The sequence below is a fragment of the Loxodonta africana genome, chromosome 1 (assembly GCF_030014295.1).
Source record: "Loxodonta africana isolate mLoxAfr1 chromosome 1, mLoxAfr1.hap2, whole genome shotgun sequence".
NCBI classification, from domain to species: domain Eukaryota; kingdom Metazoa; phylum Chordata; class Mammalia; order Proboscidea; family Elephantidae; genus Loxodonta; species Loxodonta africana.
In genome coordinates, this window is record NC_087342.1 from 170,339,312 (window position 1) to 170,627,669 (window position 288,358).

Below are 288,358 nucleotides of genomic sequence, written 5' to 3' on the forward strand. Positions count from 1 at the left end.
CTCTAGGGGAAGACTGCCTTCCCCTATAAGTGAGGGCCTATCCTTTCAAATGACTTGCAATCCTCATTGATGAAGAACTGTGAAATGTGCACCTGAGCCAGACGATTGTGCCACACACTGTGTTACTGCTCTTTATTTCCCAGGAATAAGTTATAATTTTAAATCAACTTTATTAAGTATAATTTACATATAATAAACACACCATTTTAAGCATACAGTTCGATCATTTATGACACGTATAGACATGTGTATAAACATCACCATAATCGAGGTATAGAACATTTTTCCTATGCCTCTTCCCAGTCAACCCCTTCCCCCACACTTCCCTGGGCCCCAGGCAACCAATGATTGATTTTTTTTTTAATATTTCGTTGTGTTTTAGGTGAAAGTTTGATTGACTTTCTATTATTATATATTAGATTTGCATTTTCTAGAACAACATATAAATAGAACCACAGAGTATGTGATGTTTTGAGCCTGGCTTCTTCCACTTAGTATAATGCTTCGGAGATTCATCCATATTGTTACAGTGTTTCAGAAATTCACTCTACTGTGTAGCTTTCTATTGTAGGAATGTACCACAATTTGTTCATCCATCCAGCAGTTGATGGACATTTAAGATGTTTCCAGTTTTTGGCTGTTATGAACAAAGTTGCTATGAACATTCATGTATAAACAAACAAAACTGTGGAGTTTTAGGAAATTCAACAGAGCAGCCTGTCTAGCAATAAATAGGCTGACCCGCTGGGGGAGGAAAGAGCCAAGTAGTTGATGAGGCCAAGTGCCAAAGAGCAGCCAATTTTGTAAAAAGTAGCTGTAGCCAAAAAAGAAAGAAAAAAAAAATGCCTGTACCGAGCATAGAAAGGACTGCTGATCAGGCGTCTTTCAATGCCTGGGGAAAAAAGGATTGCAACATTATTGGCAGGACAGAATAACACAAACACTTAGTCGTTTTATTTTGACATGGGCTGGAATTAAGCCAATAGATTCAAACCTATTTTCCTGGCTACTTCTTTAGGATATGTCTGAAAGCCTGTCCAGGCAGTCAAGACAAAGAGCTCCATCTCCAGAGCTAGAAAGACCTTTCCTTCATGTAGGACCTTGAGTAAAGATAAGTAACCTTGGCAAATGGGCATAAAGAGTACCTACCTTAAGGGTTGTTGGGAGGATTAAATGAGAAAGTATCTAAATAATTTAGCAAGTGTCTGGTACAGAAGGAGGACTTGGTAAGCATGAATTATTATGTTCAAAAATCATGTAATCTCTTTGACTAGTAGTAAAAGAATCCAAATGTCCTTAAGAAATTGGAATAGTGTAATAGATTTTCTTTTAAATGACACCACAATTTTTTCCTGTATTACTTAAATAATGATTGAATAATTATATTACTAATCAAAGTCTGGGTAGATTTTAAACATATCAACTCGTCACACAAACTTGGCATGGCTGTACCATCTCCTCACATAGCAGCTGTCTAGCTCCTACTAGGTGCTTCTGAAACCTGGAGAATGACCTCAGGAGCTCTTCAGTAAATTGGATTCATGAGCTTACTCAGGAGCACTCCTTCTGTGCCACTGTGGCCCTGAATCCACTACACTGGACGGACTTGGTTTCCGGGTGCTGGCTGCACCTCTCCTTCCTCTAAAGAGGTCCCTGTGGTGGAGTCCAAAAAGCTCAAGCTGGAAGCTGAGGACTTGGGCTTAACTCCTGGCTTTATTCCCTTCCCGGCAACACACTTTGTCTCTTCACCTTTCCAAGCTTCTGTTTCCTCATCTCTTCAGTGGGGTAATAGCACTTACCTCACTAGGCTGTAGCAGGGAGTACAGGATATTACAGTGCCAGGACTGTGCGCCAAAAATGCGTGGTGACCCTGTTAATTCCGTGCTTTATCTGACAATTTTTCCTATTTCCCACCATCCTCAAAGCTTACTGGTATATAACTCAAATGAAATGGAACTGCTTTAAAGGGTAATTCAGAAATCATTCCGTAAAAGTTAATATTGTAAAAACTGTCCAGAATGTTAACCTTCCTAGGAGGTGGGGCCCTTTTCTGCCTCACCAGGGCTCAGGCCCTGTAAGTTATTGCAGCCATGGGTACCTGCTTGGGTCCAGTGGGGGACGTTTACTCTGAAAAACGCTTCCTTCCCACGGGCATCAAGGCTGGGCTTGCACTCCCTCCCTTTTCAGGTCGGCCTTTTCCTCTTCCTGCCCGCCGCTCACCTGCCCCCTTCCCGTGCTGGGCAAGCCCAGGCGCGCCTTGGCGCCCGTTGGAGGGTTTGTTTTTATTCTTTCAGCTCTCCCTCCCGGCTTCCGGCGCGGGCACCAGGCACGGGCGGATTTACTCCTGGCAATGCAAGAAGTTCAGGTTTTTTCCCCCTTCCCGAATCTGCGCAGATCGTTCATTGGCGGCCCGGGCCCTCCCCACTGGTGAAGCCGACCCTTGGGGCTCTCGCACTCGGAGCCCTAGGGAGGTGGCCAGGGACAGGGTCTAGGGCCGAGGTCGGCTTGGGCAAAGCCCCACGCTCTTCCATCTGCCCTAGCGTCCTCGACTTGAGGGGTGGGTGTGCGAAAGCATTCACTCCTGCGTGCTCACCCCCACCCCCGACCCCATGCACTCCTCCTGGGGATCTTCCCAAGGGGAAAATCTTTCCTCCAGGCCCTTAAGCTACTGAATGGGCTTGTTGGGGCCAAGCTGGCGTTTGAATGCTCGCGCGCGTTTCCCATTGGAGGAGCGCAGGTCTGGCGCGCTCCGAGCCTTTTGTAGGTTAAGGGCGGCGTCCAGGTGCCGGATTCCTCCGAGTTTTCTTAATGTTTTTATTTGGCAATTATGTTGAACCCAGGTGGCTTCTTACTGTCCTCGAGTAGAAGGCACTAGGACTGTTTTTCCCCCATTCTCCTTCCCTTTTACAAAAAGAAAGCGTTTTAGAAAAGAGTTCTACCTTAGGAGACTGGAGTGTGTTTACCCTACTCACGCCTGGCTGTTTCGAAATTGCGTCTTAATTGAGCAAGGAGGTAAAAAGCTAAAGCTAGAGGGAACTGGGAACAGTTTGTTTTGTATATGTGATTATTTGGACTTTGTGGCTTTTCCTTGGGGGAAAAGAGGAATTCTACTTAAAAGAAAATGTTACTCTAAGTAGTGCCAAAGTATATGGTGTTTAAGAAAGTTTCAAAAAGTAAAACCGTATTTTGTTGTAATGGATATAACGAAGACACTACTTTCTCATTTCAATTAGAAACTTCTATTATCATTTTGGTTTGTAGTTCAGTAGTGTACTTCTAAAGGGAAGAACCAATTCTCATTCTATTTTCTCTATCTATCCCCTTTGATTTTTCAGTCCAGAGCACAACCACCAGAAGAGAACAAAAGAAAGCCAGTTTTGGGGAAACTTGGCGATCTGTTCACCGCAGGGAGGAGAAGGAACACCAGAAACGGGTTTGAGAGTCCCATCAGCTCAAACGCCAAACCAGCCTCCCCGCAAAATGTAACATCTAAACTCTCTAAGAGCGCGAATGAGAAAAGTAAATCTCAGGGCATCCAACCAACCCAAACGGACACGTGCCAGGAGGGCTCGGCTCAGAAGCCCCAGGAGCCGAAGGGCGAGCACTCTGAGAGCGGTGTCCAGGCAGCCCCCCCTGACGCCGAGCTGTCACTTTGCTCAGGCAGCCATGCAGTGGCAGCGGCCATGCAGCAGTGCCATGAAAGTGATTCACCCCAGTTAGAACCTCTGGAGGGAGAGGGAGAGACTTTCCCAGATGCCACCACCGCTGCCAAGCAGCCGCATTCCTCACCAGAGAATTCCTCCAGGCAAGAGAACGCAGAGACGCCCGCCCGCGGTCCGGGGGAGGACTCTTCGCTCGGCGCTGGCTGCGACCAGGAGACAGCCCGGGGTGTGCCAGGGACGCCCGTCCGCGAGCGGCCTGCGGGAGGACTAGGTGAAGCCCTTAAGCGGGTTTCTGGGGTGTGTACTGAACAAGGCTCTTTGGGGTCCCAGGACGCGCGCGGCCCGCCTCCCGAGGACGCATCGGTTCCCCCAGGTGACCCTCCCACCGAGGGCGCAGAGAATAGGAACGGCTCGGTACAGGTAAACGACAAAGCCCGGCCGGGAGGGCGCGCTCATCCCTCCAAAGTGTTAACTTTGGACATCTACTTGAGTAAGACTGAGGTCGCACAGGGGGACGAGCCGGTTGTGATTGCTGCTGGCGCAGAAGTTTGCGGCGATTCAGACGACATGGAGAAGAGGTCGAGCGGTCGCAGGTCGGGGAGGCGGAGGAAGTCGCAGAGATCGACCGACTCCCCCGGCGCAGACGCGGCGCTGCCCCAGAGCTCCGCAAGGGACGACGCGGTGTTCGACGACCAGGTGGCGCCAGACGCGGTCACTGAGAACTCCGCGGAAAGGAAAGTGAAATCTCCGCAGACGGCCCCCGACGGGGGCGTTACCTCGGCTGGGAGCCCGGAGGCCCAGGCCAGCTCAGGTCCCAAAGGGCAGCCCCGGGCAGAGTCGGAGCGCAACAAACAGCCATCTCCAGCCTCGTCTCCCACTAAACGGAAGGGTCGGAGCCGCGTCCCCGAGGCGGTGCCCACCCCGCCCGCCAGCGGCTCACGGACTCCTGCCAGGGAGTCCCCGACCAAGAAGGCGCCCGCGCCCGAGGCGGACCCGGCCGCTAGAGGTGCAGCGGGGGAGAGCGGGGAGGAGGCGGCCCGGGTCGTCCCCCGAGAGCTCGTTGTCAAGAGCTGCTCGCTGCTGCAGGAGTTCAAGCCTGAGCAAAAGAGGGGCCCGCACCCCAACCACTTCGACGGCCGAGGAGAAGGAAGTCGAAGTAGAGAGCTGGGCAGATCCGCAGGGGGTTCTGACTCCGAGGGCTTGAGGCCCAGGAATCACTTCGGTGTGGGGAGGTCGACGGTGACTACCAAAGTGACCCTGTAAGTAGCTGTGGAATTGGGCGGGGCTGGGGTCGGTGCATTTGTGGAAGAACTGACAGTGCACATAATTAGAAAATTCTTCTTTGTTGACTGAAATATATTGAAAGACTGGCTTTTACACAGTTAAGATTTAAGATGCCACGTTGGCAGCCTAGTCGGTTGTTAATTCCTGTTTCAACTGAAGATTTAAGTTAAATGAATGTAAAAATGAGATATCCCCTGAAGTTCAATGTTTACATAATAATTGAAATAAGACTGCATGGTGTGACACGAGCTAATTCTATTCTTTATTCAAAATGTGGGCCAGTATTCCTGGTAGGATCTTCTTAAAAACCCAATATATAGTGAATTTGAGAACGTAAACACTAGTATGTACAGTATGACCCAGTAGCTTTGACACATGTGAGTTTAAAAAGTTTTTATGGAACTTAGTGCCTTATTGACTTAAACGTTATTTATTTATTTTTCCTAATACAAGTATCTTGGTTGCTTCTTCTCCTTTATAATGTCAGGGAGTCTGGTGATATTTTTGCCCCTGGTTTGAAAGTAACTTCCACTTATTGAAATGTAGAAAGATTAGTGTTGTTCTTCCAAACCAAACCACGGTTGCCGTGGAGTCAGCTGCCACTCATAGCCACCCTGTAGGTCAGAGTAGAACTGCCCCAGAAGATTTCTAAGGCTGTAATGTCTATGGAAGCAGACTGCCACCAGGGAGGCTGGTGGATTCGAACCATCCACCTTTCGGTTAGCAGGGAGTGCTTAACCACTGTGCCACCAGGGCTCCTAGTGTTCTCACTGAAAGAATATGTTCTAAATAAAAGGACACATTAGTAGGATCAAGGCCAACATCACACTGTGACTACCTACTTGCTGTTAAGTTTTTTGATTTTACAAATGTGTATTGAGTACCTTCTGTGCATGGTATGTGTTAGGTACTATGGGAAATTAAAAACAAGAAACTTAAAGAACCACTATTCAGTACACTGCCCTTTAAAAGCTTATGGCCCAGTCTAGCACACAAGATACAGACAAACCAAATAGCAATATAAGGTCGTATCTGATTAAACTGCTAAATGAGTGTAAAGGCTGAGGAAGTAGAAGGGAGGAAGAAATTACCTGGGTTGTTTGGAGGAGGCGGGGCTTGTGCCTTGATGATTAATGTGATTTGTGTGGGTGGACTGGCTAGGGAGGGCCTCTCTTCAGTTGCTAAAATCCTCCCTTGCTCCTCACTCCTGCTCCCTATGCCCCAGTTAGCACGTGTGAAAAATGAATAGCTGACCTTTTCCTGTATTCACATTTATTACAAGAGTTGGTACTTTCACATCATTTTTCTTGGACTGAATGGTTTCATTCTATTTGAATCTTTAGATAAGTAAGCTTTAGAGTAGGGAGTCTGTTTGGTAAACAGTAGAGGGGAAAATGTACTTAATGAATAACTTGAACTATCTCACCAGCTGCCAACCTGAAGACCTTTGATATAGTCAACTGTTTATTCTGTAACGGCTGCGGCATGTTGGAGAAATAACCTGAGTGAATGAAGCTCATTATTTGTACAAGATCAGTGTGACTGCACGTTCAAACCTCCTAAGTGTAAGGAGCCTTAGAGAAACACTGCTGTGTATTTGATTAAGCACGCTTCTCCTGTCTTCCAGTCAGAACACATCAGTGGAAAAACCAGAAATGTTACACTGTTAAGGAGTAAAGAAACAACATAAAAAGGGTCTTACCAAAACTTTTCTTCATGTGCACTTCCTTGTAATAGAACTAAACCAAATGTCTTTTTCTCTCTACTGATTATTTTGTACCTAAAAAATTTTCTTTACCAGACATTCAGTTTGTTCCATTTTATTTTGCACAGTGCCTTGCACATTGTGAATTCTCAAGCTACTGTGAAATGGAAAATTAATCATTTTTTTCTAGTCCTTTGATCCATTTCCATTGGACTGATGGGGTTTTTTCAGTCCTTTTAATTCTTACTATGACTGAATTTCAAGTAAAGGCGTTAATCAGATTATTTTTTAAAATACTTTAAGACAGGGAGTTAGAAAAACTATGTTATATTCCGTGAAAACTCATAAATTTGAAGCATCATGTTCCTAGTTAAATAATTATTCTTCTACCCAGTGGTGAATGTTGAAATTCTTAAAGTAGTATATTTAGAATAAGGAAATTTTTCCTTTCACATTATAACCATGGCTTTTTAGACTCCTTATTATATTATTTATATTATAATGAAAGCATTACAACATGAATTATAAGGGGCCTTCCTTTTAATCAGTCTAAACTAGGTTAATTGTAGTGACTCTTGGTAGCAGAACTTAACCGCACAGAAAGTTTGGCTGTAAAATGTTATTTTGATCTTTAATGTGCAGATGTGTGTTTCCTGTCCTTAAGGTAGCTTGTTTGCTAACTTGTAGCCTTTTCCATTTACATCACCAGATGCACTTTGATGTTTGATTTGAATACTGCTTCTTGAGCAGATTAGTTAGAATTTTTTTCATTTTGAAAAGTTATATTCCCTTGTATGTGAACATCTCTCCTTAACTGGTAGCATTTATAAACTCCCCATGTCTAATCATCTCACTGGTTTTAAAAATGTAATCTTTAAGGAAATGGATTATAAGCTGATTTTGCTTTGTAAATTTAAGATATGGGCCCACAATGAGGGACCTAGATATTTTATGGAGATATTGGTGGAAGCAATGCCTGGAAGATATTTATGGGTACATATCAACACAATATACTTTTTTAAAATAATTTTTATTGCACTTTAAGTGAAAGTTTACAAATCAAGTCAGTCTCTCACACAAAAACCCATATACACCTTGCTACATACTCCCAGTTACTCTCCCCCTAATGAGACAGCCCACTCTCTCTTTTCCTGTCCTTTTCGCCAGCTTCTAACCCCCTCCACCCTCCCATCTCCCCTCCAGGCAAGAGATGCCAACATAGTCTTAAGTGTCCACCTGATCCAAGAAGCTCACTCCTCACCAGCATCCCTCTCCAACCCATTGTCCAGTCCAATCCATGTCTGAAGAGTTGGCTTCGGGAATGGTTCCTGTCCTGGGCCAACAGAAGGTCTGGGGGCCATGACCACCGGGGTCCTTCTAGTCTCAGTCAGACCATTAAGTCAGGTCCTATGAGCATTTGGGGTCTGCATCCCACTGCTCTCCTGCTCCCTTAGGGGTTCTCTGTGGTGTTCCCTGTCAGGGGAGTCATCGGTTGTAGCCAGGCACCATCTAGTTCTTCTGGTCTCAGGATGATGTAGTCTCTGGTTCATGTGGCCCTTTCTGTCTCTTGGGCTCGTAATCGCCTTGTATCCTTGGTGTTCTTCATTCTCCTTTGATCCAGGTGGGTTGAGACCAATTGATGCATCTTAGATGGCTGCTTGCTAGCGTTTAAGACCCCAGACACCACTCTTCAAAGTAGGATGCAGAATATTTTCTTAATAGATTTTATTATGCCAGTTGACTTAGATGTCCCCTGAAACCATGGCCCCCAGACCCCTGCCCCTGCTACACTGGCCTTTGAAGCATTCAGTCAAACAATATACATTTTATTTTTATTATGCTTTAAGTGAAAGTTTACAAATCATGTCAGTCTCTCATACAAAAACTTAAATACACCTTCCTATGTACTCCTAGTTGCTCTCCCCCTAATGAGACAGCACACTCCTTCTTTCCACCCTGTATTCCCTGTGTCCATTCAGCCAGCTCTCATCCCCCTCTGCCTTCTCATCTCACCTCCATACAGGAGCTGCCCACATGAACTCATGTGTCTACTTGAGCCAAGAACCTCACTCCTCCCCAGTATCATTTTCTGTCTTATAGTCCAGTCCAATCCCTGTCAGAAGAGCTAGCTTTGGGAATGGTTCCAGTCTTGGGTTAATAGAAGGTCCGGGGACCATGACCTCTGGGGTCCCCCCCCCCAATCTCAGGCAGACCATTAAGTCTGGTCTTTCTGCAAGCATGTGAGATCTGCATCCCACTGTTCCCCTGCTCCATCAGGGATTCTCTGTTGTGTTCCCGGTCAGGGCAATGATTGGTGGTAGCTAGGCACTGTCTAGTTCTTCTGGTCTCAGGCTGATGGAGTCTCTGTTTTATGTGGCCTTTTCTGTCTCTTGGGCTCATAATTACCTTGTGTCTTTTGTGTTCATTTTCCTTTGCTCTGGGTGGGTTGAGAACAATTGATGCATCTTAGATGGCCATGTGCTAGGGTTTAAGACCCTAGGCTCCACTCACCAAAGTGGGATACAGAATGTTTTCTTTTTTTAATTGAACTTTAGATGAAGGTTTACAGAACAAACTAGTTTCTCATCGAACAGTCAGTATACACATTGTTGTATTACACTGGTTAACAACCCCACGACATATCAACACTCTCCCTTCTCAACCCTGGGTTCCCTATTACCAGCTTACCTGTTCCCTCCTGCATTCCAGTCCCTGCCCCAGGGCTGGTATGCCCTTTTAGTCTTGTTTTGTTCCATGGGCCTGTTCAATCTTTGACTGAAGGGTGAACCTCAGGAGTGGCCTCATTACTGAGCTGGAAGTGTGTCCGGGGTCCATACTCTCAGGGTTTCTCCAGTCTTTGTCAGGCCAGCAAGTCTGATCTTTCTTTTTGAGTTAGAATTTTGTTCTACATTTTTCTCCAGCTCTGTCCGGGACTCTCTATTGTGATCCCTGTCAGAGCAGTCAGTGGTGGTAGCTGGGTACCATCTCGTTATTCTGGACTCAAGTCTGGTAGAGGCTGTGGTAGATGTGCTCCATTAGTCCTTTGGACTAATCTTTCCCTTGTGTCTTTAGTTTTCTTCGTTCTTTCTTGCTCCCGAAGGGGTGAGACCAGTGGAGTATCCTAGATGGCTGCTCACAGGCTTTTAAGACCCCAGACGCTACTCACCAAAGTAGAATATAGAACATTTTCTTTATAAACTTTGTTATGCCAATTGAGCTAGATGTTCCCTGAGACCATGGCCCCCACAGCCCTCAGCCCAACAATTCAGTCTCTCGAGGAGTTCAGGTGTGTCTATGAGGCTACCGTGGTCCTGCCTTGTACAGGCTATGCTGGCTTCCCCAGTATTGTGTACTGTCTTACCCTTCACCAGAGTTACTGCTTATCTATTGTCTATTAAATGTTTTTCCATGCCCATCCCTCCCCACCCTCGTAACCATCAAAGATTGTTTCTTTTTGTATGTAAACCTTTTCATGAGTTTTTACAGTAGTGGTCTCATAAAATATTTGTCCTTTTGTGATTGACTTATTTCACTCAGCATAATGTCCCCCAGATACATCTATGTCATGTGGTGCTTCACAGATTCATCATTGTTCTTTATCATTGCATAATACTCCATTGTGTGTATGTAACACAGTTTGTTTATCCATTCATCTGTTGATGGACATCTAGGTTGTTTCCATCTTTTGCTATTGTGAACAATGCTGCAGTGAACATGGGTGTACCTATATGTATTTTGTGTGACGACTGTGATTTCTCTAGGATATATTCCTAGGAGTGGGATTGCTGGATCATATGGTATTTCTATTTCTAGCTTTCTAAGGAAGCACCATATCCTTTTCCAAAATGGTTGTATCATTTTGCATTCCCACTAGCAGTGCATAAGAGTTCCAATCTCCCCGCAGCCTCTCCAACATTTGTTATTTTCTGTTTTATTGATTTGTGCCAGTAATGCTGGGGTGAGATGCTTTCTCATTGTGGTTTTCATTTGCATTTCTCTGATGGCTAGAGATCATGAGCGTTTCCTCTTGAATGTCTCCTTTGGTGAAGTGTCTGTTCATATCCTTTGCCCATTTTTTAATTGGATTATTTGTCTTTTCATTACAGAGGTGTTAGATTTTCTTATAGATTTTAAAGATTAGACCTTTGTCTGATTTGTAATAGCCAACAATTTTTTCCCAGTCTGTAGGTTCTCTTTTTACACTTTTGGTGAAGTCTTTTGATGAGCATAAGTGTTTAGTTTTTAGAAGATCCCAGTTATCTAGCTTATTCTCTGGAGCTTGTGTGTTGTTGGTTGTAGTTTATACCCTGTTAATGCCATGTATTAGGACCTCTAGAACTTCATAGTTTTGGGCTTTATATTTAGGTCTTTGATCCATTTTGAGTTAGTTTTTGTATATAATGTGAGGTATGGGTCCTGTTTCATTTTTTTGCAGATGGACATCCAGTTTTGCCAGCACCATTTGTTAAAAAGACTGTCTTTTCTCCATTTAATGGACTTTGGGCCCTTGTTGAAGATCAGGTGACCATAGGTGGATGGATTTACATCTGGGTTCTCAATTCTGTTCCATTGGTCAGTGTATTTGTTGTTGCACCAGTACCAGGCTGTTTTGACTACTGAAGCTGTATAGTAGGTTCTGAGGTCAGGTAACGTGAGTCCTCCTACTTTATTCTTCTTCTTCAGTAATGCTTTACTTATCCGGGGCCTCTTCCCTTTCCATATAAAGTTAATGATAAGTTTTTCCATCTCTATAAAGAATGTTGTTGGTATTTGGATCAGGATTGCACTGTATTTGTAAATTGCTTTGGGTAGAATTGTCATTTTCACAATGTTGAGTCTCCCTATCCATGAGCATGGTATGTTTTTCCATTTATATAGATCTACTTTGGTTTCTTGCAGTGGTGTTTTGTAGTTTTCTTTGTATAGGTCTTTTACATTACTGGTTAGATTTATTCCCAAGTATTTTATTTTTTAGGGGCTATTATAAATGGTATTGTTTTCCTGATTTCCTTTTCATTGTACTCTTTATTGTGTACAGGAATCCAACTGATTTTTGTATGCTGATCTTCTATCCTCCTACTCTGCTGAATCTTTCTCTTAGTTCCAGTAGTTTCTGGTTGTCTTTTGGGATTTTTAAGTATAGTATCATATCATCTGCAAATAGGGAGAGTTTAACTCCTTCATTATCAGTTTGGATGCCCTGTATTTCTGTTTCTTGCCTTATTACTCTAGCTAAGACTTCCAACACAATGTTAAATAGTAGTGGTGATAAAGGGCATCCTTGTCTTGTTCCTGTTCTCAAGGGGAGAGTTTTCAGCCTCTCTCCGTTGAGAATTATCTGGCCATTGGTTTTGCATAGATGCCCTATATTATGTTGAGAAATTTCCCTTCTTTACCTATTTTATTAAGAGTTTTTATCAGGAATGGGTGTTGGACTTTGTAGAATGCCTTTTCTGTGTCGATTGAGATGATCGTGTGATACTTTCCTTTTATTTATGTGGTGGATTATGTTGATAAATTTTCTAATGTTGAACCATCCTTGCATACCTGGTATGAATCCTACCTAGTTGTGGTTATTTTTTTGATATGATGCTGAATTCTGTTGACTAGAAGTTTGTTGAGGATTTTTGCATCTATATTCATGAGAGATGTTGGTCTGTAATTTTCTTTTTTTCTGGTGTCTTTGGCTGGTTTTGGTATCAGGGTTATGCTGGCTTCATAGAATGTGTTCGGAAGTATCGCTTCCTTTTCTATGTTCAGAAATATTTTGAGTTGTACTGATGTAGGCTGTTCTCTGAATGTTTGGTAGAATTCTCCAGTGAAGCCATCTGGGCCAGGGATTTTTTTTGTTGGGAGTTTAAAAAAATTTTTTTATTACTTTCAATCTCTTCTCTTGTTATGGGTCTGTTCAGATTTTCAGTGTCATTTTGTGTTAGTTTGGGTAGGTAGTTTGTCTCTAGAAACTTGTCCATTTCCTTGAGATTTTCAAATTTGTTGGAGTATAGTTTTTCATAATACTCTGTTATGATCCTTTTTATTTCAGTTGGGTGTGTTGTAATGTCCCCCATTTCATTTCTTATTTGGGTTATTTGCATTCTTACTTGTTTTTCTTTTGTCAGTTTGGCCAGTGTTTTGTCGATTTTGTTGATCCTTTCAAAGAACCAACTTTGGGTTTTGTTGATCCTTTCTGTTGTTTTTCAATTCTTTATTTCATTTATTTCTGATCTGATCTTTATTATTTCCTTTCTTCTGGTGGCTGTGGGCTTCTTTTACTGTTCTCTTTCTATTTGTTCAAGTTGTGTAACTAATGTTTTGATTCTGCCCCTTTCTTCTTTTTTGATGTGTGCATCTAGTGCTATAAATTCACCTCTGAGGGCTGCCTTTGCTGTGTCCCAAAGGTTTTGGTATGATGTGTTTTCATTCTCATTTGATTCTAGGAAGTTTTTGATTCCATCTTTGATTTCTTCTGTTACCCAGTGATTTTTAAGCAGGGTGTTATTCAGTTTCCATGTAAGTGATTTTTTCCCCCCCTTGCACTCCCTGTTGTTGATTTCTGCTTTTATGGCATTGTGGTCAGAGAAGATACTTTGTATTATCTCAATATTTTGGATTTTGTTTACAGTTGCTCTGTGGCCTAAGATGTGGTCTATTCTGGAGAACATCCCATGTCCATTAGAAAAGAACATGTAGTTTGCAGTTGTGGGGTGGAATGTTCAATATAAGTCTATGAGGTCAAGTTGGCTGATTGTGCTCTTTAGCTCGTCCGCATCTTTGTTGAGTTTCTTTCTAGATGTTCTGTCCTTTCCTGAGAATGGTGTGTTGAAGTCTCCTACTATTATTGTGGAACTGTCAATTTCTGTTTTCAGTGCTGTTACAGTTTGTTTTATGTATTTTGGAGCCCTGTTATTGGATGCCTAGATGTTTATTATGGTTCAGTCTTCATGATGGGTCGTCCCTTTAATCATTATATAGTGGCCTTCTTTGTCTTTTATGGTGGATTTTTTTCTTTTATTATTAAGTTTATCTTATCTGAGATTCGTATTGCCACTCCTGGTAGTTATTTGCTTGATATATTTTTTTCCATCCTTTGATTTTTAATAAATTTGCATCTTTGTTTCTAAGATATGTCTCTTGTAGACAGCATATTGATGGATCCTGTTTTTTTTTTTTTTTTTACCCATTCTGTCACTCTGTGTCTCTTTGTGGGTACATTTAGGCCATTTACATTCTCTGTGTAATTACTGATAGATGTAAGTTTATTGCTATCATTTTCTAGTGCTTTTCTTTGTGGTGGTAACATTTTCTTTGTTCCTCTTGCTCTCCTGTGCTGAGTTCCTTTTGCTTGAGGATTTCTTTTTCATTTCTTTTGTTTCTGTAGATTTTGTTTTTATTGAGACTTTATGTTTTTCTTCTTTATTATGATGAGTAGGTTTGTTAACTTTCTTTGTGGTTACCTTGAAATTTACCCTTATCTTGCTGGGTTTGAACCAGTCTATTATTAATTGGTATCACCATGCCTTCCTCTCCAGTAGACAGTTCTATACCTATACTGTTTATACCCTTTTTTATTGTTCTGACGTTGTTGTCATTTACAGATTAACCTCTCTGGTTCCCTGTTGCAATTGTTTTGGTTTTGGATAGTCCCTGAGAGTTCATTTCCTAGGTTGGTATCTGGCTGCTACAATCTTGCCTTCCAGATTCAGGCTGTGGTCTGATGTTGTTTGTTCTCAGACTGAAGGGCCCCCTTTAATAATTCTTATAAGTTTGATTTGGTTTTTACATATTCCCTTAATTTCTGTTTATCTGGAAATGTCCTAATTTCACCATCATATTTGAACAAAAGTTTTGTAGGACATATTATTCTTGGTTGGCAATTTTTTTCTTTGAAGGTTTTATATATGTCCTCCTATTGCCTTCTTGCCTACATGGTTTCTGCCAAATAATCAGAGCTTAGTCTTATCATTTCTCCTCTGTAAGTGACTTTTTGTTTTTCTTGAGCTCTTCACAGGATTTTTTCTCTGTCTTTGGTTTTAGCAAGTGTGGTTACGATATGCCTTGATGTTTTTCTTTTTGAGATCTATCCTATATGGGGTTCGTTGAGCTTCTTGGATGGTAAGCTTTTCATCATTCATGATATAAGGAAGTTTTCTGTCAACAATCTTTGATGATCTTGTCAGTGTTTTCTGTTTTCTTTCCCTGTTCTGGAGCTCCAATCGCTTGCAAATTTTTGCTTTGTATCCCACATAATTCTCAGGCTTTCTTCATTTTTCTTTCTTATTTTTTCTGATTTTTCCTCAAACAGAGTTGTAGCCAAGTATTTGTCTTCAGTTTCGCTGATTCTATCTTCCATTGTTTCAAACCTGCTCCTCAGCCCTTCTGTGACACTGTCCATTTCTGAAATCTTGTTGTTTATCTTTTGGATTTCTAACTCTTGTTTTTGTATGATTTCTAGTTGTGAATTTATTTTGTCATTTTGTTCCTGTATTACTTTCCTGAATTGTTCCATTTTTTTTTTTGTCTGTATTTTCCATGAATTTGTCTACCTTTTCCATAAATTTGTCTCTTTTTTCCTCATTTTTGTCTGCTTTTTGCTTCATCTCTTGGATTCTCTGAACAGTAGGGATTTGAATTCCCTGTCAGGTAGTTCTAGTGCCTTTTCTTCTACTGGAAGGTCATCTGGTGTTTCATTTTGGATGCTTACTGGAACCATTCTGTCCTGTTTTTTTTAATATGTTTTGATATTTCCTGCTGTCTTTGGGACATTCAGTGGTTATTTTCATTTGTTTTGCTCTGCTTTTTTTTTTTTAATTTGGTTATGTCTGAGCAAGCAGGCTGTGCATTCTTTGTTGTTTGCTTACCTGTAGTGACAATATTTTTCACCTCCTTGTTTGATGGGTAGGTCCAGTCAATAAGCTATGGTGTAGCAGGGCAGGTCCAGCTGAAGGAGAGGAGCTGGGATGGGTTGTTTGTGGCATGTACTATGGCCAACAGCGCAGGCCAGGAATCAGTGCTGGGCAGGTTCCCATAGGCCATGCCTGTGCTACTCGGGGGTGTGATGTTCAGCGCACGGTGCAGGTAGGCATGAAAGAGGGGGATGGTTGTGATGTGTGGAGTTAATGAGGGCATGGGAAAGAGGAGAGAGAAACAGGAGCTGAAAACAAATAACCAAAGAAAGAAAGAAAGAAAAAAAAGAGTGCCAAGGGAGCTTGCCATTGGAGTGGAGAGAAAAGAAACCAAGAAATGGCGAAAAGGAAAAACAGAAAAAGGGAAAAAGAAAGAAAAAATAACTGGATAAAAATTTTGAAAAGAAAAGTGAAGAAAAGCCCCCAGGAGTCCCAGAGTCCCACTAGTAGGTTGCTAAGACTGCAGAGGTAGCTCCCAGGCTGTATGCCATAGCCTGGCAAGAAGGGGTATAGACTTCACACAGCACCAGGTATTCAGGAGACAGGAAAAGAAGATGAACATAGAGAGACAAGAACTGAGAAATGAAGAAAAACAGAAAGGGAAAAAGAGAGAGAAAAGAAAGAAAAAAAGAAACGCCTCCAGGGATCCCACCTACACGGCTGCGCAGATTGGGATAGTGGTTCTTAAGCTGTGCGGTGCAGCCCGGCTAGAAGGGGCTCCCAAGCTGCGAAAAGAAAACAAACAAAACAGAACAAAGCAAAAAAATAGCCCCAGGGATCCCAGCAGCATGGTGTCCCAGGCTGGGGGAGTGGTTCCCCAGCCGAGTGTGGCTTCACAGCCTTTCAAGAAGAATCAAAGATGGCACACAGAGCCAGGTGCTCCAGAGAAAGGAGTGGAAGGTGGTAGGAAGCACAGGAGAAACCAAAAGAGACAGAAAGAACTAACTCCAGCTCAGAAGCCCAGCCAGTGTGGACAGGGCGAATCCAAGCAGCTTGAGGCCAAAGTGGTTGCTTCCTGGCCAAGAAACTGTGGCTGGTGGGAAGCAGAGGAGGCTGAAGAGGGGGGAGAAAGAAGGGCAGGGGAGGGGTGGTTAGGAAAGCATATATCACTCATTACCAGTTGCTTTGTCTCTTGCTGGGAACTTTGTGAAGCTGCTTTCCCCTATTCCCTGTCCGCTGGTCTCCAACGTGGGTGGGGCAAATCTAAGTGGCACGGACGCTGCACTTCCTGGCTGGCTGAGCCACTGCAGCCAGCCAGAAAGCTCAGCGATAGAGCAGGGGGTAGAGAATGGATGGTGGGAAAGTGTGTATCGCTGGATACTGGGTGCTCTGTCTCCTGCTGGGAGTTCTGCAAAGCTGCTTTCCCATGCTCCCTATCTGTAGATCCCTGACAGGAGTCCAAGATGGTGGATCTGTGCTGCATTAGCGATGGGGCCTTCTGCTCTTATCTCTCCTTGCTGTCTGTCTTCTGTCAGTTTCTTATGCCATTTGGTGCATAGTTGAGTTCTTTATCTCTTCATTTGACACTTCATGTTCCTGGAATGACGTTTTTCTCTGTTTTACTTAGTTTTTCGGGTCTTTGCTGTGGAGGATTGGCATGGTACTTCTGTTCTATGGCACTGTGTTAGCCAGAAGTCTTCAGAATCTTTTCATAATACGTTTTGTTATGCCAATTGACGTAGATGTCCCCTGAAACCATGGTCCCCAAACCCCCGCCCCTGCTACGCTGGTCTTCTAAGTGTTTGGTTGTATTCAGGAAGCTTCTTTGCTTTTGGTTTAGTTCAGTTGTGCTGACCTCTCCTGTATTGTGTGTTGTCTTTCACTTCACCTAAAATAGTTCTTATCTACTATCTGATTAGTGAATACCCCTCTCCCTCCCTCCCTACCCTGTAACCATCAAAGAATATTTTCTTCTGTCTTTAAACTATTTCTTGAGTTCTTAAATAGTGGTCTCATACAATATTCGTCCTCTTGCAAGTGACTAATTTCACTCAGCATAATGCCTTCCAGATTCCTCCATGTTATGAAATGTTTTACAGATTCATTGTTGTTCTTTACCGTTGCGTAGTATTCCATTGTGTGAATATACCATAATTTATTCATTCATCCATTGATGGGCACCTTGATTGCTTCCATGTTTTTCCTATTGTAAACTTTGCTGCAATGAACGTGAATGTGCATATATCTGTTCATGTGAAGGCTCTTATTTCTCTAGGATATATTCTGAGAAGTGGGATTGCTGGATCGTATGCCAGTTCTATTTCTAGCTTTTTAAGAAAGCGCCAAATCGATTTCCAAAGTGGTTGTACCATTTTACATTTCCACCAGCAGTGTTCCAGTCTCTCCACAACCTCTCCAACATTTATTATTTTGTGTTTTTGGGTTAATGCCAGCCTTGTTGGAGTGAGATGGTATCTCATTGTAGTTTTGACTTAATTTCTCTAATGGCTAATGATCGAGAGCATTTCCTCAGGTATCTGTTAGCTGCCTGAATGTTTTCTTCGGTGAAATGCCTGTTCATATCCTTTGCCCATTTTTTAATTGGGTTATGTGTCTTTTTGTTGTTGAGTTTTTATAGTATCATGTAGATTTTAGAGATCAGATGCTGATCAGAATTGTCATAGCTAAAAAAATTTTCCCAATCTGTAAGTAACCTTTTTACTTTTTTGGTGAAGTCTTTGGATGAGCATAGGTGTTTGATTTTTAGGAGCTACCAGTTATCTAGTTTCTCTTCTGGTGTTTATGCGTTGTTAGTAGTGTTTTGTATACTGTTTATGACATGTATTAGGGCTCCTAGCATTGTCCCATTTTTTCTTCCATGATCTCTATTGTTTAGATTTTATATTTAGGTCTTTGATCCATTTTTGAGTTAGTTTTTGTGCATAGTGTGAGGGTCTTGTTTCATTTATTTGCAGATGGATATCCAGTTATGCTGGCACCATTTGTTAAAGAGACTGTCTTTTCCCCATTTAATAGACTTTGAGACTTTGTCAGATATCAGCTACTCATATGTGGACGGGTTTATGTCTGGATTCTCAATTCTGTTCCATTGGCCTATGTATCTGTTGTTGTACCCATACTAGGCTGTTTTGACTACTATGGCAGTATAGTATGTTCCAAAATCAGGTAGTGTGAGGCCTCCCACTTTGTTATTCTTTTTCAGTAATGCTTTACTTCTCAGGGGCCTCTTTCCCTTCCATATGAAGTTGGCGATTTGTTTCTCCATCTCATTAAAAAATATCACTGGAATTTGGATCGTGATTTCATTGTATCTATAGATCACTTTGAGTAGAATAGACATTTTTACAATGTTGAGTCTTCCTATCCATGAGGAAGGTATGTTTTTCCAGTTATGTTGGTCTCCTTTAGTTTCTTGTAGTGGTGTCTTATAGTTTTCTTTGTATAAGTCTTTTACATCTCTGATTATATTTATTCCCAAGTATTTTATCTTCTTGGGGCTATTTTAAATGGTATTAATTTGGTGATTTCCTCTTCGACGTTCTCTTTGTTGGTGTAGAGGAATCCAACTGATTTTTATATGTTTATCTTGTATCCTGATACTCTGCTGAACTCTTTTATTAGTTCCAGTAGTTTTCTTGAGGATTCTTTAGGGTTTTCTGTGTATAAGATCATGTCATCTGCAAATAGAGATGCTTCTTACCAATTTGGATTCCCTTTCTTTATTCATCTAGCCTAATTACACTGGCTAGGACCTCCAGCACAATGTCAAGCTTAATATTTTAATAGAATTTTTTTTTAACGAAAGTCTATATTCTCACTGCTGCAGCTGGGAAGGACTTGATGGCATCCCTCAGTTTATCCAGAAGGATAAGTGTTTTACTCAGAATCATACCCCCTGTTCCTGCAAGAGGCATGAAGCTCCTCAGGTCCAACCTTCTTGAGGGTCAGTGTACTTTCACGATCATGAGTACATGTGGAAAGGAGCATGGGATTTCACTGATTCTCTGCTTTTGTTTTCTCCCTATTGAGGCAACCTCTAAAGCCTGATGTCTTTATCTTGTGGCTCTTATGAGAATTCATTGACTTCTTGAATGATAAAGCTGGAAAGAACCAGAGGAGGTCATTCACGGAGTCTAATCTGGCCTTGTGAGGGTATTGGTAGTTCAGTGGTAGAATTCTCACCTTCCATGCAGGAGACTCGAGTTCAATTTCTGGCCAATGCATCTTATGTAGAAACATCACCCATTTGTCAGTGGTGGCTTACATGTTGCTATGATGCCGAACAGGTTTCAGCAGAGCTTTCAGACTAATAAGGACTAGGAAGAAAGTCTTGACAATCTACTTCCAAAAATCAGCCAGTGAAAACCCTATGGATCACAAAAGTCTAATCCCAAGCCAGTCATGGTGTTGGCATGGGAATGGACAATGTTTCAGGCATGGGGTTGCCATAAGTTATGGGCTGATTCAACAGCAGCTAACAACCACCACCACCACCACAAGTCTGACCTTATCTGAAGAAGCAGAATAGCTGGGAACAAGGCATCTGTAACAAGAACACCTAGTGTCAAATAATGGGCCGACCACTTACTAGCTGTGCTATTTACCTTCCCTAGCCATTGGTATCCTCATCTTAAAAGAGAGATGTACAAAGTTGTACATTAGGCAAACTGTATAAAGCATTTCCCAATCAGTGAATGGCAGTCAGAGAATGTTTGTGGTTATCATCTCTCCTTACAACCGTCCTATTTTCTAAACCACGAGACCAGTGGTTTAGTTTTTTTTTTTATCTTGGAAGTCTTTCTTCTAGGAAAGCTTATACAGAAGTGATGTGTGAAACAGATACGTGGAAGTGATTCTACATGGAAGAGGGGTACCCCCAACCCTCAGTCCCTACCACCCTTAACCCTAGCCCTTGAACAGAATCTCAAGAGTTCCTGCAAGCATAATTTGGAAAAAAATAAATCTCTGTTCTAAGCCATCTGGTTTTTACAGACAGAGAAAGTGGAGTCTAGAGAGGTAAAGTAACTTGACCAAGTTCACACAGACAATTAGTGTGAGAGCCAGCACTAGAGCCAGCTAATGCCAAACAGAGAACAGTGTGTTTCTCAGATTGAAAACACTGTATACTTTTAAAGACGTATTATTTCTACTTGGAGATAGTTATACCCTGGAAATATAGTAGAAAAAGGGGATGCTTTTTTTCATGACAAAACCAAAAGTAAGTAATTGACCAGTTACAAAACATCATACAATGGACTTTTCTGCATTAAGATAGACATTAAGAAAACTTTTCAAACAAGTATCTTTAGTAACCTGAAAAATGTTAAACATAATCTAAGTAATTTTTTAAAATAAAGACATCAAGCTCTATGAATAGAATAATCTCAATTCTATTAAAAATATATAATTCCATACAAAAAGACTTGAATTGGACTAAAATGTTCAGGGATATTCTTGCACATGGGCTCGGATTATGAGTTTTTCTTTTTTATATCTTCTGAATTTCTATAGTGGATACATTAAAATAATAAGAAAAAACTTATGGGGGAGAGAAAATTTAAAAACCCAAAGAGGTCAATAATAGAAAAATATTTTTCATAATCTAGCCTTTTCAGATCATATTTTAAAAGTTATGGTAAAAATTTTCATAATTGGTGTTTGGGAGAATCATATTATTTAAATTATGTTTTTGAAGTTTAGAAGTACATCAAGTATTTTAACTCGTTCTAATGTTCTTCAGGCACTGTAACGTCTTCCAACTGTGTGCTAAGCACTGTGCATACACGTTAGATAGTCAATAAGTTTGTTGAGTGAATTGAAATCCCCATCACTGTTTCTTCGCTATATAATCTTTTCATTCCTTGTGGACAAGCAAAACATGCATTAGAAATAGTCACTAGTGTGTTTAGGATTTTTTTTTAAGTTTCCTAAAAAACAAATATCATGCAGAAAGATGTTGACTTTTCACATTTAGGAAATAAACTGGTTTGTGTGTTCCCTTTTTAAAGCTAGGCCAGTAACTGTATTTCATTGCTTTGTTTTTGCAGCCCTGCCAAGCCCAAGCATGTGGAACTAAATCTTAAAAACCCTAAAAATCTTGACAGTTTGGGAAATGAGCATAATCTGTTTAGCCAGCCAATTCACAAAGGAAACACTGCTACCAAAATCTCCTTATTTGAAAACAAACGGGCAAACAGTAGCCCAAGACACGCTGACGCTCGAGGCGCCAGGAATATTCCTCCCTCCAATAAAACATTTGTTGGGCGGGCAAGGCTGAATTTAGCCAAAAAAGCCAAGGAAATGGAGCAACCTGAAAAGAAAGTAATGCCAAACAGTCACCAGAATGGTGTGCTGGTGAAGGAAACCCCCGTAGAAACCAAAGTGACTGTCGCTAAAGAGGAAATTGTGACTGGAAGTCCCAGTATGAGAGCAACGGAAGGAGATCCTACGCAGGATCAAACTCTAGTCTCTCAGCTTAACCAAAGAGAAAAAGCAAATGTGCAGACCGATGCTGCGTGCCCTTCAGGACAGGTGGCCGTTGCTCTGGTTCCTGGCAAGGACCACAAGCTCTTGGGAGAGGACAACTCGAAGGCTGTTGACAGCAAAGAACTTGTACTTGAAAATATGACTGATACAGCTCAAGACATTGCCATCATTCTTGATACCAAAGATTTACCTCCAACAGCCATACCAAAGCCACAGGATATGTTTTCTGACTCACAGCTCCCTGCTGAGTCATCTAATGGGACTTCTGTTTCACCATCTGCACCTACTCCTGTGGATGTTCCCGAAGACACTTGTGCTCAAGTTCCTATAGGCAATTTCCCATGTACTGATATAAAAGTGTCAGAAGATCCCAATGGATGTGTTTTGCCTGTGTCTCATCAGAGTAATGAGAACATGCCCCTCTCCAAACTTGTGGAAGGAGGAGGAGAAGAAGTAAATCCTCCTTTGTCCACAGAAGCTGTGGAAAATGAGTGTCCATCCAAGGTCTTTATCCAGGTCAGATCCTTCATGCTCCCTGTGGAGAACACACAGGATATAAGCTCCCAGATCATCTCAGATCACTCTGAAGTTAAAGAAGTGCAGTTGCCAAGTTTTCACAATAATGAACTTGAAGTAGTTTCTGTTGCAAGTTGTGCTCCCCAGAAAGAGGAAGTGCTGAACAATAAGAGCACATCACCCAAACACAGTCATTGCAAAGGGGAACATGTGGCAAAATCTGGCCCACAAGCCATGCCGCTAGAGTCAGAGAAAACTCTGCCCACCCAGGCCCCAAGTCAGGACAGCAAAACAGCCCTCACAGCTGAATCCAGCCCCACCAACTCTCCTTGCAGCAGAAGTAATTTAGAAACTCTGCAAAGGCCAGATCAAAATGTAGTGAATGGCCAGGATAGCCCTGCCAGTCTTTTGAACGTTTCTGCTTGTAGTGATGATAGTGTGTTTGATTCTTCTTCTGATATGGAAAAATTCACTGAAATTATAAAAAAGATGGACAGTTCAATTTGTGTGCCCCAAAAGAAAAAGAAGGCCAGGGTGCCAAACTCTCCTGCCCCTCACTTTGCCATGCCACCTATTCATGAAGACAGCTTAGAAAAGGTGTTTGATCCCAACGTGTTCACCGTTGGTTTGGGGAAGAAAAAGGAAAGTCAGCCAGAGATGTCACCAGCTTTACATCTGATACAGAACCTCGAAGCAAAATCCAAACTGAGGCCTAAACGTGCATCCACCGAACACAGTGTCCTCTTTAAGTCCTTGAACACTAACACTAACGGGAAAAATGAACCTGTGGTGGCTCCAGAGATAAATGACAAAGAAAACAGGGACACCACTAACGGTGGGGTCAAGAGATCTAGGCTAGAAAAGAGTGCACTCTTCTCAAGCATGTTATCTTCTACTTTACCACAAGACAAAATCTTTTCTCCCTCTGTGACATCAGTCAATACCATGACCACGTCTTTCGGCACTTCTCAGAGCAGTTCTCTTTCTCGCTCTTCAGTGTTACAGCCTGTGACTGAGGGCGCCCCACCCTGTGGTTCAGACAAAAAACAGCCAGATCTTCTACACAACAGCTCCATGAAGGTCTTCAATTTCGACTCGTCAACTACATCTCATTCAGGTTTAAAAAGTCCAAGCTACATGGAAAAATATCTCCAAAAGGAGGAACCCAAAAAAGACCTGGATTCAGGAAGCAACCTACACTTGCCAGAAGCTAAACTTTCTGAATTTTCAAATCTTAAGAACAATGATGATACGGAAAAGGCTAATCATATTGAAAATGTCCTTAAACCAAACCTGCCAAATGTTGGAAGCAGTAACACAGACGTCGTGGGTCTTTTCAAACTCAGCCGGTATGACCCAAACATTTCTTTTTCTGCAATGTCGTTAGCAGATACAACAGTAAGTAGCAATGTATTGTGATTTGTTTGGGGTGTTTATAAGACGAGAGGAAAGGAGCATGATGGGCAGTTCATGCCATTCTTTTAGAAATGCTTATGTTCATGTATGCTAGTTTTCTGTTCATCACATAGTAGAAAACCTACTATGTATAAGGGACCGATAAGGCTTAAGAACAAAGATATTAAGCTTCTGCTCTCAAGGCATTTGTAGCTTAGCTGGGGCAATAAGCTATGACTGTTTTAAGGCACTTGCAGGTTTATGCATTATATTGCAAAAGAGCTTTGAGAGTTCAGAAACAGACAAGGTGCTTTTTCTTACCTAGTTTTGTGTAGAAATGCTCAATACTATACTGGTAGTTGACCTAGAATTTTAAAGATTTATGAAGCAGCTTCCTTTCTTTGGGAAAGCCCCAGCCGAGGAACCCCTTCTTATGCTCTGTGAGATTCATTCTTTCTTCTCATAAATAGCAGCATTTCTCCCATGCAGCTGAGATAGTGTTTTCTCTTTATTTGTAATTCATTTTCATCAGGGAACATTGTGAAATTTTTCCGTCTACTTTTATCTGATTGCCAGTGGGTTTTTTTTTTAACTCAGTTTTTGACGTGAATGTGTGCCCTTTTGTGAGCAAATTGGATACTCAAGTTAAGGGAAGACAATGAAAGAGAAAGGCTGAATATAAAGTGTTGAGGTCAGCTCTTCTGGCCCAGAACCATGGGTTACCAGTTGCTGTGGAGTTGGTTCTGAGTCATGGTGACCTCATGGGTGTCAGAGTTGAACTGTGCTCCAGAGAGTTTTCAATGGCTGCAGGCTTTTCTTCTGAGGCGCCTCTAAGTGGACTCAAGCTGCCAACCTTTTCGTTAGCAGCTAAACATGATAACTGTTTGCACCTCCCAGAGAGGTGCAAACACGGATGGACCTCTGTATTCCTGCGTGGCCAGGTTATTTGGCAAGTGTATACAGTTTATCCAGGCAGAAAAGACTGTGCACCCTCCCTTATGTGTGCAAGGCACTGCAGCATGTTTTAATTTGTGGTATTGGCTTTTGCTACAAACCTGTAAAAGAGATTAGTTTCAGAAGCTCTTTCAAAATTTATACTTGGGTTTCCAGCAAAGACTCAGATCCTCTTTTCATGTGATTTTGTAAACCAGTAGGTCTTAAATTTTTGGTCTCAGGACTGTTTTATGCTTTTAAAAATTATTGAGGACCCCGAAGAGCTTTTGTTTGTGTGGGCTATGCCTATCGATATTTACTATATTAGAAATTAACACAGAAAAATTTTAAAACACCACAGTTGATCAGCACACATTCTATTAGCTGTCAGAATTGTGATGTCATCAGAAGTCATGAAGCCCCTGGAAAACTCCACTGTGCATTTGTGAGAGAAAGACCCCAAAAGGCAAATCACTGCTATGACTATGAAAATAGTTTTGACCTCATGGACCCTCAAAAGGGTCTTGGGACCTCTCTAGGGCTCCTGGAGCACACTCTAGGAACCACTACTGTAAACAGACAAAACTGAATCAGCCCACTGCACTCAGAAGGCATGAGGTTCTTAAGTGTTTCTCATGAAATTTCTACTGGTTTGTTTTATCATAGCTATGCTCTCTTTTGTAATCATTCTTAGGTGGCTTATCTTACTTGACAAAACCCCTTAACCGAGTCTGATGACAGAATATACCTAGTTTTCCTATGGAGTCCCTTGAAAACCAAACCAAGTGGAGTAAAAAGAATCAAAATGTTTTATAATTTCGTGAGGCCTAAATTGTTTTTCTTTAGGTCCTGGACTTTGTTGACTATATAACTATTCTGTCCTTTGTCTCATATCTGAATTTTATTTTACATTTCAGGCTTTCTCTTCAGCTTATCTACTTATATATAAGTATATTCAATGTGTATATATAAGTAAATTAGTATATGCTATTTTGATTCTTAATAATGCTCTAGGGGAGCCTTCCTATGGTCTTTCGGGCACATTCCACTCCGGTATGATGCAAGCAGTAAAGAGTGATCAGATCAAAGGCACTCCTTAAGACGAGGCATCCTGGTCAGCATTGAAAGTAGTCCGTGTTTTACAATATTTTTACATGTATAATTAGGATTTTATTATAGTATGCATTTCTGGTTTTACTGGTCTTGTCAGATGTCCTTGAAAATGGTTAGTTTGGGAGCCATATAAAAATGTATTTTATTCATCAAAAAGGGGGGAATAAGTATTTTTTATACAACCTACATAGTGAAATATGCCACTTGTTTTAGATTAGTAGTTATGTGATGGTAGATGTTACTATGAAAAAAACATAGATTCAGATAAGGTGTGTATATGAACAAATAAAATTGATTTAACCCATTCTAGGTAAGTGATTAATACATTATACTTTCTCTTTATTTGAGACTATATTGAGATTACTTAAATTATAAATCTCTTAGGTGGGTTCTTACTCTGTGAACTAAGATAAACATGGGTCTGACTCTGGGGCCTGGAATTTTCTAGCATAGATGGAAATACCCTAGACAGTTAAATGAGGAGAAGTTGAAATGGCAAGTTCAGTTAGGAAGAAAGATAGCTTTTCACTTAATGTTATAAACTCACAGGGAATTTTAATATAACTTTGGCATGGGCCAGAGTAGACGTGCTTCAAGCTAATTGTGAAGCAAATGACTTACTGAAAGGACCATGGTGGCAGGGAGGAGAAAAGAGGATTGCTTTGCAAAGGTATAATTGTTGTGTTTCATTCATCTGATTACAGACACTTAGAGGAAGTGTCCAAAATAAAATCAATCCCCGACCTGGAAAGGTAAGGCTATTTTCTATTTCTAGTCTGTAGAAATTTCTGTTGTACTTCAAGTACAACAAGGTATGCTACCACTCTCACTTTCTTGCAGGTAGTGATATATAGCGAGCCCGAGGTCTCTGAGGATTGCATTGAGATTTTCAGTGACATCCAGGATTGCAGCTCGTGGAGCCTCTCTCCGGTGATTCTTGTAAGAGTCGTTAGAGGATGGTAAGTAAGAATGGGGCCGAGTTCCTGACTTACAGGGTTTGTGTTTTACATTCTTAATTAACCTGTTTGGTTCTCAGGGCATTTAGCAAGGTAAAGGGCAGAAAACACTGCTAAAAAAAAAAAAAAAACAGTTGCCACTGAGTTGACTTTGACTCGGGGCAGCCCTATGTGTATTAAAAGTAATTCGTATTTAAAAAGATTGTTTTTAATCACGCTTCCAGTTATAGAAGTGATACGTGTCTGTTGTAGAAAATGAGAAAAGTGAAAGTGCAAGCGTCTTTTTCTCATATATCTCCACATAACATTGTTTGGGCCTAATGATAATGATAGGTCAGGATCCATAACACTCTTTGAGTTTATGAGTTTCAAATGATGTCGATAAGAATTGCACTAGTCGTGCTGATAGTCCAAATGTGGCTTTCTTTTTTAATCTGTAAGGAAAAACATTGCTAACTTTTTAATGACAGTTCAGTGAAAGACTATTCTAGAATTTCAATTTTCTTTCTAACTTTTCCATGAAAGATAGTTTCGATTAAGAAAGAAACTGATGAAAACATGAATATTTTGCTGGTTTCTAAAATTGTTTTACCAGGTTAATTGCCTCTAGAAAATACACAGGAAGTTAAAAAATAAAAAAAAAAACTTAAAAAAAAATCACTCACCCAGGATAAACAGTTATCTTTGGTACTTATCTATAAACTTGTTTGAAATTTAAAAAGTAGAGCTCTATGTATTTGATTTAAAAAATCAGTAAACTTTTCTTTTGGTTTCCATTAATGAAATTTTTAGCATCCTTCTTCGTAGATTTTTAAATATTTTAGTACATTTTACTATGTATTAAGCATACTCTTTAGAAGAAATAGAATTAGTTTTTGTTCTTAGATTTGAAGACTTTGTAAATTGTGCTAAAAACAGAGTTCGTATAACTTTAACAGGATAGTGCTTCTTTCTTTTGCACATTATGTTGCTTTCTATCTTTCCTTAAAAGCATACACACTTAAGCATTGTAGTACATTGACATGAGATTTTTCTTTAGCATTTGGATGTTATGGGAATGAATATTCTAAAAACGCTTTTCATTAACATGCATGTAGTCATTTGTATCAACATATCCACTGATATGGCTCAGTAGCTATGGTAAGAAAATAACATCCCTCTAAGAGAAATGTTCTCTACCCATATAAGGAGAAAAAAACACTACACTAAAAACCCATTTACCTGACATACTACCATTCACAAATCTCCACTAACTGGCAATTCCATAGAACTCTCTCTCTTTCTCCCTCTTTATATACCTTCTCCTCACTAGATTGACTATCTTGTTATCTGACATTTTGCGATTACAACAATAATAGAAAATCTACCATCTGACTGTTTCGTGCGTTAAGAACATAAGTCTGGCAGTAACGAACGCTGAGGTGGGAGGTGAGAGTAATGCTGGCTGTGATGGTTAAGGTTGCATGTCACTTTGGCTGCGCTGTGATTCTCAGTGGTTCGGTAGTTATGCAGTGATGTAATTTTGCAGTTATGTAATGATGTAGTCATCTTCCATTTTGTGATCTGGTATGGTCGTCCTCCATTTTCTCATAATACCGATTTTGTGTAAGGACCACCTGGTCTTTGGAACCTAACCGTGTGGATAAGTGAGGAGAGGGTGTATATATATACCTTTATATAGAGTTCGTATTTTTTCTTCTTTTTTTTAATAGTTTTATTTATTTTGTTGTTGTCGATAATATATAGAGCAAAACACACACCAATTCAACAGTTGCTACACATACCATTTAGTGACATTGATTACATTCTTCAAGTTGTGCAGCCATTCTCACCTCCCCATTTTCTGAGTTGTTCCTTCCCCCATTAACATAAATTTACCCCCCCTAAGGTTCCTAGGTTCCTATCTAATCTTTCAAGTTGCTGTTGTCAATTTGATTCCCTATATATATAGTTCTTAGAAAAAAATAATGCATAAGGCAAACATTTTTTACTAGTTAAACTAAACTATTGTTTGGTTGTAAGAAGACATCAGGGGATATTTTTGGTTTAGGGTTTGAAGATTATCTAAGGGCAATGGTTTCAGATATAGTTTGTATTGATGATCTAAAAGTTCTCTAAGATTCTGACATGGTTCTTGAATTGTCAGAGGCTTAATTTTCAGTAAAGTTTTAGTTTTAGAGAGAGATTATTCTATTTTAATTGTTAGAAAACTGGTCTCCAATATGCAATATATATAGTGGCTATTAGCTAGAATCGGAATCGACTGGACAGCAGTGGGTTTGTTGGTTTTATTAGCTAGAATATTTGAATAATCAAAACCTCGATCACCAGGGCTGGCTAATGGTTTTGCTGCATTTTATACTTAGCTGGATTTTGTATGAGAAACCAAGTTTCGAAGGGCACTCCGTCCCCTTAGAGGAAGGAGAGTTGGAACTCTCTGGTCTCTGGGGTATGGAAGATACTCTGGAAAGAAACGATGAAGAAGTGTCGGCTAAGCCTGTGGTGATTGGTTCGATCAGACATGTGGTCCAGGTAGGTTATGGTAAAGCCAGATTGCATTCATTCATTCAGCAAATATTTATTAAATGCCAGAGACTGTTCTTACTCCAAGGGAAATGTTCATTTAAAGTTTTTTAAAGTAAGTGTTAGGGGAAAATATTTGAAGCTTATGGATATTTTTTTCTATACTTCTCAGTTAAGTATTTGTGTGTTTTAAAGAGATTAGAAAAGAAACATCATTCTAATTGAGTAAAAATTTTTCACAGTAAAACCCTTATGGTAAATTAATTATATACATTGCCCTATCTCTCACTCTTGGTCTTCCCATCTCCATTTCCCAAATACATTTTACTTATTAACCTGGTTTTGATGAGTTCTACATGCACAGATTTTTCTTACTTTATTCTCTGGTTGCCACATGAATTTAGGTTAACTCGAACAGCTTAAAGGCATTTTACTTTGGAAAAAATAAATAACCTGAAAATAGTTAAGTTGAAGTTAACTCTGAGGTTTCTTGTAGGTTTTTAAGAATAGGTATTTGAGGCCATTTTATGGATTGGGTAAAACTTCTTGGGTAAAATTCATTGATATGGAAAATGCATCAGTCTTTTTTTATGGCTCTTGGGATTTTGATGATTCTTAAACCCCCCAAAAAAACCCTTTCCCGTCGAGTCAATTCCAACTCATAGTGACCCAATAGGACAGAGTAGAACTTCCCCATAGAGTTTCCAAGGAGCGCCTGGTGGATTTGAACTGCCGACCCTTTGGTTAGCAGCCGTAGCACTTAACCACTATGCCACCAGGGTTTCCTAATGATCCTTAACCTTCTAAAATTATAATTAATGGTGTTTTCCAAGTGGAAAAATTAAAATGTCAGTCGTCTATAATCAAGATGGGAGTTGGAATGCAATAGGGAGAAAAGGAAGATTCTAAAATGAGAATGACTAAGAATAAGTAAACCTGAATAACAGTTTTGGGCAGAGGAAAGACTTACCTGCTTCCTAGGTCAACATTTTTGTTTGACTTAGTGGTTTTTTTTTGGTAGATGATAATTGCTGTTCTAAATGACTTATCTATTAAAAGTTTTAAGCACATAATGTGAGAAACCTTAAATAAGACATAGGAACCCATTTCTAAATGTCCTAGTTAGTGGAACAGTTTATTTGCAATTTTTATTTATTGCTCAAATAATATTGCCAATAAAGGAATGTTTAAAAAATATCCAAATCCCACTACCACAAAATGTCTACTCTCTTCATTTTTTGAATTCTCTACCCTTTCTTGGAGCCCTGGTGGTGCAATGGTTAAGAGCTCTGCTGTTAACCAAAAAGTCAGAAGTTCAAATCCACCAGTTGCTCCTTGGAAACCCTATGAGGCAGTTCTACTCTGTCCTGTAGGGTCACTCTGTGTTGAAATTGACCTGATGGCAGCAGATTTTTTTTAACCCTTTCTTGGCCATATTATCATTTCCTTTTTCTGTAGTTGTAATCATACTACAGATACAATGTTGTTCTACTTTTTTTCACTTAACACTAGTTCTCAGTCCTTTTTCTCTCTCCACACCATTTTCTTGAAGATTGTATTCCCATTGGTAACATCTTTCGGTGATTTGCAAATGGGAGCAATATCAGAATGGGAGCAGGGGTTGCTTTGGGGTTTGATTTTGTTCCTTTTGGGGTTTGTGTTTTGGGATTTGGGTGTTAAAGAGGCGTCCTGTTTTGCCTGACAGCAGCAAACTTAATGTAAATTGCTTTTCATGTTACTACATTGTTTGAGGTTTAACTGAACATCATATTCCATTGAACTGATGTATCATCATTCATTTTACCTTTCTTTCTGTGGAATTTAAGACTATTCCTAATTTTTAAATAATCTTGTGCAAACATTTCTATGCCTTTAATAATTCATAATTTTCTGATTTATTTCCTTGAGATAAAGTTTTCTGAATGTTGTCAGGTTAAAGGGTAGGAACGCTTTTATGGTTCCTGATACATCATGAATTAATTATATTATTTTTACAGAGTGTATGCATGGTTTCTTGAAACATGAATGTAAGTCACAACATATATCCAAGAGGACTGTCTTTTTAGTTCATTAGAGTTATTCCTTCTGGTAACATTTGAAAGAGTCTCCCTTGACCTGAACTAAGTGTCTGCATTTCTTCTGTACCTCAGAACCTCAGTTCACTTAGTCCAGCAACATAGCAGAGGTTCAGTAGTATATCAGTAGATACTTAGTTAATGCTTAGGCACTCAGCCAAGAGAAGCTTTTTCAGGAGTGCGGGGCATGGGTGAGTGACTAAAGTGCAGAGATTTGTAAATCACCATAAATGCCTGCCTTTACCTTTGCAACTTAGCCCAAACCAACATCAAAGAGGTTTAGTCATGGTCAAGGAGAGTTACCACAGGGGACTTAGAGTACAAAACAAAGTTGAGAAAGACTTCTAAGCACAACCATTCTGTACATTCTGGCCTTGAATTGTCCCATCAGAGCAAAGGAACCTAACTTCCTGAGACCAAAGAACGCCAAGCATTTTTTTTTTCAGCGAGGATGAGAGAAATAAATGTGCTCCCAAACTCTAATAAAATACATTTCTGATCTTTGGTGAATGTAACACAGAGATATATAACTAAAGCAGTGTGTCTGCCATCAAAGAAGTCACATTATTAAGTCATGGCCGAAAACAGGGAAGGGATCAAATGGCAGGTGCTCTGTGAAATGTATGTGTATATTTAAAGCTTATTTTAATTAGTCACAGTAAAAGCATAATAAATGCTTAATGTAATTATTATTACAAATGTATATATGTGTCTTTTTCAGGATTACAGAATTAGTCAAATTGACTTATTTACTGAACCGGAAGGGTTAGGACTTCAAAATTCCTACTTTGATGATACTGAAGAAATGCAGGGGTTTGGTGTAATACAGAAAACTTCTTCCATTAAAGTACATTGGGGCACGTAAGTACTTTATTTCAAGTACAATTTTAATGAAGCTTTTTTGTGAATGTGGCACTGGGAGGAGGACTTAAAATATAGTTTTTCTAGTTTGTTGTCTTGTTAAGTAATTATTAACTAGAAGATATTTTTTATAGGGCATGTACAATTCTGAATCTTTTGTACCTGTGTTACTATGATTCACCTCTCTTATAAGCAATAACAGTTTGTTGGAGGAAGTGTGGAAAAAAGTCCATTTGTATTGTAATGCTTTCCTTATCACAGATGAACCTGATTCATGCAGAGCTGAGTAAACAGATTATACCTTCACGGTAACGTACAGGAGGTCATTTAAAGCTGTGCCCCTGAGATTTCAGATGGGGCGGAGGCCAACACGTGGTACTTCCGTTAACATTTTCTCACAATGCCGTCCCAAGTCCCTAGGATGTTGGTTTCACAAATCACAGGAAACTCCAAGAGTATTTTGAAAGAAATGGGAATGTCTGAGTTAGGGGAGAAATGAGGATAGAAAGCACAGACTGCAATACCTCACAGCTGTGGTCTCTAAAGGAGGTGCACTCCCCCGGATATGTGGATGGTGTTCAGTGAGATGCAGGAAGAAAACATTAATGTTTCTTTATGTTTTATTTAAAATCTTCTCCTTTTAAAATTATATTTTGGGGAATGCTTTTAAGGCAGATAGCGTGTTAGTTCAGTGGTAATATATATAATTTATAAATATTCATCTCTTCAGAGTATGCTCAAAATTTTTTATGGGATATGCAATAAAAAAAGTTTTCGCTTTACCCTTTACAGTGATACAGGGTATCTCTGCGATTTCTCCTAAAGTATCTCTTTTTCACCCTATTAGTTATAAAAAATCACAGTTTGCTAGTTTCTCATCTTGGAAAAAATTATTTGACAGAATATAGGAATTCAGTGAACTAGAGACCACAGAGTCTCATTTTTGATCCTCAGAAATCAGGAACTAAAAACTTCTTGGCAACTTAATAGGGAGTGTGACTGTTGAAACTGGGGCTTGAGGGTAGCAGCCATCTTTGAATGGTGGGAAGGTGCTCTCTGTTATTTCACAGGAGGTTCTGGGAAAGAGCAGTAGAGAGATGGATTTTGACTTGAGCTGAGGAAGCACTTTCTAATGGTTAGAGTGGCTAGAATGGAAATGGGTTCCCTTGTCAGGGCGTTTCCATCACAGGTGTTGTTTGAGAAGAGACAGGCAACAATTTATCTAGGATTTTGTAAAGTGTGAGTTAGATAGTTCCTTTATTTGTTCATCTATTTATCTACCTTTTAAATTTTGAAATATAACACACTTTAGAAAAGCATTCATAAAGGTTAAATGAATATTTAAACAAATAATAAAGTGGACAGCTATGCAGCCACTTCTGAAGTCAAGAGATAGAACACTGCTGGTACCTGAAAAGCCCCCTTGTGCTCCTCCCAATGCCAGTCCCCCTCTTGGTTAACAACTTCCCTTCCAGAGATTAGTGAGGTGATAGCAAGGAAAACTAAAGTGATGCTTTATCAGTATATCAGATATTTATCAGATGCTTTATCAGAATCTAGGGTATGAAGAATAATGTTAAATATCTCCTTTTGATGTATAAAGTTATTTTCCAAGGACATTGTAAATGTTGCTGCTTTAAAATAGTGCACATTCTAAGTTATACCATTTGGTACGCCGTAACCCTTGACAGAAACCCTGGTGGCACAGTGGTTAAGAGTTTGACGCTAACCAGAAGGTCGGCAGTTGGAACTCACCAGTTACACCGCAAGAGAAAGATGTGACAGTCTGCTTCCGTAAAGATTGACAGCTTTGGAAACCGGGGCAGTCCTACTCTGTTTTATAGGGTCACTATGAGTCGGCATCGACTCAACAGCAGTGGGTTTGGTTTTGGTTTAAGCCTAGACAGGCTGATGAAATTTCTAAAGGTGAGTAATTTAAAATTAGGAATTAGGAAAACTTGTTTCTCTGCATACCCTCTTTAAATATGGCAAGGAATTAGGACTTTGACAAATATAAACTCAAAACAATGTCTATATATAAATTTTGGTAAATCTATTCATTCACTTATCGGGCATCTGCTGTGTGCCAGGTGCTTTTCTAGATACCTATACAGCAGTAAAAAAAAAAAATTTTTTTTTTTTTTATACAGCAGTGAGCACATAAAATAATATCCCTGATGTAAGAGAGCTGTTAGTCCAGTTGTTGTTGTTGTGAGCCATTGAGTTGATTCTGACTCATAGTGACCCTATAGGACAGGGTAGAACTGCCCTGTAGGGTTTCCTAGGCTGGAATCTTTATGGGAGTAGATCATTAGGTTTTTCCACAAAGCAGCTGGTGGGTTTGAACCACTGACCTTTTGGTTAGCAGCCGAGAGCTTTAGCCACTGTGCCACCAGGGTTCCTTCATTAGTCCAGTAGAAATAGACCATGCAAATGCATACATAATGTGTCAGATTATGTGTTAAAGTAATTAAGTGCTATAAAAAAAAAACAAAACCCAGTGCTATAAAAAAAAATAAATTACAGAGGTGGATGGTGAGCAGTGCTGTTTTAGATAGGGTGGTCCGGAAGATCTCTGGTGACATTTAAACAGAGACCTGAAACAGGCGAGGGAGTCATCTATGCAGATATCTGGGGGAGGAGCGAGAGGGAACGTGTCCTATGCAGGAAGAACACCGTTTGCAAAAGCCCTGCTTGGTAAGTTTGGGCAACAGCTAGGAGGCCAAGGTGGCTGGAGTAGAGAGCCAGGAGGAGGTAGGTGGGTAGGACCCCACCATCTCAGGCCTTTTAGGCCTCAGAGAGAATTTTAGATTTAATCTTAAGTGACATGGGAAATCATTGGAGGGTTTTGATCTAACTTGTGTTTTAGAAGGATCGCTCTAGCTGTTATGCAGAAAATAGACTACAAGGAAGCAAGGGCAGAAACAAAGAAACCAATTAGGAGGCTATTGCAGTAATCCAGGCAAAAGGTGATGGTGGCTTGAAGGTGGGAAAGGTGAGAAGTGGACAGGTTCTGGATAGGGGCAATAGTAGTGGGGGAGGTGAGAAGTGATTAGGTTCAGGATAAATTTTGAAGGTAGAACTGATACAGTCTGCTGACAGGTAGTATGTGTGGTATGGGGGGCTGAGAAATGTCTAGGGTTTGGGACCCCAGCATTTATTGCAATTGAGAAGACTTGGAGGAGCAGGTTGGGAGGGAGAGTGAAATTCAGGATTCTGGTTTTGGACAAGTCTGGGATTCCAACTCCACATTCAAGTGAAAGTCAGGAAGCTGACTGGATGTGTGAGGCTGGAATTCAAGGGAGCCGCTGGAGCTCAGGGGAGAGGCTGGAGATTCAAATTTAGGAGTAATCAGCATAGAGAGGTGTTTAAACCACGTATGGATGAGATCACAGGGAATGAGTACAGTTAAGAGAAGCCATCTGAGCCCTGGGCACTTTTATATTTAGAGATTGGGAAGAAAAAGAAGACTTTAAGCAAAAGAAGGAAACCCTGGTGGTGTAGTGGTTAAGAGCTATGGCTGCCAACCAAAAGGTCAGCAGTTCAAATCCACCAGGCACTCCTTGGAAGCTCTATGGGGCAGCTCTAGTCTGTCCTATACGGTTTCTCTTTTTGCCTTTAATTTTTTTTACATCAAAGGAATCTATACATATCCTTTTTCCCCCCCCAAAGTATTAGTGTTATTTGAGAAACAGCACTTACCTTAGAAGAGAATCAAATAGGCATTTTAATCTCACAATGTCCGGAAGGTTTCATTACTCAGGCTTGGGCTATGCTGAAGCACATTGAGCTATACTTCAGTAATGTGTCTTACCTTTGCAGTAAGTTTAACTTTTGCCCCATGGGCGGTAGTTACAATCCTGACATAGTTTACAGGTTTACAATGGGTTTACATGGTGACAGACATCTTTTTTTCTGACTTTTTGTTTCTGTTGCCATTATGATAATGGAAAGCCACCTTCAGAGTCAGCTTCACCAATTCACAGTTTGGGCTCATTGGACTTGGTAGGTCAGCTTTACAGATCTCCAAGCAGAGCCTTGATGGCTTGGGAGAATTCAACTTGTAGTAAGTACCCGAGTTTACTTTGCTCGGGTCTTAGCTGTGGAGGGAACATTTATATATTACATTAGGAGATTTATTCCAGGGCCTCATCGCTCTAGATTAGGCTCTTCTACACATATACAAAATAAGGGTATTGCCACATTCTCATTTGGGGAAATACTTGCAGGCCTACTAAATTCCCCTTGCAGATTCTGTAAGAGTGTAATTTGTTTTTAAACATTTGTTTTAAAGCAGCTGGCTAATCCCTAAAGCAAGTTAGGGCTTTTTTTTTTTTTTATTATTTCTAATAGAAACAAAGAACTTTAGAACTGCAAGGGAGTATGGGATTATCTGGCTGGATACCATCATTTAATCAAGGAAGACAGACTTTGGTCACTCTCAAGGTTAGGGCTAGTTGTTAGCGGAGAGTGTGCTAAAATGCTGGTGTTCTGACTAGCAAGTCAAGGTACTTTTTTTTTTTTAATTTTTATTGAGCTTCAAATGAACGTTTACGAATCAAGTCAGTCTGTCACATATAAGTTTATATACACCTTACTCCATACTCCCACTTGCTCTCCCCCTAATGAGTCAGCCCTTCCAGTCTCTCCTTCTGTGACAATTTTGCCAGCTTCCAACCCTCTCTACCCTCCCATCCCCCCTCCAGACAGGAGATGCCAACACAGTCTCAAGAGTCCACCTGATATCATTAGCTCACTCTTCATCAGCATCTCTTTCCTACCCACTGTCCAGTCCCTTCCATGTCAAGGTACTTTTTTTTTAATGGCTAAATATTCTTTGATCATTTTTATTATGAAGTATTATATATATACAGAAGAATATATGTATGTATGTGAGTTATGAAGTCTGAAAATAAAACAACCCCCTTGTGTCCACCACCCAGTTTACTCTGATTATTGTCAACACTGCTGTAGCCCCTGTGTAGCCTGCCCTGGTCCTGTCCTCCTGCCTCCTCCACACATAGGACCACTGTCCTGAATTTTGTGTTTTTCTCACTTCCTTATTTTACAGTTTCTCCCTATGTGTCCCTAAAAAAATTTTAATTTTGCTTGCCTTTGAACTTTACAAAATATTATTAAACTCTTCTATGACTTCCTTGTTTTATTATATATTGTTTCTAAGATTACCCATGTTAATAAGTATATTTGTACTTCATTCGGTTTTTACTGCTATGTAATATTTCAGTGTATGTATTTCACTGTGGAGTATACCATACTACCCAAACCACAAACCAAATACCATACTACAGCCCAGCTTTTTGTTATGAAAGTTTCGAATATATACAAAAGTACGAAGAATAGTTCAGTGCACCCATATAGAGTCAGTAACTGTTAACATCTTGCTGTATTTGCTTTATCGGTTTTTCAGGACCATTTTGAAAGTAAGTTGTAGATATCACAACCCTTCATTTTTGAATACTTCAGCATGCATCTCTTTATAATGACCTTCTCCTGTGTAACTACACAATCATGCCAAATAAATAAATAACAATAAGTCTATGGAAATATCTAACCTATAGCCTGTAATCAAATATTCACAATTGTCTCAGGAATGTCTTTTATAATTTTTTTTTCCTAATGAGGATACAATCAAAGTTCATATAATGTATTTTGTTGTTCTATCTCTTTGGCCTCTTTTAATCCCAAGAGTACCCTCATCTTTGTTCCCATGCCACTCACTCTTTAAAGAATTTAGGTGAGCTGTCTCATACAGTGTGCCACATTCTGAATTTGTCAGAGTATGTTCTCATGGTATAATTTAATTTGTTCGTCTACCCCGAGTTTTCTATCAACTGCACGTTAGGTCTAGAGGTATGATTAGATTCAGGTTGAACAGCTGGACAAGGATACTTTATACAGATAGTGCTATGTATTCAAGAGGCACCCACTAACCAGTTTGCCTGCAATTCCAAGTTTGATCGCTAGGTTAGTGTGGTGCCTCCATCTCTCCATTAGAAAAGTACATTTTCCCCTTTGAGGTTCATAGCCCGCTCTCCTTTGAATACACTCAAAGTCGGCACATTCACATTTCATCTTTTGAGTATCCAGTTGGTTTCTGTAAGTGGCCAGCATTCATGTACAGCTGTGTTTGGGGAATAGGTCTATGATCCAGCTGGAAATATTGTTTTTCGTTTAAAAGTAAGTGAACAAGATAAGACCAATTGTCTTTTGTGTGATCTGAAGGATATTTCCAGAAGAGTAACTGCACAAATGTTTTCAATAAATGTATAGATAGCCATTATTATTACTTCAACAGTATTTATTTTTATGTATACATTCGTTGTGCTTATTTAAAATGTAAGCCCATACTTTGTGTTGTCCTGTTTACTCATACGTTAGGCAAAACCTCATTACCTAAGTACACAGGGAAATAAAAGAGTACCTTTAGAAATGGAAAAAAACACTGCCTGAAGATAGCCTCCTCCGCTCCTGATAGCCTCATGAATAGTACACTGTGTTGCAACAGAATTTAGGAAAAATGAATCAAGCTGTGTATATGAGTTTTCAAATTCCAGAGTCCACCCAACATTCATCAATGTCTGCTTGAGTTGCCCAGCCATCCCTTAGTACTCACTGAGGAAGCCCTCTCAGGGCAGCAGTCTTTTCAAATGTGTCAGCTTGCGTGTTCAGCTTTTTAACAAATTCCCCTTTACTTAAAATCACCCTCTTTCTATAAATGTTATGTAACTAAACCACATGTATCAAAGAAAGTACAGTTTTTAGTATTAGATGAAGAGATCCTCTCAGAACTGAAATTATAGAAGCGAAGACTCAATGACAAGGGTCCTTTGGTAAGCACCATTTCAGAATCTTGGAATCATTGGTTCATGAGCCATTCATTCTGCTTATGAAATATTAAGTCTGTTCACTTGTAAAGGAGTCAGACTTCGAGGCCCTTGCCTTTGTTAGCCTGACAGTACAATTTATGACAGAACTGCCATTATTTAGTTAGGGCAAAGGGATCCATGTGTAGTATGCTGGAGATTGCTTTGAGCTCCAAAAAAATAGGTAATGCCCCTTAATTGTCATGCTTAAAATGTAAGGAAGTTTAAAGGCACCTCATCCTTATCCTGTTCCCTTGTGGTTTAGGGGTATAATGATGGCATTTAAAAGGTAAGCCTCTTTTTTTCCTTAAGTTAATTTTTTATTGAAGTATAACATTTCTACAGAAAGTTGCATGACAAATTCTAAATGACCATGCTGAGTGAATTTCCACAAAGTGAATGCATGGCGTGTAACCATCACCCAGAACAAGACATAGAGCACAGCCAGCATCCCAGCAACCCCCTCATGTCTCTTCCTAGTCACCTCCCAACCCCCATCCCAGTAACCATCATCCTGACTTCTAACATTGTGAATTAGTACCCCACCTGCAGCCTCCCAGCATTCTTTTTCTTTATGTGTTGACAGATCTTCTGTAGGACTCTGGTCGTAAGTCTGGAAGAGTTATAGAAGAAGTTACTGATTTACCTAGGGAATCTTTAACAGAAACCATCAACAAAAATGTGCCCTTGGGCCAAAATTGGGAACAAGAGAAAAGCAAAGAGGGATTATCAGACCCATTGTGGTAGTAAAAAATTTCATTTACAGCCATCCTTTTCTTGGTACAGTGTTCTGAAGAACATGGTAGAGAACTACGACATTTTAGCTAGACTAACAAAGAATTGGAGAGTGTAAGTAGGTAATCACCAAGAACCCTGTACTTGTTTACAGATGGGATACATTAACACTTCTCATGTAAAAGTCACTCTCTAGCAACCTCACCTTCCCCAAGCCCTCCCAGGAACCAAGGAATTTATGAGGAGACTTTGCACAGTCTTTAGAGACTGTTCTAACAGGCATGGTTTTCTGATTTCCCGGCTTCTAGTACATTGGAGGGGTGGGGCTGCTGGAGCCCTGACAACAGCAGAAGTGACAGCTGGCAAGCTGGTAGGAGGGTGGGGTATTGAAAAACCATAAAAATCAGATCCAAGAACTCAAAAAGCTTTGCAGCCTGGAAACAAACAACCTTCAGACCTGTAAAGCCCCGAGGGACACCACTATACATTAAGTAAGGCTCCCAACGATGATCTTGAGTCATTCTGAAAAGAGTAAACCATGTTCAGTGAGCTCTCTGTAATGAGAAGAATTGCCATCAAAAACGATTAGGAGCCTGGCTCTGGAGTCTGCTTGCATCAACCCTGCCTTTGGTGCTTAGAGCTGTGTGGCCTTGGGCAATTTACTTAGCCTCATCTATAAAAGGGGGACAGTAATATTCTTTCCTGGTAGCATTGTTGTGAGGATTAAATGAAATTCGGGTGGCATTCCTTACATGTGCTAGGTAGATGTTAGCTATGATTATTAGTTTTTGACAACCTGACACACGATTAGGTGGAACACCCTATTCTTTGGTTACGAATGAGGCATTACCTTTTAAAGCAAAGCTTAAGATTTCCTAGCTAGGGCCTCTCTAAATACATACAGTGTAATAAGATTAAAAATAAAAAATATTAGCGTAATAAGATTACAGCCATTGAAAACACTATGGAGCACAAGTCTACTCTGAATCACGTGGGATCAACATGAGTTGGAATCAACTCAATGAAACTGGTTTAATAACTACCTTTATTACTTGGAAGAAATGGGAACTTTTCCACTTAGACTCAGTTAATAATATAAAATTATATAAGTGGACAAAGCCAGCCAAGGAGAAAAGTAGAATATCAAGAAGAGGAGCAAATAATGGCTTATTCCTGTTTGTGTCTAACACCACTCTAATACCAAGAGTGACTATGCATCACGTCCATCCACGTCCTCTCCTGTTCTTTTCCTCTCTAGTCAGCGGGGGCCTGTGTACCAGAGAGGAGCAAACACTGAAGTCAATAATGAATTGTCTCCATTTCTTTTTTTCCTTGGTGCTCATTTAGATGGCTGATATATGAAGACCCGGGATTTCAGGGTGTTCCTTTCATCCTTGAACCTGGTGAATACCCCGACTTATCTTTCTGGGATACAGAAGAAGCGTACATTGGATCCATGCGGCCTCTGAAAATGGTAAAAATAAAACAGAACAACATGTTCTTGGAGTCAGTGATTCTTTGCTAGCTTGATGTCAATAATTCTCAGGATGTGACTTTGGAATAATAAAGCTGACTTTTCGAAAACAAATATGTAGTAGATGGGACCTATCACTGGATAGAAATCTAGAAAGAACAACTTGCTACACATCAAAAGGCAGATAAGACAATGTCCTTTGCCTCCAAGATATTCTCAGCCTTATGGGACACAGATGTGTGCACAAAGCTTCAGCCCGATGTAGGTTTAATAAGTGAAGAAAGCGAAGAAGTAAACATTTATGGAAAAACAGGACGAAACAGAAGTAGATTTCAGATTGCAGGTAATGTGACAGATAAGGGGAATAATTAGGAAAGCTTCATGATGAATCAAGCTGGGTATTAAATGTGAGCACGGGTATTTTAGGTAGAGATGTCAGGGATGCACTGCGTTAGTAGGGTACACCAGTAAAAACCAGGTGCCGTAGAGTCACATCCAACTCATGTCAACTCCATGTGTGCCGGAGTAGCACTGTGCTTCACATGGGTTTCAGTGGCTGATTTTTCAGAAGTAGATCACCAGGCCTTCCTTCTGAGGCACCTGTGGGTGGACTTGAACCTCCAACCTTTTGAATAGCAGCTGAGTGCATTAACTGTTTGCACTTCTCAGGGATACAAAGTGGGGAAGGGCCAGAGTATGCAGACTGAACCTGGTTGTCATGACAGAAGGCTAGGCTGGGTGGCAGTTTTGGGGGCACTGGGGCTGGGGTGGTGCTCCTTGGAAACTATATGGGGCAGTTCTACTCTGTCCTATAGGGTCACTATGAGTCGGAATCGATTCGACGGCACTGGGTCTGGGTGGGGCTGGGGCTGGGTGTCCAAATGAGTGTTGTCCTCACACGTGGCAGGCTAGGAGAGGAGACTTGTGCATTTCTACCTCACTGCTGTATTTCACCTTGTTCTTTTCCTGCCTCTTCTGAGACTGTAAGCTTCAGGAGGACCCAGACTGCATCTGTCTTGTCTCCCAGCATTGAGCGTGGTGCGTGGTTCACTGTAGTAGTTGCTCACTAAATATCTGCAACATGAGTGAAGCTCCTGCTACAAACACATTTTTTTAAAAAAATAATTTCTATTGTGCTTTAAGTGAAAGTTTACAAATCAAGTCAGTCTCTCACATATAAACTTATATACACCTTACTATGTATTCTCACTTACTCTCCCCGCTAATGAGTCAGCCCACTCCCTTCTTCCAGTCTCTCCTTTTGTGACTATTTTGCCAGTTTCTAACCCCCTCTACCCTCCTCCAGGCAGGAGATGCCAACATAGTCTCAAGTGTTCACCTGATGCAAGTAGCTCACTCCTCATCAGCATCTCTCTCCAGCCCATTGTCCAGTCCAATCCATGTCTGCTGAGTTGGCTTTGGAAATGGTTCCTGTCCTAGGCCAACAGAAGGTTTGGGAACCATGACCACTGGGATTCTTCTAGTCTTAGTCAAACCATTAAGTCTGGTCTTTTTATGAGAATTTGGGGTCTGCATCCCACTGTTCTCCTGCTCCCTCAGGGTTCTCTGTTGTGCTCCCTGTCAGGGCAGTCACCGGTTGTGGCCGGGCACCATCTAGTTATTCTGGTCTCAGGATGATGTAGTCTCTAGTTCATGTGGCCCGTTCTCTCTCTTGGGCTCATAATTATCTTGTGACCTTGGTGTTCCTCATTCTCCTTTGATCCAAGTGGGCTGAGACCAATTGATGCATCTTAGATGGCCGCTTGTTAGCATTTAAGACCCCAGACGCCACACTTCAAAGTAGGATGCAGAATGTTTTCTTTATAGAATTTATTTTGCCAATTGACTTGAATGTCCCCTAAAGCCATAGTCGCCAAACCCTCGCCCTTGTTCCGCTGACCTTCAAAGTATTCCGCTTATTCAGGAAACTTCTTTGCTTTGGGTCCAGTCCAGTTGTGCTGACCTCCCCTGTATTGAGTGTTGTCCTTCCCTTTACCTAAAGTAGTTCTTATCAACTATCTAATCAGTAAACAACCCGCTCCCACCCTCCATCCCCCCTCTCGTAACCACAAAAGAATGTGTTCTTCTCAATTTAAACCATTTCTCAAGATCTTATAATAGCGGTCTTATACAATATTTGTCCTTTTGCATCTGACTAATTCCACTCAGCATAATGCCTTCCAGGTTCCTCCATGTTATGAAATGACAAATGCATTTTTAAAACTGCACTTTCCAGCTGTTGTCAGAGTCAGACAGAGACGAATCATGGAGGCAATTTTTATCTGAACTTTACCCTTCCCATCAAAGCATTTGGTTTAATTACCTACACGTTTGCTGGTGTTAATGCAAATGGTTTTTGGATTTTTTCTAAAATTAAATCCACTTTCAGAGAACAAAGTTTTGTTAACATTGTGAACATATGAAAGAATTACCCCAGGTTTTGAAAATAGTTTTTAATAATTTATAAAACTGTTAAGTTTATGGCATTTGAAAAGGATTACTTTTGAAGAGGATACTAAGTTGGTTGTATAAGCACTGGTTTGCCGACAAAACTCACATTCCTTTACAATTACAGTTCATTTGGTGCATTTGAGCACCGTTTTTTTTAAAAAGCTCTTAAAGATATATTGGTAAAAAAAAAATCCTGACTTTCCCACTGGTGATTTTAACTCTTGACCTGTTTAATATTTTCATGTAATCCCTTTTTCTCTGGTTTATTTTTAGTGAGTTCTTTTGGCATTTAAAAAAATTAAGATAAAAATGTAATAACTCCGCATATACCCATTCTTTGGGATGTTTCAAATTTTCTCGAATAGTTTTATCTAATTATTCCAACAGTCCTCCAGATCTTATTGTGAACTTGTGTGGACTTTAACAGGTTTGTAGGCTGTGGATTGCAAAATCAAATGCCTCCAGGGGCTGGGCAGGAAATAACAAATGAGTAAGGCCGACTGGGAATTAAGCTGAGGGGGTGGTGGAGCCCCAACCAGGGTTTGTGCCTGACTGAAGGATGTAGCCTGGTGTAGGTTTAGTAAGTGCAGAAAGTGAAGGTTGCTGCGTGTGAGAATTTGGGTCCGGTGATGTCAGATCTTAGGATTGTTTGTCAAGAGAAGCCAGAAATAAGGATTTTTATGAGAAATTTTCTGAGTTAAAAAAAAACTTAACGGGTCAAAGAACACATAGTCCACCAGTGTGACTCCACTCTTGACTGTCTTCCTCATGTCTTCATCTGCATTGTTGGTAATTTTAAAACTGTCTTACGTAAATTACAACAAACTGGAACTTAATTATACTCTGAGGTTCAGTGGCTTACCACCAGCTACTATACCTGTTGCCATCAAGTCAACTTCGACTCATAGCGACCCTGTAGGTTGGACTATAATTGCCCCATAGAGTTTCCAAGGAGCGGCTGGTAGATTCAAATTGCCAACCTTTTGATTAGCAGCCGAGCTCTTAACCACTAAGCCACCAGGGCTCCACCACTACTATGGGTAACATGGTGATATAACAATGCAAACTATTTTTCTTACTATGTTTTTACTTTTCAGGGTGGCCGTAAAGTTGAATTCCCTACGGATCCAAAGGTAAAAGAAAAAATAATATTTTTAGTTTTATTCCCACCCCACCTCCGTGAACATAAAGTTTGTGTGACTTCACATCTAAGCCTCCATAAAACATAATTTCAGCCAAAAACAAAGTTGATGTAACTTACACGTGCCATTCTCCAGGCAGTCATTATCACCAACAGTATGTGTAGCTGTGGCCCAAAAGGTTCAATGTTGTATTAAATTCATAATTTGTGGTTGGATTTACTAATTGTAGGGCCTGTTGCTGCTTGCCAACTAGCCAGGAAATTTTTTTGCTTTTCTAGACAAGCTCCCCCTACTCCAAAATGCTCTTTCTTCTATTCCTGTGTCTCACATCTATGCCACATACTTTCATGATCTAGTTCGTTTCATATTTGAAGCAATCTTAGAACCCTCTTGTTTCTTAGTTTTGCCTAAACAAAACCCTAAATATCAGTTCTAGACATTGAACAAAAACTAGTCATTTAGAACTAGTTATCTTTTGAACACTGGCTTTCGTCCATACCACAACAGAAAAAAATAAGATGTTACTTAGTTTTTAAAAATATGATTAGAGCATTTTGTGTCCCAGGACTTAGTGACTGACTTAATTAGCTTTGTACAAATCACTGGTATATCTCATTTCTATTGTAGGTAGTTATCTATGAAAAGCCTTTCTTTGAAGGAAAATGTATGGAACTAGAAACCGAAGTGTACACCTTTATCACGGAAGGGGGTGAAACAGAGGAAACGACTGGAGATGATGGTTTGCCATTTACATCAGTGGGGTCTATGAAAGTTCTAAGAGGCATGTAAGTAGATGGGGTTGATCAACCTCTAAGGATTATATCCATGTTCTCCTCAGCCCATTGTGACCAGGATTTGAGGGGCTGGTTTGGGCAATTAAGCAATGCTGATAAATTGGTCTGTCGATATTGTTTATTAGTAAATAACAACTTGCTTTCTAATTATTTGGATCATATTTTCTATTTGATAAATGTTATGTATTTCCTTTGGAAGCATACACTGAAAATGGTCTTGCTATAAATAGACAGAAATGTATAATATTTAATTACTATTTGAAGGCAGTGTATCCAATTTTACTTGCTGATGTTCTTTTCAGTCAGTTCTGATTAAATGTGTACATGCACGCACACACATTTTATATACACACACACAGTTCTTTAAAGAACTAGTGTTTCTTAGGTTGTTTTCTCAGGGCTTTCTGTTATCCTCTTAAATTTTAGAAGAGAATCCCAGTGGTCATAATGCATGAATCCATGTCTGACTTTATAATTACTTGTATTTGTTAATGAAACTGATATATATATGTAGGAAAAATTTTAGCCCTATTGAAAATCGTTATTCCTTCATGTTCTTTCCATTGCAGCTGGGTTGCCTATGAAAAGTCTGGATTTACAGGTCATCAGTATTTTCTAGAAGAAGGAGAATACAAGGACTGGAAAGACTGGGGAGGTTACAATGGAAAGCTCCAGTCTTTACGACCTATATTAGGTGTAAGTTAAAGAAAAGTTAGTGGCTTAATACTTGGGTTTTTGTTTTTTGTATAATAAATGGCTAGCCTTTGATTAAAACTTTTTTTTCCTCAATAGGATTTTTCAAATGCTCACATGATAATGTACAGTGAAAAGAACTTTGGCTGTAAAGGTTCCAGTATTGATGTATTAGGAATTGTTGCCAATTTAAAGGAGACTGGATATGGAGCGAAGACACAGTCTATTAATGTACTGAGTGGAGTGTAAGTAAAATAATCTTAAATGGATTTTAACCATGGGTTTCACCTTGATGTCTGTTAATCTAATAGAGTATCTGACACAGAGTAGTCATGCAATAAATAAATATCTCAACAGCTAAACAGTCACTGGATATCTACTGCTATAATATTTTCACAACTGCTTTTTAAAATCTTTCTCATATAATCTTTTTTTTAAGCATAATATAACATTACAGTAGGCTTTTGGGTGTCATGATAGAAATCTGCAGATTCGCTTCCCTAATCATTCTGCATGGAAAAATCTCAGGAATTTCTTACGATGGGGACAAAAAAAAACGATGGGAGTCAAATAATAATAGTAATCTAACACTCAAGACCTGAGATAAGGACAGTCTCATAAGATTTTCCTATGCTATCCACCTACTCCTGTGGGGTTTTTTTGCTATTATTTTGACATAAAAATAATTATTTCAATGTACCTGGCATTAACAGTTGAGTGCTTTACTAATGCTAAAGCAAGTTTTTATTGAATGTGTCAGTCAAGTCTCTTTGGGTTGCAGGTGACTGTAAGCCAACTTAAATTGGTTTAAGTAATAAAAATGGAACTTAATGGCTTACATAGCTGAAAAATCCTGGAAAGGATTTTTGCCTCAAGCATGGCTGGATGTATGGTTAAAACATTGTCATTAGAACTTGGTCTTTCTCTTGATTGGGCTTTCATCTGTATTGCCCTTACTTTTGGCAAGCCCTTTCCATCTGGTGATCTGTGGCAGTGTCTGACTTTGTTCTTGCAACTTACTGGTTCCAGTAAAAAGAGCTTCCTTTTCTTACAAAAAGTTCCAGGGTTGACTTTGATTCTCTGGGGTTGGGTCAGGTACATATGCCTGAACCAATCACTGTAGCCACGGAAGATGACCATGCCTGGGTTAGGTGTCCATCTGTGGAGCTGAGTAGAGCTTATCCCCATAGGAGCCAGGTGGGTATGTGAGGAGTGTGTGGTTCCCCAGGATCATAAAAGGGAGTGAAGATACATATAGAATGGTATAAAACAGCAGAGGTCCATTATAGAGAGATACATTATTATTTTGTGATCTAAGCTGATGTCTAATTTTTTATTAGTGAGTATTTTTTGATGGTTATATGAAATCATTTGACATTGGTGCTATTGAGAATGCATGATGTTAGGTTTTTGATGTCATGAGTAATACAGGCTATTTGGATCATTCTAACCTCAAACTTATTATCTTTCATGAGGACTCCCACAGTAACCCTGGATATTTAAGACATGTCCACAGTATACTTTTACTGTTAGTTATGTTCACCAAATTCTTGTGTAGGCCATTGTGTGTGGTGCCATCTTGGCAGAATGGCAGAATGACATCAGTGACTTCCATGTCGTCCATTCTTAGTAGGAAGTGCCTCTACTTGGTCCTGTTATGGAGCCCTAACATTTTAGAATGAGTGTTGGCTGCCCACAAAAATTACGGTGTGGCAGAGGCATCTGATATGTTGTTGTGGTCCTACATCATTTAGGATTGCCTTTCAAGTTAATAATTTAGAAAAATATAGTGACCAACTCAGTCTGGTGAAACAGTTGTACATTTTGAAACTCACCAGGTGTGTTGGCACCATTCATCAGAACCCAGTCATCCACCCTAGGAGAGGAAACCAAAGGGTGCTAGTAGAGTTTCCTTATATTATTTATGTAGATTATACTGTTAGAAAAGGTAAAATTACTGTGCCCTGAACCTGAGCCAGTCCCCTTTCCTTTTTACCTAGCCCTTGCTAACTTGAAATCAGTTTCCTTCATAAAATATTGCTTTTATGTGTTCCTATTTTTTAGTCATTTGTAGTTGCATTTCCTGGCTTAGGCTTTTTCTGGGTATAGCAGTTGTTGGTGTTGGGAGGGGGGAGGAAGTTGAAGGGAGGCGTGCGCCCACACGTGCACAAACACCACTTCCTTTTGAATTCTTCATACCCCGTGGTTAAGGCTTGTTTACCAGGGCCAGGTGCTTTTTACATGTTTCATTCAGGTGGTCATCTGACATATTTATTGAGGTCTATTATGTGCAAAGCATTATACTATGTCCTCAAAGAAGTTACAGTATTTATATAAAATGTAAATATTGCTACAAGAGGGAGAGATTCAAAGCGTTGGGCATCTGCAGCAGGGAGAGATTGATTTCCCATCTGGGCACAGGGAAGAGTTTGTGGAGGAGGTGGCACTGGAACGGGCCTGGAAAGATAGGAAAGTTCGGATGTTCCAAGAAGTGGAAGGGAGACTAGCATATATGCAAATAAAAATTATTTTTATTTTATTTTAATGGCTTTATTCTTAATGGTAGATAAGCATTTTTGTTTGATCCTTATTTCCTAGTATGGAATTCAAGATCAGAAAAAAAAAAAAAAAAAAACTTTTGTAATTATTGTCCTGTGGGAGCTTCCCCCAGTAAGCTCACTATCACATGGCTAATTCCCTGGGTACTAAACTTATTATTAAGGAGCCCTGGTGGTGCAGTGATTAAAGTGCTCAGCTGCTAACCGAAAGATCAACAGTTTGAACCCACCAGCCGCTCCATGGGAGAAAGAGTTGGCAGTCTGCTTCTGTAAAGATTTACAGCCTTGGGAACCCTATGGGGCAGTTCTACTCTTTCCTATGGGGTCTCTGTGAGTCGCAATCAACTCGACAGCAACTCGAGCTCTGAAACAGAAAACCGCCTTCAGGAAGATGCTCATGAATCCAGCCACTGCGGTTTTAGGAACTGCGTTCCATTATAGGAACATCAAAAGAAATACCTTTACACAGCCCTTCTCATCATTTTCTAGTTCTATGCTACACTCTTGCTCAAATAGTAGAAATTGGGCTTTTTTTTTTTTTTTTAAACTAAGTACAGTGAAATATTTTAACATTTGGATAAAAAATAAAATTGTTTTAAATTCTTTTTATTTTTTTCTCTCCACACAAGAGCCAGTTTGTTCTGCTGCCTTTAACTTCTGAGCACTTATTCCAGCAGCTGGGGCCTGTTAATACTTGCACATGTGCTCCGAACAATCTTACAAGCAAAGAAGTTGATTCATATGTGCAGAGTACATTTAAACAGACAGTGAGGAATGTTCTTCTTAAGGTTCCCAAGTATAAGTAGACTCTAGATCACAGATATATCAGAGAGTGTCTGATCTGGGTTTAGTTTTATTTTTTATTTTTCCCCCATAATCATGTGCAATTCATCTAGAACTATATCTTAGAAGGAAAACAACACTACTGTCAATTCAAGTAACATCTTAATACATTGTTTTTCTGTTTCAGTGAATTAGATAGGCTACCTGTGTGTTGGGTATTTACTTCCAAGTAATTTATTTTAGTTTTATAGGGAAAAAGAGTACTCATACTTGCTAGTTAAAAAAAAAAGGATTAGATAAAGCTTCTCCCAGGCTTGCTCAGTCATTACTCTGCCTCTTATGTATTCAGTCTCTCCCTCCTCACTAGCTTTTTACCCTTCTCGTAGACTTTCCCATGTCTCCGTCAACCTTAAAGTCAAACAAAAAGGCCTCTAATCAAACTCTGCTTTCCTTTGACTTGTTACTGACCCAGAGCCCGGCCAGGAATACCTTTTCTGATACAACTTAGATCTTCTTGATGCACAGATACTTGAACCCATAGAGTGGCGCTTCACACTTCTGTGTTGCTGTTGCTTCCCTTCATAACTTGTAACAGGCCAAAGGGAGTGTGAACAGAGGCAGCACACACCAATATGTTGCACAGTCTCACATGATGTGAGTGCTATGATCTTGGCCAACCTCCTTATTTATAAAGGAAAACAAAATGTCACAAAGGTTAAGTATCTTCTTTAAAGTCATCTGAAACTTAATGTCATGGCCGCAACTGGAACCAGGTCTCCTAACTCCTTAAAAAACCTAACTCCTTACCTCACAATATTTAAAGAATAAAAACCCAAACCAAAACCAGTTGCTGTTAAGCCAGAGTAGAACTGTGCTCCATAATGTTTGGTCTTCGGAAGCAGATCACCAGGCCTTTCCTCCGGGGTGCCTCTGGGTAGACTGGAACCTCCAGCCAGCCTTTTGGTTAGCAGCGGTATGTGTGAACCACTTGCACCACCCAGGGACTCGGTTTAAAGAATAGGTTTTAAAAATATGCTAATGAGGATTTGATGGTGAGGGAGGGGAAGTGTTTTCTGAAATAGTTAGACCATGCCTGCTGCTCACAGCCGTTTCTCCATTCAGATGGCCAGAAGTGAGTTACAGGTAATAGCTGTCACAAGCTACTGATCACTTGAGATTTTTGCAATGTTCTTTTTCTCCTTTTCATTTCCTAGTAATGACAGTATGTGAGTTTTTGTTTTAAATCAAGCCTTTTAGGTAGTAAAATTATAATCTATTCTAATCATGAAATGTGTCGGCTGTCATAGGTATGGTTTACTAGAGCAGCAAGTGAAAGGAAACCGTATAGGTCAATGGCAATTAGGTCACAAAGTGAAGGGAGACTGGGGAGCCTCAAGAGGCATAGTTCAGTCGTGCCCTGCCATTAATTGATTTTGTTACCTTGGGCAAGTCACTTCCTATTCAGAACAAATATGTGCAAATGATTACATGGGATGCTTCTAACCCATCTGTGAATTTTTTTTCTTTTTTTTAAGATATGGTCCTGCTCCCATGGAGCTTACAGTCTATCCATCTGTGAAATTTTGAGGGCAAGGATTTTGCCTTTTCCTTTTTGTATTCTTAGTGCCAGTCTAGTTCCTTCGTTGTTAGGTGCCGTCGAGTCAGTTCCAACTCATAGCGATCCTCTGCACAACAGAACGAAACACTGTCCAGTCCTGCACCATCCTTACAATCGTTGTTATGCTTGAGCCCATTGTTGCAGCCACCGTGTCAGTCTACCTTGTAGAGGGTCTTCCTCTTTTCTGCTGACCCTATACTTCACCAAGCATGATGTCCTTCTCCAGGGATTGATCCCTCCTGACAACATGTCCCAAGTTATGTAAGACGCAGTCTCGCCGTCCTTGCTTCTAAGGAGCATTTTCGTTGTACTTCTTTCAAGACAGATTTGTTCATTCTTTTGGCAGTCCATGATGTATTCAATATTCTTCGCCAGCACCACAATTCAAAGGCGTCAGTTCTTCTTCGGTCTTCCTAATTCGTTGTCCGGCTTTCACATGCATATGATGTGATTGAAAATACATGGCTTGAGTAAGGTGCACCTTAGTCTTCAAGGTGACATCTTTGCCTTTCGACACTTTAAAAAGGTCTTTTGCAGCAGATTTGCCCAATGCAATGCATCTTTTGATTTCTTGACTGCTGCTTCCATGGGTGTTGATTGTGGATCCAAGTAAAATGAAATCCTTGACAACTTCAGTCTTTTCTCTGTTGATCATGATACTGCTTATTAGTCCAGTTGTGAGGATTTTTGTTTTCTTTATGTTGAGGTGTAATGCATACTGAAGGCTGTGGTCTTTGATCTTCATTAGTAAGTACTTCAAGTCCTCTTCACTTTCAGCAAGCAAGGTTATGTCATCTGCATAACGCAGGTTGTTAATGAGTCTTCCTCCAATCCCCCACGTCTGTCAGTTTGTCATACTGTGGTGACTTGCGTGTTGCTGTGGTGCTGGAAGGTATGCCGCCGGTATTCAGATACCAGCAGGATCACCCATGGAGGACAGGTTTCAGCTGAGCTTCCAGACTAAGACAGACTAGGAAGAAGGATCTCGCAGTCTACTTCTGAAAAGAATTAGCCAGTGAAAACCTTATGAATAGTCTAGTTCCTGGCACATGGTAAATGACTAATGTTGGTTGGATGAATAAATGAATTCAGAGTTAACTTTCCTGTGTCTTTAGGTTTCCCGTTGAACCCATTGCCATCGAGTCGATTCCAGCTCCTAGTGACCCTGTCAGACAGAGTAGACTGCCCCATAAGGTTTCCAAGGAGTGGCTGGTGGATTCGAACTGCTGACCTTTTAGGTTAGTAGTGGAGCTCTTAACAGCTAACCCACCAGGGCTCCCTCTTTAGGTTTACTAGCCTTCAAAATGGGAATATAAGTACCTCTCTAGAAGATTAAATGTGATAATAGATGTGAAAGCATTTTGGAAAGTTTTGAGTACTATAGATTTATAGGTGTTATTCCTTTAAACTCTGAGAGGATCATTCCAGCAGCAAATTAACTGAGGAGCAGATACTGAGTATCTCCAACGTAACAGAATTGAAAAACTTTTTTTACTCCAGAGACTTTATCTTTGAATGGAAAATAGCATCAGTAAGTTGATTTCTTTGATTTTTCTCTGTGAATTTAGATCACTTAACAGATAAATGAAAACACCACAGAAGAAATTTGTTTTTACTATTTCTTTTAGTTTGTTCAATTTTATTACATAGTTGTGTCCTTGTTTGAAACAAAATTTTAGTTACTCAGATGTACTTTTTTTTTTTTTTAGCATTTCTTCTGTTAACTTATTTAAGTGCGGTTTGTTGTGTAATAGACACAGCTTCCTGTAAGCTCTGTCAAAATATTTTAACATTGATAACAAAAAGAATTGCTGTTTGCTTATTAACAGAATTTTTACAGGTTCTTCTTGAGAGTCCAAATTGTTTCTTGAGAGTCCAAATTGTTCCTTTAGAGTAGAATTAGAAATAAACACAGACAGGTATCCCCACTGGAGCTATTTCTTATCAAATAGGATTTGATAAGCAAGAACACCAAAAGGTTCATACAGATATTTTTTTGCTTACCATTTTGATTTGCCCTATATCCAGATCTGTCTGCTCCTGAAAGACTGGTAGAGAACCAGAAAAATTATTAAAGACTACTGATTAGCAAAACAAATAAAGGTTCCTGTATGCTACGTATTTACCCACATGTGTTGGATATTTATTTTACATGTAAAATATGAATTCTAACAAGTCAGTATTTTTATTTCTTTAGGTGGGTAGCCTATGAAAATCCTGACTTCACAGGAGAACAGTATGTACTGGATAAAGGCCTTTATACCAGTTTCGAGGACTGGGGAGGCAAAAATTGTAAGATCTCTTCTGTTCAGCCCATATGTTTGGTAAGGAGTTATATTTTTGTATGAGAATAGTTAACTGAATTGTATGCTCCTGGTTAGGTAATACTAACTGCTATGAAAATATTCTGAGGTTATGTTTAATAGTAATTGCTGATGATCTGAAGGAAAAGACTTGTTCAAAATTCTACTCTACTCATTTCCTTTTCTCTTCCCTTTAAAAATCTTTAGGATTCATTCACTGGCCCAAGGAGACGAAATCAGGTAACTGTAAAAAAATTCTATTTTCTATAATTAAGGGCCTTGCATTGAAAAACCAAACTTATATGTATAGAATGTCAGATATTGGGGATATTTTGTTACTTTTACCCACTTTAGTACATGAAAGCATAATTATATTTTTAAAGCAGGGTTTATTTTAAACTCCATTGATAGCATTCTGACCTATGTCTAAATTTTTCTTATGAAATGCTATTATTTTGTGAAGCTGAATTTTATATCACTACATTGAATCAGAGTTTACATTAATACACTAAGATTAATATTTCACACACTAGCCTATAGTCATTGTGTTAAATAGTATAACGAATGTTCATATTTCCTGTGTCTGCATTAGACACACATTTTTATGTGGTCTCTCACTCAAGCCTTTTGAATGCTGACTCCCTACATCAACTGAGGTGTTACAGATGTTATTTAGGCCTTTTAATGGATGTGTTCAGCCAGCCATAATTATAGAGGCACAAACTCCACTGTAGCCTCCTCTGCATCCAATAAAGATTCCAATAAGTCAGCAAGTATCTTCCACTGAAAGAGAAAAAAACTGTGCTACGTGTTTCCAAAATATCGTTTACTGTTAATGATGGACAATTACTTTTGGCCACAACAAAGCTTTCAAACACCCACCTATTATTACAACGTGGTGTTCTATAGAAAGCCGTGCTTTCTGTTTTTGGATTGTCCTCTGATGTCCCCGAATTAAACAGGTATGAATGGCACAGCCAATGTGTTTCTAGGTGGTCATTAGTGTAGACATAGAAAATCAAAGGAGTTTTAAAATTCACAACAGTTTAACAAGAGTTAACAGGTCATTTTTAGGGCATCGTTTCAAAGTCTGAATGAGTTAATGCGTTTAGGAAAATAATTGTATGTATTTCTTTTACTTTTTCAAAGATTCACTTGTTTTCAGAACCACAGTTTCAAGGTTGCAGCCAAACTTTTGAGGAAACAGCAAATCAAATTGACGATTCATTTTCTACGAAGTCTTGTAGAGTTTTAGGAGGCAGGTAAGTGACTGGCAGAGCCTACTCAGAGGGAGAATAGAATACACACAGCAGCAAGCATTCAGCAGCACCCATTAGGAGCGTAACACTGTATGAAACCACCAGATGATATAAGACCATGTCAGTACTAAAGTATGTTTTGCAGCATCTGAATGCTAGACATCAGAGGACATGGAAATCAGTGTGGGTTGGAGAAGCTGAAGATCACCTCTTGTGTAATGGGATTCACACCAGGTTGTAGTTTTGCTACTCACTAGCTGTCCCATTTTGATCACTTTACTCTCTGGGCCTGTTCCATAATCTGTAAAGAGTTGGACCCTAGATAATCTCTATGGCGCCAGCCAAGGTAGATTTTCTTCTAAGTAGATGGGAGTAGGATAGACATTCTGGATGACAGGAACATGAAGAAAAGTATGTGGCAGGAGTGAGCCTGGTATGTTTGCTGATCAGGGAGCACGATGACCTTCCCTAGCTGGGGGTCTTTGTATTGGGTAGAGGGGAAGCAGGTTTGGACAGGGAGGCTGGGATCAAGTTGTGAAGATCCCTCCTGAACATATGAGTTTAGCTGGATGCTATAGGAAACACAAGATGGGAAGAGGAAGTGAGCTCAAAGTGCCAGGCTGAAAACAGCAGTTTTAAATCAGCTTGATTAGAAGTCAGGAGAACTTGGAAACCATTGGAGCAATCTGTGCAGAGGTGATGAGGAATTAAGTCCAATAACAGTAACAGCAGTAATAATAATGCCTTTACTCATGTAGTTCTTTCTGGTCTAAATAGCTCAATCACATTTCATTTAGTTTTGTGCTCAACTACATAAATTTACAGAAAGCATCACCCTTTATTAGCACATACCTCCACCCCAACCCAATTCCTCGTTATTCCTTACCCTGCTTCAGTTATCACCACCAGAGTGTACTCTTTTGTTGTTGTTTATTTATTGTCTGTCTCCCCTCATGACAATGTAAACTTCAAGAGAGCACGAAGTTTGCCTCGTTCTATACTCTGTTCTCAGCAATGCAAAAGTCTCGGACACACAATTGTTACTGTTGTTAGTTGCCATAGAGCTGATTCTGATTCATGGCGACCCCATGTAGAACTGAGCTCCACAGTATCTTCTTGGCTGTGATCTTAATGGAAGAGAGATTGCCAGGCCTATCTTTTGCAACACCCCTGGGTGGGTTCAAACGACCAACCTTTAGCAGTGGAGCACAAACCATTTGTGCCCCCCAGGGACCTCGATACACAATCGTTGTTATTAGTTGCCGTTGAGTTGATTCCGACTCATCGTGGCCCCATATGTAAAGACTAGAACTGCCCCATAGGGTTTTCAAGGCTGTGACCTTTCAGAAGCAGATTACCAGGCCTGTCTTCTGAGGCACCTCTGGGTGGGTTTGAACCGCCAACCTTTTGATCGGTATTTGAGTGCTTAACTGTACCACCCAACGACTCCTTTGACACACAATTAGACCTCAATAAATATTCTTTGGATTAAAACGAAACAAAACAAAAACTCTTCTAGGAAATCATGGTAAATTATCATTTTATCAAAAATGCAAAGGCCCAGAGAGGCTGATTTATCTCAGTCACTCTAGAATTTTGACTTAGGGCCCAGTGTGGAGGCATTGGAAATGAGGACAAAGAAAAGTGTGAGAGAAATTTTGAGAGGAAAGCAGTAGGCCTTGGTGACTGACCCTCAGAGAGAACTCGAGGTTTGAAGCTACATGGGCCGGGAGGATGGTGGAACCCATGAGGGGAGCAAGGAAGGCTGGAATATGAAGAAGTTAAAACTTGGATAATTTCAAGGAAAAAGAAGTTTTATTTCCCAAATGCAGTGTTAACAACTGACCTGTTATGAATATTAATTTGTCACAAGATGAAATGCAGTAAATAGATGCAGATATTTTTGAAGAAAGAACACTGTTAGCCACAAGCACAGTGTTTTACAGCAGGCTACCTCTAAACTTAATTTTTTTTTTTTTTTTATACCTCTAAACTTCAGTCTTCTTGAGTAGAAGTACTCCAATTGCTTGTGTGTGGTTTTTCCTATTGTAGCTGGGTTGCATATGATGGAGAAAACTTCTCTGGTAATCAGTATGTGTTAGAAGAAGGCCACTATCCTTGTCTCTCTGCAATGGGGTGTCCATCTGGAACAACTTTCAAGTCTCTTCGGTTTATAGACGCTGTGAGTATATCAACATGACTATAGCAACATGGAGCCCTGGGGCGCAGTGGTTAAGAGCCATGGCTGCTAATCAAAAGTTCGGCAGTTCGAATCCACCAGCTGCTCCTTGGAAACCCTATGGGGCTGTTCTACTCTGTCCTGTACGGTCACCGCGAGTCAGAATTGACTCGATGGCAGCGGTTTGGTTTACAGTGATACAGAAATGTATGGTTCACATCGCTCATGGTCAGAGCAAGGAAACAAGCAGGTGGAACTTTCCCAGGGCTTAAGTCTGAGGCAGTAGACTTTCCATCACATACCTTTGGTTTCTGTTTTAGATCTTTAACATATAAGTTATTTTTATTCGCTTGTTTTCTCAGGCTTTAGGTGCAGAGTGTTGAGTTAGTTACGGTGCATAATCATTACGGGTTAGTTCAAAGCCCCTTTTGTGTTTTTTTTTTCCCACTTCATGCTTGATCCCTATTTCCATTCCTCTCTCCTTCACTGGTACCCATCCTAATGTGTTTGAGATACAGCTTGGATATTCTTCTAAACTTTATGCTTTAAAAATATCTATACCAAAAAACCAAACCCACTGCCGTCGAGTCGATTCCGACTCATAGCGACCCTATAGGGCAGAGTAGAACTGCCCTATAGAGTTTCCAAGGAGCGCCTGATGGATTCCAACTGCTAACCTTTTGGTTAGCAGCCATAGTAGCACTTAACCAGTATGCCACCAGGGTTTCCTAAAAAATATCTATATATAAGCTTTAAAAAATAATAATAAAAATTTTATTATGTTTTTGGTGAAAGTTCACACAGCAAGTTAGGTTCCCCTTTGACAATTTCTACACAAATTGATCAGCGACATTAGTTACATTTTTTCACATTGTTGTATATATATAGGCTTTTAATTTATATAGACAGTATTATGCGGTAGTTCTCATTGCGTTATAAAACATAACTCAATACTTACATTTAAAAAAAGGAAGAGCTACCCATTTTGCTGTATGTACCTCTAGTTTATTGATTCCAGTTGTTGCGAATACTCCATCACCACATTTCACTTATACACTCCTCATATGTGGGGGGCGCCTGGGGATACACAGGGAAGAGTGGAAGTGCTGGAGCTCTTGTGTATGAATACGCAGTTTCACAGAGTACTGCCCAATTCCACCACTCCCGCTGGCAGTGCGGAACGAGTTTCCGTTACCACATCTTTGCCATTACTGATATTCTCTGACTTCGTAATTTTTGTCAGTTTGGTGGAAGGGGGAGAATATTATTTCATTGTTGTGTTAATTTGTGTTTCTCTCACTATTAGCGAAGTTGGAATCTCGTATACTTATTTAACCTGTTGCCGTCGAGTCGATTCTGACTCATAGCCACCCTACAGGACAGAGGAGAACTGCCCCATAGGGTTTTCAAGGAGTGGCTGGTGGATTTGAACTGCTGACCTTTTGGTTAGCAGCCAAACACTTGTTAGCCATTTGAATTTTCTGTTTGGTGAATTGCCTAGTTATGGCTTTTGCCCAATTCTCTATCCAGTTTCCTGTTTCTTTTTGTTGTAGATTTGCAGAAATTCCTCATTGCTTTTTAATCTACTGTTTCTCTGTTGTTGTAGAGATTTGCAATCTAATGACTTCTCTCAATTTATCTCCAAGGTACTAACCTAGATTATACTGCACTTTTTTTTGTTGTTGTTTTTTTAACAAATTCTTAATTTTGATATGGTCAAAGCAATTTACAATGGAAGAAAACTGCAGTATAGTGTTCAGATATTAAAGTTGGATGTGTCTGTGGTTTTGGAAATTGTTAGCTTTTGGTAGCTGATCTCTCTTAAAAGGCTTTAAATATTTGTAGTTGTTGGTTTTAGTTTTAAAGGTAGGAAAAACATACGTGAGTTGGTTTTATCTCATCCCATCCTGCCTGTCTGAATAACTAAAACGTTGATCTTTCTTGAGATGTGAAAATAGCAGTGAAATAATGGAATGATGTGATGAGATTCATTAGCTTACAAGTGATGAAATAGCTAAAACTTTGATATTTAACCTGACTAGAATTCTAAAATCTATGTACAAATTTTTATTTGGGGGAAAAAAAAAACTTCAGATACAAAGTTTTCAAATGCCTTCCCTCAACCAGAACTTGGCATTTATGTTCACATCACTTCTGACACTTCATAGATGATGTCCTTTTGAGTTTTGGTTATTAAGAAAATGTATCTTAATTGTGATTTAATACTTCAAACTTGTTTGATTTTTGATATTAACCTTGACTGTTTAGAATGTTTTTGAAATGTCACGCACATGAAGTACAAAGTACTACTGCTACTACATTTTTTATCTTGTATCTCTCATGTATGTTTTTTCTTCCATGGTGTCTGTCTTATGTGCTTTTTATAACCTAGTTCTTTGGCCATACAAACCACCTCTACACACTGATCTGCTTTATGATCAAAACATCTTTTCTACACGCCAGGGCACATCCACGTAGCTGAAGCAGCAGCAGGCCACACCCTTGCCACAAAACTTTAAGCAGGTGGGGAAACAGTTGTAATCCCCAGGTGCTTTTTTGATGTATCATTTATGATCTTAGGAATTTATCATTAGAGCTTTGTCTAGGATCATAAGGGTCTGTAATTTGAAACAACCTGCATAGGCAGCCAACGTTTCACTTTGCTGGTAATCAGTGGACTTCTGTGTCATTGTCCTTTGTAGAATGCTTGCCAGTCTAAACCTGGGACTTCCACCCTGTTTTTTCTCCTCTCCTGTTATAGTTCCTACAGGACAGTTTGGGAGCATGACACACAGGATCATTGTCTTACTGACAATTAAAACAGGAGGAAAAAAAAGACATTTGAAAATACAGACAAGGGAAGGTTCCTTGGTTAGGCAATACCACACCACCAGTGGACACCAGACTGCCATGGCCTTTGAATCTTGCCATTTATGCCCATACCTGTGCAGCCCCTCCTTGTCCCAATGGAAAATGGCTAAGTTGGGTATAAACTCCATGAGAAGTGTTGATACTCTAGGCATGTACCCATTCCCTTGTGCTTGGTATTTTTTTCCCCCTGTTTTCTAACACTATTTACATTTACCTGCCTTTCTAGGCAATGGAAAAATTTTCTGCCTCTACATTCTTCCTCTTCTAGTTCTTTTTTTTTTTTTCTTTAGGTTTGGAGTATATAAACATCCAGACTTTCTGGGAAATGGAGTTTATGACCAGGCCAAATTTGATCAGATCTTGTGCTTTGTACTTGTAACAAGATGATTTTCACGTAACTGCAAATTATTATCAAAGATGAACAACAAACATTATTTTTGCTCCTAAACAGGAATTTTCAGAACCAGCAATTATTCTTTTTGAAAGAGAAGACTTCAAAGGGAAAAAAGTTGAACTTAATGCAGAAACAATTAACCTCCGATTCCTAGGATTCAACACACAGATCCGCTCTGTTCAGGTTATTGGCGGCATGTGAGTTACCTACTTGTCTATTTAATAAAGTAGATAATTTTAAAAGTTGAGTTTGATTAGATTTCTTTCTCTTCTACATTACCTTAAACTAACTGACATATAACCGCTTGTTTCTCTGTAAGGTTTGTAATTTTGTAGTATACTTTTCCCACTGGGAAAAGGCTTATGTAAGGCATCTTTCATCTTTCTATTCAGATTTTTACTTTCTTTAAGGTAAGGACTTTGTCTTTAATATCCCTCATAGGCCCTAGGGAAATACCTCACACATGTGTGCTCAGCAGATTTATCAAACATTCTTTTTTAGCACGTAAGAGAGAAAGCTGTTTTCTTCTTATCCCTTTGAAAGACAAAGTTCTTTGCTTTTAGAGCTAAGAAGTGGGATTTCCTTTTAGCTGGAGTGACTAGGAGAGGCACTGGTAGTTCAGAGGCGGAGTTCTCACCTCCCACGTAGAGACCTAGGTTTGAGTCCTGGCCAGTGCACGTCATGCATAGCCACCACCTACGTGTCAGTGGAGGCTTGTGTGTTGCTGTAAGGCTGAGCAGGTTTCAGCGGAGTTTCCAGACAAAGACAGACTAGGAAGGAAGGCCTAGCTACCTACTTCTGAAAATCAGCCCATGAAAACCTTATAGATCACAACAATTCCATCCGTCCAGCATTTGGTTCCCTTGTGTATGGAGTTGTCATGAGTCCTGGCCAACTTGACGTCAGCTAACGACTACAAGGAATGACTGGCAGATACTCTGCAAAAGATGATAGGTTAATTTGGGAAGATTTTTCTTAACTTTGAATACTTTTCAAATGGAGTAAGACATAAAAATGAATAAGGATTATCAATGTAATAAAAAAAAACCTGTTGCCATCCAGTTGATTCTGACTCATAATGACACTATAGGACAGAGTAGAACTGCCCCATTGGATTTCCAAGGCTGTAATCTTTACGGAAGCAGACTGCCACATCTTTCTCCCATGAAATAGCTGGTGGGTTTGAACTGCGGACCTTTCAGTTAGCAGCCGAAGTGCTTTACCGTTGTGCCACCAAGTCTCCTTACGAATGTAATAGATATGTTTTTTAAGAAAGTATTTTCTTTCATTCACAAAACAACAGGTATAGTCTACATGTATGCATCAGATGTTGGAGGGGGCTATAACTATTTAAAAAATAATTATGCAATATTAAAAAAAAAAAACCCATTGCCATTGAGTTGATTCTGACTCATAGCGACCCTACAGGACAAAGTAGAACTGCCCCATAGGGTTTCCAAGGAGAACTGGTGACCTTTTGGTTATCAGCAGTAGCTTTTAACCACTGTGCCACCAGGGTTTCCATGCACTATTAGGGTGATGGGATTACGGGTGATTTTTTTTCCAACAAGTTTTAACTGAAATTTTGTTTTTCTGATGAAATAGCTAAAATGATAGCACTTTAAGTTCTAGGATTAAAAGTGGAGAGCATTCTTCCTGAAAAATGTAGCAGCCAGGGAGAGTAGTTGTTGGGTTGCTCGCATGCCAGTCCGTGCTTGAAGCCCTGCTTCCATAGGTATGCAGCACCACGCATCTCTGCATGGAAGAGACCTGAGTGCCTTTAGCAGTTTTCTGGATTAGCGGAAGATTACTCTGGTTTTAAACAAAAATTTATTGAGGTATTTTTTGGTTTGTTTGTTTTTAACGAACACTTCTGTAGCACTTACCATGTGCCACTCACTAAGAACTTTACAAACATTAACTATTTAAATAACTCAAAGATCCATCAATACTATTGAAGACACTTCATGAACAGCTCACAGGAAGGACTGGGCTATCCCACTAAAAAACGGTATCTCTATTTCATTGCCTTATTGGAGGAAAAATCTCATTTATTTCTCTTCAAGAATGGGTCTTTCGGGTATAAATACTCATGTACAAGAATTTTCTGTTTGTCAAGAAATGGATGCTTTAAGTATTTTAGAAAATAAGGTCGTTTCATTTTTTCCTGAATGTATATTTAAAGTATAAAGCTCAGTCTAGAAAGCAGGAGCATTTTAGAAATAAGTGTAATTAAGCCTGTTGTCAAAGGAAATTGCCGCTTACTATGGATATCTATGTTTTTCTTTCAGATGGGTTACTTATGAGTATGGCAACTACAGGGGTCGACAGTTTCTGCTGTCACCAGCAGAAATACCTAATTGGTATGAATTCAGTGGCTGCCGCCAAATAGGTTCTCTACGGCCTTTTGCTCAGGTATTTTTTCTTCTTCATAATTTGAAGACTCCTCTCTGAAGTTTTTTTTTTTTGTAAATGCAATTCAACTTTTCGGTTTCAAATTTAAATTCTCTCCCTCCCCCTGAATTTGGACTGTGTTTCTGATGCTTAGTGGCTGTGGCTGCCTCAGAAATGCCGTCACATCCGACATCAAAACATGGCACGTTCTTAAGCCCTGGGTTGTCTGTAAGTGGGCTCCCTGCCCTGGCACTTCTTTATAATTTGGTCAAACTCTTCTCATTGAGAAAATCGTAAAATCTTTGAGACTCTGGGTATAGGAATTATCCCTAATGTCTGTCTCACCTTGGATTTTACTCCCTGATATTGATGCTTGCTCAGTGATTCTAACGGTACGACAATGTGGCTATTGGTGGGGGTTTTGTCTTCTAGAAACGGATTTACTTCAGACTTCGAAACAAAGCAACAGGGTTATTCACGTCAACCAATGGAAACTTAGAGGATTTGAAGCTTCTTAGAATACAGGTCATGGAGGATGTTGGTGCCGATGATCAAATATGGTTTTATCAAGAAGGACGCATCAAATGCAGGGTGAGCTTTTTAGGATTAGACCGCAGTCTATATAATCCCTTTGCTATCAGGCGACGCACACTTTAACTTGCCTTTGATCTTTCTTGAAGTGGATGCCATTTCATGATTCCTGGAGCACTTTCAGAAGTAAATTTAAATTTTTTTCATGAAACTATTTCTTAGCTCTGATAGAACCAGTTTGTTGTTGTTGTTCTTAGGTGCCACCTGGTTGGTTCCGACTCATATAACCCTATGTACAACAGAACGAAACACTGCCCGATCTTGTGCCATCCTCACAATTGTTGTTATATTTGAGCCCATTGTTGCAGCCAGTATATCAATCCATTTCGTTGAAGGTCTTCCTCTTTTTCAGTTTTCCAAGCATGATGTCTTTTTCCAGGACCGGTCCTCCTGATAATGTGTCCAAAGTACAGGAGACAAAGTCCCGCCATCCTGGCTTAGAAGGAGCATTGTGGCTATACTTCTTCCATGACATATTTGTTCATTCTTCTGGCAGTCCACGGTATAGTCAATATTCTTTGGCAACACCACAATTCAAAGGCATCAATTCTTCCTTGGTCTTCCTTATTCATTGCCCAGCTTTCACATGCATATGAGGCAATTGAAAACACAATGGCTTGGGTCAGGTACACTTTAGTCCTTAAAGTAACATCTTTGCTTTTCAACAAAGAGGTTTTTTTTTTTTTTTTTTCAGCAGCAGCAGATTTGCCCAGTGCAATACATTGTTTGATTTCTTGACTGCTGCTTCCATGGGCGTTGATTGTGGATCTAAGTAAAATGAAATCCTTGACAACTTCAGTATTTTCTCTGTTTATCATGATGTTGCTTCTTGGTCCAGTTGTGAGAATTTTTGTTTTCTTTATGTTGAAGTATAATCTATACTGAAGGCTGTGGTCTTTGATCTTCATCAGTAAGTGCTTCAAGTCCTCTTTGCTTTCAGCAAGCAAGGTTGTGTCATCTGCATAACACAGGTTGTTAATGAGTCTTCCTCCGATCCTGATGCCACATTCATATAGTCCAGCTTCTCGGATTATTTGCTCAGCATACAGGCTGAATAAATATGATGAAAGGATACAACCCTGACACGCACCTGTCTTGATTTTAAACCACGCAGTATCCCTTTGTTCTGTTCAAACTGCTGCCTCTTGATCTATGTACAGCTTCCTCATGAGTACAGTTAAGTGCTCTGAAATTCCCATTCTTTGCAATGTAATCCATAATTTCTTACTATCCACACAGTCCAATGCCTTTGCCTAATCAATAAAACACAGGTAAACATCATTCTGGTATTCTCGGATTTTAGCCAAGATCTATCTGACAATGAGCAATGATATTCCTTGTTCCATGTCCTCTTCTGAATCCAGGTAGAATTTCTGGCAGTTCTTTGTCAATATACTGCTACAACTGTTTTTTAATCATCTTCAGCAAAATTTTACTTGTGTGTGATATTAATGACATTGTTCAATAATTTCTGCATTCTGTTGAATCACTTTGGGATGGGCATGTATACGGATCTCTTCCAGTCAGTCGGCCAGGTAGCTTTCTTCCAAATTTCTTGGCATAGACGAGTGAGCACTTCCAGTGCTGCACCCTGTGTTGAAACATCTCAATTGGTATCCCGCTGATTCCTGGAGCCTTGTTTTTCGCCAACACCTTCAGTACAGCTTGGACTTCTTCCTTCAGTACCATCAGTTCTTGATCATATGCTGCCTCCTAAAATGGTTGAATGTTGACCAATTCTTTTCGGTACAGTGACTCTGTGTACTCCTTCCGTCTTCTTTTGATGTTTCCTGCAGTGTTCAATATTTTACTCAGAGAATCCTTCAGTATTACAACCAGAGGCTCGAATTTTTGTCTTCAGTTCTTTCAGCTTGAGAAATGCCAAGCATGTTCTTCACTTTTGGTTTTTTCACTTCAGGTCTTTGCACATTTCATTATACTACTACTTTACTTTGTCTTCTTGAGCTGCCCTTTGAAATCTTCTATTCAGCTCTTTTACGTGATCATTTCTTCCTTTTGCTTTAGCTATTGTATGTTCAAGAGTAAGTTTTAGAGTCTCTTCTAACATCCATTTTGGTCTTTCCTTTCTTTCCTGTCTTTTTAATGACCTTTTGCTTTCTTCATATGTGATGTCCTTGATATCATTCTACAACTCTTCTGGTCTTCGGTCATTAGTATTCAGTGTGTCAAATCTATTCTTTTTAAAAAAAAATAATAATTTTTATTGTGCTTTAAGTGCAAGTTTACAAATCAAGGCAGTCTGTCACATATAAGCTTATATACACCTTACTACATACTCCCATTTACTCTCCCCCTAATGAGTCAGCCCGCTCCCTCCTTCCAGTCTCTCCTTTCGTGACAATTTTGCCAGTTTCTAACCCTCTCTACCCTCCCATCTCCCCTCCAGACAGGAGATGCCAATACAGTCTCAAGTGTCCACCTGATGCAAGTAGCTCACTCTTCATCAGCATCTCTCTCCAACCCACTGTCCAGTCCCGTCCATGTCTGATGAGTAGTCTTCGGGAATGGTTCCTGTCCTGGGCCAACAGAAGGTTTGGGGACCATGGCCGCCGGGATTCTTCTAGTCTCAGTCAGACCATTAAGTCTGGTCTTTTTATGAGAATTTGGGGTCTGCATCCCACTGTTCTCCTGCTCACTCAGGAGTTCTCTGTTGTGTTCCCTGTCAGGGCAGTCATCTGTTGTGGCCAGGCACCATCTAGTTCTTCTGGTCTCAGGATGATGTAAGTCTCTAGTTCATGTGGCCCTTTCTGTCTCGGGCTCATAGTTATCATGTGACCTTGGTGTTCTTCATTCTCCTTTGCTCCAGGTGGGTTGAGACCAATTGATGCATCTTAGATGGATGGCCGCTTGTTAGCATCAAATCCATTCTTGAGATGGTCTCTAATTCAGATGGGATATACTCCAGGTTGTTCTTTGGCTCTTATGGACTTGTTTTAATTTTCTACAGCTAAATTTGAACTTGTATATGAGCAATCGATGGTCTATTCTACAGTCAGCCCCTGGGCTTGTTCTGGCTGATGATATTGAACCTCTCCATACTTTCCGATGCAGTGAATTTGATTCCTGTGTATTCCATCTGACGAGTTCCCTGTGTATAGTTGCTGATTTTTCAGAAGTAGACCACCAGGTCCTTTTTCCTAGTCTGTCTTAGTCTGAAAGCTCTGCTGAAACCTGTCTACCATGGATGATTCTGCTAGTATTTGAAATACCGGTGGCATAGCCTCCAACACCACAGCAACACACAAGCCACCACGGTACGACAAAGTGACAGAGGAGCGGTAGAGAACCAGTTTAGGAACTTAAAATGGGAAACTAATCTAGCACTGATCCAAAGTATTTATATCTATACTTGATTCTTATATAGTAATAGAAAAAGGAAGTGTTTGGGTTCCTCTCCCCTTTTCAATAATCTGTTTGTTATAGAAATAAATTATAAACTCCAGCACTGTCAACAGAAATCACTCTTGGTTTATTTCCATTTTGGAGAACCTCACAGAGTAGGATTAAGGCTAAAGAGATGTTGCCGTGTGTACAACATAACCCATTTCCTAATTGTCAAACTTTCACAATGTAAATGGCCCTACTACCTCTAACGTCACTCCTGCCATAATACTATTTAAAATCTGAATGTAGTAATATTTTATGAGAGAAGCTTATATTTCTGTTGTAGATATTCTTTTTTACTCCTTGATTTTATGGGCTTGACTCTTTGCTCCTGAATTTTTTTTAAACTTGGTGCCCCATGAGTCAGCAGAAGGCATACATCTTGTGAAAGGGAACACAGCTTGTTAATTAGGTCTTTTTTGCTTGAGGGAGAATCATCCTTTCAGTAAACAGAAGTACTGTTTTGACGTGCATAACAGAAATAGCACGAGAAACAGAAGTAGCTGTAATACAGAAGCATAAAAAAGCCACCAACTTCTAACTTTGAATTATTTTAAGCAGTTGAAGAAAATGGTGCCTTTCATCAATGATTTCTCACGAACATTTCATTGAAGCCATTTAACAACTTTGAATTCAGTAGGTCAGTGAGAAAATGTAAAGCATACAAGATCATCACAATCCTTTTATTTCAATAGAGTAGTATGCTTTTAATAAGCATTTCTATAGTAGTCTGTGTTAGGGTCATGTATATGACTGCCATACATTATTTATATATTATGGGTAGATTCACTGCAGAGGACTCACAAAAGCTTTGCATTAAGCCATCCTCTAGTGATTTGTGTTCTTCCTCTTTTTATAGTTTCATAGCATGCCTTTTTAGAAAATTTTAGACTGTGTTCATGAAGGAAAGACAAGAGAAGTAAATAAATGCAATTTCAAGTTTTACGTGGATAAAATACCTTTTCAGCCACTCTTGTGCAACGACAGCCTTCAGCGTTAGAGGTGCAGTCAGAAGCGGGAAGGGCAGGATGAGCAGAGGTGGGTACCTGGGGAGATGGAGCTGCACACCTAGCCTCAGATCACAGGCACTTCTGAGAGGGAAAAGCACCATCACGGGCAACTGTGTTGTTCTGAGGCTTTCCATGCTAGTAAGATAGTCTCACAAAGGGCAGACGTTTCCTATGATGTACAAGAACAGAGAATGTTTTCTCCATTCAGGTTATCTGAAATATTAGTTGTCTGATTTTGGCATAAATACTTGTTGTCTGATCCTAGCTACCTTGGCTGAAAGTTGAAATGCATGTGGGGTAAATGAAACTAGGAACTAAGATAATTTAAACAAAAAAAAAAAACAATTTTAACAGGGCAATAATTGCTATGAGATCTAAACGTGTTTCCATGTCTAAGATGTATTGTCTTTTCCACTGAGCAGATAGCGGAAGACTGCTGCCTGACCATCGTGGGCAGCCTGGTCACATCCGGCTCTAAGCTGGGCCTGGCCCTTGACCAGGATGTTGACAGCCAGTTCTGGAGCATGAAGTCGGATGGCAGAATCTACAGCAAGTTGAAGCCAAATTTAGTTTTAGATGTCAAAGGTAAGGATCATGTGTTTTCCTTATTCAACTAAATATATTCTTGAAAAAAATATAAATTATATATATTCTTAGTTCTTGAAAATCATGAGTATAATATCATTAAGAATAGTAACAGAGCCCTTGCTATGTGCCAGGCACTCACTGTGCTAAGCAGTTTACATACATTATTTCATGTGATTGTCACAGCAACCCTAAGAGGTGAATGTTATCTACCTACCCCCATTTTATAGCCACAGAAACTGAGGCTCAGAGGGGTTAATCAATTTGGCCATGATCTCAAACCCATAAGTGCTGAGCTAGAATCTGACTTCACACCATTTGTTTTATTATAACAGTGTTAGACTAAAAATCACCAGCTAAGAGCTTGTAATCTCAGTCAGTGTAGTTGATGATTCTCATGTATGTGCATGTAAGTTTGTATCACAAAGATCTAAAAGGCACTTGCTTACAGTGTTATTCCTTAAAACAAACAACACAGCCAGGAGGATTTCAAGTGAACCTGTGTTCAAAACTGGTTAATCCGGAGCAAGCTGGTGGTGCCCGGGGAAGAACAAGACTTAGGCCAAACCAAACCCATTGCCGTCCACTCCATTCTGACTCATAGCGACCCTACAGGACAGAATAGAACTGCCCCACAGAGTTTCCCAGGCTGTAAATCTTTACAGAAGCAGACTGCCACATCTTTCTCCTGTGGAGCGGCCAGTGGGTTTGAACCTTCAACCCTAAATTTACACCAGTGGTTCTCAAACTGTATCTACATCAGAATCACCTGGAGGGCTTATTAAATCACAGATTACCAGGCCTCATCCTTAGATTCTCTGATTCAATAGGTCCAGAATGGAGCCTGACAATTGGTATTTCTAACAAGTACCCAGGTGATGCTGATGCCCCTGGTCTGGGGACCCCTCTTGGAGAACCACTGATAATAATTTTAAAACAGCATAAAAGAAAAAAAAAAAAAAAACTGACCTAGTCTAGACATGGGAATTCAGTGAATTATTGCTGCCGCTGGCAAGCAAATGAAAGTGTGTTTTATTCATGTCATCCAGGGTGATTTTGCTTTAAATTGTTAATTGGCACTTTTCTATTCCCTCTCAAGAAAGCCAGCATGATTATGTTTTATCAGTTTAGTGAAACACTGATAATGTAACCCATACTAGGCCACATACTTCCTTTTAAATCATCGCTAGAAGTTGGCTCGATTTTAATCAGGGCTCTAGGCCAATGCCCGGGCCCTGGTGGCAAAGTGGTTAAGCGTTCAGCTGCTAACCAAAAGGTTGGCAGTTGGAATCCACCAGCCACTCCTTGGAAACCCTGTGGAGCAGTTTACTATGTCCTAGAGGGTCATTATGAGTCGAAATCAACTCAACAGCAGTAAGTCATGGGTCAGGCCAGTGCCATTTTTAACTAAAAAATTATGATGTAGGGGTAAGGAAACAGCTATAATCTGGCTTTCATATAACGCTTCTGGATAATGGAGAATACGCCTGAAGGTTTTTCATCAGGGGCTGGGGAAGTGAATGGGGACAGAAGTGGCTGAGTTGCTGCTGGAGGATCTCCAGGTGGGCTGAGTTGCCCATCTGTTTAACAATTGGATTAGAATTCACAAAGGCCCTGAGAAGTTGGAAAGGTGCTGGGAGGCAAACAGATTAAATTTAATGAAGGCAAAGGCAGAGTACTATATTTGGAGCACACAAACTGAGCTATATAACTATAGGCTGAGTGGAGACCAAAAATCATTCATTGTATAAAAAGCAAGTAGGACTCTTGGAAAAAGAAAATAAATGCAGCCTTCAGAAAATGAATGGTAATATATAGCATACCTCATTCACATTACATTTGTACAACAGATTTGCTGTTATATAGATAGATATAATACACCCATTTTACAGATAATCAACCTGAGTTTCAAACTGATTTAAGAATCACTCCAGCAGACATTTCTTTATTCTTATTTTAATCAGCTTTGTTGAAGTGAGGATCCTCATTATATAGGTTTCAGAAACCTCCACAGAAATCAAAGAAATGTAACTTGAGTTGGGAAAATGGAGCTTATGATGAAATGTTAGAAAATTTAGGCTATTTAGTCCCAAAAGGAGAAGGCTGAACAAACCTGGTTCTTACAAATGGGATCAGCTTTCTGTGTCCAGGGTTTAGGTCACTGTAATCCTTGTGAGCTAGTCTCTTGGGTAGGGCATTTCTTCTTTTATTCTTTTAACAAGTATTCATTGGGTACCCACTATGTGGCAGGCTCTGGGCTAGACACCGAAGGTACTAAAAAGTGAACAAATGGATACTTTTTGGCTTCATAAAATTTATACTCTAGAAGCTCCAAGAATAGAGGATTTTTTTTTTTTTTTCTCATTTGCTACATTAGCAATGGAACAGGAGTAAGGATACCTGGCTTCTAGCCTTGGCTCTGGAGTGAACTGTGAGATTCTAGGAGATACCTCCTTAGGGCTTAACTCGAAAACTCCAAGGGCCTTTCCTAAAATGTCTTATAAATTAGTTGAGTGCCTCATGAGTAAATATGATAGCCTGTCGGTAGCTAGCATGGTAGCACTAACCTAGTGCCTTGAGTGGATTTCAACGCATAGCAACCCTACAGGACAGGGTAGACCTGCCCCCAAGGGTTTCCAAAGCAGTAATCTTTACGGAAGCAGAGTGTCACATCTTTCTCCCGTGGAGCAGCTGGTAGGTTCAAACTACAAACCTTTTAGTTATCAGCCAAGGACTTAACCACTGCACCACCAGGGCTCTTGGTAAACCCAGACCCTGGGTAGCTGCTATAATTAATTCCTTTTAAGCTGAATTTGTCTCAGCATGTAAGAGAATGATGCCATCTAGTGGACATCAGAGAGTAGGGCTACATATTCCACAAACTGCAAGGGAAAGTATACTTACTATGAGACTCTGATTTTCATTAGGTTCAAATACTGAACCATTCATTGCCTATTAAAATTGCTATAAGATTTATTACAACAAGTGTCTTTTTTCTAAACTATCTCCCAGTGTTTGAGGAATTATCTGTTTTGGTAGACAGTCACATATTATTCTGGAAACGCTGGTGGCGTGGTGGTGAAGAGCTCTGGCTGCTAACTAAAAAGTCGGCAGTTCGAATCCACCAGGCACCCCTTGGACACCCTATGGGGCAGTTCTACTCTGTCCTATAGGGTTGCTATGAGTCAGAACAGACTTGACAGCAATGGGTTTGGTTTTATTTTAATTTTTATTTTACCAGACTATATTATGACAACAGTGTAGACTGATTCTTGCCAATTAAAAAAAAAAAAAAATCAAAAGTCTGGAATGATTTGAATTCTTCCCAAAGGCAAAAGGATGAATCCATTATTTCTCAAGAACTTTCTGGTCTTCATGACTCTATTTAGATTTATGATACACAGAAACCAGGGCTTTGAACCGGTTCTACGTGGTTCAGTCATAGCCGACAGAAAACTAATGCTAAAATACTATAATCGGAAGAAAGAAAAAGAGACACTGTGACCTTAACATAAGACTTTCTGAAATCTCAGTGGAGTATTGTGTGTGTGTGTGTAGTGGAATTCGGGCACGGTACTGGTAGTAGCAGTTTTTTTTCCTTTGCAAACTTATACATAAAAGGCGTAAGGCATCTTGCCCTTGTATTCTATATGACATATCTAGCTGCATGGAAGCTCTAAATTATCGATGATAAGCCTATTTCTTACAAGAAGAGTATAAGAGATTTTCCTTTCCCAACTACCTAGATGTAGGTTTATTGCACAGGTTTTCAGACCTTTCTGATTTTTTATAAATGCTTGAAAGGAGAATACTTATTTCTTCTTGGCCTGAGGGCAAACCATGATTTCCATACCAGTCACACTTACCCTCCATCTGGATACAGATTTGTATTGTGACCGGGGCTTTGGTGATATAATCTGGGCGCAGAGACATGCTAAAGAAAGGATAAGGTATATGAAAGGATGTTTATTCCACACTGGAAAAAACATCAGATAACCCTTTCTTTTGATGATACTTCTCCATTGAAAGGAGAAGCCATGGGACTATTTTTAGCATTAAAATATTTTAAATATTCAGGAAGCACCCTTGGAAAATTTTCTTACAGACATTCTGGCGGAAGGGAATTTGTGGGGATCATGTTACTAGTTTTACAGTGAAACCCGGCAGCTTAATGGCTATGAAGTTTTACACACCAAAGCCTGGGAGTTCCCAGCAGTGGCACTGTTACCTTGTCCATCTCAAACATCCCCTTTGGCCTAACATAGCTGTTCTTCATTGTGTGTTAGTTTTAAAAATAATTTGTTGTTGTTGAAAATATACACAGCAAAAAATATACCAGTTCAACAATGTCTACATATAAAATTTAGTGACATTGATTACATTAACTTGTATAACCATTCTCACCATCCTTTTCCAAATTATTCCTCTACCATTAACATAAACTCACTGCCCCCTGAGCTTTCTCTCTAACCTTTAGAGTGCCTGTTATCAGTCTGATCCCATATATACCATTCTTTAAAAGAGCGCAAAGCTCAAGACAGACATTTTTTTTTTATGGTTTAAAGAGGACTTCAGAGGATATTTTTGGTTTCAGGTTTAAAGATTATCTCGGGGCAATAGTTTTGGGGTTTCATCCAGCTTCTATGGCTCCAGAAATTCTGGATTACATGAGAATTTCAAATTCTATTCTGTATTTTCCCCTTTTTGATCAGGATTCTTCTATAGACTCTTTGATCAAAATGTTCAATAATAATAGCCAGGCACCATCCAGTCTGTTCTTCATGCCAAAAAATATTCCTCCTAAAAACCATACACAATCACCCACCACCAGGTCTGCCTGCTTTTTCCTCCCTGGTAGCTCAAATCCATGATCTCACCACCGAATAGATTGTACAATCTCTTTGCTCCTTTTCCCTTCTCAAGATTTTTTCTCCTTGCTACCCCCAATTTCAGACATTTTAAGTATGATTTTTTTTTTTTTTTTTTATGCACTAGCACTTAAGACTGTAATAGAAAAAGGAGCCCTTTGATATAGGATATCCTGTGTGAAGGATGCTGGAGTATTAGAACAGCCTGTAGTAGAATGGCCCTCTCATCCTATGAGCGTGTTTAGAGCTTTCCTCCCTTGCGACAGTATTTTTATACCCTGTATACTCTCATTATATTGGAGTTGTGATAAACTATGTCTGCTAAAGCATAGTTTTCTTTTTTTCAGGGGGTGCACAGTATGATCAAAATCACATTATCCTCAACACTGGCAGCAAAGAGAAGTTAACACAAGTGTGGGAAGCCTTGGTCCTGTAAACCTGAAGAAAGAATGCAACACCAGTCTTTCTGGGGGGCCTTCCAGACACCTTATTATGATTTTTTTTTTAAAAAGGAGCAGTGCTGATGGAAGAGCCAAGAGGAAAGATGGAGCTACTCCTTCACTAATTCTAAATGCAATCTTGAATCACATTGCTATATGCCCAGGGGAGGTGTCTCATCTTTTCAAAAGACTCTAATAATTTTAAACCAATATTTTGTCCTTCTTTCATTTCTTGTGTTTCACTTCCTTTCAGTAGCTGTTTAAACAGGTTGTCTCATGAACAGCTTTTGGTGTTTTTAAAAAAGGTTGTATCAAAACTTCAGGACTGTAAATTTTAAATTATTTCCAAAGACAGTGACAGGAGAGAGTATGAACAAATTTACCGGCTTTGTGGACCTACAAATCCCTTACACGTCAACAGAAAGGGTAAAAGCTTAAGTCTGTAAGGTGGAAGACTATTTACTATTAGGGAAGAAATACTTCATTAGGCTTGTAATTTAGTCCTTGACCTTGCTTTTCCTATAATCATTAATTATGCTGTACAGCAAAGTAAGGATGGCCTTATATATTCGGACATATTTTAAAGAATTGAATAAGTATAAACAAAATATGATTTTCCTCCAGTTAATATTAAAAATTAGTAAATTGGCAAGTCCATATCTGCTAACATCTATTAGCAGGATTTGGGCTATTTTAATTCACTCGTGGGCTGCCCTAGAATGTTACAAATGAGCATTGCTTAATGCCTTTCTCACAGATGCTACCGGAGCAGTATTACCACCATCTAATTTATTAGCCCATCCTTACTCACCTACAGCTAGTGCTTCATCAACGCTCAATCCTGCCTCAGTTCTCTTGGCCTAATTTCCTGCCTGCCAATCAGGTTCATGGGCACAAGGCCCTGCACGGGGCTGACTTCCCTGTAGCGTTCCACAGCAGCGCTCCTGGGCGAAGACTGCTGGTGGAACAGCCTTGGCATGCGGTTACTGTAGCCCCTAGCGTCACTGACTTCTGGCAGCAGAACCTCGAGGTGCAGAAGTCAGGAGGGTGACTAGCAATTCCTCCAGAAAGTGAAGCAAAGCAGACCTTAGGGAATGTTTCTTGGTTGAATCTGAGAACTCTGAAAATCCTACAATGCAGCATGTCAAGAAAGAAAACTGAAAATATTTAACTGCTGACAATACACTGGCCCAGATGGTACTGTTCAAACACAGGGTTCTAGTTTTGAACAAAGCTGACAAACGTTCCTTGAATAGATACTTCCCCTTTTTGTCCTCCTCATCACTGAATATTGGGGCTTTTGTCAAAGGTAGAACGAATCTTATATCCTTTTCAAGTCTGTTCAAGTGTGTTTCCAATTCGGAAATTCTGATTCTCTCTGGAGTCTATGGCAGGCAATTATGGTCGTCAGAACAGTTTATTGTCAGTTTTCAAAGAAAATTCACACAGGTACAACAGCAGCCATCATGTCTGTCTTGTTCTTAGAGTATAGCTCGGATTCTTAGGCCTTTTGTGTGTATCATTACAGTATGGTGGGGAAGACATTCTACAATAGCCTGTGTTGAATTATCTCTTGCATAAATTTGTTTCTGGTTAACTGTACTGATGAAATCTGGTAGAATCCATTCATTAGCCATCGTGTAACACTTCAAAGACAGTTACCTGGCATATTAGAAGCAAATGTCTGACTGATTAGGATGAGGCAGGTCTCAGGGGTGCTGGACTCACAGCAGGGAAAGTTTTGCTGACTACCCTCTTTCTGCACTCAAGGTCAAAAGGGGTATGCTCCACTTTCTGAGGGTGGAGGTAAGGGTGAGTCCCAGCTCATCCCCCCTGCCTCAAGTTTTTACCCTTCACTATCGCCTGGGAGCCTTCAAAGGAAAGGAGCTGAGATGGTTCCAGATGGAAGTCAAGAGCAGCTTATATTTCCAACTAGAAAAGTGCATTTTTTTTTTCCTCTCTTGAAATAAATGTGTACTGGTGAGAGCTGCAATTCATCCAACATGCTGCCAAATGAGTGACAAGAATAAACCAAGTAGAAAGTTACCTGAAATAGAGGTCTACACCAAAGCTAGAGGCTAGTATCTAAGGTGCAGTAATGGGAATGAGGACAACAGGACACAAAGAACATTTTAAATGAACAGAGGGACAGAGTAGAAGTACAAAAGCTCACACCACAATGGATTTACTGGCGAGATACCTAAAGGCAGGCATCTGAGTTCAGAAAGGAGCGCTTTAGGGCCTGCTGGAGTCCCCAGAAAAACTCTGAAACAGGTTTCAGATGTCAAAACAGGCCCAGCCCCTATGAAAAATTAAAAACAGTTGTTAGAAACTTCAACCCTATCTTTCAACTTAAAAAGTAAACAACTAAGTTGCTGGCCAGATTTTTTTTCATTTTTGTTATTTTTTATTGTGCTTCATGTGAATGTTTGCAGCTCAAGTTAATTTCTCATACAAAAATTTATACACATTTTTATGTGACCCTAGTTGCAATCCCTGTAATGTGACAGCACACTCCCCTTTCCATCCCTGGTTTCCCACGTCCATTCAACCAGCTCCTATCCCTTCCTGCCTTCTCATCCTGCCTTCGGCCAGGAGCTGTCCATTTAGTCTCATGTATCTACTTGAACTAAGAAGCACACTCTTCATGAGTATGACTTTATGTTTTATACTCCAGTCTAATCTTTGTCTGAAATGTTGACTTCGGGAATGGTTTTAGTTCTGGGTTAAGAGACAGTCTGGAGGCCATGTCTTCTGGGGTTCCTCTAGTCTCAGACCATTAAGTCTGGTCTTTTTTAGGTGAATTTGAGTTCTGTATCCCGCTTTTTTCCTGCTCCATCAGGGACTCTGTTGTGTTCCCTATCAGGGCGTCACTGGTGATAGCCGCGCACCATCTATTTCTTCTGGTCTCAAGCTGAGGAAGTCTCTGCTTTACGTGCCCCTTTTGACCCTGGGGCGTAGTGGTTAAGTGCTACAGCTGCTAACCAAAGGGCCGGCAGTTTGAATCTGCCAGGCGCTCCTTGGGAACTCTATGAGGCAGTTTTACTGTCCTGTAGGGTCACTATGAGTCGGAATTGACTCAATGGCACTGGGTTTGGGTTTTGGGTTTGTCTGTTGGGCTAATATTTTCCTTGTGTCTTTGGTGTTTTTCATTCTCCTTTGCTCCAGGTGGGCTGGGACTAATTGCATCTTAGATGGCTGCTCGCTAGCTTTTAAGACCCCAGACGCAACTCACCAAAGTGGGATGCAGAACATCTTCTTAATAACTTTGTTATGCCAATTGACCTAGATGTCTCCAGAAACCACGGGCCCCAGACCCTGCCCCTACTACTCTGTCCCTCAAAGTGTTTGGCCGTGTTCAAGGAATGTCTTAGCTTTTGGTTTAACCCAGTTGTGCTGACATCCCCTGTACTGTGTGTTGTCCTTCCCTTCACCTAAGACAACTCCCTGGTGCCATAATGGTTAAGAGCTACAGCTGCGAACCAAAAGGTATGCAGTTTGAATCCACCCGGTGCTTCTTGGAAACTCTACGGGACAGTTCTACTTTTTCCTGTAGGGTCACTATGAGTTGGAATCGACTCAACAGCACCGGGTTTGATTTTTGGTTTTGGTATCTAGTTAGTGAATTCTCCCCACCCTTGTAACCATAAAAGAATGTTTCCTTCTGGGTTTAAACCTTTTCTTGAGTTCTTATAATAGTGGTCTCATACAATATTTGTTCTTTTGTGACTAATTTCACTCAGCATAATGCCTTCCAGATTCATTCATGTTATGTTTTGCAGATTGATCATTGATCTTTATTGTTGTGTAGTATTCCATTGTGTGTATGTGGCATAATTTATCCACTCATCTGTTGATGGGCACCTAGGTTGTTTCCAACTTTTTGCTATTGTAAGCAGTGCTGCAGTGAACATGGGTGTGCATATACCTATTTGTGTGATGGCTCTTATTTCTATGGGTATATCCGAAAGAGTGGGACTGTTACATCGTATGGTACTTCTATTTCTAGCTTTTTTTTTTTTTAATAACTTTTATTAAGCTTCAAGTGAACGTTTACAAATCCAATCAGTCTGTCACATATAAGTTTACATACATCTCACTCCCTACTCCCACTTGCTCTCCCCCTCTTGAATCAGCCCTTTCAGTCTCTCCTTTCTTGACAATTTTGCCAGCTTCCCTCTCTCTCTATCCTCCCATCCCCTCTCCAGACAAGAGTTGCCAACACAATCTCAAGTGTCCACCTGATATAATTAGCTCACTCTTCATCAGCGTCTCTCTCCCACCCGCTGACCAGTCCCTTTCATGTCTGATGAGTTGTCTTCGGGGATGGTTCCTGTCCTGTGCCAACAGAAGGTCTGGGGACCATGGCCGCCGGGATTCCTAAAGTCTCAGTCAGACCATTAAGTTTGGTCTTTTTATGAGAATTTGGGGTCTGTATCCCACTGATCTGCTCCCTCAGGGGTCCTCTGCTGTGCTCCCTGTCGGGGCAGTCATCGATTGTGGCCGGGCACCAACTAGTTCTTCTGGTCTCAGGATGATGTAGGTCTCTGGTTCATGTGGCCCTTTCTGTCTCTTGGGCTCTTAGTTGTCGTGTGGCCTTGGTGTTCTTCATTTTCCGTTGCTCCAGGTGGGTTGAGACCAATTGATGCATCTTAGATGGCCGCTTATTAGCATTTAAGACCCCAGATGCCACATTTCAAAGTGGGATGCAGAATAATTTCATAATAGAATTATTTTGCCAATTGACTTAGAAGTCCCCTCAAACCATGTTCCCCAGACCCCCGCGCTTGCTCCGCTGACCTTTGAAGCATTCATTTTATCCCGGAAACTTCTTTGCTTTTGGTCCAGTCCAATTGAGCTGACCTTCCATGTATTGAGTGTTGTCTTTCCCTTCACCTAAAGCAGTTCTTATCTACTGATTAATCAATAAAAAAACCCTCTCCCACCCTCCCTCCCTCCCCGCCTCGTAACCACAAAAGTATGTGTTCTTCTCAGGTTTACTGTTTCTCAAGATCTTATAATAGTGGTCTTATACAATATTTGTCCTTTTGCCTCTAATTTTGCTCAGCATAATGCCTTCCAGGTTCCTCCATGTTATGAAATGTTTCAGAGATTCGTCACTGTTCTTTATCGATGCGTAGTATTCCATTGTGTGAATATACCACAATTTATTTACCCATTCATCCGTGGATGGACACCTTGGTTGCTTCCAACTTTTTGCTATTGTAAACAGAGCTGCAATAAACACGGGTGTGCATATATCTGTTTGTATGAAGGCTCTTGTATCTCTAGGGTATATTCCCAGGAGTGGGATTTCTGGGTTGTATGGTAGTTCTATTTCTAACTGTTTAAGATAACGCCAGATAGATTTCCAAAGTGGTTGTACCATTTTACATTCCCACCAGCAGTGTATGAGAGTTCCAATCTCTCCGCAGCCCCTCCAACATTTATTATTTTGTGTTTTTTGGATTAATGTCAGCCTTGCTGGTGTGAGATGGAATCTCATCGTAGTTTTAATTTGCATTTCTCTAATGGCTAATGATCGAGAGCATTTTCTCATGTATCTGTTGGCTGCCTGAATATCTTCTTTAGTGAAATGTGTGTTCATATCCTTTGCCCACTTCTTGATTGGGTTGTTTGTCTTTTTGTGGTTGAGTTTTGACAGAATCATGTAGATTTTAGAGATCAGGCGCTGGTCGGAGATGTCATAGCTGAAAATTCTTTCCCAATCTGTAGGTGGTTATTTCTAGCTTTTTAAGGCAGCACCAAATCGATTTTCAAAGTGGTTGTACCATTTTATATTCCCACCAGCAGTGTGTAAGTGTTCCAGTCTCTCCACAGCCTCTCCAGCATTTATTATTTTGTGTTTTTTGGATTAATGCCAGCCTTGTTGGGGTGAGATGGTATCTCATTGTAGTTTTGATTTGCATTTCTCTGACGGCTAATGATCGTGAGCATTTCCTCATGTCTGTTAGCCACCTGAATGTCTCCTTTGGTGAAGTGCCTGTTCATATCCTTTTTCCATTTTTTAATTGGGTTATTTATCTTTTTGTTGAGGTTTTGCAGCATCCTGTAGATTTTAGAGATCATACCCTGATCGGATATGTCGTAGCCAAACATTTTTCCCCGTCTGTGGGTTGCCTTTTTACTCTTTTCATGAAGTCTTTGGATGAGCATAAGGGTTTGATTTTTCAGGAGCTCCCAGTTATCTAGTTTCTCTTCTGGTGTTGTGCATTGTTAGTTATGTTTTGTACTCTGTTTATGCCATGTATTAGGGCTCCTAGTGTTCTCCCTATATTTTCTTCCATGATCTTTATCGTTTTAGATTTTATATTTAGGTCTTTGATCCTTTTTGAGTTAGTTTTTGTACATAGTGTGAGGTATGGGTCATTTCATTTTTTTGCAGATGGACATCCAGTCTGCTGGCACCATTTGTTAAAGAGACTGTCTTTTCCCCATTTAATGAACTTTGGGCCTTTGTCAAATATCAGCTGCTCATCCGTGGATGAATTTACGTCTGGATTCTCAAGTCTGTTCCACTGGTCTATGTATCTGTTGTATTCGTACCAGGCTGGTTTGACTACTGTGGCAGTATAATAGGTTCTCAAATCGGGTATTGTGTGGCTTCTCACTTTGTTCTTCTTCTTCAGTAATGCTTTACTTATCCAGGGGTTCTTCCCTTTCCATATGAAGTTGGTGATTTGTTTCTTCACCTTGTTAAAAAATGTCACTGGAATGTGGACTGGGATTGCGTTGTATCTGTAGATCGCTTTGGATAGAACTGACGTTTTCACAATGTGGAGTCTTCCTATCCATGAGCATGGTATGTTTTTCCACGTATGTAGGTCTCTTTTGGTTTCTTGCAGTGGTGTCTTGTAGTTTTCTTTGTATAGGTAGGTCTTTTACGTTTCTGGTTAGATTTATTTCTAAGTGTTTTATCTTCTTGGGGGGTATTGTGAATGGTATTGATCTGGTGATTTCCTCTTTGAAGTTCTCTTTGTTGGTGTAGAGGAATCCCACTGATTTTTGTATGTTCATCTTGTATCCTGATACTTTCTTAAAATCTATTAGCTCCAATAGTTTTCTTGAGGATTCTTTGTGGTTTTCTGTGTATAAGATCATATCATATGCAAATAGGGATACTTTTACTTCTTCCTTGCTTAGTCATCAAGTGCTGCAGAAATACCACAAGTAGATGGCTTTAACAAACAGAAATTTGTTTCTTCACAGTAAAATAGGCTAAAGTCCAAATTCAGGGCATCAGCTCCAGGGAAAGGTTTTCTCTCTCTGTCGGCCTTCTCATCAATCTTCCCCTGTACTAGGAGCTTCTCTGCACAGGACCCTGAGTCCAAAGGATGCACTCTACTACTGGCACTGCTTTCTTGGTGGTATGAGGCCCCCGCGTCTCTCTGTTAGTTTCTCTCTTTTATATTTCAAAAGAGATTGCCTCAAGACACAATCCAATCTTGTAGATTGAGTCCTGCCTCACTAACACAACTGACACCCCCTCCCCATTAATATCAGAGAGGCAGGATTTAAAATCACACGATACCGGGAGTCATGGCCAAGCCAAATTGGAACATACATTTTGGGGGGTACATAATTCAGTCCATGACACTTACCAATTTGGATGTCCTTTATTTTTTTTCTTGCTTTACTGCTCTGGCTTGGGGCTCAAGCACAATGTTGAATAAGAGAGGTGATAAAGGGCATCCCTATCTGGTTCCCGTTCTCAAAGGGAATGCTTTCAGACTCTCCATTTAGGTGATGTTGGCTGTTGGCTTTGTATAAATGCCCTTTATTATGTTGAGAAATTTCCCTCTATTCCTATTTTGCTGAGAGTTTTTACCACGAATGCATGTTGGATTTTGTCAAATGCCTTTTCTGCATCAACTGATAAGATCATGTGGTTCTTATCTTTTATTTATGTGATGGATTACATCAATTGTTTTTCTAATGTTGAACCATTCCTGCATACCTGGTATGAATCCCACCTGGTCACAGTGAATTATTTTTTTGATATGTTATTGAATTCTATTGGCTAGAATTTTTTTGAGGATTTTTGCATCTGTGGTCATGAGGGATATTGATCGGTAATTTTTTTTGTGGTGTCTTTACCTGTTTTGGTATCAGGTTTATACTGGCTTCATAGAATGAGTTCAGAAGTATTCCATCCTTTCTATGCTCTGAAATACCTTTAGTAGTAGTGGTGTTAACTCTTCTCTGAAACTTTGGTAGAATTCTTCAGTGAACCGAGCAGGGCCACGGCTTTTTTTGTTGTTGTTGGGAGTTTTTAAATTACCTGTTCAATCTCTTCTTTCGTTGCAGGTTTATTTAGTTGTTCTACCTCAGTTTCTGTTAGTTTAGGTAGGTAGTGAATTTCCAGAAATTTGTCCATTTCAAATTTGTTGGAGTACAATTTTTTGTAGTGTTTTGTTATGATTCTTTTAATCTCAGTTGAGTCTTGTGATATCACCCATCTCATTTCTTATACAAGTTATTTGCTTCCTCTTCTGTTTTTCTTTTGTGAGTTTGGCCAATGGTTTATTGATTTTGTTGCTTTTCAAAGATCCAGCTTTTGGTCTTGTCAACTCTTTCAGTTGTTCTTCTTTCATTTATTTCTACTCTAATTTTTATTATTTCCTTTCCTCTGGTGCCCATGGGCTCCTTTTGCTGCCCTCTGTTTTGCTGCTCTCAAGTTGTAGGGTTAATGTTTTGATTTTGACCCTTTCTTCTTTTTTGGATGAGTGCATTTATTGCTATAAATTGACCTCTGAGCACTGCATTTGCTGTGTCCCAAAGGTTCCAGTAGGATGTGTTCTCATTCACATTTGATTCTGTGGATTTCTTTGTTCCATCCTTGATTTCTTCTATAAACCAGTAGTTTTTGTGCAAGGTGTTGTTCGGTTTCCATGTATTTGTTGTCTCCCCCCGCCCCCCCACCCCTTACTTATTCTGGTATTGATGTCTACTTTTATGGCTATATGGTCAGAAAAGATGCTCTGTAGTATTTCGGTGTTTTGGATTCTGTTAAGACTTGCTTTGTGGCCTAATATGTGGTCTATTCTGGAGAATGTCCCCTGTGCATAGGAAAAGAAAGTGTACTTGGCTGCTGTTGGGTGGAGTGTTCTGTATATGTCTGTGAGGTCAAGTTGGTTGATTGTGGCATTTACATCTTCTGTGTCTTTATTGAGCTTCTTTCTGGATGTTCTGTCCTTCGCCAAAAGTGGTGTGCTAAGGTCTCCTACTATTATTGTGGAGCTATGTCTCTTTTCAATGCTGTTAGTTTGTTTTTTGTATTTTGGAGCCCTGTCATTGGTGCATAAATATTATAGTTATGTCCTCCTGTGTATTGACCCTTTAATCATTATCCTTCCTTATCCTTTGTGGTGGATTTTGCTTTAAAGTCTATTTTGTCAGAGGTTAGCACTGCCACTTCTGTTGTTTTTTGATTGAGATACTTTCTTCCATCCTTTGAGTTTTAGTTTGTTTGAGTCTTTGAGTCTAAGGTGTGTCTCTTGTAAGCAGCATATAGACAGACTGTCTTTTTTTAATCCATTCTGCCACTCTCTTATCTCTTTATTGGTGCATTTAGTTCATTTACATTCAGCATAATTATGGATAGGTATGAGTTTAGTGCTGTCATTTTGATGTATTTTTGTGTGTGTTGCTGACAGTTTCTTTGTTCCACTTAATTTTAGGTGCTGAGTCATTTTTTGTGTATTTTAATTGTTGTTGATTTTGTATTTGCTGAGTTTGTTTTTCTTTTTTAATTTTGATATGTAGGATTGTTGTTACCTTAATATTTACCACTATTTTTCTAAGTTTAAACCAATCTTTTACTTCTTGATATCACCCTGACTTCCTCTCCATATGAAAGTTCAATGACTACATTTTTTAGTCCCTCTTTTTTGTTTTAATGTTGTCATCTTTTACATACTGACATCTCTGTTTCCCTATTTTCAGTGTTTTAGTTTTATTTTTGTGACTTCCCTATCTGGGTTGATATCTGGTTGTTCTGTCATGTGTTCTAGTCTTGGTTTGTTATCTGATGTTACTGATTTTCTAACCGGATGACTCTCTTTAGTATTTCTTGTAATTTTGGTTTTACAAATTCCCTTTTTATCTGGAAATGCCCTAATTTTGCCATCATATTTGAGAGAGTTTTGCTCGGATATATAATTCTTGGCTGGCAATTTTTTTCCTCCCAGGCTTTATATATGTCATCCCACTGCCTTCTTGCCTGCATGTTTCTGCTGAGTAGACAGAGCTTAGCCTTATTGACTCTTCTTTGTAGATGGCTTTTTGTTTATCCCTAGCTGCTCTTAAAGTTCTCTTTATCTTTGGTTTTGGCAAATTTGATTATGTCTCGGTGCTCTGTTTTGGGATCTACCCTGTGTGGGGTTCAATAAACTTCTTGGACAGATATCTTCTCGTCTTTTACAATATCAAGGAAATTTTCTGCCAAAAAATCTTCAACAATTCTCTCTGTATTTTCTGTTATCCACCCATTTTGGTACTCCAATCCCACATAATTCTCAGAGTTCCTTCTTTTAAAATTCTTTTATCTGATTTTTCCTCAAATAAATTGGTGTCTAGTGCTTTATCTTCAATCTCACTAATTCTGACTTCCATTGCCTCAGTTCAGCTCCAATGACTTTCTACTGAGTTGTCTAATTCTGAAATTTTATTGTTAATCATTTGGATTTCTGTTTGCTGTCTAAGGATTCTTGCAGCTTGTTAAATTTATCATTATGCTCTTGTATAACCTTAAGTTCCTCTGTTGCTTTGTCTATGTGTTCCTTGGCTTGTTCTGCATTTTGCCTGATCTCCTTCCTGATGTCTTGAAGAGTTCTGTATGTTAATCTTTTTGAATTCTATCTCCAGTAATTCCAATAAGTTCTCTTCATCTGGAAGGTTTCTTGGTTCTTTTGGTGGCTTGCTGAAGCCATCATGGTCTGCCTCTTTATGTGATTTGATATTGACTATTGTCTCCGAGCCATCAATAAGTTATTATTTTATGTTCCCTTACTGTGTCCTAGCTTCTTGTTCTGTTTCAATATGCCCAAATAGTCTGGCTGTATGAGCTACTTTGATTACTGGCATCTTTGAAGTTCTCACATCCTGTCACCAGGTAGTTAGAGCTGTTACTAGGTGTGTGAGCCCATGAGTCTGTTTACTTTTCTTGTGTGGATTCAGCTCAGGTGTCCAGGTTGTTAGTCACTGAGTGTGTGGTGCAGGCTCTTACTTACAGTCCTAGATAGGCAGGGCTCCTAGGGCTGATTGGAGTAGGCACAGGAGGCTGCAGTAGGGGGTTATGTGCTGAAAAAGGTAGAGGACTGATGGCTACCCAAGTGCCTGGGTGGAAGGTGTGTCCCTGTTCCCTGGAGCACGTAGGTGGGTGGGTTTTGCAACCAGGCTCTGGGCACTGAATGCTGTTAGCTGTTAAGGACGGGGAGGCACCATTTATTCTCAGACCCCTGTCACGGGTGCTAAGTAGAGTGGGTGGAGCCACCAGTCCTCAGGCCTCTGATGTGGGTAGGTGAGGACCCTGCTTAATGGAAGGGTAATGTCAAATGTCACAAATCTGCCACTCCCTCTTCACTGTTGCAGTTGAAAATAGAGATCAGGCATACACCCTGTTGTACTGTGCTAATGAGGGCCTACACTGTTGAAATGGGCCCACAAAGGTCTAGGCAGGGGTGAAAGGCATTCAAAGTCTGTGAACCCCTTATGCCTGTGCCTAGGCAAAGGGGCTGTGCCTGCCCTGAGTTCCTGGCTTAGGGGAGCTGGTAGATTATATTTTCCTGTTCAATTTGTTCCCTCTCCATAGCCAGGAGAATGGCTTGGGGCACGCAACTGATCCCACTTCCAGCCCTGGGGGCATGACAATCACTGAAGCCGGACCAGGACCGGAACAGAGTGAGGAGGGGTGGTAAATGGAGAAAGGTACTTCCCAGAGGGGGAAAGGTTTTTTTTTGATCCTCTGTGGTAGGCTAGACGCTTGCACTTAATTTTCGCAGATTCAGTGCGGTTTTTCCCTGGTTCTGGAGGCTTGTGCACACTCTCCACAGCTCAGTTTCTCCCCGTGTGGAAAACGCTTCCCAAGCACTACTGCTTACCTGAACCCATGTGTGCTGGCCAATCCAGCCTGCAGGGTGCCAGCCAGGTCAGGTCCAGCAAATCCTTGCTGCTTCTGAACTGTCTCTCTCTCCCCCTGCTGCTTGGTCTGACTCCTCAGCTTTGCCTTTGGTGTTTAGGGCTCCTAGATTGTCATATATGATCGATTCACTTGTTTTTTCAGGTCTTTGTTGTAAGAGAGACCACAGGAAGCACCCAACTGCTCCGCCATCTTGGCCCTGCCTCCCTGCTGGCCAGATTTTTATGTATGACTCTAAGAGATTCAAAACTTTGGGGACAGTTATCACCATATTAGAGAGGAGGAACAACAGTAAAAGGAAACCTTAGCCAGTTAGAAAAGTGCCTGTTGACTAATTTAAGACAGAACTAGCTTTAAACAAAATCTTGCTGCCATCTACTCATATTCCCAATGTTTTAGTATCTCGCAAACATTAAGACAATAAAATAGAGTTTGAGCTATTAGAAGGTGCCTCAGCAAGTTGTAAAGCTGGTGTGAAAGAAAAACAGTATTAAAAATATATACATTAATATACAAATCTCACTAACTTTTAAAGACAAGCACTAGTGTTGATATTTTCATGCCACGTCTTATATGCTTGTGCATCCCTGTGCTTGGCACAGAGGGCCTCTCAACACCTATGAGTGCATGGATGTGTCAGGGGCTGAGGTTACACCAAAAAGCACATGAGGTGAGGCAGGGTGAACTTGTCCTAAGCAGAAAGAGTGAAGTGTGGCTGTAGAATCCATCTCTGTGCTCAGTTCAGAAGAGGGAAAATTCCTGGCAAAAAAAAACTTTTTATTTTTTTCAACTTAATGGATTTTACAGTCTAACCTGGAGAAAATGTTTGAAAAGCAATGGCTAGAAAAAAGTTCGAGCCCACAGGAAGACCCCAAATTAGAGAGTCAACAATCACTAAACTGAGTTATTTATTTAAACTACATTAATTACGGTCTTTCCTCGTGCATGTCCTCCTTCTACCTTCAGGAAGGCTTCCGGGACTTTAGAAAAAGGAAAGGTTTGCTCAATAACTGGCTGAATCTGTAAAACACAAGAAGAGGTTGACTGTTGGATAAGAATACATCCATCTTTCAAGATAAATGACTCCTGGAATTAGTCTCTTCAAAATGTCTCTCAGGGCTGGACTCTCAGGTCCATTTCCAGTGCCCGTAGGTCAGGAGCTCACTGCTGCACCCAATCCTGTCTCCCCTCCCACCCCTCCCCTTTGTTCTCTCTCTAATGCATCCCACCTCTACCATGGGTCAATCTTACTTCTGCTCTGTAGTAGTCTTGTCACTCTTCTACTCACCAAAAAACCAAACCCGTCCTGCAATAGCTCCCACCACACTGGTACTGAAAAGCCGCTACCATCCTGGCCTCAGCCCTCCTGTGTGGTCTTTGCTTCACCAAAACGGTCTATTTGTTACTCTCTGAACATGCTCTGTTTGCAGCCCAGAAACCCCTCCTTTCCAAAAACTGTTCCGAGCTTTCAGCCCAGGTCTCATACTACCTTTCATTATTCCTCCAGCATTGCAATATGATCTCCCTTTGAACTGCTCTGGGACGCACGTGGCCCTCATCACATACTGCACTTGTTGATTATACATCTTAGCCACCCTGTTGTCTATGGTAAAAACCAAAGGGAGCATCCCAAGGTCCTTGAGCTATGTAGCTCTGCGGCCCCCTCACAGACAGCACACAGATTTAGTTTTTGTTTTTTTGGTTAGCTGTTTGGCGTATCTATTCAACCAGAGCTTAACGTACCTATGGAATAGGCCACCGCTTTTGTATCTCCCACAACACTCAGTGCAATGCAAGGCATGTTGTTGTTAGTTGCCTTCAAGCAGGCTCCCAACTCATGGCGACCCCATGCACAATGGAATGAAACACTCTTCCTGCACGTAGACAGGAGCTTAATACTACTCAGGTGAAAACCAATTAGATGGTTGGGAAGCAAGAGTCTCACGTGGGCTTTGTAGACTTCAGGAGAACCTGTTCCAGGCTGGAGCTGCCCTGGAGGCTTTGCTAAGCAGCAGAGTAGCTTGTCAGACTTAACAGGAAAACCATCCCAGCCAGCTTGTAAGCGGGAGTGCTGCTGGTTCTTTTTGCTACACTATTAATACTGCCAGCAAGGAGCCCTGGTGGTGCAATGGTTAAGCACTTGGTTGCTAACCGAAAGGTCAGAGGTTTGAACCTATCCTGTAGCTCTGCGGAAGAAATATGTGGCAGTCTGCTCCTGTGAGGATTACAGCCTAGGAAACCATATGGGGCAGTTCTACTCTGTCCTATAGGGTCACTATGAGTTGGAATTGACTCGACAGCACACAACAACACTGCCAGCAGCCTCGCTCTGAAATTAGGCCCCAGTTAGTACCCTTTCCCCCCTTGCAAAAATTCAACTGCACTCTTCTTTTTCAAAACTTCAAACAAAAATCTTTACTTATACATTTGTTATTTCAGCTCAACTGGCACGGGTAAACTGTCAGAAGGCATAAACCAACTCATGTGTTTTATGATCCCTTTTTGTCTACGAGAGGAAAGAGTGTGTAAGTAAATATGACACTCTGTGCTTGTGGTGATGTTCTGATGTATCGGGTACACCATCCTCTGTGTGAATTTCACAGCCCGGCACCAAAAGGGCCTTCTTTAAAGATCTGAAAATGTTTTTGTACCCACAAATCACAATGATCTCATGATAAAAGTAACACCTAGCACATGTGCCAGGCCTGTACTAAGGCTTTATATATTTTACCTCATTCAATCCCCATAACCTCCTTGTGAGGTAGGTACTACTATGTATCCCCATTTTACAGATGAAGAAACTAAGGCACAGAGAGTGAAGTTGCCCAGTGTCACACAACTGCCAGGTGGTAAAGTGGGATTCAATCTGTGCTCTCACCACTATGCACAGGGCCTCTCATAGGTCATCTGCTGCTTCCTACATCTACCCCAAAAATCTTAAAAGAAAGGAAAAGTTGCCAATGATTATAATAATTTCTCGCAGTCTGCATCTTGGTCTGCTTTCCTTGTGACCATCTGTGCCAGCTGAGGAGTCCAGGCCCTGATTCTCGGCCACCAAGATGACAGCCTGGCATATGTGCCACCATTCCCATCTGCACCCAAAGATTAATAAGCTGATTAATAAACAGATTAATTTATCATTAATTAATCATCATGGACTTCCCCAGCAAGCTAAACAGGACCTCAGACTCTTCCTCAACATCACAGCCCCTATTAACTGATCTGAGCTGCGTGTTAGATGAAACCTACTGGCCTTCCCTGCATTAAAAGTGGTTTCCTCCATTCCCAGAGCCAACACTTCAGACGGGGATTGGACTGGACTATGGGATAGAAAATGATACTGGTGAGGAGTGAGCTTCTTGGGTCAAGCAGACACATGAGACTATGTGGGTAGCTCCTGTCTGGAAGGGAAATGAGAGGGCAGAGGGGGTCAGAAGCTAGCCACATGGACATGAAAAGAGAGAGTGGAAAGAAGGAGCGTGCTGTCTCATTAGGGGCAGAGCAACTACGAGTATATAGCAAGGTGTATATAAATTTTTGTATGAGAGACTAACTTGATTCGTAAACTTTCATTTAAAGCACAAAAATTAAAAAAAAAAAAAAAAAAAGGTTTCCTGAATGTCCTACCTGGAACCCTGGTGGCGCAGTGGTTAAGAACTCAGCAGCGAACCAAAAGGTCAGCAGTTCAAATCCAACAGCCGCTCCTTGAAACCCCATGGGGCAGTTCTACTCTGTCCTATAGGGTTGCTCTGAGTGTAACTGACTTGATGGCAACTAGTTTGGTTTGTTTTTTTCAGGTATTTCCCACACGAAACCTTCTGAACTCTCTGCTCTCCTTAAAGCCCCTAGAACATCGCTTTCTGGCTGCTAACTACCTGAAAAGGAATCACCTGAGGGTTGGCTTAAAATGCACAGACCTAGGCCCCCTTTTAGAATAGCTACATCGGACTCTCCAGGGGTAGGGCAGAGACAATGCATTTTAAACTTCCCAGGTGATTTTCATGCACCCTGAAGTGGGAATTGCTGCAGCCTTTTGCCTTGTTCCTAGGGTCCTGACCTGCATCCTACACATACTCATTCCTTCCACAAACACTGTCTAAGGGCCCACCTTCCAATAGGCACTATTCCAGAGCAGGTACACAAAAGAAGCACCTGTGAGAGACATCAAGAAAAGAAAGGCGACAACATCAACTCATCATGGAGCATATGACACTAGTAATAAAAGCAACACAGTAATGGTGTTACCAGGGTCACAAAGGAACCCTGGATCCAGCCGCTCAACTCCAGAATGAACTACCTAAGCTCATCTGGCTACATTAACTCAAAAACTCTGACAGAGACCCAGACCCTGAACTGATGACACAGGCAACTTGGTTGCGAACACTTTAATCTGGCTAATCAAGCCCATTGTGGTGAATAACCCTAGAGGGCTGACGGTGGCAGAATGAGTCATTCAGCTCATCCCGTAAGTGACAATGGATAAAAAAAGACTTTCGATTAACAGGCAGGCAAATGCCACTGTTGGCTGACTATGTGACAACAGATGGAGATTAACTAAATGATGAAACAGTGTCTATGGACAGCCTCCCTCCAGGACAAAGGGATGAGAGCTAAAATCCAGAGAGGGGAGGGAAAGGTTACTCACAGTGAAGGGGGCATTTATGTGATGACGCTGCGATAGTCCACCTGGCACCAGGAGCCTGCTATAAAGCGGGGTTCAACACCACACTTCCCACTACACAGATATGGGGCTCGCAGCCGACCAGGAGACACCCACAGCAGCCACCCTCGTTTCGGTCTTGGACCCAAATGCAAGCAAGAACTTCTCCTGATTGTGCCTTAACCTCCTTAATCAAAGGCTGTACAAAGGCAGGCCCCAGGATTTGGGCATCTGCGCATTTGACAGCCCTTCACGAGGGGCAGTGAGATAGGTAAGTGAGGGGGTTGCGAGGATGGGGGTGCTTTCCAAGGAAATAAATGTGCCCACTTTGGAAAGCATCCAGGACTTGTTCCTCTGTCTCCTTGAAAAGGACACCTCTCCCAGCCAGAAGAGAGGAAACTCAGCATTCGTTTTCCCATAGAAACAACTTCAGTAACATCTGAAAATTTCAGTAGCATCGAAGCCATGAGATTCATGAGATACATGCCACATCACGGCAGATAATCCTCCTCTAGTAGATCCTAGAAATTCAACCCTATTGCTGCATTCTTTCTGGTTAGCAACCAAGTTCTTAACCACTGCGCCACCAGGGCTCCCTTATCACTGCATTCTTCCTATGGAGAAAAAATCCAGTTGCAAACAAGGAGCATAAAGTTTTGGAATGTAACTGATTGTTATATTAGGGCCTAGCTATCCCGAGAGGGGTCACTTGTCTCAGAATTCATTACATTATCCCCTAAAGCTGCACTGTGCAATATGGTAGCCTCTAGCCACATGTCGTTACTTAAAATTTAATTAATCAAAAGTAAATAAACTTAAAAATTCAGTCCCTCAGTCACACTAGTCACATTTCAAGTGCTCAATATCAATACATGGCTAGTGGCTACCACACTGGATAGTACAGACAGAGAAAAGTTCTATTGGAAAGCACTGCTTAGAAGGTAACTCAGTGTGGCCACAGCATCTCTCCATGTCCTATTGGGTGAAGCAGAGGGCCAGTGGGCCCTCACTAATGTGTTCTGAACTGAATGTAAATAAGCTACCTAGGAACTATTCTGATGCTGGCTAAAATAAAGAAATGATAAACTGAGACATCTTTATCATTGTTCACCCAAGCCTAGGATCTTTAATAGACCCATGGACTTGAAGCACACAACTTCATAGGGCTTTAATAATTACATGGAGAACATCTGTGCACAAATAAACATATTCATTAAGATAGAAGGCAGCAAAGAAAAACCTCCTTGTCATACTTGATCCCTAACCATCCACCTCCCCTCCTCAGGGGCAACCAATATTTCAAGTTCCTTGCGTATGCTTTTGAGATATTTTATGCATTGTGGTAATAAGCAGAATAATGGTCCCCAAAGATTTCCACACCCTAATCCCTAAAACCTGTGACGTTATCTTACATGGCAAAAAGGACTTAGCAAAGGTGATTAAGTTAAGGAGCCTGAGATGGGAAGATGATCCTGGATTATTCAGGCTGGGCCTGATGTAATCACAATGGTCCTTCTAAGACGGAGGCAGGAAGGTTAGAGTCAGTAAAGGAGATGCAACCATGAAAGCAAGAGTCACAGTGACACAGGGCCATGAGCCAAGGGATGCAGGCAGTCTCCAGAAGCTGGAAAAGGAACGGAAATGGATTTTCCTTCAGAGCCTCAAAAACAGGGTTCTGCCAACCCATTTTGGATGTCTGACCTCCAGAACTGTAAAATAATAAGATTGCGTTGTTTTAAGCCACTAAGTTTGTCGTAACTTTTTAACAGCAGCAATAGGAAACGAATACATGCATATATAAGCAAATATGTATAACTATTTTCCCCCAAGCACAGTCATTCTTATTAGCAGCTAACTATGGTCTGATACAATATGTTAAAAACAAAACAGAGTTTCTATAAAACAAGAGTTTTATTCAGATTCAAAGATTTGCCAACCAGGAAGCATCAAAATGGAAGTTCAAAACAGCACTCTGAAGTGGGTGCATAAGCACGCGTCTTTTGGCAGAAATTTGTACAGAGCTGGGAGGGGTACGGGGGTACGTTTTATTGGCTGACGCTCGACATGCTCTGTAAGATTCGGTCATTAAGAATTACTGTTGGCTTGGGTGTTCAACCTTAGCCACAGTTTCTTTCGTTCCAGAGTTGGTTCCTACAACAATCTGGGTGGGCCACCTCAGAATGCTGCAGAACAAGTTATTCTGGTTAAGAATGTAGTCATGGGTCGCTTACTCTAAAAAGCAGAAGCAGAGCCCTAGGACAAAATGGAGTGCAGGTCAGACCTGTGTTAGCCATTTTAGTGATGTCAAGCACCCCACTTTTAGAGTGCTCTTTCACAAAGAGAATACCAGTAATTCAAACTGCACCGGGGATGACTATTTTATTTAGGTGAGCAGAAAACAATGAAGTCTGTGCGGGGTATTTATTATTCAATTATCATCACCTTGATTTTAAAGACAGGCAGCAAGGGATGGTGGAAGGAAACGTCCTGGGGTCAGAAGACTTGGACCCTGCCTAACTGTGACAGTCACCTCTTAGGGCCTCCTTAGTATCTTCAAATGTGACATGATAGCAAGGAACAGGGGGAGATGGGGATGGTAAATTAGATAAGTGCTAAGTTTTTGTGTTTCTAATATTCTATGAGTATATAAATGAGCTATGTTTACCTTGAATATAATGTTTGCTACAGGCTCCCCATCCCTCACCAAAAGTTTGCTAAGTAGAATAAAAACAGGAAATGTTCATTGCGCTTTGGAGTAAATGTCAATAAACTGTAGGCAAAATTTCAGTAGCAGCCCATTACACTCAATGTGCTAATTATATATTGTTCTTTCTGAAACTGCCCCAGACAGTCTTAGTTATCTAGTGCTGCTATAACAGAAATACCAAAAGTGGATGGCTTTAACAAACAGAAATTTATTCTCTCACAGTCTACGTGACTAGAAGCCCAAATTCAGGGTGCCAGCTCCAGGGGAAGGCTTTCCCTCTCTGTCAGCTCTGGCTGAAGGTCGTTGTCATCAATATTCCCTGAGTCTAGGAGTTTCTCAACACAGGGACCCTGGGTCCAAAGGGTATGCTCTTCCTCTGGGTCTTCTTTCTTTGTGGTGTAAGGTCTTTCTCCTTTCTGTTCACGTCTCTTTTTTATATCTCAAAAGAGACTGACTCAAAATACAACCTAATCCTGTAGATTGTGTCCTGCCTCATTAAGATAACTGCCTCTAACCCTGACTCATTAACATCACAGAGGTTAAGATTTACAACACATCAGATCACAAACTGGAGGACAGTCACATAATTCTAGGAAGCATAGCCTAGCCAAGTTGACACATATATTGGGGGGACACAATTCAATTCATAACACAGTGTTTGACACAAACTTGTCTCTGAAAGCCCCCGGTTCCTTGCTGTGCAGAGCAGCTGCAGGGAAAGAGAAGAAACCTTTAAGGGGTGGTCATTCCCCGTCACTACATCACCAACTAAGCAGCTCCTCCTTTGCTTCTTGTATAAACTGGGTATTGACATGAATGGGTTAAAAAAAAATTTTAACAACAATTCTAAGATAAGGATCAGCAAACTTTTTCTTTAAAGGGCTAGACAGTAATTAACTTTAGACCATATGGACCACGCATGGTCTATGTCCTTTTTTTGTTTTTTGCTTTTTTAATAACTCTTTTAAAATGTAAACACCATTCTAAGCTCAGAGGGCCTATAAAAACAGGCTAGATTTGCCCAGTGGCAGTAGTCTGCCAACCCCGATTTAAGTCATAATGAAAACGCTATATAATTATCTGAAAATTCAGACTGAAATTGTGATTATGGAATAATTTCACATGTCATATGAAAGCAATGACTACGTCTGGATCTTGAATTTAGGACAAATGAACTGTGAGGTCCCTATACTTGTAAAACTTCAGCTTCTTATCAATTTTGGGCCTAACAATGGTGGGCACATGAAGGGCAACAGACCTTATTTCCAAAAATGTTTACTGAATGCAACAATGAGTAAGTGAAGGCAGGATGGTGTTGATAATCAAAGTGTAAGCATGACACTATCAGTTCTGTTGTTGTTAGGTCCCTTGAGTTGATTCCAACTCACAGCAACCCTACGTACAACAGAATGAAACATAGCCAGGTCCTGCGCCATCCTCACAATCATTGCTATGTTTGAGCCAATTGTTGCAGCCACTGTATCAATCCATCTCACTGAGGGTCTTCCTCTTTTTCGCTGACTCTCTATTTTACCAAGCATGATGCCTTTCTCCAGGGACTGGTCCCTCCTGATAACATATCCAAAGTATGTGAAATGAAGTTGCCATCCTTCCTTCTCAGGAGCATTCTGGCTGTACTACTTCCAAGCAGATGTATTCATTCTTCTGTAGTCCACGGTATATTTAATATTCTTCACCAACACCACGATTCAAGGGCATCAATTCTTCTTTGGTCTTCCTTATTCACGGCCCAGCTTTGACACGCATACGAGGTGACTGAAAACATCATGTCAGGTCAGGAGCACCTTAGTTCTTAAAGTGACATTATTGGTGAACTAACTAAAAGTGCTCTTGATTATGGATATTAACCCTGTGAGTTATCCATTTTTACTGAGTTACAAAGGGCTAACAATAATACTCACTTGGGAGGCATGACCAAGATGGCAGAAGAGCCAGATGCTTCCAGGGATCCCTCTTACAACAAATACCCGAAAAATCAAGTGAAATGATTATATTTATGACAAGCTAAGAGCCCTGAACATAAAGACAAAGACAGAAAATGGACTGAGCGGCAGGGGAGAGAGAGACCATTCAGAAGTGGAGAGGAGTTGCTGGACCTGAATCACTATGATCCCTCAGGCAACATTCCTGAAAGCGGCTGTGGCAGGCTGCTGGTAGTGTTCGGCTGTAGTTTTCTCAGGGAGAGGCAACCAGCTGCACAGCCTAGTTACACCTCTGGAACCAGAGAAAAGCGGTGCTCTAGGCAAAAGCTAAGTACTTGCATACATTTTACCACGCCCCCACCCCCAAGCCAACTTCAGCGGCTATTGATTTCCCTGGGGCTGAGATAGGCCCATTTGAGTGCCCTGAGCCACGTTCTCAGCCGTGGAGAAGGAATAAATTTACAACAGTGGGAAAAAGATAATTTGCCAGCTCTGCTAACCGGGGGAGGTCAGAACAAAAGCGGCTCCTGTCCAGGCATAAACGGTCTGTGGACTTTGAATACCTTTCCCCCCTGCATGGACCTGTGTGGGCCTACTTCAGGAGAATAGGCCCTTGCTGGCAGATGGCGGCTCTTAAGCTGTACAGTGAAGAGGTGGGTGTTTGATATTTGACAAGGCTTTGCCTATTAAACAGGGTCCTCACCTACCCACGTCAGTGCCCTAAGGCTTGGTGGCTTCACTCAGGTCACCCAGCCACTCGCAACAGGGGTCCAAGGATAACTGGTACCTCCCAGTCCTTACAACCAAACACAATGGGTGCCCATGGTCTGTCTGCAGAACCCACCCACCTGTACACTTTAGGGAACAGGGACACGCTTTCCTCAGAGACGCTCGGGACAGTTTTCAGCCCCTGCCTTGTTCAGAGTGTGACCCCCTGCTGAAACCAGATACTGGTATCTAGACCAAACACCCCTGCCTCTCTAAGACGGTAGGACAGAGCCTGTACCACACACTTGATGACCAGCTACCTGAACACCTGAGCTGAATCCACACAAGAAAAGTGAATGGACTCATAAACTCACATACCTGATAACAGCTCTAGCCATCTGGTGACAGGACGTCAGAGCCCCAAAGGTGGAAATAATCAAGCTAGCTCACTCAAGCAACCCATTTGGGTATATCAAAACAAAACGAAGCAAAAAACTAGGATACAGTAAGCAAACATAAAATAAACTAATACAATAACTTATAGATGGCTCAGCGACAACAGTCAATATCAAGCCACATAAAGAAACAGACTATGATCGCTTCAACAAGCTCTCAAAACAGAGTCAAAGGATCTTCTGGATGAAGATGCCTTCCTGGAATTACTGGAAACAGAATTCAAAAGATTAATATACAGAGCTCTTCAAGACAAAAGGAAGGAGATGAGGCAATATGTAGAACAAGCCAAGGAACACAGATAAAACTGGTGAAGAAATTAAACAGGTTCTTCAAGACATAATGAAAAAATTAATAAGCTGCAAGAAACCATAGAGACAGTAATCAGAAATTCAGAAGATTAACAATAAAGTTACAGAAGTAAACAACTCAACAGAAAGTCAGAGGAACCGAATCGAGCAACTGGAAGGTAGAATTGCTGACCTTGAAGATAAAGCACTTGGCACCATTGTATCTGAAAAAAATCAGATAAAATAATTTTAAAAAATGAAGAAAGCTTAAAAAGCATGTGGGACTCTATCATGAGAAATAACGTACGAGTGATTGGAGTACCAGAACAGGGAGGGATAACAGAAAATACTGAAAGAATTGTTGAAGATTTCTTGGCAGAAAACTTCCCTGATATCATGAAAGATGAGAAGATATCAATCCAAGAGGCTCATCAAACTCCACAAGGTAGGTTTTAAAAGAAAGTCACCAAGACATATTATAATCAAACCTGCCAAAACCAAAGACAAAGAGACAATTTTAAGAGCAGCTAGGGATAAGTAGTCCGAGCTTATCCTTATTGACTGTCCTTTGTAGGAAAGGAGAGTCAATAAGAATAAGCTCAGACTACTAGGCAAAAAAACCATGCAGGTAAGAAGGCAATGGGATGACTTCTATAAAGCACTGAAGGGAAAAAATTGCCAACCAAGAATCATGTATCCAGCAAAACTGTCTCTCAAATATGAAGGTGAAATTAGGATATTTGCAGATAAACAGAAGTTTAGGGATTTCGTAAAACCAAACCAAACCTACAAGAAATACTAAAGGGAGTTCTTTGGTTAGAAAATCAATACTAGCAGGTAACAACCCAAGACTAGAACACTGGACAGAGCAATCAGGTGTCAACCCAGGCAGAGAAATCACAAAAATAAGTCAAGATTAAAAAAAAAATCAAAAAAGGGATCCAGTGATGTCATTATGTAAAAGAAGACAACATTAAAATAATAAAGAGGGACTAAGAAATGTAGTCATAGATCTTCCATATGGAGAGGAAGACAAAGAGATATAAGAAATAAAAGTTAGGTTTAAACTTAGAAAAACATGGGTAAATATTAAGGTAACCATAAAGGAGACTAACTATCCTAAACATCAAAATAAAATACAAGAAAAAAAATAGACTCAGCAAAAACAAAATTAACAATGATGAATAAGAGGAAAAGGCAATATATAAACCACTCAGCACAAAAAATGAAATGTGAAAAAGAAACCCTCAACACACAAAAAAAGACATAAAAATGACACCACTAAACTCATACCTATCTGTAATTACGCTGAATGTTAATGAACTAAACGCACTGATAAAGACACAGAAAGTGGCAGAATGGATTAAAAAAACACGATCCGTCTATATGCTGCCTACAAGAGACATAACTGAGACTTAGAGACACACCTTAGACTTAGAAACACAAACAAACTAAAACTCAAAGGATGGAAAAAAATGTATCAAGCAAACAACAATCAAAAAAGAGCAGGAGTGGCAATATTAATTTCTGACAAAATAGACTTCAAAGTTAAATCCACCACAAAGCATAAGGAAGGACACTATAATGACTAAAGGGACAATATGCCAGGAGGATATAACGATATTAACTATTTATGCACCCAGTGACAGGGCTGCAAGATACATAAAACACACTTTAACAGCATTGAAGAGTGAGATAGACAGCTCCACAATTATAGAAGGAGACTTCAACTCACCACTTTCGGTGAAGGATAGGACATCCAGAAAGAAGCTCCATAAAGACACTGAAGATCTAAATGCCACAATCAACCAACTCGACCTTATAGACACACAGAAGTCTCCACCAACAGCAGCCAAGTGTACTTTCTTTCTTTTCTAGTGCACAAGAAACATTCTCTAAATAGACCACATATTAGGTCATAAAGCAAGCCTTAGCAGAATCCAAAACATCGAAATATTACAACGCATCTTCTTTACCATAAGGCCGTAAAAGTGGAAATCAATAACAGAAAAAGCAGGGGAAAAAAATCAAACACTTGGAAACTGAACAGTACCCTGCTCAAAAAAGACTGGATTATAGAAGACATTAAGGATGGAATAAGGAAATTCATAGAATCTAAAGAGAATGTAAGCACCTTCTATCAGAACCTTTGGGACACAGTGAAAGCAGCACTCAGAGGGCAATTTACATCAATAAACGCACACATAAAAAAAGAAGAAAGTGCCAAAATCAAAGAATTACCCCCGCAACTTGAACAAATAGAAAGAGAGCAACAAAAGAAACCCTCAAGCACCAGAAGAAAACAAATGATAAAAATTAGAGAACTAAATGAAATAGAAAACAGAAAAACAATTGAAAGAATTAAAAAGACCAAAAGCTGTTTTTTTTTAAAAACTCAACAAAATTGATAAACCACTGGCCAAACTGACAAAAGAAAAGCAGGAGAGGAAGCAAGTAACCTGAATAAGAAATGAGATGTGCAATATTACAACAGACCCAACTAAAATGAAAAGAATTCTATCAGATTACTATAAAAAATTGTACTCTAACAAATTTGAAAACCTAGAAGAAATGGATGAATTCCTGGAAACACACTACCTACCTAAACTAATACAAACAGAGGTAGAACAACTAAATAGACCCATAACAAAGAAGAGATTGAAAAGGTAATCAAAAAACTCCCAACAAAAAAAAAGCCCCGGCCCTGATGGCTTTACTGCAGAGTTCTAATAAACTTTCAGAGAAGAGTTAACACCACTACTACTAAAGGTTTTTCAGAGCATAGAAAAGGATGAAATACTCCCAAACTCATTCTAGGAAGCCAGCATATCCCTGATACCAAAGCCAGGTAAAAAAAAAAAAAAAAAGCACCACAAAAAAAGAAAATTACATACCTATATCCCTCATGAACTTAGATGTAAAAATCCTCAACAAAATTCTAGCCAATAGAATTCAACAACATATCAAAAAAAAATAATGCACCATGACCAAGTGGGATTCATACCAGGTATGCAGGGATGGTTCAACATTAGAAAAACAATCAATGCAATCCGTCATATAAATAAAAGACAAGAACCACATGATTTTATCAATTGATGCAGAAAAGGCATTTGACAAAGTTCAACCAACACCCACTCATGATAAAAACTCTCAGCAAAATAGGAATAGAAGGAAAATTCCTCAACATAATAAAGGGCATTTATACAAAGCCAATAGCCAACATCATCCTAAATGGAGAGAGTCTGAAAGCATTCCCCTTGAGACTGGGAACCAGTCAAGGATGCCTTTTATCACCACTCTTATTCAACATTGTGCTGGAGGTCCTAGCCAGAGCAATTAGGCTAGATAAAGAAATAATAGGCATCCAGATTGGTAAGGATGAAGTCAAAGTATCTGTATTTGCAGATGACATGATCTTATACACAGAAAACCCTAAAGAATCCTCAAGAAAACTACTGAAACTAATAGAAGAGTTCAGCAGAGTATCAGGATACAAGATAAACATACAAAAATCAGTCGGATTCCTCTACACCAACAAAAAGAACATCGAAGAGGAAATCACCAAATCAATACCATTTACAGTAGCCACCAAGAAGATAAAACACTTAGGAATAAATCTTACCAGAGATGTAAAAGACTTATACAAAGAAAACTACAGTACGCTTCTGCAAGAAACCAAAAGAGACTTACATAAGTGGAAAAACATACCTTGCTCATGGATAGGAAGACTTAACATTGTAAAAATGTCTATTTTACCAAAAGCCATCTATAGATACAATGTAATTCCGATCCCAAACTCCAACGACATTTTTTAATGAAATGGAGAAATAAATCACCAACTTCATATGGAAGGGAAAGAGGCCCCGGATAAGTAAAGCATTACTGAAAAGGAAAAACAAAGTGTGAGGCCTCACTCTACCTGATTTTAGAACCTATTATTTTATACTGCCACAGTAGTCAAAACTGCCTGGTACTAGTACAACAACAGATACATAGACCAATGGAACAGAATTGAGAATCCAGACATAAATCCATCCACATATGAGCAGCTGATATTTGACAAAGTCCCGAACTAGTTAAATAGGGAAAAGACAGTGTTTTTAACAAATGGTACTGGCATAACCGGATATCCATCTGCAAATAAATGAAACAAGACCAATACCTCACAACATGCACAAAAACTGACTCAAAATGGATCAAAGACCTAAATATAAAATCTAAAACGATAAAGATCATGGAAGAAAAAATAGGGACAATGCTAGGAGCCTTAATACATGGCATAAACAGTATGAGATACACTGCTAACAATGCAGAAGAGAAACCAGATAACTGGGAGCTCCTAAAAATCAAACACCTATGCTCACCCAAAGACTTCACCAAAAGAGTAAAAAGATTACCTACAGACTGGAAAAAAGTTTTTAGCTATGACATTTCCAATCAGCATCTGATCTCTAAAATCTACATGATGCTGCAAAAACTCAACTACAAAAAGGCAAATAACCCAATTAAAAAATGGGCAAAGGATATGAACAAACACTTCAATAAGAAGACATTCAAGTGGCTAACAGATACATGAGGAAATGCTCATGATCATTAGTCATTAGAGAAATGCAAATCAAGACTACAATGAGATTCTATCTCACTTCAACAAGGCTGGCATTAATCTAAAAAACACAAAATAATAAATGTTGGAGAGACGGGAACACTTATACGAAGCTGGAGGGAATGTAAAATGGTACAACCACTTTGGAAATCTATTTGGCGCTTCCTTAAAAGACTAGAAATAAAACTACCATATGATCCAGCAATCCTACTCCTTGGAATATTTCCTAGAGAAATAAGAACAGATATATGCACACCCATGTTCACTGCAGCACTGTTTACAATCGCAAAAAGATGGAAGCAACCAAGGTTCCCACCAACAGATGAATGGATAAATAAACTATGGTATATTCACACAATGGAATATTATGCATCGATAAAGAACAATGATGAATCTGTGAAACATTTCATAACATGGAGGAATCTGGAAGGCATTATGCTGAGTGAAATTAGTCAGTTGCAAAAGGACAAATATTGTATAAGATCACTATTATAAGAACTGGAGAAATAGTTAAAACAGAGAAGACAATATTCTTTGATGGTTACAAGATGTGGGAGGGAAGGAGGGAGGGAGCAGGGTTTTCGCTAATTAGATAGTAGATAGTAGATATTAGATAAGAACTATTTTAGGTGAAGGGAAAGACAACACACAATATAAGAGAGGTCAGCACAACTGGACTAAACCAAAAGCAAAGAAGTTTCCTGAATAAACCAAACAATTTGAAGGCCAGCATAGCAGGGGCAGGGGTTTGGGGACCATGGTTTCAGGGGACATCTAAGTCAACTGGCAAAATAAAATCTATTAAGAAAACATGCTGCATCGCACTTTCGAGAGTGGCATCTGGGGTCTTAAATGCTAGCAAGCAGCCATCTAAGATGCATCAATTGGTCTCAACCCACCTGGACCAAAGGAGGATGAAGAACATCAAAGACACAGGGTAATTACGAGCCCAAGTGACAGAAAAGGCCACATAAACCAGAGACTCCATCAGCCTAAGACCGGAAGAACTAGATGGTGCCCGGCTATAACCGATGACTGCGCTGACAGGGAACACAACAGAGAACCCCTGAGAGAGCAGACGAGCAGTGGGATGCACACCCCAAATTCTTGGAAAAAGACCAGACTTAATGGTCTCACTGAGACTAGAATGACCCCAGAGGTCATGGTCCCCACACCTTCTGTTTGCCCAAGACAGGTACTATTCCTAAAGCTAACTCTTCAGACAGGGATTGGACTGGACTATGAGATATACAATGATACTGGTGAAGAATGAGCTTCTTGGATCAAGTAGACACATGAGACTATGGTGACATCTCCTGTCTGAAGGGGAGATGAGAGGGTAGAAGGGGTCAGAAGCTGCCCGAATAGTGTAGGGAAGGAGTGTGCTGTCTCATTAGGGGGAGAGCAATTAGGAGTATATAGCAAGGTGTTTATAAATTTTTGTATGAGAGTCCAACTTGATTTGTAAACTTTCACTTGATGCACAACAAAAATTAAAAATAATAATACTCATTTGGATTCCAATAATCTGGATACTTCAAAGCCAGATTCCATTTTTACTAGGACAGTTTAAGACACAAGTGACCAGTGTCAGGTTTCCTCCATAGTCCCAGAAGCAATTCTCTAATGAAGTAAAACAGGCAAGAGGGCAAGACAATAAATAAAGACAGAACGGGGCTAGAAGGTAAGCCACAAGAGCAGTTCCAGACACTAAATATACAAGTTAGGATTCCTAAAAAGTGGCTATTTAAAATCCCATCAAAATTATAAATGCACATATCTTTTGATACAGCAATTCCACTTCTAGAAGTAGAAATGGATATACTCACAATTAGGTACATAACCCAAGTAATAGGTTATTTATTCACTGAAACATTATTAGTATGGAACTATGAAGTAGTTTTTAACAAAAAAAGAGGAAGCCTTTTATATCCCGCTATGGAACAAAGTCTAAGATATACTAGAATGAAGGAAAGAAGGGAGGGAGGGAGAGAGGAATAAGCGGAGGGACTGAGGGACGGAAGGACAGAGGAAGGAAGGAAGGAAATTTATGTACATAACTTCCCCCCTATTGATACACAGAACATCTTTGGAATACCGAAGAAACTAGTAACATTGGTTGCCTGGGGCAATGAGAATCTTAGTGATGGGTCAGGGCTTCAAAGATTTAACTATATACCCTTTCCTATATTTGGGATTTCAAACTTTGTGAATGTACTATCTGTTCAAAAACTTAAACTAAAGGTATTTTGAAAGAGTTAGCTTTGTTGGTTGAGGCCCTTACAGTGTCAAAATTCTCTTCAACAACTCGAGTTCTTCTATCAGAGACCTGATAATCAGATTTACTAAGCGCTTAGCCTAAGCTTGGAAAAATTTAAACGTCCTTGTCCAATTTAGCAAATCTGTACCTACTACACTATATGTAAAGAAGATCTGTTGTGTTATCCTTTCCAGGCTCCCAGTGTAAACAGGCAATGACCTCTTACCAAAGACTGAACAACCTTCTCCTAGGGGAAGCAGTGGCCTGATAAGACACCCCAGCTGACTTCATTGTGGTGTCCAGTTTCACATACCAGCTTCCACAAACCCAGAGCCCTTCACCAGCATAAGTGACTCCAGAGCCCAAATAGCCATGGTCAGGAGAGGGGAGAATCACTCACCCTCCTTCAAGGACACTTCAGGACATCTTTATTTTTATTGTGTCCTCTTTCAGCTATTCTATTAGTTATCTGCCAAAATTAATAGATAGATATATACAAGCCATCTTTCTTCTCTGTTGGGTAAATAGTAATTTCCAGGTAGAGACACAATTACAGTATTTTGAATACAAAGGAGCAATGATAAGCATGTGGACAGCCTGTAGCAGACATGAGGACAAGCACAATCACTGGTGTACTCCTGGAGGACAGAACTCTCTAATAATGGGGATCCAACCTCATGAAGCACTTGTGTAGAACTATGGGCCAAATTACTTGATGAGAGTTCATTCTTTCTTCCTAGAAATAAAAGAAGCTTCCCTGTGGGGTGTGACACGAACCCTCCAGAGAGGCACTCATTTACACAGTCACAATAAGTCTCAGCCCTTTTCAACCCAGTACAGATCAACACTTACAGGGGGTCTGAGAAAAGGCGTGCAAACTCAGAACCAAAAAATTTGGGAAACAGTAACAGACTATCTTTTATTATATAGTTACTTGGCTATCATGAAAAAAGTACACTAAATGCACAAAAATGAACCAGTAGTTCCTAAAAATAACCTTTTCGGAAACTGAAAATGGAGAGATGAAATGGGATAGCAAGGGGCAAGTGCTGGCAGAATAAAGCCCACCTCCAGGGGCTCTTTCCAAGTGGTTCAGCATAGATCATGCAATGGTGACACCGGCCCTGCTCCAACCCCTTTCCCTGCCCATTGCAAAATGACAAGAACAAGGCAACTTAAGCTAAAGTCCCTCAATCAGCCTCAAGCACTAGGAATGCAGCTGAATGGTGGAGAGGGAAAGGCAAAGGCAAAGGGCAGAGAGTCAGGAGGTGTGAGTCTGGTTCCACTTCTGCAAACTTCAGCCTGTTCCTTTATCTCTTTGAGCCAATTTTCTCATCTATAAAATGAGAATCAGGTAGGATGACCTCAAGCAACCCTCTAAGATATGTAAGATTTGTTGCCCTATAATTCCACGTAAGACCATAAATATCACTGACAGAATATGAGTTCACTTTCTAGGTTATCCCTCCAGAGGTAGAATGTCACAGCAGTTAAGGCCACATAAGAACATAAATGACCAGGCAGTAGATGAGAAGTCATTCAACCCCCAGCAGCCCTGAAGGGCCTTATGACATCCAAAAAAGGACGGCCAGACGATAAGCAACCATCCCTTCCCCACACAGTCCACTGCAGGACAGACACGAGTAGGCACAGAATACCAACCAGTGACTTCACCCGTATCAATCCTCATCCATGCCCTGGCCATTGACTCTGTGAAACATGCCATTTATTCAATTTTACTACACTAGCCTGGGAATCGGGAGACTGGGGACCTGACCCTGGTCCCCCCTTTGTCGGGATTTAGATTCCAGTGTTTGTTCCCCCTGTTCCTGTAGAAATCTGCTTACCTCCAGAGCAGCCTCACCTTCTGACTAAAGAAGCTCCAAAAGCTAATGTAAACTCCCAAAAGCATTCCCACCTTCGTAACCACAGATCTCCTTTGTGTAGAAACTTCCTTCTTTCCAAGACCATTACCAAAGTATAAGCAGCCGACTCGTGGATCCCCGCTCTGCCACCATCTAACCAAGCATCCTTGGGAAAATCACCTAACCTCTCTGGGCCTGCCTCTTTATCTATAAACCAAGGGGGTGGACCAGATGGTATATTCTCTTTTTCATATGCAGCAGTCTGTCTATGATTCCCATGGAGAACCAAAAATACAGCACTTAAATTTGGCCATGTGAGGCAGTATATAAATTGGACAAGCCCACCTCTGGAGAGCTCCTGTTGACTAGGGTTGGTGGGCAGGCCACTGAGCATTAAAAGGATCCTCTAGCAATACAAAGGGCTGCACGTACCTTTCCCGCATCCACCAGTTCTGCAATTAAGTCTAGACATGGACCACTGGCCATGAAAAAGGCCCAGCGATAATGGACTCCTTGCCAGAAATGCTAAAAAGAAGAAAACAAAAAATGTCAAATACAGGAAAGGAAAAAGAATTTTCTGGGTGACTAAAACAGACAAACAATTTCCCATTTCACACTGATATAGTGGGTTATATCCCTAGTACCTTACATAACTGACAGACAGCGAATGCTCCATAAGTGCTTAATAAATAAATGAATGAACAAAGACATACCTACGTGAATGCAGGCTTCTTCACCAAGCTGTGACTGATAAGCAAGTGAGCACAAGAATGCTCTCCTTAAAATGATATTCTAATAGTGTTACTTACAGAACTTATTCTCCAGAAGAAATTAGGAGCTAATCTACTAGGCTTTCCCTATCAAAGTTTAAATGAAGCCCAGAGCCACAGGAAAAGACATTTTTAACAAATTTAAGAATGCCTTGGGGATAGTAAGACACCAAAATGTGATATTCTCAGAAAAGAAATCCAATCACATCTTTTTTTCCTGGCTGTGACAGAAATAAGACAGCTTTCAGGGAAAAACAAAGTGTAGAATTCCTTACGGGTCGTGGCTGGATCTTCCCCAAATCAGCTATGGTAAGTTTCAAGTCACCCAATTTATTATGGGACAAAGCCTCCCCAAAGATGAGCAAAAATCTTACACCAAGAAGGTTCAGAACCACTCTACTGCCATTGTTGTTGTTAGCTGCCATACAGTTGGCCCCTGACTCATAGAGATCCCTGTACAATGGAACGGAACACTGTTCGGTCCTGTCCATCTCCATGATTGGTTGCAAATGGACCACTGTGATCCCTAGTGTTTTCACCAACAGATTTTTGGAAGCATATAGCCAGGCATTTCTTCCTAGTCCATCATAGTCGGGAAGCGTCACTAAAACCTGTTCAGCATCATAGCAACATGCAATCCACCACTGACAGACGTGGTGGCTGCAAATGAGGTGCACTGGCCAGGAATCAAACCCAGGTCTCCTGCATAAAACGTAAGAATTCAAATGCTGAATCACCACTGCCCCCACTCTACCCCCATACCCATTTTTAACTATTATTCTTTATGTTGAAGGTAGGGTGGATCATTATAGAAACAAGTGAGCTTAGGTTTGCCATTTCCTGCCCAACCAAACTTTGGGATCATCTTGACCCACCCAAATGATATTGTTCCTAAGGTCATCTCAATGTTTTATTGTCCCTAAGGTCATCTCAATGACCTACCCAACCAAACTTTGTCAGATGGGAGCTATCCAGAGGTAGTAGGGGGTTAGCCAGTACCATGCTACCTCCCTTCCCAACCCCCACCCACACTGACTGCTAGGTCAGCATCGAGTTCTTTGCTCACCCTCTGCCCCACAATCCCTCAGCCATGATACAAGCTACGCTGATAGCACGAAGCTGACAAGTGCAATGGAACTCACTTGCTAGTCTAGCTCAGCCACTTACTTCTTGTGTTATTTTGGGCAAACTACCTCTTTCAGCCTATTTCCTAGACTGCAGACTGGTGATACCACCACCTACTTCACAGTTGCTGAAAGCATTAAATGAGAATGTATGTACAATGCCTGACACATACAAAGTACTCAATAAGTATTTGTCCAGTGCTGAGAGTAAAGCTTATGGAGGATAAACTGGGGTAGTACCAAATCAGCATTTAAGAATGTAGAAAAGAAGAGAAAAATAAGCTGTTGTCTAGGCCAGAGCTTCCTCACTGGTCTGCCAAGAATGGTTTACTGGTTGAGTGTCCCTACAATTTATTGTCTAACTGGGAATAATAAAATTAAAGAAGGCACCATTAATAGTTACCCCAGGACAACAGATGCAAACAGAGACAGGTTCACCCCAGAGCAGGTATGACAAGGTATTGATTCCCCTCAGCCCTCAGGGTAGAAAGGTAAAGCCTAGACTGGTGTAAGTCTCCAGGTAGGTTGCTCTTGGTCCAAAACAGCCTCATTGTACTATTCAAATACCACCATTTTCTATGTGCATCACAGCATGAAAGAGGTTGGTCCAGGTTAATCGAAGCAATTAACTTGAAAAAAAAAATCTGTTTGAAGGCTGATGGAGCTAGCTATATACCAGAAGCACTGGAAGCGTTCCAAGCTTACAGTGGGCCCAGTCCCACAGAAGGCCTGTCCATGTGCTCCTCCCTGAGGTCTGGCCTCACAGACCACAACATTCTGGTAACTGTTTAGAGTACTAAGAAGGAATAGAAATGGTCACAACTGCTACATCTATAATTCTTTACAGCATGTTGCCCCATAAAGCGAAACTTTGGGCCTGCAACAGCAAAATTTTTATATTCTGCTGTAAGGGGTGTATGGTTTTTTTTTTTTTTTTCTTCCAGGCCATTATGGGAGAGAAAATAAACTGAAGCAAGCGGAAGAGTCTGTAGTATCACAATGAGGCTTTAACTGGCAACATTCTCAGAAAGACATCAGAAACTACTTAAAAGGTTTTCACGTGAGACTACCACTATCATCTTTCAAGCTGGGGGAAAGAGAAAATGAAGAGAGCTGTGCCTTTGTCATCTCATAGGACAACTCTGAACGTTAGCTGGTAAGAGGGCTCAGTGGAGTACAAACCGAGAAATCTTACAGAAAATTTAGACTTACATTTTAAGGCACTTGGAAAATCTGGGTTTTGTGAAAAGAGAAGGAAGACAAAGGGCAGCTAAGGTTCCCTTCACCAGAAAGCACCCTGTAGCCACTGTTTCTGGCTGGCACCTGAACCAAATTAAAATATAGAACACCAGAGTGCAGTGGTTGGTTTGTTCATCTCTATCACCTACACATATTTCATACAAATTGAGTTGTGGTCTCCTCTCTCACAGCTCTTCTTCTTCTTTTTTTAACCTCTAAGCCATTTAGTGAATACACAGTACTCAAGACACTGAAGTTCTAAATTTCACCACAAGAGACCCCAAATTAATTTCCAGAACAAAACAGAAGATGAACATTAACTATCAAGCCAGTCACCTCACAAATGTGTGTCAGTGTTGGCTGGGTCAACAGTGACTCACAACATTTTTCCACTGAGGAACCTCCTACTGCCTTTTTCCTGAGGCTGAAGTATTTTGTGTAATTAGAAAAATACAATTTATCTGTATTATTTTGTTCTACCACCTATTTCATTTCAATAATTCGGATTTTAAACCAATGATCAAGAATGACCAACAGTTGATAACATGAAATTATATAAACCCCTGTCACAATTGTGATAACAGGCTAAGTAGCGAGCATAGACCCTGCTATCAGCCTTATAACTAGGGCTGGCTTGTTCTAGTCTCTAAGGCCCACCATACACTGAATGTGTTCAGTTGGGCAATACAGCTCCATGCGACACTGGTAACAGTGGCCCCAGTAACAATCAGGCTGACCAATCAAGGCCCAGAAACTCCCAAAATGCCATCAATAGCTAGAGTTCTGATTCACATGGGGTATGCAGTGTTAGCACAAGTTGATAAAATTCCAGCAGAGGCATGACTGTCCTATTAGCCTTTGTAGACATATGTGTGTTAAACCTGGTGAAACAGAGAAAGGGCCATAAGGTATAGGCGAGAAGAAAGCAGAAGGTATCCCAGATAGAATCAAAAGAGGTAACAATGACTGATAATAAAGCTAACATTTAATAAGAGTTTTTTATGTACTAGGCATTATGCCAAGTTCTTCACATGGATTATCTTGTTTAACCCATACGATGATACAATAGATGTATTATTAGTCTAAAAACAAAAGGAAAAAATGACGTAAAACTGAACAGAAGATTTCAAAGAGCAGCTCGAGAAGACAAAGTAAAGTATTATAATGGCATATCCAAAGAGCTGGAGATAGAAAATCAAAAGGGAAGAACATGCTCAGCATTTCCCAAGCTGAAAGAAGTGAAGAAAAACTCAAGCCTGGAGTTGCAATACTGAAGAATTCTATGGGAAAAATATTAAACAATGCAGGAAGCATCAAAAAAAGATAGAAGGAATACACAGAGTCATTATACCAAAAAGAATTGGTTCAACCATTTCAAGAGGTAGCACGTGACCATGAACCGATGGTACCGAAGGAAGAAGTCCAAGCTGCACAGAAGGCACTGGCGAAAAACAAGGTTCCAGGAGTTGACAAAATATCAATTGAGATGTTTCAACAAATGGATGCAGCACTGGAAGAGCTCACTTGTCTATGCCAAGAAACTTGGAAGACAGCTTCCTGGTCAACCAACTGGAAGAGATCCATATCTATGCCTATTCCCAAGAAAGGCAATCCAACCGAACGCGGAAATTACCGAACTGTATCATTAATGTCACATGTAAGCAAAATTTTGCTGAAGATCATTCAAAAGTGGCTGCAGCAGTATATCTACAGGAAACTGCCAGAAATTCAGGCCGGATTCAGAAGAGGATGTGGAACCAGGGATATCATTGCTGATGTCAGACGGATCCTGGCTGAAAGCAGAGAAAACCAGAAGGACGTTTACCTGTGTTTTATTGACTATGCAAAAGCATTCAATTGTGTGGATCATAACAAATTACGGATAACATTGCAAGGAATGGGAATGCTGGAACACTTAATTGTGCTCATGAGGAGCCTGTTCATAGATCAAGAGGCAGTTGTTCGAACAGAACAAGGGGATACTGATTGGTTTAAAGTCAGGAAAGGTGTGTGTCAGGGTTATACCCTTTCACCATACCTATTCAAGCTGTATGTTGAGCAAATAATCCGAGAAGAACAGAGCATCAGGATTGGAGGAAGACTCACTAACAGCCTGTGTTATGCAGATGACACAACCTTGCTTGCTGAAAGTGAAGAGAACTTGAAGGACTTACTGAAGTAGATCAAAGACCACAGACTTCAGTATGGATTATACCTCAACATAAAGAAAAAAAAGTCCTCACAACTGGACCAATAAGCAACACCATGATAAACAGAGAAAAGACTGAAATTGTCAAGGATTTCATTTTACTTGGATCCACAATCTACACCCATGGAAGTAGGAGTTAAGAAATCAAAAGATGCATTGCACTGGAAAAATCTGCTACAAAGGACCTCTTTAAAGTGTTGAAAAGCAAAGATGTCACCTTGAAGACTAAGGTGCACCTGACCCAAACCATGGTATTTTCAGTCGCATCATAGGCATGCGAAAGCTGGACAATCAATTAAGGAAGGCCAAAGAATTGATGTCTTTGAATTATGGTGTTGGCAAAGAATATTGAATATATCATGGACTGCCAAAAGAATGAACAAGTCTGTCTTGGAAGAAGTACGACTAGAATGCTCCTTAGAAGCAAGGATGGTGAGACTGTGTCTACATACTTTGGACATGTTGTCAGGAGGGACCAGTCCCTGCAGAAGGACATCATGCTTGGTAAGGTACAAGGTCAGCGAACAAGAGGAAGACCCTAAACAAGATGGATTGACACACTGGCTGCAACAAAGGATAGTAACGATTATGAGCATGGCGCAGGATCAGGCAGTGTTTTGTTCTGTGGTATGTAGAGTCAATATAAGTCAGAACCTACTCGATGGCACCTAACAACAACAACAATTATTAGTCTACTTTTATAGGTACGATGATTAAGGTTATGTGTTAACTTGGCTACGATTCTCAGTGGTTTGGCAGATATTATGAAATCGTCCTCCATTTTGTGACCTGATGTGAGCAGCCAATCAGTTGAAACGGGAGCTTCCTTGGGGGTGTGGCCTACATCTAATATATATGGATGTTCTGGCAAAGCTTGCACTCTGTCGATCCCATATCCAACTGGTCATCTTCTGACCTCTGGTTCCTGGGGCATGAGCCAGCAGCCTGTCATCTGATTTACCAATTTTGGTATTCACCAGCTCTTGCAACCCTGTGAGCCAACAGCCTGCCTTATGGCCTGCCGATTTTGGGTTTGTCAGCCCCTGCAGCCACATGAGTCAGGAGAAGCCTAATGCCTGACCCATGGATTTGGGACTTGCTAGCCTCCACAACTGTATGAGCCATTTCCTTGAAATAAATATCTGTGTGTGTGTGTGTGTGTGTGTGTGTGTGTGTGTATACTGGTTTTGCCCCTCTGGAGAACCCAACCTAAGACATTAGGTGAAGACAGTGAGGCTTAGAGATGTTAAGTTACATACACAGGTTCACACCGGTACTAAATAGAGGCCAGAATCTGAGTCCAGTTAGTGTGACTTCAGGTCCATGCCTGCAGTCACTGGCCATGCTGTTTCCATAGGCAGAGAAACTGGCTAGGTGGCAAACCAATTTCCAGAAGCATAGACATGTGCTTGCTCCCCTCATCCAAGATTCTCCTTCCTACCTTTAATGCCTTAGAGCCCACGGTCACTCCAGTCTGCAACATGCCATCTGCTATGCCCAGTCGGTCCATGTTCAAGAGGAAAGGAGTCACCAAAGTCACATACGTGGCTCCTGACCATTTCTTGAGAAAATTTAGAGCCCATGTTTCAGTAGATCCACCAACATTATCGAGGATAAAATCAAACCTGAGGAGAAAGAACAAAAAACAAAACATCCTACTCAGTCTTTATACAAGCTCTGATCTCTCTTCACTCTCATTGTCAGATGACTACAGGGTTTAATTTCAGTGACAGCTCACAAATCGCCCTGCACCATGCTATCCAACACAGGCATGAAAATAAAAGAAAAATACATACTCAGTCACTGGTTCTCTGGCTTTTCTCCAAGGTAAGTCAAATATTACTGTTTTTGTCTTATCATAAAATCGTATTTTCCAATACTTTAAGAATGGCTTAAGCAAGTAGTTTCAAACCAAGGGTGATTTTGCACCCTCCCCAGGGGACACATTAGGCAATGTCTAGAGACACTTTCGTTTGTCACAACCGGCAGGGAGTGGGAGGGTGTTACTGGCATCTCAAGGGGGTAGAAGCCAGAGATGATGCTAAACATACTACAAAACACAGAACAGCACCCTACAACCAAAACAACTATCCAGTTCAAAATGTTAATAGTTAAGAAACCAAGGATGCCAAGGTGAAGAAACATTGACTTAAGCTTTGCAGAAAACTACAAAGATATCCATCTAATTAAAGTCAAAGTATTCTTTAGTATACATATATACCTGAAAGTATATAAGGCTTTCACTCTGCAGTGAAGTACTTAAGATGGCCCTTCTAGCCATGCATGGTCTTGTGACTTCTACAAAATGATTGGGTTGGACTACGCAAATAAGGTGTATGGTACCCCTGTAGGGGTGGGGCCATGCAAATAAGGTGGATGGAACCTTAACGAGAGGATTGGTCAGTTTTGCCTGCTAGGCTTAAAAAGAGAGCCAATCCCAGAGCAGAGGGGGGAATCCTCACTATCACCAAGAAAAAAAGCCAGGAGTGGAGCACATCCTTTGTACCCATGGTCCCTGTGCTGAGAACCTCTTAGATACAGGAGACAGAGACAGAGAGAGCTGTAACACTGGAGATGGCACAAGATGGCAAGAAGCAGTGAGAGAAAAATGGTGGCGGCTTGAGACGGTGTGGTGGGCGTCCTGGCCCACAGAGTGAGGCAGCTACAGTGGATGTGCTGACTCATGGAACGAGAGAGCTGAGCGCTTTTGGGCTAAGCATTACTGGTAAAGCAGGGTGCCTCTGGCTACTACTGACAGAGCTAAACAGCTCTGTAACACTTGGGGCAGGGGGTGGAGTGTAACAGTAGAGCAGGGCCTAAGGGGCCGAAGGACCAAGAGGTCAAGGGCCCGAGAGAGGCCTGCCTATGGGCACAGCTGAGAAGAAGCTGTCCTAATCAAAGAACTGTATCCTGAGTCGTCCCTGATCCTGAACTGTAACCTGTCACTTCCCTAATAAAAAAAAAAAAAAAAATCCCATTAATTGTGAGTCCTGTCTGTGAATTCTGTGTGGTCACTGCAACAAATTATCAAACCCCGCAGAGAAGAATATGCCATGGAAGGGACAGCTGGTGTCAGAATCGGTAAGAAGGTTGGAGGGGAGAGGTATGGCTGGCCTCCACCCATAGCAATCAGCCTCAGGCTGATGCTGGTGATTCTCTTCCCCTTCTGAAGTTAGATGAGGTCAGACGCTGCTGCCATGCCATTTTTTACACACTCACAAGAATGGTTTACTATTCCCTCCGCAGTCAGAACTGCTTATAGAATTCAACCTCTTCACCTTCTTGAATCTTCTCCTGTATTTTGGTTCTATGTACACCATCAGAAAAAGGCATAAAAAAAAAATCAACAGCCAAGCTGCCCCCAGTCTTCAATCCTGCTCTATCATGCCAAAAATCCAGTTATAATGAAGTTCACAGGAACTGACAGATATTCAACTCCTTAAATCCAATCTAAAATTGCTATAATCACTGTATTCTACTTAAAGGGGATAAAAGCCCAATAAAGCTTTTAAATACTTTTCATGACAAAGATCTACTTAGAGAATGCATGCTTATAAATTAAGCAAATTAATAGATGAATTCCTTTTTGGTAAATCCTTCTTCACCTTCCAAATTCATCTGGATGAAATCAAACATCAAAGCTTCTAAAAACAGTTTTGGCTAACTTGGTGGATCTTGAGTCTTTCATGGGACTAAAATAAGGGCAAATACAAATTGGAGAATATGAAACTCAGAAGAATGACCTTATTACATAACTATTCTCATTGTTAAAGTTTCTATTTCATTCCAAAAATATGAATAAACTAATACGGGGATACCTAATTTAAAGAAGAATTATGGGCAGCTTGGTATTGTGGAACAGGCACAGCCTGAAAAAGAAATCCAAGACCAGGTTGTAGATCCAGCTCTTCCACTATGATTAGTTGAAAGACCTTGAGTATGCAAAGTCTCATAAATCCTCTGCACCTCATTTCCTCAACTGTAACATGATATGGTTGGACTGAAGGATTTCAAAGCCCCTTCCACCCAGATATGCCTCAGAAGAAAGGCCTGGCAACCTACATCTGAAAAACCAGCCATTGAAAACCCTGCGGTGAGCAGTTCTACTCTGACACACATGGGGTCGCCACAGTCAGAGTTTGCTCAACAGCAACTGATTTGGTTCTGCTCTAAAAAACGTCCAAAAAAGCTGCTGCTATTTGGAAGGAGAAAGAAATTTATTCCACTTGGAGGCCAAATTCCAGGCAGAAGTTATAAAGATCAATTTTAACTAAAGCTGTCAATAAAAAAAAAAAAAAAGGCCTGAATGAATTATAAGGTAGTGAGGTCCCCCTCCCGCTGGAACAGGTCAAGCAGAAGGAATATGACCATTTGCCGAGGAGGCTTGGAAGGCTAAACTGAATGTCCTCCAGCCTTCCATCTGTCAAGTTCTCCTGTTCTCTGGTAGCAAATTCCAGACATGTATAAAACCTAAGGCAGATAGAGGGAGGTGGGTTGGGGCTTTAGTCTCATGCTGCTATTCCTAGAAGTATCAGAAGCTAAGAGATCAACCTAAACTACCACCATCTACAAGCCTGATCTTGGAGATCTGTCATGTCTTCACTTTCACAAGGCCCAGAGGGACCTAGGTCCCCCCACACACCGGGGTAGTGTTATTCCTTAAAAATGCCAAAGGTGTTCTTGCCATGGGGCCTTCATATTTGCTGTTATCTCCACCTGGAACAATTGTTCTCTTTTATTTCCTCAATTAATTAAATAAATACATGCCAAGCACTGTTCTTCTAGGTGGTAAGGATACAGCAGTAAGCCAGAAAGAAAAAAAAAAAAAAAAAAACCCATTCTCATGGCTTGCTCCTTCACATCACTGAGGCCTCTACTCAAAGGTCAACTCCTCAGAGAGACATTCTTTAACCACCTCTCCGAATCACTGGTTATCCCTTTTCTCTACATCAGTTTTCTTCAGAGCCCTTATCACTCAACACCTCCCCAACTAGAATATAAGCTCCATGGAAGCGGGGTTTTGTCTCATTCACCTCTGTATCCCCGTGTTTAAAACAGTGCCTGGCACGAGTAGATGTTCCATAAGGAGTTGCTTCTGTAATGAGTTGGCTAGCTGTTTTGAATGCACTGTCATACTACTGTGGGGATTTGGTGGTGCTGGCTGAGAAAGACTAGGCAGAGCCAGGTGGGGGTTCCTGTTTTCTTTCATTACCCATGAAAATATAGTTCTGTTCAAGGTGGGCAAGAGTAATTGGCATCTGAAAATTAATCAACAAATGGAAAACCTTTGAATTAGAAGCAGTAAAATAGCTCTCCAAATACTCCTCAGTTGTCCTCTCAGCTTCAGTTTCTGTCTTGGCTAGATGAAGACCAGATTAATAGGCATCCCCTTCTATTTCTGTTCTGAGCCATAGTCAGGATCAAGGGGGCCTGAGAGAATTCCTGAATCTGTTCTATTCAGTACACATTAGGCTAAACCACAGCCTTCAGACATTCAGACACAATGAGAACATCCAGTGTTCTCATTACCAATATTTACACTTTGTTTCTCTTAAGCCTTTACTAAGCCGAAACACTGAAAGCATGCTTAGTGCTAACCAGGTATTTTCATGCATTGCTCTACATACTTCTATAGTGACAGACGCCATGAAATAGAACACATTTCCAATGTTGCCTTCAGACCTCTTATAAATCAGCAATAAATAAAAGTAAGTTAAGTTAAAATTAGCAAATGACTGTATAAGCAAAATATCTTCCATAATACTTATCATATTATTGTGCTATACTAACACCTGGAATTAAAACAAAAACCAACCTAAATGACTTTGAATGACATGGTATGTTTTTATAGATTCTTCTCTAAGAGCCCAACACGACTGTAAGGCCACCAAGCCATCTCAGGTCTTCATTATCAGCTGCCCTTGTTCTCACCCTCCTGGTGTGAACATTGTGCTAGTACGTACTGTTTCATGGACTTCAACTGCTCTTCCACGTTTCCAGATTTGTAATCAATTGTATCATCTGCCCCAAGCTTCCTTACAAGCTCATTGGCATCCTGAGAGCACACTGCTGTCACATGAGCACCCCATGCTTTCACTACCTGCCAAAAAGACAAAGGAGAGGGAAAGTGGGACAACTGTACTTTTTAAAAAATAGCTGGCACCATGTATACATATGTCAGCTTAATCTCTAGAGAATTTTAAGTGCTTTGTATTAAGAAGAATTATAGGAAGCCATCTGTCAGAGACCAGTAAAAATGATTAAACTTTAGTTCACCAAGAAAATCCCAAGAAATAAATCTGATTTTCCCTGACCAAGATAGTCAGTCACTATGTTGTCATGAAGTTATAATCAATCCACTTAGAGAAGGGTGGTGATCTCACCAGTATCAGAAAAAACAACAGTCAACAATCTCAAATTCAGTGCTTTCAATGATGACAAACATAGATGGCATTAAAAAAAAAAGTCACATGTCCTTTGGAAAATGACTATTTTAATGTGTCAAAAGCATAAAAATGAAGCATCCTTTTACTTACATCTCCAAAAACCAAACCCACTGCTGTTGAGTCTACTCCAACTCATAGTGACCCAAATGACAGAGCAGAACTGCTCCATAGGGTTTCCAAGGAGTGCCTGGTGGGTTCGAACTACCGATCTTTTGGTTAGCAACCGTAGCTCTTAACTGCTACGCTACTGGGGTTTCCTCTACATCTCCCCAGTAGCGTAGTAGTTAAGAGCCTCTGAATCAAATAGTGTATCAAAGTTATCAGTTATCAGGTACTACATGATAAGTAAACAAGGTGCATTTAAAAAGAGGAAGAAAATACAGCTATTTTATTTTTTAAAAATGTGGATCAGGTCCTCTCCTTTAGAGTAAGAAGACCTAAACAAATGGTTCCCAGGATTACAGAGGCACATAACTTATATTTTAAAATAATAAGGAATAAAACAAAAAAAAAAACAAACCCATTGCCATCAAGCTGATTCTGGCTCATAGTGACCCTACAGGACAGAGAAGAAGTGCCCTACAGGGCTTCCAAGGCTGTAATCTTTACAGAAGCAGACTGCCACATCCTTCTCCCACACAGTGGCAAAGCTTAACCACTGTGCCACCAGAGCTCCTTAATAAGGAATAACTAGATATAAATAAAAAGCAGAACTTATAATGTTATTCAGATTAAGTATCCAGAAGGCACCCTGCTCCAAAAATTGCTACGACTCTTTTCTATAATGCCAATTTCACAGAATTAAAAGGAGCTGTTCTCATCCTAATTTGAGAATAGCTACTTAACATTCACCAAGAAATTTTTGTACTGATAGTTACAGGTAATAACAGACCAGCAAACAGCTCAGCCTTGTCCTGAGTATCACTCTTCTGACCTTCCTTAATATAAGTTACAAAGATTCACCAGAATGTAAGGGATCTGTGTTTGTTTTGTTCATTGCTGAATCCCCACTCCTAGATACTCATAGGTGCTAAATAAATATCTGTTAAACACAGAAAACAAATGAAGGATTTTAAAGCCACTCATAATCTTATATCATTTCTCACTCTTAAAAAAGCAATATTGGCCAAGGGTTTATACCCTAGAAATTTGAGGGGAATCAAAACATTTGGGAGGGATATCATCTCCAAGTTATGTCTATGAGCTAAAAACAAACACCCACTGCCATTGAGTCAATTCTGACTAATGAAACATCCAATAGGGTTTCCAAGGCTGTAATCCCTAAGGAAGCAGACTGCCAGATCTTTCTCCCAGGAGCAGCTGGTGGGTTCAACCCACCGACCTTTTCTGGTTAGCAGCCGAGCACTTAATCATTGCACCACCAGGGCTCCTTAAAAACAAAGACATTTGAGTATAATGACATGCTGCTTTCAATAACAAGTCGCAAATCAAATCCAAATATGAGAAGAATATAATCTAAGATGAATAGCTCACTTATGACCATCCTTTCTCTCTTTCTCTCTCTCTCTCACACACACACACACAAACACACACACACACGGAGCCCTGGTGGCATAGTGGTTAACAGACCAGCTGCTAACCAAACGGTGAGCAGTTCAAATCCAGCTGATCCTTGGAAACCCTACGGAGCAATTCTGCTCTGTCCTCTAAGGTTACTGTTGAGTCGGAGACGACTCGACGGTACCTAACAACAACATATATACATATACATACACACACACACACACACACACATATATATATGAAACTGTCAAGGAAATATAGAAATTATACTCTAAGCATCTATATTTCCTTAAACAGTACTAAACCATCAAGAAGAATCTGTCGCATGTTGAAAAAGTTGTGATTATTCTTTCAAGTATCAGTTTTTCTTTTCCCACTTAGAATTCACTAGTATCTTTGAACATTACTAAAAGGCTTTAAAAACAGATTTAGTTTTTAAAACATTTTTATTGTAAAATACAAATATAAAAAAATGCCTATAAGGCAGACAACCAGATCAACTAATAGAACACTGGTAGCTAGTCCATAAGCTCGTATATGTGCCCTGTCCCAATGCATTGCCCCCCCCATAAGTCATCATTATCCTGATTTTTATAGTAATCACCTCCCTACATTTGAAAAAATAGTTTTATCATCCAAATATCCATTCCCTAGATACTATAGTTTAGTCTTGAGCATTTTTAAAGTTTGACATTTTTTTAAAGCCTGTTTTAAACTATAGGCTCCTTTTCTATCCCTTTCACTTTCTTATAATTTATCCGTGGAAGAACATGCGCCACTTGATCTGTAGTTTCCCACAGTCTGGAATTGCTGATTGCACATTCAGGGGCAATTCGACATGTTGTTCTGTCCTCCGTATTTCCTGCAAATTGGCAGATGGACCTAGAAACTGTTTCAGATTCAGGTTTGATCCTGTTAGCATGATTATGAATAGCGTCCTGTAAAACTATAGGAGGCACATCACGTCTGCTTATTGCTCTTATAGTGACCTAACTGGCTGTGGATGCTTAATGCCCGTATCTGTTTATTGGGGTTGCAAAATGGTGATATTCTATCTTTTCTTTTTTCATTTAGTAGTTGGAATACTTTCATAAAAAAATACTTTCCTTCATATACTATTTGGTTATTCAGTGGTACAGTTCATACAGAAAAGGCAGGGAAAATGTTTAGTTCTTTTCCTTTATTTATGAGTTTACAAAATAATAAATTGGTTCCCTATAATCTTCCAAAAATGACCACTTAAAAAAAAAGCCTTCATGAATTCCTGCATCTAAATATATTTAAAGGGCTTCATTTCAATCCATGGCCAGTATCATTACTACCGAAACTCAAAATGTCACTTTGGAATAATCTGGGATACTCTTTGGGAGCTTCTTTAAGTTAGCTCCAGTTTTTTTTGACATGATCCTACTAGTTTTTGATAGCTTCCCTACTATGTGATATATCCTAGGCTCGTCTTATACATTTTGTACCCTAGATCTGGAATCTGCTTCTCCAAGACCCTTATCCTTTCAATAAGAAATGATATTTCAAGAGCTATCTCCACATACACATATACAAAATACTTCTTGAGTTCATATTGATACTTCCAATATCAATTTGAGACTATGAAGCCTTTACTTCACCTCTTTTCTATTACATCCGTCCTCCTTTCTTCCACACCTAGAATTCTGGTTCTTGAAAACACAGGAGATGAAAGAATTAGAGTATTTCATAAATACTCTTTCATTCAGTCACGTTACATATATAACAGCCTCTAAATAACAATACCAATAGCACTATCAACATGATTGCTGAAAGCATTAATTTTAACATGCTCTCCCTATTTCCCCTCTTTTAAAAAATAGTTGTATTATATCTACCTTGTCAGGGCATATGGCTAGAACACACTGTACTCTCTCCTTTTTAAGGATGCATTTAGTTTTAGCTCTACAATTAACTGTACATTTAACATTCACTGTCAGTCCTTAATTTGCTGTCTCTCTAGCCATTTTAGTTGTCTGAAGTGCATTCTCTAGCATATTCCTCATCAAGGAACCAAGAGAATAATAGTCCCCAGGCTCTTGCATGTTGATAACAGTTTATATCTGTCCTCTATACTTGTAGGTTACTTTTACTGCATATAAAATTCTTGGCTTGCTCTTTTCTTGATATCTTAAATATGTTACTCTATTTCTTTTTTCTGACATTAAAGTGTTGCTATCAAAAAAATCTGATAATCTAATTTTACTTCTCTTGAAAGTCACAAGTTCTTGCTTTCTAGATGCCCAGAGGATTTTTTTTCCTCTAAAGACCAATAATTTTACTAGAATATATCTAAAAAAAAAAAAAAAGGTACTAGTTATTCTGAGTCTGTGTTCGTAGATAAGTAATGTATGTACTCATTCAGTAGGTGTTAGTTTTCGTTGTTAGCTGCCATCAAGTCTTTTTTTTGTTTGTTTGTTGTTTTTTTATTCAATAGGTAGTCTCAAATAATTTTAGGAAAATTTCTAAAATTGTAGTGGTTAGTATTTGTTCTATTCCTTTGCTTTGGTCTTCTTCTTCAGAGACTCCCATTTTCCATACATTCAAGCTTCTTTACCTATCTTCAATGTTTGATACTTTCTCTTCAATCTTTTTTAATCTCTTTCTTTATTTCTTTTGTATTTTAAAAATTTTTCCACTTACATATTCCATTTTTAGTAAGGTAATACAACATGTGTTTATTTATTATGATCCATTTTAAGTTAATGTTTTATACTCTGTGAGGTAAGGTTCATTTTTGTTGTTGTTGTCATAGTGTTGTCATAGTGACCCTACATGCAAGACAACAAAATACTGCCTGGTCCTGCAACATCTTCACAATCATTGTTAGTTTGAGCCCACTATTGCAGCTACTATATGAATCCATCTTGTTGAGGACTTTTTTTATATATGAATATTCAAGTGTTTCAGCAGCATTTGTTGAAAATACTCTTTACTCCATCAAATTGCCTTGACACTTTTGTCAAAAATCAATTGACCAATGATCTATCTGTCTATCCCTACACCAATTCCATACTATCTTGATTATTTTAAGACTTTATGGTAAGTCTTAAAATCAGATAGTCTAAGTCTTCAAACTGTGTTCCTGTTATTAAAAATTGTTTGGCTATTGCACTTTCAAATATATTTTAGATTAGCTTATCAATTTCTACACAAAAGCCTGCAGAAATTTTGATTAAAGATTAGCATTGGTTTTTGACATTGGTTATTTCCTATCAACTACAAATTTACATCCACCTGAACTGCCCATTGTCTTTTTCCTTAAAAGCTTTCCTGCATTTGTTATACATGACATCCATATACTCATATATTAAGCCACTAGAAAGGCTAATGCTTCCTTCTACATCAGGAAATTTTCCTCTTAAGAGAGCAAGCCGAAATTATAGTGAATTTACCACACCTACCTCTCTCTCTCAGCTTTTAAGGAAAAATCATTTGTAATATGTGATTATAAATTCATGTAAACAATAATCTTCCTCATTCACAGGATAAGGAAATTGTTTTACCTGTATAGCAAAAGTACCAACTCCACCTGAAGCACCCAGGATTAAAACACTGCAATGCAAAAGAAACCACAATCAACGAGAATCCTAAGCAGATAAATAACTGGAGAAATAAAAAGGATGCTTTAAACATGTAACTGGCTCAAAGACAGACAATCTCAAAGAGCAAATAAAGTCATTCAGCTACCCAAGATTATATTACAAGAAGATTTTTTTCTCTTAGGTTCACCAAGAAGCTATAAATGCTTAAAGTTAGACATTCTATGAACTCTTCACAAAGGTTTTAATTTGTATTTTTTTAAGTTGTTCACATGTACTTGGTAACATCCGCCTTACAATTTTTCCGGGCTAAAATTACTATAGCTGCCTGTATAAGAGGCCATTTTCAGCAGACCCAGTTGCTGTCTAAGAAAAATCACATTCCTGGCCACATTCCTGCCAAAGTAGAATAAACTTCCTTCGTTCAGACATGTCCTGTTCAAGCCCTTCAACTTTCTCATAAATAGAAATCAACCTTATCTTCAATTTGGCTTCCAGTTAAATAAGGGTGAATCTACCTATCAGCACAAACATCGCTGTGCTCCATGTTTTTCACCGTATTTATTGTCACCCTCCTGCTACTCTACATTAGGGGTGCTTAGCCTTAGTATATAGATGAGCTGGGGCTTGACCAATGATCATACAGAGGGGTTGTAAGCCCTCTGAAATTGTAAATTTCCTCAAATAACATGCAAAATTTGTTGGGATTATTCATACATGCACTGGGGAGGAGAAGGGTCTAGGCCTGCCATTAATTTCCCAGAGAAGTTTGTGACCCAAAAGAGAATCAATGTTTTACAAATGCTTACATTTTATTCTTGGAACAAACTAGGCCATCAAAGAACTGCCAACTTGGACTGCATGGGTACAGGTCCCCAGAAAACTTTTTTTATTGTACTGCACTTTGGTGTTATGCTATCAATCTAGGCTGAAGGACATTATAAAAAGTGACTTTTTAATATCTGATACTACATTAGCTAAGGAAATATTATTGAGAGAATTATTCACGAGAATTATCTTTTGGAGTGCCCAAAAAAACATTTTTCTGATGACTAAATGGTGGGAGTAGTTGTGCTTCTATTTTTTTGCCACTGTGAATTATATACCTGCCGATGACAGGTCCCTTTGATTTCGCTTCCAGAAAATACCTCTCTCTGGTGAGTACACTGGTCCTTGGAGCATGTGTTTGGTCTACAACCTTAACTCTACTTTCATTTCATTTTTCTTTATAGCTGTCTCCCTTTAGATCTTAAGTCACTGCTAAAATTTCTGAACCAGTTGTTTTTTCTGAAATTAATACCAGTAAATAGAATTAAAATAATTCTTCTCGCAAACTGTTCTTTCTACAAGAGTTACTTTTAATTTCACAAAATTATAAATTGTGAAGAATAAAAGAAACTTTAAAGATCAACCCCTCCTAAGTCCTTCAATGCAAAATACATTTTTACAGGCTTAAAAAACCCTGCTGCCATCAAGTCGATTCCGACTCACAGTGACCCTATAGGACAGAGTAGAACTGCCCCATACGGCTTCCAAGGAGCACCTGGTGGATTCAAACTGCCAACCTTTTGGTTAGCAGTCATAGTTCTTAACCACTACGCCACCAGGGTTTCCTTTACAGGCTTAGTGCTTCCTAAATAGAGAAAATAGCATTAAAATTGCCTCACTGGTACATCCAAAAAGGAATTCACCCATAAAATACTTTACTCTCTTACTTTTGCCTATTTCTATGGAAATGTAACTAGTCAAACTCTCATTTAAGTTCTTCCACAGTCTAATCTTTATCTTAACTTTCTGACTTTTTCTCTATTTCTTGAACCAAACTCTCCACCTTAGGTACCCTGTTGCCCTGACTCTTCTCTGCAAGACCCTTGCACACTGGCCCATTCTTCTGGGCTTGAATGCCTTCACCACCTGCAAAGGCCTCCCTTCCCCTGAAGGCCCAAGTCCCAGCCTTCCTCTACTATTGAGAGAGCCCCCGTACCTGATATCTGTGTAGTACAATTGGCATTGTCAATTGTCCCATTGTTAACTTTCATGCACACATCCTGCTTTCCAAGCTATCCTACAAGCCTCGCAGACAAAGACCTCATATTATGCCCAGAACTGGGCATACTACCCTGAATTTAATAGACATCTAATCAATGTGTCTTGAATTTAAAAATAAAAATCATCCAAATCATTTTATCCTACAATCAAGGTGCTACTCGCTTCAAATGAGGGGATCCCCTGGGTATCTGAAAGACCGTAGTAAAGTTTTTTTCAGTGAAGAAAAGCTTGAAATTAATTTCTAACTCTCTCTTTGAGAATGCTAGATTAAGAGGATGCCAAACATGACTGCTTAAGGAACCAACGGAAACCCTGGTGGTGTAGTGGTTAAGTGCCACGGCTGCTAACCAAGAGGTCCGCCAGTTCGAACCCGCCAGGTGCTCCTTGGAAACTCTCTGGGGCAGTTCTACTCTGTCCTATAGGGTCGCTATGAGTCGGAATCGACTCGACGGCAGTGGGTTTGGTTTTTTTTGGTTTTAAGGAACCAACTGCCAAACACATCTCTGACCTCATTATTGTCAGTTCATCGCTTTCCTATAACTCTTGATCCGAAGTAGCCTCATTCCCCAGATGACAAAGCACAAAGGTGTTCCACAGCTGCACTTGGTAGAAGAGGGCGTGATTCTCCAATAGCAGCTTCAGTTCCTGATGCTGCCACTTGATGGCGCACCAAAGTGCACGACAGTCAGTGGGCAGGCCCTGTGACACGCTATACTGTTAGCTTATGAAGAAGCCCTGGAGACTATCTTTCTCTGGTCCTGCAAGCGCCATGTTTTCTACAAGTTCACTCAAGGTCCATACTTTTCTTCAAACAAAGAAAAGTCCGAAAAAGGACAGCAGGCAAAATAAATTTACATGCCAGTAAGAAGCTGGTGAGTCTTTTATGGTTTCATTACCTTCAAAGTACTTTCAGCCCAAAGGGAAAATACTGCTGTTGCTTATCCCCTAATGGCCTTTCACTTAGTGCTACACAGTGGGAATACTTTTCATCTGGCTTGCTGTAAATGGTCATACTATGTAGTCAAACCTCATTAAAGTAGAGATCTACATGTCACAGGTAGTCCCCGACTTATTACAATGAGGTTTTGTTCCCACAGCTCAGTCATGAGTCAGTTCGGATGTAAGTCAAATACCTCTTTTTTGTTAGTTTCCATTATTATTGTCTTTTATTATCAGTGTCTTTATAGCTCTGATCTTTGAACATCCGTGACTGAACATCTGAGAATGATAACACTGGCAAATTATGCGCTGCAACACTGTAGTACATATTACTAACGACAAGCTATACCAAAAAAAAAAAAAAACTGGCAGTTTTATGTGTGGATCCTCGTAACTTGAATATACCCTAAGTTGGGGACTATCTGTATAGTAAAGAAAGGGGTGCTGTATGGCTTATCAGTTTATACAGAGCAAGAGCCCAGGAAATATTCTATTTACAAAGAGCGCTGTCATTTAAAATTGCCAAGAATTTTAATTACACTCCTCTCTTACAACCCAAGTCCACATAGAAAGCTTCTTTTGAAGTCAGTGGAAATTGCACTAGTGGCAGATAATAGAAAAATTGGGGAAAAGAATGAATAATTATTATATTACACATGCACTCTTAAACCCTAAAATCAAACTTTTTTTTTTTGGCATTTCTGCCCAAACTCTAAATTCTCCCTAAACATACAGTAAGATACTAAAGCAATTTTGGCTTCTTTTCCATGACTGAGCCACTTTTTATTTAGCACTTAGGTACCTAATTCCATGACTGAGTCACTTTTTATTTAGCATCTGGGTACCTAAGTCTTCTACAGTCACATTTCTCAATATTATTACAATCTTGGGAGCTGGGCAATTAATACCTTATCCGTTTTACAAGTGGAAAATATATGAAACATACCACGAAACAGCAGGCGATCCAGAAGCAGGGAATCATCTTTCAAGTTTCTATATTCTGGCTTAGCCCCAGAGATCTCTGAATGCCAGAACTAGTACATAGAGACCTGGGTTCTAGTCCCAACTCACTCACTAACTGAATCCCTAGGCCTCAGATTCATCACCTATGAAATGACGATCATAGAGGTGTGCTCTAGGATTCAGCAAAAGGAAGGAACAGCATTTTCAATCTAACTTAAGCTTATATTTAGTTTCTCAACCTTTCTAACATAGGAACATATGACCTCTATGATTCACCCCAGACCACAAGATTAGAGTGTCATTTATTAAATCCTAATGGCTTTTTTTTTTTTTAATGGCTTAGGAACAAAGATGATTCAAATGATGATTAAATCTTCCATCAGCAGAAACAAATGGTCTTTAACAAATAACAAAAATTATCTTATGTGAAATCAAACTGACAATGGCAACTTGAAAGGTTGGATGGGAAGCTTAGGGGAGTTTAAGATAATTTTGATGAAATAATTTGGAAAAAGACAGTGAGAGTGGCAGCACAACTTGCAGAATGTAACCAATGTCACTGAATTGTACATGTAGAAATTGTTGAGATGGTGTATCTTTGGCTGGGCATATTCCGCCCCCCCAAAAAAAAATTTTTGTAAATAAATAAGGATAATGCTAAAAATATTTAAACTCATTTTTCAGCTTCACACAATCATTCTAAATCTGGAAAAAAAAGAGTGAAAGATAACAAAGTATGTCATAATCTGCTAAATTTCCTCCCTAAAGGGAGTGCAACACTGAATCTGAGTAAGTGGAATAACAGGTCTCCAAAACCAATCAACAAAACATGACCAAGATAGCCTGAACTTGTCTGTCCCCTTCTTCAAAGCCTCTGTAATTCACAAGGACCTTCCCAATTTACAGAAGGGTTCATGTATAAATTAGTTGTTTGGAACTTTAAACACATTTTCCCATGAAAATCTTGGCAAGGTGCCCAGGGTAGCCATTTATAAAGGTTTAGTGAATCCATAATGAACCAAGAACCTCATACAGAGTATAACAATGGTTCTGTGGGAAATGTATTCAGAATTTCAACTAGGACTACTGGGAACACATGGCCTAGGCAGTGAGAACTGTCACAAATCACGGGTTGCTTCAATCTGGTACAGAAGCAAGTAGGGAAAGGAGCCTTACAACGAGCAGCAATAGGATGGATGAGAGAAGAAGATGGTCAGCGGAGGAGTCACCACGAAGCTAATGATGCTTAAACTTCAGGCCCCTAGCTTACACAGGCCCTGAGAGCAGCTCTAGCAATAGACATGCATGCACATGTGTTTTTGTCAAATTTGCAAAAGTAAGATATGCTCATCACAATCATCAACACTGTGATGGTTAATTTTATATGTCAATTTGGCTAGGCTATGGTTCCCAATTATTTTACTTAACACTACTCTACCTGCAGTCATGGAGTAGTTAGTTACATGTGATTAAATCACTTGGTTTGGGGTAGAGCAGTTAACCTGCCATACTGTAATCTAATGTAATGTAATTACCTTACATCTAACACAGTGTGACATAATCATATTCCATAATGTAATCTAACGCAAAACAATCAGTGAATCAGTTGAAGTTGTACCTGTGTAGGGTGGATACTAAACCTAATCACTTCTGAGTTTTAAAAACACCAGGATAGACACAGACATACTTACATATATACACAAGGGAAGACAGAAGTCTTGTGAAAATCATCTACAAGCAAAGGAACATCCAGGGTTGCCAGAAGACACCAGAAACTAGGAGAGCGGCTTAAAGAAGGAACTGACATGGCTGAGACCCTGATTTGGACTTGTAGCCTCTAAACTGTGAGAAAATAAAATTTCTGTTCTTTAAAGCCACCCATTTGTGGCATTTCCGTTATGGCAGCAGGAGGAAACTAAGAGACACTCCTTACTCTCTCTGCCATACTTTCTCTCTTGTAGGTAGCACTAGATTTGCCTAAAGGGAAGTTAATTTGGAAATACATGTGCTTTGGGTTTAGTGGAAAATACTTTTGTGGTTCACAGTCACTTGCATGAAGAGGTAAGTTATTGCTAGCTGTCCTGGTTTAAGAATGTCTTTCAGGAATATTCCTGTCTCCCACTAAGTCAATTCCCCTAGGCTTCATGATGCAAAGGTCAGAAATTTTAAGATAAGACTGAGTACTACAGTGCTGTCAAAGAGAGAGATTGATAGTAGATATCTTGCTTTGATTTGGGGGTTTTCTTATCCACAAAACCAAATATTCACTTTAAAGAAATCCCTGACCAAAATTAACCTGCCATCAGCTTTTCTTTCACCCAAAGTAGCAAATCCTTTCTTTCCTGTATGAAGCCAGGCTTACTAAATTCGAATTTCAAAAGATATGGCCCGGTGGAGGGCCTGAGACCATCTTGTGACCTGATATCCATTAATCTCAGTAAAAGGGGGAGGACAGGGTTCAATCAATCATATTTCGATTGGCCAGTGGTTGATCTTCTGTATTTCTCCCTCCTCTCCTCTTTATAAGCCTCAGTGTACCCAGCTTCTTCAAGCCATTTGCTTTTTTTGGAATCAAAATGGTCTTCCTGTATGCATACAGAATAACTGCTCGGAATAAACGTTATGTTCAAATTTCGCTGGGTTTTTATTATTTTTAACGTGTGGGTAGTCAAGGAGAAACACGGAGTGAAATGTATACAGCCAGACGGTAGTCTGTGAAAAAATACTTCCAATCAAAAGACATGTAAAAACTTATAATACACAACTATATGGAAGGCATCACCAACAAACTAGCTAATAACAATTGTCAATTAAAATACCATAGTATTTTAGGATTATTCACCCCACAAGGAAATTTAAAATATCCTGAAATATATAAAAACATGTGAAAGAAACTTGGACAGCATTTTTCCAAATTTTACAACAATCCTGAAATTTTCTGACATAAATAACTAGTTGTGAAGTGGGAAGGTTGTGGGGAGAGCAGGGTTTGGGAACAGTACGTGAATTTGGCTTAGTAAAGTAAATCACAATTAACTGACAGTAGAAATACAGAGGAAGAACTGGGGTGGATCTTGTTCTGCATGTGTTGAGTTTAAATGGAACTCAGGAGAAGAGTTAGGGCTAGAAATTTAGATCCAGAAATTGCTGCCGTTGTTTGGTGCCGTCAAGTTGGTTCCGACTCATTCGACCCCATATACAACAGAATGAAACGCTGCCTGGTCCTGTGCCATTCTCACAACCGTTGCTATGTTTGAGCCCATTGCTACAGCCACTATGTCAATCTATCTCCTTGAGGGCCTTCCTCTTTTTTGCAGACCCTCTACTCTACCAAGCATGATATGCTTCTCCATGGATTGGTCCCTCCTGATAACACGTCCAAAGTACATGAAACAAAGTCTCACCATTTTCGCTTCTAAGGAGCATTCTGACTATACTTCTTCCAAGACAGATCTGTTCATTTTTCTAACAGTCCATGGTATAATCAATATTTTTTGCCAAAGCCATTATTCAAAGGCATCAGTTCTTCTTTGGTCTTCCTTACTCATTGTCCATCTTTCATATGCATATGAGGCAATTGAAAACATCATGGCTTGGGTGAGGCACACCTTAGTCCTCAAAGTGACATCTTTGTTTTTTTAATGCTTTAAAGAAGTCTTTTGCAACAGATTTGCCCAATGCAATATCCGATGGTACTGAGGGAAGATCTGGAAATTCCCAACATATAAATGGAAGCTAGGAGTAATGAGATAACCCTGGGAGACAGAGGGATGATGGGGATGGAACACCGGGAGAGGATCAACAATTAAAGGAGTTAAGAAAGGAGAGCCTTTGAGAAATGACAAGAAATGGTGGAAAAGGCAAGGGGTAAACTAAAGAAGCCTATTGTCCCTAAAACCATGGAAAAAGTGAGTATTAAGAAGGAAGAGGTGGTCAACAGTGCCAGATACTTCAGAGAGGTCAAAGTAAAATAAGAGCTGAAAAGCTCTCTTGGGTCTGGCAACTTAGCCATGGCCATGGTGAGAGCAGCTGCAGCCCAATGGCAAGGTTGGAAACTAGATTACAGTGAATTGAAGAGTCAGTGACTTTTACACCTCAAAAGACAGCTGCCCTGCTCACCTAGAAAACTAATCTGCAAAACAAAAATTGCCGGGTGAGAATTTTCAACCATTCTTAAAAAAGCCCTCCGGGCCTCCCTAGAGAAGGGCCCCAGGAGTAGAGGTTCATTTGCATCACACTGGGCAGGCCAGAGCCTTCACCCTTGATCTCCTCTTCTTTCCAACCCCACAAATTTCTTTATGCCAAGTCATCTGCAAGGTTTTTCTTTTTTCTTGCCCCACTCCTCTAACAATAAAACCTAGTTAGGTGCAAATGAAAACTCAAAGTCCATAGGGCGGTGCAAGTAGAGAGGGAAGAGACCAGCAGGTGGCAGGGTAAAGAAAGGCAGTAGAAGGCATCTGAGAGCAGGAAGCTGTTTCAGTGATTGGGCAGTCATTTTAATTTCCATATAAGCATATGGGGGGAGGCGCAAATCAAATTTTCTTTATTTTGAGCCTATCTAACTCTATTACTAGACACCTAATTTACACTTACATGACAAGGTTTTACTGTCATAAAACCTAGTCTCAAAAAAGAAGCTGTGAAGAGGGTTCCTAAATTCACTGCACTGAGTTTCCAGTGTACACAATTTAAAAGTGAAATTTATGCTGTGGAGGAGGAATGGTTCAGTTTCTAACACCTTCTAATACTTCTGTCAAACAGTGAAGTACAGCTTTCCCAGCAAGAGATGAATTTTAGGCAGAGCATGAAATATTCAAGTGCATCATGACACGACCAATAAATATAACCATCAGATCATACTATACTAAAAAAAAATCAGGTGTAACAACTTTATTTAAAAGTTCTATTAATCTTGAGGGCACTAAGTTATCTATGTGTCCTACTACATAAGCCACGAAGAAGCTATGGTTGGACTGATAACAAGGAAATAATTTTACTTGACACTTTCCGGTGATACAAATGTGTGGGCAAAAAATAACATGATATCAAAGCCTCAAGATTAAATTACCCCTTGGACCGCTGATTTTCAGTTGTTGTGGAAATATAATTATATAACAAAGAAGGGAAAAACAAATACCACCGAACGCTTAGAAAGCTTTGCCTTCCTTTCGAAAAGCTGTTTGTTGTAAAGAAATCCTATAAAATCTTCCAAGGTGCTGATAGATGTTTTTATAATTGTTAGCTGGGATAATTTTTTAAATAACTAGCTAGAAAAAACAGTCTGTCTGTTCTTGAGAATAAACACTGGCCTGTTTTCTGCAGACTAATGCATGCTTTAATGCCAACAGCTAAAAGGGGGGAAAAAAAAGTATTGTTTAGAGAAGTCAAAATATGCTCCAACAATCACAACTAACAGTCAAATTAAGAGATACAAACCACTTTGGACAATGGGACCTCTGATTTAAGTACAATAAAGTACCACTATAATAATTTCTTCATTTAAAAGAAATTCTATGCATTTTTTTAATGTGCTCACATCCCTCATGTGATTCTCAGATAAGTAGGAGAGGTAGGCAATCACTACTACTCACGTGTAGTAATTTCAGTAAACTGAACTTTCAGAGTATACAAGGGCCCAAGCTCTCAGTGCAGCTCAGGAAAAAGCACCCTTCAAATCACTTTGTATGTGGGAATGCAAGCCAGCAAGGCTCATCATACTGGACTGCACTCTAGTTTGATCTGCGTGTGGTTAAATCAAGGAAACTGGCCCACTCTATATAATACATAATCGCCTTATGAAGTAGAGAACTTCCCACTTCTCAAAGCGCTCTCCATAACCAACCCTGTTTCACACTCAGCGAAAGCTGCATGCGTGTGGTCACCTGGTTAGTTACTGGCAGAGTGGAAAGCAGGACCCAGGACTCCAGTCTCCCAGTTCCAGACCCTCATTTCTTAAACACAGTACTGAAGAATTACCCACAAAGCCATCAAAAGACTGAGGGCACACACCTGTACATCTGAGAAGAGACAGCCACATCTTTGTCTCTAGGTTGTTTTCTACAGCATAATGAAAAATGTATAGGTGGGGAGCCCCCCACCAGGCAAAAGGAATGGGCTTCGTCTAACCAGAGTTCACACACAGGCATACAAAGTCTAATGCTTTTAAGAAAAACAAACAAACAATAAAACATCAATGCCTTTGCACAGCCTACAATTGTAATTAAGGGTTTAAAAATCTTGAACACAATTTTTGCAAGGTTACCAACTAAGACAAACCCTTAGAAAAATCTGTATTGTCAAACTAATGTAATTCAAACAAAGTGAGCAAAATGGTACCTTTAAGAAAGAAAAGCCCCAAAAGCTTAAACAATAGACAGGGTTGACCTTTAGAATAAATACTTGCCTTGAATTCTAAAATAAATGGGTAGCACCTCATTAGGTGAATAGCCTTCACATTGCTTTCAGAATTACATCTATTAAACTTTCATTAAATTCAATCACCTGCCATACAACACATTAAATGTAAAGTACAGTGTCTCATTTAAAAACAGGAGTACAGAATTGCAGACTTTAGTTTTTACCGGTAGAATCCTTAGTAAGCAAAAAACAAGCTATTTTATTAAAATTTCATCTACAACTGTCTCCTTTATTACTATCATTTAATGGTTCTAGGGTGGCTCAGCTACTAGCCGAAAGGTTGGTTGTTCAAACTCACCCAGAGGCTCCTCAGAAAGCAGGCCTGGTGACCTGCTTTCAAAAGGTCACAGCCTTGAACACCCTATGGAGCAGTTCTACTCTGTAACACATGGGGTTGCCACAAGTTGGAATCGACCCAACAGCAACTAACAACGACCACCTAGTTTCCCCACCAAAAAATATGGTCATTTTACCCCATAATATCAACTTTCTAAAATACAAAGAACAATATAATCACACATCTAATAACAGTAAGGAGCCCTGGTAGCACAGTAGTTAACAGCTCCGCTGCTAACCAAAAGGTTGGCAGTTTGAATCCACCAGCTGCTCATTGGAAAACCTACGGGGCAGTTCTATTCTGTCCTATAGAGTAGCTACACAGAGTCGCTATGAGTTGGAATTGACTTGACATCAAACAGGCTTTTTTTTCCCCCCAATGATAGTAAACCGCTATTTATTGAATGCCTCCCATGTGCCACACCCTGTACCACCAGTTTTATATGTATCATCTCATTTAATCCTTAAAACAAAACTCACAGAAATGACTCACCGGGTTATACAGCTAGAAGACATTTCTACTCTCTGTATTGTCGTTAACACAAATAAGCATACACTCACCACCACAAAGAACCAGAATTTACCTAAAGGATATCAAGCATTAACTATATGAGAATTCAAATATATTCACGCATTTTTTGAAGTCTCTTTATATCTGGTTTTCATAGAAATCTGCCAGTGAGAGCAACTCACAGCTGGGATTGTAAAAAAAAATATCTGCATGTTGACACCATTCTTTAGAAGCTTTACGGAATGATCCTTAACCTTTCTAGTAAACTGACAAAAGCTATGGATCTTTTTCCTGGACAGTCACATACAAAATTTTGCTCTATTTTAGAAGGTTCAGACTCCTGAAGCCTATTTACACATCTCAGTTTAAAAATTCCTGTTTGATTGGGCTGAGAAGCAACAGAATGAGGTTAAGAAAGTACAAACTGATACAGATTGAGTTCTCGGAACCTGTCTAGAATGACAGCACAATTCTGTGATTTAATGATCCCGATATTAATGCCCCTGATAAATCTACTTGGAAAACCTTGCAGAAGGAAAGACGGGAGGTGTAGACACTGCCATTGGTACTTACCGCTTTCCTGTGCAATTCTTGTCATTCAGGCCACCAATCCTGTTTATGGCAGACCAGGCTGTGAGAGCCACATATGGCAAAGAAGCAGCTTGAGTATGAGTGAGTGATTTGGGCTTACGAGAGACCTAGATTTGAAAACAACAGTCAAAAATTAGCAATGACTTGTAAACCTACGAACAAAATGAAGTACATTTACTTTCATGGGAGCCCAACTATTTTCACAGTCAAATCTATAAAATTCTTCAAGGTTCAGTAGTTACTGCATATTCTATTCCAAGATTATCCTGAAGGAATAGTCTCCAAATAGCTGAGCCTGCCTCAGAGAGGCTCTGTAATGTTTTGTAGCCTACAATATCAGATACAGGTTATTAAGCAACTTCATTCTTTGTTAAAAGTCCACACTCATTAATCCCATTAGTAGTGACTAAAATAAATCCAAATAAAACTTGAATCTTCATAGATACATTTTTTTTTTTTTTTTTTGAAGACTGCCTGTTCCCTTTATTTTCATTTACTGGAAGGTAATTTTTCTAGGTTTTCTCTAATCTCAAGAATACCCCTTTCTCCCTTTCTCCCCTCCCTTCTCTAGCCAATTTCCTCAGTGTTAAACTCTTTCTCTCAGGGTTCCGGTCGTCAAGACTCCTGGCTGTATTTGCTTAGCAATCTGTTTTTAAAGTTATTGAAAAGAGCTAGTTAAAGTTATTCAAAAGAGCCTGACACTTCATGGGGCCCTGGTGACCAAGTGGTTAAACACTTGGCTGCAACTATAAGGTTGGAAGTCCCAATCCACCAGTTGCTCCTTGGAAACCCTACAGGGCAGTTTTACTCTGTCTTGTAGGGTCACTATGAGTTTGGTATTTTTGTTTTTGATACTCCATGCCACTACTTAAGATTTATCCTTACTCTCCATTTGGTTTCAACTATCTAGACTGGGTAAAACCAAAAAATACAGCAGGGTTTCTAGATCTCACTCCTAATCCCTGCTCCACAAGGCAAAGATAACCTCTTTGGCAGGCAGTGTTATTAATTAAATGACAACAAATCCTTTCTTCATCTTTCAAAACTTCCTATTCTCTAACTTAAGTCTTTCAAAACTGCCCATAAAACACAAATCCAATCTGAAAAAAAACCAATTATGTCAGATACATTTTTTAGTCTTTGCTTATTCTTTCTAATGACACTTTAGCATAGAGTTGGTGAGTTACCTCATTCCCACTGACTACAACAAACTCTGAGAAAGTGCCTTGTTTCCACGGAGGAACTGCAGCCCAGACCTGAAACACACACACAACTTCATGAGAAACACGGTCATCGCTAACCAAAGCTAACCATGCTGGGATTCCCCAATATATACCTCACCCTGTGAAAAAAGCACAAAGTAACAATACACTGAGCAAAACAGTTATTTTCATATCCTATAAATTTATTACATAGATTTATTCTGGCTTTATCAAGTCAAACCATATTGGGGAAGCAGATGGCAATATACTCTGCTGCATTTACTAATTAGAGTATCAGTAAGAGCACAGTCTCTGAGGCTTAAATCCTGGCTCTACCACTTATGAGCCCTAGGACCTCTCTATAGTTAACCTTCCTTATCTGTAAAATGAACCTAATTGTACCTATCCCATAAGGAGTACATGAGTTATTTTATGAAAAGCAATTAGAATAGTGTTAGCTATCATCATGAGCTCATTATGATCCCTTGGTACTAAAGTTCAAAGTGGTGAAAGGTGATTACACCAAACTTTAGCTATTTCAAAACCACCCAATACATTACGTAGACATTGTCATTTAGAGGCCCTTTTAGGAAAAATAAAAAAACATAAGTCTCAATCCTATACATTTTTTAAAGTCTTGTAATTCTTATGCACCGGATTAAGAAAACCTACTTTTTTTTTTTTTTTTAAGCTACTTTGGAACTCTCTGTGAAAACTGTAATAACACAATCAAGAAAATGAGGGTTCCAGCCAAATCTCAGTACACTGGTCAAAAAGAAGAAAAAAGTCTATAGTATGGCATATACTTCCAGAAGAAGCAGGATGCAATCTCCACATTTAGAAAAGGAGCTGTAGCATTCACAGCTCACCTCATCTCCAGGTTTGAAGTAGTTCACATCAAGACCGCATTCCATTATCACACCAGAGACATCCCGACCCAGAGTCAGAGGAAATTCTTCTCCTTTGGTTTTAATATGTAAGGGATCACGCTTCATATTTAAAGCCGTAGCTCCATAACCGCCTATAAAACACAATTCATCTGTTTTCTCCTAAAGTAAGAATTTTTAAACTGCCACAGGATTATAGGCCAGGTACAATTCTAGATCCTCAAATATAGATAATAATCAAGCTTATATTTTACTACCACACAGGAAAACGTAAAAATAAAGAGTGCTGTTCCCTTCAAAGAAAATTAGTTAGAAAGTTATAATCACTTATTAAACTAAAGCTACCATGGAGATGGTACAGGACAGGGCAGCGTTTCGTTCTGTTGTGCATGGGATGAGGTCGCCATGAGGTGGGGGCCAACTCAATGGGAGCTAACAAGCTAATCATTGCTCAATATGTTTTTTGAACTCCAATTTTGAAACTGTCTTCAGAACTTTTAAGTATTTTCTTTTATACAGTTTTACTTTGTAGTTTGAAGGTGGTCCTTGTTAATTTATTCATTCATTTCTTAATTTTGTTTGTTTGGTACCAAGTCTGGTGACGAAGGTAAATGTTAAAGCTATTTGAAGTTAACAAACGATAAGGCATGGATATAAACAATTTGATACTGGCACTTGTCTATGAGGAATGGTTCCCACTCCACCCCCCAAAAATGTTTTTAAAATATCTCTGGAATAGTAAATAGATTCCTAGGTGGAAAAGAACCACTCGGCTGCATGCGTTCTGATATGCCAAATCAGGTTAATCACTTTATTATATACCTTAATTTTTGAGAATATTTGCTAATCAGTTAATAGAGCTGAAAACATTGTTCTAATCATAATTTTCTTTGTCCAAATAAATTGATCACTTAATCTACAGTAATCCAAAGTAGTTTATTACATAGCTTCTTCATCATATAAAACGACTTTTCCAAAACACAAAAAGATCTGTTATTTTCTCCTAAGCTTAAAATATTTCTGAGGCTCCCTATCATTTAGGAGAACATTTCTGGCATGGCAGGCTCCTAAGATAGGGACCCTGCAGACCTCATCAGTCCCATGCACCATTCCCTGCCCCACAATTTATGCTCTAGAATCACTAAGCCACTCCGTAAGCCTCCCTTTTCTTCCATCCACTGCTGGGTGCACTACAATATTAGATCCCAAGGATGAGGAGAAACCAGCAAAGGAGCCTGAGAAGGTCTGGCCAGAGAACTAACAGGTGTCCTGAAAGCCAAGCGAAGAAGATCGTTCAACGAAGCTGCTGATGGGGAAGACAGTTTTTCAAATAAGTTTAAAAGCTGTTATTAGGTTTAAAAAAAAAAAAAAAAAAAAGACTGGATTCAGCACCACAGAGGCCATAGTGACCTTGATAGGAGCAGCTGCCATGGAATGGTGTGTTTCAGAAAGAATGAGAAGACAGGAATTGGAGACCATGAGAAAATTCAACTCTTTCAAATAGTTTTACTATGAAAGGAAGCAGAGAACTGGAGCAGTGGCTGGAGGGGAGCAAATGAGATGGAGAGAGGATATTTCTCTGTGTGTGTGTGTGTGTGTGTGTGTGTGTGTGTGTGTGTGTTTTAATCTACAAGATTAATCTATATGAGGGGAGAAATGACAGCATGCAGTAGAAAGGAAAAGACTGATGATGCAGGACTGAATTGCTGGAACAATGCCCAAATAGGTGAGAGGGAATGGGATCTAGCGCACAAGTGGAGTGTTGGCCTTAGATAGTAGAATGGAGAGTTAATCCCCACAGCAGGAGGAGAGGAAGAATGTCTGGGGAGAGATGCTGACAGGCGGGTAGCCTTCAGAATTTGTTTTTCTAAGAAAAAAATCAAGACACACAGGAGGAAGTATTTAAAAGTTGAGGTTGTCCCAGAAAATCTAAGCTGATGGCCAGTATGCCAATATTACATATTTGCCATCTGGCTAGTTAGGGAGTACACTCTATCAGGGGAAAAAAAACAACTTCACATGTAATACTCACAAAAGTCATGTTTCACTTTTCCTGTCTTACATTCCTTTTTCATTACTGAAACATAATTAAACAATTATTCCTATGTGATTTAAGCAACAGAAGTGGGTATTCAGCCATGTCAAATTTTAACTGGTGTTTCAGAGCCACAAAAAGGTTTCAGTGATGAGGTACAGAGCCCACAGCTCAAGGCTGTCTAAACAGTTCTCTTGGTCACCCTGATATATTGGTGTCTCAACTTAGTAGCTCTAGCTAGCTCACTGGTTCTATCTAAATGATTCCAAAATTCAGAATGCAGCTGGTAGGAACAGAGGACCTGCTTGGTAACACAAAAGAAGGGAGAGCCTTAGAGCTTCAACCCATTCTTAGAAGTTGCCAGTTTGACTGGTTCAGAAAAATTCTCTGTCTGTCATCAGACTTTCGAAGGCATTAAGCCCATCTAGAGAAACCAAATTTTGTTGGTATGATGCTGTTGACTGTATTTTTTTTTTTTCCTATTTTTAAGACCATCCGTTTCTTTAGCTATTTCTATGATTTATTATTTAAATTCAGTGATTGTGGCCATCTCCAGAAAACAGCCTGCCCTTCATCTTGCAAAATAGACATGTCTCTTGCTTCCTTGTCAAGGGAAATAACTGCCTCCTACAGTTTACAATCTTCTACTCATTATTTTATTTCCCCAAGCTATCATTGCAGATATCTTCTGCAAAAACAATAACAAATTCTCAAAAAGAATCTGTGGGCAGAAAAAAAAAAAAGAGGATAACTTACAAATAATACTGCTCAGTCAAGTAATAAAAAACTGAGATGTCACAAGAATACTATAAAAAAACAAAATGTGTTACAATATTACATTAGTAAATAACAGCCAAGAAAAATCCAAATGCAACCATTCCACTGATTACAACCTACACACATACTGTACATTCAAAGAAATAAAAAGTTAACAAATCTAAACAATGGCAAAATACAAAAATTACCCCTGGGTAAAATACTAATTTAAGTATACTATTAAGTCAGAATGAAAACGTAAAATGACATAAAAATAATGACTGAATGACAACTACATCTGTGATGCACTGAAACAGGTAGTAATTGACAGAGCACGGGATCTATTTCAAAGAGTTGACAGTCAAAGGAGATGAAGAAAATACTGATCACTGGGTACAAACCTACCACTTAAAGACATATCCTTTAAAAACTAAACTATCTCTAGGCCCAGTGTAAAAGAAATAAAGTAATTTAAAATAACATGCCCAACTACTAGTAGCAATTACTTCTAAGCAAACAAAAATACAAAAGTGAATTTCATGAGGCAACTATAGTAAATTATTTCCATTCATTCTTAACAGAGCTTTCTAACTACGTCTACTCTAAGAGTTAAAGTCTTTCCCCACTCTTTCCCCCAAAGCAATAGTGTAATAAATAGCTATTCCATCCCATTGTCTAGATCAGGGCTCTCCAATAGAAGTATAATGCAGGCCACACATGTAATTTTAAATTTTCTAGTAACCACTGAAAAAAGTTAAAACAAATGAAAGTAATTTTAATATTTTACTTAATATACCCAATATACTATCAGTTCAACATGTAATCAATATAAAATTTTTAATGAGATATTTTACTTTCCTTTTTTGGTACTAAATCCTTAAAATCCAGTGTCTGTTTTATACCGACTGACTACACATCTCAATTCACAGCAGCCACATTTCAACCGCACAGTAGTCATGTGGTTTACTGGCTATTACACTGGACAGCACTGATCGAGGTATATTCACTAAATTAATAATAACAGCATTCAAAGTTGGAGTCATCAAAGGACCTAACCACCATGAAATGCAACTTTATTTCCCCAATCCAGCAGTTCTCCAAGTCTGGTATGTTCCCAAGACATTTTCAAAGAGTCTAAGAGGTCCTTTCTTTTCCAGCTACCTATGCGTGTGGGGCTGGCTTTTCTTTATATACTTCAAATAACGTATTGCAACAGATTGAATGCATAAGCAGATATGAAAATCCAGTTATCTTATTAAATGAGAGAGTAAAGAGATTTGCAAAAGTTAATACAATGCTACTTCTCTTTACATTCTTTTATTTTGGAACATACAGCTATTTTTCATTGTAAACTCTTTTAAGGTAGTAGTATTGTTTCGGTCAAGAATTATTATGTTTCAGTGCTTCACACACGTAGTCGTCTTTCAGTCATTATTTTTAAGTCATTTCATGTTTTTATTCTGATTTGATGTAATGTTAACACATAGGCTTTTACTGCATTTTTAATGAATTAATAAATAAATATTAAAATTTGTTTTAATTTCTAACAAAGTAAATATCAATAACTCACATAAACAAAATCTCAATAATTTTTAAGGGTGTAGAGAGCTCCTGAGACCTCAAAATTTGAAAATTGCTGCCCTAACCCATCTCAACACTCCTGGGGGAAAAAAAAAAGGAAAAGAAGTAAGAATCTCAACACTTTCCAACTTCTCCATAAATTAAACAAAATTTTAATTCTAATTTTGTTAATTGGGTAAGTACATGAAATTTAATTCATCTAGAAGAATTCATCAGAATTATTACTGAGGTCATCTGTTGAGAAGAATTTAGGTCTACATACGAGCCCTTCAAAACACAGACCCATGGATAAGTTAAACTGCATATGGAAGTTCACTTAAAGCACCGAGGTTAACTGACCAATCATCCTAGAAGATGTTTTCTTGATTTCTTCAGAAGACGTAGCTGGGTTCCCATATCAAGACTGGCAGTATTTTTTTGTCAATATTTTCCAAAATTAAAATAATTTGCCAAAAATCAGTCTTTTCAGCACTTCAGTAAATACAATTGCACAGTCTATATTTAAGGAATATAGTGCCTTCCAAGTTTTGTCTATATTCCCTAACAGAAATTAAGATGATAACATTATTCCCATTTAGGATGGAGCCCAGCACGAAGTAGCTGAAGGCAGAGACAACCACAGAAATGAAGAAAAGTACTTTGTCCACATCCTGGCCTCCTGTTCTGCTGCTTTGTCAATACAAGAAGATATGAGCAAAGAGGACAAGGAAATTATTATTAAAAAATACAAGTTCTGAGCTGATGAGAAAACATAAGCCTACCTCCAAGACCTGTGACTTATCTCAAGATAAAAAAGTTCCCTGGAGGGTATGCCAGAAAGTTAGCTGTAGACACAACTCTCAAGTCCCAATTAACGCTTTAAAAAGAATGGGAACAATTCAAACTTACATTTTGAGAAGATTATAGTACAGACATGGCAATTTCAAAAATTTTGGAAATATTTGCTGAGATACTGTCACAAACCTAAACAATTCTTTTGTGTTAAAGAAGTATAATCAAACAACAATTGATCTTTTAAAACTGTATCCCTGATGAAATTCTCTGAAGAACATAAATAAATAATAAGGTAATGAAGAATGTCTTTTGAAAACTTACTTCTCATATTAACATCTATAGGATTTACACTCGCAGCGTGAACTTTGACAATGACTTCATTTGGATAGTGTATGATAGGTAACATCATGTTCTGATTAAATCGAAGCACTTCATTCGTCCCATATTTATCTATAACCCAAGCGGGCATGACAGTGCACTTTGGAGAGGTAGTACTAATCTTTCTAATTACTGAAGTCTTTTGTACAATTTTGCTTCTCCAGAAGTGAACCGCAGTGCATGTATTTCTTCTAAGTACACAGTTCTTCAGAAGTTCCATCATCCGTGTCTCAACTAAAACGCACCTGTATTCGATCAAACTTTTACTCCTGAATTCCGCCAAATTCTGCCAAACATTCTAGCCAATTTCAAAACTGAGCATTCAAAAAATTAAGTTAACCTAACGGAGCAAGTGAAGGAAGGAGACTATGGAATTGTTATTCTGCTGTTCTCATCTGAAACGCTCCATTTAACGTTCCAGTTCGTATTCTATTTTCCCTTACGCCCCGACCCAACCTTTCCCTAAAAAAAAAAAGTGTGTAGGCCTCCCCCGGCCCCCGAACCCCGTTCTGTCCTAGGAGCCCTCGGAGGGACAAGTAGACACCGCTCCCGATTCGGACGCCACGGATTTTCGGACGATCCCGCGTTCCCACCGCGACCTTAGCTCGGAGTCTCCTTCTCGGTCGCCTCTCCTTCGCTGCCGGGTCCGCTTTGAGGAGCCAACCAATCGGGTGCAAGGATCATTTTCCAGGATTGCAATTCAACCAGTCCAAGTACTTGGTGCTAAAACGTTCAGTGACAATCCAAGATGGCTGCGCCCATGTAATGCCGGCAGTGGTCGTCGATCTATTTTCCTTATTGTCACCTAGCCCCTGTGGTGGCAGGCCGAACACGAAGACCATGCTGGGCCGGACACTCCGTGAAGTGAGTGGGATTGGCCTGCTGAGGGCCCGGGGAGGGTGGAAAGATTCGTGGACTCCGTGGACGAGGAGTCTCCCGGCTTGGTCACATATTTTGCCGCCTCCTTCCCTTGAACCGGGTGAGGGATCCGGACCTTTCGGTCCTCCGGCTGTATTCTCAGTATCCGTTCCGGAATTAGGACTTCAGCAGAGGAGATCTCTGCACCGCAGAGCTGTGGAGTGGAGGTGTTCACCTGGCTTCTCGCGATTAGACGTTTGCCAAGGCTTGGAGTCGGGCTCCGGGTGGTGGCTCACAGTGGGGTCTACCAAATAACGGAGATTTTGCTGGTCCTCTTTAGTCTCTCTTCCGACACTCATCTGATGCAGTTCTTTCTAAGGGGTTTGGCAAACTTGTATTTTGCAAAGTCCAAAGAAGTAATTCTTTTTCTTGATATATTCATGTCCAGGTTTCACCTGCCATTAAGGTACAAATGACTCCGTAAACTGTGTTTGCACTTCCTAGAAATCACATTTGAAACTCTAGACTATATTTATAAATGCCTTCCAAATATCCCCCAAACTTATCCAAGGTGGAACCCATTGTTGTAACAAGACCATCCTTACCCTCTCGACTTCCATCTTAGAAAACACACACACAGACACAAACCTTGATCTTTTTGAGTTCTTAGTGTTCTCGCCTTAATGGAACAACTCTTATCCCACTGCCCCAGTCATGTCGTGTTGCCATGGTGTCAGTGTAGTTCTACTCTATCCTATAGTAAATAGTAATGTATATATATAGCTTTGAGTCAGAATGGCATGGACAGCAGTGGGTTGGGTTGGTTTTTTTGTAATCTTTGCAGATGCAGGCTACCACATCTTTCTCCTGCAGAGCGGCTGGTGGGTTCCAACCACTGACCCAACCAAGGGCTTAACCACTGCACCACCAAAAAAAAAAAAAAAAAAAACCTGTTTGTCTTAGTCATCTAGTGCTGCTATAACAGAAATACCACAAGTGGATGGCTTTAACAAAGAGAAATGTATTCTCTCATAGTCTAGTAGGCTAGAAGTCCAAATTAAGGGTGCCAGCTCCAGGGGAAGGCTTTGCCTCTCTCTCTGCCGGCTCTGGAGGAAGGTCTTTGTCATCAATCTTCGCTGGGACTAGGAGCTTCTCAATGTGTGCTTCTTGTGCTTCTTTATTGATGGTATGAGGTTCCCAGCTCTCTGCTCACTTTTCTTTCCTTTTATCTCTTCTAAGATAGAAGGTGATACAGGCCACACCCCAGGGAAACACCCTATATATTGGATCATGGAAGTGACCTGAGTAAAGGGGTTATATCCCACCTTAATCCTCTTTAAAATAACTCAGTCTTGCCTCGTTAACCACAGGCAAAGATTAGGGTTTTCATCACATAGGAAAATTACATCACGAAATGGAGGACAACCACACAATAATGGGAATCATAGCCTAACCAAATTGACACATATTTCGGGGGGACATAATTCAATCCATGACACCATTGCTATCAAGTCAATTATGATTCCTAATGACCATTAATTCTGTCTTGTAACTATGTCTGAAATCTGTTCTCTTACATTCTCCCTGCTACTGTGGCTTTAAGTCAGGCCTCCTTCCTCACTAGCCCAGATCTCCTAACTTCTAAAACTGTCTGCAGGCCACCTGGTAGCAGAATCACCTAAGGCCCTTGTTAAAACTACAACTTTGTTCCGTATCAGACCTGCTTAGATCTTGTGGTAAGGCCCAGAGTGTATATGGTTTAACCCAGCCTCCAAGTAAACTATCTTACCTTCCATATTTCTTTTGTACCTCCACCTGGGAAGTCTCCTTTTTTCCAGGTTGGCAGTCTTAAAAAGGTAAAAATTACAATGAGAACTTTAAATCCACAGACTTTAAATAATAAATAGTTCTTGCCCAAAATACATCATTGCTTTGACATCTTAAATTGCATCTTGCCTATATTGTCAGTGAAGAATCCAATTTGTTCTAAGAAAAAACAAAACACTTGTTTGGAAACAAAACCCCACCTATAAAAATATGGTACAGTGTTTCCTTTTTCCTGCCCTTTCACCCTAAGCACTACCTTCTTTGTGCCTCCCCTTCCTGACCCTGCTGAGTGAGCCATTGTAAAAACCAACTTTAGCTTCATGTGAAAAAAAAAAAAAGCTATCAGGTGAGCTATCCCTAGGAAAGACCACTAGGTTGTTTTGGCATGATTTCTTTCACTTAATCACTCCTTTGACAAGTGTTTATTGATGCCTGCCATGTGCAAAGCATTACTTGGTGGTTATTTTTACAGCCCCCAAATATCTTTTGTCTGCTTTGTTTATATTTTTTCCCATATCACTATACTGCCCCAAATTCCACCAATTGGAGATTGATTGATTTAACTTACATTCTCTCCTTTAAATATGTAAAAATTCCTGGGGTGGTTGAATGATTTGTTCACCCATTGTTGTAGATTATAATACTTCAATCAGATTTCTCTCCTTCATAACACTTTTTGGAGATATCAGTTAAAGACAGGGAAATTTTATGGGGAGGAAATTAGGGCCGAGGGGCTGGAAATTATGGAGTCTTGAGGCAATTTTGGGGACCTTTTTTTTAGCTGCAGGCATAGGGCAACAGAGAAACACTGGGAGTGGGCACTAAGAGGAGGTAATATGTCAAATAGGAGATAAAATTCGTGTTTGTAAATTTTACCCAGATTCATCAAGAAAGGGGAGTCTTTCCTTTGCCTTCCTCTTCCATGGTATGATCCCAGTGTGTCTAAGGCAGCATCTTAGAATTCTGCCTACTACAGTGGTTAGCTGGACATGCAAATAGGACAAACCAGATACCACAGAGCTCAGGGAGAGATTTGGGTACTTTCTAATAGGACTGGAACCCCGGAAAGAAAGGCAACTGTCTAAAGAACTTTAAAGAAATTTTATTATTTGACCTGTAAAACCACCTTCTCAGTATCTTCAGATGACTTCAGTAAAGACTCACATTAGTTTTCAAGGGGAAGGAAGAGGATGAGAATGAGAGATGAAGAAGAGGAAAAATTAAATATAGGCAGATCCTTTGAAAAATTATGCTTTAAAAAAACAAACAGGGAAGTCGGGCAGGCAGTGGGGTCCAGTGAGAGTATATTTAAGATGGGCAATATTCCAGAATATCTGTATGCTAAAGGAAATGATCCCTGGAGAAGGACATCATGCTTGGTAAAGTAGAGGGCCAGTGAAAGAGAGGAAGACCCTCAATGAGATGGATTGACACAGTGGCTGCAATGATAGGCTCAAGCATAACAACGATTCAGAGGATGGAGCAGGACTGGGCAGTATTTTGTTTGTTGTACATAGGATCACTGTGAGTCAGAACTGAGTCGACAGCTCCTGACAACAACAAAAGAAAATGATCCAACGTGGAGGAAATTGAAGTAGAAGAGAGAGAGGAGATAAAGGGAACAAGAGGGCTTGGGATCTAATATACAGAAGGGAGGATTGGCCTTAGAACACAGGCAGCTTGCTTTTTTATGGGACAGAAGGCAGAGTATATAGGTATGGATGAAGGTAGATTGGTAGATTTGATACTGGGAAGACACAGAGTTCTCTTCTGATTGCCTCCATTTTTCTCAGGGTAGTAAAAAGTAAGGGCATGGACTAAAAATGAGATAGAGAAGCATTGATGGAGATTAGAGGAGAGAGGAAATGTGTGAAATTCTTTTCTGGGAGAATAGGAATGCAAGTTGACCAAAGAAGAAGTAGGCTTTCTGGGTAAGGCTAAGTACTCCTGTGATGTTGTTGTTAGGTACCATCAAGTTAGCTTCGACTCATAGTGACTTTATATGTAACAGAAGAAAATGTTGCCAGTCTGGTACCATCCTCACAATTGTTGCTGTGTTTGGGCCCATTGTTGCAGCCGCTGTGTCAGTCCATCTCATTGAGAGTCTTCCTCTTTTTCTCTGACCCTCTACTGTACCAAGCATGATGTCCTTCTCTAGCAATCGGTCCCTTCTGATAACATGTCCAAAATAAGTGAGATGAAGTCTCACCATCTTGCTTCTAAGAAGCATTCTGGGTGTACTTCCTCCAAGACAGATTTGTTCATTCTTCTCGCAGTCCATGATGTATTCAGTATTCTTCACCAACACATTTCAGGTGTATCAGTTCATCTTTTGTATTCCTTTTTCATTGTCCAGCTTTTGCTTGCCTATGAGGCAAATGAAAATACCTGGCTTCATTCAGGCACACCTTAGTCCTTAAAGTGACATCTTTGCTTTTTAACACTTTAAAGAGGGCTTTTGTAGCGGATTTGGCCAGTGCAGTACATTGTCATTTGATACCTTGAGTGCTGCTTCCATAAGCATTGATTGTGGATCCAAGTAAAATGAAATCCATGACAACTTCAGTATTTTCTTTGTTTACCATGGTATTGCTTATTGGTCGAATTGTGAAGATTTTTGTTTTCTTTGTGTTAAGGTATAAACCATACTGAAGACTGTAGTGTTTTACCGTAATCAGTAAGTGCTTCAAGTCATCTTCACTCTAGTCAAGCAAGGTTTTGTCATCCGCATATTTCAGGTTGCTAATGAGTCTTCCTCCAGTCGTCATGCTGCATTCTTCATCATATAGCCCAGCTTCTCAGATTATTCATTAAGCATACAGATTGGGTAAGTAAGGTGAAAAAATACAACCCTACCACACACCTCCAATTTTAAATCATACAGTATCCTCTTGTTCTGTTCGAATAACTGCCTCTTGATCCAGTCCAGGTTCCACATGAGCACAATTAAGTGTTCTGGAATTCCCATTCTTCCCAGTGTTAACCATAATTTGTTACAATCCATACAGTCAAATGCCTTCATATGGTCAATAAAACACAGGTAAACAAACATCTTTTGGTATTCTCTACTTTCGGCCAAGATCCATCTGACATCACAGTAATATCCCTCATTCCATGTTCTCCTCTAAACCTAGCTTGAACTTCTGGCAATTCCCTGTCAATGTATGACTGCAGCCGTTTTGTAATTATCTTCAGCAAAATTTTGCTAACATGATATTAATGATATTGTTCAATAATTTCTGCATTCTGTGTGGTTACCTTTCTTTGGAATGGACACAAATATGGATCTCTCCCAGTTGGTTGGCCAGGTAGCTGTCTTCCAAATATCTTGGCATAGACAAATGAGTGCTTCCAGCATTGCATCTGTTTGTTGAAGCATCTCAGTTGGTATTCCATCAGTTCCTAGAGCCCTGTTCTTCTCCAGTGCCTTCAGTGCGGCTGGGACTTTTTCCTTCAGTACCAGTGGTGCTTCAGCATATGCTACCCCCTGAAATGATTGAACATCAACCAAATCTTTTTGGTACAGTGACTCTGTGTATTCCTTCCATCTTATTTTGATGCTTTCTGCATCATTCAATTTTTTTGTCCATAGAGTCCTTCAGTGTTGCAACTCAAGACTTGAATTTCCTCTTCAGTTCTTTCAGCTTGGAATTGCCAATCATATTCTTCTCTTTTGGTTTTCTAACTCCAAGTCTTTGCACATTTCATTGTAACACACTATTTTGTCTTCTGAGGCTGCCCTTTGAAATCTGCTCAACTTCTTTACTTCATTTCATCTGTTCACTTTAGCTGCTCTGAGCTCAAAAGTAAGTTTTAGAGTCTCTTCTGACATCCATTTTGATCTTTTGTTTCTTTCCTGTCTTTTTAATGACCTTTTACTTTCTTCATGTATGATGCCCTTGATGTCATTCCACAATTCTTCTGGTCTTTGGTCATTAGTGTGCAGTGCATCAAAGCTATTCTTGATACTCTAAATTCAAGCAGAATGTTTAAAAGGTTATACTTTGGCTCTCTTGGACTTGCTTTTTCTTCATCTTCAACTTGAGCTTGCATGTGAGAATTGCTGGTATAATCCACAGTCAGCCCCTAGATTTGCCTTGACTGATAATATTGAGCCTCTCCATCGTCTCTCTCCACAGATGTAATAGATTTTATCTCTATGTAAACTATTCAGCAAGGTCCATGGACATAGTTGTCGTTTGTGTTGTTGAAAAAAAGTATTGGCATTAATGGTCATAAATTTAAAGTGAAATGAGTTAGCACAATAGTCTGTTTTATTCCAATCATATTTAGCTGTTTAGATACAGATACAATATAGGCAAGGTTAAGGTTTTACCTGTGGAAGAATAAAGGAGCAAGACAGTTGAAACTATATGCAAGGAAGTAATTGTGATAGATTATGCAATCTGAGCTGTGTAAGGAGCAAAGCAAAGACATGAAGAGTGATGATTAGTGGAAAAATTGTGTGTGGAGTCAGTGGAACAGATGCCTCTATGAGATCAAAAAATTACTGGAATTGAGTAGAGTAAATGAGCTGGAGGGACAGGATTTGATGGTTAGAGAGTCGATGACTAGCACTGAGACTTCAGTGATTATATAGTTACTGGTAACAATGTAGTCCAGACTATGACCGTAGGAAGTGAGAAAATGAGGTTAAGGAATTGAGACACCGGTGGCAGCCCACGTGAAGTTAGAGTTTAAGAGTCAACAAGAATGACAACAGGAGCCATGGTAAAGATTACGGTGAGTTAGATGTAAAAATCTTTCATGAATGAAAGGCAGTGCCAGGGAGGATGTAGATTAACACACCAGGGAGAGTGATACAAACTATTCCAGATGCTTCAGGTGAGCTAGGATTTTTGAGGGAAAAGAGAGGAAATATGTTTTGAAAGGCATTGAGAAACAAGGAGGACACCTTCCTGCATCCCCACCTCCACCACCAGACTTTATGATACATGGAAGGTAGGAGAAAGCAGCCATCCCTTAAGAATGGAGAAGAACCTTCTCAGTGTCTTCAAATGACTTCAGTAAAAAAGGGAGAAGCAGGAGGAGAATGAGAATGGGAGATGAAGAGGTAAAACATTTATATGGCCGTATAACAAAGCCTGGTTTCCATTAGAGAAAAGAAGGTAAAGAGAACTCTTTTTTTTTTTTTCTAAGAAAAACTTTTCAAGTTGACTTTGTCTTGTATCCAAATATGATACCCTTCAGTTTTTTCCCATGAGAGCTGTACTATTCGTATTCCATAGTCCTATGCTTTTTTTTTTTTTATGCTTAGTCCTTTCTAGCAATTTAGTGTCTTCTAAATCCTTTCACTGTATTTTCATTTCTCTTGTCCAGTTTCTTCATTAATTCTTACAAATATGGGTTTCCTAAAAATGATCCTGGCAAAGGTCAGAACCATGTGAAAGGAGTACTCTTAGACAATCTCATTTCTTACCCTTTTTACCACAATTATAGCTCCTTAGCTCTTATTATCATACCATTTGGCAAGTCAGAAAACAGCTTGAGGATAGTGGGCATTAGAGGACTTGAGGGGAGTCAAGAAAGAAGAGAAAGTGACAGACACAATTTCCCTCATTATTACAATTTTGCCATGGGATAGCCTGCCTATATACCTCCTAAGGCCCTTGAGTGGCACAAATGGTTAAGCACTCAGGTGCTAACAGAAAGGTTGGCAGTTGAACCCACTGAGAGGCTCCTCGAAAGAAAGACCTGGCAATCTGCTTAAAGATCACAGCCATTGAAAACACTGTGGAGCACAGTTCTATTCTGAAACACAAGAAGTAGAGTTGGAATCTACTCAGTGGCAACTGGCTATGTAGCTCTCTGTGTCTTCTGGCTTGGGTTTTTGCTAGTTTCTATTCTACAGCCTACTGCCCCTTTCTTCCCACTCCATATTCACAGTATTAGAATATACTGTTGTCTTTTATTTCTCTCCAGGCCTTTTCTTATAAAGAATTTACATTTCATGCAAACCATTCAATATGTTACCTCCTTTAACCAAACGCAGCTGCCCCTCTACATTCCTCGGTCACTCCCTGCAGCTGCCCCATGACAGTCCTTTTCCTCTATCAGCATCAGGGGTCCTCTCATGGCCTATTCCCACTGCTTTTCTCATTTAAAACCCTCAACCGTGAGATTGTCATTGCTTTGATGATGTAACAGCAGAGAGCAGATCATTTGGAGAGTTTCCCTTCAAATACAAATTGCCCATTTCTTGGTGCATAAGTTGGAATCAACTTGACGGCACTGGGTTTGGTTTTGGTTTTTTCCATAGGACATATCCATGAAAATGCACAGTCAGCTTGGAGGAAAACTAAGCATAAACTTCCAATAGTGTAGAGAGAAATGGTGAAGAGCGTGGGTCAGGAAGTCACCTCTAACTTTTACTGTTTGTGTGACTTTGGACAAATCACTTAACCTCTCTGAACCTCAGTTTCCTCACCCATACATAAGGAGTACCTAATTTAGGTGGTTGCTGTAATGGTTAAATGAAATTATACTGCATATAAAGCAATAGTGCCTGACTCTCGGTTAAATACTCAATAAATATTATTCCTTCTCCCAGCCCCCTTGCCTCTGAGCTCCCACCTTAGCCACCTATCTTTTCATATAATCTCCAAAGCTTGGGTATCATCTTTGACTTTTTGTTATTCACTTCTTTTGTTGGATTTCTTTTTCCATTGTTGCCATCGAGTCAATTCTGTCTGACTCATGGCTACCCACTATGTGTCAAAGTAGATGTGCTGCATAGGGTTTACAGTGGCTGGTTTTTTCAAAAGCAGATCTCTAGGCCTTTCCCCCACCCCCACCCCTCCACCCCAGAGGTCTCTGGGTGGACTTAAACCACCAACTGCTGGGTTAACAGACTTCAACTGTTTGCACCACCCTGGGATGTCTTTATTTACTTAGTGACTAGCCAAAAACCCATTGCCATCGAGTTGGTTCCTCTATGGAACAGAGTAGACCTACCCCACAGGGTTTCCAAGGAGCAAATGGTGGAGTCAAACTGCCAGACTTTTGGTTAGCAACTGTAGCTTTTAACAACCAATGCACCACCAGCCCCAATTAGTGACTACTACGTATTATTATTACTTTCTATAGGAAATATAAAACAGTCATCACTTTACCTCAGGCTTCACTTACTATCAACATACAGCTTCTAGTCACTTGAAATGATGGTTATTTTAATGTTCTCTTTACTAGCCTTACTAATGCATCAAAGACAGATTGCTGAAAAGTTTATTCTTAGTTTGCTTTTGAACCTATATTTTATAAACATTTCTCTCAATTGATAGTGGCTCTTGCATGAATTCTGCAGTAGGTCTAAAGATCTTATTTAGAGCCATAAAGTCCTGCAGTGCCTTGTCCAGTTCATCTCTCTCTTTTCACTCTGGATTGCCTGTGCTGTAGCTAAGCTTCCATCCATGTATGATCCACCCTAATCCATCCTTTACCTGCGCTGGGCCCCGACTTCTTTGAACAGTATGGCTAACCTAAATTATTGCTTTTGTTTGTACAAGCATAACTTATAAAAGAAGTTGTTCAACTAGGGAGATGAAAGTCATGGCCCCTAAAAAATAAAAACATTTAAAAAAACCCAAACCCAGTGCCATTGAGTTGATTCTGACTTATTGCAACCCTATGTGTTGTAGAGTAGAACTGCTCCAAAGGGTTTTCTTGGTTGTAATCTTTACAGAAGCAGATTGCCAGGCCTTTCTTCTGTGATGCTGCTGGGTGGGCTCAAACTTCAGGTTAGTGGGTGAGCACAAACCATTGGCACCACCCTCAAACCGATCCATGCATTACCTCTCAATTCGCAACACTTAGTGTAGAGTTGATAGGCTCTCTTGATTTTGAACCCAAACCTCACTCCAAAATTTATTTAGCTACTCTCTCTGCCCCCATCAGGATAATATTTGAAACTTCTGCAGGCTCATTAAAGGGTTTTTGAATTGTGTATACTGTAGGTTTCTGCAGGACTGAAACAAGGCCAAATTACTCCAACAGAGCTCTGTCAAAAATGCCTTTCTATGATCAAGAAGACCAAGTTTCTTAATGCTTACATTACTGTAACAGAAGAGGAGGCCCTAAAGCAAGCTGAAGAATCAGAGAAGAGATATGCAAAAGGTAAATGACTTTTAATTATACTTAATTGTTAGACCTCCTGAGAAAGAGTTTAATTGGATGTAGCAGTCTCTATTTGGCAAGTGAAGCTTTTAACATAAAATACACCCTTATGTAAAGAACTTGCCATGAGGTGTAATAAAAATGAGGCTAATAGATACATGATGCTTCATAATGTCCAACTGTAACAATTTCTAACCGAACTTTTATTTCTTAAGACATATTTTTGTCAAAATTAGTAGGTATCGTAACATTACTGTCTTTATATTTTGGACTGGTATCTCTGGTATCACTCTCGTGGCTTTTTAACCCAGGTCAGCCACTGGGGGATTTAGACGGAATTCCTGTTGCAATAAAAGACAACTTTAGCACATCTGCCATCGAGACAACGTGTGGATCAAACATGCTGAAAGGTAAAATATAACTGATTAGAGTATTAGTAATTTAACAAAAATAGATACTATTTAGTTTAAATTAAAAATAAAATACTAAAGTACCAAGATAACTTCAGACTAACTATATTCTCCAATGAAATACTTGGGATAGAATATTATCTTTTTTACTATTAGCTTTTTCATAAAACAAAATAATTCTTCAGAGGCAGACCAGCTTAGTGAATGAATCCTACTTAGGAAGTTGGAGACCCAATACCTGATCACCGTAAACTTGCTAAGTCACCCCTAACTCCAGCTCATTGATAACATGGGAGTAAATCTGAAGTGTGGACTGATAGGTGGACTTTTGTTAATTGTTTTGGAATATGCACTAGAGCTTTCCAATAGGAGATTTTAGTCAAGAATAAAAATATATGACTACCAGAAAATATGTAAAAATTACTTATATACAGCATTATCTGGGAAGAAAAATTCAGTATAATGAACGAAATAATAATTTGCTATCCGTTTCAAATGAATTAGGTACATCACTGACTGTCATGTAATGTTTTAGAGTACTAACTGTTAAAGTCAAATGGATCTTGCCTGAAAGCAGAGAATACCAGAAAGATGTTTACCTGTGTTTTTTTGACTATATAAAGTCGTTCAACTGTGTGGATCATAACAAATTATGGATAATATTACGAAGATTGGGGAATCCCAGGACACTTAATTGTGCTCATGACCTGAGGAACCTGTACATAGACCAAAAGGCAGTTGTTTGAACAGAACAAGGGGATAAAAATCAAGAAAGGTGTGCGTCAGGGTTGTACACTTTCACCGTACTTATTCAATCTGTATGCTGAGCAAATAATCCGAGAAGCTGGACTATATGAAGGAGAATGGGGCATCAGAATTGGAGGAAGGTACATTAACAACTTGCAATATGCAGGACAAAGCCTTGCTTGCCGAAAGTAAAGTGGACTTGAAGCACTTACTGATGAAGATTAAGACTACAGCCTTCAGTATGGATTGCACTTCAGATGAAGAAAACAAAAATTTTCACAACTGAACCAATAAGCAGCATTATGATTAGTGGAGAAAAGATTAAAGTTGTCAAGGATTTCATTTTACTTGGATCCACAATCAACACCCATGAAAGCAGCAATCGAGAAATCAAACAACATGTTGCACTGGGCAAATCTGCTGCAAAAGACCTCTTTAAAATGTTAAAAAGCAAAGGTGTCACTTTAATGACCAAGGCGCGCCTGACCCGAGCCATGATATTTTCAATTGCCTCATATCCATGCAAAAGCTAAGCAATGAATAAGGAAGACCAAAGAAGAATTGACGCCTTTAAATTATGGAGTTGATGAGGAATATTGAGTATACCATGGACCGCCAAAAGAATGAACAATCTGTCTTAGAGGAATTGCAGCCAGAATGCTCCTTAGAAGCGAGGATGACAGGACTTCTTATGTACTTTGGACATGTTATCAGGAATCCCTGAAGAAGGACATCATGCTTGGTAAAGTGGAGGGTCAGTGAAAAAGAGGAAGACAGTCAACAAAATGGATTGACAAAGTGGCTGCAACAATGGGCTTAAACATAGCGACAATTGCAAGGATGGCGCAGGACCAGGCAATGTTTCATTCTGTTGTTTGTACAATTGATATGAGTTAGAACTGGCTCGATGGCACCTAAATGCAGCAACAACTGTTAAAGTCAGTGTTTTTAGGTTATAAAAATGGTGAATATACAGACTGTCATTTGGAAAAAAATGTAGTAACAGACTGTCTTTTGAAAAAACACGGTAGGTCATGATAGAAAAAATTAACTCTTGGAAGAAAATACAACCTCCTACTCAAATTAAGAAGAATTTAAAAATATAAATATGAGTGAACTGCTTAGTCACAATTTAAAATTGTATTTGTTCTCTGCATGTGATTTACATGTTCACTGTTTTTTTCTCGTAATAAAAAGAACTGAATATATTTTTTAGGTTACGTACCACCTTATAATGCTACAGTAGTTCAGAAGTTGTTCGATCAAGGAGCTCTACTTATGGGAAAAACAAATTTAGATGAGTTTGCTATGGGGTAAGATTGATATTTTCTTCTCTTATATTCCTTCCATCTGTGTCTTTAATTCCATTAAATGAGGGTACCTAAAAGCAGCAAGGTGATTTTTTGAGGACTCTAATGCCAGTTCTGTTGTTCATAGGGTTGCTATGAGTCAGAACCTATTCAAAGGCATCTAATAAGAACTAATGTCAATTTCTCAGTTCCTCTCTGAGACAATATTTGGTTGTCTAATAGGCATGTAGTCACATCTCATTTTGGTTTTAGTTTGCATTTCCCTGATAAGTCTACCCTACCCGCCCCTCCACCACCCTGCACTTCCTCCAAGATGGACAGCACAGAGATACATATGTCGCCTCACTCCTTTCTGTAGCCACCCAACAGGTGTGTTCTTCTCCTTTTAGAACCCAAGACCAGGATTCCAAACTGGAAACGGAAGCTGCTATTTCAAGCAGGCTTTCCTGCAGGGTGGAAATGCTTTCCTACTGTTAGCCTTTTCTTGATTCAGCATTCTCTTGGCTGCTGTGAACCTCCGATTGTTTACCAGAGTTCTGACAAAGTTAGCTCTGACAGTTTCTACTTGGTTTTTGATGTTTCTTTGTGGGATGTATGGAGCTTTTTACTCTGCCACCTTGGTGACGTCACTAGAGAATTGACGCCTTAACAATACGTGTCTTCTGATCTGTTAACACCATACATCTCTCCATTTATTTAGACTTTATTTAATTTTTCTCAGCAGCATTTTTTGTAATTTCCTGCATGTAATCTTGCATATAATTTGTTTGACTTATCCCCAAGTGTTTCGTGTTCTATTAATGCTATAGAAATTTTTTTTTCAATTTTTGTTTGTTGCTAATATATAGAAATATTGATTTTTCTATTGACCTTGTATCTTGTGTCCTCGCTAAAGCTTACTTGTTAGTTTCAGTTGATCCTTGCAGATTCTTTGGGATATTTTATATGGATGATCATGTCCACACATAGAGATAATTTTATATCTTCTTATTTCTTTTTCTTGCCTTATTGCACTAGTTAAGACCTTCAGTATACATTATGGATTGAATTGTGTCCTTCAGAAATATGTGTTGGAATCCTAACCCCTATACCCATGGGTGTATTCCCATTTGGAAACAGGGTTTTCTTTCTTACGTTAATGAAGCCGTATCAGTGTAGGGTATGTCTTGAACTTAATCGTTTTTCAGATATAAAAATAGCAAATAAGACACAGAAACAAGTGAGCACAAATAAGGGGGAAGATAGATGCCACCTGTGAGATTGCCAAGGAACCAGGGAATGCCTGAGCTACGGAAATAGCAGAGAGCTTCCCCTAGAGACGACAGGGAGATAGCCTTCCCTTAGAGTAGGGCCCTGATTTCAGACTTGTGGCCTTCTGAACTGTGAAAAAATAAATTTATGTTCTTTAAGGCACCCACTTGTTGTATTTCTGTTACAACAGCAATAGGAAACTAAGATAGTACATTTTGAACAGAAGTGATGAGATCAGACGTCCTTGCCAAAAAAAATGGAAACAGCTTAATATCTCTTGGTTAGTGAACAATTTTAGAAAAAAAGGAGGCTAAAGAGATATGGCAACTAAATTGCAATACTGGATTTTATACTACTATATTTATGGGTAAAGGGCCATGGTATATGTAGGTTACTCTTAAGTGGTTCAGGGAAAAAAAAATGTGCTTACATGTGTGTCTATCTATCTATCGATCTATCTATCGATCGATCGATAGATAGATAGACACACACACAGGATGCAAATAATAAAGCAAATGGGATCATTGTTAAAGAGTATACTGTGTTTTTCATACTATATTTTTTGGAACTTATCTCTAAGATTGAAATTATTTCAAATTTTAAAAAGTAAGTTATTAACATTCTACTTACAATGCTTTTCTTAAAACTTCTGATTAAGAGAAGGATTCCTTCAAAAGACGTCTTCTTGTTATGGTTTGAATGTTTATGACACTTTTCAACAAGGAGACCTTAATTTACAAGGGAAACTATCTATAGTGGAATTGGATCATCAGCTGGGATAAAATCTTCTTTTGTTGGTAGGCTAGTTTTCTACTTTACCATACCCCATCCTCCACCTCCTCAACCTTCTAATTAACGAAAGCTACATTTGAGCACGCTTCCCACCTTTCCCAATTCAAGCTATAGTAAAGTACTAAAAGCTCAGTGAGTATCAGGAGCAAGTAATATACTCAGGAGATAAAAACTGGTACATAAAGTTAAAGTTTTACTAAGGTATTTCACTTCTTTGTCTCAGATCTGGAAGTACAGATGGTGTATTTGGACCAGTTAAAAACCCTTGGAGTTATTCAAAGCAATACAGAGAAAAGAGGAAGCAGAAGCCCCACGGTGAAAATGAAGATTCAGATTGGCTAATAACTGGAGGGAGCTCAGGCGGTAGTGCAGCTGCCGTATCAGCATTCACGTGCTTTGCGTAAGATGCTTTTTCTATTTGTTTTTTAAAAAACCAACCAGATACAAGTAGTCATATGGAGAATCCAGCCATAGAGCAGGTGATACCTTAATATTTTATCTCTTTTAAGAAACCATTGAGCTGTTTGTGCTCCATGCATATCAAACTTATATCTTATACTCAACTGTACAGTATGCTGTGTATAGTTTATACATTTAACTTTAATTTAAAATAACATTTGAACCCTTCTTCTATGGTATCTAGTTCTCTTAAAAATATGATTTTATGGGTCTTCCAGAATAAACGGGAAACCTGGTAGTGTAGTGGCTAAGTGCTACAGCTGCTAACTAGAAGGTTGGTAGTTTGAATCCACCAGGTGCTTCTTGGAAACTCTGTGGGGCAGTTCTTCTCTGTCCTGTAGGGTCACTATGAGTCAGAATCAACTCATTAGCAACGGGTTTTTGTTTGTTCCAGAATAAACTAGTTAGCATAAATGGACTTCACTGAATTCCTTTTTTTTAATAATCCCTTTATTATTTATTGTCCTGATTGTACAAATATTTAGGGACTAACATATCCTGACTTTGAGTCCAGCTGAATGAACTAAACTGTTAGTAATGATTTCCTCTCCAATAAAACTGACTTTTGCAATAGAAAGAAAAAAAAAAATTTTCTAATGTGTATCAATACTATATTTAAAATAGTACTTCATAAACCCATACTTCAAAATGTATGTCAGTGAATAAAGATTTTTCAAGTTTGTTAGGAGCTGATCTATTTATTCACCTGTCATACTTTGTATTTTGAAAGACTCCATCAGTCATACTTTAAGCTGCATTTGCTTACCACCTAAAGAAGAACAAATAAATATGGCTGTTATTATACTTAATTTATTGGTCTCAGTTTAACCAAATTTGTGTTGCTTTACTAATAATGTATGTATTTTATTCTTCTTAATTATCTATTAAAACCAAGCTCTTTCACAGGCATTGCAACTAATAAATTACTTGTATTTTTTAGAGCTATGGAAATTTATGTTCTACAGTTTTGTTTTTTTTTTTTTAAGTTTTCTTGAAATCTTGTTAATAAGACCATTGCACTTTATCTCTGGAATTTTATAGCATTGCATTAATATTAATGAGAGTTCTGACAAGTTAGGACTGCAGAATTAGGTGCTTTTTTTCTGTCCTCATCACCCCACTTAGTGTTCATCTTTCTGAAGGTACTTTGAGAAGATGGCATTTTGACACATAATAACTATGGAAATGTAGGTTTTACTTTATTACACAGTTGTCAGTGAATCCTAATAAGAAAATGTATCCTTTTAGAAATTGTGAAAGCAACAGTCTAATTTCATATCTTAAATTAACTTGGTAAGCAAGGAAGTATAATTTGCATTTTCTGTAGGGGACAACTGTCATGTTATTGTTAGGTTGCTTGTTAAATTCAAAGCTTCAGTTTAATACACAGACCAAAAGTAGCTTCAAATTGAATATATCCCAAACTGTATTCTTTTGTTTTTCCTCCTTTTGATTTCTTTCTTTTATAATAGCTTTAAAACCAGGAAGATTCTTGGAATACTATGCAGTCACTAAAAAGAATGAGATAGAGCACATGTAGTAACATGGAATGGTACCCAAGATTCATTGTTAAGTGAAAAACAAGTTGCAGAACAGTATGTATAGTAAGACTCTATTTCTGACAAAAGTAATATATGTTAGTAGTTACATTGAAGTATCTGGATGAATGTATATGGAAACTGATAACAGGGTTATTATGGGGCAGGTTGATTATAAGAGGAGCCCTGAGTGGTAAAAACAGTTAACACACTCAGCTGCTAACTGAAAGGCTGGAGGTTCAAGTACACCCAGAGGTGCCTTAGAAGAAAGGCCAGGCAGCCTACTTCTGAAAAATCAGGATTGAAAACCTTGTGGAGGTGCTCACTTCGGCAGCACATATATACTAAAATTGGAGCAATACAGAGAAGATTAACATGGCCCCTTTATAAGGAGGACAAGGCAAATTTGTGCAGTGTTCTATATTTAAAGAAAAGAAAACCCTATGGAGCACAGTTCTACTCTGACACACATGGGGTCGACATGAGTTGGAATCAACTCAACATCAACTGAGCAACTGGTGATTATAAGAGAAATTTTATTTTATGTATCATACAGTTATATAACATTTTAGTTTTTGCAGAAGGCATATATACTTTTCTAATCAGGGAAGCCTCTTTATTTTCTGAAATAGTTTTATTTTTTTTAAATAAGAAAAGTATATACTCTGGGAATAATTGGGCAAAGAAATAAACAGACACTTTATGAATAGGCAGGAAACCCTAGTGGCATAGTGTTTAAGGGCTACGGCTGCTAACCAAAAGGTCAGCAGTTCATATCCACCAGGTGCTCCTTAGAAGCTCTATGGGGCAATTCTACTCTGTCCTATAGGGTCACTATGAGTCGGAATCGACTCGATGGCAGTGGGTTTGGTTTGGTTATGAATAGGCAATGCAAATTCAAATAAACATGAAAAGTTATTCAAAGAAATGCTTATTAACAAAGCTTTTTTTTTTTAATTAACAAAAAGTTTAAAAGCTGATAATACTCAGTGATGGTAATGAAACATTAAAACGCGCTCTGATCCACTGCAATTGGGAATATAAATTGGCATAACCTTTCTGAAAGTAATTTGACAATATGTACAAAGAGCATAATAACTGACAAGCCCAATGGCTCAGTATCTACTTCTTGGAAGCTAGTCTGCAAAATAATCAGACATATGGGTAAAGTTTTATGTTTAAAGGTATTTATTACCAAATTATATATTATATATTATACAGTTATTATTCTGGTTGGAAGCAACATAAATGTTTAAATAAATTATAATACGTCTTTATCCATGATTCTGAATGGGGTAACAGAAAGTTATATCTCCTGTCCTGGGTGGGGTGTGTTTAATTTATACCACCACCATCAGTTGCTATCAAGTCGATTCTGACTCATGGCGACCCCATGTGCAAAATTGCCATTAATTTATTTTAAATGCCAAGTAATATCAAAGGAAGGTATAAGAATTTTATGTATATCCATAGGAGAATGGACTTTAAAATATTTGGAATTACCAATATATGTGATGGAATATTATATGCATTTTTGAGCCCTGGTTGTGCAGTGGTTAAGAGCTCAGCTGCTAACCAAAAGGTCAGTGGTTCGAATCCATCAGCTACTCCTTGGAAACCCTATGTGACAGTTCTACTCTGTCCTATAGGGTCACCGTGAGTTGGAATCAACTCGATGGCTACGAGTTTGGTTTTTTTTTTTTTGGTTTAAAACTTTTAGTGACTTAAAAAAAAATAGCGAAAGGCTCATGATAAACAAAATAGAGATGGAAACTTATGATTACGGAATGACCTCAACTATGAAAAAAATGCATTAAAAAAAGACATGATGTTAACATGCCAAAATGTGCACAGTGTTAGCCTTTGGGTAGTGGAATATTTTGTTACCTCTTTACACTTTTCTACACTTTATGAATTCTCTGTAATGAACATGTGTTACTTCTGTATAATCAGGGGAAAATACAGTTTAAAAATATACATTTAAAAGATAAATTCCAAACATAATTAGTAAATGTCAGTCTTCTAAAGAGAATTCCATTTAAATTTCAGGGCTTTAGGATCTGATACAGGAGGATCAACCAGAAACCCAGCTGCACAGTGTGGGCTTGTCGGTGTAAAGCCAAGCTATGGCTTAGTCTCCCGTCATGGTCTCATTCCCCTGGTGAATTCAATGGATGTGCCAGGAATCTTAACCAGATGTGTGGATGATGCAGCAGTTGTATTGGGTATTTATGTGATTCCATATAGCTTCAACGCATTATCACTTCACTGTAAAACAATATGTCTGTTGCTGATAAGTATTTCTCCTTAACAGGTGTACTAGCTGGACATGATCCCAAAGATTCTACCACTATACAAGACCCTGTTAAACCATTTCTGCTTCCAAGTTTGACAGATGTGAGCAAACTATGTATAGGAATTCCAAAGGTAACTCCTTCCATTCCTTACTTTATAGAAATGCTGTCAAGTCAAATACAGAACATAGACTTGGGAGGCAAACTGGTTAGGTTTGAATCCCTTTTGTGCCACTTTCAGCTGTTGGACCTTGAGCACATGACTTAATTTCTCTAACTTCAATTTCCCCATCTGTAAAATGGAGATAATTAATGGTATTGACCTCAAAGAGTTGTGAAGATTAAATAAGATAGTCATGTAAATTAGGGGTCTGAAAACTTTCCCGTAAAGGGCCAGATAGTGAATATTTTAAGCTTTGTGGACCATATAGTCTTTATTATGCATACACTCTCCTCTTTAGTGTGAAAGCAGCCATAGACAATATGTAAATGAAGAGCCTGGCTGTGTTCTAATGAAACTTTATTTTCAAAAATAGGCAGCAGGTCATAGCTTGCCAACTCCTGATGTGAAGGACTTAACCTAAGCCCTTATTTGCATAGTAAGGGCTCAACAAATGCTGCCATCTTTACTATTGTTGTTATTACCCGTGCTATGCCTGTTACGGAGTCCCTGGGTGGTGCAAATGGTTAACATGCTCAGCTGCTAACTGAAAGATTGGCAGTTTGAGTCCACCCAGGGGTGCCTCGGAAGGAAGGCTTAGAGATCTACTTCTGAAAAATCAGCCACTGAAAACCCTCTGGAGCACGGTTCTACCCTTGACGCACAGGTCACCAGAGTCAAATCAACTTGATGGCAACTGATACTGGCAGCATACCTATTACAGTAGCAGTTGAGTCATTTATACATGAACGTAAAATTTCTAAGGTTTAAAAAACAATTAAAATGTTAAGCCTAGCAATATATGAATACCTTAAACCTTTTAGAAAGATACCTATATAAGTTACCCTGTAGAGTAGAGTTTCTCAGCCTTGGCACAATTGACATTTTGGGCTGGATAGCTTTTTGTTGTAGGGGGCTATCCTGTGCACCATAGGATGTTTAGCAGCACCGCTTTCCTCTACCCACTAGAGACCAGTAGCAATGCCTACCCACTCACAGCCATAAATGCCTCCACACGTTGCCAAATGTTCCCTGGTTGGGAGAAGTGGGACAAAATTTCCCCCAATTAAAACAGCTGCTGTAGAGAAATACCAGCTTCTTCAAAATCTTCCGTGAAGGTAATATCTTGCCTTCCTTTAACAATTCAGAGAGAGCACAGGCTTTAAAAACAGACCTAGTTTGGAATCCTGGATCCTCTCTTACCTGTTATGTAACTTTAGAAAAGTCACTTAACTCCTCTAGTCTCCGTATTTTTCACTTATAAAATGAGGGATGTTAATACCTACATTATGGGTTTGTTAAAAAGATTAAATGAGAGAACTTTTGAAAAGCATCTAGCAGAGTATATGATACATAATAAACATTTAACAAATGTGAGTTCTCCAACCAGATCTCCAATTGTTAATATTGTTATATCCAGCTCATAATATTTAGTACTGTGCTTGTCATTCTATAAACAATCTTAAATATTAATTATGTATTATGCTTACGTGAATATTATTCTGGCATAAAATGTGACCTTTTAAAAAAGAGTTTTGTACAGTTTTTTTCATATGCTTATTTCTGAAAGCATTTTTGGTACTGAATGCATCATCAGTGTCTTTGTATAATAATGGTTTGATCTTTAGAGGAATACCTTACCTTTCACCTGAGTGTCAGTAAATTACAGTGATTTCAGCACTTAATGCATGACCTGGTCACCAGACTTCTCTGAATCTCAGTTTCTTAATATGACAGTAAATCAGGTTATAATAGAAATTCTTTTTAATAATAAAATTCTCTGAAAAAGTACTGTTATGGTAGATATTCTCGAAATTAACCCAGATGGGTTAATCTTTCTAGCTACCTACCAGCAATTTAATGAATTTTTCTAACGTATTGCCAAAGGTGCTGGAGTACAAATTTTTGTAATATCATCTGTGCAGATGTTCCAATTTCTTCATCTTGACTTTTTCCCATTAGGAATATCTTGTACCAGAATTATCAAGTGAAGTACAATCTCTTTGGACCAAAGCTGCTGACCTTTTTGAATCCAGGGGGGCCAAAGTAATTGAAGTGTCCCTGCCTCACACCAGTTATTCAATTGTCTGCTACCATGTATTGTGCACATCAGAAGTGGCATCAAATATGGCAAGATTTGATGGACTAGAATACGGTAAGATGACTGTTTTGGGGTTTTTTTATTTTTTTGTTTTGGATTTTTCAGCTAATTGCCTCAAACATTCGAAAGGTTCACTTACTAGTGGCAAGAAAATTATTGTCTGAGATAATATTAATGATTCAGGAAAATAAATCAGTGAATCATTTTACCTTTGTCAGTTTAGCATTGTACTTATGCTATTCGTCCTAAGTATGTGTATGTTCAATTCACTGCTCTGGACTATGAATTGCTTGAAGGGGTAGTATTTTTTCTTTGTATACTTCCGCCCTTCTGGCACATCGTAGGAGCTTAATAAATGTTTGCGTGAATGATTGAGGGAGTGAACATGAGGGAATGAACAAATGAAGTTTTATTCTTGGCTATTTTCTTCTCTCTCCTTGATTCCTGACAAATTAGCATGTGACAAGGCAGATGAAGGAGAAGAGCAATTAAGGGCACTCTCCCAAGATTCTAGTACTGGTCACAAATGTGAATCTAGACCCGGTTTTTAGCCAGAACTTTACAAGTAATGTTTTCAAGTAATTCTTTTCAAGTAATATTTATCCCTTTGTTTGTTTTCAGGTCACAGGTGTGACATTGATGTGTCTACTGAAGCTATGTATGCTGCAACCAGACGAGAAGGGTTCAATGATGTGGTGAGAGGAAGAATTCTCTCAGGAAACTTCTTCTTATTAAAAGAGTAAGATAATTTCCATTTTTCTTGAAACCTTAAGAGTGAAATAGTAGCATGACTATCCGGTCTTAAGAAGCAAAATCCTATTTAATTTGAATTAGAAAGGGCCTATTTATGTCAACTTTGGTTCCTGGTTATACAAAAAAAAAAAAAAGGGAAATTACACTCTAGCTAAATGATTAGTATAAACTAAAGAGGACGCCGTGGAGGATTTTAGTTTCCCCTGGCTGTTATTGATAGATGGGGGTTTTGCTTTAGACCCTTAAGCAGGGTGTCTCTTTAGCAATGCAGTGAGTCAACTCTGTTTTCCTTTGCATTACATATCTATTTGCTCTAAGAAAGAATGCTAAATTAACTTAGATTGTCTACAATATAAGTTGATTTATAATCTGAATAGGATTCGTCTTCTATACCACCAAGTCTGTCTAAGGGGACATGAGAAGTGAGAAAAAGTAAGTGATTATTGCAATGAGTAGCTTCCTGGAGGCTTTTTTTCATGCCCTCAAGGGCAGAAATCATTTTATTCATCTGTGCATCCCCTCAGGGTCAGTAGGATTGTTTGTTCCAAAAATATTATTTCATTATATTTTATATTAAAAGATCTTTTTCTATATTAACCAAATGCTTGAAATGACTTCCAAAAAAACCAAACCTGTTGCTATTGAGCCAATTCTGACTTATAACGACCCTATAACACAGAACAGAGCTGCCCCATAGGGTTTCCAAGGAGTGGCTGGTGGATTCAAATTGCAGGCCTTTTCATTAGCAGCTGGGCTCTTAACCACGACACCTTAGGAATAGGAAAAGAAAATGAAATTTTATTAAGCCAAAAATGTTACATTTGTCAAATATTACTGACTAGAATCATATCATATATCTTAAGGTACAAGTTGATGAAATATATAGGTCATTGTAACACTACAAAAAGTAATTGCGGGAAAATGAAACAATCAGAATGGAAATAATGAGAATGTTCACACTTTGTGAAGAATGTAACCAACGTCACTAAACAAGTTGTATAGAAGTTGTTGAATGGGAAATTAAACTGCTATGTAAACTTTCACTAAAAACACAATATAGTATTGTTTTTAAAAAAAGGAAGAAATTGAGGGACAGAAGTCTGAAGTATCTTACATGACCACCAGTTGGGAGTATTGAGAAAAGGAATTCTTGCTGGTATCCCTAGCTTGTGATTCAGTCCTAACTTGGATCAAGTTTTTTTTTTTTTTTTTCTGTTTAGGGGATTTTGATTGCTTGATTATTTGTTTTGTGAAGGATTGGACATGGGTGATAAGAAAAATGGGATTTGGAATATTTTTTTTCCCCCCATAATCTTAAAAACTCTATTTATGTGCCAGGAATTGTAAAATGTCTGAACGTTTTTATTCATGTTATACCTCAGTTTAGAATTTTGTCATTCTTCTGTTATCTTTTGTTCAAAAATAGAAATTTATTGAAGTAGGAATCCAGAGTTAATTTTTAATTGGCATTTACTTTTGAACCATATTTAAATCTACCTCTTGATATTTATTTTCTTTTTGTCTCATCTGCTGTTTGTTTCTTTTAACCTCTTTTCCTGCCTTCTTTTATTTAAACAATTTTCTATTAAATAGGTTTAAAATGAGGAAAAATAGTCATTTATTTATACCTACTTATTTACTGTTTCTTAAGCTTTTCACATCTTTGTGTGAATCACATCTTTGTGTGAATCCAGATTTCCATCTGGTATAATTTTCTTTCTGCCCAAAGAACTTCCTTTAATAATTCTTGTAGTGCAAGTCTGCTGGCAACAAATTCTTTCAGCATACGATTCTATGTAAAAGTCTTTATTTTGCCTTTAATTTTTAAAGATATTTTCACTGAGTATAAGATTTTAGTTTGATAGCTTTTTTGTACTTTAAAAATGTTGTTCCATTGTCTTCTGACTTGCATAGCTTCTGAGAAGTCTGTAGTCATTCTTATCCTATTCTTCTGTATATGTATGTCTTTTTTCCTCTGGCATGTTTTCAGATTTTCTCTTCGGTTTTCAGGAATTTGACAATGATGCTCCTTAGTGTGATTTTCTGCATATTTCCTCTGCTTGGGGGTTTGTTGAGCTTTTGGATTAGTGGGTTTACAGTAGTAATCAAATTTGAGGAAATTTTAGCCATTATTTTTTCAAATATTTTTCTGCCCCACCTCCCTGTCTTTATAGGACTCCATTTACATGTATGTTAATCTGCTTGTTGTCCTACGGCTTACCGATATGCCCTTTTTTTTTTTTTTTTTTCCCCAGTCTTTCTTCTCTCTGTGCTCCCTTTTGGACAGTTTCTATTACTATCTTTAGAATCACTGATCTTTTCTTCTGTTGTATCAATCTGCTGTCAACCCCACCTAGTATATTTTTTATTTATGTATTTTTTATCTGTAGAAATCCCAAGTAGGTCTTTTTATCTCTTCAATTTCCTTATTATTTTATGTTTTCCTCAACTTCTCGAACATATGGAACATATTTATGGTACCTATTTTAGTGTCGATAAAATAAGACATTGTAATAGTGGATTAGAATGAACCTCTGGTGACCTAGTTCTAGTCCTACCTCTACCACTGCCTATCTTTGTAACCTTCAGAAAGTCATTTAATTGCTATGCATTTGATTTTCCTCACCTGAAAATGAAGGTGCTGGTTTAGTAATGTTCCCTGAAAGTGTTAATATTTTGTGGTTATATGTGTGAAAGTGCATCTGGTAGTGAATTCCTGATTGATTATATTCCAGATAACAAACTTTGGGGATATAGCACAGTTGAATAAAACTTATTTTTATGTGTTATAAGAATTTTCATAGTGTCTGCTCATCAAGACCAAGAATCCAGTGGTTCTTTAATAACCCTAATATATGAGAATTGATTCAAAGAAATAACAAAAAGCCCTTAAAATGTCATCTAATTTTTTTCTACAGAAACTATGAGACTTATTTCATCAAAGCACAGAAAGTGAGACGACTCATTGCTAATGATTTTGTGAATGTTTTTAACTCTGGAGTTGATGTCTTGCTAACACCCACAACTCTGAGTGAGGCAGTGCCATACTTGGAGTTCATCAAAGAAGACAACAGAACCCGAAGTGCCCAGGATGATATTTTTACACAAGCAGTAAATATGGCAGGTGAGGATCCCTCAAGAATGTTTTGGTTTTCTTTAAATTCATAGGCAAGCCCCTGGTTTTCAACTTACGCTGTAGCTATACTGTTTCCTAAAAGCAATAGCTTGTCCTTCTGGAATGCTTAGGAAGGTTTGATGTGTGTTTGTATCTATGCATACACACACATATATATTCTAAGCCAATCCACTTAGTATATTTTTTATTTTGAAAATTTTCAAATCTATACAAAAATTTTTTAAAAAGTAGTATAATAAATACCCATATGCCTTTCACTGAGATTCATCATTGTTAACATTTGAATCATTTACTTTTTCCTCTGTCTCTTTTTTTCTCTCTCTTCACACTCACACACACACACACACTTTTTTTAGCTGAATCATATGAAAGTTTCAGACATGACTCTCCACCCCTGAATTCTTGAGTACGAATCCTCTAAGAAAAAGGACATTCTTTTACATAACCGCAGTTCAATTATCACATCTAAGAAAACTGACATTAACTCAATAATAGCATCCAAATATAATCCATATTCAAATTTTCTCAACTGTACCAAAAATGTCTTTTATAGTTGTTTTTTTCCCTGATTCAGAATCTAATCAAGGATATATATATATTACATTTGTTTACGGGTTTTTTTTTTTTAATCTTGAACAATTCCCTAACCCTCTCTTTATTTTTATTTAGAATCACATCAGACTGTGTTATGATTTCTGTTTTAATATCAAATATAATATAGAAAACTCAACAGGAAAAGAAAAGCCTATTGTATTTACTCATATTTTTGCTTACTGTGTTCATTGTTCCTTCATGGTTTCACGAAACAGAAGCACAGTGGTAAAATCTCACCTTCTGTGCTAACTGCCTAGTAAGAATCAGCAGGAATCCAATTCCCAAAGTGTGGAAATGGATCCAGTCCTCAGCTTCTCACTTCTCCATCCTTGTTGTCACACAATCAAGTGACACTCTTTCTTTCTGTCTCTCTCTCTCTCTGACCCTAGCCACCTGGAGCTGGGTCACAGCTCACAAGTTAGATGGACACCATCTTTCAGACCAGCTGCCCGTGCAGCATTTCCCTGACCGTAGCCACCCAGAGCTGAGTAAGATCTCAGAAGTTAGAAGGACACCTTCTTTCAGACTGCCAAACAGGCAGACACCAGCCCCTGCTTCCTTTTCACTGCCTCTGTGAGTTTGCTAATTCACTGGAACAACTCACAGAATTCGTGGGGAGTACACCACATTTATGGCACAGATTTATTACAACCAAAAAGGATACAAAGAGATGCATAGGAACAGGTGTGGGATGGGTCCCAGGACAGAACTTCCATATATCAAAGTGGGATGTGCTACCCTCTCCCACACATGGTCACCAATCAGGAAGCTCCTCTGAGCCATAGGGCACAGCTCTCTTATTGGCCTTATCCCATGGCCATGATAGATTACATCATGCCTCATGAGGCTTAATCAGTGTCAGCCCCACAGGTGATCCCTCGTGGTCTGGTCTGCTCCCACTCACTGGCCTCAGGTATTGGTGTGATTTGAAAGAATCCAAAACAAAGGCCAAATTGCTTTTTGTAAGGTAATTCCACACCTTGCAATGGTATTCCAAGATTCTTTCTTTTATCATTTTCTTTCTGTTTAGAAAACTTCGTTTAGCCATTCTTTTAAGGTAGGTCTCCTGGCAACAGATTCTTTTAGCTTTCTTTTGTTTGAGAATGTCTTAATTTCCCTTATATATTCACAGGCTGTTTTTGCTGTATATAGGATTCTGGTTTGATAGTTCTTTTCTTTAGCACTTCAAAAATGTGCCACTTTTTTCCTGCTCTGCGTAGTTTCTGATGAGAAATTCCCTACCTTTTTCCATTTTGTTTTTTATGAAAAGTCCAGGTCACTTGTCCAATAGAAAGTTCCACCCATAATCTGGATTTGTCTGTTTCTTCATGATTGGGTTGAATTAAACATTTTTGGCAGAAATACTGCATACTCTTTATATCAAGAAATAGTTAATTTCAGTTTGTCCTTAGACCTGTCCCCATTAATCTTTGAAAATTTCCTTGTTTTATGGCATAACACATGTCCCAAGTTTATCTTATATTTTCTCTGCCCCAAAACTGGAATTAAAACTACCCTGAGCTAGTATTTCTCATCTAAGAGATCAGCAGAAATTCAAAAGCTCAAGAACATGCTCTGTTGGCCAAGTGATAAGAAAAGTCTCTTTGCTGGTGAGAATCCAAAATGGTACAACTTCTTGAGAGAGGAATTTGGCAATATCTAATTACGTATGTACTCACCCTTTGATGAAGCAATCCTTTTTAATCTGAGAAGCTTCCAAGAATACCAGGAAACATGGGCACAGGTTATTCATTGAAGCATTGTGTGAAATAGCTAAATATCGGAAACAATCTAAATGTCCAAGCATAGGGCACTGGTTCAATAAATTATGATACAACCACATAAAAGAATACAATGCAGCTATTTAAAAAAAAAAAAAAGAAATGAAGAAAGTCTCTGTGAACTGATATAGAGTGATTTCTAAGGTAAATTGTTAAGTAAACAAAACAAGGTGCAAAGTATATAGTATAATATTATATTTTGGTTATTTTTTAAACCTTATACTTTCTTGTACCTGCTAGCTCTTGAAAGTGGAAGAGGCCTTTGCCTCTTAGGATGGAGAGTTAATCTACTAATAGGTTTCTTTCTTTTCCTCAGGATTGCCAGCAATAAGCGTTCCTATGGCCCTCTCAAACCAAGGGTTGCCAATAGGGCTGCAGTTTATTGGACGTGCATTTTGTGATCAGCAGCTTCTTACAGTTGCCAAATGGTTTGAAAAACAAGTACAGTTTCCTGTTATTCAACTTCAAGGACTAATGGATGACTGTTCAGCAATCTTTGAAAATGAAAAGTTAGCTTCTGTTTCTCTAAAACATTAGTAATGAAAAACTGCAAATTAAAATGACTGAGAGATTTTATACTCTAGAGAGGTCAAATGATCTTGCTAAATTCTAATAACTGGGTTCATTGTTTACATATTCATTGCAATCACTTTTTAAAATTCTTGTGATACAAGTTAAAACTATAAATAATCTGTCTGTATCTATTAAGCATTCACTAATTCAAAGTACGTAGAGGGTCAGCCACAAAGAAGAGGACCCTCAACAAGATAGATTGACACAGTGGCTGCGACAATGGGCTGAAACATAACAACAATTGTGAGGATGGCACAGGACCAGGCAGTGTTTTATTCTGTCATACATAGGGTCGCTATAAGTCAGAACCGACTTGACAACACCTAACAACAACAAAATTCGAAGTACAGGATTTCTACTATAAAACAGTACTTTCCTGAAAAACAATGTATTCGGCAAAATTGCACATTACAAAAAACCAAGCTTATTGTCTTAGTCATCTAATACTACTGTAACAGAAATAACACAAGTGGATGGCTTTAACAAAGAGAAATTTATTCTCTCATAGTGTAGGAGGCTAGGAGTCTAAATTCAGGGTGCCCGTCCAGGGGAGGACTTTCTCTGTCAGCTCTCGGGGAAGGTCCTTGTCGTCAGTCTTCCCTTGGTCTAGGAGTTTCTCCATGCAGGAACTTCAGATCCAAAGGATGCACTCTGTTCCCCAGACTGCTGTCTTGGTGGTATGAGGTCGCCATGTCTCTCTGCTTGCTTTTCTCTTTTATATCTCAAAGGAGACTGGCTCAAGACACAATCCAATCTTGTAGATTGAGTCCTGCCTCATTTACATAACTGCCACTAATCCCACCTCATTAACATCATAGAGATGGAATTTATAACACATAGGAAAATCTCATCAGATGATAAAATGGTGGACAATCACACAACACTGGGAATCATGGCCTAGCCAAGTTGACACACATTTTGGGGGGACACAGTTCAATCCATAACACTTATGGTCAAATTAAAACTAGGGGTTGTCTTAGGCTGGGTTCTTTAGAGAAGCAAAACCAGTAAAGCATATAAATATATAGAGTGATTTATATCAAAGAAATGGCTCATGCAATTGTAGAGGCTGGAACATCCCAAGTCCGTGGATCAGGATAGAGGCTTCCCCCAATTCACGTAGCTGCAGGGGCTGATGAACCCAAGATCGGCAGGCTGGAGAGCAGGGCTCCCATTCACAGGCTGTGAAGATTGACGAATTCTAAGATCTGCAGATAAGCTGGCAGCTCAAGTCCCAAGAACTGGAGGTCAGACAAATAGGAAGCAGCGGAAGGATCCAGTGCGAGCAAAAAGCCAGAAAACATCTGCTTTTATTTGGATACAGGCCACACCTCCAAAGAAAATCTCTTTCAACGGATTGGCTACTCACAGCAGATCCCATCGTGGGAGTGATCACATATAAACACTGAGAATCATGGCCCAGCCAAGTTGACGCACAATCTTAACCATCACAGGGGTAAACGTCTCAAAACGTGTACATTTTTATAAAAAAGTGCTAACAAAAACCATAAGTGGTACCTCCAGAGCTAACCTGGACAGCCCAGACAGGCAGCAACTCAACACATGCTGGAGTCTGCCTCAGGGAATGTTAAAAATGCACAAAAACAATGAAGTAGAAATGTTAGCTTCTGGGTGCTGGGCAAAACAGATGGAAGAGAAGCTCTGAGCACAGGAGGAAGTGTAACCTCTCAGCCCCCAGTCATGCAAAACTCGGGGGAATGCCTCTCTGGGGAGGAGTCCCAGTGCAGGTGCTCCTTTTATTTCTTTAAAAATAGAGCTGAAATGACTGAAGACTTTTCTCACTTCCTGCTAACAGTTAAAATTTTACTTTTGCTTTTCCAGAACCTCTTGTCTAGGAGTCGGAACAACTGCCACATTACACTGAGTTCATTCTCCCAGTCACCATTTGCAGATGAGTTAATTGAGGCCACAGAAACATTTGTTATAACCGAACAGACCACACTGGACTTGAAACTGGGAGGGTGGGAAAGGTGGTTTTAGTGAGAGAAGTTGAATCACAAGTAACATACAATTTGAAAAATTTGCAGATAATCTGGTAAGGATGCCGCAGAGATGAGGCCCGTGGCAGGTTCCCCTGGTCCTTTATCCCAGATTCTTTACTCTTCCGTTTCCTTACTCTCTTGACTTTGTTTTCAAGGGCTCCTATCTGGTCCCCTTGGGCCAAAGAGATAGTAGTGGGAATCTGTATTCGGTGTTCTATATTTGAAATAGTATAAGGAAAATCATACTTTTACCCACTCTAAGGGTTCATCATTGGATTTTTTTGTCTTTCGCTGGAACACTATTGATTCTATGTCATGTTGATCAGGAGTTCTAATTGGCACTTCCACATTATTGATGAGGACAGAGTGGAAGCTGAATTAGCATTTAATAAATTCACTTTGTTTAATAAGAAGAATGTCTCTACACGTGCAGTACATGGGGAAAAATAACTAAAGGGAGCAGAGCCACCTGCAGAACCTTGAGAATGTTGTGTTGTAGAAATGTAACCTGCGTGTGTGTGCACATTATAAAACCATTAGATTTACTTTTCATTAATAGCTGTCTCTACTCCCTGAGATCTTCCTACTCCCAAACACTCAATCTGTTAAAGTTTACATGAAAGCCTGATGTGCCAAGCCCACCAGTATTCTTATAAATTTGATTCCGAATCGTTGAAAGAGGAGATCCATAAGGGATAGGTGTGAATACCTAAATTATAACAAGAGGAGACCGTCTTAGTTGATGAAGGAGCTAGTATGATGTGAAAAGCAAGCAAATACATTTTTGCCCAAGACTTTTATTTATGTGTGTAATTTGAAATGTGTTTATAAAGAACATTACTCTCTTATTTCTGTATCTACTTAAGCTGCTCTAATGATTTGAATCTGGATGTCGGGAAGTGAAACAGTTAATGTTCTCACGTAATATCCAACTAGCATGAAATGATACCGAAATTGTTTTTCTTTTTCCTCCACCTTTCCCCTAAATCTAACAGATCTCATTTTGCCGAGTCGCTGTCTGGGAATGTAAGTGGCAAATGGTTCCTGTGTCTCAGCTAATTAAACCCTGAAATTGTTAGCAGCACTGCAGCTAGAGGAGGGCACTTCTGAAAGGCAAAGGGAGCTACCGGTATGAGTTCCTTGACAAGACCTAGCAAAACAAAATGAAACCAAAAAAAAGCAAAGCAAAAGTTGAAATCAACAACAAAAGCATTGCCAGAGTGAAAAAAATGTGATGAGATCGCAAAGCTTGGCACCTTGAAGCCACACAGAGCCAAAGGAGCAAGTGGAAAAAATAGGGAGGCAAAATGTTTCCTTTGAACAGCTATTTGATACCATGTCCTCTATTAGGATAAAGGAACATGGACCATCTAGATAAAGGCAGCATGGTACAGAAGAGGAGCTCCTAATGATTCCTATTAGAAAATAACCTGCACCTTCCCTGGTGGCGCAGTGGTTAAGTGTTCAGCTGCTAACCAAAACGGCAGTTCAAATCCACCAGCCACTCCTTGGAAACCCTGTGGGGCAGTTCTACTCCGTCCTTTTGGGTCTGGTTTTTTTTGTTTGTTCTAATGTAAGCAAGAAGTACTTTCAGGATTTTAGAAGAGAATCTGAAGGACAGTGAAAAGAGATGTTTATGGGACACCAATAAATGGACCTCGGAGATTCTGCAAACTGTGCGTCACATCCTGTTCCATTCAAAGCAGGGGAACAAACTAATGGGATTTTAAAAACAGCTTTTATTTTTAGCTTTCATTAACTACTTTTCATTTCCCTCCCTTTCCTCAAACATTTGATTATCTACACGAAAGCTAAATGTGTGTTAGCTGTGCAAGCCTAGGGTAAAATTTATTCTTTGTGTTTAGAAGCACCAGAAAAAAAAAAAAATTTTTTTTTTTTTTTGAGCACCAGAGGAGAGCTTAAAATATAAGGCTTTCCTCAATTATTTCATAACATAAGCAGTGTGTACACTAGAACATAAACCTGAAAATTCAATAAAGGCAAATAACATGGGAAAACCCAGCCAAGATTAAATAAAAGTAATAATTACAGAATTTCAGAGGGGCTTTTTCATTTCTTTTTCTTTATACCTCAATGACATATAAATCCAAAAGGATTTTAGACCTTTTATTTAAGATGTAGTAGTACAGTGGTATAAAAGTAAATAGTTGAAATCATAGCGAAGTTTAAATAAACTAGGGAAAAAAGATAAAGTCAGGAATTAGGTAAAAATACACAAATGCCTGTCAAGGTTTTATATAGTAGATGCTTATGGCTATACAGTATGCTGTAGTGCGAAATTACCCAGTAGCCTTCCTAGATGATCTATAGTGTGGGAGCAAGGCCACCAGATTTAAAAATCAGACAAACCTGGGTTGAATCCTGTTGCTGCCATTTATAAGCTGTGTAGCCTAACTGAGCTTCAGTATCCTGATGTGTAAAATGGGAATACTGTCTACTTCGGGGGATAACTGGGAGGATTAAAATTCAAATGATCCTGAGAGACTGAATATACAAACAGCAGCCAGACCATACATTAAAATAGTACTCTGACCCACAACCTGTAGCATACAGCCTAGGAAGCCAAACCATAATCTACACCAACCAGTTCAGGAAGCCAAACCACAACCTCTATAGCTGTCCACGCAGAACCAGGAGGATACAATCAACAACTGACAGTTTTTCTCATTTTTGTCCCCGTTTCCAACTTAGGACCAACTGGAGATAGCCAAATACGCTCCCCTAACCAATCACACAGGATGCCTTGCTCCAGTTCAGCATTTCCAGCTTCCCCATCACAACAGCCTCCAATCAGGGCACCCCTGAAGCCTTCCCTTTTTTCTCACTGTAAAGCTTTCCCGCTCCTCTGTCTGCTTTTGAGTCTCTGCCAAATGCAAGTGATAGCGGTTGACTCTCTTGCCACAGCAAACTCAATAAATAGCCTTTGCTTTTCCTCATTTGGGTGATCTTCATTTATTTCCATGTTGCACTGAAAGCACCTAGCATGATGCCTGACAGAGAATAAGCATTCAATAACTTGTAGCAATAAATAAATGCATGTAATTATGAATTTAAGTAATTTTCCTATAGAGACCTTATGGTAAACTGATGGCATATGGCCAAATTGCAATTTACAAAAAGCTGATGCTAGAGACTAGTTAGATAGCTCCCTGATGATCTGGCTTTCTCTGAGGACAAAGTTTAAAATATCTGGAAGAATTGATGAATCACATATTTTTAAAGCAATTTCCATGAGCTTTTGATAAATAATTGGCTAACAAAGGGTTCAAAGACCTGCAGATCTTCAAAAGACCCCTGTGCTCTACCAATCAAATGAAGGGGAGGACTGACATGCTCTTACAAGAATGAAGGCTCCCAAACAAATGGCCGGTTCCACAGTCCTAGGGGGAAAATGCCTTTGGCAGAGCCAAATTCTTCCTCATAACTATCAGTTCCATTCAAACATATAGACAGACAGGTGACTAAGGCCCCCAAATGCTACATCTTAGCCACAATTAACAGCTTAGCTGCAATTAACCTGGGAAATTTTTAAGGTAGATGTTACTAATTACCTACAAGTACAGCCACCAGGGAAAAAAACTTAATGAAGTACCCATGGAGCATCTAATTTTAAGCAATTTCACTCCTTGGTGGATCTTACAAGGTAAATTAGTTGCAAAATTGACCTGCAGGTAAGTAAATAATTTGACAGAACTGGTGTCCAAAGTCTGCCAGAATGATAATTGAATATTTTAGCATAGTTCACTTAGCAGGACCAGTTGTCCATAACGGCCACTCATAATAGTACTTACCCTTCTATTTTCTATAAATTGGGCTGTATGTATCTAAATCATCAAAAACTGGTTTCAAGTCATTAACATACAAACTAAAAGGAAGTGAGGCTGGAATTACGAGTTTGAAGGCTTACAAATAACCAAGTAAATTCTAATACAGTACTCTGTCTGAACCATCCTGCAGATAAGCATGTAAAAAGATATACAGTGTCAAATTACATACAAAACATTTTCTAAGCTCTACCACTTAATTTTTCCATAGCAATGGACAGTAAGATACCGGTAATTGGTGCAGAATTCAGGTGATGCATCAGGAAATCGAGTGAGACACTATCAAGTGAAAATCAGAAGAATTTAATGTTTAATGGATTAGAAGATGGAGAAAGTATCAAAAATGGTTTTTATCCTGGGAAATGCTTACAACTAGGAGAATGGTGTTACCATTAATAAAAGCAGTGATAGCAGGTATGATTTGTAGGGCCTGAAGACAAATTTCACAACCAAGTGGAAAAGTCCAATAGTCAGTGGGAAAAAAGGCAAGTTGGATAGCATTTTGGGAGTCAGAAGGAAAGATAGCTGAGCTCTTTATATTGGGTCCCTTTACTTCCAACATTATGAAAATTTTCAAACGTAAAGCAGTGAACGCTTAAATACACAGCACCTAGATTCTACCATTAACATTTCCCCTTTTTTTTTTTTTATACTTCTTTTATCAGATATCAATACTTCTGTCTATCCCTCTGGGAGACCCTCAACGAGATGGATTGACACGGTAGCTGCAACAATGGGCTCAAGCATAACAACAATTGTGAGCATGGCGCATGACCAGGTAGTTTTTCATTCCGTGGTACATAGGGTCCCTATGAGTCAGAACCGACTCAATGGCACCTAACAACAACATCTATCTCTCTATCCACCATCTTTAAATTCACTTTATTTTTTATGCATTTCAAGGTGCTCTTTCCTCTAATATTTCAGCATCTGCATCATTAACTCGAGTTCAATATTTTAGTTTTTAATGTAAAATTCACATACAATGAACTGCACAAACCTCAAGAGTTCATTCCCTGAGTTTTGAAAAACCCCTATCAAGATATAGACCGTTTCCTAGAACCTCCCCCTCAACACTGGTTATTATCAGCATTATAAATCTTTTCCAATTTGATTGTCAAAAAATATTTTTGGTTTTAGTTTGCATTCCTTTGGTTAGTAATGAGTTTGAACATTATTAGTCATTTGTTTTTCTCTTGTGAATTATGTTTTGTGTCCCTTACCAATTTTTTATTGGGATTTTTTTTTTCCTTTTTCCTAACTGCTTTATCAGAACTTTGTATAATATCCTTTGGATATCAAATCTTTGCCTGTGATGTGTGTTACAAATATTTCCCAGTCTATCACAGGTTTTAAAAAAATGTTTATTATATTTTATATACTATTTTTGTCGTTTTTATGTAGTCAAATCTTCCAGTCTTCCAGAACACAAATGGGAAAGTTCTTTCTCCAGGGTCAGCTGGAGTGACCTTGACATTCATTCGACCTATATCTTATTATATCATATTTTACGCAAATAAAGTGCACCTTCTGTGGTTGTTTGTGGGCTGGCCCCCCCCAGCCACCCCCCATCCCCCCGCCCCCCCACCCCCCACCCCCCACCCCCCACCCCCCACCCCCAGGAGCTCTGCCATGCTAATTCTCTTCCACAGGTTGCTCTAAAAAATTAGCATACCACGCTTATGAAAATACTTTGCCAGGGGAGGGTGCAGATGGCAAACAAATACAGAAAGTAAAAATACGGTAGTTCTTCTATGAGCTCATATTTTTCAGTTAAACCTTTGACTTCATCTGTAATATATTTTTTGATGTGCAAGTTACATTTTCATCAAGTCAAATCTACCAGCTTTTATCAATCCCTGCCTGAGGAATAGCTGAACCATAGTCTTTTTTTTAGGAGTTCCATCATAGTTTCATATTTCATAGTTAAATCTTAAATATATCTGTAATACATTTTAGTAAATGGTGTGAGAAAGGGATCTAACTTTATCTTTTTTTATAAATATCAATTATTCCAGTACCTTTCACCACCATTTTATAGTTCGAATGCTTACATGTACTTAAGCCTGATTTGGGGCTTTTTGCATTTTTCTTACAGTGACCCCAAAGTAGCCTGAGTATAGAATTCAGGAGAAATCCTGAAGCCTGCAGTTTTGTTCCTGCCTCACCTGGCATCTTACATACTGAGGCATTTATTATAAATTTAGTGAATTGAATTCCATTGAATTGAATCGGAAAACCATTTTAATAGGAGAGGGAAAATAATCATGGAATAGCCAACACTGTGATCCAGTTTTATCTACATTGTTCCCATTTTTGCTAAGGTCATCTTTGCTCTTGACAAAACTGCTCTTTCAACACATTTTCAATACAATTGTGGTAATCATGACTGTTGTTTGTCAAGTATTTCTGGTTCTCTCCACTTTGAGGCACTCTTGAGGTTAGGTGGAATCATGCCCCTAGTTCTGGCCAGCGAGTCATGAGGGGAAGTGCCATGTGTTCTAAGCCAGAGTCAGCAGGGTTGATACCCTCCAGAGTTTTGTTTTCCCTCCAGCAATGTTCAAAATGGTGGCAGCACTATCAGAGTGAGCCCCTGAATGATTAAGGTTAGCAGAGCCCACTGCCAAACCACTGGGGAGCATGAGCAAAAAATAACCCTTTAAAAACCATTTTTACACCTTTGTTGCTTTAAGCCCACTGAAATTTGGGGTGGATTGTTAGTGCAGCACAATGTATCCTGTCCCAACCAACACACCAGTCACTGTCCTTCGTACAAAATCTTAATCCACTGATAGTCTTTCTTAAATGGGAGAGCTCATTATGAAGGGCTTGGAAATGATTTCACATTTGTGTCCTCACTGTTCTCATATGCTTAACAACTTAAACTGCATTTTAGGGTAAGGCCACTAGTTGTCTATGAAAGTTGAGTGTTCCAGTGTCCAAAACGTGAAATGCTTGGGAAACAAACATTTCCATTTTTTTTTTTTTTTTTAGTTGCATTGAATAGGTAACAGTTTACAAGAAAATAGAGTTAACTTTTAGTCCAGGGAAAAACCTTCAATGCACCAAAAAGAAAATGTCACCATTGCTCAGAAAAATCACTATTAAAAAATGTGAGATAATTTCACCAAATGTGATATATATTTACAATTTTGAATCCATTCCATAGCCTTTTCTGCTTCTATTTTATAGACTTTTGGAATACCCTTGGCTTTCATGATACGCCCATTCCCCAAATACACCAAACATTGAGGCCTCAGCAAAACATAAATTGCTATAGACTTTATAAGTAATTAATATAAACAAACATAAGTACACATATAATTTAATAATTCGGTAAGTTGTTCTTGACCCAGAGCTTTTATATCATTAAAACCATTTGCTATTGTCTTTTCCTACTCATGGTGATCCCATGTGTGTCTGAGTAGAAATGTGCTCCACAGAGTTTTAAGCAAATGACTTTTTCAGAAGTAAATTGCTAGATCCTTCTTCTGAGGCACCTATGAGTGGAGTCAAACCACCAACCTTTCAGTTAACAGCCAAGCACTTAACTATTTGCCCCACCTAGGGATTCCCTTTTATAACACTGTTGTTGTTGTATGTAGTCAAGTTGATTCTGATTCATAGCAACCACATATGACAGAGTAGAGCTGTCCTGCAAGGTTTCCTAGGTTGCGATTTTATGGGAGCAGATCACCAGGTCTTTTCTCTCTGAGAGCGGCTGAGGGGTTCAAACCGCTGACTTTTGGTCAGCAGCTGAGCAGTTAACCATTGCACCACCCGGGTTCCTTTTTATAATACTAGAGCCTTTATAACAGTAACCCAAATAATATTAGAGTAAGAGAAAGGAGTAGCATTATTTATCAAAGAGTTTCAATACACACACTTTTTTTTTTTTTACTAAACGATGATTAACTAGAATTTCAACATTTCTAAAAGAAATAATTTAGCTAGGAGTTTCCAAGGAAATTTAAGTTCACTCCTGTCTTGGTCATCTAGTGTTGCTCTAACAGAAATACCACAAGTAGATGACTTTAACAAAGAGAAGTTTATTCTCTCACAGTCCGGTAGGCTAGAAGTCCGAATTCAGGGCACGGGCTCCAGGGGAAGGCTTTCTCTCTCTGTTGACTCTGGAGGAAGGTCCTTGTCATCAGTTTTCTCTTGGTCTGGGAGCATCTCAGCATAGGAACCTCAAGTTTAAAGGATGCGCTGTGCTCCTGGCACTCCTTTCTCGGTGGTATGAGGTCCCCCTGTCTCTCTGCTTGTTTCTTTCTTTTATATCTCAAAAGAAATTAGCTGAAGACACTGTCTAATCTTGTAGATTTCATCAATATAACTGCCACTAATCCATCTCATTCCATCATAGTGATGGAATTTACAACACACGGGGAAATCACATCAGATGACAAAATGGTAGACAATCACACAATACTGGGAATCATGACCTAGCCAAGTTGATGGGTATTTTGGGGGTTACAAAATTCAATCCATGACAATCCCTTTGACTGTATTAAACATAAAACATACTGGTGTAAGAGTGCTTTCACTAAGAAAGGATGATATATTTAAGGCATAATTATTTGTCATGATGAAATAATTACTGGAAAAGAAATCACGATTACTATTAATTTAACTTTTAAATTAACCCTACCAGCTGAAATGCACTAGCCACCATTATAGGCAGGCTACTTGAACAGTAGTTGAAAATATCACTTTTTATTCTTTCCCCAAAAAATGGCCCTTTTATTTTCTTATTGTGCTTTAGATGAAGGTTTACAGAGCAAACTATTTTCTCATTAAGCAATTAATACACATACTGTCTTGTGACACTGGTTGCCAGCCCCACAACATGCACAACAATCTCTCCTTCTCAACCCTGGGTTCCCCATTACCAACTTTTCTGTCTCCTCCTGCCTTCTCATCCTTGCTGCTGGGCTGGTGTGCCCATTTAATCCCGTTTTGTTTTATGGGCCTGTCTAATCTTTGGGTGAAGGGTGAACCTCAGGAGTGACTTCAGTATTGACTTCAAAGGGTGTCTAGGGGCCATACTCTTGGAGTTTCTCCAGGACCCTTTTATTTTTATCATATAATATTTTTACGAAAACTTTCCAAACTACAAATACAATTTTGAAATATGCCTGATCAATATGTTGTATAAATATTTGGTCACATGTCTATACCATAACAAAAAAGCCAACATTTTAAATAAGTTAGAAAGAAAAATAATACTAAAATATATACAGGTAGTCCCTGACTAACAACAGGGTTCACGCTGACAACTCTGTCATAAGTTGGTTCTGACATAAGTCAAATACCTCCTTTTTTTTTTTTTTATTATTGCCTTTTATTTTCAGTATCTTTATAAATCTGATCTTTATTGATTTGCCTTTGGGGGTTGGAAACACTGCATACAAACTTACAGATGTATTTTAATACATACATACGTAAAAAAAATACACAAACCATAAGAATTTACTCTGATGATTAAGAAGAGTTGGACAATGTTGGCATTTTGTCAGTTGCAGTAATAACTTCACTTATGGAAGGTTCTAGATCACTGGATTATCCTTGGGAATGGGGATAGTGTTTCTAGTCAGAAAATCAGTCAGAGTTGTCCGTATGTTCTTTTCTTGTTTTCTTCATATATTTCTTGCTAACATCTCACTGCTTCTCTAATCTGCCTATCGATTTCAGCCAAGTGATCAAAGTTTGGATCCATGTTTTCAAGCAACTGAAGCCCCTGATTTAGATTAGAAAAAAACTTCAGCTAACCTTTTCACTGGAAAATTTTTTGACAACTTCTCTTCTTCCTCTTCGTCAGTATGTCTTTCTCCTCCAGCATTTCTTTCCTCAGCTATACAGCAGTGTTTTGAACACTAAGTCATAAAATTGAACATCTGAGAATGATAACATCAGTGATTTACATGCTCCAGCACTGAGTGTAGTGTATATTAGTAACAATAAGATGTACAAAAACAAAAAAACAGATGGTCGTAAATGCAGTTTGTCATATCTTGAATATGTTGTAAGTTGGGAATGACCTGTACAAATAATAGAAGAATTGAGTACGGTGGCTGGGTACAAAATTAGTGTTTAGAAATCAATAATCTTTCTATATACAAATAAGAGTCTATTAGAACTGCACTGTTCAATAAAGTAACCACTAGTCATGGTAGCTATTTAAATTTTAATTAAAAATAAATGAAATTTACCCCTGGGGGCAGTGAGTTTATGTTAATGAGGGAGGAACAACTCAGAAACGGGAGGTGAGAATGGTTGCACGACTTGAAGAATCTAATCAACATCACTGAGTTATATACATAGACCATAGAACTGGTGTATGTCTTGCTCTGTATAGTCTCAACAAGAACAAAATAAATAAAATTTAGAAGTAAATTAATTAATTAATTAATTAAAAATTTGGTTCGTTAGTCACATCAGCCATATTTCAGGTGCTCAATAAAAAACCAAACCTGTTGCTGTCGACTCGATTCCGACTCATAGCAACCCTACAGGGCAGAGTAGAACTGCCCCATAGAGTTTCCAGGGAGTGCCTGGTGGATTCAAACTGCCAACCTTTTGGTTAGCAGCTATGGTACAATATTTCCAAGTACTCAATAGCCACTTGAAATTTGGGGGGAAACAGATAAGCTGGAACAATTTTCCGGAGATCACATGAAAAAAATAAACAAGCAATAAAGTCCAGGAAAATTCTGAGAAAGAACAGTGATAAAGGGAACAACCCTATCAGACATTAAAACACATTATAAGGCTATACTAATTAAAAATGTTTGAATAGACAGCTGTAAACAGAACAGAATAGAAATTCCAGAAATTTACTCCAATACCTACAAAAATTTAGCATGTCGTAAAGAAGGCATTTCAAATCTGTGGTGAAGGATGAATTATTCAATAAATCATGTTAAGATAACTCCACAGACATCTAAAATAAAACAAAAATCTGTATCCCTACTTTACTTCAAAATAAATTCTAAGCGTAGCAAAGATTTAAATATAGAAGAATATTATATTACAACATTGCTTGTAATACTAAAATATTAGAACAATTTAAACATCCTTTAATGGTTAAATACATAATGCCACATCCATGCAATTTACGATTGTTTAGCCACGGGAAAGAAATTTTGTAGCTGTATTGTGTTCTGCTATGGATTACAGAAGAGTATATGTAGTAAGTGTCCATTGGTGTAGAATATGTACATAGGCTTGTGCATGTAAAGAGTATTCCTGGAAAGGGAAACACAAGAAATTCATTGCCTCTGGGGAAGAGAACTAGGTAGCTCTGGGACAGGGGTGAGAAGGAAACTTAGCTTTCACTGATTACCCTTTTGTACCATAGAATTTTGTACAACGTACAGATCTTAACTACTTAAAAAGCAAATCAAACAATTTAGTATAAAAGTTGCATGTATTCATTTCACAAAGAGGGCATGTTGTTGTTAGGTGCTGTCGAGTTGGTTCAGGCTCATAGCGATCCTATGTACAGCAGAACAAAACACTGCCCGGTCCAGCACCATCTTTACAATCATTGCTATATTTGAGCCCATTGCTGCAGCCTTTGTGTTAGTCCATCTCATTGAGGGTCTTCCTCCTTTTCGCTGACCCTCCACTTTACCAAATCATGTCCTTCCCCAGGGACTGGTCCCTCCTGATGCACGAGACAAAGTCTCGCCATTCTCACTTCCAAGGAGCATCTGGTTGCATTTCTTCCAAAAGATTTGTTCATTATTCTGGTGGTTCACGGTATATTCAATATTCTTTGTCAACACCACAATTCAAAGGCATCAATTTTTCTTCAGTCTTCCTTGTTCATTGCCCAGTTTTCCCATGCATATGAGGCAATTGAAAATACCCTGGCTTGGGTAAGCCTCATCTTAGTCCTTAAGATGACACCTTTTCTTTTTAACACTTTAAAGAGATCTTCTGCAGCAGATGTACAAATGGCCAATTAATAAGCTCATGAAAAGATGTTCAATGTCATTAGTCGTTAGACAAATGCATACCAAAATCACAGTGAGGTACCACTTCATCCCCATTCCCAGCGCCATTGAATCGATTCCAACTCATAGTGGCCCCATAGAGTTTCTGAGGATGTAAATCTCTATAGAAGCAGATTGCCACATCTTTCTCCCATGGATGACTATTATCAGAAAAAATGGATAATAACATTGGAGGATTGGAGAAATTGGAACCCTCATCCATTGTTGGGATTGTAAAATGGTGTAGCCCTCACCAGACCAAGATTCACCACCAGTTGCCATCAAGTCAATTCTGATTCATGGCAACCCCATATGCGTCAAAGTAAAACTGTACTCCACAGGGCTGTCGATGCCTGATTTATTGGAAGTAGATCTCCAGGCCTTTTTTCCAAGTCATCTCTGTGTGGACTCGAACTTCCAGCTTTTAGCAGCTGAATATGTTAACCATTTGCACCACCCAGGGACTCCAAATCAAGACAGTAAATCAAAAACAATATTGTATCACAGAAGGACTGGCAGAAATTAGTCCCACTCTTAAAAACCTAAAGAATGCAGGAGCGGTGGACCCCATTATATTTCCATTTAATTCACTAATCTGTCCTCTGCAAACACACACACACACACGCACGTACACAAAACTGTGGGTGATAATGGATTACTTCAAATTTAACCAAGAAGTAGCCCTGATTACAGCTGCTGTGGCAGGTGTTGTATCTTTGCTAGACCCCATTTAAATTTCACCAATTGTCTAAATAATGCCTCTTTTTCCTTTAAGTTCTAGAATCTCATATGGGAACACACAGTGCATGCCAGTCTAGAACAATCCTTCAGTCTTTTCTTGTCTCTCAAATCACTGACAATATTAAGAGTAAGCTTTTCATTGTACAGTATGAACGTCAACCTGGTGTGTCCAATATTTCCTCTTGATCAGACTCGGACCATACATTGTTGGAAGGAATATCACAAAAAATGATGCTGTGCTCTTCTTGCTACATTCTATCAGGCACATGATATCAACCTGTCCCACCACTGACGATGTTAATATTGATCACCTGTCATATGCTGTCTGTCAGTTTTCTCCACTGTAAAGTCACCATTTCCTCTTTGTATTTGCTTAGGATTTTGTGAAGAGATAGTCTGAGATTATGTGTCTTAGTTACCCAGTGTTGCATAACAGAAATACTACAAGTGGATGGCTTTAACAAAGAGAAATTTATTTGCTCACAGTCTAGTAGGCTAGAAGTCCAAATTCGGGATGTCAGCTCCAGTGGAAGGCTTTCTCTCTCTGTCAGATCTGGAGGAAGGTCCTTCTTGTCAATCTCCCCCTGGACTCGGAGCTTTTCTATGCAGGAACCCCAGAATCAAATGACATGCACTGTGGTCCCAGTGCTTCTTTCTTGGTGGTATGAGGTCCCCACTCTGTTTGCTTCCCTTCTTTTTATCTCTTGTAAGATAAAAGGTAATGCAGGCCATATGCCAGGAAAACTCCCTTTATATTGGATCAGGGGTGTGACCTTAGTAAGGGTGTTACAATCCTACCCTAATCCTCTTTAATATAAAATTACAATCACAAAATGGAAGACAGCCGCACAATACTGGGAATCATGGCCTAACCAAGTTGACACATATTTTTTTGTGGACCTAATTCAATCCATGACATTATGAAAACATCTTTTCCTCACCAAACCTCTACCCACCAGCCTTAGTATCCATTGATGACCTCCATCTGTATCAGCTTCCACTAATTTAGTTAACCAAATGGTGATTATCTATTTCCATTATTCCTTCTACAACTATTAGCTGATGTTCTACTGAAAGGAAGAGTTTCCCCTCTCCCTTCTTTATTTATATCATTATGGACTCATGGTTTCCTATTTTAATTTAGAGTTGTAATATAATACTGTCATGGATTGAGTTATGTCCCCCAAAAAATGTGTGTATCAATTTGGCTGGATCATGATTTCCAGCATTGTATGGTTGTCCTCCATTTTGTGATTGTAATTTTCTGCTAAAAGGATTAGGGTGGGATTATAATACCACCCTTACCCAAGTCACATCCCTGATCCAATGTAAAGGGGGTTTTCCTGGGGTGTGGCCTCAAGAGATAAAAAGGGAAGGGAAGCAAACAGAGAGTTAAGGACCTTATACCACCAAGAAAGAAGCACTGGGAGCAGAGCACATCCTTTGGACTCAGGGTTCATGCGTGAAGAAGCTCTTAGTCTAGGGGAATATCGAATGAAAGGCCAACAGAGAAAGAATGTCTTCCCCTAGAGCTGATGCCCTGAATTTGGCCTTTTAGCCTACTTTACTGTGAGGAAATAAATTTCTCTTTGTTAAAGCCATCCACTTGTGGTATTTCTGTTACAGCAGCACTAGATGACTAAGACAAATACTCTCATGTATTTTTAAGCTGAGCTGAAGTTGTCCCCAGCTTGACCAAAGGACACCCCTTCAAGCTGGCTCCTGTGTTTTTTCATGACCTCATTATTCTTTTTTTCTCATAATTATTAGGGGATCTTTTTATTTTCTGGCCAAGAGGTTGTTTCCCTGCTCCCAGGCCAATGGAGAATGGTGTTTAGAAACCAAGACCTAGGAAGGGAAGCTTCACTTAAGATTGTCTTGAAGTTTTCACCTGCTCCCCACAATATTTTTGTTTTCTCTAAGTTCCTTCTTTCTTTCTTTTTTTTCCCCCCTCTGTCTTTTATACTGGAGGCTTGCCTCAAATGCCTGGTCTTCTTTGGCTGTCTGTTTGTATGTGAGCTGCCAAAAACCTATGATTACCAATTGTGAGTGGGGAGGGTGGAGATTACTGAAGGCAGGTTTTAAGGTGAGCTAGCTCAGCCAATTCTCTAACTTTGAATAACAGTAGGTTTTTTTCTTTTTGTGGCTTGGTCAGTTTTTCATAAGAAGAATTTTCAATCTCCTGCCTGGTAATGTATATACCTGGATGCCATTGTTCTTAGAGCTGAGCTGAGAGAGGGGCTAGGAGTCCCATTTGCTATTGGTCAGTTTCCACATAATACCCACATTCAGTATGGAACCTTCACCCTCAATTGTGCCTTGTATTTCTAAGCCTGGAGCCTCCCAGAATCGACCTCTCCAAATTAATCTCTAGCATAAAGATTATGGAAACCTTGGTGGTATAGTGGTTAGGAGGTATGGCTGCTAATGAAAAGCTTGGCAGTTCAAATCCACCAGTCACTCCTTGGAAACCCTATGGGGAAGTTCTACTCTGTCCTATAGGGTCACTATGAGTCGGAATCGACTGGAAGGCAAAAGTTTTTTGTTTTTTTTAAGAGAGATTGCAGAGGGCCTACCAGTTAGCAGCTGCCTTCGAGTCAATTCCAACGCATAGCCACCCGTGTGTTTCAGAGTAGAACTGTGCTCTGTAGGGTTTTCAGAAGTAAATAGCTAGGTCTTACTTCCAAGGTGCCTCTGTGTGTATATTTGAACTGACAACCTTTTAGTTAGTAGTTGAGCTCTTAACCATTTCTGTCATCAGGCTATACAGGGTCTAACCTACACCTTCTACAAATTTTCAGACAATCCTTCTGTTTTTTCCTGGGGGTTTCTAGCTCCCGAGACCTCCTGGGGTTCTCAGGCCAGAATAAGCCTGCTTTTGTACTTTTCCTCAAGGCACTTTTAGATATTTGTGATTTCCTAAATCAGTGGTTCTTAATCAGGGACAATTTTGCCCCCAGGAAACATCTAGCAATATCTGGAGGCATTTTTGGTTGTCACAACTGGGTAGGGGTTGGGAGAGGTTTGGCCTTAGAATCTCGTGGGTAGATGCCAGGGATACTGCTAAATATTCTACAATGCACAGGACAACTCTGTACAACAAAAAATTATCAGGCTCAAAATGTCAATAGTACTGAGGCTGAAAACCCCTGCCTCAATCATTTAGTCCTAATACTTTTCCTGCTTCCTATTTTTTTATACTATTTCATCTTTTTTCTTCTATTCTCTTTGTTTTTGCAGTTTCATGCCCTTTTTAGCCTTTTACCATCATTTTAGAGTTATTTCCAGAGGGAATGAGAGTAACATAATTGAGCACAATCATTCAATTGGCACGTTCAGTCAGAACTCACGTGGTGGCATTTGAATTTATCTTTGTTGAAAATATTTCAATTCCTTTCTCAAATGCTGGCATAGAGGTTTTCTAGTGTCAGGAGGAATGTGTGGCCCAAAGAGTAAAACAGAATACATGAGGCATCAACCAGACAGAAACTTGTGTTTTAGGTGACATTTCACACTGTTGTTCTGAAGGTTAGCAGTTATTTTTTAAAAATAAAACAAGGAATAAATAAAAGCTGCATCCACAACAGCTACACATTATCAGTTGAAATACATAAACGCTTTACACTTTTCACACGATTAACCAGAATTTTTGTGAAGGACTTCTGACCACCGTACCTGCCACTCCGTGCATCATTTTTAAAACTTCCCATGCTTTTCTGGGAGAGTTGTTTCTCATTGGCTGTTCCGGTTAGTGGAGAAATTTACTTTAACTGAAGCTAGATCGGAGGCCTGGTGGCACAGTGGTTAAGAGCTCAACTGCTAACAAAAAGATCGGCAGTTAGATTATGTAATACTCCCTGCATTTACTCTGAATCTTGAGGCAGGAGTCCACGAAACCACGAATGAAGAGATGTTTGAGTAACTAAGTCTAAGAATACAGAATGGAGACTCTTTCACTTGTAATCAATCAGAGACTCCCTTCCCTCCACAGTGATGAAAACCATCATTTTCTACAAGCTCCATGTGTCAACACTAAGCTTGAATTGGACATATTAGTGTGCCTTGCTCTTTTACTCCAACGTTTCATTTAAAACTATTAACATTCGCATGAAGTTTTTAACAAATCAATAAACCTGTTTATTTATTTAAATGAAATCGAAACTATTTTAGAAAGTCTAGTTAGACATTTTTATGGACTAGAAGGAAACCCTGGTGGCGCAGTGGTTAAGTGCTACGGCTGCTAACCAAAGGGTCGGCAGTTCAAATCCGCCAGGCGCTCCTTGGAAACTCTATGGGGTAGTTCTACTCTGTCCTATAGGGTCGCTATGAGTTAGAACCGACTTGATGGCGCTGGCTTTGGTTTTTGGTTTTTGAATGGACTAGAAGACAGTTTTAAAAACACAGTTTTACCATTTTTACTTTTCCAATGTACTTTGGGAAATTAATACATTTTCTGCGTATGAAGGAAGAACATCAACATACTGAATTGAATAAAAGAAGCATTGTAGTAAGAATAAATTTTGTATGCCTCTGCAAGGTAAGCTTAATGAGTTTTGTGGAACCAAATGTGTAAGATTTGGGTTAAAATGAGGCTTTAAGGAGCAGTTTGTAAATTTATTTTCTAAGATATTTTTTCTAAGTTTAATTCAGTATTTTCTTATTTTTAGTCGATAAATATTTTTATTTTTATTCGGCATTAAAAAACAAAGCAAACCAAACCCGTTGCTGTCAATTCGATTCTGACTCATAATGACTCTATGGACAGAGTAGAACTGCCCTATAGTGTTTCCAAGGAGCACCTGGTGGATTCAAACCGCTGACCTTTTGGTTAGCAGCTGAACTCTTAACCACTGGGCCTTGGCATATATAAATATGAATTTCATGTATTTTGATTCTATTGGAGCTGACCTTTATCAGGTTAAGTCTTTGAAAATCATACACACACTCCTCCAGCAATTCTGGGTGTATTTTTTTTTCCATGAAAAATCTCATGGTTTTCAAAAACACCAGAGAAATCTCAATAAGCAAAGCTTGATAAATTTGTATATTCAATATTAAATAATTGTTTCCATTATGTAAATGGAGCCCTCGTAGTGCAATGGTTAAAAACTACAGTGTGCTGCACTGCTAATCAAAAAGCGGACAGTTCAAATCCACCAACCACTCCTTGGAAACCCTCAGGAGCAGTTCTACCCTGTCCTGTAGGGTCATTATGAGATGGAGTCAACTTTACAGGCAACGGGCTTTTATTGTGTAAATAATTCCATTTGCTATTATTTGAAAAGTATTTAAGTGGCTTGAAAAGGAAATGTAGGTCTCAGTCGTCACAGTGTTTATTATGCGTAAAATGATTCTAAAACTAAATGATTCAAGTCGTTCTTGATGTAAAAGTAAAGGCAAAACCATACTACATTATTGCTTTCTGATACCACTTCCCATCCTCATAAAGAAAGTAAAAACAATTGCATTTCAAATAAAGTATATTGATTGACTAAGATTGAATCTATTTTTAAAATATCAGGGATTGTCTTTCTTTTGAGAATTGAGACAGTCTAACTGTGACCTGGAAGTGAAATATAAAGCTCCCATGACCATAGCGATACCAAAAATCTATCTCCCAGAGCTGTGCCAAATGCATGGCTTCCACTCACTCTCACTGAAAACATGGACAGTTCATTAAATTCTAACCTGTGGCATTGATGAGCAAACTCATTAAATAAAGGTCATATTCCTAGCCTGGCAAGTGCTAGTGGAGTAAAAAAGACACTAAAATAGTAAACTGAAAATGTTCCCATCTATGAAAAAAAAAATTCTTACTATTACTTAAGAATATCGATCTCATGAAAACAAATTAAAAAATATAGGTGAATTAAAAGAAGAAATCTGTACTCCCACCAACCAGAGAAAACAGGAGTTATGTGTTTTCTTAGTGTATAGTCTTCTAGGTTAGTGTATAATCTTATGCACCTAGAAAAAACATTTATGTGTGGATGTGTTTTAATATAGAAAAAAACTAAAAGAAAAAAAAAAAGAACAGCATTAAAGCCTATCCCTTTAAAAACAATCTGGAGTTTAATTCCAGAAATCCTAACATAACCTGGGCTCTAATCCCAGAGGTCCTGATGTGATCCCTTTCCTTTGAAAAGCAAAGCCTGTTGTCTGGTTGCTGCAGGTAAATAAAGGGCAGCTGGCTGCCAAGGTAATCCTGGAAGGGAACCACTGAGGCACCCAGGGCACAGACACCCGGCAATTCCTGACCTTGCAAATAAGCAGGATCACAAGACAATTTGCTTTAGCTTCTCCTTTCTTAATGGCTGCTAATGATTTTGTCTTCTAATGCTACACAAAAGATTCCTCAAGACAAGACTGGAGATATTATGCATTCCGAGACTCAGGGAGAAATGATAAGTAGTAGCAAGGCAATTCCTTGTCCTACGCTCAGATGAAAATACTGTAATACGACCTCCTACGGGCTTCCCAGTGGTAAACCTCGCAGGACTTTGGAAAAGATAGTTAATAACTAATTGTTTTCTTGCCCCCCTCCCTACCCCAATGACTCTGAAATCTAATTTCTTTCTCTTCTGTCACAAAGAGCAAAGAGAAAGTCCATTGACCTTTTCATGGGAGACAGAGGAAAAGCAGAGACAGGGCTCAGGACTCCCAGACCACAGCATCCGTATGGTGCGTTTGTCTTGAAGCTTCCTGTACAAAGCCCCTCACCTGTTTAGAGCCAGTTCCTGTTTAAACAATCCGAGGAACTGGCAAAAACCAGTGGGTGTGGGGAGAAAGGATGTTGTTTTTATCCAACACAAAGGATTTTGCAAGTCTCTACAGCAAACAAGGCAAAAGTATATCACATAAAATGTTTCCCTGAAGAAATATTTAGACTTGCCTCTTGATAAGTCCCCTCAGTACAGCAATCTTACGAAGCACAAAAAGACATCTCTAAAGAAGTTCAGTAACTACCGAGTGATCAGACTTAAAACTTGACTATTTACAAGCAACGCTGTCTTCCAAAAGGTTACACCTTAAAGGTTCTTGTCTTGTCCGATATGTGTGTTTTCTCCCTTCTAATTCTCTGACAATGCCCCCCCTGAGTCATTTCACAGCTTCCTAACTGGTTTTATATTTTCCAGGTGCCAGTTTCCTGATAAAAGCTGTTTCCATCCTCACCACTTTTGGCAGAGGAGGTAGAGGGAGGTAGGCTCACTGTTGACAAAAGCTGTTTCTAGGAAACTCATCCCTTGTTTTCCCTTGGTACAGTCTGCGATGGGAAAAGAGTCCCAAGGGATGAACCCAGGAAACAAAATATGAAATACCAAACAGGGATGTGATTCTCACAGCCTGTTCATTCAACAACTGTGTATCGAACTCCTACCCTGTGCCAGGGCCTGTGCCAGGCACTGAGGAATTAGCCATGAATGAGTTAACATTCTAGTTCAGGGGAATGTCCTGAGTAACGAACCCCGAGACTACTGCTGCTCTAAAACAAAGTTTTAAAATGAAGTTGTGCGCACTGAAAGCAACAAAAAACCACATTCTGAAGGTGCCACAGAGAAGTTTGGAGATCAGGATGAAGAGAGGAAGTTGTTTTGTTTGCCTACTGCTGCTGTAACAGAAATACCACACGTGAGGGGCTTTAAAGAAGAGAAATTTATTTTCTCACAGTTTTGGAGGCTAGGAGTCTGAATTCAGGGCGTTGGCTCTAGGGGAAGATCCTTGTCTTTCAGCTTGTGTAGCTCCGGCATTCCTCCTTGGTTCCCTGGCGATCCTCACATGACATCTGTCTTCCCCCTGTTTGTGCTAGTTTCTGTGTCTAATCTCTCTTTTTATAACTCAGAAGTGATTAAGTTTAAGACACACCCTACACTGGTATGGCCTCATTAACATAACAAAAAACCCTATTCCCCAATAGAATTACTTCCACAGGTATAGGGGTTGGATTCCAACACATATTTTGGGAGGACACAATTCAAGTCATAACAGGAGTGTAATTTTCAGAGAGCTAAGTGACAGGAGCAGAGGGAAGCAGTGATTTACTTAGGGGGAAGTGGAGGGGTGGGAGGTAAGGGGTGGGGATTGTGGGATGGCAGGTGGAGGGGTTAAGAAATGCCAGCCTTGGTGAATGAAGGAGGCAGTGACCTTGTTTCTCAGCTGTACCCTGGGGACAGCCCATCCCTCCCTCCCCGCAGCTAGGTCTCCAGGATTTCTTTCTCTAACAAAGCAGTTTCTGACAATGTGATGTGATGTTGGACCATGTCTTCTTTGTTAATAAACATGTAACCGCCAATGTCTTCTCTGAGGTAGGAGTGCCTTGCTGTTCCCGGGCTTCATCAGCCCCCTAGAGAAGAGAGGCACCTGAGAAGGAAGGCCTGAGCTCTCCTTTCTAGGACGGGTAGAAGCTGATCAGAAAAGCACTGAAGCATAAACTGGAAGCATCTGATGGGCAACCACAGTGAGTGTCCAGCACTCTTTAGACACCAACCTCAGACCTCCCTCTACACCAGCTAGCATCCCACCCCAACCATGGGGCAGAGGGCAGTCCCCAAACAACACACAGGCCAACCAAACCAAAAGCTGGTTCTTTGGGAAATTTCCAGATCTACTTAGATGGAACATCGTCAGCTCACAGAAAATTAAGGATTTGACTTCTCAGCAAACAGAGCAATAGAGGGGAAGATAAAGAGGAAAACTGCTGACAGTGAGAGATGAAAAGCGCAACCATGGGAATCAACTTCTTATTAGAGTCCTCGACCCAGAGCTTCTGTCGCTGTTGGACTCTGACTCTGTACATCCCAATTTAAAAGCTTGACATGAGTTAAACAAATAGATTTGACCTAGAGTTGAAGAAAGAGTTCTTTCAAGTTCTACAAAGACGATGGCTTCCAGGGACACTCGGGGGTTCTGCTACTTCATAGTTTGAACCTTTGAACCTTTGAATCTTACACTATAGGGGATATGATACAATTATCTGGAGTCCAAATAAACCATTACAGTCTATTCCGACCCTTGAAAACAACAGCCAGGCCAGTCTTTTTCATGACTCTCATGCTCGTTGAGGTCATTCCTGGTTTGTTTTATTTTTGTTCCTTGCATTTACTCTCTCTTCCAGCTAAGCTTCTGTGTTAACCTCTGGTGATAGTCTCTCATTGGTGGCACCAGTGAGCTAGATCTCCTGATACTCAAGTCCTGTCCAGTCCTCTCTTTTTGAAACTGCTTTAACAAATAGAATGTGGGAGAAATGACATTCTAGAGTTTCTGAGCCCAGGCACTAACAAGGCTTGAGAGCTTCTGTGTTTGTGTTTTGGAGAAGCTGCATCTGCTACATGGAAGGCAAAAATTCTACCACTGAACCATCGCTGCCTCCCATATTGTGAGAATTAAGTGAGATAATCTGCGTACACAGTGCTGCTACGTGATGCTCAACATTAGCCATTATCAGTATTAGTTTTATGAAACTGACTAAAAGCAGAAAGAGATTAAATAACCCAAACTCTGTGTGCAGTTCTAAAGTAAGATAATACAGACACTACATTTAGTTTGTCAGGTAAGCTTCCAAGTGTGGTGCAATGGATGACTTTTGTGTAGCCTTTCTAGACATGGTCTTGTAATTCCTACCCTGTGCAAATATGGTAATTGTGGCACCAAGGGGATTGGTCAGTTTTGTCATCTTGCTGGGCTTGAAATGAGCAATGCCAGAGGCAGAAGAGAGAGGATCCCACCACTACCAATGAAGAACAGCCAGGAGCAGAGAGCGTATCTCTTGGACCTGTACTGAGAAGCTCCTGGAACCAGGAGATTGAGAGACAGAAAGCTGTAACAGAAGATGGCAAGAAGTGGTGGCAGAGAAATGAAGGCAGGAGAGACCGACAGTAGAGACCTGCAGGAGACAGTGCGGTTGGCTCCCCGGCCCACTGAGTGAGAAAGCTGAGTGCCTCTGGGCAGGGGCCTGTGAGCACAGCTGGAAAGAGGCTGTCCTGAGGGAAGAAATGTATCTTGAGGGTTTCTGAGCCTGAATTGTAACTGTTACTTCCCTAATAAACCCCATAATCATAGGTATTTTCTGTGAGTTCTGTGTGGCCATTGCAATGAATTATCAAACTAAGCAGAGATGCAAGGTGTGCTGTGGGAGGAACCGTTGGTGTCAGGATTGGTAAAGATGGTGGAGACAGGAGACATGTCTGACCTGTGCCTCGTAGGAATCAGCCTTGGAGTGTTGATCTTGATTCTCTTTCTCCCTTGTGAATTTAGAGGAGGTCAGAAGCCACCGCCTTCATGCGATTTTTACACCAGGTATGGAAGGAAGTTTGAAATGACATGGTGGAGGGAGATGTTTTGGTTTTCAATGACTGTGTCGCAGAACACCCCAAAACTTAGTGGCTTAAAATAATAATAACAAGTCTTCTCAACAGCTTATGAGATTGGGAGTAATATTACAGATGAGGAGACTGAGGCACAGAGAATTACATAACTTGCCCAAGGCGATTCGATATAAATACACTTCCAAATGTGCTTGTCAGGCAAGGCCAAGATTGCAGAGTAGTCAGATGCTTCCTGTGGTCCCTCTTACAACGAAGACCTGAAAAAACAAGTGAATCGATTATATATGACAATCTAGGGGCCCTGAACATCAAAGGCAAGGTTGAGAAATCGGACTGAGCAGCAGGGAGAGGGAAATACAATTCAGAAGCAGAAAGGAGCTGCCAGATCTGACCCAGCAGGAACTGGCACCCTGCAGGCTGGACCAGCTGGCACAAGCAGTGATGCAAGCAGTGGTGCTCAGGACGCATTTTCCACATCGGGAGAGACCAAGTGGCGGAGAGTCTACTCAAGCCTCCCAAACCAGGGAAAAGTGGCATTCAATTGGAAAAAAATAAGTACATGCAACTAAATAAACTACCACATGGATCAAAAACACCCCTTTGGGAAAACCCTCTTTCCCATTTACCTGCCCCCTCCCCACTCTGCACCAGGTCCTGGGACAGCTTCAGAGATTGCTGTGTCTTCTGGGCCAGAAGTAGGACCCATCATATGCTCTTAGCCATTCTCTCAGCCTTGGTGCAGGAACAAATTAACAAACAGGAAAAAATAATCTGCCAGGCCCCCTAAACTGGGAACTCAGGGCAGGCACAGCTTCTTTGCCTAGGCACAGACATAATGGGTCCACAGACTTTGAATGCCTTTCACCCCTGCCTAGAACTGTGTGGGCCCGTTTCAACAGCATAGGCCCTCATTAGCACAGTACAATAAGGTATATACCTGAAGCCTAAGTTCAACTGTATCAACTATGTGGTAGAGTGGCAGGTTCATGACATTTGACACCATTCTGCCTATTAAGCAGGGTCCTCACCTACCCACATCAGGGTCCTGAGGACTGGTGGCTCCATCCGTGCCACCTAGCCACCTGCAACATGGGGTCCAAGAATAAGTGGTGCCTTCCAGTCCTTACAGCCAACGGCATTATGGTCCAGCTGCAAAACCCACCCACCTACATGCTCTAGGGAACAGGGACATACTTTCTTCCCAGACACTCAGGGGCAGCTGTCAGCCCCCTGCCTTGCTCAGCTCATGGCCCCCTACTGCAGCCAGATACCTGTGCCTATACCAATCACCCCTGCCCGTCTAGACTGTAGGTGAGAGCCTGCACCACACACTTGGTGACCAACTATCTGGACACCTGAGCTGAATCCCATACAAGAAGAGTAAATGGACTCCTGGGCTCACATACCTAGTAACAGATCTAACCATCTGGTGACAGGACGTTAGAGTTTCAAAGGTGCCAATAATCAAACTAGCTCACTTGAGCAGCCTATCTGGGTATATCAGGACAAAACAAACCAAGAAGCTAGGACACAGTAAGCAAACATAAAATAAATATAATAACTTATTGATGGCTTGGAGACAAGAGTCAATATCGAATTACATAAAGAGGACCATGGTGGCTTCAGCTAATCCCCAAAATAAATAATCAAGAAATCCTCCAGAGAAAGAGAACTTCCTGGAATTACCAGACATAGAATACAAAAGATTAATGCACAAATGTGCTTGTCAACCTACTGCTTTGGTGACAAACACTCTGAGCTATAAGCACTAAAAAAGAAGCTCATGTGGAGAGAACAGCATTATTGACTCTGCATTCCAGGCAGGTAGAAAGAAAAACTAAGAGACAGAGAAATTATAGTGCACACATGATGTGTACTGGACATCAGTAAGGTCATATAGATTTGGGTGTATTGAATGGGTTGGCTTTGTGGGTTTGTGGGTATATGGTGTGTATAAAAGAAAAACAGAGAAAAATAAACTATGAAGCCTTAGAAAAGCAGAAAAAAGAACCACTTTGATTTTTGGAGGAAAAAAACAGAAGGGAAAAAAAAAAAACCACTTTGGGTTTTGGAGGTCTCCCAACCCAGTTACAGGAGCACTGGCTCTAGTTTGATTGGGATGCATGTGAGATGGCCTCCTGTACTTTTGTAACAAATTCTCTTATTTGAATTAACTTGGATGGGTTTTTGTTTCTTGTAATAAAGAGATCTCTGAATAAGACCTCCTCCAAAATATCTCATCTAGATGACCAAAGGAGAGTGACATAAAATAAAATGGGAACCGTGGTAGCACAGCAGTTAAGAGCTACGGCTGCTAACCAAAAGGTCAGCAGCTCAAATCCACCAGGTGCTCCTTGGAAACCCTATGGGGCAGTTCTACTCTGTCCTATAAAATAAAACATTCAAAAATATGTTTACTGGCTATGTAATTTTCTACTCAGAGAAACCTAGGTTACCTGACATTTTATATTAGGAAAGAAATGAAAGACAATGCCAGGAAACATGAAGTTCTCAGGAAGTAATTTGGTTATAAACATATTTCCTTAATAGGATACAATTTGATTCTAACTCTCATTACCTTTTGACAAGAACAATAAGACACTGGTTGTTTAGTCAACCATTCATGAAGCTTTCTCAAATGTTCACAGCCCTGTGGGATACACAGAGCAGATGCCGTCATCTATCCTCATTTTACTGATGGGAGTGAACTCAAAGGAGAATTTCCAGGATCAGCTGGGCAGTAGGTAAAAAAGCTGGCCTGGTCTCCCAGTTGCTGGTCCAGGGGTCTCTCTAACTATATGTTATTCCGTACTGCCTTTTTTATTTATGTAGGTGTCAAGGAGAATTTTTCCGTGCCACACAGATCCTCAGGTTCACTGGTGCCTCTCTTGAGCTAAGTCCTTGTAAGACAGAGATCATTGTTATTATATCATGGTCAATTAGGCAGCTCTTCAAAACATAGCGCGTCTCACAAAGTCATTTGCTTGCAGATGTTTCCTTCTATGACTAAAGATTTCTGTGCTGTCTGAGCATTCTAGTTTTGGAGTATTTTATCGAATCCATTTCTATCAACTTTATGAAGATCACTCGAATTCCATTCTTGCAACAAAGGTGACTATATAGTCAAGCTTTTTGGCATGCCTAACAATGGCATAAGCATTTAAATGAGACAACAGGGTAATCTTTATTCACTTCCTGTGGATATTCTGAAACATAATTTCATATCTCAAATCTATCTTTGGCTCATAAAACTGCATGGTCAGTGTATCTCCTCTACCACCTTTGCCTTCTCCCAAAACCATCAGGCTGATTCAATTTTTGTACAGTTTTGAAATGTTTTCAACCTTAAATTACCATTGGAAAAGTTATACACTTAGTTAAATTCCAGTAGAAATGTAAATTTGAAAAAAAATTTCAAGCAGACTTCATAAAAAGGAATAAGCCATGATGGCAGTTCACGTGGTACAATGACGTTCCAAGTTGAACAGAGGAAAGTCATGTGCCATTTTGCTGTGATTTTCTTACTCTGCTTTTCTGGTTAAATATACCATCCTTTAACGTCCCTTGCAGCAACCGCAGGATTGGCCTTTAGGCAACTCAAGTAAGTGCCGAACAGGCTGTGGAGTGAAGGGCTTTTTGGCCTGCCAACCTGCATCCTAGCGGTGCGCTGGTTGTCTGGTCCTCTCTCTGCCAGATGAAAGGAAAACACCAACTTGGCACTAATAGAAGCACATTGGTTTCTACATCATAAACGGAGCAAACAGTCCACTGTCCACTTAACTAAGAGGTGCTTAACTGCTTCTTGTGAGGTGACAGTCATCTCATATGACAGCTACTGACATGACAGGTTGCCAGCTCATTTCTCAGCCAGCTTCTCCACTTTGCCTTATTATGCTTTGACTCTAAATTGAAGGTGGGGTGCTATTAAGACATAAAGCTTCCTCTTTGGAGGCTTTGTCAATGGGAATCCAGAAAGTCTTTGGATCTGACCTGAGTAAATCTGAGGAAATCACACACAATTTAGTATATCTGTTTGAATCAAAGCAAGACTCCCCAGAAGGATCCACCTTACTTTATATTTACTTTTCAGTTCCAGTTCTATTCCTGTTGCAGTTGAGTAGAATCGAGTCATAGCAACCCCATGTGCTGCAGAGTAGAACCGCAACTCCACAGGGTTTTCATAGCTGTGAACTTTCAGAACCAGATCTCTAGGCCTTTCTCCTGAGGCACTCCTGGGTGGGTTTGAACTGCCATCTTTTTGGTTGGTAGCTGAACACTCAACCATTTGTGCCACCCAGGAATTCCTTTTACTTTTAAGTTGTTGATATTGTTAGGTGCTGTTGAGTTGATTCTGACTGAGTGACCCCATGTGACAGAGTAGAGCTGTCCCATAGGATTTCTATCTTTATAGGAGCTGATGGCCAGGTCTTTCTCCCATGGAGCTGCTGGGTGGGTTTGAACTGCCAACCTTTCAATTAGCAGCTGAGGGCCTAACCGTTGCACTTCCAGGACTCCTTATACTTTAAAGTAGGGCTAGGGAGTTATTAGTCAAGATACTTTCCTTGGACTCAGCGCATCCGTATATTAACCTTAGGACCCAGGTTAGCATCAAATTTCTCTTTCCCAACCACACTAAACCCTGCAAAGTGAGGTCTTTGTGTGGTTAATTTGGTAGGGTCTCACTGGTCCAATCCAGTGGGCCTCTGGGCTCCCACTTCAACATTGAAGGCCTGGAACAGAACATTGATAAATACCAGGGTTCTGTCTTAAGCTTCAAGTACTAGGCTAAAGTATGCATTTCCTAACTCTGCCCCAGTGGGCTTTGGCCCTCATGGTATTGAGACTTTTTTTTTTCTTTTCTTTTGAGACTCCATTTATAACTTCTTCTAGCCATAAAGGAAAGTATAATCCCTGGACCTAAGATATTAAAGGGACTGTGCTGAGTCAGGTTTTCTCAACCTCAGCACAATTAGCATTTTGGGCCAGGTAATTCTTTGTTGTGGGAGCTGTCCTGTGCGTTGTAGAATATTTAGCAGCATCCCTAGTCTCTACTTAGTACATAGCAGTAGCATTTCCTCCCCTACTATGACAAAAAAAAAAAAAGTCTCTAGACATTGAAAATGTCCCTTGGGGGTCAAGGAGCTAATAGCTCCTGGTTGAAATATAGATGAAAAGATCTACAGTGGATTTTTTCATGCTGATCTCTTCTTTTGTATGGTTTTCATGGAACTGTCTGCCTATCATTGGGATCTTGGTTTATTTGCAGTAGCTATACTTGATCCATAACAAAACTTACGGAGTCTCTACCATATCACAGACTTTTTAGTAAATGTTTTTCACACATTACTTCATTAAGTCCTGTGGTGTGGATAGCTTATGTGTTGGCCCTTCTAGCCATGATCTTGTAACTCCCGCCCAAGTGATTGAGTGGGACTGTGTGATAGCTGATTGTGGTCCACCAAGGGGATTTGTCAGTTTTTGCCATTCCACTGCACTTGAAATGAGCCATCCCAGAGTGGGGGAAAGAGAAGAACCTACCACCACCAAGGAAGAACAACCAAGAGCCAGCTCATCCTTTGGGCCTGGGATCCCTGTGCGAGAAGCTTCTGGAATCAGGAGACAGAGAGAGAGAGAGAGAGAAAAGTAACACTGAAGGAAGTGAGACCTGGTAGCAGAGACCTGGTAACAGTAGATGGCGTGGTGGGCTTCCCAGCCCATGGAGAGAGAAAGCTCAGTGTCTTTGGGCAGAGGCCCAGGGCCAGGGAGAAGCAGGCCTGGCAGCAGACTGGGAAGGGGCTGCCCTGATGGAAGAACTGTATGCTGAGCATTCCTGAACCTGAAGTGTAACTGTTACTTCCCTGATAAACCCCATAATTGTAAGTATAGCCTGTGAGTTCTGCGTGGCCATCGTTATGTATTATGGAACCCAGCAGAGAAGTAGACACTGCCATTGGGGGGACTGCTGATGTCAGAATTGATAAAGCTGGTAGAAAGAGGAGGCATGGTTGACCTCGACCTCGCAGAAATCAGCCTTGGGCTGTTGATCTTGATTATCCTTTCCCCTTGTGAAGTTAGAACAGGTCAGATGCTGCCCCCAAGCCATTATTACAAATCCTCACAACAACCCTAAGTGGTTAAGTATTATTGTGAATGATCCCCACTTAACAATGAGGAAACCAAGGCTTGTAGAAGTGAAGGAACTTGGCCAAGTTCATAATGTGTCCATGAGAGAGCCAGGAGCTGCCCCCTTGACCACCAAGCTCTACTGTCTCTTTTCTGCAGACAGTAAAGTTGATAAGTTAGGATTCATAAAACTGGGTAAAACTGAAAGAGACTTTGTGGGTATAATAGTTTCTGAAAACTCTTCAGTCTGTATGAGTCTGTCTCTTTTCATTTCATGTATGTTTATAAACACCAGGGGAGCAATAATCATTTGAACAGTTAAATTGATTTAGGACGGCAAAATGCACCTTTTTTCCAGTCTTGAAATTACGGCAAGTCATTTGCCATTCTGACTGGGCTAGGATGCCCCCCAACTCCCAGCCCCTGCTACCACCCCACTTCTATCCTGCTGTTCTTAGGGCCCCATTTACATTTTTTTTTTAATTTTCCAACCAACAAAATTGTGTTTGATATTGCAGATATTACTCCAAGGAGCAATAATGGGGAGTTCCACCACCATAATGTTCAGAAGGAAGTCAAGTGGGTCAAAAGAGTAGAAAGAGTGTGAAAAAGGAAAACTGAACATACCAATATTTTCTAGTTTCCTCTAAATTAAAATTTGAAAATCCACAGTGCTTTGCAAAATATCACAGTCAGTTGCTAGTTTTTTGTTTTGTTTTGTTTTGTTTTGTTTTGTTTTGTTTTTTTAAGTCTTTGGAAGCACCCTTGGCATCCCAAAGAGTAAGAATATGCTCCCTGGCTTTGGGAACCACATGCCTGGGGTAGAAGCCAGGACCTTTAGATTCAGGCCTTACTGATAATGGTAGAAAGTTAAGAGAACTTTTTTTTTTTTTAACCATTAATCTTTTTTATTCTCTATTTTTTTTTTATTAGACATTAGGAGATCTTTTTGGGTCCTGAGTGAGATCTGGCGTTGCTGCTCCCTCAGAAGCTGGGCCCAGGCTCACGCTCAAGGGGCTGATATTAAGATGCTAATTGTGAGTCTAAAGGAGGAACATTTTTTGATAAGGTTACCTACCCTATGACTGGAGTTCCTAGGTGGTGCAAACAGTTAATGCACTCAGCTGCTAATCTTAAGGTTGGAAGTTCGAGTCCATCCAAAAACACCTTGGAAAAAAAATCTGGTGATCTTACTTCTAAAAAATCAGTCACTGAAAACCCTATTGAGCACAGTTCTACTCTGATACATAAAGGGTCATCACGAGTCAGGGTGGACGCAATGGCAACTGGTTACTCGTTACCCTGTGATTGCCTGGGAGCCCTACAATGTGGTAGAGGCCAAGTCCCTATCATTCCTGTGATCTGGGATGTCACCTGTGATCTAGATTAGAACAAGCATGAGGAATAAACAAACGTAGACTGTTTGTAGGTTGAGATTAGAATATGAAACCACATTTGAAATCTAAAAGCAATGATTTAACATCGATTTTAAAAAACATTCTCTCTTTTCCAAAATCAGGAGTTTAGTAAAGGATCTGTATTGCATGAAAATATTGTTGTTGTTAGCTGCTGTCAAGTCAGCCTCTGACTCCTGGTGACCCCATGCACAAGGGAATGAAATGCTGCCCAGTCCTGCACCATTCCCAAGATTGGTTGCAGATTGAACTGTTGTGATCCATAGGTCTTTCACTGGCTGATTTTCAGAAGTAGATTTTCAGGCCTTTCTTCCTAGTCCATCTTAGTCTGGAAGTTCTGCATCATAGCAACATACAAGCTCCCATCACCAAATGGGGGGTGGCTGCACATGAAGCACACTGGTCCCCACACAGAAGGCAAGAATTCTACCACTGAATCAACAATGCCTCTCACATGAAGGTATTAGGTGCTAGCTTTGGTGAGGGAAAGACACGACCCTGTACCCTCCCCATCCCTCCTTTGCCACATGAGATATTGAGCATGGAATTTGGGGGGGAGAGGGGTATAAAAAATTAATAGTCTAAATTTAAACAGAGTTTAGCATTTTTCAAACTGCAAATTGGAGCCTTTCCAAAAACCAAAAACCAAAGCCAGTGCCATTGAGTCGATTCCGACTCATAGCAACCCTATAGGACAGAGTAGAACTGCCCCATAGAGTTTCCAGGGAGCGCCTGGCAGATTCGAACTGCTGACCCTTTGGTTAGCAGCTGTAGCACTTAACCGCTATGCCACCAGGGTTTCCACTGCAGCCTTTAGAGGTTAATAAAATCAGTTTGGTAAGTTGAGTACAGCATTTTTTTTTTTCTTCTTAAAAAAATGCTATATTCAACCTACCAAACTGATTTTATTAACCTCCATAAAATCAGTTTGGTAGGTTGAATACAGCATTTTTTTTTTTTTTTAAGAAGAGCTAGAATCTGATGGGTGGTCTTGTTTAAAGCTTGTGGTAGGAGAACATTTCAAGGGAAGGTCTGCCTTGAGTTCTCTTGGCTGCAGGAAGCACCCTCTCAGTCACTGTCACAGCCAGGTTTAGGGACTTGAGGAAATTTCCATCTCAGTAACTCACTAACCCAGTAGTGACCAACACCCTCCTTACCGAGCCAACTGAGTTTGGACCATATCCTTATCATCATCATGGGTGCAGATGGAAAATATGCGTAAAGCGGCTTTTTCCAATGTGGGTTCTTTGAAAAAAAAGCCTTCTATAGTCAAATATTTGAGAAACACTCTATATTATCGTAATCTAGTGGTATCAGAAGTCCTCTAACTTGAGGAGGAGGGATGAAAATCCAGGTCAGCATTAGCTCAAAGCTGATTCCAATGAGGCAGAGGTCAGACATACCTCTACTCCAACTTTTTACCAATTCTGACACCAGCCATCCTTCCCATGGCATTTTCTACTTCTTTGCTAACCTGTTGCTGTCTGGTTGATTCCAACTGTTGCAATGACTACACAGAACTCACAGACCATACTCACACTTACGCAGTTTATTATGGAGGTAACAGGTTACAATTCAGGATCAGGGTCAATTTGGAAGTAACAGGAACAACTCAGGGGACAGGATACAGTTCATCGAGGACGGCTTCCAACCAAGATAGCTCTCAGCTTTCTGCAGGTCATGCCAATAGGCAGGCCTTGCTCTTGGCCCCTGTTCGAGCAACTGTTACAACTCTTTAGCTCCGCTGACAAGTGCCTGGAAGCGCCCTACTCCACCAGCAAGCCTCCTGCCCAAAGGCACTCGCCTGTCTCGTTCTGTCGGTTGGCAGGCCCTCTGCAGCCATCTGTTGGTCCTGTGACACTGTCCTCTTATGCAATCTCGTGCTGCTCTGTCTCCTGTGTTATAGCTCTCTCTGTTTCCTGGATCTAGGAGGTTCTCAGCACAGGGAACCTGGGTCCAAAGGATGCACTCCACTCCAGGTTCTTGTTCTTTATGGTGGTGATGTCCCCCTCAACATCTGTGAGATTGGTCATTATAAGCATAGCAGTATGGCAAAACTGACCAATCCCCTTGGTCAGCCACCCTTAATTTGCTCAGTAATCAACCAATTCCCAAAAGAGTTTTACGCACCTTATTTGCATAGTAAGCTGTCCAATCATAAAATAGGCCAATCATAGGGCAGGCTGCGGCCCAACCAATTGTCTTTGACAGAACTACAAACCCAGGACAAGGAAGGTCAAATATAAAGAGAAACCCATTGCACTGCAACTATATTCCTCTTTTGGAGATTTCCAATACAAATTAGCCTATTAAAGAATATAGTAAAGAGATTGATTTAACTTTATTTAACTCAATACATTCCACACATATTTGACCCTGGAGCTCTGTATCAAATAGTTTTAATGAACTGTTCCAGAGTCCCTGGGTGGCACAAATCATTAAGCTCTTGCTGCTAACCGCAAGGTTGGCGATCGAGTCCACCTACAGGACCCTTAGAAGAAAGGTCTGGCAATCTACATCCAAAAAAATCAGCCATTGAAAACTCTATAGAGCGGAGTTCTACTCTGACACACATGGAGTCTCCATGAGTCAAAATCAACTAGAGAGCGATTGGTTGTTTGGTTGGTTGGTTATTAACAGTTCAACCACCCTAGGCCAAGCAATTAGCCTAATACTCCCTTCGGCTCCACCTAGCATAGGACTGCAGTTCCATAACATGGCCTCTTTTCTCTGCAGTCTCCAGTAGGTCCTCAAAGTTTTCTTGATGGAAATAAGAAGTGAGGTTTACGAAATTACCTATTCTATAATATGAGGACTTAGAGATTTCTACAATTACTACTTGTACAATTATATTGACTCTAGCTTTGGTCAGTTGATCAGTGTGAGTGAAATCTATGCATTGGTTTTTAAATTATTTTCTTTTCTTTCTCCTCTTTGTTCACTGGGGTGCTGCTCTGTGAAGCATGACCAGAGCACCTGCCTGTGTGTGCACAGGAGCCAGGGAAGTCACCCAACCATTCAGGCACTTTCTTTTTTTTCAAGTTCAAATAAGAGATAAGCCACATTGGCCAGAGCACACGGACTCTCCATGGTGTTCGTTCAAGAGCTGAATTTATATATCGTTGCAAAATAGTCAACACTCTAATCCGTTAGAAACAGGTGCCAAGAGAGGAAGTGTTTGATATATTCCACCTGGCGTGGACTCTGTCGACAATGTTTCCAATCAAACTGAGCTTGTTTACACAGTTAAATCATAGGTATAGATTACTCCTTTTTTCCCTCAGAAGTCTGTCTGGTTGCTGGCTCACGACCAGCTTCTGCACAATATCCTTTCTTTGACCCTGCCTCTTCAATGCCAGGGCCACCATGCTGCCGTGCCAGCTGCTCCTTCTAACTGAAAGCTTAAGTTCTAGTTCCCTCCTGAGTCAGTTGGTTTGGCAATTTGAAAGGTCTTTTCAACTGACCTCTGTTAAAAATAACAAGACTTTGACAATTAAAGAAATCAACTGTTTATTAAGGGTGAGAGAGAAAGAGAGACATTTGCAGTCCTAGAGAAACGGCTGCGACTCTCACAGAGCGTTTTTTTGCTTCCATGTTATTTACAATCTCACCATAAAAGAAAGAACGTATAGCTGGGTTTTTGGAGGTTATACAGTAGTGCAGAAGAACAAGACACATGGACTATACGAAGTCTAGAGATACAGGACTTGGGGGAAAAGAAACTTTGAGCTTAAATATCTACCATCTGTTACTTCAAAGTGAGCAAGGTCCTTGGGAAAACAAGAAGGGGCATTCCTGAGCAATTAAATGTGGTTGGTCTGCAGGGGTGTATTTAATTATAAGATTTCCAGAAGTTTTGGAACTATGTCCAGGCTTCTGGGGAGTTGTTTAATTTTAACACCTTTCTTTGTCATTTCAGAGCCAATCCTTCTGCTTTCCAGTGCCTGGGCGCTGTCTCTGACTGTGACATCTGTTTTCTACCCTTAGTAAGAGCCAAGGGGGCATGACCACCCACTCACAGCCGCCCTTGGCAGAAGACCCTAGGGAGAACTGCACCGGGGCTGAAGTAAGTAGTACATGCCCCGGCTTCCTCTCGGCCCAGTCTGTGCTTCCCCCCTACAGCCCCCCCGCCTTAATTCCCATCTTCTCTTGTTTTAATTTCTACTTATTTTCTTCCTTCCTTCCCTGACATTTAAACAGCTCCAATGAAATCATGCCAGATGTGAATGCTTTTTAACTGATGGGCTCTAATCATCATGTTACCACATTCTACATGTCCCTGCAAAGTAAGGCTTGGCTTTCAGAGAGGTTTCATTTGTTCATTTACCAATAATTACTGACCGTTCATTATGTTCTAGACTCTAGGGAAATAACAGTGAATAAAATAGCAATGACCCCTGCCCTTGTGCTTATGGCCTAATGAGGGAAGCAGATAATAAACAAAACAACCAAAAATGTAGAAAGTTAGTGATAAATACTAAGCAGAAACAATAAGGCAATGAAGCTGGCACAGGAAGTGTTGGAGCAGGAGTGAGTGGGGTTGAGATTTTACGTGGTGTAGCCAGGGAAGTCCTGAGAACATGGCATCTGCACAGAAGCCTGAAAGAACAGTGGGAGAGACAATGTCAGGGAAGCACATTCCAGGTCAAGGAGAAAGTGCATGCCAAGGCCCTGGGGTAGGAATATGCCTAGCAAAGTCGGTGTGGAGGGAGTAGGAGGGTTGCTGTGAGGATTAAATGTATATAAAGTGCTTGGCATAAAGATCTAAAAAAAAACCCGTTGTCGTCAAGTGAATTCTGACTCATAGCAACCGTAGAGGACAGAGTAGAACTGCCCCATACAGTTTCCAAGGAGCACCTGGTGGATTTGAACTGCTGACCTTTTAGTTAGCAGCCGTAGCTCTCAACCACTACTCCACCAGGGTTTCCAGCATAAAGATAGCCCTTGATAAATGATAGTTATAATTACAATAGTCACTCATCAGATGTTTATGGTTGATTGGTATAAACAGGCGCATGGTTACCTGGCCCAGTAGGCCCAAGTCTGTTCCTTAACCTCGAGAGGAGTGTTTTGTTACACCCCATCAGCATCCCTAGCATTTCTCCCTCAGTAGGGTGGTAAGGCCATTGCCCAAGCAAAAAAGGTGTTGCTAAGTGGATTTCCTTTACCTACCATAAAAAAAAAAAACCTGTTGTCTTCAAGTTGATTCCAATTCATGGTGACCCCATGTGTGTCAGAGTAGAAGGGTGTTCTATAACCTTTCAATGGTTGATTTTTCAGAAGCAGATCTCCAGGCCTTTCTTCTAAGGCACCTCTGGGTGGACTCGAACCTGCAAACCTTCAGTTAGCAGCTGAATGTATTAACCATTTATACCACCTGGGGACCTCCTGCCTACCATGTGACAGTAGATCTCTTAAGTGTGGTCCCCAGACCAGCGGCATCAGCATCACCTGGGAACCTGTTAGAAATGTGAACTCTCAAGCCCATCTCCAGACCTACTGTCTTAGTTATCTAGTGCTGCTGTAACAGAAATACCACAAATGGATAGCCTTAACAATGAGAAATTTATTCTCTCACAGTCTAGGAGGCTAGAAGTCTGAATTCGGGGCGCCAGCTCCAGGGAAAGGTTTTCTCTCTCTCTGTCGGCTCTGGAGGAAGGTTCTTGTCATCAATCTTCCCTTGGTCTAGGAGCTTCTCCTCACAGGAACCCTGGGTCCAAAGGATAGGCTCTGCTCCCAGTGCTGCTTTCTTGGTGGTTTGAGGTCCCCAAGACTCTCTGTTTGCTTCATTCTTTCATACCTCAAAAGAGATTGCCTTAAGACACTACCTAATCTTGTAGATTGAGTCCTGCCTCATTAATATAAAAAAATTTCCAGTCTCATTAACATAGTAGAGAGATGATTTACCACACAAAGGAAAATCACATCGGATGACAAAATGGTGGACAATCACACAATCCTGGGAATCATGGCCTAGCCAAATTGATGCACATATTTTTTGGGGACACAATTCAATCCATAACACCTACTGAGTTGGAAATCCTGGAATGGGGCTCAGTGAGTGTTTGAACAAACCTCTGAGTGATTCTGATGTATGCTAACGTTTAAGAATCACTGCCCCAGAGTTTCTGCTCTTAAGTCTTCCAGGGCTGGGGAAGACTTCAGTATGTCACCTCAGTCATTTCCTTTGTTCTCTATGGAACCACATTAGCAGAAAGACAGTTTGTTATTGTTATTTTAAGTTTCCTGAGATGCCATGTGAGATGTCTATGGCTATTACTCCCCAGGCTCTCTAGATAAAGCTCATCTGCCCCCCTAGACTGATGTCACTGAGTTCTGAATGAAAGCGGCTCCAGCTAGGCTCTGAGATCCACCCAGAGGACTTCCTTCACCCCAGTTACTTCCTCCAGCACTTGCAAAAATGGCACTGGCTATTTCTGAGAGTTATTTCAAGTTTAATTATTATGGAATTAAAAAAAAAAAACTTTGAGGGTCAAGATAGGTCAGCTTCAGGTTCTCAGACAAGACACAGCATTTCTTTCTTTCCCTGCACCAGGAAGATCTTATCTGGCTGTTTACTGTGGATTAGATGAAGCCCGATGCTCTAGGAACTAGGGCCACTTCCAGTTCTTTTCCAGCATTGAATGGCAGTGATCTGGTCTTTCCATAGGAAGTGGTGTGGCTGCCTTACAATAATAGCTCTATTGGTCCTCCTCTGTAATGATTCAGGGGTGGGTGGCCTGAGGAGAAATGGGGAAGGGTAAAGCTTTTGAAAATACGATTTCGTTCTGAACCCTCTGGTGAATTCTGTTGATCTAAGGTGTGGTTCTCAAAGGTTAATCCAAAGCAGAATTACCAGGGCATTTTGTTTAAGATGTGGTTTCCTGAGACCCTAAAACAAGTTCTTCTAATGCAGGTGGTCCCTCACATTTTTGGAAACCCAGGGAAGACACAGACTAAATTTTTTAATATCACAGAAAAGTTCCTTCATAATGTTGGGGCTGCTGCCTCTCAAGAAAAATCTCCTACTATTCTCCTTTTCTGATTTAGGATAGTATTTACCTTTTTTCAGGGGCGAGTGTGAATAAATAGTCTTGGAAAACTTATATAAGTTTTCTTCTGTTTCTAATTTACTTTGCATCTTTATTAGGAATGTCAGCTGAATTTTACAAAAATTATCTTCAGTATTGATTTGATAATTTTTTAAAATTTAATCTGTGATATAATACATTATGTTGATAGATTTCCTGATATTGATCCACCTTTGAATTTCTAGAATAAACCCTGCATGGTCAAGGACACTGCCCTTTGGCTATATTACTAGATTCTGTGTAAAATAAAATCTGTCACACTTTTTATTTTTGAATTATATTTTTATTAAGGTAAATAGTTTTTAAAAATCAAATGGTTCCGTAAAATTTACAGTGTAAAAGTGTTGTCCTCGCCTTATCCCTATTTGTCCCGCAATTCTCTCTCTGGAGGACAACCACTGGCCACTTTTAGATCTGCTTTTCTGGTATTTGCTCTCCTTTTCCTATAAAACATGCTTGTCTTAGTTTCCTAGGGCTGCCATAACAAAATACCACAAAGTGAGTGGCCTCAAATAGAAATTTATTTTCTCACAGTTCTGGAGGCTAGAAGTCTGAGTTCAGGCCTTGGCAGGGCTGTGTTCTTGCTCAAGGCTGTGCTCTTCCTCCGTGGGCTCTAGGAGAAGATTCTTCCTTGTCTCTTTTCGTTTCTGGTTGTGGTTGCTGTTGTTGGTTGTCTTAGAGTGGATTCCGACTCATGGTGACCTCATGTCTGCAGAGTAGAACTATTTTCAAGGCTGTGACCTTTCAGAAGCAGAACCCCAGGCCTTACTTCTGAGGTACCTCTGGGTGGGTTTGAATGGCCAGCCTTAACTATTTGTGCCACCCAGGGTAGTCCCAAGCATTTCTTGGCATTCCTTGACTTATATAGGATCCTCACATGCTGTCTTCCCCCGTATGTGTCTCTGTGTCTGTTCTGCTTTTTTTTTAATAAAACACCACTCAGAAGGGATTAGGATTAGGATCTACCTTACTTGCTGTGACCTCATTAACGTAACAAAAGAAAACTCTTTCTAAACAGGATCACATTCAGAGGTACAGGGCTTATGACTTCAACACATCTTTTCTGAGAACACAATTCAATCCATAATAATGCTAGTATAGCTATTTCTTGATTTATCAATTTTAAAAACAATTTTATTGTGTTTTAGGTGAAGAAGTTTACAGGACAAATTAGTTTTCCATTCAAAAATTTTATGTGCATATTGTTTTGTGACATCAGTTGCAATCTCTGGAACTAAGCATCAGCACTCTCCCTCTTTCCTTTTCTGTTTCTACCCGGGGTTCTCTGTGTCCATTCCTCCAGGTTTCCTGTCCCTTTCTGCCTTTTGATCTTTGCTTTTGGGCAGGTGTTGCCCATTTGGTCTCGTGTATTCTTGATTGAACTAAGAAGCACATTCCTCATGTTTGTTTTATAACAACAACAAAAACCAAACCCGTTACTGTTGAGTCAATTCCGACTCATAGCAACCCTATAGGACAGAGTAGAACTGCCCCACTGAGTTTCTAAGAAGTGCCTGGTGGATTCGAACTGCCGACCTTTTGGTTAGCAGCCGTAGCTGTTAACCATTACGCCACCAGGGTTTCCATTTGTTTTATAGCCTGTCTAATCTTCGGCTGAAAGGTGGATTTCCAAAGTGGCTTCAGTTCTGAGTTAGCAGGGTGTCCAGGGATTCCTCCAGTCTTGGGGATTCCTCCAGTCAGTGCCAGACCAGTAAGTCTGATCTTTTTTCGTGAATTTGAATTTTGTTCTACATTTTTCTTCCGCTCTACCCAGGACCCTCTATCGTGATCCCTGACAGATGGTTGGTGGTGGTAGCCAGGCTCATTTAGTTCTTCTGGGCTCAGGCTGGTGGAGGCTGTGATTCATGTGGTCCATTAGTCTTTTGGACTAATATTTTCCTTGTGTCTTTGGTATTTTCTTCATGCTCCTTTGCTCAGAATGTGATGGGACCAATAGATGTATCTTAGATGGCCACTCACAATCTTTTAGGACCCCACACACTACTCACCAAAGTTGGATGTAGAGCATTTTCTTTATGAACTATGTGCCAATTGACCTAGATGTCCCTTGAGACCATGGTCCCCATACCTCAGTCCCAGCAACTCAGTTCCTTAAGGTGTTTGGATGTGTCTAAGAAGATTTATCAATTTTTGATGTCATGTAGTGACCTCCAACTATGGAATATGAGGATTAAGTTTAAGGGGCCCTGGTAGTGCAGTGGTTAAAGTGCTTGGGTGCTAACCAAAGTGTTGGTGGTTTGAAACCACCAACAGCTCTGAGGGAGGAAAGACATGGCTATCTGTTTCTACAAAGATTACAGCCTTGGAATCCCAATGGGGCAGTTCTACTCTGTCCTGTAGGGTTGTTATGAGCTTGAATTGACTCGCCAGCACACAAGAACAACAAACCCTACACATTCATGCATGCACACACGCACAAAGGGGCATACTCACATACAAACACAATCTTCTATTGTGCAATCCTCCCAATGTAGTTACATTATAATTTTGATTGGTTAATGTTCAATTTATATTATTAAGACTATGTAGATAACATCCCAAACTAATCATGAGATGGACTACAATTAAATTTCCTTCATGCACAACTTTTGGTTTTCTTTAGTTTTAATAATTTTTCATAATTATTTGCCATATTATTTCTTATAGTAATTTTACTTTCTTAATTTTCCTGTATACTGATCACTGAATAAGGAAGGCCGAAGAAGAGTTGACACCTTTGAATTGTGGTGTTGGTGAAGAGTATTGAATATGCCATGGACTGCCAAAAGAATGAACAAATCTGTCTTAGAAGAAGTACAGCCAAAATGCTCCTTAGAGGCAAGGATGGCGACACTGTGTCTTACATATTTTGGACATGTTGTCAGGAGGGATCAGTCCCTGGAGAAGGACATCATGCTTGGCAGAGTACAGGGTCAGTGGAAAAGAGGAAGGCTCTCAACAAGGTGGATTGACAGAGTGGCTGCAACAATGAGCTCAAGCATAACAACGATTGTAAGGATGGCTCCAGACCAGGCAGCGTTTCATTCTGTTGTGCATAGGGTCGCTATGAGTTGGAACCGACTCGACGGCACCTAACAACAACAACACAGCTGATCACTAATTCACAGGCACGTTCTCTGACAGAACAAAAATCTCATCTCTATACTTCCAAACATCAGATATTCTATCAAACTTATTTTTTTCAAAATGATATCACATCTGGTGTCTTCTGTCCTGCTCCAATCTGGACAGATAGTTCTCTAGGCCTGCTGTACAGCTGTATTCCTAAAATCTCCCTTTATCTTCATCCAAGGGATTTCATTCCTCTCTCTCCTAGAGTCCTTACTTCCTGTCTTGGTTTATGCTCACATTTTGATGGTGCACATCTTCTATTAGCTTCCTGAAAAAGAACACATGGACGCTAAATTTTTTAAGATCATGAAAGTCTGGGAAAAAATCTTTATTCTGCCTTCATATTTGATGGTCTCTTTGCCTGGGTATAGAATTCTAAACTGGAAATGAATTACCTGTGAAAATTCATTATTTCCTATAGAGAAATTTTGCTATTCTCATTTCCGATCTTCTGAATGTGGCCTGAACTTTCACTGGTTGGTCCCTGGTGATATGCAATTTCACAAAGATGTGCTTTGGTGTCGGACACTTTTAATCCATTGTTCTTGGCTCTTGGTGGACTCTCAATCAGTTCTGGTAATTATTCCCTCTGCTTTTTCTGTTCTCCCTTTCTGGAACTCCTGCAATTCAGATACTGGAGTTCCTCAACTGATCCTTGAATTTTGTTGTATCATTTCCTTTATATTTTCTCTCGTCGTTGTTACATTTTCTTGGAGATTTCATCAACTTTATTTTCCAACTAGGACTGCCAGATAAAATATAGGATGCCCAGTTCAATTTGAACTTCAGATAATTTAAATATTGTATAGGACATAGTTATACTAAAAATTACTCATTGTTTATCTGAAACTCAAATTTGAGTGGGCACCTTGTATTTTTATTCGCTAAATTTGACAACATTACTTCCAACCCTTCTATCGAATTGGTCCTTTTTTGCTATCCTGTTTTTAATATCCAAGATCTCTCTTAATTGTTCTCTAAATGTTCCTTTTTTTTAAGAGAATTTATTATTTTTTTTATAGCGTTTTAGGTTTACAGAAAAATTGTGCACAAATTGTGCACAAAGAAAGAAGTATCCCACAAATTGTGCACAAAGTAAAGAAGTATCCCATAAGAAAGGGGCTATTAAACTATTAAATGTTTAATAGCCCCTTTCTTGAATATGGGGCCCCGGTAGTGCAGTGGTTAAGCATTTGGCTGCTAATCAAAAGGTTGACAGTTCAAATCCCCCAGGCACTCCTTGGAAACCCTATAGGGCAATTCTACTCTGTGGTTTAGTGTGCTATGAGTCAGAATTGATTGCAACGGGTTTGATTTTTTTGGTTTCTTGAATACAGTATCTTCTCTTTTTTTCTCTAAAGATATTGGGGAATTTTTTAAGTTTTCTTTTGCTCCCTTCATTTTTTTCCCTTCTTTCTTTTTTTAAATTTCTTTTTAATCTTTGTTTCGGTCTCTGCCTTTTATGTTAGATTTCCTTGCATGTCTGGTGATCCTTGGCTGTCTACTTATATTTAAGAATGTGCACTAAAAAGATGATTGTGATGTATGGGGGAACATGTTGATTAATGGGCCTCTCTGTCCCACTGTCTCTTTCATTGGGAGTTTCTGTCAGTATCATTCAGTCTTTTCCCCAGGGCTGGTCGGGTCCCCAAAGAGGAGTCCTCTTCCTGGGAGAAATAAGCATGGCTAACAGTATTTTGAGAGGTGAGACATGGAAGATCAGGGTCCAAGAATCCCACTTTTCTGTAGTTAGTCTTTCTCATAATCCCCATTTTCAGTGTGATATCCTTGCCTCAGTGCATTTGGTGCATTGGTGTCCCTGAGTCCAGAGTCCCTCTGATTCAATCTCTCTAGAGAGTCTTTTGCCAAGAGGCGGTAGAAAGCCGTTCATCCTGCGAGGGAGGTGGCCTGGGAGCCCAATAGCTTAGTATGTAGATTTTAAATCCATGTTCCTGTTTTACAGCTCTCCTTTCCCCCCTTCCCCAATTTTCAGAGATATTTCGTTCCTCCAGTTACTGAACACTTCTGAGGACGACCTCGCTTCTGGCTTGGTTTTCAGCTTTCTGTGGTCTGCTGAGTCAGTTATCACTTGTACATCTCTTTTAAAACTTCCAAAATTTTGTTGCTATTGCTCCTCTCCTGTTCTTTTTGTCCTTAAGCTTTTTTTTAACCCATTTACTACCATTTTATTAGGATATTGGGAAAGAGCAGTAGTCATTATTTCTGTTGGCTTTGTGAGGTTTAATCAGAAGTTGCTAGTATTTCGTCTAGAAATTTGCATCCATTCATAAGTAAGATTACTTTATAAATCTCTATTTTTGTAATATAATTTATCAGGTTTTTGTATTACATTTTTGCTGGCTCACAAAATGGTTGTATTTTATCTTGTCTGTGGCCTGGAATAGTTTAAATAACACAAGAATTATCTGTGTTAAAGGTTAGATAAAAACACGGCTATATAGAGTCATCAGGTTCTGATTCTCTTCAGTGGTAGATTTTTAATCACATTTCTAATTTCTTCTGCTGCTGATCTGTTGAAGTTTTCCTCTTGTTCTTGGGTCAATTTAGTAATTTATATTTTGTTAGGAAGTCATCCATTTTAATTAGGTTTTCACATTTGTTGCTCTAAGTTTCTTGCAGTATTCTCTTATCATCCTTTTAATCTTTATTACATCTTCTTTACTGTTCTTAGTAAGTATAGTAAAGGAGATGTTCTTGGAAACCCTGGTGGCCTAGTGGTTAAGAGCTTTGGCTGCTAACCAAAAGGTTAGCAGTTTGAATCCACCAGGTGCTCCTTGGAAACTCTATGGGGCAGTTCTACCCTGTCCTATAGGGTCGCTATGAGTCAGAATTGACTCGACGGCACTGGGTTTGGTTTTTTTTTTTTACTGTTCTTAATCTTGCACATTTTTCTTCTTTTACTCTTTTTTCTTAGCAGGCTCTTGAGGGATATATCCACTTAATTGGTTTTTTTTGAAGAACCAGCATTTTGATTTACTCTTTATATATTTGCATGTATATATACCCAATATATATATTTGTCTTCTGTTTGAGCTTATATCTTTGTTATTTTCCTTCTTTTGGTTTATGTTATTGCTCTTCTTCTAAAATCTTAAGATGTATATTTAGTTCATTTATTTTTCATCTTCTTTCCTTAAAAATGAATTCATGTAAAGCTATAAATTTTCCTTTGAATAACTTTTCACTGTGTTCCGTAGGTTTGACATGAATTGTTTTTTCTTTGCTTTATAATTTGCAGTTTTTCTTTGAATTTTCTCTTTGATTCACCTACTGTCTAGTAGAGTGTTTCTTAATTTCTGAATCATTTAAGAATTTTTGTCATCTTATTGTTTACTGCTATTTTATTAAATCATGATTAGGTTCTGTTAGATATCACTGTTAAAAAATGTACTTCCTTTATCACCAAGTACAGAGTTGATTTTTTCTTCTTTTTTAGTGTTTCATGGACACAACAAAAAATGTACATTTTCTATCTGAGAGCTGCAATGTTTACATATAGCCATTAAATCAAATTTATTGATCATATTAATCAATTCCTTTATATCCTTACTTTTTTTTTTTTTAAATCTACTAGACGTATTTAACCCTGGGAGAATATATTGACACCTCCCATAACATTGCATTTTTTGTTAGGTAGTTCTTGCATTTCTGATTGTTTTTGCTTTACAAGTTTGGCTTTTATGTTATTTGGTATATATTAGTTTTGACTGTTATATTTTCTTTATAAGTAGTGCCTTCTATCATTACATTATGACCTCCCTATAATACTTTTAGGAGCCCATGTGGCGCAGTGGTTAAAGCGCTTGGCTGCTAACGGAAAGGCTGGTGGTTCAAACACACCAGCCTGCTCTGTGGGAGAAAGATTTGGCAGGTGGCTTCTGTAAAGATTTACAGACTTGGAAACCCTACAGGGCAGTTCTACTTTGTCCTATGGGGTCATTATGAGTCAGAATCGACTCCACAGCACTGGGTTTGGGTAGTGTTTTAGCCTAAAATTCCAACATATGTAATATTTATATTTCTACTTCTACTTACTTTTTGGTTAGGTGTTTGGCTGATAACCAAAAGGTTAGCAGTTCAAATCCACTGGTTGCTCCTTGGAAACTCTATGGGGTAGCTCTACTCTGTTCTATAGGGTCACTATGAGTCAGAATCAACTTGATGGCAACAGGTTTTTGCTTAATTTTTCTTTGCATTTGCCAGGCTATATCTTTCCCCACCACTTGATTTTCAACTTTTGTTTATTACCGTGTTTTAGATGTATTTCTTATATAGATAGGTTTTTTTTTTAACCTAATATGATAATTTGTCTTTTAGAGAAAGAATCCCATCTTCATATTTTGCATATGACTGATACACTTGACCTTATTTCTTTCATCTTATGTTTTTCCATAATTTATTTCATTTTTTTTTCTTTTCCTTATTTTATCTGGCTTGAACAAATTATTTATTCCATTTTCCTTCCTGACACATATTTCTCTATTAACATTTGAAAACAAGATACTAATGATGTCACCAATATGCATCGTTTCCCCCACAGAGATGCTTCAGCTCCCCCCTGATTCCTCCCCCTGCCCCCGCCCAATAAAATGAGACCTTTAGAATCATTTTATGTTTTGGGCTGAATTTTGTCCCCCCAGAATATGTGTTGTAAATCTCAACCCCTATACCTGTGGTTATAATTCTATTTGGAAATGGGTTTTCTTTGTTATGGTAAATGAGTCAGTATTAGTGTTTTAAGTAGGGTGTGTCTTAAATCAGTCCCTTTTGAGATAGGAAAGAACAGATTAAGCAAGCAAGCGCAGATGGGGGAAGATAGATGCCATACCACCTACCATGAGATCTTAAAGGAATGAAGAAACAGAAGCTGAAAAGAGACCTTCCCCCAGAGTCAATAGAGAAAGCAAGCCTTCCCCTAGAGCTGGTGCCCTGAATTCAGACTTTTAGCCTCCTAAACTGTGAGAAAAAACAAATTTCTGTTTGTTAATGCCACCCACTTGTGTTATTTTTATTATAGCAGCACTAGATTATTAAGACATTTTACTTTCTCCCTCTTCTCCTCTCCTTAGCCCAATGGAATCTTTTTTATTTCTCCCTGTCTTTCCACCCACCAACAGTTATCATTTTTTCACCGAAGCTCCCATCCCTTCCCTCCCCCAATTCAGGCACTCCTCTTGCAGCTTTACTTTGCTGGGAATGCGTTTTGTTTGTCTAACTGACTACCCTCTCTCTGGCTGCTGACCCCTCTTAAATAGGAAGTTATTTTTCTATTTGAGCTTATCATGCATTCTGAGTGGTGGGAGTCTCAAAGATGGCAGAAGGTGAAGAAATCTCAGTTGCACAGGCCAAATGTAGAAGCTGCCAGCACCCTGAATAGGTACCCGAAGGAACCCCCTGCCCTGCAGATTTCTCATACAGCACCAGCCTCAGCTTAGAGGTCTCAGCTTTCCCATTCAGCTCCTTCTTGGCCCCTTGGGGTAGGGAGGCCCAGCATAGCCACATTACATTTGTGTTGACTCTTGCCCTGACTGCCCACCTGTTTACAGGATGCCTTCCATTCTTCACTCCTGGTCTGTGACATTATGCTCTTGTCACTTGCCCCTCTTACTGGGAGGAAGAGCCTCACAACTTGTGCTTGTTGTTGTTGTTGTTAGGTGCCGTCGAGTCGGTTCCGACTTATAGTGACCCTATGCACAACAGAACGAAACACTGCCCACTCCTGCGCCATCCTTATAATCGTTGTTATGCTTGAGCTCATTGTTGCAGCCACTCTGTCAATCCACCTTGTTGAGGGTCTCCCTCTTTTCCACTGACCCTGTACTCTGCCAAGCATGATGTCCTTCTCCAGGGACTCATCCCTCCTGACAACATGTCCAAAGTATGTAAGACGCAGTCTCGCCATCCTTCCCTCTAAGGAGCATTCTGACCACACTTCTTCCAAGACAGATTTGTTCATTCCTTTGGCAGTCCATGGCATATTCAATATTCTTCACCAACACCACAATTCAAAGGTGTCAACTCTTCTTCGGTCTTCCTTATTCATTGTCTAGCTTTCACATGCATATGATGCGATTGAAAATACCATGGCTTGGGTCAGGTGCACCTTAGTCTTCAGGGTGACATCTAGAGGTCCTTTGCAGCAGATTTGCCCAATGCAATGCATCTTTTGATTTCTTAACTGCTGCTTCCATGGCTGTTGATTGTGGATCCAAGTAAAATGAAACCCTTGACAATTTCAATCTTTTCTCTGTTTATCATGATGTTGCTCATTGGTCCAGTTGTGAGGATATTTGTTTTCTTCATGGTAAGGTGTAATCCATACTGAAAGCTGTGGTCTTCGATCTTCATTAGTAAGTGCTTCAAGTCCTCTTCACTTTCAGCAAGCAAGGTTGTCTCATCTGCATGATGCAGGTTGTTAATGAGTCTTCCTCCAATCTTGATGTCCCGTTCTTCTTCATATAGTCCAGCTTCTCAGATTATTTGTTCAGCGTACAGATTAAATAGGTATGGTGAAAGAATACAACCCTGACGCACACATTTCCTGACTGTAAACCATTCAGTATCCCCTTGTTCTGTCCAAACAACTGCCTCTTGATCTATGTAAATGTTCCTCACGAGCACAATTAAGTGTTCTGGAATTCCCATTCTTCGCAGTGTTATCCATAGTTTGTTATGATCCACACAGTCGAATGCCTTTGCGTAGTCAATAAAACACAGGTAAACATCCTTCTGGTATTCTCTGCTTTCAGCCAGGATCCATCTGACATCAGCAATGATATCCCTGGTTCCACATCCTCTTCTGAAACTGGCCTGAATTTCTGGCAGTTCCCTGTCGATACACTGCTGCAGCCATTTTTGAAGGATCTTCAGCAAAATTTTGCTTGCGTGTGACATTAACGATATTGTTCTATAATTTCCACATTTGGTTGGATCAGCTTTCTTGGGAAAAGGCATAAATATGGATCTCTCCCAGTTAGTTGACCATGAAGCTGTCTTCCATATTTCTTGGCATAGACAACTGAGCAGCTCCAGCGCTGCATCTGTTTGTTGAAACATCTCAATTGATATTCCGTCAATCCCCGGAGCCCTGTTTTTTGCCAATGCCTTCAGAGCAGCTTGGACTTCTTCCTTCAGTACCATCGGTTCCTGATCATATGCCACCTCTTGAAATGGTTGAATATCGACTAATTCTTTTTGGTATAACGACTCTGCGTATTCCCTCCATCTTCTTTTGATGCTTCGTGCATCGTTTAATATTTTCCCCATGGAATCCTTCACTATTGCAACTCGAGGCTTGAATTTTTTCTTCAGTTCTTTCAGCTTGAGAAACGCCGAGCGTGTTCTTCCCTTTTGGTTATCCACCTCCAGCTCTTTGCACATGTCATTATAATACTTTACTTAGTCTTTTCGAGCTGCCCTTTGAAATCTTCTTTTCAGTTCTTTTACTTCTTCAATTCTTCCTTTTGCTTTAGCTGCTCAACACTCATGCGCAAGCTTCAAAGTCTCCTCTGACATCCATCTTGGTCTTTTCTTTCTTTCCTGTCTTTTCAGTGACCTCTTGCTTTCTGCATGGATGATGTCCTTGATGTCATTCCACAACTCGTCTGGTCTGTGGTCACTAGTGTTCAATGCATCAAATCTATTCTTGAGATGGTCTCTAAATTCAGGCGGGATATACTCAAGGTCAGATTTTGGCTCTCGTGGACTTGCTCTGACTTTCTTCAGTTTCAGCTTGAACTTGCATATGAGCAATCGATGGTCTGTTCCACATTCGGCCCCTGGCCTTGTTCTGACTGATGATATTGAGCTTTTCCATCGTCTCTTTCCACAGATGTAGTCAATTTGATTTCTGTGTGTCCGATCTGGCGAGGTCCATGTGTATAGTTGCCATTTATGTTGGTGAAAGAAGGTATTTGCAATGAAGAAGTCATCGGTCTTGCAAAATTCTATTATTCGATCTCCGGCATTGTTTCTATCACCAAGGCCATATTTTCCAACTACTGATCCTTCTTCTTTGTTTCCAACTTTCGCATTCCAATCATCAATAATTATCAATGCATCTTGATTGCACGTTTGATCAATTTCAGACTGTAGCAGCTGATAAAAATCTTCTATTTCTTTATCTTTGGCCCTAGAGGTTGGTGCATAAATTTGAATAATAGTCATATTAACTGGTCTTCCTTGTAGGCGTATGGGTATTGTCCTATCACTGACAGCATTGTACTTCAGGATAGATCTTGAAAAGTTCTTTTTGACGATGAACGCAACACCGTTCCTCTTCGAGTTGTCATTCCCAGCATAGCAGATTATATGATTGTCTGATTCAAAATGGCCAACACCAGTCCATTTCAGCTCACTAATGCCTAGGATATTGATATTTATGCATTCCATTTCATTTTTGATGATTTCCAATTTTCCTAGATTCATACTTCGTACACTCCAGGTTCTGATTATTAATGGATGTTTGCAGCTGTTTCTTCTCATTTTGGCTTAGAACCCATCAATGCCCAAGATCTCACTTGCACCCAGCTACCTGTAGGAGTCAACAGCTGTTTAGCTGTAGAAAGAAAGAAATGTTGATGTTGGGGTGGGGAAAAAAGGAATTACATTCAGGTTGTGATACTCCTAGAACCCCCCTCCCCTCCCTATAAATTATTCCATAGCCATTAATCATAGAGGAGGAGTTTGGATTTTGAACAGATCAAGATTTAGAGAGAATAGCTATAGTCCTGGTTCAAAACCTGAATACAAGCCCATCCTATTCCCAAGCTTCAGGCTGGCCTATCTGGAAGACAAATGCCAACAACTGTGGCTCTACACCACATTTTGAGGACCACTGCACCCGGAGATAAGCAAGAGGAACTGCACTTTCACTATAAAAAAAAAAAAAGCAATCAAAATGGCTTAGAGTAAAAATGTAACTCTTTCTGAATGTGTTTTATCTGATGAGATATCCACCCCCAATGAGAAATCACTGCCAGTCTCCCCTCAGAAAGTTTAAAGATCAGACTGGTTCTGGAAAGGAAGATTAAGTGAGCATATTTATTAACCTAAAAGGAATTAGGTTTCTGTTTCAATAAAGATTCCCATTAAGACTGAAAGCAATACAGCTACAGCAGTAGCAGCAATAACCACCCACTGGCAGTAGGAAAATGTGCTTAAGTTACACCTGGCTGTGCACCCCATTATCACTTTGCAAAAGGCAGTAACTTGAGGTGCACCTCTGTGGTCAGTGTGTCCTTCAGGTGATGGCCTCAAAGGAATCCTACCTTGAATGCAATTAATACTCCAAACATACATTACTCATGTATCAGCACAGGATGAGAGGATAACAATGATTAATCAACTAATTATGGTAGGCTCTTTTCATCCCATAGTACAGGACTGGTTGAATGTTTTTGTATTTTTATAGTTGCAAATGGAAAGGGCAGGCCAAGGAGATTACATTCAAACTATGTCCATCAAGAAGGGTAAGTCTGTATGTTTGTCCCCTTGGGCAGGTATTGCCAGGGCCTACCATACTGGGGTAAGCAGCAATTCAAGAGTCTTTGTCCTGTTTGTCTATTCTAGTATGATGCCAATTCCAATTTTTCTCTTTTAAAAGACTTAAAAAAGAGGTCACACATTGTTAGCCTGTGGATTGCATTCAGCCCTTAGATGTCCAATGCCTTTGTATAATCAATGAAACTCAGGTAAACATTTTTTGTTATTCTCTGTTTTCAGTCAAGGTCCATCTGACATCAGCAATGACGTCCCTCCTGTCCACCTTCTCTTCTGAGTCTGTCGTGAATTTCTGGCTGTTCCCTGTCAATGCATTGCTGCAAACTGTTTTTAATTATCTTTAGCAAGATTTTAAGAGTGTGTGATATTAATAATATTGTTCAACAATTTCCTCATTCTGCTGGGCACAAACATGGGTCTCTACCAGTCAGTTGGCCAGGTAGCTGTCTTCCAAATTATTTGGCATAAATGAGTGGGCACTTCCTGTGCTGCATCCGTTTGTTGAAACATCTCAGTTGGTATTGCATCAATTCCTGGTGCCTTGTTTCTTTCCAATGCCTTCAGTGCAGCTTGGACTTCTTCCTTCAATACCATCAGTACTTGATCATACGCTACCTCCTGAGATGGTTGAACGTCAACCTGTTCTTTTAGGTACAGTGACTCAATATGATTTCCATCATCTTTATGCTTCCCGCATTGTTCATTACTTTGCCCATAGAATCCTTCAATACTGGAACTCAGGGCTTGAAGTTCTCTTCAGATCTTTCAGCTTGAGAAATGCTGAGTGTGTTCTTCCCTTTAGGTTTTCTAACTCCATGTCTTTACACATTTCATTATAGTACTTTACTTTGTCTTCTCAGAACTGCCCTTTGAAATCTTCTGTTCAGCTCTTTTCCTTCATCATTTCTTCCATCTGCTTTAGCTACTCTATGTTCAAGAGCAAGTTTCAGAGTCTCTTTTGACATCCATTTTGGTCTTGTCTTTCTTTCCTGTCTTTTCAATGACTTTTTGCTTTCTTCACATATAATGTCCTTGATGTCTTTAAATGCATCAAATTTATTCTTGAGTTGGTCTCTAAATTCAGGAAAGATACACTCAAGGTCATATGCTGACTTTCATGGACTTGTTCCAGTTTTCTTCAGCTTCAACTTGCACTTGCATGTGAGTAATTGATGGTCTGCTCTGCAGTCAGCCCCTGGCCTTGTTCTGGCTGATGATATTGAGCTTTTCCATCATCTCTTTCCACAGATGTAGTCGATTTGATTCCTGTGTATTCCATCTGACAAGGGTCATGTGTATAGTCACCATTTATGTTGTTGAAAAAAGGTATTTGCAATGAAGAAGTCATCAGTCTTGCAAAATTCTATCTCTAAGGCCATATTTTCCAACTACCTATCCTTCTTCTTTGTTTCTAGCTTTTGCATTCCAATTACCAGTAATTATTGATGTGTCTTGATTGCATGTTTGATCAATTTCAGGCTGCAGAAGTTGGTAAAAATCTTCAATTTCTTCATCTCCAACATTAGTGGTTCATGTGTAAATTTGAATAATAGTTGTATTAACTGGTCTTCTCTGTAGGTATACGGATATTTTCCTATCACAGAAAGTGTTGTACTTCAGTATACTGACTAGGCTCCTTCAAATGCTATCCATGACCCCTAGAGTGAAGATTAAGGTTAATTTACACATATGCACATCACAGTGTTTATACTGAATTATTTTAAATTAGCAAAGAGATAATGTTCTGACATATTTTACCTGCAAATTTGACATCGGAAGCCCCTCTACCACTCCCTTCCATCACATTGCTGGAGAAATTATGGAAATAAAATGGTACCATTATTTTTGAGTTTGCATCCCACTCAATGTCCATCCAACCTTTACAGAAAATATATTTGAATGCAGTACAGAGAAAAGGAAGGCACATGAAAACAAGTGGGGAAAGAAATTATCTGGGGACCTAAGAAATTGTTTCAGCTTGAGTTGCTAACAAAATAGAGTTTGCCAAAAAGGACATCGGTAGATAGGATGGGCAAGGGATAGGGAGACAGATGGGGAGAATTCTCTGCAAACAAAGCCCAAGTCACTTCGTAGAGGGAGAGTTTCCTTTCTGAGCTAATTAACAGAGGCTCATAAGAGCCCTGGCTCAGGGAAAGAACAGAGTAAAAGGGGCCGTTGAACAAGACAAGATTCATCCTTTATCCCCTCATCAAAGAAGCAAACTGAGTTCTTTACCAGAGTTATTTACCTCTGCAAACAACTCAGACCATTGTTCCCTGGAGTAGGACAATGGCTCACTCAATCAATAAACCCTTGTTTTATCAGTTATAATAACTCATGCCTTGCCACCTTCTACCTACCATTGACATTTGCTTTGTACAATAAGTTCATGCATTAAAAGGACAGCATAGTTTCATTTGGCATGATCTTTAGGAACACATTCAGTGCTTTCCCCAATTATTTTATTTAACTATCAGTTGATGATGTTGAGGGTCCACTGAAAGTAATGGAGTGGGAAGAGTGATGGGCCAGAAAAAAGATACCCGAGTTCTTGTCCCAACTCTCTAGATGTGTGGCAGCCTGGGCCCTTCTCTGAATTGAGGAGACCTCTAAGGTCTCTTCAGGGATACAGCATTCATTCCTTTGTTGTTGTTGTTAGGTGTCATTGAGTCTGTTCCAACTCATAGTGACCCTATGTACAACAGAATGAAACATCGCCTGGTCCTGCACCATCCTCACAATTATTCTTATGCTTGAATACATTATTGCAGCCACCGTGTCAATCCATCTTGTTGATGGTCTTCCTGTTTTTTGCTGTCCCTCTACTTTACCAAGCATGATATCCTTCTCCAGGGGCTGGTCCCTCTTGGTAACATGTCCAAAGTATATGAGATGTAGTCTCGCCACCCTTGCTTCCAAGGAGCAAGGCTGTACTTCTCTCAAGACAGGTTTGTTCATTCATTCATTCCTTTAACAATTATTTATTGTGCATCTGTTACATGCAAAGCAATGCTCTAAGCTGTGTCTAGGGTATACAATAGTGAATGCAACAGACAAAACCCCTGTCCTCATGTGAGCCTACACTTTAGCGGGGAAAGGTAAACAATAAATACATAAGAAAATAAACACATAATACGTAACATTACAGGGGAGAATGGAAGAGGGTATGTCAGAGAGGTTGGGGTGGCCTTGTTGGTATGTGAGTTCTTTGACGTCTACTCTGAGAGACTTGGAAACCACTGGAGGATTTTGACCTTAATGCTACTGTGACCTCATTCACATTGGGAAAGAATCTCCCTGGCTGTGGATCATAGAGGTTAAAGTGTAGAACAGGACAGGTAGGCCAGAGATGATGGTGGCTTGGACCAGGCTGGTTGCTGTTGAGGTGCTGAAAAGTGGTCAGATTCTGAACAAATTTTGAGGATACAACGAACAAAGTTATGAGAGAAATACAGGAGTCAAGGACAATTTAAGGATTTTTTCAAAAGGAAGAATGCAGAATTTTTTTCTATTTGTTACTGTTGGCGAGAGGAGTAGAATTAAATTTGGCTTGGGACATGTTAAGAATGAGATGCCTATTAACCATCCAAGAGATGTTAAATAGCCCATCGTATACCTCATCTGAAATTCAAGAGGGAGATTTGGATAGAGGTATGCAGAAAGCCCTGAGTGTACCCTGACGGTATCTATTTGGTGTATGCTGGAGATCACCTTCACTTTGGTAGATAGTTTCTATTCTTGTGATGGCAGACAAATACATAAGGTGACCTCCATAATTCCACTTCCTGATGTTCTCACTCTTGTGAGATGCCCTCCCCCTCAAGTATGGGCAGAACCTGTGAATTGAATAGAGTACGGAACAGGTAACAGGATACAAATGATTATGTGTATTAATTATGTGATTATGTTACATGAGATTGTAGGTGCTGTGCTAGAGTCTCTCTCTTCCTTGCTGTCTGTGAGGAAGTAAGTGGCCATGTTGGGGAACCTCATGTGATGCGGCCTTTAGGGGCTAAAGGTGGCATCTGGCCAACAGCCAACAAAAACCAAAGCTCTCAGAACCATGGTGATCCATAGTTTTCATTGGCTGATTTTTTGCAAGCAAGCAGCCAGCCTTCCTGCCAGTATCTCACAATGAGAATATATACCCACCCCAAAGGCTAAAATTTTAAAAAATGTACAATATTGAGTATTAGTGACAATGTGCAACAACTGGTACAACTACTTTAGAAAACTCTTCACCTAATCTACCCAAGCTGAACATACACGTCATACACAATGATAGAACAAATTTACTCGGAAGTATATGCTCAAGAGAAATTAGTGTAATTGTTGACCAGAAGACATGCACAAGACGCTCGTAGAAGGATTATTTGTAATATCAAAAAAAATGGAAACAACTCATATGTCTATCACTAATGGATAAATACAGTTGGTGCATTCATGCAATGGAACATTATTCAACAATGTTGAAATAAACAAATGACTATTGCACACAGCAACATAGATGAATCTCACAAGTACCAGGTTGAGCAAAAGATGCCTGACTCAAAAGAGTACATACTGTATGATTCCCATTTATGTAAAGTTCAATAACAGGCAGACCTAATTTTTGCTATTGGAAGTCAGGATGCTGATTAGCTTTAAGGGGGAGAAGACTACATAATTAGAAGGGAGCATGGAGGGGTACTCTGGGGTGCTGGTCATGCTCTACATGGGTGATCATTTTGCGATAATGAAATTTGTGCACTCTTCTGTGTAAATGCTATACTCTGATAAAGTAGATAGGTTTTTAATGTCTGGAAAGAGCTGTGCTAGACAACTATTTTTTTAAAAAAGAAATCTCAAGTAGCAGAATAATATTTTTTCATTAACAGTGCAATGGGCACATAGATTTTGTATTTCAAGCAATAAATGTCATACTTGGAGGTGCTGGCTTACTGTCTTATTGCCTTTGGGAGGATGGAGATTGGAACAAAGAAAACTTCAACTTTATTTAAAATGCTATCTTCATTTCATATAAAACTTATGTCTGAAGCAAAAGTAAAAAACTCATAGTTGTTGATTCTGGGTAATAGGAACACAGGTGCTTGTTATACCAGTCTTTGTACTTTACCCCAAACCCAAACCCAGTGCCGTCGATTCGATTCCAACTCATAGTGACCCTATAGGACAGAGTAGAACTGCCCCATAGAGTTTCCAAGGAGCGCCTGGTGGATTCAAACTGCCCTTCACAGCATATAAAAAATGCCTACCCCCTCCAAAAACAAAAACAAGCAAATGTACAGTGCATGAGCGGAGGCAGAAGTGATGCCCATACCAAGGCCTTATTTCCTGTCCTCTAATGCCTTTTTTTAATTATTTTTTTGATTGTGCTTTAAGTGAAAGTTTACAAATCAAGTCAGTCTCTCATACAAAAATTTATACACACCTTGCTATACACTCCCAGTTGCTCTCCCGCTAATGAGACAGCACACTCCTTCCCTCCACTCTCTCTTTTAGTCTCCATTCTGCCAGCTTCTGACCCTCTCTACCCTCTCATCTCCCCACCAGACAGGAGATGCCAACAGAGTCTCATGTGTCTACTTGGTCCAAGAAGCTCATTCATCACCAGTATCATTTTCTATCTCATTGTCCAGTCCAATCCCTGTCTGAAGAGTTGACTTTGGGAATGATTCCTGTCTTGGGCTAACAGAAGGTCTGGGAACCATGACAACCAGAGTGCTTCTAGTCTCAGTCAGACCACTAAGTCTGGTCTTTTTACAAGAATTTGGGGTCTGCATCCCATTGCTCTCCTGCTCCCTCAGTGGTTCTCTGTTGTGTTCCCAGCCAGGGCAGTCATCGGTTGTAGCTGAGCACCATCTAGTTCTTCTGCTCTCTGGCTGATGTAGTCCCTGATTTATGTGGCTCTTTCTGTCTCTTGGGCTCGTAATTACCTTGTGTCTTTGGTGTTCTTCATTCTCCTTTGCTCCAGGTAGGTTGAGACCAATTGACGCATCTTAGATGGCCGCTTGCTATCGCTTAAGACCCCAGATGCCACTCTCCAAAGCAGGATGCAGAATGTTTTCTTACTAGATTTTTTATGCCAATTAACTTAGAAGTCCCCCCAAACCATGGTCCTCAAGCCCCTGCCCCTGCTACACTGGCTTTCAAAGTATTCAGTTTATTCAGGAAACTGCTTTTGGTTTAGTCCAGTTGTGCTGACCTCTCCTGTACTGTGTGTTGTCTTTCCTTTCACCTAAAATAGTTCTTAATCTACAACTAATTAGTTAATACCCCTCTCCCTTCCTCTTTCCTCCCCGCTCTCTTAGCCGTCAAAGAATATATTCTTCTCTGTTTAAACTATTTCTTGAGTTCTTACAATAGTGGTCTTATACAATATTTGTCCTTTTGCAACTGACTGATTTCACTCAGCATAATGCCTTCCAGATTCCTCCATGTTATGAAATGTTTCACAGATTCATCACTGTTCTTTTATCGATGCATAGTATTCCATTGTGTGAATATACCATAATTTATTTATCCATTCATTTGTTCGTTGGTGGGCACCTTGGTTGCTTCCATGTTTTTGCTATTGTAAACAGTGCTGCAATGAACATGGGTGTGCATATGTTTGTTGGTGTAAAGGCTCTTATTTCTCTAGGATATAGTCCAAGGAGTGGGATTGCTGGATCGTATGGTGGTTCTATTTCTAGCTTTTTAAGGAAGCGCCAAATCGATTTCCATAGTGGTAATACCATTTCGCACTCCCACCAGCAGTGTATAATGTTCCAGTCTCCCCACAACCTCTCCAACACTTATTATTTTGTGTTTTTTGGATTAATGCCAGCCTTGTTGGAGTGAGATAGAATCTCATTATAGTTTTGATTTGCATTCCTCTAATGGCTAATGAACAGGAGCATTTCCTCATGTATCTGTTAGCTACCTGAATGTCTTCTTTGGTGAAATGCCTGTTCATATACTTTGCCCATTTTTTAATTGGATTATTTGTCTTTTTGTAGTTGAGTTTCTACAGTATCATGTAGATTTTAGAGATCAGGCACTGATCAGAAATGTCATAGCTAAAAACTTTTTCCCAATCTGTAGGTAATTTTTTTTGGTGAAGTCTTTGGATGAGCATAGGTGTTTGATTTTTAGGAGCTCCCAGTTATCTAGTTTCTCCTCTGCATTGTTAGCAATGTTTTGTACACTGTTTATGCTATGTATTAGGGCTCCTAACCTTGTCCCTATTTTTCTTCCATGACCTTTATCGTTTTAGATTTTATATTTAGGTCTTTGATCCATTTTGAGTTAGTTTTTGTGCATGGTGTGAGGTATGAGTCTTGTTTCATTTTTTTGCGGATGAATATCCAGTTATGCCAGCACCATTTTTTAAAAAGACTGTCTTTTCCCCATTTAATTGACTTTGGGCCTTTGTCAAATATCAACTGCTCATATGTGGATGGATTTACGTTTCGATTCTCAATTCTGTTCCACTGGTCTATGTATCTGTTGTTGTACCAGTACCAGGCTGTTTTGACTACTGTGGCAGTATAATAGGTTCTGAAGTCAGGTAGAGTGAGGCCTCCCACTTTGTTCTTCTTTTTCAGTAGTTCTTTCTTGTCTGGGGCCTCTTTCCCTTCCATTTGAAGTTGGTGATTTTTTTCTCCATCTCATTAAACAATGCCATTGGAATTTGATTGGAATTGTACTGTACGTATAGATCGCTTTTGATAGAATAGACATTTTTACAATGTTAAGTCTGCCTATTCACGAGCAAGGTATGTTTTTCCACTTACGTAGGTCTCTTTTGGTTTCTTGCAGAAGTATTTTGTAGTTTTCTTTGTATAAGTCTTTTATATCTTTGATAAGATTTATTCTTAAGTATTTTATTTTCTTGGGGGCTACTGTAAATGGTGTTGATTTGGTGATTTCCTTTTCGATGTTCTCTTTCTTGGTGTAGAGGAATCCAAATGATTTTTGTATGTTTATCTTGTATCCGGATGCTCTGTTGAACTCCTCTATCAGTTTCAGTAGTTTTCTTGAGGATTCTTTACGGTTTTCTGTATATAAGGTCATGTCATCTACAAATAGAGATACTTTTACTTCTTCCTTGCCAATCTGGATGCCCTTTATTTCTTTATCTAACCTAATTGCTCTGGCTAGGACCTCCAGCACAATGTTGAATAAGAGTGGTGATAAAGGGCATCTTTGTCTGGTTCCTGACCTCAAGTGTAATGCTTTCAGACTCCCTCCGTTTAGGATGACGTTGGCTATTGGCTTTGTATAAATGCCCTTTATTATGTTGAGGAGTTTTCCTTCTATTCCTGTTTTGCTGAGAGTTTTTATCATGAAACGGTGTTGAACTTTGTCAAATGCCGTTTCTGCATCAATTGATAAAATCATATGATTCTTGTCTTTTGTTTCATTTATATGATGGATTACATTAATTGTTTTTCTAATGTTGAACCATCCCTGCATACCTGGTATGAATACCACTTGGTCATGGTGAATTATTTTTTGATATGTTATTGACTTCTATTGGCTAGAATTTCCTTGAGGATTTTTGCATCTAAGTTCACGAGGGATATAGGTTTGTAATTTTCTTTTTTTGTGGTGTCTTTAGCTGGTTTTGGTATCAGGGATATGTTGGCCTCACATAATGAGTTTGGGAGTATTCCGTCCTTTACTATGCTCTGAAATACGTTTAGAAGTAGTGGTGTTAACTGTTTTCTGAAAATTTGGTAGAACTCTGCAGCGGAGCCATCTGGGCCAGGGCTTTTTGTTGTTGTTGTTGGGAGTTTTTGGATTACCTTTTCAATCTCTTCTTTTGTTATGTGTCTATTTAGTTGTTCTACCTCTGTTTGTGTTAGCTTAGGTAGGTAGTGTGTTTCTAGGAATTCATCCGTTTCTTCTAGGTTTTCAAATTTGTTCAAGTATAGTTTTGCATAGTAATCTGATATGATTCTTTTAATTTCAGTTGAGTCTGTTGTAATATCACCCATCTCATTTCTTATTCGGGTTATTTGCTACCTCTCCTGTTTTTCTTTTGTTGGCTTGGCCAATGGTTTATCAATTTTGTTAATTTTTTCAAAGAAACAGCTTTTGGTCTTGTTCTTTCAATTGTTTTTGTTTTCTGCTTCTTTTCATTCTGCTCCAATTTTTATTACTTGCTTTCTTCTGGTGCCTGAGTGTTTCTTTTGTTGCTCTCTTTCTATTTGTTCAAGTTGTAGGGATAATTCTTTGATTTTGGCCCTTTCTTCTTTTTGTATGTGTGCATTTATTGATATAAATTCACCTCTGAGCACTGCTTTCACTGTGTCCCAAAGGTTCTGATAGGAAGTGTTTTCATTCTCACTGGAGTCTATGAATTTCTTTATTCTATCCTTAATGTCGTCTCTAATCCAGCCTTTTTTGAGCAGGGCATTATTCAGTGTCCATGTGTTTGATTTCTTTTCCCTGCTTTTTCTGTTATCGATTTCTACTTTTATGGCCTTATGGTCAGAGAAGATGCTTTGTAATATTTCGATGTTTTGGATTCTGCTAAGGTTTGCTTTATGTTCTAATACGTGGTCTATTCTAGAGAATGTTCCGTATGTGCTAGAAAAGAAAGTATACTTGGCTGCTGTTTGGTGGAGTGTTTCATATATGTCTATGAGGTCAAGTTGGTTAATTGTGGCATTTAGATCTTCCATGTCTTTATTGAGCTTCTTTATGGATGTTCTGTCTTTCACTGAAAGTGGTGTGTTGAAGTCTCCTACTATAATTGTGGAGCTGTCTATCTCACTTTTCAGTGCTGTTAGAGTTTGTTTTATGTGTCTTACAGCCCTATCATTGGGTACATAAATATTTAATACAGCTATATCCTCCTGTTTTATTTTCCCTTTAATCATTATATAGCGTCCTTCCTTAGCCTTTGTGGTAGATTTAACTTTAAAGTCTATTTTGTCAGAAATTAATATTGCCACTTCTGATCTTTTTTGATTGTTGTTTGCTTGATATATTTTTAATGCCCTTATTTTTTATACCACACTGTTTAATATCTAATTATTATTTTGCTTCACTGCCTAAATGTTTCATTCATGTTATTTTTGCAACCCAAACTAGATGGCAAATTCAGATCACAGGCTGAGTTACATTTCTCCCATATTTCCCCATGGTTCTTTGCACAGAGAAAGGCATATCTTGAAATAATCAATCAACACTTGAGGGATTTACAGATTGATTGACAGAAGTAATTTGATCATCTTGGACAAGAGAGTTGACTTTCTGTGCCACAAATACCCCATTTGTATGAATTATTTCCTATGTCCTTTTATATCTATTCCTATATTTCCCTAGGAAGGAAGACCAAAGAAGAGTTGACGCCTTTGAATTGTGGCGTTGGTGAAGAATATTGAATATACCATGGACTGACTGCCAAAAGAACAAACAAATCTGTCTCGGAGGAAGTACAGCCAGAATGCTCCCTTAAAGCATTAGAAGCAAGGATGGCAAGACTTCTTCTCACATACTTTGGACATGTTATCAGGAGAGATCAGTCCCTGGAGAAAGACATCATGCTTGGTAAAGGGTCAGCGAAAAAGAGGAAGACCCTCAATGAGGTGATTGACACAGTGGCTGCAACAATGGACTCAAACGCAAGAGTGATTGTGAGGATGACAGAGGACTGGGCAGTGTTTTGTTCTGTTGTACATAGAGTCAGTCTGAGTCAGAACCAACTTGATGGCACCTAGCAACAACAGCTTATTTCCCTATGGGGATACCCATTGCTGTTGAGTGGATTCCAACTCGTAGCGACCTTATAGGACACAATAGATCAGCCCCATAGGGTTTCCAAGGAGAGGCTGGTGTATTCTGCCAAACTTTTGGTTAGCAGCCAAGCTCTTAACCACTGTGCCATCAGAGCTCCCGCTAAGGGGACAGGCCTCAACAAATACTTATTGAACAAATAAATGAATTTTACAAAGAACCACACACAAACACACATATTTTCCCCATCTGGCAGATACAAGAAATTTTAGGCTACATGTTTTTCATTTGGCTGTTGAGTCTGGTAAGATGCCAATATCGCCATAGAATTAACACTTTAAAGTGTTATTAGTCATTTACACTTTAGTGTGAAGAAATGAACATGCTAAAGTATAAATGAGCAATTTTGAGCCCTGGGAGTCTGAGAGAGGACAACTGCAAAGGGCCAGAAGGGGAGATTTGAAGGCACCAAACAGTAATAATAGCTCCTTCACAATTTTGCCTACAGCTCCAGAATGTTGAAAAGCAAAATAATAACCTGTGAACAACAGAATTTACTCTCGTTGTTTGAATTATTTCACAGCATTGATCTGAAAAGAAGCCAGTCAACACTGAAGCTCTTTTCCATTTGCAGATTTTCTACTCCCTTACTCTTGACTCCCTCAGAGTATCTATCCTGAGCCCCCATGCAGTGCTGTAACAGTGCCTGGCCCCATTTCCCTCTTGAATCAGTTCTTTCGGGGCCAGCCTGGGAGCCACCAGAGAGAAAAAAGTAGAGCTAGAGAATCCTTGAGGTTATAGACTGATCCTCTGAGTGTCCCAGGAGAAACGCACACAGGAGGTGTGTCAATGACACAGGCATTCCCAGTTCCTTGCTGCCTCTACCCAGAGTAATCCCCAGGTAGCAATTCCAGCTCAGCCACCGGACCTGGGTTCAGGCACTATCTGGATGATGTAGGACTCTCAAAGGAGGCCCTCTCTTGACACAGGCAAGAGGCTTTACTAATCTAGAAAAGAAACACCAAAATTATAAGATCAACAAGACTGGTGTATATTTGGGAAACTCATAAGCAAGGTGCCTCCAAGGATGTGCGTTCTGTGACACCTCTCACAGTTTAAAGGATCCAAGAATGACAAATACCAGTCACCTTCTCAGTTAACCAAGAGTAAGTTACCCATACTTCTACAACTAATTCCCACAACTCTTGTCTCACCCCAGCTAATCTTGGTCAAGGGGAAGGGACCATGAAGATTGACTTAGCCAATTGGAACTTGCCTTGACCTGGGATCAAGTCATCACCTCCTGAGTCAGAGAGAGCTGGACCCCTGAACAGCACTGAGGTCCTATTAGCAAGGAAGAAAGGACATGAATGCATCTGCCTACACCCTCACATGGTGTCTGTCTTCCCCCGTCTTTGTGTCTGTTCTCCTCTTTTATAAAACACCACTCAGTACATGGATATTGGGCACTACCAAAATTGTCAACTACAGAAGGACAGGGTCCGGATCTGAATTTTCACATATTTGTCCAGGTGGGGAGAAGTTTAGGGTAAGTTAGAAGAAGCTGCATAAACAAAGACACAAGAATGCAAAAAATCAAAATGAGCATGGTGTCTGGCGTCTAAGGAGGCCAGTAAGATTATGGGCTAGGCTGGGATACGTGGCCAAAGTTCACAGGATTAGAAGACAAACCGAAAAAATAAGATGATGGAGTACCTGTCTGAACTGAGCCATCTCAGCAAATCTTAATGTTTTAAAAAGTTCAAATCCTGTTTTAATTTTTGTCTTTTCAGCAATCCTGGGGCATAGAAGCAGGAGATGAAGCAATTTCTCCTTAAATGTCTTATTGCCAAGTGAGGCTGGCCTGCCAGGGAACACAACCTCCAATACAGAAGAAAACGAGCTCGTGCATTCTAGATTGTTCCGGTGGAATGTGGTGTCTCCTTGAAATTTGCTACAGTAGGGCCAAGGTTTTTTCTCTTTCAGTGATTTTGAGTTTCAAAAAAAAAAAAAAAAAATTTTTTTTTTTTTTTTTTTATGGGCTAGAAAAACAGGTTTTCAACTCCCAAGAACAATACTGTCACTGCAAAGCCAGCAGGAAATACTCTTCATTCCTTCCATTACTCTTGCTTCCTTAACTGCTTTCCCATAATACACCCCTGGCAAGACCCTTTGCCCTTTGAGCAACCCAGTGAGACCATAGGCCCAAGTGGAAGCAGCACTGCCCTGTGCCTCCTCACAAGGCCACGCTCTGAGGGCAGGTGCCAACCTCGTCCTCAGCCTCAGCCTGCAGCTCAATAGCCTGTCTGGGATTTAGTTCAGGGCCGAGTTCAACACATCCCGAGACCCTCTGGAGGTGGGGGCTGCCAGGACAGAAACGAAGTTTGAAGGTTGTTTTGCCCAAGCAATTTGCCACCTAGAGCAGACTGATTTCATACTGGCAAAATCCATACGTTTAGTAATTACCTAGACCAGAGAAAAAGTATCAGCGAGTCAACTGCCACATAAAATACAAAGAATACAGCAGAGAGAAAAGAAATCTGTAGTTTCCCACCAGCTATTTTAAACCAGTATTTGCTTACAATGACTCTCCAAACTATATCTCTTACCCGAACCTGGCTTTTTAGCTCCATACCCATATTTCAACACCTACCTTCAGTGGCTCTCTCTGGCCCTCAGTAAACCATTCAACATGGGGTACCATCTCTTGAGGAGCCAGTCTGGCCAAAATTCCCCACCCACGCCCCACACACTGGCCACACGCAGCAAATCTTACCCAGTTCCCTGAAGGCTTCATCATCTCGTGAGCCTCTGTGCCTTCACACATGCTGTTCCTTATGTCTGCAATGTCTTCTGCTTGGCCTTCTTGCCTGACTCACTCCAGATCATTCTTTAGAACAGAGCTCAGGTATGATCTCTTTATGATGTACCTGACCACCATACTTAGTGAGGTGTTTGTCTATGCCTTGCCATAGTTGCTATGGTTTTATCTAATGGTTATATTTATCTACCTTCTCTCTTCCCCCCAAGAAATTGAGTGGAGGCCTAGGCCTTTCGTACCCCTAGCTTAGGACCTTGTTGTCTCTTTCAGGGACTTTTGCAAGTGCTTTCATAATAAATCTTACTACTTGCAGTCAACTTCTCATCTCCCCAAATCTCCCTTTTCACTACCTCCAGAGTTATATCTCTAAAACACATTTAATCCCACCATTTTTCTCTTTAAAAATATTCTCTTTCTCCCCATTGCCCTTTGGCCTCAAGCATGTTCTTCCTCCATCTTCTTCTTCTATCACTTAGAGCCACAGTCAGGAGTTCCCTAAAGGGACCACAAAAGGTCTCTCCTCCATGTTTTGGCTCATAAATTTTCCCCCTTCTCCATACCCAAGAGGCAAATTTCAAGACCAGGTGAAATGTTACCAGTTAAATGCCTTTGATCACTAAGATAGAATTCATCATTCCTCTAGGGTCTGGGAACCTGGTCCAGTTCTGCTCAGCTGCAGCCTCCAGGTTCCTTTGTGACAGGCTGAGCTGTGCCAGCAGGTGGCGGCAGGAATGTGTTGAGTTGCCTTTGACCTTGTGCTCTGATAGTGAGGTGAAACCAGGAAGTTGCATCCCCCAACCTCAACCCCCCCACACACACACATTCGCACGTGCACACACGCAAGACACACATGTGGCATAGGCTCATACACCATGATGATCCTTCAACAAGGGTGGACTTCCATCTTGAACACTGTCCTGAACCACATCCATGTGGGCAGGACTGCCTCCTTGGTTCTCTGTTACATGCTCTAACAAAACCCTGTCAAGCCTGCTGGCATGGAGGACCACCATGTCCACTGGAGGCAGCCTTCAGAGATGCTCATTTCTATAGTGAGATCCACTTAAATCTTTCTGAAGAGCGTAAAAAGGCTCCGAAAAATTGCCATTTGCCCCTTCCTAACTTAATACAATCTGGCGTATATGTTTCTCTAGGCAGCCCCTGTGGAGTGGGTAAGTGTGGATTCTACCCCTTCAATGGCTCCTCCAGACATACTTTCCCAAGCTTAGGGTCAGGGCAGGCTGGAAGGACAGTATGGTGTCTGCCCTTCAAGCGTGGACTGACCCACTCAGTGGTGCACCCTGCTTCAGATAGATGTCCACAAGGGGTGGTGTTAGGAGGGTGAGTGTACTCTGCCACCGTGCAGGTAATAAAGGGCATATTATTCCTAGGGGATTTAAAAGCAATAATAAAACCAGGTAAAAAATACTCCACTTTTTATCATCGGCATGCACAACTAATTCTACATAGTGTTGTTGCAGTTGTTGTTAAGTGCCGTCGAATCTGTTCTGACTCATAGTGTCACTATGTGCAACAGAATGAAACATTGCCCGGTCCTGCATCATCCCCACAATTATTGTTATGCTTAAGCCCTTTGTTGCAGACACTGTGTCAGTCTGTCTCATGGAGAGTCTTGCTTTTTTTCGATGACCCTCTAACAAGCACGATGTCCTTCTCCAGGCACTGATGCCTCCCGATAACATGTCCAAAGTACGTGAGACATAGCCTCCCCATCCTCGCTTCTAAGGAGCAGTCTGGTTGTACTTCTTCCAAGACGGATTTGTTCATTCTTTTGGCAGCCTGTGGTATATTCAATACTATTTGTCAACACCACAATTCAAAGGCGTCAACTCTTCGGCCTTCATTATTCATTGTCCTGCTTTCACACGCATAGAAAGCAATTGAAAACACCTTTTGATTTCTTGACTGCTGCTTCCATGGGTGTCGATTGTGCATCCAAGTGAAATGAAATCCTTGACAACTTAAATCTATTCTCCGTTTATCATGATGTTGCTTATTGGTCCCGTAGTGACAATTTTTGTTTTCTTCATGTTGAAGTGTAATCCATACTGAAAGCTGTGGTCTTTGATCTTTTTTAATTGTACTTTAGATGAAGGTTTACAGAACAAACTATTTTCTCATCAAACAGTGCACACATTGTTCTATGACACTGGTTAACAACCCTACAACACATGTCAATACTATCCCTTCTCAACCCTGGGTTCCCTATTACCAGCTTTAATGTTACTCCTACCTTCCAGTTCCTGTCCCAGGGCTGGTGCACCCCTTTAGTCTTGTTTTTTTTCCACGGGCCTGTTCAATCTTTGGCTGAAGGCTGAGCCTCAGGAGTGGCCTCATTACTGAGCTGAAAGGGTGTCTGGGGCCCTTACTCTCAGGGTTTCTCCAGTCTCTGTCAGGCCAGCTGCTCTGGTCTTTCTTTTTGAGTTAGAATTTTGTTCTACATTTTTCTCCAGCTCTGTCCGGGGCCCTCTAATGTGATCCCTGTCACAGCAGGCAGTGGTGGTAGCTGGGCACCATCTAGTTTTACTGGACTCAGTCTGGTGGAGGCCGTGGTGTATGTGGTCCATTAGTCCTTTGGATGACTAATCTTTCCCTTATGTCTTTAGTTTTCTTCATTCTTCCTTGCTCCCGAAGAGGTGAGACCATTGAAGTACCCTAGATGGCCACTCACAGGCTTTTAAGACCCCAGACACTACCCACCAAAGTAGAATGTAGAACATATTCTCTATAAACTATGTTACGCCAGTTGAGCTAGGTGTTCCCTGAGACCATGTTCCCCACAGCCCTCAGCCCAGCAGTTCAGTCCCTTAGGGAGTTTGGGTGTGTCTATGGAGCTACATGGCCTTGCCTTGTACAGGTTGTTCTGGCTTCCTCAGCACTGTGTACTGTCTTACCCTTCACCAAAGCTTTCACTTATCTATTACCTATTAAGTATTTTTCCATCCTCACCCCTCCCCTCCCTTGTAACCATCAAAGATTGCTTCTTTTTGTATGTAAACCTTTTCACGAGTTTTTACAGTAGTGGTCTCATACAATATTTGTCTTTTTGTGATTGCCTTATTTCACTCAGCATAATGCCCTCCAGATTCATCCATGTTATGAGATGCTTCACAGATTGATAGCTGTTCTTTATCATTGCATAATACTGCATTGTGTGTATGTACCACAGTTTGTTTATTCATTCATCTGTTGATGGGATCTAGGTTGTTTCCATCTTTTTGCTATTGTGAACAATGCTGCAACGAACATGGGTGTCCATATGTCTATTCATGTGATGACTCTTATTTCTCTAGGATATCTTCCTACGAGTGGAATTGCTGGATCATAAGGTATTTCTATTTCTAGCTTTCTAAGGAAGCGCCATATGGTTTTCTAAAATGGTTATATCATTTTGCATTCCCACCAGCAGTGCATAAGAGTTCTAGTCTCTTCACAGCCTCTCCAACACTTGTTATTTACTGTTTTGTTGATTTGTGGCAATAATCCTGGGGTGAGATGGTATCTCATTGTGGTTTTGATTTGCATTTCTCTAGTGGTTAGAGATCGTGAGCATTTCCTCATGTGTCTGTTGGTAGCTTGAATATCTTCTTTGGTGAAGTGTTTGTTTTCTTTGCCCATTTTAAATTGGATTATTTGTCTTTTTGTTGTAGAGGTGTTGGATTTTCTTGTAGATTTTAGAGATTAGAACTTTGTCTTCTTTGTAACAGCCAATATTTTTTTTCCCAGTCTATAGGTTCTTTTTCTATGCTTTTGGTGAAGTCTGTTGATGAGGATAAGTGTTTAATTTTCAGAAGATCCCAGTTATCTATCTTATCCTTTGGAGTTTGTGTGTCGTTGGTTGTGGTTTGTATCCTGTTAATGCCATGTGTTAGGGCCTCTGGTGTTGATCCTATTTTTATTTCTATGAACTTCATGGTTTTTGGCTTTATTTTTAAGTCTTTGATACCTTTCGAGTTAGTTTTTGTATACGGTGTACGGTATGTGTCCTGTTTCATTTTTTTGCTGATGGACATCAAGTTTTGCCGGCACCATTTGTGAAAAAGACTGTCTTTTTCCCATTTGATGGACTTTGGGGCCTTGTCGAAGATCAGGTGACCATAGGTGGATGGATTTACATCTAGGTTCTCAATTCCGTTCCATTGTTCAGTGTATCAGTCATTGTACCAGTATCAGGCTGTTTTGACTACTGTAGCTGTATAGTAGGTTCTGAGGTCAAGTAGTACCAGTCCTCCTACTTTATTCTTCTTCTTCAATAGTGCTTTACTTATCTGGGGCTTCTTCCCTTTCCACATAAAGTAAATGATAAGTTTTTCCTTCTCTTTGAAGAATATTGTTGGTATTTGGATCAGTATTGCATTGTGTTTGTAAATCGCTTTGGGTAGCATTGTCATTTTCACAATGTTGAGTCTACCTATCCATGGGCATGGTATGTTTTTCCATTTATGTAGTTCTCTTTTGGCTTCCTGCAGTACTGTTTCGTAGTTTTCCTTGTAAAGGTATTTTACATCCCTGGTTAGTTTTATTCCCAAGGATTTTATATTATTAGGGGCTATTATAAGTGATATTGTTTTCCTGATTTCCTCTTCTTCATTCTCTTTATTGGTGTATAGAAATCCAACTGATTTTTGTATGTTTATCTTGTATTGTGATATTCTGCTGAATCTTTCTATTAGTTCCAATAGTTTTCTCTTGGAGTCTTTTAGGTTTTCTATGTATAGTATCATATCATCTGCAAATAGGGAGGGTTTAACTTCTTCATTACCAGGTGGATTTCCTTTATTTCTATTTCTTGAGTTATTGTTCTAGCTAGGACTTCCAGCACAATGTTAAATAGGAGTGGTGATAAAGGGCATCCTTATCTTGTCCCTGTTCTTAAGGGAAATGTTTTCAGCCTCTCTCCATTAAGAATGATGTTGGCTGTTGGTTTGGCATATATGCCCTTTAATATGTTGAGAGTTCTTATCAGGAATATGTGTTGGACTTTGTTGAATGCCTTTTCCAAGCTGATTGAGATGATCATGTGATTCTTTTCTTTCCTTTTATTTATGTGGTAGATTACTTTGATTGATTTTCTAATGTTGAACCATCCTTGCATAGCTGGTATGAATACTACTTGGTCTTGGTGTGTATAAATATATTCAGAAATATCACTTCCTTTTCTATGATCTGAAATAGTTTGAGTAGTACTGGTGTAAGTAAGCTTTTCTCTGAATGTTTGGTAGAATTCTCCAGTAAAGCCATCTGGGCCAGGGCTCTTTTTGGTTGTGAGTTTTTGGGTTTTTTTTAATTACCTTTTCAATCTCTTCTCCTGTTATGGGTCTGTTCAGATTTTCAGCATCATTTTGTGTTAGTTTGGGTAGGTAGTGTGTTTCTAGAAATTTGTCCATTTCCTCTAGGTTTTCAGATTTGTCGTATCATTGTTTGTAATACTCTGTTATGATCCTTTTTTATTTCAGTGGGTCTGTTATAATGTCCCCCCATTTCATTTCTTATTTGGGTTGTTTGTGTCCTCTCCTGTTTTTGCTTTTGTTTTTGTTTGTCAATTTGACCAGTGGTTGTCAACTTTGTTGATCCATTCAAAGAACCAACTTTTGGTTTTGTTGATTCTTTCTGTTGTTTTTCTATTCTCTATCACCTATTCTCCTCTGATCTTTATTATTTCCTTTCTTCTGGTGGCTGTGTGCTTCCTTTGCTGTTCTCTTTCTATTTGTTCAAGTTGTGTAGCTAATGTTTTGATTTTGTCCCTTTCTTCTTTTTTGATGTGTGCATCTATTGCTATAAATTGACCTCTGAGGACTACCTTTGCTGTGTCCCAAAGGATTTGGTGTGATGTGTTTTCAGTCTTGTTTGATTCTAGGAATTTTTTAATTCCATCTCTGATTTCTTCTATTACCTCGTGGTTTTAAAGCAGGGTGTTAATGTTATTCAGTTTCCATGTAATTGATATTTTTTCCTTACTCTTCCTGTTGTTAATCTCTACTTTGATGGCATTGTGGCCAGAGAAGATACTTTGTATTATCTCAGTGTTTTGGATTTTGTTGAGGGTTGGTCTGTAGCCTAAGATGTGGTCTATTCTGCAGAACATTCCATGTGTGTTGGAAAGGAATGTGTACTTTGCAGCTGTTGGGTGGAGTGTGCTATATATGCCCATGAGTCCGCTTGGCTGTTTGTGCTCTTTAGCTGTCCTGTATCGTTACTGAGTTTCTTTCTAGATGTTCTGTCCTTTGGTGGTGTGTTGAAGTCTCCTAATATTATTGTGGAACTATCAATTTCTCTTTTCAGAGCTGTTAGAGTTTGTTTTATGTATTTTGGAGCCCTGTCATTGGGTGTGTAGGTGTTTATTATTGTTAAGTCTTCAGCTATATTGTCCCTTTAATCATCCTATAGGGCACTTCTTTGTCTTTTATGGTGGATTTTGTTTTAACTTCTGTTTTATCTGAGATTAGTATTGCCAGTCCTGCTCTTTTTTGGTAGTTATTTGTTTGATATATTTTTTTCCATCCTTGGATTTTTAATAAATTTACATTTTTGTTTCTAAGGTGTGTCTCTTGTAGACAGCATATTGATGGATCCTGTATTTTTATCCATTTTGTCACTCTCTGTTTATGGGTGCACTTAGGCCATTTACATTCTCAGTATAATTATCGATAGGTCTGAGTTTATTGCTGTCATTTTGTAGTGCTTTTCTTTGTGGGGCTAACATTTTCTTTGTTCCTCTTACGTTTCTGTGCTGAGTTCCTTTTGTTTGTGGATTTCTTTTGTTTTTGTTGAGACTTTATGTTTTTCTTTTTTATTCTGATGAGTAGGTTTGTTAACTTTCTTTGTGGTTACCTTGAAATTTACCCTTATCTTCCCAGGTTTGAACCAGTCTGTTATTACTTGGTATTGCCTTGCTTTCTTTTCCATTAGTAAGTTCTATACCTATACCATTTATTCCTTCTTTTATTGGTCTGACGTTGTTCTCATTTACAGAAAGCTTTCTGGTTCCTTTTTGCAATTCTTTTGGTTTTGAATAGTCCTTGAGAGCTCATTTCCAGCATTGGTATCTGGCTGGTACAATCTTGCATCCTAGATTCAGGCTGTGGTCTGATGTTTGTTCTCAGACCGGAGGACTCCCATTAATAATTCTTGTAATTTTGGATTTTTTTTTTAAAATAAATTTTATTGTGCTTTAAGTCAAAGTTTACAAACAAGTCAGTCTCTCACACAGAAATCCATATACACCTTGCTACACACTCCCAATTACTCTCCCCCTAATGAGACAGCCCGCTCTCTCCCTCCACTCTCTCTTTTCGTGTCCTTTTTGCCAGCTTCTAACCCCCTCCACCCTCTCATCTCCCCTCCAGGCAGGAGATGACAACATAGTCTCAAGTGTCCACCTGATCCGAGAAGCTCACTCCTCACCAGCATCCCTCTCCAACCCATTGTCCAGTCCAATCCATGTCTGAAGAGTTGGCTTTGGGAATGGTTCCTGTCCTGGGCCAACAGAAGGTCTGGAGGCCATGACCACTGGGGTCCTTCCATCTCAGTCTGACCAGTAAGTCTAGTCTTATGAGCATTTGGGGTCTGCATCTCACTGCTCTCCTGCTCCCTCAGGGGTTCTCTGTTGTGTTCCCTATCAGGGCCGTCATCGGTTGTAGCCTGGCACCATCTAGTTCTTCTGGTCTCAGGATGATGTAGTCTCTGGTTCATGTGGCCCTTTCTGTCTCTTGGGCTCGTAACCACCTTGTGTCCTTGGTGTTCTTCATTCTCCTTTGATCCAGGTGGGTTGAGACCAATTGATGCATCTTATATGGCTGCTTGCCAGCGTTTAAGATCCCAGACGCCACTCTTCAAAGTGGGATGCAGAACATTTTGTTAATAGATTTTATTATGCCAATCAACTTAGATGTCCCCTGAAACCATGGTTCCCAGACACCTGCCCCTGCTACGCTGGCCTTCGAAGCATTCAGTTTATTCAGGAAACTTCTTTGCTTTTGGTTTAGTCCAATTGTGCTGACCTCCCCTGTACTGCGTGCTGTCTTTCCCTTCACCTAAAGTAGTTTTTATCTACTATCTAATTAGTGAATACCTCCTCCCATCCTGTCTCCCTTCCCCCTCTCGTAACCGCAAAAGAAATGTTTTCTTCTCAGTTTAAACTATTTCTCAAGTTCTTATAATAGTGGTCTTATACAATATTCCTCCTTTTGCAACTAATTTCACTCAGCATAATGCCTTCCAGGATCCTCCATATTATGAAATGTTTCACAGATTCCTCACTGTTCTTTATCGATGCGTAGTATTCCATTGTGTGAATATACCATAATTTATTTATCCATTCATCTGTTGATGGGCACCTTGGTTGCTTCCATGTTTTTGCTATTGTAAACAGTGCTGCAATAAACATGGGTGTGCATATATCTGCTTGTGTAAAGGCTCTTATTTCTCTAGGATGTGTTCCAAGGAGTGGGATTGCTGGATCGTATGGTAGTTCTATTCCTAGCTTTTTAAAAGGAAGAGCCAAATAGATTTCCATAGTGGTTGTACCATTTGACATTCCCACAAGCAGTGTAGAAGTGTTCCAATCTCTCCACAGCCTCTCCAACATTTATTATTTTGTGTTTTTTGGATTAATGCCAGCCTTGTTGGAGTGAGATGAAATCTCATTGTAGTTTTGATCAGCATTTCTCTAATAGCTAATGATCGTGAACATTTCCTCATATATCTGTTAGCTACCTGAATGTCTTCTTTAGTGAAGTGCCTATTCATATCTTCTGCCCATTTTTTAATTGGGTTATTTGTCTTTTTGCAGTTGAGTTTTTGCAGTATTATGTACATTTTAGAGCTCAGGCGCTGATCAGAAATGTCATAGCTAAAAGCTTTTTCCAAGTCTGTAGGTAGTCTTTTTACTCTTTTGGTGATGTCTTTGGATCAGCATAAGTGTTTGATTTTTAGGTGCTCCCAGGTTAGTTTTTCTTCTACGCTCTTTATAACATTTTCTATACTGTTTATGCCAGGTATTAGGGCTCCTAGCATTGTCCCTATTTTTTTCTTCCATGATCTTTATCGTCTTAGATTTTATATTTACGTCTTTGATCCATTTTGAGTTAGTTTTTGTGCATGGAGTGAGGTATGGGTCTTGTTTCATTTTCTTGCAGATGGATATCCAGTTATGCCAGCACCATTTGTTAAAAAGACTGTCTTTTCCCCATTTAACTCTTTTGGGGCCTTTGTCAAATATCAGCTGCTCCTATGTGGATGGATTTATGTCTGGATCCTCAGTTTTGTTCCATTGGTCCATGTATCTGTTATTGTACCAGTACCAGGCTGTTTTGACTACTGTGGCGGTATAACAGGTTCTAAAATCAGGTAAAGTAAGGCCTCGTACTTTGTTCTTCTTTTTCAGTAATGCCTTATTTATCTGGGACCTCTTTCCCTTCCATATGAAATTGGTGATTTGTTTCTCCATCTCATTACAGAATGTTGTTGGGATTTGGATCGGAATTGCTTTAAATGTATAGACTGCTTTTGGTAGAATAGACATTTTTATAATGTTAAGTCTTCCTATCCATGAGCAAGGTATGTTCTTCCATTTATGTAAGTCTCTTTTGGTTTCTTGCAGAAGTGTACTATAGTTTTCTTTGTATAAGTCTTTTACATCTCTGGTAAGATTTATTCCTAAGTATTTTATCTTCTTGGGGGCTACTGTAAATGGCATTGATTTGGTGATTTCCTCTTCGATGTTCTTTTTGTTGGTGTAGAGGAATCCAACTGATTTTTGTATGTTTATCTTGTATCCCGATACACTGCTGAACTCTTCTATTAGTTTCAGTAGTTTTCTGGAGGATTCCTTAGGGTTTTTTTTGTATAAGATCATGTCATCTACTAATAGAGATACTTTTACTTCTTCCTTGCCAATGTGGGTGCCCTTTATTTTTTTATCTAGCCTAATTGCTCTGGCTAGGACTTCTAGCACAATGTTGAATAAGAGTGGTGATAAAGGGCATCCTTGTCTTGTTCCCGATCTCCAGGGGAATGTTTTCAGGCTTTCTCCATTTAGGGTGATGTTGGCTGTTGGCTTTGTATAAATGCCCTTTATTATGTTGAGGAATTTTCCTTCTATTCCTATTTTGCTGAGAGTTTTCATCATGAATGAGTGTTGAACTTTGTCAAATGTCTTTTCTGCATCAATTGATAAGATCATGTGATTCTTGTCTTTTGTTTTATTTAAGTGGTGGATTACATTAATTATTTTTCTAATGTTGAACCATCCCTGCATACCTGGTATGAACCCCACTTGGTCATAGTGAATTATTTTTTTGATATATTGTTGAATTCTATTGGCTGGAATTTTGTTGAGGATTTTTGCATCTACATTCATGAGGGATATAGGTCTATAATTTTGTTGTGGTGTCATTACCTGGTTTTGGTATCAGGGCTATGGTGGCTTCATAGAATGAATTTGGTAGTATTCCATCCTTTTCTACGCTCTGAAATACATTTAGTAGTAGTGGTGCTAACTCTTCTCTGAAAGATTGGTAGAACTCTGCAGTGAAGCCATCCAGACCAGGGTTTTTTTTTGTTGGGAGTTTTTTTGATTCCCTTTTCAATCTCTTCTTTTGATATGGGTCTATTTAGTTGTTCTACCTCTGTTTGTGTTAGTTTAGGTAGGTAGTGTGTTTCTAGGAATTCATCTATTTCTTCTAGGTTTTCAAATTTGTTCGAGTATAGTTTTTCATGGTAATCTGATATGATTCTTTTAATTTCAGTTGGGTTTGTTGTAATATCACCCATCTCATTTCTTATTCAGGTTATTTGCTTCCTCCCCTGTTTTTCTTTTGGCAGCTTGGCCAATGGTTTATCAATTTTGTTGAGTTTTTCAAAAAACCAGCTTTTGGTCTTATTAATTGTTTCAATTGTTTTTCTGTTTTCTATTTCATTTAGTTCAGCTCTAATTTTTATTATTTGTTTTCTTCTGGCGCCTATGGGTTTGTTTTGTTGCTCTCTTTCTATTTGTTCAAGTTGTTGGGATAATTCTTTGATTTTGGCCCTTTCTTCTTTTTGGATGTGTGCATCTATTGATATAAATTGTCCCCTGAGCACCGCTTTTGCTGTGTCCCAAAGGTTCTGACAGGAAGTGTTTTCATTCTCATTGGATTCTCTGAATTTCTTTATTCCATCCTTAATGTCTTCTATAATCCAGTCTTTTTTGAGCCGGGTATTGTTCAGCTTTGGATTGGTTTTTACATATTCACTTAATTTCTGTTTATCTGGAAATGTCCTAATTTCACCATCATATTTGAACAAAAGTTTTGCAGGACATATTATTCCTGGTTGGTAATTTTTTTCTTCCAGTGTTTTATATATGCCATCCCATTACCTTCTTGCCTGCATGGCTTCTGCTGAATAATCAGGGCTTAATCTTATTGCTTCTCCTCTGTATGTGACTTTTTGTTTTTCTCAAGCTGCTCTTGGGACTTCTTCTTTGTCTTTGGTTTTATCGAGTGTGATTGTGATATGCCTTGTTGTTTTTCTTTTGGGGTCTATCCTATATGGGATTTGTTGAGCTTGTTGGATGGTCAGCTTTTCATCATTCATGGTATTAGTGAAGTTTTCTGTCAGTGATTCTTCAATGATCCTCTATGTGTTTTCCATTTTCACTCCCTATTCTAGAACTCCAATCATGAACAAATTTTTGCTTTTGATTGTATCTGTAATTCTCAGGGCTTCCTCATTTTTCTTCATTCTTTTTTCTAATTTTCCCTCAAACGGAGTTGTATCCAAGTATTTGTCCTCAGTTTCACTGATCCTGTCTTCCATCATTTCCAACCTGCTCCTCAGCCCTTCTGTCCATTTCTGAAATCTTATTTTTTATCTTTTGGATTTCTAATTGTTGTTTTTCTATGATTTCTAGTTGTGAATTTATTTTGGCATTTTGTTCCTGAATTATTTTCCTGAATTCTTCCATTTTTATTTCTGTATTTTCCATGAATTTGTCTGCCTTTTCCATGAATTTGTGTATTTTTTCCTCATTTTTTATGCTGTTTGCTTCAATTCTTGGATAGCTCTGAATATTGGAGATTTGAATTCCCTATCAGATAGTTCTAGTGCCTTTTCTTCCACTGGAAAGTATCTGGCATTTTACTTTGGATGCCTACTGGAACCATCCTGTCCTGCTTTTTAATATGTTTTGATATTGTCTGCTGTCTTCAGGACCTATGGTAGTTATGTTCTTCATTTCTTGATTGTAGATTTGTTTTTTCCTGTTTTTTTTTTTTTTAATTTAGTTATGTCTGAGCAGGTGTCCTGTATATTCTTTGTTCTTTGCTCATCTATAGTTATGATACTTTTCACCTCCTTGGCCAGTGGGCATGGCCAGCCACTCAGCTAGGTGCAGCAGGGCAGTTCCAGCTGAAGGGGAGGGGCTGGGATGGGTTATTTGTGGCACATACCAGCGCTGATAGGGTGGGCCAGGAATCAGTGTCAGGCAGGTTCCAGCAGGCTGTGCCTGTGCTACTCAGCTGTATGAAGTTCAGCACACGGTGCAGGTAGGCAGGAAAGAGGGATGAGGTTGTGATCTGAGGAGCTAATATGAGTTTGTGAAAGAGGTGAGAGAAACAGGAGCCAAGAACAAACAAACAAAGGGAAAAAAAGTGCTAAGGGAGGTTGCCATTGGAGTGGAGAGGTGAGAAACTGAGAAATGAAGAAAAGCAAAAAAGAAAAACAAGAAAAGGGGGGGGGGAACTAGATAAAAATTTGGAAAGCAAGAAAGAAAAGCCCTCCAGGGGTCCCACCAGTGCAGCCAGAAAGACCGGGGAAGTGGCTCCTAGGCTGCGCAGTATAGTCTGGCTAAAAGAAGTGTAGATGTCACACAGCACCAGGTATTCATGAGACAGGAGAAGAAGGTAAATATAAACAGATGAGAACTGAGAAGTGAAGAAAGAAAGGGAAAAAGAGAGAAAAAAAAGAAAGAAATAAAAGAAATGCCACCAAGGATCCCAACTATGCAGCTGTGCAGATTAGGGGAGTGGCTCCTAAGCCACACAGCACAGCCTTGCTAGAATGGGCTCCCAAGTGGGAAAATAGAAAGAAAACAAACAAAGCAAAAGAAAACGAGCCAAAAAAAAAAAAAAAAAAAACCAGGGATCCCACCAGCATGGTGTCGCAGGCTGAATGAGTGGCTCCCCAGCCAAGTGGGGCTTCACAGCCTTTCATGAAGAAGCAAAGATAGCACACAGAGCCAGGTGTTGGAGAGAAAGGAGGGGGAGGTGGTGGGAGGCATGGAAGAAACCAAAAGAAAATGAAAGAAGCAACACTAGCTCAGGGACCTGGCTAGTGTGGGCAGAGCAAATCCAAGAGGCCCGGGGTGGAAGCAGTTGTCTCCCAGCCAAGAGACTGCAGCTGATGGGAAGCAGAGGGGGCCAAATAGGGGGCGGGAGAGGCAGGGAAGAAGGATGGGATTTAGGAAAGCGTATATTACTCATTACCGGGTGCTGTGTTTCCTGCTGGGAACTTTGTGAAGCTGCTTACCAGTACTCCCAGTCTGCGGATATGCGATGTGAGTGGGGCAAGTCCAAGCAGTACGATGCTGCACTTCCAAGCTGGCCAAGCAACCACAGCCAGCCAGGAAACTCAGAGGCAGAGCAGCGGGGAGAGAATGGGGAGTGGGAAAGCATGTATTGCTGGTTACTGGGTGTTCTGTCTCCTGCTGGGAGCTCTGTAAAGCTGCTTTCCCATGCTTCCTGTCCACCAATCCCTGACAGAGATCCAAGATGGTGAATCCATGCCACGTTAGCTGATAAGGGACCACCATGTGTATCTCTCATCACTCCCTGTCCTCTGTCAGCTTCTTATTTCATTCGGTGTTTGGCTGAGTTCTTTAACTCTTCATTTGACACCTTGGATTCCAGGAGTGATATTTGCCTCTGTTTTACTTAGTTTTTTGGGTCTTTGCTGTGGAGGGATGGTGTGGTGCTTCTGTCTATGGCACCATGTTGGCCAGAAGTTCCCTGTGGTCTTTGATCTTCATCAGTAAGTGCTTCAAGTCCTCTTCACTTTCAGCAAGAGACGCTGTATCATCTGCATATCACAGGTTGCTAATGAGTCTTCCTCCAATCCTGATGCCCCATTCTTCTTCATATAGTCCAGCTTCTCAGATTATTTGCTTAGCATACAAATTCAATAAGTATGGTGAATGGATGCAACCCTGACACACACCATTCCTGACTTTAAACCATGCAGTATCCCATTGGCCTGTTCAAACGACTGCCTCCTGGTCTATGTACAGGTTCTGCGTGAGTACAATTAAGTGTTTTGGAATTGCCACTCTTCACAATGTTATCCATAATTAGTTAATATCCACCCAGCCGAATGCCTTTGCATAGTCAGTAAAACACAGGTAAACATCTCTCTGGCATTCTCTGCTTTCAGCCAGCATCCATCTGACATCAGCAATGATATCCTTTGTTCCATGTCCACTTCTGAATCCAGCTTGAATTTCTGGCAGTTCCCTGTCGTTGTACTGCTGTAGCCGCTTTTGAATGATTGTCAGCAAAATTTTACTTGTGTGTGATATTAATGATATTGTTCAATAATTTCCACATTCTGTTGGATCACCTTTCTTGGGAATAGGCATAAATATGGATCTCTTCCAGTTGGTTGGCCAGGTAGCTGCCTTCCAAATTTCTTGGCATAGACAAGTGAGCACTTCCAGTGCTGCATCCATTTGTTGAAACATCAGTTCTTGGTGCCTTGTTTTTCACCAATGCCTTCAGTGCAGCTTGGACTTCTTCCCTAGCACATGATCAGGAACCCAGTACCATTGATTCCTGATCATGTGCTATATCCTGAAATGGTTGAGCACCAACCAATTCTTTTTGGTACAGTAACTGTATTCCTTCCATCTTCTTTTGATGCTTCCTGCATCGTTTAACATTTTGGCCATAGAACCCCTCAATACTGCAATTCAAGACTTGAATTTTTTCTTCAGTTCTTTCAGCTTGAGAAATGCTGAGTGTGTTCATTCCTTTTGGTTTTCTAACTCCAGGTCTTTGCACATGTTATTATAACACTTTGTCTTCTCAAGCCACCCTTCGAGATCTTCTGTTCACCACTTTTACTTCATCATTTCTTCCGTTTGCTTTAGCTGCTCGATGTTGGAGAACAAGTTTCAGAGTCTCTTCTGACATCCGTTTAGGTCTTTTCTTTCTCTCCTGTCTTTTTAATGACCTCTTGATTTCTTCACGTATGATGTCCTTGATGTCACTCCACAACTAGTCTGGTCTTCTGTCGCTAGTGTTCTATGCATCAAATCTACTCTTAAGATGGTCTCTAAATTCAGGTGAAATATACTCAAGGTGGTACTTTGGCTCTCATGGACTTGTTCTAATTTTCTTCAGCTTCAACTTGAACTTGCATAAGAGCAATCAATAGTCTGTTCTGCAGTGGGCCCCTGGCCTTGTTCTGCCTGATGATACGGAGCTTTTCTATCATCTGTTTCCACAGATGTAGTTGATTTGATCCCTGTGTATTCCATCGGGCCATGTCATGTGAATGGTTGCTGTTTATATTGTTGAAAAAGTTATTTGTTATGAAGAAGTTGTTGGTCTTTCAAAAGTCTGTCATGTGATCTCTGGCTTCGTTTCTATCATATTTTCCAGCCACTGATTCTTCATTTCCAATTTTCATATTCCAATCACCAATAATTATCAATGCATCCTGATTGCATGTTTGATTAATTCCAGAGTGCAGAAGGTGATAAAAATGTTCAATTTCTTCATCTTTGGCCTTAGCGGTTGGTAAGTAAATTTGAATAATAGTTGTAGTAACTGTTCTTCCTTGTAGGCCTATGGATATTATCCTGTCATTGACAGCATTGTACCTCAGGACAAATCTTAAAATGTTCTTTTGACAATGAATGCAAAGCCATTCCTCTTCAAGTTGTCAAGTAGACCATATGATTGTCTGATTCGAAATGACTAATACCAGACCATTTCCGCTCACTAATACCTAGGATACTGATGTTTATGTATTCCATTTCATTTTTTACTATTTCCAGTTTTCCCAGATTCATACTTCATACATTCCGCATTACTATTTTTAATGGACTTTTGCAGCTGTTTCTGATTTTGAGTTGTGCCACATCAGCAAATGAAGGGCTGAAAGCTTGACTCCATCCACATCACTAAAGTCAGCTCTGCTTTGAGGAGGTAGTTCTTTTCCAGTCATCTTTTGAATGCCCTTCAACCTGAGGGGCTCATCTTCAGACAATGTTCCACTGCTATTCATAAGGTTTTTGCTGGCTCATTTTTTTCAGAAGTAGACTGCCAGATCCTTCTTCCTCATCTTAGTGTGGAAGCGCACCTAAAACCAGTCCACCCTAGGTGGCCCTGCTGGTATTTGAATTCCGGTGGCATAGCTTCCAGCATCACAGAAACACACAAGCCCCCACAGTATGACAAAAAGCATCTGTTGTTCTGCATAGTGGCAGTGATAAAATACACTTTCCTCCAAAATTATTTTGTGGGTCTAAATTGTAAATGATTTCTGTGGTTACTTTTGAGTTTTAATTATATGCATCTACACTTCAAATTATTAAATTGTATTATTTATCCTTTAAAATGCATTGTATTCTTCATGAAAGTTAATTTTGGAGAAATCCCATTTGTACAGTCTCCCCAGACACACCCAAACTCAGTTCACCAACTCAGCTGCATCAGGATAAGTTCAGAAAAGTCAGAATCTTTCCTTCTGAACTGGAGGCAGTTTGTCCAACTCCTGGGAACTAACCTCAAACCTAAATTTATAATACTACTGGGCCAATAGGTTGCTGTTGAGTCAGTTCTGACTCATGGGAATCCCACGTGTGTCAGAGTAGCGCTGTGCTTTACAGAGTTTTTAATGGCTGATGTTTTCAGAAGTTGATGACTGGGTCTTTCTTCTGAGGCACCTCTTGGTGGATTCTAATCTCCAACCTTGCAGTAGTAACCTAGCATTTACCTGTTTGTGCCATTCAAGGACTCCCCACATATCTGCTTTTAAACAAATGAGAACACAGTGATTGTAAAGATGAAGAAACAGAATTTCACTTACTTCGATTGGTTATTCTAGGTAACCAGTTGGTGCTTTTATTTGTGTTTAAAAATTTAACCCAGTGAAACATGGTATGAACTATGAAGTATAATTTCTTTAATCCTTTTTTTTTTTGGTTGGGGTGAAATTCACATCAGACTAACCATTTTAAAGTGTACAATTCAGTGTCATTTAGTACATTCACAATGTTGTGCAACTATCATCTCTATGTAGTTCCAAAATATTTTAAAAAAAAAAATTTTTTTTTTTATGATGAAAGGAGGCCCCATACCCGTTAAGCGATCACTCCCCATTCCTCCCTGTCTTTGATTGATAAGTACACATTTTAGTACATACATGAAATATCTTACTAATTTTTAAATCTTTTAAAGTTGAAATTTATTCTTCTTTAGTTATTATTCTTCTTTTATTATTATTTAAATGATATTAACTGTAGTGTTATCCTGTAATATTGCAACAAACAAATATATTGGTATAAGTTTTTTCCTTTAAAAAATACATTAATGTAAATTAAAAATATAATCCATTTCTTTTTTTTTTACACTGTAATATTTATTTCATTTCGTTTTATTTTTTTACTGCCATGGAATTTGCTGGCATTAAAAATTTACTGTCTGGAGACACATGAGACTATGAGGGCAACTCCTGTCTGGAGGCAAGATGAGAAGGAAGAGGGAGACAGGAGCTGGTTGAAAGGACACAGGGAATAAAAGGAGGAGAGGAGGAATGTGCTGTCTCATTAGGGGGAGAGCAGCTAGGAGTACATACCAAAGTGTGTATAACTTTTTGTATAAGACACTGACTTGATTTGTAAACTTTTACTTAAAGCACAATAAAAAATTAATTTTTAAAAATTTACTGTCTGTTTTTCTTTAATGGTCATTATTATTTATTTAAGGAGCCCTGGTGGTACAGTGGTTAAGAGCTCAGCGGGTAATCAAAAGGTTGACAGTTTGAATTCACTAGCCACTCCTTGGAAACACTATGGGGCAGTTCTACTCTGACCTATAGGGTCCTTATGAGTCAGAATCAACTTGAAGGCAACGGGTTTGGCTTTTTTTTTTTGTTGGTGGCACAACAGTTAAGTGCTTGGCTGGTAACTGAAAGTGTTTCAAACACACCCAAGGACTCCTGAGGAGAAAGATCAAGAGATCTGCTCCTGTAAAGATTACAGCCTAGGAAGCCCTATGTGGCAGTTCTACTCTGTTACATGAGGTCACTATAAGTAGAAAATAAACTTGACAGCACACAACAACATTATTTATTTATTCCATTTCATGATTATTACTGAAAATAATTTTTAGTCATATAGATAAAGATTGATAAAAATTGATCTGTTTTGGGCGTCTAATACTCCAGGCACACCACCAACCATAGCTATAGAAACACAGTTTGGGCCCCGCCAGGCCATCAGTCTTACCTCTGTTGCTCTTATTGTTGTTGTTGTTAGTTGCCATCAAATTGGCCCTGACTCATGGTGACCTTATGTATAACAGAATGAAACGTTGCCCAGGCCTGCACCATTCTTACCATCGTTGGTATCTTTGAGTCCGTTGCTGTGGCTATCTTAACTCTGTAGAGGCAGTTAATCCTGGATACTGCTCCTAGCCTTCTTCTCGCTTTTTTCTTGGGGCCTGGAGCGGGATCCCTAGGGCTAGCTCCACTTATGGAGATGGGTACCCCTCTCTTGTTGTTGTTAGGTCCCATCGAGTCGGTTCCAACTCATAGCGACCCTATGCACAACAGAATGAAACACTGCCCGGTCCTGCACTGTCCTTACAATAGTTGTTATGCTTGAGTTCATTGTTGCAGCCACTGTGTCAATCCACCTCCCTGAGGGTCTTCTTTCCCACTGACCCTATACTTTGCCAAGCATGATATCTTTTTCCCATGACTGATCCCTCCTGACAACATGTCTAAAGTATGTAAGACGCAGGCTCTCCCTCCTTGCTTCTAAGGAGCATTCTGGTTGTACTTCTTCCAAGACAGATTTTTTTATTGTTTTGGCAGTCCACTGTATATTCAATATTCTTCTCCAACACCACAATTCAAAGGCATCAATTCTTCGTCAGTCTTCCTTATTCATTGTCCAGCTTTCACATGTGTATAATGCGATTGAAAATACCATGGCTTGGGTCAGGCTCACCTTAGTCTTCAAGGTCACATCTTTGTTCTTCAATACTTTAAAGAGGTCCTTTGCAGTAGATTTACCCAATGCAATGTGTCATTTGGTTTCTTGACTGCTGCTTCCATGGGTGTTGATTACGGATCCAAGTAAAATGAAATCCCTTACAACTTCTCTAGCTTCTTACTTTTCTCTGGGACCTGTCTTAGTTATTTAGTGCTGTTATAACGGAAATACCACAAGTGGATGGCTTTAACAAAGGGAAATTTATTTCCTCACGGTCTAGTAGGTTACGAGTCCAAATTCAGGGTGTCAGCTCCAGAGGAAAGCTTTCTCTCTCTTCGGCTCTGGAGGAAGAGGGTCCTTGTCATCAATCTTCCCCCAGACTAGAAGCTTCTCTGAGCAGGAACCCTGGGTCCAAAGGATGCGTTCTGCTCCCGACACTGCTTTCTTGATGGCATGAGGTCCCCCAACTCTCTGCTTACTTCCCTTTCCTTTTATCTCTTGTAAAATAAAAGGTGACGCATGCCACACCCCAGGGAATCTCTTCTTTACATTGGATCAGGGATGTGACCTGAGCAAGGGTGTTACATGCCACCCTAATCCTCTTTAACCACAGACAGAGATTATGATTCATAACACATAAGAAAGTCACAAAATGGTGGACAAACACATAACACTGGGAATCATGGCCTAACCAAGTTGACACATATTTTTAGGGGATACAATTCAATCCATGACAGTACCTTACTTCACGGCGGAGTCCAGTGTTTCCAGCTTTCATTGCCCTCGAGGGAAACAAATTGAAGCCCCCTCCAAGAAGTTGGCTGCAACACATGAACTCAGCACACTGCCCAGGGCTCACACACGCTGGCCCTCAGCCTGCAGCGCAGAGCACGCCCGAGCATTCCCCAGCCAACCTCACAGAGCCTAGTCTTTTCAGCAGTCTCCTTAGAAGAAAGGCATTTCTAAAAATAAATCAACAAACTGGGAAGTATTAAGAAATAGTATCTCTCTACAAGTACAACTAAGTATTCTTGCCATGCCAGGGGCAAGTGGACATCCTGGCTCTATGTCTATGTGTCCATTTGCTTATTTACATCTGCAGCCCTCAGCTTTAGGGGTGGGAGATTAAGGAGATTATTTTAGCCAGTTTGGGATCTGGATTTCCATAACCGAGGAATTACATTTTTTTTTAAAGTTTAAGTGAATGTCTTATTATTAAGGGGAAACTAAGATAATATTTCCCATTATCTACCCGTAAAGAGTCTAATAGGTGTGCTGACTAAACTGGCTTAGTAACTTTCAGCTCCCCTGGCACAGTGGTTAAGAGCTTTGCTGTTAACCAACAGGTCGGCAGTTCAAATCCACCAGCCACTCCTTGGAAACCCTATGGAGCAGTTCTACTCTGTCTCGCAGAGGGTCACTATGAGTGGGACTCAACTCGATGGCAACAGGTTGCATACAATGTTGCGGTGAACTCCTCATACCAGTTGTGTCAAGCAAATTCCGACCCAGGGTGACCCCGTGTGTGTCAGAATAGAACAGTGCTCCATAAGGTTTTCAATAGCCGATTTTTCTGAATTAGATTGCCAGGCCTTACTTCTGAGGTAGGCTCAAACCTCCAAACTTTTGGTTAACTGCTGAGTGCCTCAACCATTTACACCACCCAGGGACTTTGAACTCCTTATACACAGAGGCTAATTTAGAGAAAGGCTGATGAAGCTTCCTCACTTGCACAGGTTCCTTCCAAGGTTCTGCATCAATTCATAATTTGTACTTTTTTTCTTAAAAAGGGTCTTCCAAATTACATAGACTCCAAGCAGGACAAATTTGGGGTAGACCTTTGCTCCTCTCTGTCCGTTTAATGAATATGGGCAAGAATTCCCAAGAGACCTATACCCACGAGTGGGTCGTAAGGTAGACATATACCTAATTTTGATTAGCCAGTGCTGGATAGTTCGCTACACTTCCCTCTCACCAGTAGCAGGAGCAAACTCTTAACCCCGCACCCAGGCCAGGACTTGACATTACCCAACTTTCTAACTTTGACAGGCTAATGGCTGTAAGCCTTACAGCTTTACACAGCCTTAGAATGAAAGATGATCTCTCATCATTGCTTTAATTTGCATTTCTCTGATTACTAATGAGTTTGAACTGCTTCTTTTACATCCTTGTTAGACTCTGGGGATTCCCTCTTGTAAATTGTATCTTTTACCATTTTTCTTCTGAAGAGCTGTCTTTTCTTACCGAATTGCAAGAAGTTCTTTGCATATTCTGGATATCAATTCCTTATCACTTTTAGACATAGTAAACCTCTTCTTCTAATCTGTGGTCCCTCTCTTAAAATACATCCAGTATCACATGTTAACAGAAATCCTTAAATTTGATGTAACCAAACCTATCAATTTGCCTTTAGTTTGTACTTTTGTAGTCTTGTTTAAGAAATTTTTAGCTGCCCCAGGTTACAATGCTCTTCTCCTACATTTTCTATTATCTTTATTGTTTTACTTTTACTTTTCATATTTAGGTCTTTAATCCACTGGAAGCCTTCTTTCTATGTGAGTTAAATAGGGATTCAGTTACATTTTTCTCCAGCCTTTCTTCCTCCGCCAGTTTTGCCACTCCCATCTACTAAACAATCCATCTGATATATGGTGCCGACTTAATGTTATATAAAGTTCACAAGTAAACACAGGGCTGCCTGTGATCTCTCTGTCCCACTCCACTGCCACATTAAAAACAACTTTGTAGAGTATCTTGACATCTGGTAGGCAAATTCCCCCTCTTTACACTTCCATTTCCAGACTGATTCAGCTACTTGTGGAACTTTTAATTTTCCCTATGTATTTTAAATAAATATACCAAGTTTCTAAAAAAAAAAAAAAATTCCAACTATAATTTTTATTGGAATTACATTGAATTTCTAAATTGGTTTTGGAATAATTGGCACCTTTATAATTTTTTTTCTTTTTTTTATCATGCTTTAGATGAAATTTTACAGAACAAATTAGTTTTTCGTTAAAAAATTTATACACAATTGTTTGGTGACATTGGTTGCAATCTCTGCAATTTGTCAGCACTCTCCCTCTTTCCCTTTACGCCCTGGGTTCCCCATGTCCACTCATCCAGTTTTCCCGTCTTTTCCCATTTTTTCGTCTTTGTTTTTAGGCAGATGTTGCCCGTTTTGTCTCGTATATTTGACTGATCTAAAAAGCATGTTTCTCACTTGTGTTATTGTTTGTTTTATAGGCCTGCGTAACAGCACCTTTATAATTTAATTCATGCAACCCAAGACCTCATATGTCCAAGAAGAGGGAATAGTGAGATGAGATTAAAACAGTTAGACATTAATGAATGTCTTCAAGAGGGCTCCAAGTTCTATCCTCACTATTGGCCTTCCTGCTTGGGTATGAGAAGGAAGACAATAAAAACCCATGTTGGTTAAGGAGAAACCAGGAACAGGGGGTTCATGGGTGCTTCATGAGTGCTGTGCAATCATGTGAGTGAAGCCCCCGTCTGGCAAGCCACCAGCAATAGCTGAATGAGGAACCAAGGCAAAGTCTCAGAGAACCAGGCTCACCAGCAAGGGGAAAAGAAGGTAACTAAGCGTGCCTAGTTTCCCAGGGCTGCAGTAACAAAATATCACAAACTGGATGGCCTAAAAAACAGAAATGCTGAGCTAGTATTTCCCTATCTAATAGGTCTAATGACCAAATTGGCTTACAGTCTTAAGTTCTGTAGGCTTAGAGTCCAAGATCAGGGTACTGATTTCCTCTAAGCCTTTGAGGGACAATCTGTTGAATGCTTCTCTTCTAGCTTCTGGTAGTGCCAGGTGTTCCTTGGCTTGCAGCTGCAGCACCACATGGGGTCCTTCCTCTGTCTCCTATCTCTGTGTATCTTCTCCTCTTTTATAAGGACTCCAGTCATACAGGATTAGAACCCACCCTACCTCAGTAAGACCTCATGTTAACCTGATAACACCTTCAAAGACTCATTTCTAAACAAAGTCATGTTTACAAGTATTGGAGGTTAAGACTTCAACATATCTCTTGGGGGGACACAGTTCAATCCTTAACACTGCCCAAGCAGCCAAGCACTGCAGAAGGCTTACAGAGCCAAAGGAACCTGTGACTGAGATCAAGAGAACGCAGAATGCGTAGACCTGGTGACTGGAGGCCATAGTGGGATTAGGGACAAGGACGGTAGATGCCAGGACACAACTAGGAGGACAAGACATGACAACTTTCAGCTCCGTAGGTGCCATTAGATGGCAGAGGATAATAATGAACCAGAAACTTCCTCTCACCAGTGTGTGGATGCTGCATTCCCTCTGTCTTCTCCACAGGAACTTGGATGGTCTCCTGAGGGGAGGGGGACACTTGGGAGGGGACGAGCCTGGAAATGGATTATTTATTTAGACAAGGCTGAGTTTTAAACCAAAAGTTATTTTAAATTGATAAGCATAGTCTTGAGAAAATAAAAGGCTGCATTTTTCTCCCATGAAACATGGTGGTTATATAAATTTCATACTTACTGTACTACTTTTCCCCATGTGTCTGTCAGTTTGTCATACTGTGGCAGCTTGGGTGTTGCTGTGATGCTGGAAGCTAAGCGACTGTTATTTCAAATACTAGCAGGGTCATCCATGCTGGACAGGTTTCAGCTGAGCTTCCTGGCTAAGACAGATGAGGAAGAAGGACCCGCCACCTACTCCTGAAAAAAATTAGCCAGTGAAAACCTTATGAATAGCAGTGCAATATTGTCTGATATAGTGCTGGAAGATGAGCCCCCCAGGTTGGAAGACACTCAAAAGATGACTAGGGAAGAGCTGCCTCCGCAAAGTAGAGTCAACCTTAATGATGTGGATGAAGTCAAGCTTTTTGGACCTTCATTTGCTGATGTGGCATGACTCAAAACGAGAAGAAATAGCTGCAAACATTCATTAAAAATACAACGCGGAATGTATGAAGTATGAATCTAGGAAAACTGAAAATCATCAAAAATGAAATGGAATGCAGAAACATCAATATCCAAGGCATTAGTGAGCTGAAATGGGCTGGTTTGGCCATTTTGAATCAGACAATCATATGGTCTACTATGCTGGGGATGACAAATTGAAGATTTGTCGCATTCATAGTCAAAAAGAACATTTCAAGATCTATTCTGATCTTGTACATTGTCAGTGATAGGATAATATCCATATGCCTATAAGGAAGACCAGTTAATATGACTATTATTCAAACTTACGCACTAACCACTAAGGCCAAAGATGCAGAAACTGAAGATTTTTATCAACTTCTGCAGTCTGAAATTGATTAAACATACAATCAAGATGCATTGATAATTACTTATGCTTGGGATGTGAAAGTTGGGAACAAAGAAGGAACAGTGATTGGAAAATACAGCCTTGGAACAAGTCCACAAGAGCCAAAATATGACCTTGAGTATATCTCACCTGAATTTAGAGATCATCTCAAGAATAGATTTGACACATCATATGGCTGTTAACCAAAGGGTCAGCAGTTCGAATCTCCCAGACACTCCCTTGGAAACTCTATGCGGCAGTTCTACTATGTCCTATAGGGTTGCTATGAGTCAGAATCAACTCGACAGCACTGGGTTTTTGGGTAACACTAATAACTGAAGACCCTATGAGTTGTACAAGGACATCATACATGAAGAAAGGAAGAGGTCATTGAAAAGAGCAGAAAAGAAAGAAAAGAACAAAATGGATGTCAGAAGATACTCTGAAGCTTGCCCTTGAACGCTGAGTAGCTAAAGAGAAAGGAAGACGTGATGAATGAAGAGAACTGAACAGAAGATTTCAAAATGACAACTTGAGAAGACAAAGTAAAGTATTATAATGAAATGTGTAAAGACCTGGAGTTGGGAAACCAAAAAGGAAGAACATGCTTGGCATTTCTCAAGCTGAAAGAACTGAGGAAAAAATTCAAGACTGGAGTTGCAATATTCAGGGATTCTATGGGAAAACTATTAAACAATGCAGGAAGCATCAAAAGGAGATGGAAGGACTATACAGAGTCACTGTACCAAAAAGAATTCCTTGACATTCAGCCATTTCAGGAGGTAGCATATGATCAAGGACCGATGGTACTGAAGGAAGCTGCACTGAAGGCACTGGTGGAAAACAAGCCTCCAAGAATTGATAGAATACCAACTGAGATGTTTCAACAAACAGATGCAGCATTGGAAGTGCTCATTCATCTATGCCAAGAAATTTGGGGGACAGCTACCTGACCAACCAACTGGAAGAGATTCATATTTGTGCCCAATCCAAAGAAAAGTGATCCAACAGAAAGTGGAAATTATTGAACAATATCATTAATATCAAACACAAGTAAAATTTTGCTGGAGATTATTCAAAAGTGGTTACAGTAGCACAGCAACAGTGAACTACCAGAAATTCAAACTAGATTCCGCAGAGGAGGTGGAACAAGGGATATCGCTGGCGATATCAGATGGATCCTGCCTGAAAGCAAAGAATGCCAGTAAGATGTTTACCTGTGTTAACAAATTATGGATAACATTGTGAAGAAGGGGAATTCCAGAACACTTAATTGTGCTCGTGTGAAACCTGTACGTAGACCTAGAGGTAGTTATTCAAACAGAACAAGGGTATACTATGTGGTTTAAAGTCAGGAAAGGTGTGCATCAGGGTTGTACCCTTTCACCATACTTATTCGATTGGTATGCTGAGCAAATAATCTGAGAAGCTAGACTATATGAAGAAGAACGGGGCATCAGGATTGGAGGAAGACTTATGAACAACTCTTGGATATGTTATCAGAAGGGACCAGTCCCTGGAGAAGGACATCATGCTTGGTTAAGTAGAGGGTCAGCGAAAAAGAGGAAGACCCTCACTGAGATCAATTGACACAGTGGCTCCAACAATGGGCTCAAGCATAGCAAGGATTGTGAGGGTGGTGTAAGACAGGGCAGTGATTCGTTCTGCTGTATGTAGAGTAGCTTTGAGTTTGAACCAACTCAATGGCATCTAACAAGAACAACGATATAACTTTTAAGGAGCCCTGGTGGTACAGTGGTTAAGCGTTAAGGCTGGTCACCAAAAGGTCAGCAGTTCGAATCCACCAGCTGCTCCTTAGAAACCCTACGAGGCAGTTCTACTCTATCCTGTATGGTTGCTATGAGTCAGAATCGACTTGATGACAAGGGGTTTTGAGTTTTGGGTGGTGCAATGGTTAAAGCACTCTGCTGCTAACTAAAAGGTCCGTGGTTCAAACCCACCAGCAGCCCTGGGGGCCAAAGATGTGGCAGTGTGTTTCCGTAAAGATTTACAGCCTTGGAAACCCCATAGGGCAATTCCTCTCTTTCCTACAGTGTCTCTGTGAGTCAGAATCAACTCGTCAGCTGTAGGTTTGGTTTTTGGTTATACAACTTTTAGTTTCTGCAGGCTGAATTTCAGCAGCAGAAAAAAGATCTGGTGAGAAGGGGCATGGAGAATTTAACAAATAAATATGACATAACCACAGTAAGACAGGTAAAGAAACTGTGGCATAAAGAAACCAAAAGCTTTGCTGCCTATCAAAGTGAATTCATGGCAGACAATTATGGGCTGGAAACTCTATGGGGCAGTTTTTTTTTTCACCCTCATTCAGCCTCTGAATCTCAACAAGTACTTTGAGGGTTTTCTGGAATATCCCTGAGACCACGGTCCTGCTCACAAGAGCTCTTCTAGGCCTTGGAAGCTGAACTGCAGAATGGGAAGATTTTCATCGAGGGTGATGTTATCTCCAGGGTGATGTAACTGCCACACAGGAAGCTTCCAGCTCACCATGACCAGCTGGGTTTCCTGCCACAGCCATGGGACACTCTGTCTCTGACAGAATGTGCAGCCGCCTCATGCAGCCAGGCTCCTGCAGCTGGCCTGGGAAGCACTTCTTGTCCTGAGGTAAGAGATGGGTGTGGCTTTTAAATACTCCCCTTGTTTATGGATAAAAATGTCCTGTAAGGCAGATGCTGCTGCTAAGACACACTTGGTTTTAGTGCTGGCATTCAGGAACTCAGAGTGCTTTCTGTGTTCAACCACCCCATCCCCCCACTTCCTCTTGCATGAGTAGATAAAGAGCCTCTTCTCCCTCCCTCCCCAGCTCTAGGGAACCCGGAGGAGTGGAGGCAAGGCTGCTTCTCCTCTGAGGAGAGAGTCTTGTCCCACACAGTCTTTGAGCATCAGTCACTGTCTTTGCTGTACCTGCCCATTGGGGCCTCTGATTGTCCTTCTTCCAAACCTAGCCTTCTCTGGATCTGCTGGCCACCAATCATCCTCTTCCATATACTTTGCCCTTGTGACTCTGCTCATCATGGAGCTGCTCCAGGCCCTTCCATCCAGGCTTCTCCCTTGGCCATTGTCCACATGCTGCTGTGTCCATTGAGTCATAAAGCTTCTCTAGGAGGCCCACAGCCACTCCAAGACTCGCCCTGGGGAGGGATGCCCATGTCTTCCCCACCCTGGGAGCCTCGCAGGTTTTCCTGAAGCACCTCTTCTACATCCTCATACCCCAGTACTCAGGCAGAGGTGGGGCAGGAAGCAGGGACCCCTAACTTGCATTCATGTTCTCATTCTCTGTTTTTGTACAGCTCACGAACTAAGAATGGTTTTTACATTTTGTAATGGTTGAAAAAAATCAAAAGAATAATTTTTTGTGACACATGAAAATTATATAAAATTCAGATTTCAATGTTCACAAATAAAGTTTCATAGGAACACAGTCACACTTATTCATTTACATATTGACAGTTTTTGCTCTATAATGGGCAGAGTTGAGTATTTGGGACAAAGACCGTATGGTCCACAAAACCTAAAATATTTACTGTCTGGCCCTTCACAGAAAAAGTTTGCTGAAACTTGATCTGGACTGACCACTTTTTCTCCCCTCCTCTCCTGATAGCCATTTGTAGTGAAAGCTATCTCTGCTCCTAGAATGGTGGGGAAAGGCAAATGGGACAATAGCTTCTGCCTCTGGACTGATAGCCACCACAGTCACGACACTGGCTTTCATCATTCTGTTTGGGGATCAATACATATTCCTTTTAGGTTAAATACCAAAATAATTTTTAAATCTTTTAGAAGAAAAGGTTACCACTTTCTTGTAATAAATTATACTTCTTATCAATGTTACAAAATAGCAAATTGATAACTTCTGACAGAAAGATTATCTCAAACCAATTCAGGTTAATTTTTACATGATTCAGAGAATTGGAACCACAAACTCAAGTATAAAAATATTGAGGACTGTCCAAAAATTGAAGTGATTTGTTCCTCTGTGTGTGTGTTGATTAGTTTGACAAACTGGATTGAGAATGTGAGTAGCATAATTTACCTTCTTGGGGGAGATTTGAATCCTGATTTTGGATTTAGATTTTTTTTTTAAATTAGCAGAGTGTCTCTAATCTCATGGAATAGGAAAGGTTTGGGAGGATGCTAGGAAATGTGTCCACCCTTTGTTCAACTTTGAGAGAGTCAAACTGAAAACATTAAAGCTCAAGACATAAATACATGAACTTGTCTGTTCATTTGGTCTTTCAAAAATCCATTTGCTGAAAACCTATTACTTTACCATGCGTTGTATTAGATGCTAAAAGCTACAAAGATACATGACACCATTTCTGCACACAAAGAGGACACAATAAAGTGGGAGCATTTTGATAGTTCCTTTGGTTGTAAGGAGCAGACTCAGGCAGGCTAGTTCAGAAGGGGGATTTTTCATAAGAATAAATGTGGAGCATTAATGGAGATGATCTTCCACAGAATGCCAGGAACAGGAACTTTGGAGGCAGGGAAGCCTCACAGGGCTGGAACTGGGAGCTACTCCATTTTCACTAGACTCCAGGGCCTCTGTGGCAGGAGTTGGAGGGCTTTGCCCATTGGCCTAGCTCAGCCCTGACCTCCCTGTGCCCAGTCTCCTCTCTCTGCAGCCTGGCTTATTCTTCCTCTTGCCTCAGAAAACTATTCTCTTCTCCACTTCTACTGGCTTATAGTTTCAGTACTTTGTAATTTGGGCTTGTTATGACCCATCATGGCTCCAGTTCTTATCTTCTGGTTTCTCTTTAAGCATTCTACCAAGCCTTATTTTCTTGGAATTTCCCTGCTTAAATTTCCAAGAAAGAAACGGTGGTTAACCCAGCTTTTACATGTGTGTGCCAGGTTATGAGATAAGTTGCTGACTAGCCTATTGATAGGCTGCCCTTTGGTCAAGTGCCCACCCTGAACCAATCAGCTGTAGGGACAGGGTCATACAGGGCAAAGCATAGCCACTTAAAGCTGTTCCTTTGGTTTTCCCCTGGAAGGGACAGTGGGAATGTCAGACAATGTAAGATATTTACCACAGAGAGATAAATGTATACAATTAACTCCGTTTTTTTTTTTTTTTTGTGATAACACTATGAGCCAAATTCTCTAGGTAAGCTTGCAGCACAGATAGATGGTGGGGGAAGAAAAGAGCACACAAGCAGGCAGGACTAGGGCTAGGAGAACCTCTTGTCTGCAAGGGATAGTCAGAAAGTAAATAACCAGAGGAGTTAGCAACCTCAGGCTTCATATTTTATCCTTAGGGGTTCATGGCAGCCAGGCAGGCTATATAGCATGGTTTCAGATGATGGGTCCACTCAAAGCCAGTGATTGGTGGTACCATGCTGGGGATAAGGTCTAGTCCTACAGAGGAGGAGCAACAGGAGCTAGACAGGGTCTCCAAGTTGTCTGGAGTTCAGAGCAAAGTAGTAATCTCAGTAGGGAACTGGAGTGCTAAGAAGACCCCCAAGATAGAGGCTTACCCTTAAGGAATGGATGTGGTGTGTGTGTGTCTGTGTTCATGGAGAGGAGAACATTAATACAACTCCAGGGACACATATTAGTCACGATAGCACAAAGGATCAGTAGCAGCACAAGTAACTTGAGCCCTCCAGCTGCGGCGTGTCTGAAGCTCCTGGTAAGCATGGAGTAGGTCAGCAGTTCGGGGTGTTCATGTCCTGCTGAGACGCTAGGGAAGGTGGGAGTATAGAGCAATGAATGAGCAATCTGGGCAGCTGACCTTAATGACTTTTCAGGTGACCTTGATGCAAGTGTTTATCAACAGTAAAGGAAGGAAGACGAGAGCCTTGCTTAGTGGCCATAGAGAACCAAAAGGGGTCCCATCTGATATCTTTCCCTTGAACCCAAAATTGCCTACATAACTGATGATAGTGTAAGGGATTCTAGAAGGTAAATTACTCCCAGTTACAACCCACAGTCTACCTGGAGAAGCCAGCTAATAAGCCAAACTTCCCCTAGGGATTAGTAAAACCATGGCAAGAGGCAAGCTTTGTAGGGCTAAATCACTCTTGACTTCATTTTCAAAGAAGAGGGCCTCATGGGTCTTTTTAATTGCTCTTTAAAAGTATGATCTGCTTCTGTTGTTTCCATTTGTTCACGATGAAAAAATTATTCAGGTAGTGGCCCCAAGTGCTTTAGCTATCTTTACCTGGAGTCAATAGCAGAAGCTTAGCTAACTAACAGAATGAATGATAAAAAATGGTTTCTCATTGGTAAAATTAGTGATTTGCTAATTAACATAAAGGGTATTGAAAATGGCCTTTCGCTGAACCTAATGGTGTTCGAGTTAAGTGGCTTATCTAAAATATTAGGAATGCCCTCCACTCTTACATAAGGTGGGTGTAAGACTACAGCCAGCCCTTCACTCTTCATCTTTCAGAATACTATCAGAAGCGTGATTCTGAACTTGTCCTGTATTCAGCCATAAATTCAGACAATTTTGGTTGCCTGATGCTAACTAAAATCTGTTCTTTAGATTTCTGTCCTTTCACTCTTACAAGAACCTTTTGTGTAAAGTATAGGCACAGCCCCTAAAGGTCAGAGAGCTGGGACTTGGCTGAGCTTATAGAATCAGGTTAATGAACATTTTTGGATCTTCTTACTGATAAATGTGTATGAGTAACAGCATTTGGTCTAAGACCTGTTTTTATTATAACGTAACAGTGGGATCATGGGAAGGTGGGGTTGATCAGATCATGCCACATCTTGGCCAGGAAGAGGCAATCTCAATGATGCAGAAATGGGATATTCTATTGAGGCTAGGCAGCACCCATTCATCCATCCATTTGGCAAATATTTCTTTTTTTTTTTTTTAATAATTTTTATTGTGCTTCAAGTGAAAGTTTACAAATCAAGTCAGTCTGTCACATATAAGCTTACATACACCTTACTCCATACTCCCACTTACTCTCCCCCTAATGAGTCAGCCCGCTCCCTCCTTCCAGTCTCTCCTTTCGTGACAATTTTGCCAGTTTCTAACCCTCTCTACCCTCCTATCTCCCCTCAAGACAGGAGATGCCAACACAGTCTCAAGTGTCCACCTGATACAAGTAGCTCACTCTTCATCAGCATCTCTCTCCAAACCATTGTCCAGTCCCTTCCATGTCTGATGAGTAGTCTTCGGGAATGGTTCCTGTCCTGGGCCGACAGAAGGTTTGGGGACCATGACTGCCAGGATTCCTCTAGTCTCAGTCAGACCATTAAGTCTGGTCTTTTTGTGAGAATTTGGGGTCTGCATCCCACTGTTCCCCTGCTCCCTCAGGGGTTCTCTGTTGTGCTCCCTGTCAGGGCAGTCATCGGTTGTGGCCGGGCACCATCTAGTTCTTCTGGTCTCAGGATGATGTAAGTCTCTAGTTCTTGTGGCCCTTTCTGTCTCTTGGGCTCATAGTTATCATGTGACCTTGGTGTTCTTCATTCTCCTTTGATCCAGGTGGGTTGAGACCAATTGATGCATCTTAGATGGCCGCTTGTTAGCATTTAAGACCCCAGACGCCACATTTCAGCCACATTTCAAAGTGGGATGCAGAATGTTTTCGTAATAGAATTATTTCCATTTGGCAAATATTTCTTGCATAACTTCTATTTGCCCGGTCTGGGATGTGGTGATGCACAGGGCAGGCATGGTCCCCTGTATCAGGAAGCTTACAGTCCAGAAGACAAGATGATCAAGCAAGCAATCACAATCAGGTGGTGAGGACTGTGGCAGGGGAAGTACAGGGGTGTGGGGACATGGAGCAGACAGAATATCCAGGAGTGGAACATTAATGCAGTTCCTTCTCTTTTCTGGAAAAATTCAAGTGCTAGAATTGACCCCACAGGCCACTGGACAAATGCCCGAGGGCCTTTGGGGAGCCCGACCCTGTGATAGAGTTTGCAGCAAGAATAGCAAGGACATTTTTTAGGTCTTGTGCCCATCCTCCTCCCAACAGTTTAGGGCCACGTGGACACCTGGCCCCCCTCCTATTTTTATCCCAGAGGGCACTGAGGTTCAAACCCACACGATACAGTTGGCAGATTTCATCCCCAGAGACTGCAGCATGGAGAGGCTCCAGGACTTTTCCAAGGGTGTTTGTTGAGTCAGTGGTAGAAATGGGAACAAAACTCAGTCACCTGACGCTGCGGCCAGCTCCCCTGCCCTTGACACATCACCTAAAGGGGAAAATAATCTTCTGAAGTATCAAATAGCACTTGCATTTTGATGAGTGAGCAAGCTGATGAGCAAATGATGAGAAAAGTAGGTGTTGAATTTCCCTTGACATAAACCCCTTTGGAAAATGCAGCAATGGATGCAGGAAGAATGTGACTTAAGTTATGATGGAAGCCAAAATATTTTAAAATAGCCTCAGGCAGCTGGTAAACATGAAGCCTGGCTCAGAGCATCAGCCTAAAGGAGAACAGAGGGAAAGAGTCAAACGTATAATATACTAGAGTTCTCAATCAGACAAGATGATTGCTGATGAATCAAGGACTTTATATTGGTGATTGAGTGTTCTCTTACTTATGGAGGGGTAAGGAGAGGCAGTTTTTAAACACATGTCACTAAAGGGTGGTCCCAATTGAGACTTCGACTAATGGTGTATGCCTGATGAAATCTCTGCTGCCCAAATTCTTGTTGAGATGAGAGAAAAGGATGTCTGCTTTTGAACACAGAGGCTCTGTGATTCACTTCCCTCTGGAGTAAAGAAAAGGACCCAGAAGTCTGGCCTCATGATCTGTGTATCTATCAAGCCCTCACACCAAACATCTATGGGAACTGCAAAAGACCAGGCTTTTAAATTTTAGATTGTGGAATCTGAAATGAATGAAATTGCTTACAGAATTCCACATTTATTTTCTTTACATTGAAATCTTTATGAGTTTCCTAAAAGACTGGGGCTTCCCTGTAGCTTCAAACAATGCCCCAGACCAAAATGATGCCATCTCTGCCCCACACCGTCTGCTTCCCTGATGGTGGCACCTAGGATTTGATTTCTCCAGTCTTCCTTTACCAAAACAAAACAAACAACAGCAAAATTAAAAATTTTCTGTTTGAGGGAGAAAAGGAGAGTGGGAAGGAAAAGAATTTATTTTGTCCAACCAGTCCGCTTATAGACTCTGTTTATTGAAACATTTCTATATGTTTCTTTTATAAATGCAACCAATATAATGTATTAACCTCATTAAACATATAACATCCAGGCCCCTGAGCAATTTAAGATTAGAAGGCTCAGATCTGACTGGCCTTGGTATGCTCATTCCACTTCATTTCTCTTTCCTGATCTAGAAGATGCTGTTGTTTTAGAAGTTCAGTAAAGTATTGATAGATGGGTTGCACTGAGAAAGTGGAAAGAGGAAAACGCCACTGTAAGCTGGTAATACTCTTCCAATTTTTCAAAGGTTTGTAACGTGAAAACTGAAATCCCTCTAGACCTAACTACCTGAGAAACGAATCTTATTCATAAGAAAAAAATATTTCACTTGACAGGGTAAATCCTTTGGTCTTCTGTAGGTCAATTCTGTGGAAGAATCCAGAAGTTAGACATTTACAGAGATGGAAGAAGCAGAAGAGTAAGTTCAGTGTGAATCTCATTTCTGAGCTTTGGCCCACATATTCAACTGCTCCTAGACATTATCTTCTTAAAGGCCACAAAACTCAACACGTTCAAAACAAAACCCATTGCCTCCTCTCCTCACCCCTCCAACCCTGCTCCCGGAACAGTGCTGTCTATGTCAGTGAATGCCACCATCTTCCACCCGGGTGTCCAAGCTACAAACCAAGGGATCCTACTGTCTCCCTTACCTTCTGTCTTAGTTTGCTAGTGCCGCTGTAACAGAAATATCACAAGAGGATGGCTTTAACAGACAGGAATTTATTTCCTCATAGTTTAGGAATTTTGAAGTCTGAATTTAGGACAGTGGTTCTACGGGAAGGCTTTCTCTCTCTGTTCGCTCTGGGGGGGAAATCCTTGACTCAGCTTCTCAAGCCCCAGAGTCCCTCAGTTCCCTGGTAATCTCCACTTGGCATCTATCTTTCCATTTGTGCTTGCTTGTCTCTGTGTCTAAGCTGCTCTTCTTTATAATACTAAGAAGTGATTAGGTTTAGAACACACCCTATATGGATATGGCCTCATTAACATAACAAAGAAAACCCTATCCCCAAACGGGATTACATACACAGGTATAGAGATTAGGATTCCAACACATATTTTGGGAGGACACAATTCAATCCATAACATCTTCCACTAAATTACCAAGTCCTGTTAGTTCTGCCTCGTAGATAACTCTCCTACTTATTCACATCTCTTCATTGCCACTGTCTGATGCTTCTGTAGCCCAGGCTTCCATCACCTCTCACACGGATCGCTGCACCAAACACTTAATTAAGGTCCTGCATCCTGTTTCATCCTTCATCTGCTTCCCACATTGCAGGGAGAATGATCTTTCTAAAGTGCAAATTGGTCCTGTCACTTTCGCACTTCAGATCTTTCAGTGGCTCCCCATAGTCTGGGAATAAGGGCCAAACAAGACTTACAAAGACCTTCTTTGTTTAAACTGGTTTATCTCTTTAGATTCTTGACTTGGCACTTCTACCCCTTCATACTCCATTCTTGAGCTATTAAAACATTCAGGTCCCAGAAGAACCTGTCATGCAGTCTGTCTCCTCTTGGCCTTGAAATACTGTTCTCACAGCTTGAAACACTCCTTCTTACTCTCACTCCTCCTTGCCTGATTAACTGCTGCTGGTCCTTCAGACCTCAGCTTAGAGGTCTTTTCTCAACATCACTTCTAATAGCACAGCCTGGGTGTCCCATTTAAAAACTTTTGCCTCACTTAAGACTACAAATGCTTATTTGCTTATTTAGCTGAATTTTCTACTAAAATCTGTGCTCCTTCTTTGGCATTCTAGAAATGGCAAAACTATAATGACAGAAAGCAGATTAGAGGTTGCCAGGGGCTAGGTGTAAGCTTGACTGTGAAACTGCCTCAGAAAACTTTTTGGAGTGTTGGAAATATTCTATATCTTGATTATGGTCATGGTTATACCATTTCATGCATCTGCCAAAACTCATTAAACTCTACCCCTAAAACAGGTAATTTTATTATATATAAATTGTACCTCAATAAAGCTGATTTTAAGGAAAAAAAATGCTCTTTGAGGGCAGATTTATGCTTAGAAGAGTATATAGCCCATAGTAAGTGGCTACGATAAGTAATTGTTAAATGAATGACTAGATAAATAAATACTATTATGTTTCCCCTGTTGTTTTGTACAGTTGTCATAAAATTAGAAGGAAACAGAGGTGTAGAAAAGTTATTATAACCTCCTACCTTTTTTTTTTTTTTTACCTTGGCATGGAAACCCCGGTGGCATAGTGGTTAAAATGCTACAACTGCTAACCAAAAGGTTGGCAGTTCGAATCCACCAGGCACTCCTTGGAAACCCTGTGGGGCAGTTTTACTCTGTCCTGAAGGGTCACTATTAATCAGAACTGACTCGACGGCAATGGGTTTTTGGGTAACCTTGGCATGCCGTGAAGGGATTCAAATGTCATTCAGCAAAACATATAACGTTTGCATGTGTTATGGGGAAAAATGGTTCCAGGATGAACTCAGGAAAAGAAGAATGTGTTAGCGTACCTGAGACAGCAGTTCTACTTGCCCTAGGCATGGAGAGAGTGAGAAATAACTTCAGGGTAATGGCTAGTGGCAGTTCTGCTCCCTACCAGCCCCAATCTTCCTTTCTGGAGCCCCAGGCTAATCTGGGTTCTGGATGTGGGTTCGCCAAAGCACCATGTCCAGAAGGCACAAAAGAAACCCGCTTCCAGTTCCTTACAGGGATGCTCCATTTTCATTCCCAAGCACCAGGCAGCTCAGGAAAAATGAGTTGGGAGCTCCTGCACAGATCTCCTCTGAAATGCCTGGACAAGGATGCAGAGGGGCTAACTGGAAATAAGCACCCCTTTGGCCAGAAACATCTCTGACCTGAGGCCCAAGCTGTACTTGATTAACAACGCAGCGATGGGGACCAGGGTTCACGCTCACTCAGCTGTTCAAGGCTAGGAGCCCTTTTTGTTTATGAAAACCTGCCCTCACAGCCTCCACCAAGAACAAAAGAATTTTTAGAGTTGGAAAGGATCCGTTTACTCATTACTTCATTTTCAGATAGAAAATGAGAGCAGAAAGGACCAGAGAGTTGGCTGGACTGTGATGAGATGGCAGGAGCTGTAACCTCATTTCTGGTTCCACTTCTACAACCACTGAAGGCCAGCTGCCAGCAGGCACTTCCCTGCACCGCTTGGCCTCCCTGGTTTGTTTGTGTTTTTACATTAAAGCACTGCAATGTGGGGACTGTGCCTCTCTTTCTGTATAACCCAGCAGTGATTAACCTGATTTGTTCAGCAGAGTTTTGGAAAATACTAGATGAGTCAAAATCATCAATCTCAGGAATTCAAATGTGCTCATATTTTCATTATTGAACAAATGAAAATAACAAAAGGAGAAACAGACTAATGTTCTGAAGATCACACAGCTCCCCAGTGGCTGAGAGACGGGTGATTCCCCACCTCGTTTCTGATTTATTGCCTCCCTGGGCAGGTGACTGCTTCACACCCACCTGTCTAAGCACAACAAAAGACAGCAAGTCCTCTTCCGTGTTGCTCAACATCACCTCTTTTCCTCTCGCACACCTGGTGAAGGCTGTTGAATGAATAAACAGACAACCTCATTTGTAAGTAGATGGCTTGGAATTCAGTATGCATTTTCCAAAGGAAACAATGTCATAAGAGGGATTTGGTTTCCTGGGCCTGCCAACAAAGCCTAATTAATCTACGACATTTCCAAAAGGCTACATATTTTCAGTGGAAAATTGGGGGACAAGGAAGTACAGTTACCATACTAGTTATAAAATAAACAAAAAAACCCCGAAATGCTTGCCTCAGGTTGGCCTTACCCACACTGCCCGGCCCCACTAGGAAGATGAAGGGGGGCCTGTCTCTCTCTTAAATAAGTGATCATGCTTCCAAATTAGTGACTTCCTTTACTAATAGCTGAATCTCTCTTTGACAGCAGCTCAGATCAGCCAGGCATACATTGCTTTCATCTTTAATAAACAGGCACTCTGAAGTCAGTGGTTGGTTCCCATGGCAACCAGATCAAGTTTTTCCACTGATGTTGGGGGCACAAAGGAAGAAGGAATAAAGCACTTCTGCTGAGGGGCTGGACCCTGAGATGGCAGGGGAAGGCGGAGTGTGGGGTACAATGTACTGTTCTCCATTTCTGATGAGGCCCAGGCTACTTTCCACTTAGGGTGAGAAGCAGCTCTTTCTACCTCTTATTGCGCATGGAAGGAAAGAAATCCTGATCAGCTGATGTGTGTTAGAGAACACATCAACGCCTTCACTGCCAAGAAGCTAAATGCTATTTGATCCAACTTAATTCTCATTTACTGTATCTGCCTGGCCCTGTGCTATATGCTGCTGGAGTGTCACAAATAGTTAAGCACTCGGCTGCTAAATGAAAAAAAAAAAAAAAAGGTTGGAAATTTGAGTCCACCCATAGGTGGTGCAGTGGTTAAGGACTCAGCTGCTAACCAAAAGCTTTGCAGTTTGAATCTACCAGCCGTGCCTTGGAAACCCTATGGGGCAGTTCTACTCTGTCCTATAAGGTCACTATGAGTTGGAATCAACTCAAAGGCCACAAACAGGTTTGGGTTTTTTTTTTTAGAGGTGACTTGTAAGAAAGGTCTTCAATGTACTTCCAAAAATGCAAGCCATTGAAAACCCCGTGGAGTATATTTCTACTCTGACACACGTGGGGTCGCCATGAGTTGGAATCAACTCAAGAGTAACTGGTGTGGAAGATAGGCAAAGCGATGCCGTAGAGTCAATTCTGACTCATAGTGCCCCTATAGGACAGACTAGAACTGCCTCATAGGCTTTCCAAGGAGGGGCTGGTAGATTCAAACTGCCAACCTTTTGTTTCACAGCTATAGCTCTTAACCACCGTGCCGCCAGGGCTCTGAAGTGAGGAGAGACACCAACAAACTATCATGGTGTGGGGTGGGAGGAGGGCAGGACAGGCTTTCCAGAGGAAGTTCAGCCCTTGCTCCCCCAGCTAGGAGTCACTGCAGTTCACAGCACCTTCACCCGCACTTAGTTCTTGAACTCAGGCTGGGATGACGTTAGGGCCATCACCCAGCAGCTAGTCAGCCTGGAATCAACAGTTTATTCACTGATACAGCATTCACCTGGGACACTCCACAGAATTTCCACCTTCCTTCAGCCCTCCCTGGTGGGTAGATACAGCCTGCATGACTAGGTTCTGATTCACTCTCCTAAACCAGTCAGGAGCCCAGACACCCTACCTTGCTCTTGCTTGTATCTTCCCTCAGGCCCCTGAATGTTCCATATCCCCAGCTGTTGGCTGGGTTCCTACTTTGAATGAACTGTTCACCTGGAACCACACTGACAAGACTTCTCACTTAAATTCAGTGATTGTCCACTGCTTAGTGTTTTTTTCTTCTCTACCCCCAGAAGAAGGCTGAAACTCTGAGGTTACTAATTGCTGCTTGCAGGAGCCTGCCTGCACTGTGGTCCCCTGGAGATTGGACCTTGGACCACTAACACCCTTTCATGCTACCATCCAAGGCTTGTCAGCTTCTAGTCACAAGCTTTTCCTTCTCCCCACGTCTTAGTTTCTTAGTGCTGCTGTAGCCGCAGTAACACAAGTGGGTGACTTTATTTTCTCATAGTTTAGGAGGCTAGAAGTCCAAATTCAGGGCATTGACTATAGGGGAAGTCTAACTCTTTCTGTCATGTCTGGGGGAAGGTCCTTGCCTCAACTTCAATACCCCTGGCATTCCTTGATTCTTTGTGACCCTCATATGTGCTTCTATCTTCCCTGGTTTGTGCTGACTTTTCTCTGTGTCTAATCTGCTCTTCCTATATCTCAAAAGTGATTAGGTTTAAGCTCACCCTACAGTAATATGTCCTCATAAACACAACAAAGAAACCCCTATTCCTGAATGAGATTATATCCATAGGTATAGGGGTTAAGATTCCAGCATAGTTCATGACACCCCACAAACCAGGGCTGCCAAAAATACCAGAAAGCCTTATTTCCAGACATGAGTGGGCCATGATAGACATGTCATTGGAGATGGGTCTTGAAGGATGGCCAGCACTTGGACAGCAGAAGAGAAGACTCTCTCTCTGAGCCAGGGTTCCTCATGAGAGAAGAGGGTGATGGTTTCAACTCTTTATTTAAATTTCAATTAGGTTTCCCAGCTTTCTTTCCCCACTCAACAGGTAAGGGTGCAAGTAGCACTAATGGGGGAGTCAGTTTCTGCCAGGGCACCTGTTGTATGGCCAGGTAATTGCTAGCGTTCTCTTGTATTTCGGTCGAATAAACACAATCCCTTCTGAGGGTATCTAAAGGAGAACTTGAGAAGGATTATCGCTAAAATTTATTAAACATATTCATTCATTATTCACAAAATAGGTAAGGCCAGAAAAGTGAGCAGGGACCAGTCAGGAAGGTCTTTTGTAGGCCACATTAAAGAACTTGAACTTTTAAGGAGATGTTTTTGAGCTAGTAAAGGACTCTAAGCTGGGGAATAATGTGATCAAATGAGGTGTTAATAACATCTCCTCCATGTTGTAGGGATGGAGGAGAGAATGGAGGGCTTGTAGACTGAAAGGAAGTAGTCAGGAGGCCACTTCTCTTGCCCAGTTGCTTCATGAGTAGCAAGGGGTCTCACAGGCTTCAGGTTCCAAAGTCATAAGAGAGGCCTTGCTTCTGGTCTCCTTCACTTGCTTTTATGGATTGAGTGTGTCCCCTCAAAATAGGTATTGAAGTCCTGGTCCCTGTACCTGTGAGTGTGATCCTCTTTGGAAATAGAGTTTTCCTTTGTTATGTTAATGAGACCATACCAGTAGAGAGTGGGCCCGAAACTGAATGACTTCTGAGTTATCTAAAAAAAACCAGAATGGATACAGAGACACGTGTGGTGAAGACAGACACCAAAGAACACCAAGGACCATCCAGAAAGGGCAAGAAACATCAGAACCTAGAAAAGAGTCTTACAGAAAGAATCGATACAGCCAAAACTCTGATTAGAACTTTTAACCTCCAGACTGTGAGAAAACTGATTTATGTTCTTTAAAGCCACCCACTTGTGGTATTGCTATTGCAACAGTACTAGGGTTGCTATGAGTCAGAACTGACTCGACGGCAATGGGTAGGTAACTAAGATACTTGCACTATGTTTTCATTTTCCTTTCTCTTGGATTCCCCTTTCCTCCCATTGTCCCAGCTGTATCTGTTCCCCATGGGTGGTCCCTGTACTCACTTTCTCCTGTGCTTTTCCACTTTTGCCTTCAATTTACACTTCCTTTTCCCGCTTTCTACTCTCATCAGTGAGGAGGGAAAGCTGCTTGTTCCCCCGCACCGGGGAAACTCGCTGCTTTGGAGGAAAAAGCTTAACCCCAGGAAACAAACTCTTCCTCTTGTCTGATGGAAACAAATAGGCTCATTTTTCCATCAGAAGAGTGAAATGCCAAAAGCCAACGGCCACACCAGTGGATCAGCCAAAATGTCTACTTGGAGTTTATTACTCATTTCTGGAAGCCTTTCTTGACCCTCCCTTGGCCTGAAATACCTCCTCTATTGGTGCCTGAAAGCCCACCATTAATCCAGTCATCTTTTTGTGTTAATCATTACTTTCTCCCTATGGTCTTCCTTTTAAATACTCCTGGAATGGAAAACATATTAACTTCCTAATGCCTTAATGTAAACAAAGAATGGAGGGGAAAAAGTACAACAAATTTTCAAATTCTCCTGAATATTGTATCTGGGATTGGGATATAATCTAATTTCACTGGACAATTAATAAAATATATTTAAATTATAAAACTGCTGATGTCCATGTAATTATTTTCTTCCTTTTCTTTCCTTTTTATCTTTTTCATTGAAGTATAATTTTTTTTATAACATACATACAATAAAGTATATACATCTTAAGTATACAGCTTAAGTTTTACATCAGTGTAAATATCACCTAGATTAAAACATATTTTCAACCAACCCTGGAAGGCTTCCTATATCTCTCCTAGTTAATACTACCTGAAACATAAACACTGTCTGACTTCTATTACCAGAGCTGTCAGTTCTTGAATTTCATATAAATTGATCATATGGATTCCTGGCTTCTTTGGCTAAAAAAGTTTTTTTGAAATTCATACATATTGTTGCATGTATCGATGCTTTGTTCTTTTTTATTGTTGCATAGTGTTCCATTGTACACATATACTACAATTTTTTTATCCATTTTTCTGTTGATGGACACTTGAGTTTTTTCTAGTTTTTGGATATTACGAATAAAGTGACTGTGCACACTCTGGTACAAGTTTTTTTAAAAATATATGCGCTAATTTTTTCTTGGCATATACCTGGAGGTGGGATTGTTGGGTTATAGGGAAGGTATATATCTAACTTTATTAGAAACTATCAAACAGATTTCCAAAATGATTGCACCATTTTATGTTCCCATCAGCAAGTGTGTGAGAGTTGCAATTGCCCTACATCCTGGCGAATACTCGGTCTGTCGGTCTTTGTTTTATTGTTGTATTGCCAATCTTTTTAATCTTAGCTATTCTGGTGGGGAAATATTCTAGTTTTATGAGAAGAAAACATAATATATTTGTCTGAGGGAGGTGGATTACTGAGCTAGAGGAACCTGGGCAGGAAAATGGAAGCCGCAGGTTAGTGACAGCTGTGAGAAAGGAGTTCTAAAGAGAGTTTTCCTTTTTTTAATAATGAGAAATTGTGGGGACCAGAAAGCTAGAGAAATATTTTCTATCAGTACCAGCTAAAAAGGAGCCCTGGTGGGACAATGGTTATGCACCCAGCTGTTTACTGAAAGGTAAGCAGTTCAAACCCACCAGCAGCTTCGTGGGAGAAAGACCTGGCAATCTGCTCCCCTAAAGAGTCAAAACCCAAAAAACCAAACCCATTGCTGTGAAGTCAATTCCTACTCATAGCGACCCTGTAGGACAGAGTAAAACTACCCTATGGGGTTTCCAAGGCTGTAAATATTTACAGAAGCAGACAGCCTCATCTTTCTCACGTGGTAAAGTGGCTGGTAGGTTCAAACCATTAATCTTCCAGTCAGTAGCTGAGTGCCTAACCCTGTGCCACCAGGGCTCTTTTTTCATAAAGATTACAGTTTAGAAAACCCTATGGGGCAGCTCTACTCTGTTCTATAGGGTAACGATGAGTCAGAATTGATCAGCGGTACACAATGACAGCCAGCTAAAATAAAACCAATTCTGCAGGTTGTGTCACCTGTGAGGAAAACGGCAAATTTAGGGTAATTCTAGGAGAACATCCCACAAGGTGGACTTGAAGACAACACTACAGACTCATGCCTTGAGGACCAGCCAGGATGGGATTTTGTATTAGGATTCTTGGTTGCAAGCAACAGAAATCTGCTCCAGCTAGTATCATCAAAGGGGAATGTATTGAAAGGTTATCTGAGTACTCATAGAATTGGCAGGAGACTTGAGGGCCAGGTCAGAGATGGGCAAGACCAACGAGGGTCTGGAAAGCCAGAAGCCGGTGGTCCAGCAATGCTCACTTGACAGGATCAGTCTACTAAGCATGCCTCTCTGTCAACTGTTCCTGAAGTCTTAGTGTCACTTGCTAAAAGTTCAAAGTTCCAGGAGACTTTCATATCAGATTGGTCAAGTTTAGGCTCACCCTCAAGATTGAGGGAGATAGAATCTGGCCTCTTCAGCTTCCATGGTGGGGAGCAGGCACCTAGATTTATGCCCCACCAAGACTGTATACAGCAAGGAAGATGTAACTCCTTAAAAGAAATCAGACATCAGTAGGAAGCAGGAATGGGTGCCGAGTAGCCAGAGAAATGCCGTGTGTTCACTACGGCCCTGTCTTCAAACAGTGTCAAATTCACACTATCAAGTTAAGCTGCTGTTGTTGTTAGGTGACATTAAGCAGGTTCTGACTCATAGCAACCCTACTTGCAACAGAAGTAAACACTGCCCTGTCCTGAATCATCCTCACAATCCTTGCTATGTTTGAACCCATTATTGCAGTCACTGTGCAATCCATCTCATGGAGGGTCTTCCTCTCTTTCACTGACTCTCTACCTTACCAAGCATGATGTCCTTCTCCAGGGATGGATCCCTCCTGACAACATGTCCAAAGTATATGAGACAAAGTCTTACCATTTTCATTCCCAAGGAGCACTCTAGCTGTACTTCTTCCAACACAGACTTATTCGTTCTTCTGGCAGTCTATGGTATATTCAGTATTCTTCGCCAACACTACAATTCAAAGGTGTCAATTCTTCTTCAGTCTTCCTTACTCATTGTCCAGCTTTCGTATGCCTATGAAGCAACTGAAAATACCATGGCTTGTGTCAGGCATACCTTAGTCCTCAAAGTGACATCTTTGATTTTCAACACTTTAAGGAGATCTTTTCTAGCAGATTTGCCCAATACAATATGTCATTTGATTTCTTGACTGCTGCTTCCATGGGCATTGATTGTGGATCCCAGTAAAATGAAATCCTTGACAACTTCAATCTTTTCTCCATTTATCATGATGTTGTTTATTGGCCCAGTTGTGAGGATTTTTGTTTTCTTTATGTTGAGGTATAATCCATACTGAAAGCTGTAGTATGGTGAAAGGATACAACTCTGGCACACACCTTTTCTGATTTTAAACCACATAGTATCCCCTTGTTCAAATGACTGCCTCTTGGTCTATGTACAGGTTCCACATGAGCACAATTAAGTAAGTATTCTGGAATTCCCGTTCTTCACAATGCTCTCCATAATTTGTTACGATCTACACGGTCGAATGCCTTTTCTTAGTCAATAAAACACAGGTAAACATTTTTCTGGTATTCTCTTCTTCCAGCCAAGATCAAGTTAAGCTATCAATAGTTAAGTGCTTGGCTGCTAATTGAAAGATTAGTGGTTCAAACCCACTCAGTGGCTCTGTGGGAGAAAGACCTGGCAATCTGCTTTCAGAAAGATTAAAACTGAATGCTGTCAAGTGAATTCCGACTCATAGCAGACTGCCACATCTGTCTCCCTCAGAGCGGCTGGTGGGTTCAAACTTCTGACCTTTCAGTTAGCAGCCAAGTGCCTAACGATTGTGTGACCAGGGCTTCTTTCGTGAAGATTACAGCCTAGAAAACCCTATGGGGCAGCTCTACTCTGTCACATGGGGTTGTTATGAGTTGAAAATTGCCATGATGGCACCCAACAACAACAACGATAATAGTAGGTGAGATGAAAAAAACTGGCCTGGGCCTGTAGGGAGAGAGGAAAGTGAATTGACAAGATGATAAAAGCCTAGCTGATCTGCTAACTTGTTCTCAAATGGAATTAAATAAGATGAGATTGTGTGATTCAGTTTCCTAATTTGTTTGCCATTTTTGGCAAGTCTGAGGCACTCCAGAATCTCCTTGCAGTGTGGTAAAACTCTGCCTGCAGGGGTCATGGGTGGACGTGGTTGGGGATGGGCACTGCAGAAACTAAAGGGAGAAGATTTGAGTGCAGGGCTTTGCCAGCACCTCCCTAGGACACGCCTTTCCGGGTCCTATTCGTTTGGCTCCGTGAGTGCAGTGTCAACGGTCTGTTAGCTTTTCAAGGACCTACGAAAATATCTGAGTCTTGGGGGGAAAAAAGTTCCAAAATACATACAGAAAATGGCAATTTTTAGTTTTTTAAATGCTCAATTCTACATTTTGATACAGTTTTCCCATTATTTGATGGTGCTCCTACCTCCAGAGGCACCAGGCCTTCAGCCCATTGTGCATCGTTCCAAATTATAAGACCACCAACAGAAATCGAGCTTGTGTGCATGTGCCTGTATGCGTGTGCCTGCGTGCATGCATGAGAGAGAGAGGCTGCCATATCTTGATCTGAATCTGAAGCAAAGAATCAAGGTCAACTTTAGGAAGGGAAAAAAAAGAAATGATTTAACCTCAGGTTTAGAGCCCTAGTCTCCAGATGCATTCTTTTTTCTTTCAGTGGTTCGATGTAAATAGCACAGCATAGCTTTAGATCCAGGAAGGGTTATGAAAAAATCTGTGTTACCTGAAATTGGATCAGAGGTCCCATGCAGCTGAACTACTGGAACCTGTGCTTTCCTACAATGGAAAGAACACTGGTCTAGGTCAGAAGACCTGAGTATAATCCAAGCTTCACTGAACTCACTACCTAACCTTAGACAAGTCACAACCTTTATCCTTCTGTTTCCTCCTCTGTAAAATGACGTTTTTGTTAGTTGCCGTGGAGTCAGTTCCTACTCGTGGGGACCTTATGTGTGCAGAGTAGAAGCGCTCCGCAGGGTTTTCAAGCCTATGACCTTTCAGAGGCACATCACCAGGCCTGCCTTCTTCTAAAAAAAAAAAAATTCTGGGTGGGTTCAAACAGCCAATCTTTCAGCTAGTAGTCTAGGAAAAATGAAGGGGGCTGACTAAAGGGGCCCTGAAGTTTGTTTAATTCTATGATCACTTGAATTCTTAAGCAGATTTTTAAATAAAAGAGGGAAAGGAGGGAACATATAGCCGCTCTGACACATCTTCTGTAATGCCCTAGAGGAGATCCAACACAGAACTCACCTTTACGTACACACACACGCACACATATGTATATGTTGTTGTGTGCTGTCGAGCCGATTCTGACTCATAGCAACCCTATAAGACAGAGTAGGGCCCCCCATGGGATTTCCAAGGAGCAGCTGGTGGATTCGAACTTCTGATCTTTTGGATAACAGCCTGAATTCTTAACCACTATGCCACCAGGGCTCCACATATATGTGTGTGTGTGTGTACATACATACATATATACATTTACGTATACATATATATGTACATAAAGACATATCTCTCTCCGGAAAACCATGCTCAATCTCCAAGCTAAATAGCCTGTTATTAGTAGAATCTATTTTGCCATAACTGAGCACAGTAGTTCTAGGAAAAAATCATACCGAATTTCACTAAATGTACGTTCATTTGAAATAAGAGCTTTTCTGGGTTAAGCAGACCACTAGGACTGACATACTGTACCAATTACATAATGTATCTTCAATGTCCTTCCATTTTAGGTGAATTGGCTTTTTAGCCATCAGTCTAGAGTCCACTATAATTTTACTTCCTTTGTGGTACAGACAAACATGTCTAAATTAGTTAAATTACTTTAATATGTGGTTGCTTTAAAGATCAAAAATCCTTGACCACTCTTTCCAAGGAAACATTAACCCACAACGTGTGGACTAAATCTGCATTTTCATTTATTTATTTGTTCCATTTTTGGTTCTTCCTAATGACTTCATTTTGTTGTTGATGTTGTTGCTAAATCAACTTAAATTTTGGATCTGATTAAACACTCTAAGAGTTTTGTTAATCTTTTGACCTTGCTTCATTTTTGTGCCCCACTACTATGCAACAAAAAGGAGCCCTGGTGGTACAGTGGTCAAGCACTCAGCTGCTAACCAAAAGGTCAGCAGTCCAAACCCACCAGTCACTCCGCAGGAGAAAGATGTGGCAGTCTGCTTCAGGAAAGATTATACCCTTGGAAACTCTGTGAAGGAGTACTGTTTTGTGGTAGAGGACTGCTGTGAGTCCGAAGCAACCTGACAACAACGGATTTGGTTTTTTGGGTTTGACTAGGCAAGACAACTGTGATCAATTTTAAATTGCTGGATAGTGAAGTCTTCATTCTGTCCATAGCAAGATAAATGACTTCCTTGGCTAGACCACTTCTCACTCAAAAATATTCTGACCTCCTCTTATTCTCCAGCCTTCTCAGAGGAGGCCAGTACAAGTCAAGCTGCTGATACATGTGAATATAATTTGAGCGGTTTGAAAAATGTGCAAACACATTATTAGCAACGTGTTTAAACAGCACCTTTCCCTTAGGTGTTCATAATCCTTTAAAGCCACAATATAATTACTCCTTCTGGCATCACTATAAAATATATACAGCACAGCAAGGATTACATTTGTCAAGAAACATGACAGTTATGAATAAATAAACATTATTTCCTGTGTCTCACACAGCATTTTTATTTATTTTTGAGATCTATATATCCCTTGCCTTTTTCAAAAAGGATTTGAGGTAACTTACAAACTAATATGTATAGCATAACTCTAATAAAAGAGGTATAAAACTAGGGTGGAAGAAGGTGGAAAAGCTCTTCCTAAACAAGAAGCCTTAAAGGAAAATGTAACAGACTTGATTACACAAAAATCTAGAAGTTCACCGTTGCTAAGGGACAAGTAGCAGACAGCAGATAAAGGGTTAATACCTCACAATATCAACCGTATTAAAAAATGCTTAAAAATCAATAAAAGAAAACCCACTCCAGTGCATATTTTGTGCAAAGAACATGATTAGACCGAGAAAAAGAAATACAAGTAATCAAATATCTTTGGGGAAAAAAAATGCTTAAGCTTTATTTAATTCCTACAGAAGAAGTTTCAAATTAAAACAAGATAAAGCTTTCACCCAACTGAATGGGAAAATACAAAAGGAGCTATAACAGACAATGGAAACCCTGGTGGCGTAATGGTTAAAAGCTAAGGTTGTTAACCGAAAGGTCGGCAGTTTGAATCCACCAGGTGCTCCTTGGAAGCCCTATGGGGCAGTTCTACTCTCTCCTATAGGGTCACTATGAGTCAGAATCGACTTGACAGCAATGGGTTTGGTTTTGGTTTTTGTATAACATACAGTGATGATGAGAATGTAGGAAAATGGGCATACTCATACTTTGTAGACGGAAGGGTAAGTTAGTATAATATTTTAGAAGAGTAAATTGGCAGTATTCTTCAAAATTTTAAATGCCCCTATATTTTGATTCAGTTTTGCTTTTAGAAACCTATCTTGTAGAAATATTGTGTATTTGCTAAAAGATATATGTAACAGGATGTCTATTGCAGCATTATTTGTGCTAACAAATAATTTAAAACAGCCAAATGTCCATTAAATTCACTGCTGTTGAATCAATTGCAACTCACGGCGACCCTATAGGATAGAGTAGAACTGCCCCATAGAGTTTCCAAGGCCGTAAATCTTCAAGGAAGCGGACTGCCACATCTTTATCCTGAGGAGCGGCTGGTGGTTTCCAATCGCCGACTTTTGGTTAGCAGCTGAGAGCTTTAACCACTGAGCCACCAGGGTTCCCTAAAATGTCCATTAGTGGAAGTACAATTAAATAAATTATGGCACATTTGAAGTATGAAATACCAGAAAGCCTTAAAAAGTATGTCACTAGACACCTTTTAGAATGGTTTAAAAAAAAAAAAAAAGTAAACACTACCAAATGTTGGAGGCCTGGTGGCACAGTGATTAATAGCTCAGGCTGCTAACCAAAAGGTAAGCCTTTCAAATCCACCAGCTGCTCCTTGGAAATCCTGTAGGAGGTTCTACCCTGTCCTATAGGGTCGCTATGAGTCAGAATCAACTTGATGGCAATGGGCAACATTCACCAAATGTTAGCAAGGATGCAGAGAAACTGGGTCACCCATACTTTTCTGGTAAGAATATAAAATGCTATAGCCACGCTGGAAAACAGTTTGGCAGTTTTTTATAAAACTAAACATGCAATTACCATACAATCTAGCAATTGCATTCTTGGGCATTTATTCCAGAGGAAAAAAAAAAGTACATTCACACAAAAACCACATACAAATGTTCATAGCAATTTTATGTATAATAGCCAAGTCTTGGAAACAACCCAGATGTCCTTCAATGGCTGAATGGTTAAACAAACTATAGTACATCCATATCATGGAATCCTACTAAGCAATAAAAAGTTGATATGCACAACTTGAATGAATCTCCAGGGAATAGTGTTAAGTGAAAAAAATTCAATCCCATAAGGTTATATACTGTTTGATTCCATTTATGTAATATCTTTGAAATGACAAAAGTATAGAAATAGAAGACAGACAAATGGTTGCCAAGGATTAGGGATGGAGATGACAACAGGGAGGTGGGTATGGTTATAAAAGAGTGACACAAGTGATCCTTGTGGGGAAGGAACTTCTCTGTATCTTGACTGTGATGGTAGGTACCTGAATATGCACATGTGATAAATTGCATTGAACTAAACACACACACACACATTAGGACAAGTAAAACTAGGGAAATCTGAATGAGGTTGAAAGATTGTTTCAATGTCAAGACCCTGGCTGTGATATGTTTTGCAAGATGGGGGGAAACTGGGTAAAGGACACATGGGATCTCCCTGTATTATTTCCTACAGCTGGATATGAGAATCTACCGTTACCTCAAAAGTTTAATTAAAAAATATAAGATGCATCTGTATGATGTAATATGGGGTAAGTGACACATGTTGAGTGAGAAAAGCAAGTCACAAAATAATAAGGATAATACAATTCCATTTGTGACAAACTAAAGCATATATCAGACTGTATGTGCGTGTATGTGTGTGTGTCTCAATACATAGAAATAGTAACATTGGTTCCCTCTGGAGAAAACGATAGGAAAAGAGCTAAAAATTTTCTCCTTTTATTTGTAAAGAAACACCTTAGCAAACTTCCCATCCGATTCTTTTCTAGGAATTTTATGATAGATTGGCCATTGCCACAGATCCCTCTAGTTATCCCTTCGCTCTCATGACTTATTAGAGTAATTTCATTTATCTTATCTCTGTCAATTCCACTGAGATCAGGGAATCCAATTCCATTGCAGTACCCATCACTGTCATCTCTGGCCTTCAGAGTCACCTCTGAGCTTTTCAAGGATCCTAGTGACCCTCTTACCAATGCATTTTTTATTACCTTGGGGAAGTACTCATCAGGTCCTCCCAGGAGATATGGTTAGGTAGTGGTTGACTGGCTACAAGTAATAGATCCATTCCAGCATTTCCATTTCCCTGAGCCTCTAGGCTCCTTCCTCTACTACAGCCTTGCTACCCAAAGTGTGGTTCACAGGCAAGCAGCATCCTGGCATCATATGAAAGCGTATTAGAAACTCAGGCCCTGCCCAAACCTATGCAGCTTAGCAAGAGCCCCAGGTGATTTTAAGCACATTAAAATTTGCTTTACAGCAATGATTCCCAAACTTTAATGTGTATCAGATTCACTTTGTGTGTGTGTGTGAACTGAAACTTCAGAGCTGTTTGTTTGTCATATGTGATTAACCTTCACGCAAAACTCATATGGTCAAGCAGTTGATAAAATACGTATATCTCATTGAAGGTCTTGGACATACCAGTCCCTGCAAGTAACAAGCAATTATAAACCCTTCTTGGTCCTGAGACTGAGTTCCTTTGCTCCTTAAAGCTGCCAGTCCTGGCTCTTTGGAGGAGCGTGTGTTATAAATTCTTGCAGTGGCATGCCTAGGGTATTGCACTGACCCTGGGCACATGGCATCACTGAGCAGTTTCTATTAACCCAGTACTGCCTACCATCCTTCCTCAAGGAAAAAAAAAAAAAAAAACCCAGTGCCGTTGAATAGATTCTGACTCACAGCGACCCTACAGGACAGAGTAGAACTGTCCCATAGAGTTTCCAAGGAGCGCCTGACAGATTCGAACTGCCGACCCTTTGGTTAGCAGCTATAGCACTTAACCACTACGCCACCAGGGTTTCCTCCTTAAGTATAGTAATGTGTTAATTAAAAGATTAACGAGCTTCACTTGTATTTTTGAGCTGATATGTTAAAGTTATCTAAAAGGGAGTGCAAGACGTTTGGATAGGCACATAATTTCAATGCTTGCCATAGGCACCATTTTATGTAGATATGCCATTGGCTCTACTTGTTGAATAGAAACTGCTCAGTGGCACCATGTACCCAGGGCAGCTACAATACCTGCCATACCGTAGTTACGCCTCTGATATTCCTTATGGCTCTTTGAGCTGTGCTTGGGCATTGGGCAGATCTTCTTCCTTTTCCTCAATTTGTTTGTGTCTAAAAAATTAGTCAGGAGGAGGCAGAGCCAAGATGACAGAATAGCCAGATGCTTCTGGCTATCCCTCTTACAACAAACACACGAAAAATCAGCTAAAACGATTATATTTATGACAAGCTAGGAGCCCTGAATATCAAAGGCAAAGTTCAAAAATGAACTGAGCGGCAGGGAAAAGAGAGACCACTCAGAAGCAGAGAGGAGTTGTGGACCTGAATTGCCAGAAGCCCTCGGGTACCATTCCAGGAGGGGCGGTGGGCTGGCACTAGCCTTCGGCTGCAGTTTCCTCAGGGAGAAGCAGCAAGCCAAAAAGCCTACTCACACCTCCGGAACCAGAGAAGAACAGTGCTCTCAGCAAAAGCTAAGTACTTGCGTATATTTTACCATACCCCTCCCCCTCCTCCCCCCCCCCGCCCCCAAGATGGCTTCACTGGCTGTTGATTTCCCTGGGCCTGAGATAGACCCATTTGAGCACACTGAGCCATGCTCCCGGACTTGGAGAAGGAATAAATTCACAACAGGTAGAAAAGATAATTTGCCAGTTCTACTAGCCCGGGGAGCTCAGGACAGAAGCAGCTCCTGTCCAGGCATAAACGATCTGTGGACTTTGAATAGCTTTCCCCCCTGCCT

The 288,358-nt window shown here is 40.0% G+C and overlaps 3 protein-coding genes and 1 non-coding gene across 14 annotated transcripts; 3 read left to right on the forward strand and 1 right to left on the reverse strand.

The window, feature by feature from the left end:
• Positions 1-4,214: 4,214 nt before the first annotated feature.
• CRYBG1 (crystallin beta-gamma domain containing 1) lies at positions 4,215-74,014 on the forward strand. Its single transcript, XM_064289331.1, has 20 exons — positions 4,215-4,921; positions 21,563-23,915; positions 26,663-26,710; positions 26,799-26,917; positions 29,281-29,446; positions 32,234-32,373; positions 41,340-41,466; positions 45,015-45,050; positions 45,687-45,844; positions 46,423-46,549; positions 46,646-46,791; positions 53,703-53,829; positions 54,016-54,048; positions 54,958-55,070; positions 57,120-57,249; positions 60,569-60,708; positions 62,803-62,926; positions 63,338-63,496; positions 68,334-68,496; positions 73,712-74,014. Exons 1-20 carry the CDS (start codon positions 4,230-4,232, stop codon positions 73,798-73,800), a joined length of 5,190 nt encoding a protein of 1,729 aa, XP_064145401.1. The 5' UTR covers positions 4,215-4,229; the 3' UTR covers positions 73,801-74,014.
• Positions 74,015-86,855: 12,841 nt separating this feature from the next.
• RTN4IP1 (reticulon 4 interacting protein 1) lies at positions 86,856-142,522 on the reverse strand. 7 transcript variants are annotated; one of them, XM_064289360.1, is made up of 10 exons: positions 141,694-142,522; positions 138,259-138,303; positions 136,209-136,360; positions 135,325-135,393; positions 134,120-134,244; positions 122,296-122,344; positions 116,759-116,895; positions 112,237-112,420; positions 105,886-105,978; positions 86,856-86,984 (listed from the first exon to the last, which is right to left on the reverse strand). In XM_064289360.1, exons 1-10 carry the CDS (start codon positions 141,971-141,973, stop codon positions 86,877-86,879), a joined length of 1,242 nt encoding a protein of 413 aa, XP_064145430.1. In that variant the 5' UTR covers positions 141,974-142,522; the 3' UTR covers positions 86,856-86,876. The 7 variants fall into 7 exon arrangements, with proteins under 7 accessions (XP_064145430.1, XP_010599642.1, XP_003404362.2 ...); XM_064289369.1 differs by lacking the exon at positions 86,856-86,984 and adding an exon at positions 93,564-95,107; XM_064289374.1 differs by lacking the exon at positions 86,856-86,984 and adding an exon at positions 95,127-95,566.
• QRSL1 (glutaminyl-tRNA amidotransferase subunit QRSL1) lies at positions 142,481-195,098 on the forward strand. Of its 5 annotated transcripts, XM_023543167.2 has the most exons (12): positions 142,481-142,614; positions 152,409-152,568; positions 152,880-152,978; positions 154,942-155,038; positions 157,302-157,478; positions 161,125-161,300; positions 161,390-161,502; positions 163,492-163,684; positions 164,252-164,369; positions 167,302-167,507; positions 176,981-177,093; positions 193,364-195,098. In XM_023543167.2, exons 1-12 carry the CDS (start codon positions 142,516-142,518, stop codon positions 193,430-193,432), a joined length of 1,620 nt encoding a protein of 539 aa, XP_023398935.2. In that variant the 5' UTR covers positions 142,481-142,515; the 3' UTR covers positions 193,433-195,098. The 5 variants fall into 5 exon arrangements, with proteins under 5 accessions (XP_023398935.2, XP_064145406.1, XP_003404113.2 ...); XM_064289336.1 differs by lacking the exons at positions 176,981-177,093; positions 193,364-195,098 and adding an exon at positions 175,183-176,304; XM_003404065.4 differs by lacking the exons at positions 176,981-177,093; positions 193,364-195,098 and adding an exon at positions 170,211-175,176.
• LOC111750449 (U6 spliceosomal RNA) lies at positions 159,394-159,503 on the forward strand. The gene has a single exon (XR_002785580.1). It is a non-coding gene; the product is annotated as a U6 spliceosomal RNA (small nuclear RNA).
• Positions 195,099-288,358: the final 93,260 nt, after the last annotated feature.

Excerpts from the sequence above, each read along its gene's own strand:
- QRSL1 (XM_064289336.1), top strand. The coding sequence starts at position 142,516 with ATGCCGGCAGTGGTCGTCGATCTATTTTCCTTATTGTCACCTAGCCCC. Across the intron at positions 157,479-161,124 it reads TCAGCATTCACGTGCTTTGC|GGCTTTAGGATCTGATACAG; the intron begins GTAAGATGCTTT and ends TTTAAATTTCAG. Across the intron at positions 161,301-161,389 it reads TGATGCAGCAGTTGTATTGG|GTGTACTAGCTGGACATGAT; the intron begins GTATTTATGTGA and ends TCTCCTTAACAG.
- CRYBG1 (XM_064289331.1), top strand. The coding sequence starts at position 4,230 with ATGGAGAAGAGGTCGAGCGGTCGCAGGTCGGGGAGGCGGAGGAAGTCG. Across the intron at positions 23,916-26,662 it reads TGTCGTTAGCAGATACAACA|ACACTTAGAGGAAGTGTCCA; the intron begins GTAAGTAGCAAT and ends ATCTGATTACAG. Across the intron at positions 26,918-29,280 it reads GTAAGAGTCGTTAGAGGATG|CTGGATTTTGTATGAGAAAC; the intron begins GTAAGTAAGAAT and ends TTTTATACTTAG.
- RTN4IP1 (XM_064289360.1), bottom strand. The coding sequence starts at position 141,973 with ATGATGGAACTTCTGAAGAACTGTGTACTTAGAAGAAATACATGCACT. Across the intron at positions 116,896-122,295 it reads TTGGTACTTTTGCTATACAG|GTAGTGAAAGCATGGGGTGC; the intron begins GTAAAACAATTT and ends TCTTTTTGGCAG. Across the intron at positions 105,979-112,236 it reads TGGGCTCTAAGGCATTAAAG|CATTTCTGGCAAGGAGTCCA; the intron begins GTAGGAAGGAGA and ends TCTTCTTTTTAG.